Raw genomic sequence first — 288,358 nt, forward strand, 5'->3', positions numbered from 1 at the left:
GTAAGGAGGAAATTCTTTCCTGTTAGGGAGGTGAGGCACTGGAATGGGTTGCCCAGGGAGGTTGTGAGTGCTCCATCCCTGGCAGTGTTCAAGGCCAGGTTGGATGAAGCCTTGTGTGAGATGGTTTAGTTTGAGGTGTCCCTGCCCATGGCAGGGGGGTTGGAACTAGATGATCTTGAGGTCCTTTCCAACCCTAACTATTCTATGATTCTATGATAGCATAAACAATGAAGCACTTAATTATGAGGATGCCCACAATTCCTAATAAACTTAAGCCAAGGCAGAATAATTAAGACATTTTGGTAAATAAGAAATGTAGATGACGAGGCTTCCAAGACAGTCTATCAATATGCCCTTAATACAGTTGACAGTTCTGGTGTCCTGAAGGAAGACGTCTTCAGGGCAATATTTTATCACTTACTTTAATGTTGAGCATTAGGTTTTCCTTTCTTCCGCATATTCTCAGTGTTGGCAGGAGAAAGGAAAGCAAAGACTAACCCAGTTCTGAGCTATCTTCTAAGTCCCGTAACATCCTTTGCACCCCTTGACTAAAATGTCACTCTGACTCTTGTGTGAAGATTTTTTTTTTTTTCTGCTTGATTTGGAGTATTTTTTTATCTTGGAAGAGTTATACGATGGCTCCTGGCTAACAGCTTCTCTGAAAAGGAGATTACATTTGGACATGCAAAAAATCTCTCCAGTTTCATCTACTTGGCACTAATGAAAAAGTTGTTTGCAGCATCTTAGTTTAATGAGGTAATTAAACAGACATAACTAGTGCAGTGCAATTGTTCTTGCTTACTAGATAAATATGCATAGAAGGGTGTCTTGTTAGATAAGTGTTTTTTCTCATTTGTGCTGTGCATATATATGTATATATAATGGAATGTTGAAATGCATCAGCTGCAGTGTCTAAGCAAAATATCAGCGCATATCCTGTTTGCTGATGATGTATGTCCAAAAAACCCCAATAAGAAGATACATTATGTTTGGAGGAACAGGAACGAATTGACACTCTCACTTAGCAGATTGGGAGAACCTTACAATCACCAGTTAGGTCTTCAAAATTGTTGACTAATGAAAAATAAACCCATATGTTACTTTTAAGCAAAATTAAATAGTCCCCCCCAAAAAAGCATGAATTATTACTGATCATTTACAGACTAACATTTCTGAAGATGCTGGCCAGACCTATTAAATGTTTTAATTATCAAAATCTCCTGATTGAGCTTGATTTAATTTCATGATATATAGATAGCATTTTGATTTTAACAGTGCCTTTTGAGTACTAATGGCTGTATTTTACCATACTTCCCCATAAAAACTAGAATTTATTTTAGTTTGATGTATGCTAAGAATGGCTACTGAACTGAAAGAAACTCTAACCATAGTTAAAGCAATGATTTTGTGACAACTGAAAATTAGGGGGTTCCTTATTCATTTATTAAAAGAAACTCAGTTCTGCATAATAAATACATTTTGAAGGTAATGGTTTTTAAGACTTCTTTATAAGCCAATTTTATTATGTAATGAAATATAATTCAGTGAAAAAAGCAGAACCAATATTATTGAGTTATATGCTAAGTACAGTCTGATTCATGAAATTTACATAGCTGGGCTTCATAGGTTTTCAGCTGCAGTGAGAACCTGATTTGGCTAAAATGTTTTTGAATACAATACTGGATTTTGTTTCACTGAAATTTATAAAATATTATGCAGTTTTAACACAAGCATCAAGCAGTTAGTGAAATATTTAGATTATTGTTTTTTTCTTTTTTTTTTTTTTCCCAGCAAGATCCTTTTTCCTTAATCCTGTGAAAGAACTAATATTCCACTTATCAACGCATAAAATTCTGAAACAAACACCTGATTGAAAGATGGGAAAGCGGAGAGGCAAACAAAACTGGAGATTATGAGCATGCTACTTATGCAAAAGTCCCAATAGACACTATTGCAGTATTTTAAAAATGTATATATTAGCAACACATATGGGATATTGACCTTTTATTTATTAATTTTATTAACTATTATTATTTAAATATTTAATTTTTCTTTCACTTTATTTGACCAAAAATATTTTACTAGTTTGGGTGCCTAATTATTGATGCTTCAAGTAAGAAGGTAATTTTTTTAATGTCAGGAATTAAGAATCTATTTTACATAAATAATAGATAAACATGCTCATATTAGTTGCACAGTCCTTAGAGCTCCAGGGTGTGGTATAAAGCTTGTGGAGAAGCCTTATAGGTTCTGCCAAGCTTAGCAGTAATTCCTTCCTTTTCTTCTCTGAAGTTAAACTTTAAAAGTGGAAAAAAAAAACAAAACAAAAAAAAAAAAAAAAAACCCAACCAACAGTTCAAAATACAAGTGCTTACCACTCTTTTGCAGTCATTGATCATAAAATTGTGATACATGGAAGTAGGTCTAATAGGCAGGCAAAAGGAAGAATGACAACCTTTCCGTCTTTTTAGCACTTAATTTGATATTGATAAAAGTAGATAATCTAAAATTTAGACTTTCCTATCATATCTGCATCAGAATTAGGATAGCTCTGGGACCACTGTAAGACTTGCGACTTGCATCTTCATCCTGACCTTGAAAGGTACCCTAATGGGTGAAAGGCAGTAAGAGATGCCCCTAACTGCCAAGAGTGCTGCAGGTTTTAAAACAAAAACTCTGGATATTCTTCAGAATAGCTGTAACTTCAATTTAAGGCTCTTCTCCTCTGCTATCTTCTCTGCAATCTTTTTCTTCTGGTTTAATATGAATTTAGCATAGGTATCAATACTGAATTCTTTTAGAAATCTACTGATAACTTAGAGAGGAAAAAAGCATAAAGGCATTGCCTTACGTAACTGATAGCACAACTTTACCAGACATTTCCTGACTTTACTAAATTGATTGGTTTTGCTGTCTTTGGCAAAGAAATTAATAGAAAGTATCAGAACCCACACTAGAATCCAGATTTTCTGTATCAATTGTTCATACTTTTTACAAATCAAGGTATAGATTTTTAACACATTTGGAAGGCAAGATTAAACTCCAGCAGGAATAGTTACAAGTGGTATAATGCAAATTCTCTTCCTTTTTCTCTCCTCTATTGCTTGAAGGATTGTTACTGTTCTTTACATAAATGTGCTCTATATGAGCTAGGCACAAGCATCTCACAGCTGGGAGAGAACCTTGTAAATTTACTGAGGGACTGAGAAGAGTCAAGTACTACTGGCCCTAAGATTAAAGCAATTAAAACCTTCATATTGAAAACTCTGGATCCTGTTTTGAGCTTTTAATGTTCTGATACACTAATATTTCAGATCTTGTAATTTATCTGATCTATTAATTCCAACTGAACAGAACTGGTCTTCAAACAGTGCTTTCCAGAGGTAGCACAACTGCCAGGGTGAGAGGAGTTAGTCTTCCTGGAATCAGCGAAATTTAAAGCCAATGCTCACCTCTTTTTTACCAGTGATTAGGCTTCATGCAGAAAAAGCAGGATTATCAAGCTGACATGGCTATGGAGCAGAGATTATACCTCTTACAATTCAGTTTTTCAGCACTTTCTTAAATTTACCCACTATTGTAGGAGTAATGACCAGGTTTAAGAACTGTGAAGTTAGCAAGCCTATCTTTCTCAGGATCACTAAACTTCTAATGCACCCTATAGATTGGATTTAGAAGTACCTTTTCTCCCTTTGAAACTGTAGATTTTTGTCACTGTTTGACCATGGCAAGACTGCTGTGGAATCTCTTCTTTAAAAATTGCATTAAGCTACTAAAGAAACACTTATTAATCATATTAACTATAATTGTACATGAGGAATACAGAAAAAAAATATTTTCTTTAAGATAATTAAAGGTAGTCAACAAATTATTTCATCTAACTTATTTTGAACAATAATGCCTAAGTAACACAGGGTTATGGTTAAGCTTTTTATCAGCAAGTCATCAGTCTTATCATTAAACATACATCATTGTATTGCAAACGTCAGTCCCTCAAGCATTTCTTCAAATCAATATCTCTCACTCCCTGCTAGAGTGTCTGATAAGATACAGTCTGCGTATTCAGTATTGACTCCGATTCTATTAGAAGACAATAGTTCATGACATTGGAATACTTTAGGTATCTCTTGTATAATGAAAACTCTCAACGTGAATGAACAACAAGGTTATTGTGACAAGTCAAAGTATCATACAGAAAAAGCGTACACAATGTTTTGTGTAATTTCCTGTTACCATAATGAAATGAGATTTCTTCCTGAGTATATTTCATATATGTAAAGTATAAAAAAGGTTCTTTTCTCAAGATCTTGGCTGAAATTTTTAAAATACGTTTCACTAGAGGCTGTGTAGAGGAAATAAAGACACAACAGTGCTTCTTATTAAGCTTAGCAAAATACCACTTTGAGCAAGCCATTAAAAATAAACTAGATGTTTTGTTTTCTTTTTTAAGCTTTCTAATAACTATCTAATTACTTTCAGGAAAAGGTTTCCAGCATGAATTACATATTATACTGAGGAAATATTAAATATTCAATATTTCTTTGAAACATATCATAATACATAACTGATCTGCATGAATAAAACATTTTTCCTTTAAGCATAGTTTAGTACATAAATAAAAAGAGCCAACTGTTTAAAAACCTAGAGAGATTTAGCCTCATATATAGGTTTTTACTTCCATTTACAAGTTTTAATAGCTTTAAAAGTGAATGCACTGAAGTGAGAACATAGAGTTCAGTTTGGAATGAGAATTTCATTGAAAACGAGAAGTTCAAGATGAGAGAAATGTAGGTAATGTATACGACAAATACAGATGTGGGGTTTAGTCACATTTTTTGCTTACATTACTTCTCTTGGGCCTCCAGCAAAAGCCCCCTTTAAATCAGCATGTGTTACAGCTGCACAGGGCAGATGCAGGCAAGTGATTAAAGATCAAATCTCCAAACACATAGCCTCAGTGCTGGCTACTACAAGTAATCTCACAGAAGCAGCTTGGTGAGAATACACAGTAAAGCAGGTATTTATTATTTTCATTCCAATAGCACTGAGAGCCCCTAGCTAAGAAAAAGATGAGCAGGTACTGAGCAGAGAGATAATAAAGATCTTCAGGACACTGGCTATCACAGGAAAAACATGAAAACAGAAGACGCCTTCACTTCAGTATGGCATGAGCAATATTACTGGCCCTATTCCCCTATCCGAGTTTAATTTCCTATCCATCTTGGGGAACAGCTTGGAAGCATTATTAGATTTCCTTTGGTAAATAAATAGAGTCTTAGATCTGTGTTTTCTTGGGAATTGATCAGGATCAGGGCGAACAGCTCAAACAGGGAATGCTAGGAATTTTGAAGTTGATGTTAAGCTGAAAACTGTTTTGCACCCTTGCAAAACATTGGTCTGGTTATGGAGAGGTATCAAGATAAAAATGGAGGAATTTGGCTAGTACAAATCTTTGAAAGTCTCCTACCTGAATCATGCCTTGTTTCTGATTGTGAAGAATAGTACAAAAGGGACCAAGATATGGCTCCTGGGCTGCCACTATCAATTCTATGCCAATAGTATAGACATTCACTATCATTCTGACATCTCCTTCCTCCATTTTTAAAATCTAGCATTTTCCTGCAACTTCCTCCCACTATTAGTTTTTAAGCATTCAATGGCTGGCCCTTCCCAGATGCTCACCAATTTCCTTGCAATACTGGCAGCACAAGAATGGAAGGATAAGAAATGCTACCAAGTTTACAGATGGTGAGAGCAAACAAAATGCCTCCGGTCAGGAGAAGCATTTTATCTAGCTGTTCAGCTATAGGAACATATGATGTTTCCTTGAACTTATTTTATCAGTACAAACAGAAAAAAAGTGCAAAGGGAAAAGTCAAAAAGGGTCAAAACATGCACATAGTCAGCAGTTATTAGCAAAAAGTTAATAGTTGTAGATACGCTACATAGTACAGTCCAGGCACACTCAAAGACTGTGCCTCATGGGAACTACAACAAAAAGAAGTCAATTGACAGCACAGCAGCAGGACTGGTCCAAGAGTGTAAGAAGGTGTGCAGTGTCAAAGTATGCACTAAAAATCAAGTATAAGCAAGGCAGGGGAGTGTTTTCCTGTCAGCAGTGTATCTGTATTCTCTAGCCATGCTAGAAAGTGTACCTTTTCTAGGAGAAAAAAAAAATGAGCCACAGGTATGCATATGCTTATCATGCTGAGAACAAACAATGACTGCAGAAGTGGTGGGGAAAAAAACAACAGGAAACCTTCAAAAATATAACAATTTTTCTGAGCATAGTAAGAAACAGAAGACTGAGGTATGGTTATTAGAATGGTAGTAAATAGACAACTCTACTACCCCCCAAAAAAACCCAAATATATATATATCCTTTTTCACCTTTATATGTTTTTCAATCTCAAGGCTCTTACACAGACAATTATTTCTATTAGCTTTCTGTTCTTATGCAGATACTGAAGTTTGGTCATATTAGTTCCTTCCTTTTCTTCTTCTTATGCAGATAAAGTGAGTTATAGAACAGCATGGGATGTTTTGTGTATAATTTTGGCAACTCTCATTTGTTCTGCGTGTTCCCTGTTAGCCCCACTAAGTACTGATCCTTATAAGTCCTGTGAGATACCATGATGTGACTTTCTGTCACCCAGGTGGAAATTTTTACTGAATTTACTCAATGCTTTTCACAAGTCACACACAGACAAATCTCATGTTGGACCGGTATTTCTGCTGTTACTGACACATCCTCCTTCCTTCCTGTAGTTAAACATTCTGCAGAGATCCTACCTAAAACTGATTTTCCTCAAGGTTTACAGGTGATTAGCTTTGGATCTTGTGCTCCTGTGGTCTTCAGAGTGCATTGCATGTTGACAAGAATGGAAGTAAACTGCCTGTAAACTAAAAGCAAGCTTTACTGCCCTGAGACCCAATTAGGTATTAGCAAGTACAAAACAGATCTAGTCAATAGGACACAGAAAACGCCTGGTTTGCATCACTAGTTAATCAATATATCTGGCTTGACAACATTTACCGACAGGAAAAGCAACATAACAACATTTATGTGAGGTTAGTCAAGTACATTATCTTACCATTTACAGGTAAAGACTTCACCTCTCCCCTTTCCTCTAGCATTCAGAGCGTGAATAAGTTTTTAAAAGTAGAGAGAAAAATGCATGATAAGATTAATGGGCAATCACTGCAAATCATGTTCAAGAGAACAACAAATTTCCGAAGGACTACACAGTGTTCCTTTCTGAATAAATATCTCTGATCATTATTTGCTGTGGTAGAGCAGCTATAAAAAACATGATTAGGTCTGATGCTCTGTTGATGTATTGCAGGCTGAAGGAAAGTTAATGGTATAGTTAGCCTGAGCTTGGCTGCCTTTCTTTTCTCATTTTCTAAGCTGCAGCGTGGCATAGCCTTTAGCCAGTATAGCAACTCCCCACTGAGAATGCATTAAACTGAACAGATGAATGGCAGCGTTTTAAAGTAAATCTGATAACCTAGACATGCCTGTGGGTTTTAAAGAGTCCACATCAGAGAAAAAGAACTACTGGACACTTGAGAGCTGACATATTCTCCTAAAGAGAGAGGATACTAAAAATTCAATTGGGCCATAGAGAATATTCTAAAGAAAAAAAAGATCAAAAAGGGCAAATGCAGTTTTTAGATCATCAAGAGGGAAAAAAAAAAAAAAAAAAAAGAGAGATACAAAATCAAGCCACTCCAGAAATAACACTTTTCAAAGCTGAAAAGACTCTTGCAAACATTTGTATGGTGCTACTTAATACAGAAATCATTCATTGCAGTCTTTCCATAATTAATGACTTTTGCATAGATCTTAGAGATGTATAGGAAAATTAAGCTTCTGTCTTTTATGAGTAAAATTAATACATTGCAGATTTTCACTTAATTGAGGAAAATTAACTCAAATTTCATTGTTATATTGAAAGCACACACTTTTACCTCAGATTCAGAGTAAGAGGAAGGCTTTTTATGAATTTATTGCAATGTAGCAAATATAGTTACTGCTGTATCTTCATGTTACGATTTCTAAGCTAAAAAGCAGTGTTGTGCTCTAACCAGGCATTTTATCAAACATCCCTGTTCATTGGATTCAGTGTGTCTGACCATTCTTCTTTTATAAAATTAAATTAAACCCAATGTGTATTGAAAAATTTGTGGAATGCACAATTTGTTTTTCTAAGGTTAAACACACTGATGCCATTTAACTATTTCCACATTACAGACAAAAATATCAAGGCATTCAGAAAAATTATAACTTTGAATTTAAAGTTTGAGCCAGCTGCTACAAGCATGTGCACACACACATTTTTGTTGAAAGATATTCAACTGACATGAATGGTGGTGTTCTACATTTGATGCAGGGGCATGAGCATTAGGCTGGATAATCCAGTTGTAAAATTAGAATCTAACAAAGGGTTGCTGTAGTATAAAAGGTACTGGAATCAACATCTTCCTATTGAAAGATGCATTATCAAAGGTGACCAAGTCTGGTAGAAAAAAATGAAATACAAATTGAAGTGCTTTCTGTATCCATAGGAATACTATACCTCCATATGCCTCAGGTCAAAACCGCAGACTTCATGACTAAATCAACACAGAAGTACTAGCAGCTCCAAGTACTATAAGTTACAGATAGATTTGTATTCTTTTTTTCACATTTCTTACTTAACAGTTAATTTCCTTTGTGTTCAGAGGACAAAAAAGGCTGAGAATATGCTGTGCCAAGGATGCTAAGAAGGATGTGGACCTGTTGAAGTGAGTCCAAAGGAAGGCCACAGAGATGATCCCAGGGCTGGAGCACCCCTCCTATGAAGACAGGCTGAGAGAGCTGGGCTTGTTCAGCCTGGAGAAGAAAAGGCTCCAGGGAGACCTTATAACAGTCTCCCAGTACCTAAATGGGACTTAACAAGAAATCTGGAGAGGGACTTTTTCCAAGGGTATGTGGTGATAGGACAAGGGGGAGTGGTTTTAAACTAAAAGACAGTAAAATTAGATTAGAAATGAGGAAGACATTCCTCACTGTGAGGGTGGTGAGACACTGGAACAGGTTGCCCAGAGTTGTGGATGCCCTATCACTGGAAGTGTTTAAGGCCAGGCTAGATGAGGCTTTAAGCAATCTGGTCTAGTGGAAGGTGTCCTTGCCCGTGTCAGGGGTGTTGGAACTAAGGTCCCTTCCAGCCCAAACCATTCCGTGATTTTATGATGCTGCCTTCCAATTGCAGCCTTAAGAGGACTGATAACTTCCTGCGAGACATGGAGGAACCCTGAATAAAAGCCCATTAACACCACTTTAGAGAAGGACATCTCTTATGTAGGAGAAGTTTCTTGTACAGACACATGTTTCAGACTTCATACATACCCTTTTGTTTTCCATATTCTACAGCACAGATGGAGTGTCTGTCTCTAGGGCTAGTTATATAACTACACAAATACTAAGAGATTTTAAACATGACTGGTTCATAGTGTATGTACTTTCATAAATGTTAATATCACTATGAAATACTGATGGGAAAGAGATAAAAAATACAGAGAAGCTCCTTTCAAAAATATTAGGTTTTAGCAATTTTTTATTTTATCTCATCACTTAAAAAAAAAATAGAAATTAGCCAGTTGTTGATGTTAGAACACACCAGCATAGCAGACCAAGACAATGCAAGTCTCAAGAAATTGAATGGAATCTTTTCCTATTTACTTTGATTCTTGTCAATAATTTTCTTATCTGTTCCATAGTTATATATTCACAGACCTTTGTATCTATAAAGTTTGATGGCCATGATAAGTGTCGTGGTTTAAACCCACAAAAGCTCGTTCACTCCCTCCCCCACTTCTTGCCCTCCCCCTGCTCCTGGAGGGACAGAGAGGAGAATCAAAAAGAATGCAACTCCCACGGGTTGAGATAAGAACAGTTTAGTAACTAAGGTATAACACAAATCACTGCTGCTACCACCAATAATAATAATGATAAAGGAAATAATGAGAGGAAAGAATACAACACCTCAACACCAGCAGACCAATAACTCGCCCCCAGCCGAGCACCGACCGATACCTCGTCCAACCCTGCAGTCCCTTCCCTTCCAGGGTAACTCTGTTACATCCTGGGCATGACATGCTGTGGTATGGAATACCTCTTTGGCTACTTTGGGTCAGGTGTCCTCTCTCTGCTTCCTCCTGGCCTCCCCTCCTCCCTGGCAGAGCATGAGGCTCGCAAAGTCCTTGGCCACACCAAACATTTGAGCAGCAACTGAAAACATCAGCGTTACTAGCTCTCTTCCCAGGCCAAAAAATGAAAACATAGCACTGCACTAGCTACTAAGAAGGAGAAAAATGACTGCTACTGCTGAACCCAGGACAACAAGTCATATTCAGAAGCTGTACATTGAGATGATAAGGTGAAGAAGAGGATGTTTGATCCATAACTGGTTTCCGTAGCAGCAGCAGTCCAGACTTTGGGCTGGTACGGCAAAGAGAAAGCATGAAACTCTTCTCATCTTTTCTCAGTTTAAAAAAAATCGCTATTTAGAATTTTTGCAATGTAGGTGATCTCTCTCCTAAAACATCTATTTCAATGTTCTTAAATATATTCTAAGCAAGTACGAACAAAATTTTAGAAACCGATTTTTTAAGGAGCTGCATATTGACACCTTATCTTAACCAACCACCCTAGAAATATTTGAGAGCTCATATGCAGAGCTAAGCGATGACTCTTTTGCAAATACTGATGGTTCATCAGCTGGTTTAGATGCTTGTAAGAGTGATGTTAGTATGCAAGAAAGCTGGGCATTACCAACTTGAAACTGCTGAGATATCTTTGAAGCGTTATTACCTGGGTAGCACTCACAAGTACTGACAATAGTTCCCAAATACCCATGAATAAGTACTTTCAAGGACTTTTGCCTCTGTAGAGAAATACATCATTTTTATTGCTATTTTCAGAAAGCTATACCACGGTTCTTAAAATCATTATGAAATATGACATAAAAGTCTGGTAATGGAGGAATTCTTTTCAGTGAAATCTCAACTTTTTTGTTCTTATTTCCTGTCCCTCTTTTATTGAACTCTCTATTTACATTTGTTTTTCAATTTCATTAATGAAATAGTCTATTCAAAATGCTTGTAATAGATTTACTTGATTGGTGAATTTTTTGTCTTTAAGTCTTTGAGCTTTCCATTAAAACAAAAGGAAAATAAAGCCTTCCATGCTGTGATAACAGTACATTCTAGTCTGTCTGCTTATTGTACCAGAGTCTTAAAGGGATACACTGTTTCAGAAGATGGGAAAGAAGACACATGGCTCAAAGAAGTTTAATGGTTGTAGAATTAGAGTTTGGTTATTCAAGATATATAATCACTACGTGTTTATATACATTTCTTTTTAATACAAAAATTATACAGTCAATATCAAGGTACCTGCATACTGGATGCTTAATCATCTCTTTCACAAAACGAAAGGAAACAAAAATTCTTTGGGGTTAAAGAACACTATCTTTTGGAATAGAAGAAAAAAAAAGTCATTTGCAGCACAAGAAGTGTATTTCAACAGTTCTGGAAAACCGCTGTCTTATACCCTTGTCATGGTATATCATGCTACCCAACTGGTAACTAAGTACCACTCAGCTGCTTGTTCACTCCCTACTCCCCACAGTGGGATGGGGGAGGAGAATCAGAAAAACAAAAGTAAACCCCATGGGTTGAAATATAAGCAGTTTAATAACTGAAGCACTGATATTCTACTGCCACTGCTAATAGTAATAAAAAGGGAAATAACAAGGAGAAAGGTATAAAACAAAAAGGAATACAACCCAAACCACCAACAAACCCATGATGCATGACACAATTATTCAACATCTGCTGATTGATACCCAGCCTGACCTGAGCAGCAATCTGCCCTTTCAGATAACTCCCCCCAGTTTATATACCATGCATGACATGCTGTAGTATGGAATATACCACATACACAGTTCAATTTTTCAATCCTAAAATATAAGGAACTACTTTTGCCCTCTTTTTGGAGTCCTATGTTTGTCCAAGATATTAAGAATTTGTGCCATCATTCACTTAAGTTCTCAAAGAGAATTTTGCAATGCAATTCAACCATGGAAAAATGTAGTCATATTAAGGTGAACAACAGTTTCTATTGCAGCCAGAAGTTTCCCCAAGCAAATTTCCAGGGTAAATTTAAAGCAGGGTGCAAACCCTGCTTTAAGTATAACTGCAAAAACAAGAAGAAAGTGAAAATTCACTTGTGCAGTTATTTGCAGTGCAGTTTTTCTCGTAAGATAACATAAGTGGAGAGAAAAGAAGAAATTTGTCTTTGCATAGGAAATTTCTTAATTTATATAAAAAAGTCCCCTCATGATAAGTATCAGTTTTATCCGAATACATATATTCAAACTAGGATTTTATTTAACTGTGGAAAAAACTCCAAACTTAAAGTCATCTTCATGAGAGCTGTAAAACGTAACTTCTGAATGGAATTTAAACTTCAGGATTCATTTCAGATCTTCATGTTCACAAAGGGACTACACTAACCAGTCTTTTCTCATAGTACAATTCTTTGTATACTGGATACTAGAAAGCTTTGAAAATAAACACGCAAAAAATACCCCAAAACAAACCAAACAAACCGCAAACACCCCAAAAAACCCCCACCCCTCCCCCGAAAAACCCCAAATAAACAAACAAAAACACACACAAAAAAGGACCCCCCAAAAAAACACAAAAAAGTTTATTAATTTCATATTTTCCTAATGGAAATCATGAGGACACTGTGAAATCTTTTGTATTTGTGAGTAACACCTAAATGATCATGAAATTATCAGCTTGGTCTGCAAACATAATATATAGAAACTAAATGGCCCAAATTATACTTCTAACATATATGTACATTCAAAATGGCAAAAGCATTTTTAGTAATGGCACTGAATAGCAAAGGGAGACACTTCAGCTACTTACAGAATTAGAAAAAGGTAGTAATCATGGTTTTATTAGTTGAACAAGATTATAATAATTTTTATTTTCATGCAGATTAGTTCTACCAACAAGAATTAACCTTGCAATCTAATCAATCAAGTCACTACGTTCCCACATATCAAATATAATGTTTCCTGCTGACAAAAAGATTTAATCTACCTATTCACACTCTCCAAAAGTAAATATTCTTTCAGATGCATTAATATGTATTAATGTATCTGAAATACTATGTATTAACCTGCTCCTGCATGGCAATTTTGCCTTTGAAATCAAATCCTGTGAGAAATCCAAGCAAGAACAAACACTTGTGACTTGCAGCTATAAGCTTTCCCAGCTCCAAAACAGCTCAATAAAGCCTGTTCTTCACCTAAGCACTCATGCAATGTAATATTCCTCAAAATTGTTTTTTTCTACAAGCAGACAAACTCACTCATGCCATTAAAGCCTGTATTCTTCCCAGGTTTACTGGCGATATGCTCACCCAGATCCCAGACTAGGTCTGGATTTTACATCACCAGTTTTACATATATCCTAGGACATACATTTTACTGCAGGAACCGACTGCTTATGTACACTGCTGACTGTACTTAGTATGCTGCAGCTAGAGCAAATATGAAGCTGTCTTATCCCAATTGTTCAGATAAGTAGTTCTGTGTAACAACAGCTCCTGGAGCTATTACCTACAATATATGAGCTCATGTAACACATAAATTAAGAAGTCTCTTTCCTATATCCTTTAGCACAATCCTCCCACCTTTTAATGAAAAACTTAGGAAAAAAAAAGAAAGGCCATTATTTTGGAGACTGCATAAAGTAAAGTCATATGAAGACTTAAAGCAAAGAGTTTATCACTCATCCAAACTTCTTACTGAAATGTGGAGTTCCTGAATACAACAAAGGGGAGTTCTGCATTATGGATTGTTGAGGTCAAGGTGAATACAATTCCTATAGACATTTTCTTTTAGATGCATTCATAGGAACATTTAGTGCAAACCTTGGGCTATGTTTAAATAGAAAAGACATTTTAAGATCTTCAGCAGCTGTTATGGTTAGATAGTTTTTCTGATCTATTGCTGCATTTAAACCAGGATAGTTTATTACTCTCCATTTTTCACTGACAGCTGGCATACTGCAATATTTTTTCATCTTCCTTTTTATAAGCATCAGCTTAAATGTTGCAAGTGTTGAAGAGTTGAGATTTTTCAGATAATATCACTTCTTGAGACTGCACAATGTAGATACTAATAACAGCACAATGAAAGGGTACAATGCTGTGGTCTTCACTGTATAAGTGACAGAAGTTGTGGTGTTCTTGTCAAATTTTTTTACTTGGAAAGGTACAGAAGCTACAAGCTCTACACTTAGCTGTTCTACACGGAGGCAGAATCTGGTCTAGCAGAATATGACCCAAGATAATAATGTTCACTTTATTTTGAAAGGGCATAATGAATATGAAACCAAAAATGTCATTTATATTACATATTTAAGGTCCCTCAGCAACTTAGATCAACCAAAATTTAAACATATAAAAAGCTGTCACTTAAAAAATATGATGTATGCATATACCCCATGCAGTTTAGACATTTTCATATGATTCCTAACAGTTTTATTTTCAGGTCCTCTTCATTCCATAGCATAAATTCTCAAAGCATGTTAATTTTAATGTGTCTTTTTTCCAGTGGAAGTTATAGGGACCTTTTGATTTGTTGTGCCTTATAACTTTACTAAAACCACCCAAAAATTCACCTCATTTCAACCACAAGTGTGAGCTGCTGAATCCTGTCTTTCTGGATTTAGTTTTTAAATACAGATGAATCAATGAGGAAAGTACTTGTTAGAAGAAAGTGCTGTGTGAGAGCAGAGGCTGCTTGCAATCAATTAGATTGCAAGGTTCATCTAGTGCTATATCTGCGTTGCCATTACAAGAATACAATCACTTGACAGTGAAACAAGTGCACCCACATTTGCAACCGTGCATACACAGTAGAAATAGACTCGCATTGTAAAGTTAATCACAAACCCATACATTTTTTACTACAATTTTTGTGTTAGCTTGCAATAGCACTTTTAGTATGGTTTTATCTGAATAATTCGTTCCACCAATTCAACAATAGCTTCTTTTATTATTTTGTCTCCTTAAGAAGTTTTAATTAACAACACTGACCAACTATCTCAAATTCACTCAAAAAACCCACGACAGGGAAATTACATTTAAACATAAAAATCAAGACTCTGGGACCATTTCCTATTTTTTATATTTACACTAATCCTTCCATAAAGGAGAAAATTTGCTGGTAATTCTTGGAAATGGTTAATAGAATACATCATTTGTGATTGAGAAATATAGGAACTGTTGACCCTAAGACTATGGGAAACATTGTAATGGTGAATAGGGGGACAGCTAACTGAAAGGGGATTAGTTATATCTAAAAAAAATATTTTCTACGGTAGGTTTGTAAAATACAGGAAGTTTTCCTATATTAATTCCAGCTACAGATTACTAAAGCATTCATGGAACTAACAATAACTTCTTATCTCCAAGCATACGCACAATGTTTTTACTTTTGCCCAGAACAAGATTATGATTGTGGATCATCTTTTCTGGGAATCTTAAGTAAATCCTAGCCTGAAAGCTTTAGAACTGACAAGAAATTGTAACCTCAGGTACTTGAGAACAAAACAGTGCTTTCTGTACAGATGCTATGAAAAGAGGCCAAATTTTTTCCATTTGAATTTTGTGCTCCTTCATTACCTTTTAAATTGTCAATCTACAGTTATAAAAGTAATCAAAGAAAGAAATGGGGTTACTTGACTTTTCATGAGCAAAATAATGATTCAGCAATGATGAATGAAGTAAGTCACTCAAAGTCATCTCCATACAACTCGGGGGAGATAAACTGATTCTTTGAAGTTTTTTACAAGAAGTTGGAAGCTCTTTCAACAGCACAGAAAAATGTCAACAGGCAAGGCTTTTTTAAAATAAGGATGAAGTTAATACCACAAGTTAATGCATACACTGATGTCGACATAAAGCACAGACAAATTGGGCTGGCCCTATATACACACATGATGCTGGGGGCCTAGGAGTGACACTTCAGGCTAATTAGAGTCTGGTCCCATAGTCTGAATACCCCTTGGCAGCTGAATTGCATGAGGTGCATCTTTCTGTCCAGTTTAATCTGAAAGCTGTCCTGATCATGCACTTTGCGCATGCTACACCAGGCAAACCAAAGCACTTGCCAGATTTATAAGCTCACACAGGAGAACAGCATCTACAGGGTGTGCAGGGCAGATATACAGGCTTCAGATTTGAAGAGAAGGTTAAAGAAATTTAAATTGGAGGTAACAAAGATCTAAATGAGAGAAGATGGGGGAGAAGAAGAGGTAGATTAAAAAAAAAAAAAAAAAACAACCAAAAAACAAACCACCAAAAAAACCAAAACCAAAACCCAAACCAAACAGAAAAACAAAAACAAACAAAAAACCCACAAACAACCAACCAAACAAAAAACAAAACAAACAAACAAACAAAAAACACCACCACCAAGCAAGTAAAACAAACAGGAATGGAAAAGAATTCATACGTTTGGAACAAGGAAGAAAGGATTAAACCAGTTGCACTGATTCATGCAGCTTGTGTTCAGATCATTAGACAGCATTGACATGGTGACTGCTAATAAACGTAAAAGAATTTAAAGCATTAATCCACACCACAGCTGCAAACCTAACTAAATTGTATGCCTGTGTGAACAGGTGCAGCCATACAAAAGCATTTCTTCATTCTTCCTCTTTTAAGTTTGCTAACCAATATCAGTACTTCTACCCTGAAACAGAACTGAATGTTTCAATTCTTTCTAAAACCAAAGTAGTCTGCATTTTGTTGGATTACTGTGAGCAAACCACTGCAGAGAACACAGAGGATCTTAAAACGAAATGCTGAGTTTCTATCACAGAATCTCCAGTCATATCCAAGAGATGCCTATTACACTGCCCATAAGAAATTCTTTCAGTTCCTTTTGTTTTCAGTTGGGGAGCAGTTAGGAGATGTGGGTATTAGCTATTGCCTCTCAATTGCCTCAGCATTAGCAGGTCATTGAGTTGCCAAACAACAAAAATAAAAATAATAAAAAAAAAAATAAGCAGGCAGAAGAATTACTGGTTGGAGCCTAAAATAGAATGAAGATACAGACAGATCACTTGAGTTGCTCCTGTCTCTGAAGTTATCGCCACCATACCTGAACTGCTTGCTGAAAGACAGTCTAACAGAACCTTTCTTTTGGATTTAAGGATAACATAGAAAGGAAGATGATTACCTGAAGACACTGCTGCTGTGAAATCCAAAGTATTTTATCATGGATAATCTTTGGGATGTAGCACTGCCTGAGAAACCCAAAACTTCCAAGAAAACAGTGTCAAGAGTCTCTTGGAAGGGAAAAAATAAGATGGGCATCTTTGACAGACGTGTGAGACCCTGCTGTGGCTCGAATGATCAAACCTGGTCCCTGCAGCTGCTCAGAAATTCTCCAGTGGGTCCATAAACCAGTTTTGCTTTAAGAAAGTGCAGCCATTCAAAGAAGCACTTAATACTACTCAGCAAAGAAGCGAGTCAGAACGAATATACAAGCTGCTGCAAAGAAGTCATCTTCTTTAAAGTAAGGAGAGGATTGCTCTGCATCAGAGAGGTTGGAAACATCTGTCAAGCTCCTTCAACCTTCAGAAACCATCTGCTGCAATTAAGCAAGCCACGCAGTTAAAGCCTCTTTGGTATGGAGGACGACAGCTGAAGTACAAATATGGGGAGGCCTGGCAGATTGGCTATATCACACTACCACCAATCCACCAAGGCAAGCGCCATGTGCTTACCATGGTGGAAGCAACCACCGGATGGCTGGAAACATACGCTGTGCCCCACGCCACTGCCCAGAACACTATCCTGGCCTTGAGAAACAGATTTTGTGGCAACACGGCACCCCAGAGAGAACTGAGTCAGACAATGAGACTCATTTCTGGAATAACCTTATAGACACTTGGGCCAAAGAGCATGGCATTGAGTGGGTATATCACATCCCTTACCATGCACCAGCTTCTGGGAAAATCGGGCGGTACAACGGGCTGTTAAAAACCACACCGAGAGCAGTGGGTGGGGGAACTTTCAAGCATTGGGATACACACTTAACAAAGGCCACCTGGTTGGTCAACACCAGAGGATCGGCCAACAGGGCTGGCCCAGCCCAGTCAGAACTTTTACATATTGCAGAGGGGGACAAAGTTCCTGTGACGCACATAAAGAATTTGCTGGGGAAGAAGTCTGGGTTATTCCTGCTTCAGGTAAAGGCAAACCCACTTGTGGGATTGCTTTTGCTCAGGGACCCGGATATACTTGGTGGGTAATGTGGGAAGATAGGGAAGTCTGATGTATACCTCAAGGGGATTTGATTTTAGGGGAAAACAGCCGATGCACTCAATTGTATGCTGTTGCCTGCTATGTAGCAGTTTTGTAGCCCACCAACAATATGTCTTCAGGTCACCAGCGACTGGCCCTGACTTCCCTCTGACCATCATTCCAACAGAGAATGAATTTTGATGAAACCAGACAAGCTCAGCAGTGACTAGGTGAGTTCCATGGTGTCATCAGCACGCAACAATCCAACACTGCACACTGTCTCTCCTGCTCTGAAAGACTGTTACAAGAGATGGAGCCCAGCATCATGGACCGAATGAACTCAGCAGCTTTATGGGGATTGGTCCATGCACTAAAGAAAGATATCTCTCTCTTTGCATGTGTGTGGATGTATATATATATGAGACAAGAGTGACGGTATATTGAAAAATGTGGGATCTGAGCATAACGTGAATGGTATGGAATAAGGGGTGGATACTGTCTTGGGTTCAGCTGTAGCAGTCATTATTCTCCTTCTTAGTAACTGGTGCAGTGCTGTTTTTTTGACTCTCAGCCTGAGAACGACACTGATAACACCAATGTTTTTAGTTGTTGCTCAGTAATGTTTACACCGACCAAGAACTGTCTGAGTCTCATGCTCTGCCAGGGAGGAGTGGAAGGCAGGAGGAAGCGGAGACAGGACACCTGACCCAAACTAGCCAAAGGGGTATTCCATACCACAGCACATCATGCCCAGTATATAAACTGGGGGTAGTCACCCAGAGGGGCTAGATCGCTGCTCAGGTCAGCCTGGGTATCAGTCTGTGCGTAGTGAGCAGTTGTATTCTCTTCCCTGATTATTTCCTTTATCAATATTATTATTGGTGGCAGCAGTAGTGGTTTGTGTTATACCTTAGTTACTGGGCTGCTTTTAACTCAACCAGTGGGAGTTACATTATTTCGATTCTCCTCCCCATCCCTCTGGTAGCGGGGGGTGGAAAAGGCCAGAGCTGAGACTGAGCGGGCGGCTGCATGGTTCTGAGTTACCGGCTGGGTTTAAACCACAACAAATACAGTCTAAGAGAACCTTTCTTTTGGATTTAAGGATAACATAGAAAGGAAGATGATAACCTGAAGACACTGCTGCTGTGAAATCCAAAGTATTTTGACGAGCTACTCAGAAGACCTTATCTGTGTTCATATTTGTATGTAGCTATATGCCTGCGGATTCACTCTCTGAATCTTACCTGACAGGAGGATTGAGCAAAGAAGTGGCTGTTCTCTTCTCCCAAGTAACAAGTTATAGGGCAAGAGGTAACAGCCTCAGGGTGTACCAGGGAAGATTTAGACTGAATATTAGGAAACATTTCTTCACCGAGAGGGTGATAAGGCATCGGAACAGGCTGCCCAGGGCAGTGGTGGAATCACAATCACTGAAAGTGTCAAAAAACATGTAGAGAACACCCTTAGTGATATAGTTTAGTGGTGAACTTGGCAGTCCTGGGTTATGGTTGGACTTTATGGTTGTAAATGTCCTTCCCAACCTAGTTTATTCTATGATTCTGCATGCCTGAAGTGCTACCCTTATACAGATATATGCACCATATTTTGTAACTATTATCTGAAACGAGAGAGACATCACAGCTGGACTAATTAGGTTTCAAGAAGAATTTAATTATACTCTTGGGCTTAGCTTTGCCACAGTTTAAGCAAAATTGATACAGCAATAGGAAAACAAGAAAAAAAGAGGAAAAAAATAATTAAGGCAGCTTACTAATTATATACAATATATGAATGCACTTTTTACTATGGGCATTAAGTCCTTATGAGAATAATCCTACATTAGCAGATCCATGAGTAAAGTGTGATGGAATGATGCTGATATAAATCTAAAAGAGAAGATTAAAATCTGTTTATAAATAGCAATTAATTTTGCTTTGCAGACTGTTTAATCGTTATTCATCCAATAACTCACTGAGTTCAAATGAAGTTATAATAAAGAAAAAGTACAGGATTTCATCTAAATCCTTAAAAATACTGTTATTTTGTGGGAAGCTATTATTTATTTTTAAAGGAAAGCTTTGCATGCATCCTTCCAGTTTCTGAATTGCTCTTAATTGAGAGATTTCTGATTTAAAGCACAAGAGAGAAATTAGAGCAAGAAGATACAACTCAGAAGCACTGAACAGTACTGGCTAAACTCTAGCAGGATGAATACAAGGAGGACTGAATAAGCAAAATGCTTGCTTTCCTTAAGGGCAGGAGGGCTGCAGCTCTGAAACCAGACAGCTGCCTGGCAGTTTGTCCTCAGATAGTTGCAACCACCTCTATACAAGACAGAATATGCATTCAGTATTCAAACTCACTGTTTCCATCTTGCCATTTACATACTACTCAAAATATGTGTGCACACATATATACACACAATACAATTTAATATATCAATGTATTAGTATCAAGACGCCCTTAACATTTAGCCATGTCCTGGGTTCAGCAGTAGCAGTCATTTTTCTCCTTCTTAGTAGCTAGTGCAGTGCTATGTTTTCATTTTTTGGCCTGGGAAGAGAGCTGATAACGCTGACATTTTTAGTTGCTGCTCAAATGTTTGGTCTGGCCAAGGACTTTGCGAGCCTCATGCTCTGCCAGGGAGGAGGGGAGGCTGGGAGGAAGCAGAGACAGGACACCTGACCCAAACTAGCCAAAGAGGTATTCCATACCACAGCACGTCATGCCCAGGATGTAACGGGGAGTTATCCGGAAGGGCTGGGACTGCAGGGTTGGACGAGGTATCGGTCGGTGCTTGGCTGGGGGGAGGGGGGCGAGTTATCTGTTGGCTGGTGCTGAGGTGTTTTATTGTCTTCCCTTGTTATTTCCTTTATCATTACTATTATTGGTGGTAGCAGTAGTGATTTGTGTTATACCTTAGTTACTAAACTGTTCTTATCTCAACCTGTGGGAGCTGCATTCTTTTTGATTCTCCTCTCCATCCCTCCAGGAGCAGGGGGAGGGCAAGAAGGGGGGGGAGTGAGTGGACGAGGTTTGTGGTTGGGTTTAAACCACGACAAGACACTTTTCCAAAACAAAGTGTATAATCCAGTAAATATGATTTCACTGTTTTTAGTAAGAGGTTACAGGCTTTTAATTACTTTGATCTGGGCTGCCCTTAGCCTGAGGAGGGCTGAGCTAGGTTTATCAGGCATCTCCTGGCCAGGTGCTGAGCTCCAGCTCTGAGGGTGCTGCCAGGGGAGGGGTTGACAGACCCAGACAGTGCCTGGGGGACAAACAGACCCTGGGGATATTGAAGGATTGTAAGACAGCTTTCACTCCCTCTTGGGAGCAAGCAGAAGGCAGCAGGCAGGGATGAGAAGAAGCAATAAGTCTAGGGAGACTCAAAATTCAGGAGGAAGAAAGCATCAACATTATACTGTCACTCTGAGAACAAGCATCCTCTTTGTCTTCCTAGTGAAAACCTCAGAAGACAAAAGAGCTCATTTTAACTTCCCTGTCCCTGATTTTGCCCAGGGATGACTGTTAAAAGAGTGATAAGAACATCAGAATAAAGGGATAGGTACTTGGTATGTTTTTATTTATATGGTGATTTTAAATGTAGTTCAGGAGGCTTTTTTCATGCATGTTACTCAGTTTGGATTATTAAAGTTATAAAAACTCACTGGACTAACAATAAATGCTTCAATTCTACCCTTGCCAGTTCAGGGTAACTGGAATTCTAAAAAAAATAAAAATAGTAGTTTTATAAGTTTTTCTTTCTTACACAGTGCAAACTGCAACTGTGTTATCAGGTTTAATGATGACAAGGTGCTTACATGAAATGAGGCTTTATGAGCAGAGCTTCAGTGAAAGCTTTGAGGACTGCCTACAGGACTGGAACTACTGTAAGAATAGATGCTGTTTCTCTGTGTACAGGTTCTCTTTGGTCCATTAAAAGAGGTGTGAAAATTATAGCCAGGAAAAATTACAATCAAAGCAGCATTCCAGCTACAATTATGAACCTAGAGCTTTGATGCTAAAGAAACAAGGTTAGTATTACCACAAATCAAAGGTATGTCATTAGTTGCTGCTTTTTATGAGGTTGCTGAGGCAAATTTTACAATACAGTTTTAAACACCATTAACTTCTTGACCTTACCATTAATGTGTTGATACACAATTCAGATTGCATTAGTGAGTTGAGTAGCTCCTACTGTGGAAGTATATCTTCTCTCCCCCTTCCCCCAAGTCATTATAATGTGAACACACCAAGGCAAATAGAGTTCATGCAAAACTAAGTTTACCTCTGATTTATACCACATTTTTAATGTTTCCCTTATGCCATAAAAAAGCATTTGGTACAAATTGGTTCAGGCTAGTGTTTCCAAAACATAACAGTACATATAAAGAGGAGATAATGCAGCCATGGGGAATTTCCTTTCATTTATGAGTGTAAACTCTTAAGCAAACAGGTACTATATTCAAGTTCTTCAAAGGAAAGCATTTGGTAGCAGTGTGCACTTTGTTGCAATATTCTGGTAGAAGCACTAGTTTTACAACATAAGTGACCCGCCAAGAGCACTGCAAGGAAAAATAATTATGAGAAAGAATTATTACAATAATGATAGACATGCACCTGTTATTTTACATTGCCAGCCAACCACAGTTTCATTAAAACAAAACAAAAGTAGCACCAGTGAGAATGAGATGCAAACAAAGATGGTATGTTTATGGCTTGAGGCTTGGTGATCCATTTATAGGGTTACAGATTTTTAGTTTATCATGGATGGAATGAGTAATCTGGCTAATGCGTGGAGCACTTCATCACATCATTTACAACTGTTTACGTGCTTCGAATAACTATGAGTCAAACAAATGTTGTTTCTTAGTCATTCTGACCAAGTCTTATAGTTTAGATGATTTTTTTCCAGTATTTAGAAAATTTATTCTAGCTTCAATACAGGACCTTTCTGTTAAGAAACAACTAGCACACAGCTGGCAAATGAAAACCTCTTGCTTAGCTTGGCATATGATTTAGAGACGTTATAAAACCCCACCAATAATCAAAAGAGCATAAATATATAAACACAATTTGAAGTCTGTCCTTGTTACTTCAGTATGTAAATTGGGAAGTAAAATGTGTGTCGTGTTCATGCAAATTAGTTTAAGTTTTAGTCTATCAAGTATGTTTTGGCAAGGCAGAGGACATTAAAAAACTGTATTAAAGAGAATTGCATTTTGTAAGAATAAAAATGAACACATTTTTATTTGTCTTCACCTCACCAATATACTATTCTTCTCCTAAACCATTTCAGTGTATCATTAACCTTTACAATAATTTCTAAATTTGTTCTAGTATAAAAGAGTTTTGTAATTGAACCAGAAATATTTTAAATAATACTGTGGTAAAATTAACACAACCAGCACTGATGTAAATTGTAAGCAAGTCAAAGCAAACCCCAAGTAATATGATGGAATGCACTACAGAAGATGAGACTTCCAGCTACTTGGTAGCAGCAGTGGTGTACTCTGGTGGATTATGATCTTTCCTCTCCCATGTGACTACTCTTTCATTAGTAAAAATTTCCTGAATGAATAATTTCCTAGCTAAAAGGAAAGAGTTGTCATGTTTATCACCAGAGATCAAATGCAATCAGTGTTCAGATCCAAGTGTAGTAGATTACTTAACACTTTTAAAAAACTTCTTTCAGTGCACAGTAGCTAAAACTCAATTATATGATCCTTAATATGATGGAAACATCTAAAAATCATGATAGTATAATTTTAATGTTGTATAATGAGAAGAAAAAATTATGAAGACCGTTGTAGGATAGAACACTGTTCTCCATAATCCACTGTTAAATGTTCACAAGCATACCAGTTCTTCACAGACTACTCATAGGAAACTTGTGTTCAAGAAAAAGAGACAAACTGAGAAATGGTTAGATTAAAAGGTGCGACTTGCTTCCCACTGATGAAACAGTGTTATACCCTGTCCACTTAGCAACCTGAAATGGCTCATAAACACAAAATGACAACTGCACAGCCATGATCTCAGGATACCGATAAGATTTCATGCCTTCAGTTATAGTATCTACTACTTGATTTGCTAATCTGAAACTAACTACTTAAGCCTATAACCAAGCACTTGGCTTTTCTGAGCACACACAACCTGAGCCCAGGATTTTGCTTCTATTTTATCCACTCTTCACTGCCATCTGACATCCTACCATTGGAAAGTTTTCATGGCAGCCAGCATAAGGTACAATTGAGCCTTGCCATTATACTCAATGAGCTTTTTCTTTATAACTTTGATCCAGACTGCAGTGTCATTTGTCAGGAAACTAACCAAGAGATCAAAAACAGTTTTGGACATTTGGAATAGATTTTGTTCTTTAGCTGCCCTCCTCAAGTAAAAGGAGGAAACTTATCCCCTTTGAAACAGAAAGCAAAAACCAAGCAAAACCCCAAGCACACAGTTTTGTATATGTTTGTTATATGTGGTTATAAATTTTTTATTTAAAAACTAAACACCTGTATATTATAATTTTCTGAGTTTTGCAAAAAAAGTTTATCATTCAATCCTAAGGGTTGGAAGTGATAATATGCTTAGCAATCTTTACAAGTTCAATGATGACTAAGTGCAGAAGAAAAAAGGAAAAAAAGAATAAGAAAAGAGTAAAACATCTGAAATATCTGAAAACATCTCTGGAAAATATTGAGAGGAGGTGACTGTGCTGTGTTAAACTCCTCCTCCCCCTAAAAAGCAAAAAACCACTCCTCTCCTCCCCTTCTCCCAATACCCAAGCTCAATTAGTCAACATCTCCTTATGCCTGGAGACATATATTTGCTTAGAATAATGAGGTACCTACCAAATAAGTAATTCATTCTACAAAAGTTTTGATACCTGGATGCTTTTGCTGTCACGTTAATCTGCAGAATACTGTGCATATCATTGCACATATAAAAGAACAGACATGAGCTTCTTCCCCTCTCCCACAGGGCAGCAGAACTACAGACTTTTCTTTAAACCATACAAGAACAGCTAAAAAAAACCCCAAACCAACAGCCCAAAGTTTAATCTGAATAGTCGGCAAGGCAGAGAGGGACATTAAAAACTGGACTCCATGAGAATAGCACTCACATAAAGATGAGAATTCCATCCTCATCTGCATGCATTTTTAACTCCTAGACTCATGAGAGCAGCTTGTCTGTTCGCAGACCACCGTCAACATTATTACCCATATAAAGAGTTTTCTTATTGATCATCTTGGCAATTCACCTGTTGGGATGAATATACCAAATTAAAATATAACTAGTGATGAGCCTTATGCTACAGGAATTGAATTTATTCAAGAAATATATTGCCCTAAAGCAATATATGAAAATCCCATGGAATTAATCTGTGCACATTCTCCGGAAGCTACAAAGCCTACACCAGTATTCAAGGTTTAGACTAGAGAAGAAAATTAAACTGACAGCATTGCCTTCAGCATTTTCCCTTGTTTGAATACAAATGAGTACACTCCTAGAGTCTCATTATTCCCTTGGCAGGGCTTCCACTACCATTTACACATGAGTAATTTCTTTTTATGGAGCAAATATTGTTTTGTTCAAAACACCTTTATCATTACAGAATGTGATACAGTAGGAGCAAGCAGCAAGTGCTTCTCATCAGCATTGTCTTTATGAAATAACTGCGCATGAAAAACAGTTAGTTTGTGAACCTGAAAATGCTTGCTTTACAATATCTTGCAGTTGTTGCACCTTGTCCATAATGAACTTACATGCTCATGCAGTTGAGTATTGCATGCAGAGTCTGAAGGTTTAGGGTGAACTAAAATCTGTAACTGAGACAATTTTATCACTAATATCAGTTTACTATGAGTAATACAACACTCAAGGCTCTATAATGCTTCTCAGAGACAAAGTATTCTCTTTCATAAATCAGTACTTTTAGGGAGATTTGTAAACTATTCCCTAATTGCATACACACACTTTTGCAGACACACACATTTATACTTTGGCAGGACTTTTTGACAAGACAGATCTGAACATGAATGAAACCCTTCAACTGGAACTAAATCTGCCTTCAGCCTTATATACAGTGGTGTAATTCCCCCATGTAGGTAAAAGGAAAATAAATAAAAACAGTAGGAATGCCACAAAGTAACAGACACCAACATTGCACACACATCCCTGCATGCAACACTACATTCACTGTTTTCTGATGAAAAAGCCTATAAAAACCCTGTAGATGAATAGGATAGTAATAGCCCCACTGCAGACTGTCTTATAAGCACCCTTAGAAATACTTTATCTGCCAGAATAAAATAACAGAATAAATCTGATATTCCTCAGCTGGCCTATGGCATGCAAAAGCTCAATGATTCTTTTGTCTTGGCCTCATTGTGAGTTCAGGAGATGGGTCGGTGCTGTCTCACTTGCTGAGAGCAGAAGGCAACATTCTGAAGAAGTCCTCCTCTGCTGCATGGACTAGGAGCACAAGCTGCACCTGGCATTGCCAACAGGATTGCTGTAGGCTTTTTATCCCACCCTGCCCAGCATAAGTCTGGCTGTTGTTCAAATGCTGAACAAGAAACGCCAATTAGTTTATTCTTATATCAAAGTCCTTACATGCCAGCAAAACTTATTTCACACCCTGCTTTTACTTCTTCAATTAGCAACCAAGATGGAGTAATCAAAGATAGTAGGAAGCACAGAAACAGCAGAAGGGAGGAAAATATAAGGAAATAAATTGGCAGGCCTACATGCACAAAGGACCAATGAAACTCTTCTTCTCAGGGCGCGATTGCCCCAGAACTCTGATTTCCTATAAGGTAGCTATTTGCTGCTTAAGTTTACTTGGTTATCAAGAATTGTTAGTGGATAAAGGGTTTCAAACTTTTCTAGTTCTTGGCATGATGTATCAGCAGTCATACCCAGAGCTGCCATTATGCTTCCTACATTGAGCTATCCTTTCTCCACAAAGTAACAAAACTTCCATAGCGAGGTACTAATCATTGTAGAGTAACAATAGCACAAAGAAATCATCCCATCCAAAGCCTAGTAAGCCTAAGCAACGTTCTAGCAATATTCAGAATGCACAATCTGTGTCTCAGAGGAAAATAACTCGAGTGACTGTAATCCAGTCCAATACCTAAAGAAATCTGAGTCTGCAGATTAGGCGCCTAACATGATCCAAAGAAATTCAAAGAGTACCCAAGACCAATATGGATTATAAATTGTGACATTTATATACTCTTTAAGGAATGGTGCCTATGCGAAGAAAACTGGTAGTTTGGAGGGGAGAGAATAGGAAAACTTCGCCAGTCTATGTTAAGAGCATTTCCTAAAAACATATTTCTCATTATTTCTGTTTGTATTTCCCCCAGATGTACACTTCATTTAGGTCATGCAGTCAAAAGCTTGTCTTCTTCAACAGCCATTTCTGCACAGCTGCTGTATACAGCATTTCATACATACCAATGGATCTTTGCAAACAGCCTTTTGGGCAGTTCAAGTCCTCATTGAAATGACACAGGCCCTCCATGTCAGGAGTCGTACAGAAGTGAACACCTGGGTTGCGAATCTTGTAAGAGTTCAGATTTACTTAAACTGGAGTGGGGTAGGGGGAGCAGCAGATCACTAGGGTTGTTTCCATACAGCTACTCAAGTTCTGGATAATTAAAGTATCTCATTTCAAAAGTTCAATAATGTATTCTCGGTACCAACGTAATTTAACACACTATTTAATAATCAGAACCAATTGCAATGTAGAAAAATAAGATAGCTCATAGAAATTCCACCCCAAAATTAGTTTTGAATTGCTGTCACAGTGACTCCTCCTTTTCCAGTAAGGCTAAAGCTGGTGACACCCTATGCCTACATTGTTGAGAAAAATTAGTCTTCCCTCACCAATAGGTGTTTACACCTAGGATTTGAACATTTAGACAGATTATTTCAGCATGTGCTCAACTATCCAGTTTCAATTTAAGCAAACATGTTCATAAACTATTGATAAGCCTATAATAGATATATACTTGTATCAAACTTAGTTTTACTGACTACTATAAAAACCAGAACAAATTTCATACCTAGTTCAGCCTACATTAATTAAAACACACACACATATGTGTTTCCATAACTACTGTGCCAGACTGGAAATGAGTCACTTCATATGTTTAAGCTGAACTTTTATTTCTGGGTGGCCTGGTAATAGATTTTTAAATGTAGGATTTTAGGAAAATAAGTATGAGAATTCAGCCACAACAGTTATATTTACAGATGAAAATTTGTGTTCATTGTGTTAATTGCCCATTAACCAGAATTGAAGTGCTGTTCCCTATGTATTTGTCTGCCCTTTATCAGCTGTTATTTGACAAAAGCTGTAAGATTCCAAATCTATTCATTATCTCAGCTCTCTTGCAAACTAGTGAACTGATAGCTGATAAAGTAATATTAGGCTAGTCCTTAAAGAGCGTATAACAGTATTTGCATAGAAACATGGTTTTGAAGCCCAGACCAATTAGGGGAACCACAGCTTGGTGACTTCTGCAATTAGGTAGGATGCAAGATCTGCACGCAAGCTCAACCCCTCATCTCTGTATCACTAAAGACTTATCTGGGCAGTTCATACTACGGATTTTCACCTGAACTTCATGATGTTATCCAATTTTCCCCCAGACTTTTCTTTCTAGCTATGGTTTTCAAACACTTGCCAAACCACTGATTTCCAGAATTGGAAAGACTGACAGACTGCAGTCTGCATCTTGTAGCCTGCCGCTTTTCAGTGTTACCAAGTAAAAGAGAATACTCTTGATTCAATAGGTATATTTTCCTATTAGCTATGCACATTGACTTAAGAGTCACATGTAGTGCATACAGGAGACAAGATGATTGCTTTAATTAATCTTTTCTGTTAAATTGATGGCATGATGACAGCTAAAACAGAAACTGGAATATCCATAAAACATTCCCTAATGTGCCAATGAACAACAGCACACTGAAAAAAAAAAACCCAACACCAAAACAACCCATTATCTGACACATTAAGCTATTCCAAGACGATTTAATGAAGAAAAGGCCTAGATTCCATAGAATTTCCTTACTCTGAAGTAAGACCTTAAGGTAAATAATTTTAAAGGTCAACAAAAATAGCACATAATCAAAGCCAAAAAAAACCCCACATAAATCTAATTCCTCTTAGAAGAGTAGTAGGTGAGTGATACTAATTTTTCTTGATAGTCATGAAATATTCTTTTTTATTATTTTTGAAAGTTTCTGTTGATTATAGATATCTGTAAGGGACACCCTTTTATGTCAAAAACGTTTACTGTAAGTCACCTTTCTTTTTACACTTAGAAGTACAAGCTTACTTCGCAAAGACTAAAGTGCTTGAAACTATTTCAGCTATGTGATGGAATGAACAAGTGCTACATGTTACTTTAATTACCTAGAAACCACAATTCTGATCTGCAATATTATTATATGGTCAACTATATTAAGTTACCTAGGAATATCAACAAACACGCTGAGCTGTTTATTAGATTAGGTTTTAATTGTTTCCCTAACGAGCTAGCATGTAGGATGACATTTTTATTAGCTAATAAGATGGCCATTCATTACTTTCTGCAAGGAGTATGTTTTAACTGAATTGTTTTAACTAAATTGACCACATTTTGTCATTCTGATTGAGTAATCACTCTGATCTTAGTTTTAAATACTTACCAATGTGATTACCCATGGTGATATTTGGTAAACTTGTTGTTGTTAACTTCAACTAAGAAGGAATAAACTTGAGAAACAAATAAGATTAAAACTAGATAGGCAATATATCACTAAGATTTACTTCCAAATTTTAATATTATTATTATTATTAAAAGAAGCTTCAAGTTGGCAAGTGAACGAAACAATTAAACACTGAATTAAGCAGTTATTCCTTACTCCTTCTGTAGTTGTCTGTTCACAGAAAGGTGCACTTCCACAATAATGCCATATAATTAAAACCAAAACAAACTCATAAAGGATCAGCTACAAAGCACATTTTACTTCTGGAGTAAAAAAATCCAAACAAACAGCTGTAGAATAAGCCATGCATTTAGTCTTCCAGAAATTAAGTATTTTATATTATAGTAGAGTTAAAATAACAGAACGTTAAACACAACCCTGTGCTGAATTGGTATTCAATTCTTCAGTGCTTAAACACAGCCACAGAACACACACAATAATGTTTTTATAGTTCTGGAAATCACTGAGTGGAAATCAGAAGCAAAATAAATAACAGTGTTTCTTCTGTGATGTTTTTAGTATGACATTTAGAAATGCAATGAATTTATGCAAGATAAATCCAAATCAGGGATGCCATGTGAATGGTGCCAGGTCATTTTTTTGTTCAACTATGCTCCAGGAAGCCCTGTTTTCTTAATTCTGTCTTTGCTGACTAGTTATCACAACCAGATATTGTTAATATCCGATTAGCAATAACATTAACAGTAAAAATAATATATCACTTTTTAACAAGGAAAACATATTCTGATCATATAGAAACACTGATAACCTATGGCTGATATCACTAGTTTGCATCACAGAAATGCTGTTCCTGAGTACCAGCTTGCCAAATCAGACTTCCAATCTAGACCTTTCAGAAATACCTACGGCAGTATCCATATTGGGTTACTTGACAAAATTAGAGCAAGTTTGACATGACTGCTGAGGTAACACATTTAATTATGAAACTTAAAAAAAAAAAAAAAAAAAAAAATCAGGTCAGAATCTTTTTGTCTAGTTTACATCTGAATAAGAATATTGCATTTTATCATGCTGCCATCTGTGCCAGCATTTTTGTGTCCTTACCTGCTTCACCTGATAATTTTAGTGCAGTTAAACCTGTGGTCTTTTAGATACCTTTTCATCCCGTTTTCATCAGAAATGGCAGTGCTTCCGTGCCCCATGAGATTGGTATAAAGGACATACCTCAAAACCACAGTAGGTACCACCATAGTCAGGTTAGATAAGTGAATTCTGTAGAAACTATGGTCTCTCTATCTCAAATAAATGTAGCTTTTGTACTTTGAAGTCACATGATTTATGAAAATTTTAAAAGACACCCAGATAACCTTGAAGGCTGCTCACTTAATATTACTAAGTTGGAAGTAATTATGTTTAAACTGTGCAAACTGTGAAATCACTTCAAGATGCCTTAGAAATCTTATGTTCCATGATTAGGCAAATCATACTGCAAACATGTAAGACTCCAGACATGTATATTTAAAAAGCATAAATCGACAGAAGGTTCAAAGTCAGTTAGTTTCTTCTATTTTGAAAGGCGAGTGGGGAAGAAGGTGGAAAGGGGGACAAAACGAAAGTAGCCACAGACCTATTAAATGTCAGAAATACCAGACTGTAGAAGGTCTGTCCATGGAACCCTGCAGGCTCCTTTTAACTTTGAAGTGAGCTGATAGAGCTTATTTTGTTCATATGCAAGTGGCCAACAGGCAGATTCTAAAACTCTACTGAGTCACTGAAAGGAGGAAAAATGAACTCACAAGAAAGAGATTTGGCTAGGGACAGAGAAAGAGGCTACACAGACCTCTTTTATTAAAAATTATTATTGCAGTAGCACTTGAAGGCCAGATACCAGCATGAACTCCCTCGTGTCGTGTGCTATAAATAACAAAATTTCTGGGGGGAAACAAACAAACAAACAAACAAACAGAAAACAAAGCCCCAACAGCAAAACCTAACAGAAAAGACTCAAGAAAATACCTGTGCATTTCCTTTGGTTTGCAAAGTCTTAGGAAAAAAGAAAAAAAAAAAAAAAAAACCCAACAACAAAACAAAACCCAGAAAACAAAAAAAAAGGGGGGGGGGGTGCAAAAAAAGGAAGGCTGTGACTCAAGACCATTTTTAAGGATTCCTCTTACTACTCACAATGGTGTTCTGTAACAATTCTCTGAAAGAGCATTATTTTAATATTAATTAATAATAATAATTAATTTTAAAATGCATTATTTTTGCTTATTTGGTTCTCCTTTTTTCTTAAGACAGTAGCTGAAAAAGCTCAGACTAATTCAGATGGAGGATGCACAGATTCAATGCAGCTAAGTATTGGTCACTCTAGGCACACTGATGCCTAATTTCTCTATTATTTCACATGTTTTATCACTGGGATATTATTCTTTCAAAGACTGCTATCAATGAGCCTAGTACATACTTCAGAAGTAGTGAATAAAGGTCACCAAGAACTAATTCCATCGACACTGTAGCTATCAACACTGATGAAATTAGAAATGTTACAGCTGAAGTCTTGCCGCAGGCCTATTTAGGCAAACATGGGCTTGCACCTTAACATGAGCTCATGCATAGACTTCACCAGGCATTGTGCTGCTGACAGCTGCAGAAAACCTTTTGCTTATATATAATTTCTATAGTATAGAAACCCTCCATAAGTATACTATTTGGTTGTTGAAATAAAACTATTATTAAATGGAAAACACGGAACTATGATGAATCAGGAATTATACAGGTAGCAGAGCACTAACACTATAAAAGTCAGTAACTCACAGAAACAGCCAGAGACAAACACACAGAGAGCTGAACTAACCATCGAGTTCCCCTGCCCGTGTTAGTATTCTGTAGTGCTTCACCTTGTTAATGAGGAATCAGAGCATTTGCAAAGGAGCAGAGTGAAAAGGAGAACAATCAGGGCTTCCAGCTGAACTTGCACTTCACACTGAGTGAACATGCTCTGGACCAGAAAAAACACACAGTCAATTAGAGATAGCATGCTGACTGAGAAACAGCTGCTTCTTACTGCTTACCAACTCTCAGCACATTGTAGCACATACCAGAAGGCCAGATGCAGACACAAGTTTGGTATGTTTGCAGAAAGCCAGAATGAGCCCCAGATCAAAGGAAAAAAAACAAACCAAACCACCTCGTAACCACATACATGAACCTCAGCCACTTGCGAAGAAACAGATGTGGGGAGGGGTGAAGAAAGTCTTGCATCAGTAAAGGAATAGCATTTGTTGCGGTCAAGTGCAGCTATACCCTCAAAGAAAAGTGTGGGGTTTTTCTCCTAAGCATAAGCCCAAAAAGTTCAGATAATACTTCTTAGCTAGGTGCATCTCCTTTCTCTACTACTTTGTGACATCAAAAAACATCTTATATGAATGATACATCTTCGTTATATTAATCAGTGAAGAAATAGTTGACAGATACCAGCAAATCCAAGGTACTGGAATAACGCCTGGAGAAAAATAACCGTTTTGCTTTGAAATGCCTGAGAAAGAAGAAATTCCATGCAGTGAGAAATCCTAACATCATATAACTGATTAACATCATCATCCTCAGAAAGAGCTGCTGAAGAATCAGATGGAAACACATGGATATCAGTCCATAAGAGCAACAACCCTTTTGCACTCCTGATGAAAAGATACAGGACAGATCCTGTCTTTTCACTTACTGGCATCTCAACTGAGCATTTCTTAACAGATTAATTAGAGTCCTGCTGGGCATGGGAAAAGAGACACATCTGTGGGAGAGGAGAAATCAGAGTGTGAATTAAATATCTTGATGAGGGTAGGGCAAAGGACTTCAGAGAAAGTTAAATACCTTTTCCAAGAATGTCAATAACTGGAACAGTTGTAGTAAGTCCAGTGGAAGGTCATTAGAATGATAAGGGGGCTGGAGCACCTCCCATACAAAAACAGACTAAGAAAATTGGGTCTGTTCAGTCTAGAGAAGGCTGCATGGAGACCTCATAGCAGCCTTCCAAGATCTGAAGGGGGCCAGAGGGACTCTTCATCAGAGACTGTAGTGATAGGACAAGGGGTAATGGGTTTAAACTTAAAATGGGGAAGTTCAGGTTAGATATAAGGAAGAAGTTCTTTACTGTGATGGTGGTGAGGCACTGGAACAGGTTGCCCAAAGAAACTGTGAATGCTCCATCCCTGGAATTGTTCAAGGCCAGGCTGGATAGGGCTTCTTTCCAACCCAAACTATTCTATGACTCCAAGAAATATGGGTAGGGAGAAGGGAGAGGGTAAGGAGTAAAAAAAAAAAAAAATAAAAATAAAAAACACAGCACACTGCATGGCATGCCACAAAAAAACATCATTTTCTTCTATTTGAAGAATTATTCCAACCATCACAAGGTGACCTGAGTGGCCAATCTCCATCAGTACTCTCAGAACAAGAAAGCTATAGCATCACCATTCTGCTGAGTTACTAAAGCCACCCTTATTAAAAAAAAAAAAAAAAAAAAAAAAGTGATAAACAGGTTGAGAAAAAATAAAAGTGCCAGAGTCTGTGCATTAAAGCACATTTTAGTGAATGACACAGTGCTGCTGCTGGCAATGGGCATTCAGTCATTCACTGATCAATATCAAATAGCTGTTAGAGTCTTTCAATCAGACATTTAAAGAGCTTGAGAAAAAAAAAAAAAGTGTCAGCTTTTAGAGACAAATGATGTCGATATCACTATGGCAACCAAAGTCGCCTTTCATGCATGATGCTGAGTGAGGATCCTTACCAACTATCACATAAAGGCTATTGTCACTGTATTACATCACAGTTTTGATCTTTATTTGTCAAAGAATAGTCAGATGCACCCGAAGGGTGCACCTAAATAGTACAATAAGGCTTAGAATGACAACAGTGAGCAGTAGCTACTTACATCAGCACAGTGGCAACCATTTCTTAGTTGGAAGTGTTAATAAAAAGTCACTAATTCTACATTAAATAAGGGTGTCCACAATGCTATTAACTATATCAGCACCAATGCAGCATACCTGACAACAGCAAACCTTTAGGTACAAGGGGTGGGGTGTGGGGAAGTTGTTTCCAGGCTCACTCTTTACTGTGGCAGTATTTATCATGGGTCTTATGAAGACCATTTAAACTTTATGCAAGTTTTTCCAATAAAATTATGACAAGTACACTGTCTGCCACTGCACCCCCTTAAACAGGAAGGACAATTCCTCCTCTAAAACTACCTTTTTACCTGCAGTGTAATAAAATGGCATATAAACAAGGAACAGTAGCTGTGCAGGTCACAGAAGCTATAAGGACTACTTACTTAGAATCATAGAATCATACAATAGTTAGGGTTGGAAAGGACCTCAAGATCATCTAGTTCCAACCCCCCTGCCACAGGTAGGGACACCTCACACTAAACCATCTCACACAAGGCTTCATCCAACCTGGCCTTGAACACTGCCAGGAATGGAGCACTCACACCCCCCCTGGGCAACCCATTCCAGTGTCTCACCGCCCTAACAGGAAAGAATTTCCTCCTTATAGCCAATCTAAACTTCCCCTGTTTAAGTTTTAACCCATTACCCCTTGTCCTGTCACTACAGTCCCTGACGAAGAGTCCCTCCCCAGCATCCCTATAGGCCCCCTTCAGGTACTGGAAGGCTGCTATGAGGTCCCCACGCAGCCTTCTCTTCTCCAGGATGAACAGCCCCAAATTTCTCAGCCTGTCTTCATACAGGAAGTGCTCCAGTCCCCTGATCATCCTCGTGGCCCTCCTCTGGACTTGTTCCAGCAGTTCCATGTCCTTTTTATGTTGAGGACACCAGAACTGCACACAATACTCCAGGTGAGGTCTCACAAGAGCAGAGTAGAGGGGCAGGATCACCTCATTTGACCTGCTGGTCACGCTCCTTTTGATGCAGCCCAGGATACGGTTGGCTTTCTGGGCTGCGAGCGCACACTTCCAGCTCATGTTCATTTTCTCATCGACCAGCACCCCCAAGTCCTTCTCTGCAGGGCTGCTCTGAATCTCTTCTCTGCCCAATCTGTAGCTGTGCCTGGGATTGCACCGACCCAGGTGTAGGACCTTGTACTTGTCGTGGTTGAACTTCATAAGGTTGGCATCAGCCCACCTCACAAGCGTGTCAAGGTCCCTCTGGATGGCATCCCTTCCCTCCAGCATATCAACCGGACCACACAGCTTGGTGTCATTGGCAAACTTGCTGAGGGCGCACTCAATCCCACTGTCCATGTCAGCGATGAAGATGTTAAACAAGACCGGTCCCAACACCAATCCCTGAGGGACACCACTCGTTACTGTTTTCCAGCCGGACATCGAGCCATTGACCACAACTCTTTGTGTGCGGCCATCCAGCCAGTTCTTTATCCACTGAGTCGTCCATCCATCAAATTGATATCTCTCCAATTTAGAGATAAGGATGTCGTGTGGGACAGTGTCAAACGCTTTGCACAAGTCCAGGTAGATGACATCAACTGCTTTACCCTTGTCCATCAGTTCTGTAGTCCCATCATAGAAGGCCACCAAATTGGTCTTACAAAAGAGTGTTTGGCTGCTGACTTTCATCAGCCTGCAGTTTTAAGAAGCAGAAGTTATCATTACCTTAAGATAAATTACACTGGAAGTATAATTTAAGGGAGAGAAATATGTCCAACTGTGACAACATATTTCCTGATATATTGAAATAGCTAACTAAATTTATTGCCCAGTGTAAATTAAGCATGTCAGTCATACCACAGATAGACATGAAGATTTATTTATTTATTTATTTTGAGTTATCTGGGTGGACACACTTGGTGCATCTAAGTTACATATCTACTAAGACACTGGAAGCCATCTGTTTTGAAGTAGCTGCCTGCCTAGATGCCTCAAAAAGAGCTGAACAGCTGATTTTAAAGAAGATTTTTATATTTTTATTTTTTTTTGTCCAAGCTGTGACATTACTAAGATTACATAAACTGACAGTAGTTTTGAACCATAAAACTACATATTTAAATTTATCATATCACAACATGTTGGGTGAAATAAGCTGACACTTATAACTCCAACCTTGGAGAACTCAAATATGCTTAAGCATTCAGTTCTTCCAGAGGACATTTCCTCCACTCCCCCTGAACAGCAAAAGCAAATCCTCTTGGTTCCTTTGTTAAATTAAAAAAAAACAATAATAACACTAAAAAAAATTAAGAAACCCCACAAAACACACAACAAACAAAACAAAAAAAATATTTTTAAACCCAGGCTTCTCAGAGGCTAGCTTGTCATATGATGGTGTAATAATTAAAGGACACACTTCAAGTTCTTCCCCAGTTCTGGGTGACTTCGAAGCACAAAAAGCCCTTCAGGCAGGTTTTCCAGCAGTTATCTCACTTTCTCACCATACCAGTATCTCTCCTATCACACAAATGCTCCTTTTCCTCTCTACAGTGGATTAAAAACTTATCTCTGTTGAACAATGGTATAAGAGCACTTAAACAACTGAGTATCTCTTCCCACTCTCCACCCACAGGAATCATCTCTCACCCCCCAGGACAAAAACAGAAAAAAACATTTGTTGCTATGGATTTAAAGGGAACAGGTAGAGATTTAATTGATAATTTCCTAACCCAGAAAATGAGCATAAAGTTTGAGGTCTGAGGTAAACAGGAAAAAATAAAAGCAAGTGTATCACGTAGCTGACACTATGGACATTTTAGAGACAGAGAGAAAAGGCAGCTGAAGATCAGTATGCAGTGCCAGCAACTAGATGAAAAAGAGAATACTTTGCTTTACACTTCCATTGTTTCCAATGTTTCCAGTCAGCCTCTGAAATATGTCCTTGAGGTCCATATTTTCTTTAACATTTGTATAACATGAAAAAAAAATCAGTTTTTCACTATACTTACTTTCAAATGTAATCAATCAACCTGCTATTTTGAGATTTTAAAATGAAATTATGGATTTTGAGATATTTCTTAATAACACTTCTTTTTCTATATCTCATCTTGATAATGTTCAATAGCTGCATCTTCACTAGCTAAGAGGACCCTCATTTGTGAATGTCTTCACTCAGAGGAATAGAGTCTTACCTATTTTTAGGCTGCTTTTTTCCTTAGGTCTAACTACATAGTTCCTTTGTGGATCTTAGGAAAAATATTAGTTTATAAACTTAGAAATTACACAATATACCTTTAAAGACCAAAAAGAATATCCTTTCAGCTTCATGAAGGGACTGGTTTTTTTAAATAAAATACAGAGTTGCAAGAACTGAATGTTTTATTTTCCTCAGGCATTTTAATAAAAAAAGTTTCAAATCACATTTGGTCTAAGATAAACCAAAACTTTGCATACCATAGGCATTTTAGGACTAACATGAAAAAGAAGTCTGCTGCCATTTGCACTTTCCTATAAAGACATACAAAAGATCTATCTACCTTTTCTGTTTTCACATTAGGAAAAATAAATACAGTATCTTTTCCTAATTTAGATCCCATCACAAAGGGAATCCTAGTCTTTTCTGTGACAGCCAAGGTGCTTGGCATCTCACAGGATAAGATTCTTTACTTGTTTTTCCACTATTTACTTTATCATGATACTGCCTGTGGAAAAACAGTAGCCAGAAACTTAATTCCATCAAACTGGAAGTAAACACCTATTCTGAAACTCCCTTCACTACAACTTCTAAAGGACAAGTTCAGCATTAATCAGTGTACCTAGCAGTAAAGCAATAGATCTAATTCAAAACACTTTCACTCTAAAAGCAAAACCAGGATTAGCAAAGCAAAGCTAAAAATCTAGCTGCTTATACATAAAAGGATAACCTGAAAATCACTGAGATCTTAACATCCTTCATACCTGCATGCCCCTCATACTTTAGTCATTCTCCAGTTACACTGCAAACCAAAGATGAAAACAGTTAACAAGCACAAGCTTATCTGCCTCCTAAGGCAGAGTCTTATTAGCACACCGGGATGACTTAACCCCCAATTCCTCTGCACAGGGAGATACACTCAACTGCAGTCACATTCAGGGTAGGCTAACAAGTCAAACCGGCCAAAGCTGTCAGTGTGAATCAATTAACATCTGCCTCTAGATTTGCAGCACCTGCTAACAAGCTGGATTACTGAAGGAAGCCAGCTATGCTTTCCCAGGGAACTCAGAAGTGTCAGAATACATAAGAGTTTTAAAGCTAGTTTCAGCAGCAGGTGCAGGTCGGGAAGCGGTTTGCGAAGCCCCTTCCTGACAAGCATGTGAGAATGTACATTATTTTCTGTAATAAAATATTATGACAGAAGAAAAAGGAGCCAATTAATGTGCTTCTCTTTTCATCCAACAGCAGGATAACTGGCACTATTGCTCTCACCTATCTGTCTATAAGCTTTTGGATGTTCTGTGGAAGCTGAACTATCTTTTGATAGTTTTACAAAAACAGTCAGAGGCAGTGGACTTCCTCTATTTTTGTAAATGTATGCATGTTAGCACAGGTGCTAAAAATATGGGAGTTTCTGTTCAGCTATTAATCAGCCTACTAGTCAGTATCATAAAGCACTGTTTTGCCAGAATTGTTATCATTTGGAGCAGGATGAAATGGGCATGCATACAATGGAATAAGCATATCAGACATGAAGTAGATTATCATGAAGATCAAATGATCTACAAGCTGACCTTGTGCAAGTGGAGGACACAGTATTATTTCTTTCTAAGCTTGTTGCATCTCCTCTCTGACAAATACAGCCTGTATAATTCTACAGATATATATAAAATACTACCCTGTGTAATTTCCTTCCTCACTAATTCATTCTTAAAAATGTTTGTGGTTGTACACTCTTCCCTTCTTCAAAGTTTCCCCTTATTTTGAAGTTTCTTTTATTTTTCACCCTCTTTTATATCCAAGTTTCATGTGGCTGGTGCACCAATGTGAGACTACAGATCAGTCTAGAGTAGTTCTGTCAAGCTTTTCTTCTAGCTATCACTGAAGTCTGATCACCTGCTTCTCTTGGGAAGTGTTGTAGCTCCCCATACCCCAAAACTCAGACACACTGAAATCACATATGTTATATTAGTTGTAAACTCTGGGGCTTAACTCCAAGCAATACTTTTGCTAAGATCGTTACTGACACAGTGAAAGTGAAAATGGCTTAAAATTAATGGGTATATTATACAGGGTCAAATGTTCATGTTGAAATAAATCGGAAATGTAAAAGTTTTATATCAGATTTCCTGTGATGTTTCTTTGTCAATACCATAAGGAGTCACAAATCTTTCTGAACTGATGCCCTTGGACAAGTATATTCCCTCAGACAAAAAGTAAACATCCTCTTGGCATTTTTCTTTATATATATGTATTTGTGTATGTGTGAGCAATGTGAGAACTATGAGAACAAATTAATTTTATTTAAGAGATTCATTCCTAGTCTCATGCTCGAGGACTGCTGATTCTGAATTATACAGTCATGCCTACGATTTTCCTATCTCTAAACTATATCTCTTTAAAGGGGGTACATAGAGTTTAGAGGAAGAATAATGGCTTGAAGTCATTAAATCAGTCATGTAGTGTATTCCTGTAACATTAAATTTATGAATTTATTAGGAAGGAGAAAAATAATTAAAAAAAAAAAAAAGTTAGTCGTGCTTTTTTATCTATATATTGCTTTTAAAAAAGTCTATATGGGATATCACATCCTCAAAAGCAAGTCTTGCGGCAATGGCTGTAAGTTACACGGTTTTTCAGCTGTTTAAGGTGAAAATACCAGCTCTCACCTTTACTGAGTCTCCATATCAATAAGAAAGACTTGATGCAGTTTCTTCAGCTGTGGAAGGTATAATTTTGCTGCCATCTGTACAGATGACACATTGCCTCTTACCACAAATCATGGAGTGTCCTCCCAACTACACAGAAAATAAATGGGGTATTTGTGCTCGACATCGCAGTATAGGACCAGCTGCTGCTTAGAAACTGAACAGGAGAAAAAATGGAAGTCTTTTACCTCTGTCTGTGAGAGTGAAAAGAATACCCTGCCTCTACACACGTTTGATTTTCTCCTGTAGTTGTTTGTAGGGTTTGTTTGTCATCTTCTGGAGCCAGCAACCTACACTGCATGAAGGGATATGCCACAGTATGCATATTTACTCTGCCTTCTGAGGCACAGTTTTAAATTGTTTTGTTAATGGTTGTGGCTTTCTGTAATCCTAACAGAACTGAATGAGGTGAATACATAATATGATTGCAGTTCGTCTAACAAATCTAGGTGTTTCATTCAGAAGAAATGAAACGTTTTAATTATTCTGGGTGTCAAACCTATCAGCAATGAATTATTTATATAAGTCCCAAGCAAACTAAGGTACTTACACTGAAATTAACTTTAAAAAATCCATAATTAAATACATTGCTTAAAGAAGATAAGAAAACATGTGTTTTTAAAAATAGATTTCATAGAATCATAGAATGGTTGGAGTTGGAAGGGACCTTAAAGATCATCTGGTTCCAGCCCCCACTGCCACGGGCAGGGACACCTTCCACTAGACCGGGTTGCTCAAAGCCCCAGCCAGCCTGGCCTTAAACACTTCCAGGGACAGGGACAATCCACAGCTTCTCTGGACAACCTGTGCCAGAATGTCACCAACCCCATAGTGAAGAATTTCTTTCTAATGTCTAATCTGAATCTCCCCTCTTTTAGTTTAAAGCCATTCATACTTGTTCTGTCACTACATGTTCCTGTAAAATGTCCCTCTCCAGATTTCTTGTAGGCCCCTTTAAAGTATTGGAAGGTATAAGGTCTCCCTTGAGCCTTCTCTTCTCCAGCCTGAACAAGCCCAGCTCTCTCAGCCTGTCTTCATGGGAGAAGTGCTGCAGTCCCCAGAGCCCTAAACTTTCAGATTTGGCATTTAATCTCTGAATTCTTTCCAACAATTTATAAACATACAGTTGTTTCTCCATTCTTTGCCATTTTGATGTCTTAGTGACTCGTGAAATTCATAAGTTTTAATTTCATTTCTGAAGACGTTTTTGTTCAAGAGTTTTGTTTTTATGTCAAATGTTTGTCACATGCTCTTGGCTGTGCATTCCTTCCAGGCTTTCTCTCCCATGACTTAAAATGTGTTAATAAAAAAGGGACTTAGATAAATAATATTTGCCTTTATCTTACATTAACCTTCCAAGGAGTACCTTAGCACAAAAAAGGATCCTTGATCTCTCACCAGCCAGGTTTGGACATGTTAGAGCTACTGTCCTTCCTATTCAGCCTACATACCTATTTTCCTCCTCTGAAAACTAGGTTTTGGGAACAAGCATCAGAACTGAGCATTACCCAGGTTTTGTCCCTTATGAGAACTTGGAAGCATATCTTTGGATCCAAGCATTTGTCATAATTAACTGATCTGGTAGTATAAACTTGATTTTTATTACTCTTTAAAATTCATGCTTCAGTGCTGATCGCAAGTGCTAGCGATTGCAGTTTGGTGTATTGGTACGGGCCAAGTTCTACAACCACTATTGCACTTTACCTACACAACAGAAAGATTTTACTGCAGTGGAACAAACATCATCTCCTCCCTCCCTGTGCACCGGAAGGCTGTATTAGGGAAGTCTCCCTTTTTTTCAAAATCAGATGAGGTCAAGAGGGGAGAAAAAACAAGTATTAACAAGATCATTGCAGATTATTGTTTTTGTGCCATGTAGAAGCCATTTTTTTGTGTCTAGGTTTTGCTTGTTACTAGTGGGTTTTCTACCCTCCCTCCTTGTAGGCACTGCCTTCCCCTATATATAGCCCTTGATTGCTCCACTCTTTGGCTGCAAATGCTTGAAGTCTTTGATATCAAGCCAGCCAAGAAAACTAATGCCTAAGTGAATCAATCGCTCAGCTGCAAAATGAAAAGCATGCTAGATTAGAATGGAAAATAAGAGTAGAGGTGACTTTAGAACCATGATTTTTTTTTTTTTCCCTGCTTTTGTCAGTGGAAAAACTATAATTTCCCTTTATGTTCTCCAATGACAAAACAAGACTTATGGCCATTTTTTTTAAGTGTATTTATAGTTGTGCTCACAGAAGGTGCCACACTGACAGCTCGCTAGGCTCCACTATTCTATCAAAATACAATTAGAGCAGAAGCAATGGTGAGAGATCTTTTATTTTATTTTATTTTTTATTCTTTTTCTGTCTGCTTCCCCACTCTGCTCCAATACCTGTTCAGCACTGCCAATGGCCCATTGTTCCAGGCTAGATAGATACTGATTAGAGGAAAAAGGATTTTCAGGAAGAGACTATCATTGTAATCCTGCTGTCATTGCAAGGTTTCTCTGCATGCATGTTCATGTTTTATTACATAACCATATCATTAACAGAATAGAGGCAATAGTCCCTTATGGAAGAAAACTGCTAAATTTTCTAAGTGCAGGGAGAAAGAGTTAAGTTATGCAGCATTTACTGCTGTTAACACGCTAGCAATTTCTGTGTTCCGAATATTCTTAATAGCCAATATGTTAAACTATTAGTTCTTAAAAACAGGAATCTGAATGTACATACTGACTTCAAAAATATGTTGAAGCCTGTAGAGGTGCACATTTGGCCAGCATTCTTAAGATGAAACACAACTTCTTTCCCTCATTTTGCTATTCAGGGACTAAATTTTCTATAGCTGTTTAGGCACTTAGAAGAAACAAAACAAATGACTGTAAATTACCTGAACAGTTAGAATAAGTATGTGTCTTGAAATGTGTTTTCCATTATCTCTCATGTAGTTTTGTGATTGCACAACTCCGTAACATCTCTATTTTCATATTTGGCACTGTTGATATGAAAGTAAAAAAACAAAAAAAAAAAACAAAAAAAACAAACAAAAAAAAAAACAAACCCACATAAAAAAAATAAAAACCCCACATACAAAGAAATCCATTCCATAATTTTGAAGCTACAGGACCAAAAAAGTTTCTGCTGTTCCAACCATGGGAAATTCTAGTATTTTCCTTCAATTAAGCTAAATTTTAAAATGGTAAGACTAAACCAGACAGCCTGATTTGGTATTGCTATACCACTGGCAAAAATATAAAAACTTTTGAAAATATGTAACACTAAAATCAGAAGCATTTAGAGAAAAAAAAAAAAAAGAAGAAATCTCAGTTTTAGAGCATATTTGAATGGATTTCAAGATAAAATCCTACAAGTTTCATATGATGTACCTGCCTCTCAAAGTGGACAACAGGATGCTATTTGTGGTCCTTGACTTCAGCCATGTGAAACACATCGTAAGTGGCACAGTCTTCAGAAGAATGAATCCACATTGGGAATTTTATAAATAATGAATGCTGATATTGCTCATGAATTCCAATTTCTATGTGAGAAGACTGCAGGTGTGAAAAACATGAATATCCCACATTGTCAGTTAGACAGTGTCCTGCTCATCTAATTTTATCTAATCAGCCCCTTTACCTAGTTTTCTCCAAAAAACTGAACAACAAAACAAGATGATACAATTTATACAATATAGCAAATAAATTATTTGCAAGTTGATATTTAGAAGAATTAAAAAAATCAAATCTATAGAGACTATAATAACTAAGATAGCATTTTTTTTCAGTGCTGTATAAAAGTACACATTTAACAGTCTTGGGTAGTAGTCTGTGAATAACAGACTACACTCCAAAATCTGCATTCATAATCATGTAGAGACATGATTTCTGATACTCACAGGGTGAGTTGGAAAGGTCTGAGCATCTCTACCTCTGCAGAGCACACTGAAATACACAGATTCTTTTACCTTCTGCTCTTGTAAGAACAGAAGGGACAGTTAAGTTGTGCCCGAAGGAACCTGGATCAGGTTAAACATGTGGGTATAATAGCTGTTAAATGAAACTATTTCAAAGTTTTTGTGCAATATAATACGCTCAAAAACATTAATGAAATATTCTGTATCAGAAGTGGCATACTTAATGAAAGTACTGGAGTGGCTTAAAGTCACAGGTAATCAATGGAGAAAGACAGAGAGTAATTTTATAAAATTTTAATTACTGTAGATGAAGTGTAAGATATTTATGTACCTAGCTGACTTTTGATATTAATGATGATAGTTAACAAGAAAGATATCTCTGCAATATTTTCAAGGAATATGGAAAAGTGTTTTCCGTTACAACTGTTTCATCACTAAAGATGACTGCCATTTTACCTATAAGGAATAAAGTGTCAGGAATACATTAAGGTAATAGTGTAGCAGTTATTTGGACAGTAGTTACTATCAATATATTTGTTACTTGATTGAAATAAAGCTTAAAAAGCAAACAGAGCAGGGATAAATGTAGCAATATAAAGACCATATATGTATTGCTGAAGTTTCCATGTAGAAGGAACAACATCAATGAAACATGTTCTTCTGTTGAATACCAATTTTGGTCTTATATTGCTAAATGTTAACTGAGCAGAATTCAGTTCAGTGACAAATAATAAACGTGAAAAAGTCAGAACTGTTTCCCCTTTTGATGCTAGCATATGATCTGAACTTGAAGAGAACAAGGTCTAATTAACTACAAAGTGATAGTAAGATTTGTGGTAAGATTAGTGGCAGGGATCCCAATATATCAGAAATGCTTGGGTTGGCATATAAAGGTTGATACTGTTTACATGGTACTAGCCACTCAGCCATAGCTCCAGGGGATAGCACTATAGATGTAGGTTTGGCGGAAAGCTGTAGAAAGTCTTGGGGTCTGTCTGTCTTTTGATTGTCACCCAAAAGACCATGAAAAATCAAGAGAGTTAACATACATGCAGCTTCCCAGACCAGTTATTCTTAAAACTATAAGTTACAGCTGACTCCCAGTTACAGTATCCTGCTACTTTTATCCCACAAAGGATAAAAGGCTTATGGTGCATTAGAGACAGTGAAAGAATAACATGAAAAATTCTGTTTCTCTGGGTTTAGCAGAAAAATTCACCATTAGATGTAACATGCTGAAGCTTACAGAAGGAATAGTATGCTACCTACATTTTAGTGGTTTTGGACATTATAGTTAATCCTTTGGCCCAACTGCAATGTGTCATAAAAATATGGAGAATAAAGTCACCCAACCAAATGAACCTATTACTGTGCAATCATTTTTCCATACAATATCACCTGAAATTAAGTCTCACATGAAGCCATAAGGGCAAAGATAATGTTAGCAAAAAATGCTGTAAGAAGCATACAGTCTGACAACTATCAGGCCTTCACTGAAGCTACCTTTTCTGATTATGGATTCAGGTAGTGATACTATTGGCCAATTCATAAATAATTCCTCATTTTGGTAGGATTTATTCATTATCAATATAAAAAATAAGGACATCTTCCTTCTATAGCACCTCATAATACAAAAAGATTAAAAAAAATTTAGCCCATGTTTTGTGAGAGCTTATTAAAAATTCAGCAGGATTTATTCTTTTCTAAAAACCATAGCAAATATTAAGAGCATTTCAGTATCTGAAAAAAAAAAACCCCAAACCAACAACCCAAAAGCAAAATATTTCTGAAACAAAATAATTCATTAAATCCAGTCTGTGTAGCAATAACATTGTTAGGATCATTCAAAAAATGTCTTTTATTTGTCACTCAAGAAGGAAGGCGACTGCTGCAAACTGAGGGCCTGATTCACATCACGTAATTAATAACTGAGATTTTCAGCAATCAGTCTGTACTATACTGCCGCATGGTCAAAAGACCATTCAAACACTGCAGTTATCTAATCAATGACACTGTTGACGAATAATGCAGTCAAATTCTGACTCTTATTTAAGCTTTGCAAAAGATTTTATGTAATTAAACTGTCTGAATAATTAAAAATATTTCTCTGGCCTCTCATGATTACCTTTTATCCATCTTCATTATGTCTTCTAGCATGATACACCTGTGTTCAAACTTACAATTAAAAGCAAAATTAAAAGGATCTCGAATGCAGGGAAAGAAAAGGGATGTTAAAAAATAATGTGGAAAAATATGATGTGGTAGACCATGGTCAATAAAAATAAAGATAGTGCCAGTAACTATGTTGCTGTTTTATTTAAAAAGGGAACATAACTGATCTACAATCAAGTTGCTCAGCCATCCGTATGAAACTGAATTGGTGCTACATCAGTTCTCATTTCAAAGTCCTAATGCCACTGTCACTAGTACAACCAAGCTCCATATTTGCTTAAAATAAAATCTAGTAGAAGGAGGCCTAAAAGGCAATCAGCCATGAGTGGACAATAAGTTGTCCATAGTATGAGAGAATTTGAGAATTACTTCCATGAACAATTTTTTAGAATGGTTTAGCAATGACAAAATGTTAGTTTGTTAAGGCTTTTTATGTGCATGTACCTTCTGTTAGGAGGATATACTAATCTCTGGGATACTTCACTAGCAACTAATCAGATTTCATAGAATCATAGAATCATAGAATAGTTAGGGTTGGAAAGGACCTCAAGATCATCTAGTTCCAACCCCCCTGCCATAGGCAGGGACACCTCACACTAGACCATCTCACACAAGGCTTCATCCAACCTGGGCTTGAACACTGCCAGGGATTGAGCACTCACAACCCTCCTGGGCAACACATTCCAGTGTCTCACCACCCTAACAGGAAAGAATTTCCTCCTTATATCCAATCTAAACTTCCCTTGTTTAAATTTTAACCCGTTACCCCTTGTCCGGTCACTACAGTCCCTGACGAAGAGTCCCTCCCCAGCATCCCTATAGGCCCCCTTCAGGTACTGGAAGGCTGCTATGAGGTCCCCACGCAGCCTTCTCTTCTCCAGGATGAACAGCCCCAACTTCCTCAGCCTGGCTTCATACAGGAGGTGCTCCAGTCCCCTGATCATCCTCGTGGCCCTCCTCTGGATTTGTTCCAGCAGTTCCATGTCCTTTTTATGTTGAGGACACCAGAACTGCACACAATACTCCAGGTGAGGTCTCATAAGAGCAGAGGGGCAGGATCACCTCCTTCGACCTGCTGGTCACGCTCCTTTTGATGCAGCCCAGGATACGGTTGGCTTTCTGGGCTGCGAGCGCACACTGAAGCCGGCCCATGTTCATTTTCTCATCGACGAGCACCCCCAAGTCCTTCTCTGCAGGGCCGCTCTGAATCTCTTCTCTGCCCAATCTGTAGCAGTGCCTGGGATTGCTCCAACCCAGGTGTTGGACCTTGCACTTGTCATGGTTGAACTTCATAAGGTTGGCATCAGCCCACCTCACAAGCGTGTCAAGGTCCCTCTGGATGGCATCCCTTCCCTCCAGCATATCAACTGGAGAGTTTCGCAGAGTTTCAAAGATGAAAAAAAAAAAAACAGAAAGTAATATGAGGATCATCCTAGTCCAATCTTCTGTGTGACAGAAAAGGTAGAACTTCTCTGAAATTGTATATTCCAAATCACATTTCTTTGATATAAATTATATCCCTAAATGTAAAAAGAATATGCCTGGAGTCCACAGATGCTAGTGAAATAAGAGACATTCAAGAAGATGGTGCCAGAACAGCAAAAGTTTCCTTATTCTTTCCCATAGTGGAAGACAAAAGCATCATATTGTCATAATGTTTTAAAGACCAGTTTCTTTCTTAGCAAGTAAGATATCATCGTTATACAACTTTGGTAACTGAATTTTTATTTTGAGGTTGTTCAGGAATTTCTGTTGGTCACTGTAAAAAAGAGATCAGCTATCAAAAAAACGGAAGGGATTTTACTCCTAATTTTACTTACCTAATACCTCACTCGATGACTCCAAGAGAAAGACTTGAGTATCTCATGGCAGAATTACTGCAGTCTTTGACAAAAACATCATAGACGTTGCAGTCTTGAAAACTGATTGATTCTGCTAAGGGAATAGTTCTCTCTTTGTTCCATACTAACAAGTACTTAGTCTTGGGTTTGTTTTTTTTTCCACACTTATCTATTAATTTTCTATTGTTCGAACATTTACATATTACTGATAAACATTTTTGCTCCAACTTGTATATTTTAAATATAAAGATAATAGCCTTTTTTCTCTTTTCGAATCAAGAGCACCTGATGAGCCTGATTTGATTTGAATGGTTTTATCAGTTAGAGTAATCAGTACGAGTAGTCCCTTATCTAATACACCACATGTTATTTTTTATGTTGTGGAGTACAATTTCTCTGTTAGGACTGCAGGCTTGTGATGACAGTGCTTTTGTCAGTCAAATATGCTCAGTGATTCCTTTATGTTTTTGTCTACGCTAAAGGAAAGATTATGTTATTTCAAATTCCACAGAAAGATCTTATCTATGCGAAGACTTGGATCAGTCTAGAGGCAGCACTTTCAGAAATGCTTTGGCATTGGCAACTGATTTAACAAATAGGTTTTTTACTTTCTTTTGGGGCCTGCTGGAAACTTGGGCTAATTTTGTCAGAAAAGCAAGCTTGTTAGTAGTTCCTGACACCACATATACTAATTTTGATTTATTTATTCTTAAAAAATAGATTAATCAATCTATATAGTTATTAATGCATAGCAGCTATTCCTGAACAACAACTTTTGTTGATACCTGTTCTGAAATAAGTCCTATGCACAGATGTAATATAATCCACCTGTATTAAACCAAGCTGTAGGATGATGTTCACATTCTGACCAAAATAGTTCATTAAGAATCACTAATCTTGTCTTACCTACCGATAGAAAAGAATTACTTCAGATGATCGTAAATTCCCTAAGGAAACCTGGTAAAATAGATTAGGTAGAATTTTTTGGTTCACTGACTGGAAAAACACATGTATTTTAATGAGGTCACCCATATGAATACCCATGACAATAACTGAATTTATAGTTACAAATAATTTCACATTGTACTTTTCTATGACATACCTGTCAAAAAATTAATTCATAACAATTTTCATAAAAATGCATACAACACAAGTGTTGCTCACCATAAATGCAACACTTATAAGCAAATTTGTAAATTATTTTGTTAAATGCACAGGTAAGATTACAAATATATGCTCCAATTACCCTTAAGATAAGAAGCAACATAAACACTTAACATAAGAAACCTACAATTAAGGTTTTAAACTTAGCATCTTATTATATTTTTTTGTTACCCTGTAAATATATAATTATGGGGTTTACTATTCTGTTTAATAATGTGATGTATCATGTATTTACAGTTCATATATTCATGTGTATAAATATATTCATATATTTACACTTAAATCACTAGGGAATTGTGTGACTTCAAAGAGGCAACTTTTAAAAAGTAAACAAAAATTATGGTAGTCCAATTATCTATTGTGGACCATGTGGGAAATTTATGCTTAGAGATAGGCTAGCAAAGCTATTAAATCAAAAGAAAATTTTTGACACTCAAATAAAAGGTAATGATCAAAACTTCTTTCCTTTAGGCTAATATGAAGAAACACAAGAAGGACAAGGTGATGTTTTCTGTTATATATGGGTAAGAGCATAGAAAGTGTTCTTATTTAGACTGATATCTTGCAGCCATTGAGTACTATACAGTTTCTACGTTTTTTTTCTAAGAAGAATTGTCAACACTACACTTACAACCTCTAATATCTGCAGCACCTCTTTTATTTGGAAAAAAAAGTAATCAATTATTCACAACAGAAAGAAAATCACTAAATTATCCTCCTCGGTAAAAGATATCTTGCAGTCCTCAGTGGCAAAATGTCCTCTATTACTGATAATCCTTATAGTTTTTTAGCTTCTCTAAAGTAAAAAAAAAACAAACATACAGTGGAGCTGTTGAAAAATTAGTTATTATCACAGCAAAGTCCCTATGGTATAACAGCAACAAATTATTTTGCAAAAAGAATAAAGAACTAAAGTAAGAGATTTAGATTTTGATATTTGAAAATCAACACATAAATGACATAAATCTTTCCAAAACATGGAAAAGAGAGAAGGGGTTGTATATAAGACACATGATATATACACTTAAACCAACAGAAGCTACTAAACAGGGTTTTGTTTTTGCTTTTGAAGTTCTGCAGCTCCACAATAATAAAAGAAAAAAGGACATAAGCAATGCCCCAGGACAGACCAATTTCCCAATGTCATGCACATGCTCTCCCTGATGGTGGCAGAAGAAGTTAAATCTGGAGATTACAGGAGCCTCACCAATATGGTATTAGGATGTTTGCTAGTTTCCACATGTGTTAGTGTGAAGCTGCTGCTTATGAACATCTCTAAGCCCTTTCTGACCCTGCTGTTACAGCTCCCTCCACAGTATCCTGTATCAGCAAGTCCCAAGAATTTTCAACCTGCTGCGTAAGGTACTTACTTGTATGAAAGGCGACTGCTTTAATATAGGTGAAGTATCCATACAACACAGAAAGTGGTATTAGTAAAGCCATTTTCTTTAGAGACATTAGACAAACACAGCATTAAAAATGAAAAGATTTTAATGTTCCCTGGAGGTAAAAAAAATAAGATGGAAAATTTCCAAGAAATATCAAACACTTGTTTAAACATATGCCACTGGACTACAGCTCCTGCTTTTGTGGGACACATTTTTCTCAGAATTTGCTCCTTGCTGTCTGCAACAGGGAGACATCTAATAAGGATAAAGACTTAGCAAACACGAGCAAATCTAAGGTTAAGGACAGTCGAGGAAATGCCTGCGCTAATTCTCACCTTGGCTGGTACATCTCTCTAATTCTGAAAAGCCATACAGAAATATTACCTTGTGTCCTAGGGCAGAATAGCCACATTAGCATAGTAATATGCATGTACTAAATAATCTCACCTGTCAACAGGACTTATTTCAAGCACAGAACTACTGCACTTAACACAGTAATCCTGCTTTTTTGTTCCAGCTAGGTCTAGCCTGGCTGCTGCTGTTAGAACTCAGGCAACCACTTGCCAATTCACACACAGCCCTACTAATTTCAGAGGGGCCAAGATTTCACACCCCGCCTGAAAATGAAGCACAGATAATTGCACTGTTTACATTGCTACTCTGACTAGCAGCAAGTAAGTACATATAGAGGATTTTGTATGGAGAATCAAATACTGAAGTATTCATTACAAGAAATAATTATGCCAAGTAATCTGAGAGATAAAAATACTCATAACTGCTTACACGTATCAAGTGCTTACATAAAATAATCTGTTATTGATCTGATAGTATATAAATATGAATACTGATCTGAAATAATTTATTATAATATAGGATTTAAAAATTTCTTGACATGGAAATAACAACATTTATTTGTATTTCTTTATTCCAGCTTTTCATAGAGCTCTTTTATTCTGCCTCTCTTCCTGCCTTTTTTTCTCAGAAATTTGATAATTTTGCCTCTTTTTCCATTATTTTTTCTGTATTATCTTTTTTCTTTATTCCGTGGTGGGGCTGTGTTTTGGCTTGGTTTTTTGTTTGGTCTGGCTTTTTTTTCCAACATATCTTTTATCCAAGCCCATTTAATTTTCCTTTTCTTGCTCGCTACCATGCCCAGCCCACTCACTATCTAAAGACAACAGATAATGAAAAATCACAGAGGTTGTTTGGAAGTGTAAAGAAACAGCAGGGAACAGAGCATGTAGTGAACATGACAGAAAGAGAGACACCTTCTGGGGGCGCTCAGAGGGACTGTGACCCAGGCTTTATAAAAGAAAATTCTGCCTCCTTCCTTTTTCATGTGCTGTTCTGAAATCTGCTCTCATTTAAAGATCTGTCTCTCATTTAAATCAGAAATCCCCACATTTAGGGTAACAGTGTTGATCAAAATTCCGCTGAAGTTTTCAGTGAAAGTATCAAGTTTTGCTGAACTTTCTGCAATGAAAGCTGTTAGTTAAAAATTCCTCAGCAGCTTGACTGCAAACGTACAAGTTGTTACACTTCATGTTTGACGGAGAACGTAGCAAATTATTTAGGAGAAAGAACGGAGGACAAAAAGGTTAATGACAGAGTTGCTTTTGAAGATGAACTACAAATTAATGGATTCAGTTCAGATACTGTTGGTCACGATCCAATTATAATTCATTTATAAGACAGTTATCCCATCATCAGCTTTAAACATGAGAAGATCAGGAGATAGCTTCTTTAAATTAAAACTTGGGAGCATTGCATTAAGATTAAATTATTGTTTAAAAGGCATCATAAACTTAATAGAAGTATGACAGGAGACATCGTAATTTATGCAAACGCAGGCTACCACAAGCAAAGGCTATAGCATGCTTTCTAATGCTTTCATTTTTTATATTTTACATTAGTCAAAGAAGCCACTTTTACATCATGTTGGTCACGAAGCCTAATCACAGAGGGGAAGGACAGTTTATCAGCAGTAGATAAAAATAGAATCATAGAATCATAGAATAGTTAGGGTTGGAAAGGACCTCAAGATCATCTAGTTCCAACCCCCCTGCCATGGGCAAACAAACCCCAAATAGCAGCTTTGTGCTATACTTAGCACTCAGTTAACATGTTGAACACAGATATCCCTATCCAAACAACTAATTATAGTAGGTTTCCAGTCTATGTGTCTATTTTATTGTATTACAGAAAAACAGAGACAGATAAAAGCGGGGGGGGGGGGGGGGGGGGAGGATGGAGGAGGAGAGGGAGAAGAGAAGAGGGAATGATGTGTGAGACTGTGTGTGAAAGGCAAACATGAGTTTTCTGAAATCAGCTTACAGGTTCTGTAACATATTCATCTCTTTTTCTATTTGCCTTGATGATCGCAAGAAGTAAAATCATAGAATCATAGAATAGTTAGGGTTGGAAAGCACCTTAAGATCATCTAGTTCCAATCCCCCTGCCATGGGCAGGGACACCTCACACTAAACCATGCCACCAAAGGCTCTGTCCAACCTGGCCTTGAACACTGCCAGGGATGGAGCATTCCCAGCTTCCCTGGGCAACCGATTCCAGTGCCTCACCACCCTAACAGGAAAGAATTTCCTCCTTATATCCAATCTAAACTTCCCTTGTTTAAGTTTTAACCCATTACCCCTTGTCCTATCACTATAGTACCTAATGAATAGTCCATCCCCAGCATCCCTATAGGCCCCCTTCAGATACTGGAAGGCTGCTATGAGGTCTCCACACAGCCTTCTCTTCTCCAGGCTGAACAGCCCCAACTTTCTCAGCCTATCTTCATATGGGAGGTGCACCATCCCCCTGATCATCCTCGTGGCCCTCCTCTGGACTTGTTCCAGCAGTTCCATGTCCTTTTTATGTTGAGGACACCAGAACTGCACACAATACTCCAGGTGAGGTCTCACAAGAGCAGAGTAGAGGGGCAGGATCACCTCCTTCGACCTGCTGGTCACGCTCCTTTTGATGCAGCCCAGGATACGGTTGGCTTTCTAGGCTGCGAGCGCACACTGTGTCTCATGTTAAGTTTCTCATCAACCAACACCCCCAAGTCCTTCTCCACAGGGCTGTTCTGAATCTCTTCTCTGCTCAACCTGTAGCTGTAGCTGGGATTGCTCCAACCCAGGTAAAGGACCTTGCACTTGTCATGGTTAAACTTCATAAGGTTGGCATCAGCCCACCTCACAAGCGTGTTGAGGTCCCTCTGGATGGCATCCCTTCCCTCCAGCGTATCAACCAAACCACACAGCTTGGTGTCATCGGCAAACTTGCTGAGGGTGCACTCAATCCCACTGTCCATGTCACTGACAAAGATGTTGAACAAGACCAGTCCCAACATTGATCCCTGAGAGACACCACTCATTACTGGTCTCCAGCTGGACATTGAACCATTGACCACAATTCTTTGCCTGTGGCCATCCGGTACTTCTCATTCCCAATTACTCACTTCTGCTGGATGGTTTCTCAGGATGAGATACTCCCCAGTACTGCATGTCACGGCCTGCCCACACTCCGAGCAATATGTTTTTTTTGTGGCACAGTAGTCCTTGGGAAGACAGACGTGCTGTGTTGAACATGGTTCCTAATGAGAGGTTATTTCCACCACCAGTTCCTCCTCCACCTGGTGAGCGGAAACTATTTGCCGACAAGAGAAATACGTGCGAGGAGCGGGGCTTCTTGTCCTCAGCTGATGCTTTTGAGCTTCTACACAAATTCCAGCTGACCCCGTTGCACAGCTGACATGTTCACTGAGTAAGATATAAATTTGGCAGAAATACTGGTATTTCTTTGATTTTGTAATTAAAGTACATGTGTTAATGATTACACAGGAAATTCGGCTTTTTAAAAATTCTCCATACAAGGTTTTGCAAATGAAAGCATGATCTTTCACTTGGAGTCATGTAATTTGATTTACGGGTCTAATTGCAAGAACGTATCAGGTTTGTTGTCTCAGGGAACAGATGGGCAGAGGCAGGCAGGGCTGACAGTGTCCTCAGGGCCCTGACATAGGAGGCAAGAAGGTGCCAAAATGTGATTGGAGGTAGAAAGTGATAACCTGGTAAAAGCACCCACCAAGTCTTGTCCTATGCCTTTAGGCATAATTATAATAAGGCTTAAGTTAAGTCTGCTTAACCTGGCACTCAGCAGACACACATTTTTCCTGGTGGTGGCAGTCTTAGCTGTTTTTAGGCAGGATGTCACAGTTTCCTTGGAGAAGAAAAGTGTGTAAAAGGAGCAGCAGCATTTAGGGGAGTGTGTGCCAGCAGCTGCTGCGTGCAGTGGGGCAGGAGGCAAGGCAGCATTTCTGCAGCAAGAGACCAAGCAGCCTGTAAATGTCAACTAAGGCTGCAAATAATGATGTCACTGAAAGAATTATTTTGCCCAAGAAAAGGTTACAGGAATCTTTCATAATATGAACTGATAGGTAATTTGCTAATGATATCTTTCAAGTTTTACTTCATTCTTTCCCTGATGATGGTGTCAGTGACAGAACTGTAACTGCAGCACCATATTCTTGTTATTGGTTGCATAATTTCTTTTCTTAAATGCCAGTGAACTGAGCCACCCTGGTATGACAACAGGTTTACAGTGTGGGATCCATGTAAAATCAGCAGCAACAGAAAACATATTTGGATTGGTAAAAATCCTGAAAAACAAATGAATGACTTTTTTCTTTTTTTTTTTTTTTTAATGCAGTTTTGCTAAGCAATTTTCAACAACTCATGACTGAGATATTTCCTCAAAATATCAACATAGCTAATCTGCTACATGTCAGTCTTGAAACATGTGCATTACCTAATGTTTAAACACCATAAATTAAGATTCAATTCAGTTGATATAAAACTATCACTCTACCCCAAAAATGTAAGTAGTTATTTGTTTTTGGAGACTTAAACTTTCTTAATTATCTGGAATGATTTACACTGAATACTATAATCAACAGAATTGAATTAAGTAAGAAACTCATCTATTGACAGAGCTACAAAACCTGCCTGAAGCCTGTGATAAACATTTAGAGTCAAGCTCTGATTTGCCTCTTGGGGAAAACACACAAGCAATAAAACTAGATTCAAATGCAAGTTGTTATAACAACCTAATACTGTGGCCAAATTCTGTATGAGCTAAAAGAAATGCCTGAGTTTGGTGGCATACTTACAGTTACTGAAGTTGCAACAACTTATTCTGTCCTTGGTAACTAGAAACTTCAGTCAAAACATAAATTAATAAAACCAACATTGTTTAAATCTTCCTAGAACTTTAAACACATGTAAGTGTAGGCCATTTATAGCTTTCCAATCAGGTTGCTAAGCAGGAGACACACCAGTATACATCAGGACTGTATGCGAAAGAGTGATAAACTTGTGAGTAAAAGACCCCAGGAATTCTTCACATATGGCAATAATCTTCTTCAGCACAGAAAATATTGGCAATGCTCTACCTACTTAGGTGTAGTGTTAGTTGTGTCTCACTAGATTTTAAAGGGCCAAGGAAAACCAAAGGGATGCACCAATCATGTTTTTTTACTTTAGTGTAAGAAATGGGACTAACCACTGTAAGCAATTATATTAGTCATCTACAAACAAATTAGGAAACATTTTTCATATGCTGAAACATAGGTGTTTAAAAACATCTCAGACACTGTGGGGAATCTGCTTTGGCATTCATCCCACATCCTGTTTTATAAGGACTTATTTCTTTTTATAAGGAAATGCACCTTGTAAAACAAATCCAATATTGTACTTTTCTGCTTCTTACAGAAGCAGAAAGGCACACAAAGTACTTATATTTACATAACCAAATGCTGCCCTAGTTGTCATTTCCTGAGCTGCCCTAGTTGTCATTTCCTGACTGAATCAATCAAAACCAATAAACATTTATATGTCATTATTTCTTACCCAAGAGCAAATACCAGAATAACCCTATAGTTTAGAAATGCCAGATTTTCTGCGTGGACTATAAAGATATGAAAACAAATTTCTTGCAGATTTAAAGGCTAAATCCTATCCTAGGTAATGATACAAATTTTGCCCCAAGCAGCCAGCAAAGTTTTTTCTTTATTATTTTGAATCCTTCTATCATCTATCCAACAGTGCCCTTCACCAGGACTAAAATTTTACAGGAAAAACTGCAAGATGTTTACCCACACTTCATTCAGCAAACAGCTGAGCAAACAAATCCAAACACTCCAGCTCTCTTCCCCTTTTACCATCCACTTTCAGTAAACCAGGAACACTTGCCTAAACAGAGATCCCCTTCAAGGATGTTGTAGAGTGAAAGTATGCTTGCAACATGCTGAGAGACCTATCTGTGTCTGGTTGTTCTCACCAAGCTGTGGTTTGGAGTCACAACCCATAGCAGGAAAGCAGGTTTTCCCAGTGTGTGACCTCTGATGGGGAGGAAGCCACAAATGTGACATCCATGACATTCAGCATTTACACCCACTGCCAGCTCCTGCAAAGTGCCAGAGCCACCACACAGTGCTCCAGTGTCGTCAGATCCTAGACATCATGCTGTTTGAGGTACGTTACTGTCCTGGGTTCAGCTGTAACAGTTATTTTTCTCCTTCCTAGTAGCTGGTGCAGTGCTGTATTTCAGTTTTAGTCTGAGAACAATGCCGATAACACACTGATGTCTTAGTTGTTGCTCAGTAGTGCTTACTCCAATAAAGGACTTTTCAGTCTCTCATGCTTGGCCAGTAAGGATGGGCAGAAGAAGCCGGAAAGGAGCAGAGACAGGACAAATGACCCAAACTAGCCAAAGGGGTATTCCGTACCGCAGCACATTATGCCCAGCACATAAACTGAGGAGAGTCATCCAGAAGGCTCAGATTGCTGCTCAGGTCAGGCTGATATTGGTTGGTGGGTAGTGAGCAATTGTATTGTGCATCACTGGTGTTTATTGGATTGTGGGTTTTTTTTTCTTCTCTTTCATATTCTCTCCTCCTGTTATTTCCTTTATCATTATCACTGTTAGTAGTAGTAGTTTTTCCTTATACTTTAGTTATTGGACTGTTCTTATATCAACCTGTGGGATTTACATGCATCTGATTTGCCTCCCCAACCCCACCCGGGGCGGGGAGGGGGACAGGGGAGGGAAAGAGTGGAGTGAGCAAGTGGCTGTGTGGTTCTGAGTTACCATGACGGTTATCTGTAACCAGGTTGAGGGCCCTGTGGTGCAAGTCAAACAGGGATGAGATTTAGCACTGGGCATGTATCTTACAGCTAAGATGGTAATGAAATCACAGAAAACTTCAGCACTGAACAAAGATTTTTGGCATCAGACACAACTTCAGAATAGTAATAATAAGAAAATGGCTTTTTAGCATCTTAGCATGCTTTCAGACTTCAGTCTTTTAAAATGTATTTCATATTCCAAAGAATAATTGAGATACTAAACCAAGGAAGCAATAAAACATGCACATATCCAGATTATAAGTTTTCTTTTTTTTTTTTTTTTTTCAATGTAAATAGCAGATCAAATTTTTAGGATGAATGGTAACAAATCAATTTTCTGACAACAGCTCTCTAGTTCAAATTTTATTTTTTACATTTGCTGACACACTTAGTTCCCTCGCCACCACATCTTCACAGACCAAAATCATGGCAGGATAGCATGTCATGTAATGATTTTAATAACATTTATTCATGAGGTGGTTACTCCTCCCAGCTTCTGCCTCAGGGTCTGGAAGAACACCACGTAGTTCATTAGCAGACACACTGAGAAGTCAATGAGGCAGATACAGTGTGTAGATTAAAGAAAAACAACATTAACTCTTCTGAAACCTTTAAAAACCCATTTATAAGCTTATTTAATACAAAACTTCAATAAATAGTGCATATTGTTTCAAATTATATGTAAAACAAATTCTGTATCATATGAGGTCATTTTGGGACTGGGACATTGAGCAAAGAAGAAAAGCTAACAACAGCCAAAAACGAAGAAGGGAAAAAAATGAAAAAAATTAGGTGAACTTCCATAGCAGATTCTTAAACTGTTTCCTAAGATTCTTTGTAAATATTAATGTAAAAATGTAAAAATATATATTTATCCAAAGTAATCATATTTTGTAAGAAGTCATGTTAGATATTTTAAGCTATCTTTATATATTGACATATTAATGCATATATTTTCTTAAAAGGTAACATGGGTAGAAAAAGTTCAAGGAAAAGAAAAAAAAATATTTCTTGTATTCTCTACTTTAGCCATAGATAGATATGTATTTATCTGTAAAAAATTACCTTCTTTTCTCTAAGGAAGTTAAAATTACTCTTTATAAGCATAAACAGCCTTTCCCATACATACCTAAATGTGGCATGCATATACACACTTTATGCATATATTACCATAAATACTATTTTACTGATTAGTATATTTTCCAAACTACGGAACAAGGAAAAATCTCAAGAAAAGGACCAAAATTAGATGAACATTTGACTACATCTTCATGACAAAACTCTCAGAAGGTAAAGCTATGGCTCTATATTAGTATGTGTGATCTGGTCAGGGGATTTTTTTATTAGGAGATGTGCAAGGGAACCTATTACACATTTCCAAATATACTTTTCAGTTTTTATGTCTTGGGAAAATTGAACTTTCTGTCTATTCAGTTTTTGGGGAAGTAAATGGGAAACAAAACCAAACAAAACTCCACACTTTGCTGCCAGAATAGTTTGTTCATCTGGCATGAGACAAATAAATTGCCCAGGTTTTAAGTGATCATTAACTATGTTTTCTGTCTCACAAGGTTATGCATATCTTTGTGAAGCAAGTTAGATAACTGTTTATAGAGCTCTAATTTTTTCCAGCTTTGATCAAAAGAATTTTTCCCATGCGTGTTGTTTCCTTTTTCCTCGACTTGGATTAGGTTACACTTGTCAGAGCTGAAAACAAAAGATTCCTATGTTTCTGTGCATGAGAATAGCAAAGGTATCTGCTTCTGGTATTTCCTAATGAAAAAAAATCTGACCAGCCACCTCAGAGAATGGTCCATAGAATATTTTTTCTGAGCAGGCTAGATGATGAAGGAGCATTCAGATTCTCCTACCCTGAAGGCTGAAAAGTCTGTTTGTTAGGCAACGCTTGGATGTGGGAGAAACAAGCTGATGTCACCTGGTTGTTATCTAGTATTACAGCAACCTAATCTATCTGAATGAAGAGCATTTGATGGTGGAATGAAGAGCATTTGATGGTCGAATTTGAGATCCCCAGGACAGTGAGAAGAGCGTGTAGCAAGCTCACTGCCCTGGACTTCAAAAGAACAGACTTTGGCCTCTTCAAGAACCTGCTTAGTAAGGTTCCATGGGATATAGCCCTGGAGGGCAGGGGGGCCCAAGACTCTTGGTTGATATTCAAGGATCACCTGCTACAAGCTCAGGAGTGATGCATCCCAACTAGAAGGAAGTGCAGCAGGAGGGCCAGGAGACCTCCTTGGATGGAAAATGATCTGCTGAGGAAAATTCAAAGGAAAAAAGAGGCTTATAAAAAGTGGAAGCAAGAACAGGCAGCCTGGGAAGAGTACAGGGATGCTGTCCAGGAAGCTAGGGACCAGGTTAGGAAGGCTAAGGCCCAGTTAGAATTAAACTTGGCCAGGGATAAGGATAACAGGAAGGGATTGTACAGGTATGTAGCAGAAGGCTGAGGTTCTGAATGACTTCTTTGCCACAGTCTTCACTGGCAAAGGCTCTGACCTCACCACCCAAGTCTTGGAAGGCAGACGCAGGGACTGTGAGAATGAAGACCTTGGGCCCACTGGAGGAGAGGATCTGGTCTGAGACCATCTTAAGAACTTGAATGTACACAAGTTCATGGGACCTGATGAAATCCATCCGCAGGTCCTGAAGGAGCTGGCGAATGAAGTTGCTAAGCCACTGGCCATCATATTTGAAAAATCATGGCAGGCAGGTGAAGTTCCCGACGACTGGAAAAAGGGAAATATAACCCCCATTTTCAAGAAGGGGAAAATGGAAGACCCGGAGAATTACAGACCAGTCAGTCTCACCTCTGTGCCTGGTAAAATCTTGGAGCACATTCTCCTGGAAGGCATGCTAAGGCACATGAAAAACAACAAGGTGCTTGGTGACAGCCAGCATGGCTTCACTAAGGGGAAATCCTGCCTGACCTATCTGGTGGCCTTCTATGATGGGACTACAGAACTGATGGACAGTGGTAAAGCAGTTGATGTCATCTACCTGGACTTGTGCGAAGCGTTTGACGCTGTCCCACACAACATCCTTGTCTCTAAATTGGAGAGATATCAATTTGATGGATGGACGACTCAGTGGATAAAGAACTGGCTGGATGGCCGCACACAAGAGTTGTGGTCAATGGCTCAATGTCTGGCTGGAGACCAGTAATGAGTGGTGTCCCTCAGGGATCGGTGTTGGGTCCGGTCATGTTTAACATCTTCGTCACTGACATGGACAGTGAGATTGAGTGTGCCCTCAGCAAGTTTGCCGATGACACCAAGCTGTGTTGTTTGGTTGATACGCTGGAGGGAAGGAATGCCATCCAGAGGGTCCTTGACACGCTTGTGAGGTGGGCTGATGCCAACCTCATGAAGTTCAACCATGACAAGTGCAAGGTCCTACACCTGGGTTGGAGCAATCCCAGGCACAGCTACAGGTTGGGCAGAGAAGAGATTCAGAGCGGCCCTGTGGAGAAGGACTTGGGGGTGCTGGTTGATGAGAAAATGAACATGAGCTACAGTGTGTGCTCACAGCCCAGAAAGCCAACCGTATCCTGGGCTGCATCAAAAGCAGCATGACCAGCAGGTCAGAAGAGGTGATCCTGCCCCTCTACTCTGCTCTTGTGAGACCTCACCTGGAGTATTGTGTGCAGTTCTGGCGTCCTCAACATAAAAAGGACATGGAACTGCTGGAACAAGTCCAGAGGAGGGCCACGAGGATGATCAGGGGACTGGAGCACCTCCTGTTTGAAGATAGGCTGAGAAATTTGGGGCTGTTCATCCTGGAGAAGAGAAGGCTGTGTGGAGACCTCATAGCATCCTTACAGTACCTGAAGGGGGCCTATAGGGATGCTGGGGAGGGACTCTTCTTTAGGGACTGTAGTGACAGGACAAGGGGTAACGGGTTAAAACTTAAACAGGGGAAGTTTAGATTGGATATAAGGAGGAAATTCTTTCCTGTTAGGGTGGTGAGGCACTGGAATCGGTTGCCCAGGGGGGGTGTGAGTGCTCCATCCCTGGCAGTGTTCAAGGCCAGGTTGGATGAAGCCTTGTGTGGGATGGTTTAGTGTGAGGTGTCCCTGCCCATGGCAGGGGGGTTGGAACTAGATGATCTTGAGGTCCTTTCCAACCCTAACTATTCTATGATTCTATGATTGTGTTGCTCTATAAGCCATTTTGTGAACAAGGCTGGTGTCATATACAAAACAAGTATAATAATTGCTACCCTCACCCATATTAAAATTATTTTAGTCAAGACAACAAAATCTACAAAGAGATTAAACCAAGCAACCACAAAAGGGCTCTAACATTGGATGAAGCTGTAGTTTCAAAGCTTTAATGTGCCAGAAGCTGAATTAATCAAATCTACAAACAACATAAATGAAATCACCTAACATTTGGCAAATACAATTTAGGCCTTGAGTTGGCCTAGAAACAAAGTCAAAGTACAAACGCAGAGAACAAAGAGTGAAGCAAAGCCAGTGTGGCATTTGCCAAAGTATCACATTAACTCTTATGGCTAACATGCACCATTTCTGTGCTTTAGTGGAAACTAGCCGAAAACTGCAGCACAAAAGACTTCCAACAGCAGAAAAGAGTTCCAGACACTCCAGCCAATAAGCCAGCTTCACTGGGGGCCCAACTTAAATGCTTCTATGCATGTAGCATTGGGAACAAGCAGGAGGAGACAGTAACATGTGCATGCCTTAAGGCGAACGACCTTATTTGCATCAGAGACCTGATGGGACAGCTCCTGACTGGTGACTAGTGTCAGAATGGAATGATACAGGCTCTTCAGGTAAGACAGGCTGGGGAGAAGAGGAAGGGGTGTCATTCTTTATGTCAGTAACCAGCTGGCGTGCACAGAGGATGGTGAGACACTGGAACAGGTTGTCCAGGAAAGTTGTGGATGCCCTATCCCTGGAAGTGTTTAAGGCCAGGTTGGATGGGGCTTTGAGCAACCTGGTTTATAGTGGAGGGTATCCCTGCCTGTGGCAGGAGGTTTAGAACCAAATGATCTATAAAGTCCCTTCCAACCCAAACAAATATGATTCTACTTTGCCCTGCAATGTAGTAGTAGAGATGGGTAGACAAACACGTCAAAATATTTGCAAGAAACATTACTATGAACTATACATAATATAATACATATCCACTAAGGGAAAGGCTGCTAAACACCCCCCACCCCCCCCCCCCCCAATCTTACTGATGGTATTTCACAAATTTTCTTCAGGAAAAATATAGAATTAGAAATCAAGGAAATAACGCAATCTGAAGTAATAATTTTGAGAAATATTTTACATGTCCTAAACTCTTCCTGGTGGTATGAGCTAAGTGGAACATCTCAAATTGTAAAATAAAATTTATTTCTCTGATTATGACTACAATGCCAAATTTTCCTATAGGCTACTGGCAGATAAGGAAAAAAAGGGGGGGTGTGTGTGAAATGGGTAGGAGAAGCAGGCCTTTCTCTGAATATTTTCCAGTTAATACGATTTGTACTGAACAAATACAAATACAAGCCTCTTGTATTTCTTCATATAATGTCATACTCTAGAATGCACAAGTAAAAAGTGTTACTATCATGTGTTAGCCTAAGAAGGTTAGGTGCAATAATCTACAACATTAAGAGCTGCTCAACCACAGCAATACATAAATAAAAGTTGCCATTGTTTTCTTCTATCACATAGAATTCAACAAAAGCAATGAAGGGCCAAAGTAGCCAGGATCCATCTGAAACTTGATGGTTTTCATCCCAGTAAACTTCAGAACTAGTGTCAAGTGTTTTACTGCCTCCTATGCATCCGCTCATTCAGCTGGTATGTGGCATCCTACTCCCCCCCTTTTTTTTTTTAAATCTTTTTATATAAAATGCAAATTTTCAGGTCAGGAACCTGCAATATTTAAAACAACCTTAGGCTTCAAAAATGTACTGACTCTCAGCAAACTGTTCTTCATTTAGGTGCCCAAAGATATAAGCAGAGTAAGTTAATATGCCATCCATGATGAATTACTGAAAACATCAGCAAAGAGCAATTACTGTATGCCTGAACTTAATTTGGCTTCAAGTTAGAAACACAATACTTTATGTAAGCTACCTCAGGGAATATATGCCATCAAAGAACAATGAAAAAAGTTAAATATTCTGTGTGTAGAATTCACTGCTAGAACAGCTTCCCAAGAGAGCATAGGCAAGCTTTTAGGCATTTTCTGAACATTAAGAACTTGGCAGTATTTTCAAGTCCCACCATGAGAATGTTTATTTTACCCATCATTATCTTAATGCCATGTTTGATTGTAGTGCCCATCTCCACAGAATGGAGAAGTCTGTCTGCTTCCTTGGACTGAAATAACCATCGGTTTATTGTTGATTTTACGTATTGTATGGAAGAGATTTTTCTTCAGCTAAGCCACTAAAAATTTATTCAAAAGATTCATAACTGCAGCAAAATAAGTCAGCAAAGTATATGATAAAAATATGCAGTTTTCTTGAGTCGTGAAGGTGCTTGTTTTGGAAAATGTTTGGCTATGTTAGTACTAATGCACAAAATGAAAACATTTCTTCAGGTCAGTAGACTTTTCCTACCAAAGCTGCATTTTTAAAGCTGATGAGCATCTTTCACTTGTGTGATTTGGACAGATAATAGGAAAGAAGGTGGAAGGACTCTTCAAAGTTGATCTTGTCAGTCTGGGTAATCAAGTCTTTTTTAGATTATTCAGCTTTTTTCAGAAAAAAACCCAAAACAAAGCAAACAACCCCCCCCCCTCAGATTTATCTTAAAGTAACAGATATTTGGCCATAGGCTGTAATTCTTATGTAAGAGTCTGCAGTCGGTGCCTCCCAATGTATTGTAAACTGTACTTACAAATTAAAAGGAAATTAATCCTCTATTCTCTATCGCATTGCTACTTCCTTTTCTTCTTTCAAGCACATCGTTGAAAAAACACCCCACCTTTGTTTCCGTGAAAAAGTTAATCAATTCAGATCTTCCCTACACTAAAACTGAGATCAAACAAAATCTGGACAAAATGTTCAGTGTTGTGAGGGCTGGCGTTGTACTCTGATGTTGGCAAATTACAGTTGATACATCTGGTGCTCCACTGCAAATGTATGTTTGGTCATGGTCTGTGTGTTGGATAATTGCATTCTTTGTTGTACATAACGATGTTTTTTAATTGGGCTTGCTCTACATAACACTGATTTGATTAGGTAATTCCTAATCAGAGGTAGGTAATTCCTGCCTCTGTGAGTTAGTGTATTTCTATTTTCTGGTTGATACGGGAGCAAAACTTCACACAAAGAAGAAAATTTGCACAGGAAATTTGGGATAGCTTAAGCATCAATTCCACTTGCAATGGAAAGGTTGGTTGTTTGTCTGTTGCCTAAAAATATCCCATTCCAGTGGTGACCAGTCCAATCACTACTTCCAGTTCTTACTACAAGGAAGTGTCTGGGAGAAGTTCTATAAGAACTTCAGTAAAACAACCTCTTTGCTCTTCATCTGTAGGTTGTAGGGAAAACAGATATTCTAGATGCCTCTAGTAATACACAAGAGAGCAACTGATACTCAAACTCTCTCAAATTTCCTGTGCAAATTTCCTTCCTTGTATGAAGTTATGTAAATTTTTGTTGTTTGTTTTCCTCCCCACTCACCATCTCATTGAAGCTGGATAGAAACTGGACAAATTTAATTAGGCCAGTAGTATTGTTATAAGTTTTGTAAGCTAGAGTTATTTAGTAAAGCTTTCTACTGCATAGCTTAAAGTCTACCTCCCCCCAACATACACATGAAGTCAACTACAAAACTCCTGTACATTTGTCATACCATTAAGGAGCCATTCTGTACTAGTTGCTGGTCTCTTTCACTCTAATGCCATATTTCCAGTAGAATACAGTTCAGCTAAAGTACACTGAGATCTCTCTGCACTGAGATCTCACTCTGCAAATCCAAATAGTTTCCTCTTATTTTAAAAGTCTCATTCAGACAAACAAGCACCTTTCAGTTCTCAAAAGATATAATCTAAAGCTAGCATTTCCTCAGAAACGTCAATTAAGCAATGTGATAAGACTGTATTAACTCTGTGCATCAAAGTGAGAATGTATTGATCAAGCATCCATTGATTACAGCATTCAGGAGTTATTTGAGTTCCTTGGAAAAGAGGATATTCATGTAACAAATTATGGAGAAAAAAAAGAGTTCAAACCAATTAATAAAGGATGATTGAATAAAATATCTATAGCTATATATCTTCTGTCATTAGGCTTTCTAGATTAACACAATGCATCTTTCCTACAAAGTATTTATTAATCTCTTAAGTCTTTATTTTACAAAAAGCAGAGAAACATTTTTGCACTGCCTAGAAAGTGAAGAACAAATCTATTGTTCATAAAACCTGAAATGAATTATAAAGGCAAGAAAGAAACATTTTTCATTATACTGTAAAGGTATAATTTCAGAACAAATGCTTTGACCCTTTTAATGGCATTGGAGATAAGTACGGTTGCTATAGAACAGACCTTGGCAAACAAGATGAATATTTTACTTAGCACAATCCTGTTCCAGTAGACAAATGAATCAGGATGAAATTAAATAGATCTACTTGTCCGCTTAAAATGCATCACTAAAAATCTTCATGACTAAACATATTAGATAGGAAACATCTGAAATACTAAAATTTATACGTTTACATTAATTTATTGAAATAAGCAGAACATATACCATATACAAGTCTTGTTTCTGCCATTTATACTTGAAAGTTCACCATTTAAAGCTATGCATGTGGGAAATAACAGAAAGGTTAAAAGAACAGTCCTGGAAGGAAAGAAAAAATCAAACAAATCATTTAACAACAAATGTTATGCTGAAAGAAATTCTCAAGAAATAAAATGCCATGCCAGACAGTCCAATTGATATATTAAGTACCCAGGGCTTGTGTTAAGAGTCCAAATTCAATATTAAGTACCTCAGAAGGAAAAACTTACTTTCACCATGAAAATAAAATATAATTGATTTGGATATTGTGTGTGTTTTTAACTTTATAAACATGTTAATTTGCAAATGGAACTTGTTTTAACAAGGCTGAGTTCTCTATGATTAGGTTGTGCTGGTTAATTAGACTACACTGAACTGGGAAATCTACTTGTACATGAAATGTTCCCATAGATCTGATTATATACAGCAATTTTTAAGATCAGTGGCTGGTACATAGTGAGGTTGGCAGTTGGTGGAACTAAAATCTGCTAGAAGATCAAACAGAGATCTCTGAAGATACAGAGATATATTAGTAACAAAACATAGCAATCATTGGAAGACTCCACCATAAAGGTCATAAAGTGGAGTTTTAATTTCAAGAAATTCTTCTGGTATCTCTGCATCCGTCTAAGCATATAACGATGTACAGTGCTTTCATTATTTCCTGTTGATTTGCTTTCTAGGCCAGTTTCATGTACCACATACTATGGTGGCATGCTGCAGCCTCCCATTGGGAAGTAACTGATAGAAGACAGTATCTCCTCCTCTGAACCAGGCTGGGCACGTCAAGCGCATATTCAGAAAGAAGGCATTAATATTTAATTAATAACATAATTAATATAAAAAAGTTATTCTGAACAGGAATTTGGTAATTAAACTGAACAGACATATTGGTAAACAAAGCAAGCTCTATTATGTTTAAAAGAAAATAAGCCATTCTTAGAAAACATAAAGCCTAGGAAAGAAGTACCACTATAGGATATCAACTGACCTTTTCAGTACTTCTGCTGAAAGCTTGTGATGCTGCTGTCCAAAACTCAGACTCACTTAAAAGATTCAAACAAGACTAATGCCTCCAAGTTGTGACATTTTAAGCTACAGTGTAGGCAGGAGAGGGAACATGGTTCTTAATTTTATCATCTTATCATTGGAATGTTACCATTCTGTTCATGCCAGAGACCTGCATATGGCATGAATTCATCTTGATGAAATTAGTGAGGTAGATTTTTCTCTCTGATTTCTGGCAGGTAGAGCATTGGCAGAAACAGATGATGGGTTAGACATTACATAAAGATATACACTGCATTATATTAAAATCCGGGAAGGGCTCACCTGCTGATACTAAGCAGATATATAATACATGTTAGAAGTTATTCATATATAAACAAATAAAATTTACAGGATGGAAAAAAAAAGTAAAATATGAAATCAATTATCAGATACTCATTTTATGCTTCCTATAAACTTATGATACCTTCTACAGTGGCTTTTTGGCAGTGGAAATGCCAATAATGAAGCTTGGATTTTTCCCACTCATAAACCTTTCTCCCTTTATAATCCCAACTGAGTGGATATGAATAAATTACATAATATTGGCACAGACAGAGTAAAAGTTACATCTCTTCTTTCCCTCCCATGTTATGGATTTCCAGCCAGGGCGTGCAAGATGATCTATTATTTGCATGAAGGCAGAAAGAATTCAAATGCAGCAATTATTAGACAAGAATACTTGATAAATGGTAGCAATATGTTCAGTAAAATGTACCTCAGACTGAGTTATTTCTAGACAACCACCTCAAGAGTCTTGAAAATTTATTGCTATGAGAGTTTAAGAGACAACAGTGCCTTCATTTTAAGCAAAGAAGAATAAAGTGCCACAAATATTTTCTTAAATCCTCAACAGTAGATATTTCATCAAAGACATGACATAGGTACTCAGCTGAGTATCCCCATTCCCCTTGAAATCACTAACATCACCTGAAGATACAGCTCAGCATTTGCATTCATACCCTTGCAAATGTAATAGCTAAAAAACATGTACAGGCCTTGAAATACCATGTTAGCATTTAATTTAAAAAATAATATGAATGTTGCAGTACCTGTGACTGGCTTTCCTACAGTTCGTTAATCAAGCCAGATCTTAAAAGGCTGGGTAATTCTGCTGCCCTCAGAGCAGTATTGACAGTGAAAGAAAAACACCATAAATTAAAAAAAAAAAATAAAAAAATTAAGTCAGCCATTCAAACATCAGCCAGGGAAATCCAACTAATTAGTTTTCACTGATTTCCCAGTGGCACATCTGTGGCCTGTGTGGTGTATACACATACCTCCTGCTGTTTTGGGAAGCCCATCTTGGTTTCCACCTCAGCCAAAAGAGACTCCTACATTACCACTACTGAGGAAGACCATCTGCACTAGACAATTTGCTGTAAATTCTTCTCAACTCCTTGGGGATAATAATCAGAGAAGTTTCTCAATTCTCTAGAATTTTCCTTAATCTCACCAGCTGCAAAAAACTGCAACTGCTTAAAACTCCATTAACCTTGTTGGTGGTTACTTATGGATGCTAAGGAATTATTGTGTCATGAGTCCAAGTAAAAAGGCAAAGAACAGTGGAAGAGACAAAAATCACAAAGCAACAGGAGATATTAATAAAATCTTGCAAGATATTTTTCCGCCAGTGAAGACCATCCCTAACAAGAAGGAGCACAATTCTGGGAGATAAAGCCCATCGAAAATAAGTGAGACTAACATACTCCCTTTGGGTACCTACATCAGGAAGAAGAGAAGTTACGCCAGCTTTCAGAAGTCAGTGTCAGATAACACACCAGGAGAACTGAGCAAGCATTTTGATTTGTACAGCCAGTATAAGCCTTGACTATGGTCCCATTCAGTGTTTCTATTAGCCTTGGCATCGCTGCTGTTTTCCTTGTCCTTGGCACTAAAACTAGATATATTTATTCTGTTGTGTTACAAATAGTAAGTCTGATAGAAAATGAAGTTTGGATCATTCCAAATCCATTAGGAATTTCAGAAAAAAGGTCAACTACTTTAGTTGATAAAGAAAAGAAATGGGAAACTAATATAGAGGGAAAAGGCTACAATATGCATCTTGTATCAACCAGCTAAATATGATAACATATGGTCTTCCTTGGGTCCTTGCTTGAGGAAATCAGTCTACACTTTCCACTTCCCAACAAAGGCATGCACAAAGACACATGTTTATAAACACAAAAAAGGAAGGAATTGCTTAGTCCATCTACTGAAACAATTCCAATTTTTAATTGGTTTTATCCAAAACATTTTGACCAATTAAGCAGCCAAACAAGTGGAAAAATTAATAAAGCCCTAATTTTCACAGCACTTTCTAGGAGAGGGTGCAGAATATTTAACTTCTTTATTAAAAAGACCATCCATTACTCTCGTAGAATGCAGAATATTTTCCATCCTTTTTTTTTTTTTTTTTTTTTTTTTTTTTTTAAGTATGGTCTGTGGTATCATGGTGATGATTCTTGCTTCCATCCAAACAAGTAGCTGATTCTTTAACTTTCAGATTCAATTGGCACAGTGCCTCAATCCCTAGTCATGCAGATTTCTTTTTAGCCTCAAGTATGGGAAAGGAATGTGTCAAGCCACCTCTTCCAGAGGCAGAATTAATAAATCTATCAAGCCAGTGAGTGTTGTGCCATCTGCCCCTTATACAGGGACAGCATTCATCACAGCAGAGTTCCCAGCTGGGTTTATCTCCTATCTGTAACCAGATCCATGAAGCAACAGGGGCAAAACCCCCTGTTGATTAGGCTGTACCAATGGTACAAGTTTGATGTATTTTACTGGGGAAGGGTTCACGGATGTGAACTCCCCCAGCATTAGAGAAGAAAGTCTACACTTTCTGCTTGTCTCATTTGGGCAGTTTATATACATATACACACACATATGCACACATTACATATATATAGTTATGCTCCATTTTGAAGATACACGCAGGAGGAGGAAATGTTATTCAGCAACACAAATTGACCCTGGTGAAGCTTGGACAAACTTCAATTTCTTATAATAATTTTCACTATTATCATCCAGTTTCCAGAGAAGAACTCATGAGTAAATCCCTCAAAAAATGAAGATAAAATGAATATGAGTGACTTAATAAAATGTTTCATAACACTAGGATGTTGTATTTTTTTCTGGTCACACTAAGAAACAAGTCTATTTTTACTGTTTTGTCACTTCATCATCGTCCTAGTTCTTACCTCAAGGTAGTCACTCATATGATTTCTACCTCTCCTTCTACTCTTAAAAATCTGAGTTAAAGAAGCCTAATGAAAGACACTAAGTCCTGTAAAGCAAAGAAGAGATATATTCCCAACTGAAATATCACTAACTAAATCCATCTTCAGTTAGTGTTCTTTTACTCTATCGCTTGGTACTTTAAAAGCCACAGAATTAGAAATGAAAAAAAACGTGGTATAAGAAGATAATTAGCATGCAAAAGCAGGAATTTCATAAAGAATATTGTTGACAAAATCAAGGCAATTTAATGCTTCACTCTGACAAAGTTTGCTTTGAGAAATAAAAATACTTGATTTTAATTTTTTTTTTTTTATTTTAGATTACATCAAAATGATTTATAGAAGGGACTGCAAACAGCTAAATTCTTTTGGAAGGCTTCTATGGATCATATGGCTTGATAGCTTTTTTTGGTTTCATTTTTTCTGTTTAAACATCTGGCAATCTGATATGAACATCACAATACTTACATATTCCTACTCATCTCTGGTTTCTGGGCTATTCCTGTCCAAATGATCACACTTACTCTACTGTCTAGGGAAATATTTTAATATGAATATTTAGAGATTTCAGAGTAACATTTTTACATCTCAGATTTTCAAATGAGAGTTTTAAATTTTGCTGAGTTACAACATGAGAATTTCACAGGTACTATAAATCAAAATTTATTAGCTAAAAGTATGCATCAAGGCAGAAAAAATAGATTATTAACAGCACATTAATTCTGCCTGATGTTCAGTGACAAAGGTAAATAGGAGATACAGAGAAGTTCATTTCACTTTCTTCTTGACCACCGCTGATGATCATTGCAGTCTCTCATGTGCTATGGCAGCAATAACACCTAATATTTTTCTGCATATTCTTTTTTTATTGCCTATGCAGTTCTCATTCCTATGCAGTCTATAAAACTTCATATTCTTGCTCAGCTATTTGCATCAATATCATTTAACAGTAAATTTCAGTCTAATTATTCATTCCATTAAAAACCACTCCCTTTATTAATTTTAAACTGTGTGCCTGATAATTTTAACAAATGCCCTCATGCTCATTTTATGAGCCAGCCTGATTTGCATTCTCTACAACAATAATTTTAATTATTTTCCCTTTTTCCCTTGAGACAAAACAGAACAATGTGAGGTTCCTGATCTAGTCTTCTATTAGCTTAGGATAAGCAGATGCCAGACTTCATCTGCTACAACTGCAAGATTAAAGTCTTAGTGAATGACAGCGGTCATTTCTACAATGAAGGTTTTGTACCTTTAATTGCAAAGTCTCAGCACAATTAGCTGATGGAAGTAGGCTTCTACTTTAGAAACTTTTGCCTGTAGGTTTCAGATGATAAAGGTCACCAATATTTTGTTCACATTGCTATACATTATTAATTTTCACATGGTCTAGCCTGGCTGGAAAGGGGTTGTGGGAAGCCTGGCCCTGCCAGCTGGTCTTCTGTAAGTGGTATTTGTAACCTCACATACCCTAAGACACCAGCATTCAGACTCTCCCTCTGTCTTTATTTTGAGAGGGCTATTTTGGTATAAAGAAAAGTGAGATAACTTAAGATCCCTCTACCTTCTTTCATGCAATTTCAAGCTTGATTGCAGCAATACACAAGCCACAACTCTTTAGAGAATAAGACAAGTACATCTTGTACAATGCTAGGGCAGCAACCTGCTTCATAAAACCCTCTCAATCTCTCTTACTCCCTTCTCTTTTTTTTTTTTTTGTATACATTTATGTTTTGCTGTCTCTAAGCAGTGACAAGAGCTGACAATTGATCCAAGTAAGTTCAGATCAATTGGTTGCTTCAGGCCCCTAATTTAATGGCTAGATCAATTACACTTGTTAAGTAAATATTATTCTTCAGTATGATATAAAGAAGAAAGGCTCTTTAACAGTAGACAAGTAAGAAGAACCTTGAAATAGTTCACAAGGATGTTGGTACACCAATCCCAGAGAGCTTTCAAGCATAGATCAAATATAATAAAATACCTGCATGCTAACAGAAGAAGCATGAAGGACAAACAAGGAGAAACTGGAAGCTGTGACTAACACAGAAAAATTATATAGGAATGTACAACCTCAATAAATAATAAACATGGTGAGTTAAACCTCAGCAATAATAAGCAAGCTGAGGAAGAAATACAAATGTATACTTTTGCACAATCAAGAAAATTAAACTTGTGACATACGAAACATAGTAGAATTTCACAGGATTTGTAGGAATTCAGTCTAAAAAATACTTACATTTATTATGAGTGGATCTAGCTGTGATGGATCCCAGTGCTGCTGCTGAAAAGTAGCCTTTAAATTTCAGATGAATTTGTAAAGAAGTAAATTATAAGGGATGAAATTATACTAAATGAACAGAATAGATGTGCAAGCAAAGGTGATCAACAACCTGCAACAATCACAGTGGTTCAAAAAAGAGGAGGAAAAAATCTGCAGATGAAGTTACATATTGACTTAAAAATTCTGCTAGAATACTTTCTCTGTAAATACTACATAGGTGCAAATCATTGGCACAGCTTGCCTATGGAAAACTACCACACAACAGTTCTACTGAGTATTGTTTGTCACTTGTATTTACATACCACTATGTGAGAAGGAAGGGACTTCACAATAAAACCACATTAAAAAACATGGCAACCTCCCTCCCAACTAACTAGCAGTGTATGTAGCAGATAATAGTAGATATACTCATTGCTATAAAATATTTTTAAACCAGTTTCTCCTGATATTTCTTCAGTAAAACTAACAAAGATGAGTCAAAAAGTCAGTTTTCCAAAGACAGTAGTGAACAATGTAGGTAACACATACTTAAAAAAATACTGTCATATAATGATGAACCAATTTTATCAGAAAAAAGAAATCTTTTAATGAAAAATCATTATCATGAATTCAATTTTTTGACAAATCTGTGCCAAAATTTAGAATCAAATGCCTACAGAAGGAAAAAATAATACAAGAATTCTATTAACAAAAACAGTGAAACACTTAAAAGCATAACTTACATAACTTCAACTCTGTAACTACATGATTAGAAAGATTTTTTTCCAGTTGTAATATTTCCTGCTTCAATGTATTTAAAATATTTTAGCAGAATTTTATCAATTTTTTTCCTTCAATTTTTTCTAGCTGCCACGTACTGTAGTATGAACAAGTTTTGAAATGGTAGAAGACAAAAAATAAAAATAAAATAAAAAATTGAGAAAAAGAGAGGTCCCAACTTAAAATATTTAGCTTTTACTCAAATAACTGAAATTAAGAGAGAAGGATGAAAACTCAAAACTTGAAAATTAAAAAACATAACAAAATGAATGTCCATAAAAAAATAAAATATTTATAACTGTTTCTCATTAAGATACATATTTTCACAAGATCTCAATTTCATAAACTTTTCTAAAGGAAAAAATTTAAATTAGGTTAATTTTGAAATCAACCTATTCCTTACGCATCCTTCACAGGCTGAGAAACTCTACATCATGCTAATACTAGAACACAAGAACATTTTAAATATGTTATTGACCTACATCTTGCACTATATCTAGACTAGATCTAGGTAATAATCAGTCAACACAAATGATGAAGATTTATATATCTGTTACAAACCTAGAACCAATAATAATATATGTCCATATATTCCTTTTAGATGTGTCATGTACATTTGCTAACATGCAGACTCAAATTAAATATGTGGTCCAATGGGGAAAACAGAGTTTTGGGACAATGAATTATGAACTAACCAGGCAAATACAACTTATAGTGTCCTGCAAATAAATGTTTACATATCTAGGAAATAAAAAAATTAAAGGTTGCTTTAATTAAGAAAAAATATCCACGCACTGTCTTCTGGATAAGAATATAATACAGTAAACTTTCAGGGGAAATATTAAATCTGTCTGGATTGCCTGAAAGTCTTGAAAAGAAAACTGTCTATAAAAGTTAATGTACTCCACCAAAGGGAAAAGAAGGAACAGCCTCAAATGCAGGCTCAGTGTGTGATCTCTCCCTGCTGGGGAAGAAAGCAGTAATGAGTGACTGAGAGCAAATCACTGAGACTATAGACACTTTCCTAATTCAGCTACTGAAGTCATACACAAAACTAACCTGTCCTAGCTCACCAGAGATATCCTGCTGTGATATTCTTCCATGCTTCTAATGCCACAGTCCTTCCCTCACACCAACTGCAGAGCTCATATGGGAAGGGGTGCAGGCAGTTGAGTCACTTCACCTGTGCATTCCAACATGAAAATAATCTCACAAGAACAAGGCAAGTAATAACAGCAAGAACCTTTCTTAGATGTACTGCAGCCTTGGACTATGGGCGATCCAATCAAGCATGTCTTAGCCCTTTGCCAAAGACAGCACCTGTGACTCAAAATGGCTATGAAGTGGTAACTGCAGTTTATTGCATCCTTTTGCCTGATAAACTGACCTACTGTAATACTGTTTACACTCTGATATCATTAGGAAAATGGCACATCATCCAATCAGATCGGAATTCCAGTACATCCTCATAAGTGGCAGTAAGTTTTGTTCTGACTGAATAGGCTCACAAAAAAGTGAAAAATAGAACAAAACACACCATTAGGGACCCTTCAGGAAAACTGCTAGGCACAGACCTGTTGCGTTTAAATTATCATGTGAATTAATCCTAGCTAATTCACAACAATAAGAAAGAGCATTAAACAATTATTGAAGCAGTAGTGTAAGTAGTAGCAAGCTATTACTAAGATTACAAACCAAATGAGCAAGGGGATAACATCCACAGAAAAGACAGACAGTATAAGATAATAAAGAGCTTAATAGCACCTGCTTAATAGTGCCTTTCGACCCATCATGCCCAAGCAAATCCACTCACAATCTGGACCTGGTGGGGTGTGAGGCATGGGATGAAATAAAAATATGCTATGAAACCCCAAGTTTTTAATCCATTATTTTGACACATTACCTACACCTTTTTCACAAGTGTTTTTTGGAATGGAACAGAGCTCATTTTCTCAAGATTCTGCATGTGTAAACAGGTCTAAAATTGTAAGCATCATACTATGCTATTCAAAAAAAGGCTTTTGTGGATGACTGCAACAGTACAAAACTTTCTTTTATTTGGTTCATTAGGAAAACTAATCATGACAAGATTTTAAAATAAGAGAATGGAGATCTAAATCCAGACCGCGTTTTGAGTACTCTTTATCACATACCTTCAGTTTTCATGCAAACATCATTTGGATCTGGAAAATCTATCAATATTAGCCCAACTGGTAGTAGAACAGAGCAATGATTTAACAGGAAGCCAAGAAAAATTTGTGTTGATTAGAATTTGGGGGGAAAAATGCTACCCTCATAAAAACATTTTTCTTGGCCAAATTCTCTTGCAGAAAGTAGATTTTTTTTTTTTTTAAGTTAAGCAACATCATACTTCAGTTATCAAGAAAGAATGTATATTGCTTGTAAATAAACCTTCCTTATGCTTTTGAAAAATAACCTCTAACTCACCTTTCAGAGCTACATTCTGCTTTTAATGCACACAATTACATATCTTAGTTATTTGTGAAATGACACATTAAAACACAGATTCTGATTTCCATACTGAGACAAAATAATTTCCTACAGTTAAATGCTCTTCAAAAAAAAAAAAAAAAAGTTTTATAAAATCTTGTGGGGTTTTAAATATATTTAATGAACAATACTAGGAAAGAAAACCAAGAGTTGTAAATGTGATGGTAGAAGATACATCTGTTTGGAGAGTAGGTTGTGGTATTCAGTGTGCATGAGGTCTTGAAACAAGAAGATCCTTGAAACCAAGAGAAGGTGTGGAATTAGACCAAAAGAAAGGATACACTGAACTCAGTTATGAATGTGAAAGGAATTATGGAATCAGTTCCCCTAAAATATCCTGTAAACATTTTCAATAGTCTTCTCAATCACCTGTTTCTGCCCAAACATTGCAGGAAGATAGTAGACTATGGGAATTAATAGTTTGATAAAACAGAAGATTTTTCTGTTCATTGAAATAAAACTAAATGGACTTTAAATATATTACAATGCATACTTAGAGAAAGGATTGAATGTGGATATTTATTTCATGACACTTGTTTGCTTGTTTTCTTTTTTGCCAGTAGAATTACTGTTCCTTAAATGAAATCTGCTTTTTTTTCTTCCTTGAGAAACCTGCACTGGTTATATTAAAATTATTCTCTGCTATTGTTCCCTGGTGAACAAAAAGCAATACAAATACGCAAAGCTACCATACACAGCTTAGAGAACTGTAATGTTTAATGGTGGTTTTTTTTTTCATCTAAATAAACTTTATTATTACAGCAGTTACAATGGCATATACCATAAACCCACTGACTGATACCAAAACATGCCATGTAACCTCTGTTCCTGTCTAACCATGTATTACATGGTGAATTACAGATGCAGTAGTCCAGCTGGAGAATATAGTTGGAAGAGGGGGAGGCGGTTGTCAGCAGATTAAAGTTCAGCATTGACCAATATACCAAATAAACCAATATGTCACCAGAGGGAAATGTCATTTATGAGCGATTTGAGCTATGGCAGATCAAACAAAATGCAGTGTAATGCCTTGTATTCATGATTTCACAATAATGTTTTCTTGGTTAAAAGTTTAATTTAACCAGTTCTGAAAGAAGCTGTTATGAATCTCACAACGTAAGTACTAGATTCTTAAATTTTCTTTTCCAGTTTAAACAAAAGCAAACCTAGGAAGTGCAAGAAATTCAGATTTCAATTTAGTCTGAGTAAAACCTAACTTCTGTAGGTTAAAAAAAAAAAGGTATATCTTCATCCTTAGTTTTTAGTTGAAAGACATCTTAGGCTATTTCTCTAAGGACGTGTATTGCATGTCACAGATTTTATGTATATACATATAAATGCCTCTGTATTTAATTCCTTTTTAATTTCTGAAGTTACCAATAATCTACGTTATAGAGATTTGACAGAGAATAATATTCCTGCGAGTTTCATGGAAATAGGCTACTGAAGAAAGAAGACAAACCGTTCATTTCATGACTGAACAACAGACAGCACTATGAGATTGCTCCTTTTTTAGCACCACAGAACTTTCTGCGATACATTAATTTCTCAGCTGAGTAGAAGTTTACACAGAGCAGTCATAACATTTCCTTCCTACATAAATATTCAGGTGGCTTGGCATAATTCTCTCAAAAAAGGTACTTAAGCACAAGATACAGAACAAAATATTAAGAGGCAGTAATACACATACTACGAAGTTGTGTGATTTTAAGTAGTCTTTATCCATTAAAAATATATGCACCCAAACTTTTGTGCAATATAGGCAAAATCCATATTGGTCCTCTAAGTTCCTCCAGCACTTAACATCATCTCTACCTGCAAGTAATACTAAGTACAAAATACAGAACTATTTTGAAATAATAATTTCAAAACTTATTTTCAAAATAATTATGCATTTTAAAGTCATTATTTCAAAATGATTACATATTTTCAAAATAATTATGTATTTTGAAATAACGATTTCAAAATACATAATTATTTTTAAAAATTTTAAAAGTTGTAACCATGCCTACCTAATGATCTGTTCATGAACTTTATCATTGTCAATCACCTCTTCTTCCTGGCAAGCAGCTGTTTTCTCCATTCTACTTTATAAAATTCTTTCATCCCTCCTTCCGTCTCTGTTTCCCTTGGTTTCCGAGCACTTAGCACAACTATGCAACTAACATTCACACATAGTACAATTTTTCTAAATTAGACTGAAACTAAGTCAGAAGAAGACTCTGAGCAGTTACTTTCTTTTCAGCAGCCCAATTAATTTCACCCATGCTGGCAAAATATTCACCACTTTCACATTCACGCAGTTTGAAGCTCTAAAAGATATTTCGTAACTTAAAAAAAAAAAAAAAGATAAAAGTGCTGCTCAAAAGTCTTTAAACCAAGATTTCTTCAGAGCATTCATATCCACCTGCTGACAACACCTCTTTGTTTTGTGAAATCTCAGTGGGGATGCAGCTTCAGGCAATTACTTCTTGAAGTTAGTATTTGACTCTGCTTCTTCTATGACTGTTAACCTTCTGCCTAAGATGACTTCTAATGAGCTCCCAAAATCTAACAGCATAACCAAAGGAAGCTAAGGCTGTACAAAGGCAAAAGGACATTGCCACTTATGATATATTACAGGTAAGATGTTTCTGTGTGATGGGCCTTTTCTGACAGTTAATAAGCTGTTTAGTCAGGGACCACGTACCCTGCCTGCCCTCCTACCTAACAATAACTACACCTATATTCTCTATGCATCGCTTGTCAGAGTACATTTTCAAACATCAAATGACAGCTGAAGTTTAATAGTGAAATTTAATCTTACAGTACTTTACTCCAGAAAAAAATTTTATCGTTTTGCTTAAATGCTCCCCTAGAAAAGAAGTATTTTTTCATATTTCACCAAACCATGTAATCAGCTTTAGTATGTCGGTCAACATTGTCTCAAAGGTCACCAATCACAGGATTTTAATACAGTTATTTACAGCTTTTATTTCAATATAGCCAAACAAAATTTTTCAAGGCTTAATACTGATGTTATTATAATCACATGAAACAAACAGTGACCTGGTTATGTTCTTTTTTTGGCACCAGTGGACAGGACAACAATTCACTAACAGTTGTACAAGGTGCAAAAACCACACAGAAATAGCATTTCTGCTTGCTGTCAGGGAGCTTGACAAGCTGCCTTTTTTTTTTTTCTTTTTTTTTTTTTTTTCTGAGAAAATAGAAGTAGTTGAAGTTTTACAAGAAAATGAAACTCTAGCACATCCTTTTTCCTGGGGTCTCTGATGGGTCAGTAACAGCCTTAAGAGATACTGAAGTCATTTATTACATATTACCTTGTAATGAAACACATGTACAAAATAGGGCTGTAAAAATAGATATAAGTAAAGAGAAATTGTATGTAGCTGTAATCAATGTTAAACCCAAATGAAGTCAGATAACAACACAAAGTACACTGAAAATGCAAACATGAACTATTTATATAAATAATCCATATTGTATATAATATATATTATACATAATATAAATAATCTCAGAAATTTGTGATACCCACTTAAGAATCCCACTTAAACATACTTTCAAGTATATATAAATCTCCATTCGAATACAGTTTCCTAAATGGCTGAAGTTGTTTAGAAATATTGATGCTAGACCTGAGGTGGTGGTCAGTTTATGATTTTAATGACTGCCCGACCAGGGTGACATCACGTATTTGCAGTCAGTCAGTACTTCCTAATACAAAAGGATTTCTGTTCAATTTTTCTATGTATCTTTGCTGAATCACCACCATCTTATGTTTTTGCTAATTATCATGACTTCTATACTTGCTGCATGTATATGTATTTTTAACACTTCCTTTGTCAAAGGAACTTCTATTTGGACCATAAGTTTTGATCTTCTGCTCTATTTTTCAATATCTTTTCAGTTTGGCAAGACTTTGTGAAAAAAAAAAGAAGTTGGTCTTGTTGAATGTTCCATGGTAGAATAAAGCTATACAATATATTATTGATAACATTCATAAGCCTACTCATATAAGAAGAGAAAAAACCACAAACGTTGTGAGAGAAAAGAACCCTTGAAATCCTAAGATAAGAGTCCAAAAGGAAAGCAAATGAAAGTAAGGATCATAGAAATAAGTAGCCTGATGAGAAAGACGAACATATATAAATTATGGTAGTTTTGTGCTCACATACAATCCACTTGTTGAGACAGTGGTTGATTTCATTTTACATTCTACTGTTGGGTAAGACACTTGTATTCTCTATTGCTATATTTTTCACATTAGTTTTTTTCTCATTCTTTTCTGCAGGCATGTTGTTGTAGGTGTGTTTTATGTAGTTATTTTAAACTCCCTGTAAATATTCTAAAGTATTTATTTGCATTAATACATAACATATATGATGCAAATGAAACAACTAATAGATTTTGTACTTTTCAGATACACAATAGCCATGCATAATACCTAGGGTAATGAAAATTTTCAGAAAGGGGAACATTTCATATGAAAGAATAGCTTTGCTTAATGCAGAAAATTAGGAGAAATTAGGTTAGATGTATATAAAACAAACTCTGAAGTATACAGAAAAACTCATTAGTCATTTTTTCTCCTTAGATTTTGATCTTTATGTGCAAAGTTCTTGCAGTTTTGTACATACAAGAAGTCTTTAATTTTTGTTTTCAGATGCAATATTGAATAAGATATCCTGCTAAAATATGTCATTCAGTGAAAGAAAAATGTTAAATCTTGATTTTCCTTCCAAGAGAACTGTGAGAAGTTGACTGTAAACTCAGTGGTAACTCATCTGTACGTGGCTGTCAATTTATTTGCTGACAAGTGAAGGTAAGAAATTGTCAGTCTAACTCATCATATATTATTCATTGGTTTGCTTTTTTCTCTTTTCAAAAGACTTATTTGACTCATCAGAAAAATAAATATTTTTCCCAAAAATTATTCACACTAAGGTGGGGAAATAACTGCATTTTAAACACCTGGGTTTTGTGATAGATTGTATAAAATCCTTCCTTCGCCCCTCTTCCTCACAATGCCGCAAACCCAAACCAAAGTAAAAACCAGGCCCCCCAGCAAATAATTTTTTTTTAAAAAGCCCAGAAGATGACAAAAACGTGCTAAGTTTAAATGTCAAAGAATCTCAAAGATGTTAACCAGCAGAAGCAGGATGATTGCTTTTGAGAAGTGTTGAAGAAGCTCTTTGATTGTTTTTGCATCAAGCTTCTTTGGGCCTTACTTAAAAAAAAAACCACCAACAAACAAAAAAACAATAAACCCCCCCCCCAAAACCCAGCCTTTAAAATACCTGTTTGAGAGGAGTTTCTTTTCTTTCAGACAGCAACCATAAATTTAAGATTCTGGAAACATGTAGGCAGTACAGTGCTCCTAGATCCAATTCAACTCTGTGAGTGTCATGTAATACCGAACAGTATCAAATACTTTGATAAAGCAAAAGTCCCTTTGATAAGAAAAAATCCTGCTTCCTTTCCAACCCTAACTATTCTATGATTCTATGATTCTATGTTGTGTAGTAATGCCAACAGCCACAGAACAAAACCGGTAAAAAATGTGATCCAATAAATCTAAAGCTAGACCTGAAATATTTGTAATTTAAAGGATCAGCTATTTACGCAATAACATGTAAATAGGTTACAGGTGTTCATACTACTTTTACTACACAGGTAGTGAAGAAACAGGAATAGTTTTGAAAGTACACATGAAATGTTTCAATAAGACCCAGCATAAACATCCAGCTATAGATTCCTCTGTACTAGCCATAGAATCTGCTTCACTTTTGATATTCTGATGACATAAGAGGATTCTTTGCCATGGAGAGGTCAAGGATGTAATTTATCAAGCAGTATCTATCTGTGAGACACAGAATTGTAAAAGCCAGAGAAAACTGACTGTGCCTTTCAGATTATGACTGTTCTACAAAGTGTGGGAGGAGGTCCAGTTTACTTTTTCTTACAGGAGCTTGTAAGAGAAGACTTCTATGCTGCATCTAACATCCATTTTCCAAGATAGCTATAGCAGATATAGGCCTTAGAAGCCTGGACTGAAATCTCCTTTTTAATTCAAGACCACAGTCACTTGGATATTAGAGCTGTGTTTTGTCACACTATTATTTGTGACAAGAATAAGAATAAACTCCTGGTTTCTTTCTCCTCAAGTGCATTTCTTATGTAAAAAATAATAATAATCAGAACTCTACCTTTAGTTAGCTTTTCCAATAAACAACTGAAAATTATTTAAATAACTATAATCATTGTGATTATATGAATATGCATACTACAATAATCATAAAATAAATACAAGTGCAACCAAGTCTCCTAATAGATCCATTTGACCAGACAGTGGTGAGTATATTAGTTGTGTACCCATTTGCCTTTTAAGCCAAATATTAAGTGCCATATGATTGCCTGATTTTGTATTTCATCGTATTTCCCTCATGTATTTTGTCACCTTGTAAGGTGACAAAACAAACTTTGGTTTTATTGTAAGAATCTTGCTACTATTATACCTCCTTTCCTGTGTGTTTTACCGTCACTGTCATTACCATCTCAGTAAGCCTGGCACTGATTTTTCCTTTATTGCCTTAGTTTCCAACCACAAATCATTTGCTAACTTCTTTATGTGTTCAAACAATTGCTTGTCTACTCATCATTGTCTGCCACTTCCCAGTTTAAAATTTGTCTCATCTGACTCACCTGTTGTGTTTTGTTTTGTTTTTCATTTTCCTATAGTGAAATTTGAACCTTTTTAAGAAAAGTAGACTTTCCCATGATGCTCTGTTTTTCTTTCACAACAAGAAAGTCTGAGAAGCCTAATCATGGCAGTGTTACAAAACTGTTCAATTTATCTGCAAGAAGAATTATGTTGTTAAATACTGTCCTCAAATACTATGTCAATGATCAAACTGGTGTGGCTGTCAAACCTTATGCAACTCAACATCTCCAAGAATCAGTAATTGTTCTCGTCACTCTGCAGAACATGTGTGAAGAGTTGATTGAGCCATGAGAAGCAGCAAAACTGACAGCAGAAAGCACTTCTGACAATTTCTTTCCTAACAGTTACTTTGTAGCTTTAGCTTCTCAGGGAGCAGGGTTTTTTCAAAACACTTTTTCACGTGGTCCGACCTTGATACAGGTCTGGTTTTGCTGCTCACAGTACAAAACAATGCCTGGAGTACTTCCTGTAGAGATCCCCTCATCTTAAACTGAAACTTTGACACAACTTTAGAGTATCTAGGGGAGAGGATTTGTCTGCCATTGCTCTAAAGCTATTAAAATTCATTACCCCTCTCCATTAAATTAATGAACACTTCTTTCAAAGTTCCTCAGGAGACAGTGCTGCACAAGAAATAGTAATATGATGGTATTGCCTTGCTGTTTATCATTGTCTTTTTTAATTAATTTTTTTAACCCTTCTTGAGGGTGATGTCCTGACTGCTATGCTCAGTGACGAGGAGGAAATTGTGTTAGGTGAGAACCCCAGGAAGGGCTCATCATGTTCACTGAAAGAGACTATCAGGAGAAATCCAGCATCTATGCTGTAACAGAGCTGTAGCAAATACCTCCCCATTAAAGGAATACTCACACATTCCTACAATAGTAATATTTAAAAAATATTTGGAAAGGCACAATCTACGTGGCATTAGAAGTGCAAATATTTCAGTTGGTTCACAATTTTTTGCTTTTACGTGCATAATTTCTAATAATGATGAAATAAGGAGAATTTAAACTAATAATTGATTCACTAATATGAAGATTATTCAGAAGATAATACAGTCATTTTACTGGCAGCAGATCTGTGGCTGTATGGTTATTTATGAGTCACTGGCAAGAGCTGAAAACAAGCAGCTGTTTCAGTTTTTTTGTCTTGGGTACTAGTCAGTTTTATTGATGTGTCTGAACTTGATATAATGTCTCATAGAGACCACAGAAAATGAAGCTCTCTTAAATACAAAATTTATTACAAAAACAGAAAAAACCCAAACAAACCTGTTTACACAAGTATCAGCTGTGTATTAGAAAAGTCATTATTAATCATGGTTACGACTTCAAAAATATAAAAGAATACCTATAAATTTGTATTACCTCTGTGCTATTTCAGTAGTTTCTTTAATAATTAACCCGGAATAGCTTGTGATTGGACATCTGCTTGGGGCCTAGTCTTACTAATGCATGGAAACTGAAATTTGCTTTGTTCAAAAACCATTGATGTATTACTGTTTCATGTAATGGTTCTCTAATTGTGACACATTTTACAACCATGTTGGGAGGGGTTTTCTTTTTCACTAGTAGATGTCTGCAAAGATCTTAACACATTGAGACCACAGGTATTCTCGAGTATTGAACACTGCTTTCATGAATAATTTTCAAGGGTATCCACTGCTAATTGTGCATTTGACAGAGGCCTTTCTGGGGCTTTGAGCAAATCATGCATCTGAATTTCATTTTTCCATTCTGTGAAGTGTTGAGAACTTCATTTTAATTTATGAATTAAATCTACTAGAATGTTTTCTATGTGGAGAGAAGTTATATATATATATATAAAAAAAAAAAAAAACAAAAAACCATCATTCACTGTTTATCTTTTGTAGATGTAATATTATTTAGTTTCTTAAAATTTCAAACAATAAAATACTGGTTAAGTAAACATAAGGAATTAATTTTTCAAATATAGAAGCCTCAACTCATCAAGAAGCTGAATCACTCTCTTTCCCTAAAAGAAACAACGAAAGTTAAACTTACACTCCTCAGTTTCTCGTCATTCCTGAGAACAGGTATTTGGCAGAGTTTGGTCAAAGCACAGGGCCGAAAAAACCTCTGCCTATGCCAGAACAGGTGCAGATAATCTGATCCAACTCCTATTGCTTTCCTGTGCATCCTTCTATTCCTGCTAAAAAGGCTGCTGGATTTTCCCTTTAGTAGCTGCTCCCTGCCTGCAGCAAGGGTCTTTCCTCTCCACCCTCCACTTTCTGTCCTTGCTGTGTAAGAGCCAGGACCTAGTCTGTTCCACATCATCCTTCTCTTTCCCAGTACACAGAAATATGGATAAAATAGGATTAACAGGGAATATGTGAGTAGGGGACATAGGGAGGCTTATTTACTCCAGTATGAAGTAATAGGACTGAGCTACATCAGAAAAAGGGTGGTTGCTCATTTTCTGGGCCTCAAAAACAAGAGGCCAAGCTTCACTGCTACTTACTTTTTCAGGCAGAGTGCCATAAAGAATAATATTCCCACAGTCCCAATCACATATGCATCATTTCCCCAAACCTCAAGGACTTTCCTGTGACTCCTGGAAGCCAGAAGGTTGCTTCTCCCAACATCATGCAGAAAGGAGCTCTATTCCGCCTAGGAATAGAACTCCCAGGCTTGCATAGCATCTACCTTTAGGCCTTCACAGATTTAATTCTTCCACAATAAAGCTTGATTCAGAAAATAAAGGGATTGATGATTTTAGAAAAAAAATAATTTGGATCTGTACGTAATTTTGCTATTGCTTCTTGCAATAATATTTTCAAAAACAAAATTCCAAAATGTCAGAATGAAAAAGAAACCAGGACAGCTATTAATTGCTTTTAACTTTGCCATACGTAATTATTTTGTATGTTTGCAAAAGAGCTCTCGATAAGAAATTCTAAGCCAACATATGCTGATTACTATGATCTTTATCTCTCTAAAGGTGAAAAAAACCCCACCCCAAAAAAACCACACTTCTGGAACTCCCTGAAAAAAGAAGGCAACCAACATATACGTCTGCATTCCCCATCACCTACCCTTGATCTGATTACACCTTTGAAGATTATTCCTGTTCCTGAAAAAGATGTGCTCAAGTCCATGGGTAGAGTATTCACAATTCTATTGAAGCCATTAGGACTGCACCTATTGCCTTGAGCAAGGAGTTTAGCCCAATATAAGCACATAAATAGCTACTGTAAAGAATCCATCAAATTTTATACACATACATGTTTATAACTCATTGAAGCATTTTCTGTCCTTGAATTAAAGCAGCTAGCTTTCTTTGAAAGCAACAGCAATATAAATGATGTTATTGCTGATGTTACTAGAGATACTTAAGACTTTTTTTTTTAATCTTAGAATGGAGTATATTTATAAATGGGACTTTACTTTCTTTTTTAATAATAGTCATCTAAGACCATTCATCACCTAGGGTTTCGATACAAAGAACTGATGTAAGATGTAACAGGTATTTAAGTTCCGTTTTTCATCCTTGTCATTGTAGTTTCATATTTATCCTTATCTCTGATATTACTTGTATGTGCTTAGACAAGGGGTTTATGGTTTAATCTCAGAACAAAGGAATGAATCCCTTTCAGTTTTCTAACCTATTCTAGTGCTACAAAGCTGAACCATTTAATATTTTCTGTTAAATGAAAAGGTATTAAAAACATCTAGACTCAAAAGTCAAGTGTAAATAAGTTTATAAAGTCTGAACATATTCTGCTTTGCTGTAAATGCATTATTACAAATTGATTTTTACATTGTGTGAATTTAGTCCTCCATAACTGACACAAGTACATTTTAATTGGATAAATATATTTATAGAAACTTAAATACATATATACCTCAGCTTCAAAAAAAAAAAAAAAAAAAAAAAAGTAACTGCAAGGTGTAGAATTTTAGCTCTTATCAATAACCGAAATAATACTTTTATAAATGCACATAAAAGTAACATTGAATCTCTCACAGAGATAAAAAAAATATCCAAAAATACTGGAAAGATCACTGTTTCTCTGTTAAAGTGAAATTCATCCTCCATGTTAACACAATCTAGAGGCTCTTCAGAACACTCAGACTGCTAATTGTATTAAAGTACATGCAGTAAAAGATTATGGTATGCTATTTTGTTTTCATTGAAGGCTAAGGGGAGTTTAGATTAATCCTCAGACAGTTTCAGGTCCTTTGTTATGGTTTATTATCTTTTTACATAAATCTTAGTAATTTTGTTTCTAAGGTGAAGATAAAGCAATTTTATCTGTTTGAAATGGAACAAAGAAACAGATTCCTATATATATTTAAATTACAGTAGATGAGGCATTGCAGAATCTCAGCAAAAACCCAAGATGTTGGAGATCTTGGGTACAACTGAGCTGGAAATTGTGTTCATGCCTTCTAGTTTTTGGAAGATGAAGATGGACAAGAAAGACGGACACTTTCAAAACTGTGTCTGAGACAGTCACCTGGAAAGTAGAACACCTGTGTAAAAGCCCATTTTTCTTACTCTTTCAGCTCAGCACTTGAACCCTCACAAATGCTCAGACTATAGTTCAAGATGGGTCTTTTCCTGTCTCTTGCCTTGAAGTTACTTTTCTGTATTTACTGGCATCAAAGAGTTGCAATCCAGACTTCTGTTGCTCAGGAGAATCCCTGAAATACTGAGCTTAAGAACAAAGAAACTGTCTATCTAACTTGCTGAGCTGCTCAGACAGGAACAGATTTAAAAATGGTATAGAAAGGAAGGTGCCTATGATGTAGCCAAACAGGCACCTGAAGTAGAGCACTGTAATCAGTCTCCCACAATCTGTTGACCTCTGCAGGGCTGGTCTGTGTTCAAATGATTGTGTCCCGGGGCTCACACACTGTGCCAAAAACTATTGATAACAAAAAATAATTGATCACATGTTTCCTTCCGTATGACAAGAGAAAGCTCAAGGACCTTGTCTTAGTACTATCCTGATGTCCTCCAGCTGTGGTCTCAGGATGCCACCCCACTGTCTCTGGCATCATGCTGGTACCGCTGGACCCAGCTGGTACAGCAGCTTGTTGCCGTTAAAAAGGAGAGGTCTTGTGTTTTATATGATTTCCTTTGTGCTGACTCTAGCACTCAAATGGTCAGATGACAAACTCCTTTCCACTATTAAATTGCAAGAAAACTGAGATGGGAAGAAAAAAAAGTATTAATTGCCATGTTATCAAACTGAGTTAGAGAAACAAATAATCACCAAATCTGGAACATGGGAAGGAAGACATGACTGGAGAAAAAGAGAAAGAAAGTGAGCCTTTCCCTTTTTCCTCTGTATTAGGTTATTAGTTGGCTTTGAGTTGTCATTTGGTTTGGCCATAAAATGAAATATCACAGTTCACTGTTTCACTCTTCCTTTTTCTCTTTCCTTCTTTTCTTTTTCTTCCTTCATTGTTAGGCTGCCTTCCACAAAGGAAATTTAGAAGGACCTAAGCTTCCAATATTCCCTTATATTTTAGGCAAAGACTGATTCACCATAGATTCCTCTTGCAGAGGTTTTGCAAAACTGTTAAAGAACCTAAAGTTCCAGACAAAAGCTTCATCCTAATAAAGCAATATGCTGCTTGATATTTAAAGAAGTTTAAAATAAATTTATTACCAAATCTAGCATCATTAGTCAATGGTGTCCAAAATCAGAAGTCCTTAACACAAGCTAAACTGTCAGTTTATTTCAGAAGTCCTTAACACAAGCTAAACTGTCAGTTTATTTCACATAGTTTTATATCTAAACACAAAAGAAATTTCAAAATGCTATGGCTGGGGAAAAAAAAAAAAACAACCACAAAACATCAGAGACTGTAATTTTTATATTACCCATAAGTGCAATCAAACACCATCACTTAATATCTGAAGGAACAGATTACTAAAAGAATTTCATCCTCCATTCTTTAAAGAGGAGATTAAAAACTGTTTTTCTTTTTACTCATATCACTGTCATCACCCAGAGTGGAGGTAAATCAACCATAAATGAAACAATAAAAAATGTTGATAGGTAATACATAGTGAATTTCTGGTTAATTTCTTTTACTGCATTTTTTGAATTAATTTTATGGAAGAGGTAACTGATCTCAGAAACACTTATCCCATTTTATTTTGTTTTCTAATAATAAAAATTTTTCAAATTTTATTAAGATGGAGAAAAGTACATTATGTTATAAAGTTGTCTACCATGTCAGTTGGTACCATAGCTATTACCCAATGAATAGATATGAAGCAACTTAGACATTTCAAACTACTTTTCACAGAGAAAAGTGACCTCACAAGAAAGTGCCCTTACTGTATAGACCTGAAAAGACATAATCCTATATCTATCCAAATATATTATGCAAATTATTATTATACAAATTTATTTATGCAGCCTTGGACACAGCGATCATGAGATGGTTGCATTTGAGATCGTCAGGACAGTGAGAAGAGTGTGCAGCAAGCTCACTGCCCTGGACTTCAAGAGAGCAGACTCTGGCCTCTTCAAGAACCTGCTTAGTAAGGTTCCATGGGATATAGCCCTGGAGGACAGGGGGGCCCAAGACTCTTGGTTGATATTCAAGGATCACCTGCTGCAGAGCTCAGGAGTGCTGCATCCCAACTAGAAGGAAGTGCAGCAGGAGGGCCAGGAGACCTCCTTGGATGGAAAAGGAGCTGCTGAGGAAAATTCAAAGGAAAAAAGAGGCTTATAAAAAGTAGAAGCAAGGACAGGCAAAATCATGGAGCACATTCTCCTGGAAGGCATGCTAAGGCACATGAAAAACAACAAGATGTTCGGTGACAGCCAGTATGGCTTCACTAAGGGGAAATCCTGCCTGACCTATCTGGTGGCCTTCTATGATGGGGCTACAGAACTGTTGGACAGGGGTAGAGCGGTTGATGTCATCTACCTGGACTTGTGTAAAGCATTTGACACTGTCCCACATGACATCCTTGTCTCTAAATTGGAGAGACATCAATTTGATGGATGGACCACTCGGTGGATAAAGAACTGGCTGGATGGCCGCACACAAAGAGTTGTGGTCAATGGCTCAATGTCCAGCTGGAGACCAGTAATGAGTGGTGTCCCTCAGGGATCGGTGTTGGGACCAGTCTTGTTTAACATATTTGTCGCTGACATGGACAGTGGGCCTGAGTGTGCCCTCAGCAAGTTTGCTGACGACACCAAGCTGTGTGGTTTGGCTGATACACTGGAGGAAAGGAATGCCATCCAGAGGGACTTTGATATACTTGTGAGGTGGGCTGATACCAACCTTATGAAGTTCAACCATGACAAGTGCAAGGTCCTACACCTGGGTCGGTGCAATCCCAGGCACAGCTACAGACTGGGCAGAGAAGAGATTCAGAGCAGCCCTGCAGAGAAGGACTTGGGGGTGCTGGTCGATGAGAAAATGAACATGAGCCAGCTTCAGTGTGTGCTCGCAGCCCAGAAAGCCAACCGTATCCTGGGCTGCATCAAAAGGAGCGTGACCAGCAGGTCAAAGGAGGTGATCCTGCCCCTCTACTCTGCTCTCGTGAGACCTCACCTGGAGTATTGTGTGCAGTTCTGGTGTCCTCAACATAAAAAGGACGTGGAACTGTTGGAACAAGTCCAGAGAAGGACCACAAAGATGACTGGGGGACTGGAGCACCTCCCATATGAAGATAGGCTGAGAAAGTTGGGGCTGTTCAGCCTGGAGAGGAGAAGGCTGCGTGGGGACCTCACAGCAGTCTTCCAGTATCTGAAGGGGGCCTATAGGGATGCTGGGGAGGGACCCTTCATTAGGGACTGCAGTGACATGACAAGGGGTAATGGGTTAAAACTTAAACAGGGGAAATTTAGACTGGATGTAAGGAGGAAGTTCTTTCCTACTGGGTGGTGAGCCACTGGAATGGGTTGCCCAGGGAAAGTTGTGAATGCTCCATCCCTGGCGGTGTTCAAGGCCAGGTTGGACGAAGCCTTGGGTGAGATGGTTTAGTATGAGGTGTCCCTGCCCATGGCAGGGGGGTTGGAACTAGATGATCTTGAGGTCCTTTCCAACCCTAACTATTCTATGAATCTATGATTCTATGCACATTTATCAAGTATGCAAGTCAAAATGAAGGGCTTAGCAGATTAAAAATTACTGTATTTTCAGAAATACTCAACCTTTCCTTAATTAAAAACAAACAAGAAAAAAAAATGTCCCCCAAAACATCCACCTCAAACCTTAAAATTAATATGTTAAAATAAAAATTGCTTGTTCCAAAGACAACTGGGTATTTTGTACCCCTTCGAATATTAGCTGAAAAATCATCCTTACATTACATATATATTTTCAGGTACTGAGAAAGTATCTGTTTGACTCTCCTCTGCTACTGTCATTTGCGTTAAACATAGCAAGAAATATCATGAGATAATTAAGCTCCTGTCTAAGCAGTATAAGTATGTGTGTAATTAACATAGTTACCTTCTCTGAAGGTAAATTAAGGGTAGGAATCAGGAAAACACAACATGTAGCTAGATTGTGTAAATGGTCAATGAATACTTTCTCTTGGCTTTTAGACATCTAAGGCAACCTGGGAGCAGACAGTTTCCATCCCAGAAGAGAGTGTGTCTTTGTGTATGCACAAGCACATACATGACTGTGTTTGTGTGTCTCTGGAGAAAGTAAACTGAAAAGGTAAGACATGAGTCTCAAGAAGAATCACCCCAAAGATTTTCTTTTGGAGGGGGCTATGTGGTCAGTTACACAGGGATTGTCTTTCCCCCTTCTCTGATCACTAGTCTGGGAGAAATGTTTGGAAAAGCATATTGATCCTGAAAGCATTTGTACTGGCCTGCAAATAAAAGCACCTTACAAGCTTTTCCCACATGCATTTTAACAGCCAGTATCTCACAAACACTGGCATGAAAGCTTTTCATTTTGTTATTGAAAATTCCAAGATTACTTGTGGCATTAAAATGGGCTTTTCTAGCTCCAGCATTTCACAAGATAATGCATCTTCAGGCTATGCTGGTTTTCTAAGTCTCACTGGTTTCTGCTATTGGTTTTGAACCAGCTTATTCCCAAACCATGTCAGAAAAAGAAGAGAAATGGTAACAAAGCCAGACAGCAATCATCATACAATTATCTTAAGGCCTAATCTCTAGTCCTTCGACATAAAAAAATGAATGTTTAAAGCTAAGGATTTCATCCTCACAGTGTAGGAAAAAAAAAAACCCCACAAAAATCCCATTTCTTGTAGTTTGAAGGACATTAGATCAGAACAAGTAATAGCTTTGTGGTTTATCAGTACTTTTTGCCCTTGTAACAGAAGTAAATACAGCATGAACTGGTTTTTGAGCCCTGTATATTTTTCTGATTCCAGCAACAATGAAACAGTACAGAAATGGAAACACATTCTGTTGTAAATAATCTCTGGGCTTCTGTCTGAACCACTGTGCCTTCTGCAGGCTGGATGGCAGTGGCTAGGGCAGGCCTGCAGATCAGCGCATCTCAGTGAGCGTGCAGAGGAGCGTGCGCACAAGCAGCCCCCAGCACACCTCTCACAGGGGCAACTGGGGACATTGGGGGTCGAGTGGGCACATTAGCTTGCTTGCTAGCAAGCAATGAGCTCCCATCCCAGCTCAGTACAAAAGGATAATAAGGCAATCTATAAATTGTCATTTTTCATTGCTTTTGGTAGTATCTTCCAAAAACAATGTGACATTTCTTGTTTATCTGAATATTAGACATGTAAATGCAGCAGTATTGGATTCTTCTGGCAAGAGTGGATGTGCTACTTTACAAACATTAGCAGTACAACAAATGCCTCTAAATAAGGATGACAAATGGTATATAGACATGGAATTCTTAATCTATTTTCCCTCGCCATTACGGTAACAAGACTGGCCCAAGCAAGTTCAAACTTTTTGTCAAATTCACTGACTAATTTCATTGCAGGGTGAGGAGAACATTAAGGTAAAAGTTTCAAATCTTTCAAGTTGAAATATTCTACTTCAGATTTTACTGACATTTGAAATAAAAGAAATGATAATAGAAAAATAAAATGTCATAGAGGATGAAACATTTTCTTTGGCATGAAATATTTTTATGTAGGCTCTTAAATGATCATGTTGACAAGAAAAAGAAATCATTCAATATTAATACCAAGCTTCCCGCCCCCTTCCAAAATATGCTGTTGTTGCTTTAAAAAGAGAAGGAAGAGGGAAGACTGAGACCAGTGTAAGTCATTCACATAGCCCTCATCCTGGTGCTCTCCTCCCTCAGGGGGCCATGAGCTGTACAGTTTGAGATGTGTAAGCACTTCAGGTTTCCTGTCTGCTGCTCTTTCCCCAACACAACTGTGAAATGTAATGGCACTCAGGCACTTCCCATCAGGGCTTTTATACAAAGCTAAATTTCACCTGTAATGAATGCTTTCAGGTGAGAAAGGAAAAGGATATGCCTGGAAGAAACCAGCCCACATAGACAATCTCCCTAGGGTCCCTGAGGGAAGACAGGCACCTGGAGAGCGCTTCACCGTAGGAAAATGATTTTACACTCTCCCTAGAGGGTCCATCTCTTTTTGTAAACTATAAGAGAAAGCCAGGGAGGCTATTCTGCTTAGGTTTCAGGTACCATTTATAACTTCCCAAAGTTTTCATTTTTCTACCTGAAAGGCATATTTCTGTGTCATAAATGTGTAAATTATTATTATATTTGCCAGTTCAAGATTTTTTCTAAAAGAGCAAAATTCAAGAAATAAAAATTTTATTCGCTGTGGAGACTTAACACTAAGTAAACAGCAGAAGTGTCTTTTAACATGTAAGTTATATTCATGAGAAGAGATAGGCTGTGTATGTGAAACAACATCATAATTCTTTTCTTTACCTTCTAGCTTGAGTCCTGTCCCCCTTTTTATTGTCAGTCATGAGGCTGGTTCCTGCTGAAAGTGTGGCTATGTGTCGGTATAAAAGGAGTCCATTAGAGACCTTTGCTGACCTATAGTCTTTCATAACCTTGCGAGGAATGAAAAGAGGAACACTTAAATCTTGGGGCAGAGTTATAGTGCTGATGATCCAGGCACCCACTGAGTTGCATTAGTCACTGAAAGTCCAAATTCTCTTGTATTCCAGCTGTCCCACTGTACTTTGTTCAAACCGGGATGAAGGAGTGGCACTGGAGGATTAACTTCCAAGTTCCTGCTAGGCTGTCTGCACACTGCTCTGTCATAAGCGATCTTCATGTGGCAGAGACCCTTTGGAAGAAATTTCCTTCTTTATTGCATGGGAGACCTGGCAGCAGCACTTGCTGGTAGCTGCTGTCCTTTCAGGGCCAGGCAGATGGTATGTGCATCCCTTTAGCTTCACAAAGGGTATTGCCCTTGCAGAGATTTTAGGACTCTCAGTTTCCCAGGGCAGCAAAATCAGTAACAACAATGCACTTGAGAAAGGCACAAGCAGGACACTGCTCTGCACGCATTAGCTCAGAGAGCACTTGATTAATGTTAAAGAATCTTGAGTCTGTTCCAACTCCAGTTGGAACAATTGGGCAATTGCTTAATCCAAGGCTAAACTTAAGGACACCTGTACCTTCAACAATGATTATGGCTGATTTGTACCTGTCAATTAATGCACACACACACAAAAAAAAGGCATCTGCGTCTGCCTCTACATTATATGACTTGCAAGGGTCAGTTTCTTCTCAGTGGTTATTAGCAGCTAACTTGAAACAAAAAAGACAAATTTTGCCATGTAGTTTGCCTCTCAAACCTGTGTTTTCTTATTCTTTAATTACTAGCTCAGCAAAGCTTTTGTTATAGACAAGGCTATGCAAATTGCTCACATTTATTTTCTTGTCTGACCTACAGCTATGCTCTTGAAATGAATGTTTGTGTTGGATTCACTGCTGCAGCTCTCAGCACTTCTTACTGCTATCTCCTGGTGACAATGTGGCATTCAATCAGTTCCATGACCCTCTGACACTCTTTAACAACATGAGCGTCCCTTATGCCCTGCAGATGTCCCCTTGACTCCATTAATTCACTGGACCATTTCTATCTGCATCACAAGGCAACCTACAAAGATATTAAAACAAGTCCCACAATGGCCCCACATTTTTTCACAGTCCCAAACATTTTTATACTTCTGAAGCTTTCACGTAGTAAAGGATCATCACAAAGCCATGACCATGCTTGCATTTCTAAATTTGATAAGATCACGTATGTAGTGCTGTAGGCATTTAAACACAATCTTCCTAAATTTCTTTTGTAACACACATTAATAAACACCAAACTTCATGAAGGGCTCTATATAGCAAAGAATAAAAGAAATCTAAGATTTTTTTTTTCCTAAATTTTTTCAGTTATAGCCTTTCACAGTGACTAATCAATTACAGTCATGGGAAACAGGCTGCCACTGTTCTGGGAGAAAGATGGCAATAAAATCATATACTTTAATGAAAATATCTTCCTGGAATACATGAAACATTTATTATCCTTAATGACTGTGTTTAGGAAGATGTAAATAGAAAAATAAGGAAAATGTGATAACATATGCTGCTACAGATATCTCTATGACAAATCACCCAACAGTCTGAAGATTCAGAGATCAGAGCCTCAGCTGAGGAAAACAGTAATAACTAGAAGTAGATGAATATATTAATCTCATCAGGCAATGCTTCCTGCTAATTGCAGGTTTTCTTTATTAATATTATACTTCTGTATTTTTCTTCAGTAGTGTGCAGTAGACAGCATTTGAAAAAAAGATGACCAAAGATTGCCACATTTGTTGTTTTACATCATGTCTTAGGTAACGTTAGAGTAATTTTTCTCTCCTTCAATAGTTTTAATGAACTCTAAAATGTAAATCTCTGCATTTTACTATGAAACTAGTAAAGTAACAGTTCATAGAATATGAATATTATCTTCTTATAAAATGTCAGAAGAAATGAATAGTAACCTTCCTGGGTTTGTAATCTAATATTTTCTATTAAAATTAATTATAAAAGTATTAAATACCTTTTCTGATCTGAGTTTCGCTCAGTATAGTTACTGCTAGTTTGCTGCCTACAGTGCAGAAGTTTTTATTTGCACTGAAGACAAGCTGTCATGGCATCTTACTTCTGCATACTATTTAAAAATTGCTTACTATAAAGACAAAGATAAAATACGTCCTGCTGCTTTCCCCACTACCTACCAAAATATGCTTTTTGTATAGTGACAAGTGCTCTTGGGTGAAAATATCTTACATGAGTCCAAGGCTCATTTTTTTCACTCACTATTACTAGTAACTAGATTTTTTTTTGCAATTCTTGTTTAAAAAAAGTGCCTAAAATTAGGTAGACAGTCAATGAAATTGGCAATCATAAAACACAAAAGGTTCATCTTCCGCTTAATCTACTCCACCATCTGTGATCTGAACTCTTCCACCTGTGGTTGCTCTGTGTCGTGGTTTAAACTCAACCACAAACCTCGTTCGCTCACTTCCCCCGCTTCTTGCCCTCCCCCTGCTCCTGGAGGGATGGAGAGGAGAATCGAAAAGAATGCAACTCCCACGGGTTGAGATAAGAACAGTTTAGTAACTAAGGTATAACACAAATCACTGCTGCTACCACCAATGATAATAATGATAAAGGAAATAACAAGAGGAAAGAATACAACACCTCAACACCAGCCGACCAATAACTCACCCCACTCCCCCAAGCTGAGCACTGACCGATACCTCATCCAACCCTGCGGCCCACCCAGCCCTTCCGGGTAACTCTCCATTACATCCTGGGCATGATGTGCTGTGGTATGGAATACCTCTTTGGTCAGTTTGGGTCAGGTGTCCTGTCTCTGCTTCCTCCCGGCCTCCCCTCCTCCCTGGCAGAGCATGAGGCTCAGAAAGTCCTTGGCCAGACCAAACATTCGAGCAGCAACTGAAAACATCAGCGTTATCAGCACTGTTCCCAGGCCAAAAAATCAAAACACAGCCCTGCAGTAGCTACTAAGAAGGAGAAAAATAACTGCAACTGCTGAACCCAGGACACTCTGCATTTCACAAGGGCCAATGAAGACCATGGGTTTGCCTGTTTTACCTGTAACTGCAGGACACACACCTTTTCTATGTCCTCCAATAGAACTGATGGCTTCTTATTTGAAATCTACTATTGCTCTTTATCAAGCAGATTGGGACCCTTGCCCATGCAGCCCCCATGTAACAGTATCAAACAGATAAAAATAACACCTTTTGTAGTTCTAGTGGCAAAAGAATCTGTACATTCATGCTATAGATCCAGGATCAGACCCTGATGGTAAGTATTGGAAGAGTCTCTTTTAATTACAATTCTGTTTGTTTGGGGTTGTTGGGGTCTTTTTGTTGATTTGTTTACCTATTTTACTGAGCAAGCATAGTGTGAAAGTTTATTTTGAAAAGTGATACTATAGTTACAAAGCACTAAACCCCATCAGCTGTAGCAAAAACTGACTTCAGAAGCAGCTCTTCTGTGTTATGGTCATCCGTCACTCATCCTAATTCTTTTTTCACATTCTGGCAGGTGAAACCACTGAGTCCACAAAGACTGAGTACATTAATGCACAGAAGAGAGACAGCATTCAGGAATATGAACACTTCAGATGCTATTCTGGGCATGGAATAAGGAAGACCACACATTTTCTTGCAAAACTCATAGAAAAATTACACTACTGCACAGACCATGAGAAAATAAATTCTCCACTAAACTAATTGGAAAAAAAATAAAAGTGGAACTGCTGCTGTCAGAGTTTCTCAGGAAATGCATTCAAACATTACAAAAGTAGGGGAAAGTTTATTTATATTATTTAATTGAAAAGGCCGTGGCTTGTTTTTTGGTTTGTTGTGGGTTGGTTTTGGTTGGGTGATATTTTTTTTTTTTGGTAAAATATTAGCATACTTGAATCTGTTTATGATTTTAAAAAGCCTATTTTTAAAATTAATGAAAAATACCTTACAATTACTAATTTGCGTGTAAATTTAATTTATATGTAAACTGTGACCAGGGAATGCATGGAAAAGTGTTCAGCAAGCATATGTAAAGGATTAGAGGTAACTACTAAAAAAAAAAAGGGTTGCAATACACCCCTATAATACTACCAACAGGTAGGCTTTGCTTGTCAATGAGAGAGGGCAGATGCATGGAGGCAAGAGGAATGGAGCTCTTTCAGTGCACAGTGCTGTAAGAGTTTACTCAGGGAGTATTTTTGCCACCTGTGTTTTGCAAGTAGCTGTCCTGTGTTACAGTAAAGACCAGGGTGACAAAGATTCATGCTATGTGTTTTAACACCCAGGAATTACGTGCTTACATCTAAAATGGGGCCTTTGCTAGCAGGTGAAGGCTAGTAAACTAACTCCTCCATTTACATCCCTCTATCTGTTACTAGCCAAGATCCACCCTTCCTGGGAGCTCTGACAAATACTCACTCTCAGGACAAACTTACATGAACACACCACTGTTGAATTCAGAAATTTAGCTATTCTGCAGCAGTTGTACTATAGCCTTCCTTCTCTTCCTGTTGGACAATACCTGAAAGCTGGAGGCAGATGTGAAGGTTCATGTCTGCTCTCAAGTCTGCTGGCTCAATACAAGGAGTAGGAAATTCCCGAGTCTTATACAAGAGGTTAAAATGGCTCAGTACCTGATCCAGAAAGCATACACAATTATGAAGATGTGAAACATGCCTTTAAAGTAGGTCACTAAACATGATTTGCAGAAGCAAGTTAAACATGTTTTAGCCTGTGTTGGGAAAATAATTTAAAACAGCTTTCAAGTATGGTTCTTGCTCCCTTTACCAACAGACTGTGGCTGTTGTGGTTAGTATATTACACACACAGTGACTAGGAATTCTGAGCAGAGTCACCGCTCCATGTTTTTAAGGTTATGATCTATGAGCGTTTGGTAACTTTTTTTTTAAATCCTTCTCTAAGACTAACCCCTGGTTTTGAAGACAGAGTATTATATTATTATACTGTAGTATAGTATCTGCAAAAAGTAAAAATAATTACAGATAAACTGAAGATAATTGTATAGTTATAACTCATTAATAGTTTAAAGAAATACTAGATACCCATTTAATGGTAAGAAGGAAAAAAGTGATCTTTCTGTGTTCAGAAGGGTCTGATTGTTTTCTTGCTAGCAGCTTAGTTTAAGCAATTTCAGAATATTTCACATATACTCTATGAAAAACAAACAAGCAAACAGAAAAAAAACACACACAAAAAAACCCCCAACCAACCAACCAACCAAACAAAATAAATCCCAAACAATAACAACAACAAACCAATCAAAAAAACAAAACAACAACTAACCAAAACCCTACAGGTTCATATACCTGAAAAGTGAGGTGTAATCTTACGGGGAAAAATCCCCAAACAGATACTTCTGTATATTTCAAATTAGGGATCAAAAGAATGGAACAGAAGAAAAAGGACAAGTGAAGGGCTTTCTCGTAGTTCTAAAAAACACTGAAAAGAATTATCTGTATAGTGAAAGGCACTATAAGGTCCTGGCAAAAAATCACCTCAAAAGATAATTAAAATTCTCAAATGCCATAAAGAAACTGTTATTTAAAGTTTGACAGTGAATTTTCAGGCTGCTATCTAATATAGAATTCAAATAAATATAGTTTTCTTCAGTTTTTATTATTGGTGGTCAGAGACTTTTAATTGCAATGGAAAGAATTGACCTAAAATAATTTTTTTTCTCTCATTTTGATAAAAAAAGGAAAATACATTAGGGGATACCACTGAGAAAATTTAGGAGAGAAACGGCTATTCCCAAAATTGGAACACACACTGTTTTCTAATTGTATTTAGTGTTGTCTGCTGCAAGAGATCAGGTGTTAAAGTATGTTATCTATTGAAAAATGACCATTAATATGCATTTCCTTGTCAGCATATTTTATAGAACTGATTGTTTAATCTTTTTTATTGCTATGTTATTAACTAACATCAATCTTCACTTTTATTTCCCTTTTCTGAAGATATAGGACATGACACATTGAACTTGATAAAATGTAATGGTCACTGTTCTCACTGTGGAATTATTTGCAGAGTTAGATTCTTGATAGGGTCTTAGTACAAAGTGTATCACACATGCCATCTGCTATCATTTGCTGTTTGAAATAAAAACACTTTGACTACTTATGCTGTTTTTCCTCATTTTGGTCACAGTAGTCTTTACCTAGTCTAGTTACAGTATTCCAGTTAAAATGTGCAGCATACCATTTAGACGTTTCCCCAGAAAATTAGGTTAAGTGTCTATCATCTGTCACCACAGAATCGCCAGTCATAAAGGCTTGGTCACAACCTAGTCTGAAGAAGGTCAACAAACAATTCAAACACCAAAAGGATATTTGGACCTCTTCAGGGAAGTATGTTTTCCTGAGAACAAATAAAGGCAACTACCATTTAAAGAGGAATTTCATTTCTGTAATTAGGGTAAAGGCTCAGACAGTGCTATGATGTTAATTTGTCTTTTGGAAGTGCTGCGTGCAATACTGACAAGAGACAATTTCAGATAGTATTTTACTGCATTTCCAGCCTGAGAGAATGTACGCACTTGATGGCCGTGGTTCAGCTGTCATAGACCACACATCTGTGAGTTAACCAGCATGTAATGGGTAGTGGAGCCAAAGGGAGGATGAACAGTGAGTCTGGTGGGAAGCTGGAAGGGTAGCATTTGCTGACAATAAAGCAGAGACAGATACTCTTAAGACCTACTGGCTGAAAAATCATTCTGATGTTTGAGAGAAGATTTTTAGTGTGGTAGAAGGGAGAGGTTCTACCAGATGGAAGAGTTTGTTATCCACTTGGGAAAATATTCACTACAAATTATAATAACAGACATTGTAGATCACCAAAAGTAGCAAAGAGCTACACAAAAGAGTTGAAATTGCACTGTTACACAAAGGCAGATATGATTTATGAAAGCAGATGCCTACTGAATGGTCACTAATAATAAAGCACTTTTTCTTCTCTAACTTGTACTTCAGCTTGAGCAATACCTAACGTTGCTGCTGACTTCAGCTAAATCACTTGAAAAATGAAGAACAATTTATGCAATTTATGTTTTATTGACATAGACTGAATAATCAACAGACCTATATTGAGGAATTGTTTTCAACATTGCATTTATATATGCAAATATAATTAGACCAACTAAAACAAAGGCGAGCAAATAAAAACTTAATTCTGTGACTGGAATACCTAAATAGACAAACCTCAGTAAAATTACAGCCAGAGTTGGAAAAGGGGGCGATTGTTCCAAATCAAAGATGTATATATTATTGTGAATTTTATGTCTAAAGCCACAAACATAATAATTTTTTTCTCAAAATAAAATGAGATGCAATGAAAGTTACATTTATTATAATATCAGAATATTAAAAATCCAGGCCATTTTTTTTCTCCTAGATAGAAAAATAAGTTTTTCAGAAATGTGCTTTCTGTCTCTGAAATATAAGCTTGTGGAAACAAGGAAAGTACTGAACCAAACAAAAAAAAAAACAACCCAACAACAAAAAAAAAAGCACTGTCTGATCAATTATTATCTGCAGGTACAGAAGTAAGCAACATCTTATACTGTGTTTGAATGTTTATAAAACATTTCCTTAGGATTACATTTAATCTAAGCAAAAGGTAAACATTTAAGAAGCATTTGTAGGGTTTTTTTTATCTTTTTAAATCTGCTTTATACATTAATGGGTATATAACCATGCCATTTCCTAATGTACATAGTAGTTTTGGACACATTCATTTATTCAATATAGCTAAAGACATCTTCATATTAGTTTCAATTGCTGAATACAAATATTATAGCTAAATAACTGTGTTTCTCTAAACAGGGCTGTGAGATCTGTTCCTATATCTGGCATATTTCAGCTCTCATATGTCAACTCTGTAAATCTTAGAACAGTTTCCTTTTCCTTCTCTTTCCTCTACAAAGCAAGAATATAATTGCTATTTTTATTCCCCGCTCCATAATAGCTGTCATTGGGTAATGGAAGAATCAATCAAACATCTTTTCTTCATGTCCCTGCAGCAACAGAACTTTATTATTTTTACTTCACTGACACTGAGAAGCCTGAATCAATATTGACAAAACATCAAATCTTTTTGAAAAGTTTAGCTATGATATTTTTCAAAAATTAACTATTTCACATCTGTCATAAATGCAAAGGAGCAGGGTAGCACTCTTGCTTTCAGGTATACGAGTCATTCAGGTAATTCACATCCTGGAAAGGTATCTACAGTGACAACGAGGTAATAACATGATGCCAAGATTTCAGTGCATTGCACTCATTAATAATTGAGGTATTAAGTGTTCTCACAGTCTCTCTTCTCCTCTCCTTTTCTCCCCACTCCTCCTGTTGCGTAACTACTGTAGCAATGCACATACTTATACATACCATATCACGGGGACTGAAGGAAGGAAGGAATGATTGCTTACATTCATCAGTTCCAAGATGAAAGGGTTTTTGAATCTCTTTTTTTGAATCTTGTAAAATTCCTCTAGTAAACATCTACTGTAAAGCTGCTTTCAACAAAATATTTCACATTCTATAGGAAGAAGTGGCAGTGATGAAAACATCAACGCAAGTCTGCCAGCATTTCAGATATGAATAGCCTCTAAAAAGCGTGTTATGACTCTACAGTAGTCTTGCAAATTTGTTAAAGGTCATTATACAGGTCAGGAGCCCTTGTAACATCATCTCTTTGTAATAACAAGATGTCTACGCTAAACCTCTTCTGTGTGAGCTGCAGATGACCTTCCATACAACTCATCCTGCCTGTGTTGTGTTACCTAGTGCTCTTCATAAAGGGCAACCATACCTCTTAGAGAAGTAGTGGTAAGTCAGATTACTTTTTCTGGTGATTGACTTAGCCAATCTCTACCTGAAAAGTCCCACACAATCACTGCCTGTTTAACTAGATAAGGTCTAAAATAACCAGGCAAGCAAGTGCAGTCTCCCATGCCATGGGAGGAACACCCTGAGAGAACACACATACATGTGCACAAACATGTACATCCAAATATTTAACTAGCTATGCATTCAGCACACAATAAAAGGAGTACCTGTGTTTGGCATGTGGTAGATGCAGGTGCATACATTAACAAGTACGTATGACCACCAGGCCTAGTGGAAACATGAGCTCCTACTGTATAACAAAGCTCTAATCTGCTTTGCAGTAGCAGTGTGTACATTTGGTTGAATAACATATACATACTGTTACTGACGTTTCCCTCCCTCAATTTTAATTTTTTTCCCCTGAATGGAAGGAATAGCAGGAATTGGAGTATTGCATGACTCTTGGAATGATGGACCTTTTGTTAATACATCTATCTAGGACTGGTACAAAATATTACATGTCAAAATTCCCAGGCAGGTCTGGTTTGTACAAAGCAAGTGACTAAGCCAGAGGAGCATTACACAAAGACAGCAGAGGATTACACATTCAGCATGCTGGTAAACTGCAGTGCCGTAGCTCACACATGTGCATTTGCAAAGGTTACCCTATCTATTTTCAGTCAACATACAAAGATAGAATACTGCAGGTATTTTTTATATCACTGATTATCTGCACTGCTGTACATTTTTGTGCAAGTGTATAGCGCTTTTATATCTTTCTGTGTCCTTAAAGTTTTTCCATAGCCTCTTGAAGTTGATAACATCAGTCAGTAAAAACGTAGTCTTTTCCTAGATTAGGACTATCTAAGCAACAGACATCCTCCAAACTGAATGGCTTGTTATTCCAGATATGTGTAAATGTACATATTGTAAACTAACATTCAAGGGAAAACACTAATGTTTCCATGGAAAAAAATCCTCTCATTTTACCAGGCACAGTGTGCCTAGAGTTTCCTCTTTTACTTGCAATACAGACCAAAAAAGCTGGCCTTACATTACTGATGCCAACAAAGTTTCGTCTAGTTTCCAGTTCTCTAGAACAACTCCCAAGTGTTTTGAAGGGCTGCGTCTTGAACCTGTTACATCCTTGCACTTCTGGCAAACATATTCTGAGACTATCTTTTTCCAGTCTCAAAGGGGAAATATTGTAGTTTCTGTAAGGCCAGAATTCACTTATTAAAGTGAATAATACAAAGACAGCTTAGTAACCTGTGAATGTTTGCTGTTTTAGATGGCGTAGGCAGCATACGAATGTGCTTTTAACCATCTATTTAAAATTGCTTTCTCAGGCAATACTGACTGCTGTGTAGCGTACTTGTTCTTGGTTGAGGCAATTTTATCCATTGCTGGTCAATATTCTCTGGTGGTTATTATCAATTTTTATTGTATTAAGGTACTGACATAATTTCACTTGCTTAAAATGCAGCATAATACATTACTAGTTAGTAGTATCTACCTTCTCCTTTTCCCTTTTCCTCCATGTATGCCCAAACCCAATATGAAAATCACAAACTCATGCTGCCCCAACACCACCAATCTGAGAAATTATTTTAAATCTACAAAAAACATTTCTGTTCTTAGACATGTTGGTGTTTTAAAGTAAATATATAAAACTTTCCCTGTGAAAGTTCTAAAATAACATTAAAAAGTAACCAAAATGGTTGTAGTAATGCTTATTATACATATACAAATTATGAACAAGTACTAACATGTATGACTTCATTCAGAAGTAGAAAAAATTACCTTGAACTCTATAAACCACAACAAAATTTATGACGCTCCTTAACTGAAATATGATTACATTCTATAAAATTTATCAAGTAATATATTACAACCTCTAAGATCATCTGATATAGGTGCCTTGCAGAGAATATTTTTGTTTTTTCATAGAATCATTTGAGTTGGAAGAGACCTTAAAGATCATCCAGTTCTACACCCCTTACCACCCCGCCATGGGCAAGGACACCTTCCACTAGACGAGGTTGCTCAAGGCCATGTCCAGCCTTGAACCCTGCCTAGAAAAGTGCATCCGCAGCTTCTCTGGGCAACCTGTGCCAGCGCCTCACCACCCTCATAGTGAAAAATTTCTTCCTCGTGTTTGATCTAAATCTACCTGCTTCCAGTTTAAAGCCATTCCCCCTTGTCCTGTCACTACATGCCCTTGTAAAAAGCCCCCTCCAGCATGTTTGTAGGGCCCCTTTAGGCACTTGAAGGCTGCATTAAGGTCTCAGCCTGGAGAAGAGAAGGCTCCTTACCACTGAGATAATGAAGTTCATGCAGTTGTTTGTGCTGTCTACATGTATATAGTATGTATGTATGTATAGAGTAAGATAGTGAATGTTATTAGCTTATGTTTTTCTAAACATTGTTCGTTATATAACATAGATTAAGATATATGATTAAAACATATACTTTGACAAGACTGCTTGCCTGCTGCATATAGACCCTGATACGCTGAGATTCATATTCTAGAGCCACACATTTATTGTGTTTGATGAGGCCACAAGTTTTTCTATGGTAAAATCAACAAGTCACACATTACAGACATTCAAAACCAAAGGGTGATCTGGCTAAATCAGCAAAGTGGGACTCAGGAGAGCCAATACTGTCATAATGTTTAATAGATGACCTTGATGAAGTCAGTAGGTTTCTGCTCCAGTTTTCCAACTTCAGAACAAAAGAACAGAAATGAACAGTATTTCTTCCATCCTTGTCTGCATTCTGGGGTGGAAACTGTATTTAATTAATATTTGCAGAAGAACAAACTCAAGAAGATCATGTCCTTGGCTGTATCTCACCAATGTTACAAAAAATTAATTACAACTGAAGGAAGGATGTATAAAGCCACCCATTTTCTAAAGTATCAAGTTAAAGCTTCTGTTACAAACACTAGTTAAAAATATGCTACAATTTGCATTAATGCTTTTGCCTGAAAGGTTAGTTATTAGAAAGGAAACTGTTAAAAGGCATAGCAAACGACTGCAATTCAAAAGTAATTAACAATAATGGTGATGTAGATAAGACTCCCTATAATAAATACAACTATAATGTGAAAAAGAGCTTTGAAAGACAATAAAAGAAGATTAAACCAAACTGGGATACAAATAAAGAGCATGTAAAAAGAGATACCACAATTAACAGATTTTGATGCCATTCTGCTTGTGTGTGTGAAAACATAAATTGTTTCACAAATGGAGAAAGTAGCATGATTTAAGCACTTTTGAAGCAGCAAACTCGTTTAGCTATTTTATGAGGTAGAGACACTTACTGTAAATCATTTCTACGCTTGTAGGAGGGCAATATAAATTGCCTTGATAAGATATGACTGATTTAAAATACACTTCTTTAATAGCACTGGCTGAATATAAAGCACCTTATAACTGGATGTGATCTGAATTTCGAAACTGAGGGTTCATCACCATGTACAAGTGTTCGAAAACTTTATTGGTGAACTCAAGAGCAAGAAGGTGAAGCATACTTCTAGAATATTTACCTCTTTTGCATTACCGCAATCATTTGACAAAGCTGCAGAAGGTCATTTAAAATAAGTCTAAACGCATCAAAAATAATTCTTTAGTAGGGTGTTTGAATGTAGTATACCTCTTTATAGCATACGTATGTATTCAAAACAGAGGCGTGTAAGTTCTAAGAAGTTATAAATATACCCATCAGGAGAGTTTGTTCTGAACCCAAATATAAATGTACTGAGGAAATATAATAAACCACAGTTTGTATTTTTTATCACTGTGATGGCATCACCAAACACAGCATGGCAAGAAACCCTTAGGAGAGTGTTGTGTAAGCGTGTGAGCAATGTGACCACCAAAGGGGCAAAGAAAGATGAGTGTAGTGGTGCGTGTGAGGCATCCAGGTAACTGAAAGTTGTAAGATATTGAAGAAGGTAAGCATAGGTGACTGTAAATAGGGCATGCTGCCGAAAGCAAAGGATGACTAGAAACACAAAAGAGTAAAAGATAAGTAGTGCAGGGAGAAGATGACATCCCCTCTCTTGGTAATATAACACTGTCATAGTTTAAGGCCAGCGGGTAACTCAGAACCATGCAGCCACCTTCTCACCTCACCTCCTTTTTCTCCTTCCAATTCCTCCAGGAGCAGGGGAGAAAAAAGAGGTGAAGTGAGCAAGCGGCTGCGTGGTTCTGAGTTACCGCCTGCGCTTAAACCATGAGACCTCCCCAGATATATAAATATTTGATTGTTCTCATTTTGCAGAATGGAAGGCATTCAAAGAAAAAAAAAAATTCTTAAAGAGAAAATGTGTCTTAAGTTATAAAAAACACAGCCCAATTGTTAAGAACTCTTAGCAGATTTTCTCACCTTTTACCTGCCCATCCATAACTACCCTTTTAACAGAGGAATTGCTGTTTAGAATCAGGTAAGATTTTCAGGCCTGTTTCTGTTTCTGCAGGTTTTCCAGAAGACCAGAGTCTGACACACACAAAATCGTCAGCTATCTCTCCATCACAAGATTTGTACAGAATGAAAACATATTATGTGTGTCATATTTTCCTTCTGATCAAATATGATGTGACAATACAAAAACTTTCCATATTTGCTTGTCAGTTCTAGTTTGGAATATTGCTGGAAATGAGAAAATCTAACCTGAATGAAAATCAGGTAATAGCAAAGAAATATTCAAACAACCTGTTGAAAAAATTTAATTTGGTTTGGGTTTGAACTTCTGGAATGAGAAACAGACATTTTCTCATTCCAACAATTCACAACATTTATTCTGTTGCATGTGTAATAGGTGCTGAGCGTTGAGAAACAGTGTTGAAAGCTTTGTACGGTGTATAACATAAAACAGGTATATTCCGATCATAGGTATACATAGTGGTCTGCTATGTAGTTCTCCATCACATGTCTATAGCCTTGTTTTGTCATTTTCATCTATGCAGGTAAGCAGAGACCTGTACTGTGCTCAAAAATGTATTCCCTGGTGTGGAACAATGAGGTGTCACATCTGATGTGAGCACTGAGGTTAATTTGTTGGTGCAGTGTTGCCATAGCCTAAAAGTTGATGAATAGGCTAGGCTGAAATACAGTGCTTAACAATTTCTGAGGTTTCATATGGCATAGTACATAAATAGCAGTAAGAAGACTTCTGAAGAGGGTAGAATACTTCAAACCAGTGAGATTATTACTATATTGGGGGGGCGGGGGGAAGGTATAAATTCTATTTTGGTGTAAACTCATAGAGAAAAATGCTTGTAGCTGACACTCTTGTAAACTTATCAATGCATTCCAGATAGACAGTTTACGGAAAAATACGTGCTGTTGAAAACATGGGATGTTCCCCCCACCTAATAAATCAAAATCAGAGTATCTTCATTAGAAACAACTATAAACAATAATAATTGGAAAAAGATCAAAGGTGAGTACTTTGGTCAAAGACCAGCTATCAAAACCCAGACAAACACTTCTTATCTAGGGAGTTCTGAACCACTTTATTTTGTTTGTATTATACAACAGGCAGTGTCAGAGATTTAGGGCATTTTATTTACAGTAATAGAATTAGTATCAACTTTAAAAGGAGTATTTATCAGCTTTAGAAACATAACATTTGTATGTACAAAACATACAAAACCCCAAAGGTATTACATGCTTCATGTTCACAAATTCATTTCTCAATGTTGTTAATGAAAATCCCCACTGGGTTATCTGGTTTTGATCATTTTGCTCAATGCCCCATGAGAAAGCCTATTACATAAGGTTTTTACTCCCCTTCTTGAATCTACCTGCTTCTGTCATATTGACTTAGTTTGAATTGTGAAACTCCAATTGTATTTGATGTCCTATACAAAATAAATTGATTTACTCAACTGCACACTCTAAAAAAACCTCCTAGAAAACTCATCGAAAAGAGAGTCACCCATCCATTAAATCAAAATGAGAATGCATAAAAGGATATGGCTCTTTATAGAGGTCTACAGGTCATCTGATGTAGTTTGTATCTGATTTGTGCCATTTATTTTGACTGTTTATGACAAGATCACATTTTTCTTTCTGTTTCATTATATTGTATAGCACTGAGCACTTTACAAATAATAACAATAAAAAAACAACCCAGAAGGATTGTTTTAAAGTCTAAGTTTTGGAAGAAGCTAGGGAATGCTTCCATAAATATGAAGTGAATTCTTGGGTACTCATATTATTAGGCATTCTTTGAGACAGAAGATAAAGTAGAAAAATAATTTGAACAGGATTCTCATCATGACTTGCCTAAATTAATTTTTGTGATCTAGAAGACTCTTGCACTTCTGGATGTGTTAACAGGGAGTTGAGAACCCCTTTCAACTTGTTCAGATATGAGCATGAAATAATGAAAACATTGCTAAAGGTAATGCTAAGATGTTTGTGTATGTATATATACACACATCTGTACACCACAAAAAAGCTAGAACCTTTATACATACCCAAATCCTTGCAAAAACATGAGACTAGACCATGTGTTTGGAGTGCTTTATACAGTCATATAAGTGATCTCCCTGAAAATCCCCTGATACAGGACAGAACAATGTTTTTTTCTTTGTCTAAGTGCAAGAAGTATCAAATTTGGAGCAGTAGATGTTCTGCCAACAGAACATTTGGAGCAGTAGATGCTCTGTCAACTATTTAACAGGCAGGATACAAAACTCTGCTTCCTGTCTTTGCCTAATAGGACCAATTTGGATACACTATTCCATGCTCTATCCACAGGATTATTAAGGCAAAATCTGAATCCCAGCTTTGTTTCCCAAACAACTCCATGACAGAATACTCATGTTCTTCTGTAGCTATTTTCTGGTGTTATTATAACATACACAGTGTTACAAGGAGAAGAAAGCATAGCTTTATTTATTTGCGGAATGTGATACTCCATCAGTATAATACAAGTATTATCCTGATATACTTGTGAAAACAAGGCCTTGCTATATTGTAGTTCTAATTTACAGAAGATCATGCATATTATAAGAAATAACTTACTTTACTAGGTTAGTTTTATTTTGTTCCCTTTTGGTCTTTTTTCCCAAATTTGATGAAAAATATCAGCATCTCAAATACTTTTTCTTTTTGAGCTTTTATAAGTAAATTAGCTTTATAATGTAACAAATTTCATAAAGTTTTCCTTGAAAACTGATTTTCTGATGAGACCCAAAATTGTAAACTAAAAGATCCGCAATAGATTGCTTGACCTGAATATATACAGGCTAGGGTATGAGGTATCTGAAATCTAAAATTCTGTAAAATTGAAGTAGTGCAGCAGGGAGTATTTAGTTATAAAATTACCCTTTAAAAATCAAAGGGAGGATTAAACTAAATCAACAAACTGTCATCACTCAGTTCCTTTATGGAACTGGCAATTAAGTGAATCAGCGCAGCTGCATCTTCTTATGTGTAACCTGGGTTTAGTACAGAGACTGACATAAATTATTCTATTGTCTATTAGGTCTGTGAAAAAGCCTGTGGAGACCCCTCTTGAAAAAGAATTAAAAGATATGGTGAAAATAGATGAGTCCTTGCTTGCTGGTCTTGAAAACCTGAAGACGGAATTCAGAGACAGCCACAAAAATTTTTGTATCATAAGTATGCATTCACCAGCATATAATAAAAACTCTCAAAGATGAAATTTTTCCTATTTATTTGAATGCAGATAAGGTTATTTTATTTGCAAAGTCTATTTACTTTTTGTTACACTGGGTAAAGATTTTCAAGCTTACATATTTTCATAATATTTTTTCTACTTTAGGTCATATCATATTTTAGTTTGTCTTTTAAATTATGTTTTTGATCATGCAATGTGTACAGAGTGGAATTTAAATGAGTTCTCTTTATTTGAGCCTGTTCTAGTTCAATTACTATTTTTCAATGCCTGCCATCTAGTTTTGAATCTTGATTCATTCAATGAATGCTCAAAGAGTTTGTAAACAGAAACACTGTGACTGCTTTTTTTTTTTTTAGAATCTATAGTTAATGAATTTCTAGTAGAACTATCTAAGTCATTTTAGTATGTGATAAGAAGTAAACCTCTGCTACTTTAAAGCATCTCTGCCATATTAAAATGAAGCAAGCAAACGAGAAAACGTGCCTGCCTTTTTTCTAATGCCGTATTTTATAATGAAGTGCATGCTGGGGCACATCTGGGGAAGTGCCAGAGCACGAAGTTACTAGAACAATTTTCAAGTGGCACTTCTAATATATAACTAGGGAGAGAAGGCCATTGGGAATGAGGAAGAGCAGATCCTGGCTCATGAGATAAAAGGACAAAAGGGCAGAACCTGTAAGAGGAATAATGCCGAACTAAATAACAAGACAGCACATCACAAAGTTCTCGGATAAGAATCTTAAGCTTCAAGTCTTTGACTGAATTTAATTTCACTATTTGAAGACACTAAAAACAAGGTAAATATGGCACTCTAAAGAAATACCATACTGTTGAGACTTTTTAAAACCTGTCTTGATATAGAATTTGATGTTTTATGTAAGGTGCATTCTATTTTCAGTTTTCACATGAGAAAATACTGAAGGGCCTTTAAAATAAGTGGTAAGTAAACATCACACAACATCTGTCATCATTTCAGAAGAAAAGCATGAAAGACCAGGATAAGATGAAAAGTTATTTTATAATGTGGGATGTTTAATTTTGCTGAAATTTTTGGTTCTTTTTATGTTTTATGTACATCACAAAGGCAACATATGTGCTTCTATTGTGGGGTTTTTTGATTAAACGGATTTTAACTCATGAGAAAATTACTAAAAGCAGTCTATAAATAGAATCATAGAATCATAGAACAGTTAGGGTTGGAAAGGACCTCAAGATCATCTAGTTCTAACCTCCCTGCTACAGGCAGGGACACCTCACACTAAACCATCTCACCCAAGGCTTCATCCAACCTGGCCTTGAACACTGCCAGGGATGGAGCACTCACAACCCCCCTGGGCAACCGATTCCAGTGCCTCACCACCCTAACAGGAAAGAATTTCCTCCTTATAACCAATCTAAACTTCCCCTGTTTAAGTTTTAACCCGTTACCCCTTGTCCTGTCACTACAGTCCCTGACGAAGAGTCCCTCCCCAGCATCCCTATAGGCCCCCTTCAGATACTGGAAGGCTGCTATGAGGTCTCCACGCAGGCTTCCCTTCTCCGGGCTGAACAGCCCCGACTTCCTCAGCCTGTCTTCATACAGGAGGTGCTCCAGTCCCCTGATCATCCTCATGACCCTCCTCTGGACTTGTTCCAGCAGTTCCATGTTCTTTTTATGTTGAGGACACCAGAACTGCACACAATACTCCAGGTGAGGTCTCAAGAGAGCAGAGTGGAGGGGCAGGATCACCTCCTTCAACCTGCTGGTCACGCTCCTTTTGATGCAGCCCAGGATACGGTTGGCTTTCTGGGCTGCGAGCGCACACTGCCAGCTCATGTTCATTTTCTCATCGACCAGCACCCCCAAGTCCTTCTCTGCAGGGCTGCTCTGAATCTCCTTTGCCCAATCTGTAGCTGTGCCTGGGATTGCTCTGACGCCGGTGTAGGACCTTGCACTTGGCATGGTTGAACTTCATAAGGTTGGCATCAGCCCACTTCACAAGTATGTCAAGGTCCCTCTGGATGGCATGCCTTTCCTCCAGCATATCAACCAAACCACACAGCTTGGTGTCATCGGCAAACTTGCTGAGGGTGCACTCAATCCCACTGTCCATGTCAGCAATGAAGATGTTAAACAAGACCGGTCCCAACACCAATCCCTGAGGGACACCACTCGTTACCAGTCTCCAGCTGGACATTGAGCCATTGACCACAACTCTTGGTGTGCGGCCATCCAGCTAGTTCTTTATCCACCGAGTGGTCCATCCATCAAATTGATATCTCTCCAATTTAGAGAGAAGGATGTTGTGCAGGACGTGTCAAATGCTTTACACAAGTCCAGTTAGATGACATCAACTGCTTTGCCCTTGTCCATCAGTTCTGTAGCCCCATCATAGAAGGCCACCAAATTGGTCAGGCAGGATTTCCATTGGCTTTATGAAAACAATAGCAAAATAGCAGAAGTGTATCAAGAAATCAAATAAGGAAAACTTAAAATAATACTCCTGCTTTTTTTTTTTGCAAGTAAGTATAGCGTAGCATATTATAGCACAAGAAAGTATGGAAAGATTTTCATTCCCTTTCTAGCATCTCCTCCTATTAAAAAAAAAAAAAAAAAAAAAGAAAAACTGCTATTTGCCAGCTAAATAATTTCAATTTAGAAAAATGTATCTGTCAGTGTGACTTGCTCACAAATCTTCACTTTTTACAAGCACATATAGAATCTTAATTCACCCTTAAAAGCTTTTATCCATGAAACTTTTACTTGAAAGATTCCCTGAATATATACTAAGCCTTGCCAGCACAGAAACATTCACTTTTCTGCCTGATCCCTTCTGCCCAGCAACTTCTGTTTCCCTTAAGAGTGTGAAAAAGTTCAAACAGAAGCACAGAAGAGGGCTGCAGCCATTTTGGACACAGCAGGACATGTCAGCATAACTACAGCTGTGATTTCATCTTTGCTGACATCCTAACTACCTCATAAGTCAGATTTCCCCTATTTCTGTCAGATCTGGAGGGGTTCTCCTGCCAGTGATGTTGAAAGAAGAGGCAGATTTGGAGGCCAGGCTTACATTTTATGGTATGCACTGTTTGTAGCTTATATTCCTCCCACACAAATAGCAAATATCTCTTGATCTTCCTTTGCTTTCTCTACCACCTGTTACTAGTAGAAGACATGAATCCTAGTGGCTCTCAGGAATAGCAGGAAGGACAGACCTTGCAGTACAACTGCAATACCATCCCTTCCATCAATACATGCCAGACACAAATTCAAAATTTCTTGAACACTTTTTCAATGCAGTAGTGGTAATGCATGTATAAATGTACGTCTGCTTCTCACTTGGTTTTTCACTATATAAACTGAATTAACAGACTAGACTCTCTCTGCAACTGACCAGAAGAACAGATCTAGGAAACATAATCTTCAAGTTCTGGAATCTGGGCTGAGTTAATCTTTTAACGCAGGTCTTTAATGTAGACATATCTTATGACGCATATACACAAATTAATCCAACAAGGTCATGGGGAACATAGCACAGTGAGAAAAGGGAAAGTGTTTGACATGCTACAAGTGCAGATACAATTGCGGAAACTGCTGACATATTTGTAACCACCCATGCATAATTCTGTTTTTGTGGAAAACAAAACTTCTTTCTACATTGGAGTTTGTATCTCTATACTGATACATATTATTGCCAGGTAAATTAAAGGTTTTATTTTGCATCTCTTGATTTTTGTGGGAAAACAAATTAATTTTGGTAGGAAGCAGTAGAAGCTGATTTTTTTAAAAAAATCTGAGCTATCACCTTTAAAAAAAAAAAGATTCAATAGCTGGTGTCAGATTCAGTATTAGAAAAGTAATGCTGAAAGCTTTTAATTTAAAATGCAATTTCACTCCGAAAGCATACAGGTATATTTCAAAGAAAGCCCACTTTCACTATCAATGAGACAGACTATAAAATTCAGATTATGTATGGTATATGTTAATATACCACTATGTTACAGTTGAGGTATTAAGAACAGGAAAAGACTCCAGAAAAGGAAGATGAAAAAAGTATTTTTACATCATCATTAACGGCTAATGTAAGACCGTAATAAACAAGAGACATATTTTGTAAAGAAAAACAGGGAAAAATATATTCATTGAATATATTTGAATGTTCAAGATCAGGTAAGCATTATTATGATTATGTAATTTTTGTACTCAAGTTTATCATTCCTCTTCAGCCTTCATAATGAATATAAGCATTTGAGTAAAGTAATAGGAAATGGTGTCAAGGGTGAGCTCTAGGAGCTGAACTGAATTTGCAAAGCTAATAGCAGCTGAAATTATAAAAACTCTAATGGTTTCTTCCCTGCAGATCACCATATGCCTGATCTTGCCTACAGGTCAGAAGATGAGGGTAGTGAGAAACAAAGTCTTTTCTGACTTTACTCTGAAATGGATAAATGGGATAGTGGCCCTAGGAAGGTAGTTCTACCAAGCATTTAAATAAATTGCCACTGAAATGTTAATTCAGCCAGTTTCTATGTAACATCTATGTGCTGTCTTTCTGACGATCATCCTAGTTAATTTTCCTCTTAACTCAGACTCCTCAAGCATCCCTCAGTAGTATTTTTTTTTTTTTTGAGACCCACTTATTCTTTCTAGCCCATCTTAGTCAGGGCTGACTTCAGAAATGGATGCTCATTTTTCTCAGAAATTAGCAAGAGTCCCATAGGCAAGCATCATTCATCCATTTAATCAAAGGCCCATTTCACCCCTTTAACGCTCCCCTCAGGAAAGTCTTTACAATCAAAATGGGTCCGAAGTTCTTTGCAATCACCAGAGTGATCAAACAGAGTCTTCTTTATTAAAAAAAAAAAAAAAAAAGTATTAAAAGTCTATCAGTCAGCAAATGTGAGTGAGGTTTTTTGGTGTATGAAATGGTTTTGTCTGGAAAGGTAGCTTAATCTTCCAAAAAATTCTCAGCAGAAAACTACTCTAAAATATGTGAAAGAGTTCATTTCAAAGAGTTGGAATTAAATTAATATATAAAAAATAATTACTGACCTTCATCTAGAGAGCAGAAAACCCTATTTTGCAAGAATTTGCTTTAAAATGTAGCTCTAAAATTGAATAACATTGACACAGATTATATAGCTGAGTACTAAAACAAGTTAAATAAAGTCGTCTTTTTCCTGAGAGGCAGGTTTTGTATGCAGGTTTCCTCCTGTGATCTCTAAGCATTAGATTTTTGAAGAAAGCTCTTACTGTATTTTAATATATTGTTATTTTTAAGATGATCTTATGTTTCCAGTAGCTTGGAAAACCTCCCCCTGAGGTTCATATTACTGTGAACTATGTTTTTCTTCTGATTCTGGACTTTACAAAGGGAAGAGCATGACAAATTTTACCTTCTCATTTAACTTCCATTGCATTGCAATGTAAAAACATCCTGTTACTTTCTGTTAGCTTCTTATGCAAAATGAATTCAGAATAACCACTGGTTTACCAATGTTTTGTTTTATTTTATACAAATAATTATTGTTTGGGTTTTTTTTTTCTTTAAGAGCTAGGACATGATGCACAGCGTCACCTACAGACTTCCAAAACTCTTTTGCATGGTTGTCAGATTTTAAAAAATGTTCCTAGTCTAGGGCAAATGAGCATTGCATCATATTACGTTGTTTTCTATCTTCTGTGTTATTTTTTAGATTACCTCTCACTTTGGTACAAATAACAGGAAATGTGGAGCGAAAAATTAAAGTATCCTAATTTTTGTGTCCTTTGAAGTATGATGCATCATTAAGAAACTGAAAATGTATTAATTAGAAATGAAGACTACAACAGCAATTTCAGTATCACTGAGAAAAAGTTCAAACCACCAGCAGCTAACTGGAATGAATTTTAGACGTTGATTATTCTCCAGTGATTTTTAAAATACTTAGGTTAATTCCTATGCCCAAGGAAACTAAATATAACTAAATATAAATAAGTTGTTGCACTAAGATAAAATTGCAACTATTTTCAAACCAGCTGGAACAGCTTAGCTACATTTCTTGAGGCTGCTGTAGATTTTGTGCTGGAAACCTTGTATCTTGATAAATGGTTTGTTTATCTACTTGCATATTTAGCATCATACACAGTCATTTACCAAAACAGACTGAATCACCTTTTGCTAACTTGCTGTCATATATATGGGAAATCTAATGAGATTTGATTAAGAAAAAAAGAAACTTTTTTCATCTCAGTGGTTTTTGTTCTGACAGCTATAGAGCACGGAAGTACATGCACCTTTATGGTGGAACTAGATGCTAAGAGCAATCAGATGGCTAATGGTGACCAACTTTAGTTTCTTCCAAAGAAAAATCCACTCAGTGAAAACATTTCACAAAAACTTAAGATTTGTCAAGCTGTAATGAGCTCCCCAACATTTGAGGAATGTACCACATTGCATGAGATATTATTATAGTAGTTCCAGTGGGTGGTAATAGAGCTATTAGATTATAAAAACTACATCTTTCATTAGTCAGGTTTGAAAACACAAACCTTTACTACACCAGATGCCAAAATTTGTTAGGTAGGGTACCAAAGGTTACCTTAGTTTTCCTATTAATTCAGTTTCTGAAATAATAAAGTTCTTCTATTTGGCTCTTACTGCAAGCGTTTAAATACTGTCAAGGTCTGTTGTCATAGTATTCATGACTGGTTTATTACCTTTCTATAAATCAGACAAGAGAAAAACTGTGTGCAAACTGAATACCGCTTCCTCCCTCCCCTCACATAATAATCTTCTCCTCTCCAACCCCCCACCCCCCCAAGAGTGCATTCAGTATTTGAGAAACATAAATTAAAAAGTAAAGTTGGAAGAAAAACAATAAAAAAGATGAGTGGATAATGTGTGAAAGTTCTACAATTATATATAGACCATGAGTCCTTGGGACAGGAGACATTTTTTTCTCTGGATTTATATTACACCTACTAGAATAGTTCATGATTAGAACACTGAAACACTACTCTCATCAAAGAGTAAATCAGTAAATTCACGTCTTCAGGAAGAGCAACAAATAAGGATACACATTATAAAACACATAATATAACACAATAGCACAATATTACAGACATACACAGCATAAAGTAAGTTTTCAAAATTTTCACTTAGTAGAGAAAGGATTATTCAAACAAGACACATAGAAATAAGCAAGTATTTATTTTGTTTAGTCACAAAAATAAACCCCAAAAAATCCCCAAGTCATAACAGTTACTCAAACACCAACAGAAGTTCCAGTAGTAAATCTAACGTTTTCAAACCTAACCTGAGTTGTGGCAAAATATATTTTAACTATTTTTATATATGGTTTAGTGTGAGGTGTCCCTGTCCATGGCAGGGGGGTTGGAACTAGATGATCTTGAGGTCCTTTCCAACCCTAACTATTCTATGATTCTATGATTCTATGATAAATTATTTTGGGTTTAATAAAGAAAAGGCTGCTCTTTTCAATCCTATAAATGACTGTTTCATTTAGGTAAAAATGGTATTTTTTTCTAAACTAAAAGGATTTTTTAATTTTCATTTAAGAATTTCTTATATGTTTATTACCTCATGCATCTTTTATACTGATACTAACAATCCCTAAGTCTTCTCATATTTAGACTGAATTACACCATCCTCTGAAAACATTACTTTATGGCTATCCCAGTCAACTAAGACTGATAGTGGAGAGTTTTTTTTAGTTTAGTCTGGGGGGTGGGGAGGAGAGTGTGCTGGTGTTTTGTTTTATTTTAATTTGGTCATTGTTATTGTTTATTTGTTGAGGTTTTTGGTTGTTTTTGGTTTTACCTGTATGACAAAATTATCTGTCCCAGAAAGACTGCGACCTATCTGGCTAGAGCATGGAATAACTGATGTGTGTCTGCTAGAATGTCCTTATTTTTAGTAAGTATTAGTCTGTAATTCCTATTATTTATTGTTTCTACCAAGATGAAGAAATATGAATATGCTTTACAGCCCATTTTCCTCCAGGAAGACTTCTCATTTGCCCCAATAATTTTCAGTTTGAATTCTGTCATCTGATGGGTTTACATCTCATCCTATCTTGCATTATCTGAAAATAGAAATATTCAGATTGAAAATGGATACATTAAATTGTAATCATATCCAGGCTAGAATGCAGAATAAAATCACACAATAGTTCCTCCCATTTCATTGCAACCAAGCAAGACTAAACTATACTCCAAAATCACACTTCTAATCAGTAGAACAGTTGTTTACTAGTCCATACATAAACAAAAATCCCATTTGCTTCTTTTAATTTAATTTGAAATTGTTTTCTAAATTCAGTCCAAACTCATATATTGTTATACTTTTAAGAATGAATCCTTCATGAATAAATAAATATTTCAAAGACAGATAACTATGTTTAGAGTAGCAATTCAGCCTACTGAATGAAACATTAGTTGTCACTTATTCATCCATCATCAACATCGAAATTCAGTATTTCTTCCTTGCCTCCTTTGGTAATGTAGAAAATTATTTTTAATCATCTGGCTGCTTTAATATAAAATGCTTATCAAATCTGCCTTTTATAAACAAATATGCATCTCATTTATTTATATAACATAGCTATTAAAATACGAAAATTTACAGATTCCCTTGTGATCACAATAGAGACTAAAAGTATAACTTATGCTTTATGCTTATAGTTAATATTTTAAGTAGAAGCTTTTAATCACATAAAAATGGCCAAATTAGTCTTTCACCTTTTTCCAAATATGGTATTTCAAAATATTACTTCAGATTTGATAACCAATAAATATTTCATTATCTCAAATTAGATTTCAGTGAACCATGATTACTACACATTAGGAAATAAATCCAGAAATATTTGTCACAAGGAGAAACATTCTGTAACAAATAAATTAAAGCTGTTGTGTAAATAAGAATATGTAAATACTAATGATAAGGACTTTAGACTGTCTTTTGAGGTAAAGTGACTTTTCCATAATAGTCAGAAACACAGTAACAACTCAGATTACAGAGCAAGTGAAATTACAGAACTCTAGCTCTGGGTACAAAGGAAAACACCTAAAGAAGTTTTAGGGTGGAAATATATTAGTTTAGGTGTCAAAACTGTGAAAATCTCTTTCCTAATGACAGACAAAAGCTCATAATGAAATGAAATATAACTCCAGCAGGAGGAAACAACACATTTAATACTCGTGGAAGACGAAGTAATTTACAACATTTATTGTAGTGATAGAAATGCTAAAAATAATTGAAAACTTAATTTGAGCTAAGTCAGTTATTCACGTTTTCTGAGCTCCTAACTACAGAATATTTCTTGGAAAATATCTTGCTTAGGATTTCTTTTATTGCTGCTATTTAGACCACAAGTAGAGGCTTCCAAATGATTTATATGCTCTTAACAATTTGCTCTTCAGAGTTTGTTCTCTTAGGATAGCAATTTCAATCTCTGAACAAAATCATGCAAACCTGCTTCAATTTTAGTTCCAGAATAATGTATTATTTGAGACACTTTTTTAAAATAAAACCTAATGGCTATGATTACTCTTTCTCTTCAGTGACTGAGTACTTTTCCTAAGAAAACATTTTACAACAGTAAATAGACTTGAATCCCAACAAAAGTTTAAAATTCTCTACATGACCTAACAAAGATCGGTTGTAAAAATATGAGGTAGGCACTTCATTGGCTCTTATTTTGTATGACCTGTACAATTCACTCATAACTTAATTACATGAGAAGGCAGAGAGTTGTGGTCAATGGCGCAGAATCTAGCTGGAGGTCTGTGACTAGTGGAGTTCCTCAGGGGTCGGTGCTGGGACCGGTGCTGTTTAATATTTTCATCAATGACCTGGATGAGGGAACTGAGTGCACCCTCAGCAAGTTTGCTGATGACACAAAACTGGGAGGAGTGGCTGACACACCAGAGGACTGTGCTGCCATTCAGCGAGACCTGGACAGGCTGGAGAGTTGGGCGGGGAGAAACTTGATGAAATTTAACAAGGGCAAGTGTAGAGTCTTGCATCTGGGGAAGAACAACCCCATGTACCAGTACAGGTTGGGGGTTGACCTGCTGGAAAGTAGCGAAGGGGAAAGGGACCTGGGGGTCCTGGTGGATAGGAGGATGACCATGAGCCAGCAATGTGCTCTTGTGGCCAAGAAGGCAAATGGCATCTTAGGGTGCATTAGAAAGGGAGTGGTTAGTAGGTCAAGAGAGGTTCTCCTCCCCCTCTACTCAGCCTTGGTGAGGCCGCATCTGGAATACTGCGTCCAGTTCTGGGCCCCTCTGTTCAAGAAGGACAGGGAATTGCTTGAAGGAGTCCAGCGCAGAGCCACAAAGATGATTAAGGGAGTGGAACATCTCCCTTATGAGGAGAGGCTGAGGGAGCTGGGTCTCTTTAGCTTGGAGAAGAGGAGACTGAGGGGTGACCTCATCAATGTTAACAAATATGTGAAGGGTAGGTGTCAGGATGATGGAGCTAGGCTTTTTTCAGTGATATCCAGTGATAGGACAAGGGGCAATGGGTGTAAACTGGAGCATAGGAAGTTCCACGTTAACATCAGGAAGAACTTCTTTACTGTAAGAGTGACAGAGCACTGGAACAGGTTGCCCAGGGGGGTTGTGGAGTCTCCTACACTGGAGATATTCAAGGCCCACCTGGACAAGTTCCTGTGTGATGTACTGTAGGTTACCCTGCTCTTGCAGGGGGGTTGGACTAGATGATCTTTTTAGGTCCCTTCCAACCCTTGGGATTCTGTGATTCTGTGATTCTGTGATTAAAATATGTTGTTAAAATGTAATCTATCTCAGTGCCATCGCACTATTTTGATGCATTTCATCTTCCTCAGTTTCCACAATTTTGACTGCAGGAGGCTCTAATGTATTCCGTCAGAGCCTTTTGATTAGATCTTGGGTTTTAGGCAATAGTTGTAGTATCTGTGCCTGAGCGTTCAACACAAGAAGCAGATTCCAAACCCCTCTTCCATTTCATTCTTTTTGTATTATTTCTTCCCAGAGCAATGAAAGATTTGTACAATAGATTTCACACTGTTGTAGCATGATGCAAATGCTCCGATCCAGTTCTACTCTATTCCTGCTTATCTTCTACCATCAGAGCCTCAAACTGCATTGCCAAAACTTGATGGGAGGCATGCAGGGGATCCCTGTAAATTGTAAAGCTTTGATAGACTTTGGTAAGAGCTCTGATTATTCAGAGCAAGCTGTGGGGGAAGGCTGTAGGTGCAGGAACTAAACTTGGCTGTACATAAAATCAATACATTGCTCTTGCAGAAGACAGTGCAGAAAATAAATGTGTTTTTAAATACTGCTGTGAAATCAAATATCTGCATTGTGCACTAGAAATGCATTTTTCTTCAGCTTTTTTTTTTCTTCATTTGTTAGTACTTCTGTCTGATTGCAATAGTAGGTCTAGTTTTGGGAAAAGAAAATATCCTTGGAACTATGCACCTGATGAACCTTTTTTATAACTTTTTGCTTGCATCCCCAGGGCTTTCTGGTCTTCCTTTATTCTGCTCAGGTTCTGGTTGTGGTGTCACATATTCACACATGAAATTTCTAGTAGCAATGGATAGTAGTCTGTGCTCTTGACAAGTCGTAGCACTCTCTCAGCAATACCTCAGACCTTAGCTCCTGGAAGGCAGCATACCTCTCATGACTCCCTACCAGGCTGGCAGATGGGAGCCACCGTAGCAAGAGAGCCACCCACTAGAACACTGGTCATTTCTTTTTACAATATCCACTGTGTGCTGCTAGTACGTTTTCTCCTTAGAGATCCTGTCCATGGATGCCTACAGATGTTAAAGCTTCATATCTGGTTTTGGTTGTAATACTGGAGAGTGGGGACTGAAATGAAGTCCTGCTTTTGTGGGTCACCAGGGTCCATGATGCGCCATTCTTGCTATTGTCCTCTACAGGAACAGTGTTCTGAAACCACTTACCTATCTCCGTCTCAGGCTTTCTAACACTCTACAGCCATTTAACTGTTTCCTACAATTCAGCCACCTGATGCAACAGGTCATCAACCTGTGCACATCTTTTGCAGGTACTTATCTTTTCTCCAAGAGAAGGGTCTGGGTACTTGTTGCAACCTACCACCTGCATGGAAGTCTCCTTCCTAACCCATTCCATCTGGGTGGAAGCATTAGATGTCTCAGGGGCTTTCTCTATAGAAACAATGTTTTTATATCTGAGGAGAGTGCCCACCATCCTGGCAGAGAATTCAAGCCCTTCCCTGACCTGTGGGCCTACAGGGAGGGTGCAAAGCCCTTCTCATGTGCTGCAAAAACTGCAGTGTCCTCTCTGTGTGTCCTCTTGATCCCTGTTTGCAGCAGTCCATCCTTGAGGTCTCCTCCAACCTGGTATTCTATGACTCTATGATTATTTGTATACTGTTTAATTGCTTTGGCCCTTTCTAGAGAGTAGAGTGGTAGAACAATCATTTCGTACACTAACTGAACTGCAATTTACTTTGAACCATCTCTTGTATGTTCTGTATATTCTTTTAATATTAACGTAACCCTCTCACTGCTAAATAAGTTTGCAAAACCAAAATAATAATTTAGAATGTTCTTAATTTACTTATACTTTCTAACATGAACAATAGCTTCTGGTGGAAAACAGTACCAATTGGTAGAAAAACACAATTTGTTTCGCTAAAGGAACTGAGAGTAATTTGTGTGTATGTGCTTTGGCAAATATCATGAAGAAGCATAATTACATTTGGTCTTGAATACTTTCATAATGGTAATACAAATCCTGTCAGATTAACTAAATCCTAAATCTGATGACTCCCTAAAGTGAAGATTAAAAATGTCATATTCTTAATGTATTATGAAGCATTGTGCAGATTTGCATTGCTACTGGGCTTTGAAATAACCTGAGAAAAATTAAGCTGATAATTGGCTCATCACTCTTATCAGCGTAAGATTATAAATCACAAAAAGCTTTGTCAAATTCTTAAACACACTTATTGCACATATTTATTTAAAATAACTTCCCTCAATTCCTAACATATGCAGCCACAGTACTGAAGCTTTGCAGTTTAACACTAGCTGAATAATACTACTCTGACCTTCTAATATCTCTTATCTGCAGATAAGAGATATTCCCCTCAGCATAAGATATAAGATAAGAGATATTCCCCTCAGCAAGTTTGCCGATGACACCAAGCTTTGTGGTTTGGTTGATACACTGGAGGGAAGGAATGCCATCCAGAGGGACCTCAACACGCTTGTGAGGTGGGCTGATGCCAACCTCATGAAGTTCAACCAAGCCAAGTACAAGGTCCTACACCTGGGTCGGAGCAATCCCAGGCACAGCTACAGATTGGGCAAAGAAGAGATTCAGAGCGGCCCTGCAGAGAAGGACTTGGGGGCGTTGGTTGATGAGAAAATGAACATGAGCTGGCTTCAGTGTGCGCTTGCAGCCCAGAAAGCCAACTGTATCCTAGGCTGCATCAAGAGGAACATTACCAGCAGGTCTAAGGAGGTGATCCTGCCTCTCCACTCTGCTCTCGTGAGACCTCACCTGGAGTATTGTGTGCAGTTCTGGTGTCCTCAACATAAAAAGAACATAGAACTGTTGGAACAAGCGCAGAGGATGGCCACGAGGATGATCAGGGGACTGGAGCACCTCCCATATGAAGAGAGGCTGAGAAAGTTGGGGCTGTTCATCCTGAAGAAGAGAAGGCTGTGAGGCAACCTCATAGCAGCCTTCTAGTATCTGAAGGAGGCCTCCCTATAAGGATGCTGGGGAGGGACTCTTCATTAGGGACTGTAGTGGTAGGAAAAGGGGCAATGGGTTTAAACTTCAACAGGGGAAGTTTAGATATAAGGAAGAAGTTCTTTACTGTAAGGGTGGTGAGGCACTGGAATGGGTTGCCCAAGGAAGCTGTGAATGTTCCATCCCCGGCAGTGATCAAGGCCAGGTTGGACAGAGCCTCGGGTGACATGGTTTAGTGTGAGATGTCCCTGCCCATGGCAGGGGGCTTGGAAGTAGATGATCTTAAGGTCCTTTCAAACGCTCATTATTCTACGATTCTATATCCACAACATATTTTTTTAAATCATGGATAAACGAACTAATTTTACAAGTCAAGATACCAATAGAGAATAATTCTTTGTAAAATATTTGGTCATAAATTTTATGTTAATAATTGGCATACTTAGCTCCAAGGCACTACAGAGTAAAGGATCTGTACAGTATTTAAATAATCTCTGTGGAAAGCACCTATATGAATATCAGATGAAAAAAATACTGTAATAATGTTCAGCATTAAGAGAATTAAGTCATAGTTCCAAGAAAGAAAATGGAACTAGAAATGGTGCCAAGAGTAAATTAAGAGCTTTGACGACCAAGTGTTTGGTAAATTTATCTAATTTGGAAAAAAAATCCTAGGTTTGATTCAGATATTTCAGTTACCTCTACCGTATTAGATGACTTTTATGTTCCAAATCACTCTGAAAAATCTGCAAGTGTTTTTCGTAACAGTTATGTTGGTCAGATAACGGACAGATTGAGAACTGACAATTGGTGCTGTTTAATATTTTCATCAATGACCTGGATGAGGGAACTGAGTGCACCCTCAGCAAGTTTGCTGATGACACAAAACTGGGAGGAGTGGCTGACACACCAGAGGACTGTGCTGCCATTCAGCGAGACCTGGACAGGCTGGAGAGTTGGGCGGGGAGAAACTTGATGAAATTTAACAAGGGCAAGTGTAGAGTCTTGCATCTGGGGAAGAACAACCCCATGTACCAGTACAGGTTGGGGGTTGACCTGCTGGAAAGTAGTGTGTGATGTACTGTAGGTTACCCTGCTCTTGCAGGGGGGTTGGACTAGATGATCTTTTTAGGTCCCTTCCAACCCTTGGGATTCTGTGATTCTGTGATTCTGTATTTTCTGCTAGTTGTATGTCTGACTTACAAAGCAGCTACTTTTTATTAAATTATTTATTAATTCTGCAAGTCTTTTCATTCGTACCAAACTAATGACTGAATAATTCAAATAATGATGAATGATCCACATGAGTATGTGCCTATTTAAATATGACTTGACTTTCAAGACTCCGATTTAGACCACAGTGTTACAAAAACCATTTTTCTCACAGGGATCTGGTATCCCCTTCCTCAGGATGAGGGCTGGTGCAATATTTTAAAGTAAATCACATGACTAGCATTGAGCTGATTGATTTTGTATTCAATGGCAATACTATGCCTGAATGACGCCTTCTCACATCATTGATCTGACTTCAGTCAAACTTTCAACACTATTAATTTCTCACTTTTTTTAAGCAATATTTAAAAACTAATTTCATAGCCAGAAAGAGGTGAGACAGCATCATGACTGGAGTGAATTTAAAGTCACAGGTGAATTTGAATAGTCAAAATTGCCTGTTTCAGATTTTGAAGAACAATATATATTTCCTTGAGACTGTCCAAATAGAAAATTATTTTTTTAATTATTGTAAAGCTCCTTTGTGTGTGTGAATACACACAAATTTTTATAAACAGATGCAAAATGATGCATAAGGTGTGAAAGATATGTTTATCCTTATACATATGTCTCAAAATACCAATGAAGTAAAGCAATTGCATCTAAAACTTGTTTGTGGTTGCTTCAGAGCACACAATAACATTTTGCTGGACTATATTATTCCTATGCCTGCTTCTGGCTGTGTAGTCTGTAAGACTAAATGCAGTAAACTTAGGGAAAAAAAAAAAAAAAAGGCTTTTACTTGATATGCTTTTTATTCCTTCCTGCTCCTTTATGGCCTTTATAAGTTCCTGTGCCTAAAAATGGATCTTCTGCAAGTTACACTCTCAGTATCTAAGTCACAAGGCATAACCCAGAAAGACGTAGATTTGGTTCCTGAAAATGAAGGACAGAAAGAAAGACACTAACTTAGATGGAATGACAGGCACAGATCCGGCAGAGGATAACTACCTGAAAGCTGATTTATGAACCAGCCCTAATCAGAGCATGGCTTAAATAGATTCTTTAAGTATATGCTTTGAAACCATTGCCATCAGGGTCATTCGGCTTTGAAAAGAAACTTGATATTTTCGTGCAATTGGAGGTCAAGAAAGGAGGTGGTAAAAACAGACTTAATGTTAGCAGCAAATGAAAATTTAGCAAAATGGAATCAATTAGTAGCACAAGAACAGAAACAAAATAAATTTAGAAAAAGCAAATTCAAAATAACTTTCAAAAGTTTGGATTTGTGTGGTGGTAGAATTGTATTTGAAATTCATTTCTAGAAGATTACTGGAAGTTACTCAGAAGTCTGGTAACATGCATATGTCCAGTGCTGTGTCAGAAATGCTACCTGTGATAATTACAGTAGTTTCCTAAATGACCAATTTTTATGGCTGTTTTTGTTTGCTTTTTCTTGATTGATTGTAGGTGTGATGGGTGCAGAAGTTAGTCCACACAACTCAGATCTGGGATATGCTCATTCTATTCTGTCTTCAGTATTACAAAAACTATAATGTTTCTTTCAGAGTTTCCAATACTGAATTTATAGGTATATGAAATTGCACTGCAGAACAATGTCTTTTAGCCCCACATTCTACTTTTTTTTTTTAATCTATGAAATAAAAAGGTTATTTTTTTTTCAGACAAAAAAAATGGCACAACTGAGAAAATCCACCATCTTATGCTCATTCTGGAAATGCAGTTTTTAAATTGAACCCAAATGGGCTAGTGTTATAGTCTCACAAACTCTATTATCAGCATCATCACCATCAATCATTTCTATTCTTAGAATTTGAGTTTTGTTATTTAGTTTTAATGCATTTATCATTTCCAAATGAAAGATACAATAATCATTATTAGAAACAAGTAAAAACACAGTAGCATTCATTATGAGAAACAATTAATTTTTCAAGCTTTTCAATTAAGTTTTCAAGTTTCATGTTTCAGCTGAAACATTCCCCACAAAATATTCTGGTTTGCTCCAGTTTACCAGTGGGCTTTTTTCTCTAAATGAGACAATTTTTTGTTTTGTTTTTTTTTGTAAATGAGACCAATATTTGCCTCCCACAACAGAGGACAGAAATCCACATCATTGATATCAACAGAATCATCTCTTTCATAAGTGAGTTCCACTTCCCCACAGGAAATGGGATCTGCCTCATTCCTCTCTTTAGTGTAATACAGGAGGAATTGGAGTGTTAAACAAGTTGTTTTATACTGCAGTTGTAAAAAAGCAAGAGATGTTTTCACAAAATGTCATCCTTTGCAGAGGAGAGTCAATTATGGTAGATTTGCTTTCACTGGCATGAGGCCCTTTGAGAAATTGCTCCTCTGCTCAGGAGGTTCAAAGTCCAATAAGTAAGTTTAAACTACATGTAGTAAGAGCTGAAGCATTGGCTTTTACACGAGAATGAGCTAGAACAGACAGTGGGAAGCAATAGCTGACAATAATACATCTTATATTGTTGTCTTATTTTATGAAGAAATCAGTTATATTCAACATGGTGACAACTTTTCAGACTACAAATGATGTTTAAAATCATTTGTGTAGTGTAACTTTGCCCTGGCACAGAAAGCTTAGTCCATGAAAGAGCAATTAATTATGATGCAAACCCAGATACAATTAGTTAGAGGACTTTCAGATGATTCCATCTAGGCTTTATCTAGACCAGTACCAAACCAGATATTTTTACAGAGACAGATAATGAATTTCCTATTTTGTGAACTATGTATTTGTAATGTAGCTGCCAATTATATTTTAATACAATGAATATTTACATGGGTCATGCTGCGCTGTATTAATGTAAAAAATCCCAATCCCCCACCCCCAAATCCTCACTTGAAGGACTTTGACTAAAGTGAGGCTGAACAAAATCAATCTTTTACTTAATGGAACACAGTACACTAATGATCATTCTAATCAACACCAGAAAGGCCATTTCTTTTACAGAAAGGAGAAAGGTTCATTATATTAGAGAGCAGAAAAATATTTTGTACTAATTAATGGTATTTCTATGTGCTTCCATATAGGGTGATCATCTTGTTAGACTAAATTAAAAAAAAAAATAAAAATTGATTACATCCTGGGTATATAAAGGTGATCCAGTAACTGCAGAATTTCTGTGTTCTGCAGATTTACAAGTCCAAAACAATTAACATATACATGTTTACATGTTTACATGCAGAACAGAGATTAAATATATCTTAAAAGAAGCTGTTGTGAATAATTCTTTATACAGAATGAGAGAAGAATGTTTCCTGTACAGCTAAAATATGAAAACAGCACAATAGTAGAACAGACAACAGAGGAGAGAGATTTTAACAGCAGATGAGAAGTTGCTAGAGAAGGGAGTCTTTGCAGGTGAAATGTTAAAGGATGTAAGCTTTGCAGAAAGAACTGGTGCATATCTTGCAAAGACAAAGTATTCCATGTTTCCAGAAATGTTAACACAGGGGCTAAGAAAGGCAAATTGGAAGTTAGCATGAGGTATAAACAAGTCAATTGTTAAAGCAGTAAGCGAAGAAGACTGTGTGGATGTAAGCTGGTCTGGCATCATGGGCAACATGGGTATAGGCAAAATGGTGACTGCAAAAGCAATACACACCTGGTAATATATTGTGAGAGAATAATAGTAAATGACATAAAGAGATCCTCGCTTACCTAGCGCACAAAAAGGAAAGAGAGTAGAGGATATGAAGCAGGTAAATAATGAAGGCACTAAGTGTCCAAAATGAGTATGGGTCTGAATGAGAAGGAAGCATGAGGAGAGCTAATGCCAGCAGCACAGTGTTGACAGGGAAATTAACTGCAAAATGTACCTTAAATTAAATGAGTCAGCAAGGTAAATAGCAACTTCAGCATTGGCTCAGATAGTGAGAGAATGAGCCAAAGGGATGTACAAAGCAGAGAACTGCCTGCTGAGTAGGAACAAAAACTGTGGGTTAGATACCACTGGGCTGTCGATACTGGTTGTACAATGCCAAAAAAAAAAAAAAAGGGTTGGTGGGGTTTTTTGTTTTGTTTGTGGGTTTGTTTAGGAGTATTTTAGTGGAAAAAATACGTTTAAAAAAAATAAAATTCAAACTTTCTTGAAAATGTCCTAGTTTAGCTGGAAAAGGTTTTCAAACCTAGAACAGCTTTATCGATAGAGGAGGGAGTTTCAGAGCAGCCAGTAACCTTGCAGTGAGGACAGTGAGAAAACATTAGGATCTGGGCCTGTCTATACCTGTGGAGCCCAAAGCACCAGTCTATTCTGCTGATCTGAAAAGGCAGACAAAGGTGGAGAAAAGAAGCAAGTTTCTTCCTGAATAGAACTTCTACCTTCACTTCTTTCACCCTGTGATTAGTAGGAGCCAACAGTGAGGAATTTAGCTAAGCTTCATTGTTAAAAATGAGTAAAGACTGAGAAAATACTATTGGGTAATAGCCATGTTGTAGTAGAATCGCACATCACCTATGAGATTCTAGTTTTCTTCTCCTAACTACATACACACATAAAGAAATGAGTTTGACTGCAAAAAATATTTGCACAATTTGAATATTCAGTCTGACACTAAGATTTAAATAACCACAAGGCAACAGTAGTTTTTATCAAGCTACCAAGTGCATTTTGGATAATTAAGGAGAAAAGTATGTTATCTAGGCTGTAGCCATGAATAAGCTCATATATCCCACTGAGACCTTCAAATCAAAACCCTATCCTCTTTCTAAAAGACACCTCACTATTTATTCACAAGACATAGGCCACAATAAAATAATTAATGAATTATATTGTCTATGGAATACTGATGATCAGACTAGATCACTCTGGCTTTTCTCACTTTGATGGAATACTGTCTTGTTTTGTGTTGAGTTGCAAGAGAGTTTAAATCCATGAATAAGTAAAAAAAGACCATAACATTTTTTCCCATTAAATATTGAAACCATTTTTAGTTGAGAATGAACTACAGTATAGTACATTTCTCAGTGTTTATTTGAACACTGAAGGGCTAAGCAATAAATATCTACCATTTATTTTTTTTTTGCATTACATTCTCTAATCATTGGCTTTATTCAGCACAGAAAACTTAGTACATAACGACGGTGAAATTTTAATCCAAAATGTCCTCTGCATATAACAGGCAAGATTTAACAGGAAAGGCATTACAGCTGCATATGCTACAATTGGATAAATAGAATTACATGAAAACAGTGAGCTTGATTCTATTTATACAGAGTATGTCAGAAGTAATGCTATTTATTCAACAGAACTGGTTATGGTAGAACAGATGTGTAAATAGAAATTAACTTGTTTGAAGTTTAAAATGTGTTTTGTCACTTGTTAGCCAGTAAGTAGACAACAATAATAAAAATACTTCAACATTGTTCATTTAAAGTCAGAATTATGCTGTGATTTTTACACCACTTTGGTAATTCACAGCTGGCATAACCTATGTTGGTTTACACTGCTGAAAGAGCTTAAAAAAGACAGAATACATCAATGATATTAAAAAAAGGCCAGTTATGCACTTGTTTGATCTCTAGTGACAATAGGTACATGTAAGCACAAAAGGAGAATAAACTATTTTTTCTGACATACAATGACACTGTTATTGTCTTTGTGTTTTCTCAGACACAGATATGCCTAAATTGCTAAAAAGGCAAGTTAGGCAAGTATTGCATCAGATCACAAGGAAATCAAACTTTATAAACATTTTGTGTTTTTGAAAGAACATCATTAATCAATATTCTGAGATAGAATAAAACATCAATTTGATGGACGGACCTTCAGTGGATAAAGAACTGGCAGGATGGCTGTATCCACTGTATGGGATCAGTGTTGGGACCGATCTTGTTCAACATCTTGTCGGCGACATAGACAGTGGGATTGACTGCACCCTCAGCAAGTTCGGTGATGACACCAAGCTGTGTGGTCCTGTTGATACACTGGAGGGAAGGAATGCCATCCAGAGGGACCTCGACACGTGTGTAAGGTGGGCCAATGCCAGCCTTATGAAGTTCAACCAAGCCAAGTGCAGGGTCCTACACCTGAGCTGGTGTAATCCCAGGCACAGCTACAGGTTGGGCAAAGAAGGACATGGAGATGTTGGTTGATGAGAAAATGAACATGAGCCGGCAGTGTGCGCTCGCAGCCCAGAAAGCCAACCATATCCTGGGCTGCATCAAAAGGAGAGAGATCAGCAGATCGAAAGAGGTGATCCTGCCCCTCTATTCTGCTCTCGTGAGACCTCACCTGGAGTATTGTGTGCAGTTCTGGTGTCCTCAACATAAAAGGGACATGGAACTGTTGGAACAAGTGCAGAGGAGGGCCACGAGGCTTGAGCACCTCCCATATGAAGATAGGCTGAGAAAGTTGGGGCTGTTCATCCTGGAGAAGACAAGGCTGTTTGGAGACCTCATAGCAGCATTCCAGTATCTGAAGGGGGTCTACAGGGATGCTGGGGAGGGACTCTTCATTAGGGACTGTAGTGGTAGGACAAGGGGTAACGGGTTAAAACTTAAACAGGGGAAGTTTATGTTAAATATAAGGAGGAAATTCTTTACTGTGAAGGTGATGACACACTGGAACAGGTTGCACAGGGAAGTTGTGAATGCTCCATCCCTGGCGGTGTTCAAGGCCAGGTTGGACAGAGTCTTGGGTGACATGGTTCAGTGTGAGGTGTTCCTGATGATGGCAGGGGGGGTGGAACTAGATGATCTTAAGGTCCTTTCAAACCCTCACCATTCTATGATTCTAAGGTTCTATGATTCTAGGGAGGTTCTAAGTGTGTCTGACTGCATATAGGAGTATATGTGCAGCAAAACTTATTCTGCATACATACTTACGCAACCAAATACATGTTATGTTATGCATATGTTATATGCAATCAAAGTTGTGTTGTATGTTATTATGCATGTTTTCATTAGCCTGATAAAGTGCTCCAATTTGGCAAAAGTTGAGTCATAATTTGGCATAATTTAAGACAACTCTTCATTATCTGAGGTTGAATGTTTTATGATTTAAAACTCGACAACTACTACTTTCCTAACCAGCATAACAAAACCCCTCTGCTATAATCAGAGTGCTTTCCTCACAGTATCTGAGGTGATAGCCCACACTTCATTGGAATAATTATGCTGCACAATTATTTGAGAATACATTCTCAAACTGCCACATCAAATACTACAATACAAATCAGTGTTATAGCTCGGTTAATTTCATAGTGAATTGCTATATCCCAATTAGTCTCCTACTCCCTGTGCAAGAATTAAATCTCCCTCCACACTACTGATTGCAGATGGAAAGAAGAGGGTTTTTTTCATTTTCCCTAATTCTCTTTCTTCCTCCCAGACCCTCACACCCCTCACTGCACATTATCACCTTGACCCACATGGACCATCCCAGTCACTGGAACTTTGTTGTGCTACTGGAGTGAAGAGGGCAGTAAACAAACCTGAAAGACCAATTCATGCCTATCTTGCCTCTAGTAATTTCTGCTGAAATGAAAAATATGACTAAATAAAAACAAGCTGTGCTGCAGTATAAGGACAAAACAACCTTTTGGGTGCCCTGTATGTACAGCTTCTGATGATGTCTCTACAAAGTCATGGCTGCAAAAGTGAGAATATTTTCATCTCATGCAGCATAAAACATACATATTTTTATTAAAAAAGCACAATTTTAATTTGTAACCTAAACTATTTTACAAACTCTTTGGGTAAAAATAACAAAAACTTACTGTAGTTTCTGTTGCCAAAATCTTTTAAAAAAATCACAGATTACACAGTATATCATCTGGCTCATTTGGTTATTCCCAGTCACACTTCTTAGTATTAGCCTGAAGCATTAACTTAAATGTCTTATTTTTTTGAAAGTGTTATTCTGCAATCTCTTAGTAAAAGACATCAGGGAAAATCGGTGCTAAGTACAGGTGTATGTTCACTGTTAACACGGAAGGGAACAAATTCTTGCGATTTTGCTTGTCCGATACCTCAGTCCATCCATCATACCAATATAATTTTGGTCCATCTAACACCAAAATGTTGAAGAAAACACACAGAAGCTGCAGGAAATGTCAATCTAAGCTGCTTGACCTGCATCCCAAGCTTACATCTTAAAAATTCCCATTTTTTATCAGCTTGTATGTGCAATTGGCACTTTTAAAATGTTTTATTATTCTCACTCCCTCTTTGCTCTCCAAAGCCATCTCAGTTATGCCATGGTTGCAGGCTATTCAAGTATATCCCACAGCATATCAATACACTCAAGTTTCATACAATTCTTCAGTGTGCAGTTTGAAACTGAATCTGCTTGGTTACCTATGGTAAAATTCATTTAATCTGTCTTTGAATTGCACCCACCATGTAAGTATTTATCTCTAAGCTGGTCACTTCATTCTGTGGTGGGAAGAAATCAACATTTTAAAGGCATGAGCCTTAAGAACTTTTTTGAGAGGAAATCTTGACTATTATGGTATGCTCCAAACATGCATAATTTCCTCCAAATAAAATAAAGGATATCCCAACTACCAGTGCAAATGCAAAGGTACTCTATAGATGAGCACAGTGATCAGGTGAATTGCACTCTCAGTGTCTGTATCGCTTGCTGAAAATCAATTGATTTCAGGAGGTTTTAAGTATTAAGGTCTGATATACCACTATGTTAATTTTTAAAAGTGCGTTAAATTCACTGCCATCCAGTAAAAATGAAATAGTGTATGTAGTTGGTTTCGTAATATATACAGGTATTACTTCAGAGATAATATTAATATTATAGCTATTTAAGGTAAGATAGAAAAGACAAGTGGAAAAGAATTACTATGACTTGAGACTCACTGCCATACCAGTGTAAAACTGTCTTGGAGGGTACATATTCTGATTCATTATCCTTTTAGTATTCCCCAGAGAACACATTTGCAGTATTTCCTTCGAGAGAAAAGTCCAGCTGAGAAAACGAGAAGCAACACTGATGGACAGATAGGTACTTATAGGCAAGAGGGTAAAAACTACTCACGTATGGACAAAACTTCTTAGATTAGGAGTTAAGGCACTAATTTCACAAAAAAGTTATTAGGAGTTAGTCAAGATTTAAGGTAGAAGCAGAGTCAAACCAGAATAAACTACTGAATTTTCTGAAGTCAACAAAACAGGAAGTGATTGAAACCAGGGTAAGTATGACAAACTGAGGTGAAAGGAGATTTCTTTATATATGAGCTTGAAAGCAACATGGTTATGTTGACATCCAGGTCTGTCATCCACACCTTTTGGTTTCCGTTAACACAATATGAATAGGAGATGTTTTCCCAGAGAAACACGTTTGAAGGGAAAGCTTTATGAGATCACTCATAACAGGGTTTGAGGCACTCTTTATAGTGACATCTTCGCAGACTGTCATTCATAACTGCTTCTGAAATAGAAAACTGCTGCCACTGGGAGGCTTTTCATACTGTTTGTGTTAATCAATATCTCCTTTATGATGAAGCAACAACACAACTGAGGTATGAGACTTGTGTTCGTGTACTCCTTTCTCTTTTAATTCCCATTATGTGGGCTTTCTCCTGCCTTAGCCAATGCAACTTCTGGTAGCAGTCAGAAATTTTTAAGAGCTTTTGTCAGCCAGAAATATTTATGGACAGCAGAATAATAATTAGATTTAATTTTTAATTTCTTTTTAGATATGTAAATAGACATTTATTATCAGAAGGTCATAGTATCAGAGAATGATTGAGGTTGGAAGTGAGCTCTGGAGGTCACGTGTTTTATCCCCTCTGCTCAAGCAGGGCCACCATAAACCAGTGGGCTAAGACCACGTCCAGACAGCTTTTCAATATCTACAAGGAGTGAGACTGCACAAACTCTCTGGGCAACCTATGCCAGTATTCAGTCACCTGCATGTCTGACGTGCTGTTTAGCCCATACTGGACTATATATAGTGCTATTGAAAAATTAAGAACAGCAAAAAGTCCTTCGGAAAATTGTTTGACCTTTGGTTCTAGGTAGTGTTTTGATTCTACTCCATTTAGCAAAATAATAAAAGCCTCTATTCGCCTCTACTAGATTTAGTTAAGATACGAGTCTATATTTCAAAACGATTTCCAGCTGTTTAGAGAATTCCATTTTACTGACTTAGACTAGAAGGTAACTTCCAAATCTTCTTTGCGCAGTACTTGTTCATGTGAACACAGGAATAGTTTATTATAAGGAAATGATTCCACACAATATGTAAGGTGAACATGCCATGTATCAGAGCTCAATTTTCAGTAAGTTTTTTTCTTAAACATAGCATCATAGAACGGTTTGGTGGGAAGGTACCTTAAAGATCATATAGTTCCAAATCCCCTGCCATGGGCAGGGACACCTTCGACTAAACCAGGTTGCTCAAAGTCCCATCCAGCCTGGCCTTGAACACTGCCAGGGATGGAGCATCCACACCTTCTCTGGCCAGCATGTTACAGTGTCTCATAACCCTCACACTAAAGAACTTCTTTCTGGTATCTAATCTAAATCTACCCTTTTTCAGATTGAAACTATTGCTTCTTGTCCTATTCCTACCTGCCTTTGCAAAAAGTCCCTCTCCAGCTTTCTTGTAGGCTCCCTTTTATAGGTATAGCTCTTTAGGCTATAAGGTCTCCACAGAGCCTTCTCTTTTCCAGGCGGAACATCCTTAATTCTCTCAGCCTGTTTTCATAGCGGTGCTAAAGCCCTCTGATCATCTTCATGGCCTTCCTCAGGACTTGCTCTTATAGTCCATTTGCTTCTTATGTTGGGGACTTCAGAGACCCCTAACCATAGTCCTTACAGACTGCAAATTGTCCCTAGGGTGTTATTCTTCTTAGGACCCTCCAAAATAACAGTGTTGCCCACTAACTTTTCCAATCATTTATAGCTTTAATTGGTGAAAAAATTAGGCAGTCATCTTCAGAGTTTTAGATGGTGTCTACCGGATAAGGAAACACACAGAAAACAACCAGGACCATGATACCAGTAAGTTTTTGCAGTAAGTAAAGTACATAACACACCCAAATGAAAACCAAAAAGGGTATGCAGGATGGCTGGATATGACTGACAGCTGCATGAAACAAAAAGAATTAAGCTGCAAAAATGAAGAAGAGAAGAACCATGTTTGATAAGGCTGTAAGGTTTGATAAATCTGTAAAGTTGTGTAGGTCTATAATACATGCCGCTCTAGAGAGAAATATAAAACAACTTAATATGTCAAAACAGCTGTGCCATACACATAACTGAATGTGGGGTCCCAGGAGCAGTAACGCTAGGTCATTCCGTGCAGACAAATTAGCAATACAGGGAAGAATACAGGGATGTTGTTCAGGAAGCTAGGGACCAGGTTAGGAAAGCTAAGGCCCAGTTAGAATTAAACTTGGCTAGGGATGTGAAAGATAACAGGAAAGGATTCTACAGATACATTGCAAATAAAAGACAGACTAGGGACAACGTGGGCCCTCTCTGGAAGCTATCGGGTAAACTGGCTACACAGGATTTGGAGAAGGCTGAGGTTCTGAATGACTTCTTTGCCACAGTCTTCACTGGAAAATGCTCTAACCGCACCACCCAAGTCTTGGAAGGCAGATGCAGGGACTGTGAGAATGAAGACCTTGGGCCTGCTGTAGGAGAGAATCTGGTTCGAGATCATCTTAAAAACCTGAACGCGTACAAGTACGTGGGACCTGATTGAATCCATCCACGGATCCTGAAGGAGCTGGCGAATGAAGTTGCTAAGCCACTGGCCATCATGTTTGAAAAATCATGGCAGTCAGGTGAAGTTCCCGAGGACTGGACAAAGGGAAATATAACCCCCATTTTCAAGAAGGGGAAAATGGAAGACCTAGGGAATTACAGACCAGTCAGTCTCACCTCTGTGCCTGGCAAAATCTTGGAGCACATTTTCCTGGAAGGCATGCTAAGGCACATGAAAAACAACAAGGTGCTTGGTGACAGCCAGCATGGCTTCACTAAGGGGAAATCCTGCCTGACCAATCTGGTGGCCTTCTATGATGGGGCTACAGAACTGATGGACAAGGGTAAAGCAGTTGATGTCATTTACCTGAATTTGTGCAAAGCGTTTGACACTGTCCCACACAACATCCTTCTCTCTAAATTGGAGAGATATCAATTTGACGGATGGACCACTCGGTGGATAAAGAACTGGCTGGATGGCCGCACACAAAGAGTTGTGGTCAATGGCTCAATGTCCAGCTGGACACCAGTAACTAGTGGCGTCCCTCAGGGATCGGTGTTGGGACCGGTCTTGTTTAACATCTTCATCGCTGACATGGACAGTGCAATTGAGCGTGCCCTCAGCAAGTTTGCCGATGACACCAAGCTGTGTGGTCCGGTTGATACGCTGGGGGGAAGGGATGCCATCCAGAGGGACCTTGACACGCTTGTGAGGTGGGCTGATGCCAACCTAATGAAGTTCAACCATGCCAAGTGCAAGATCCTACACTTGAGTCAGAGCAATCCCAGGCACAGATACAGGTTGGGCAGAGAAGAGATTCAGAGCGGCCCTGCAGAGAAGGACCTGGCAGTGTTGGTTGATGAGAAAATGAGCATGAGCCGGCTTCAGTGTGAGCTCGCAGCCCAGAAAGCCAACATCCTGGGCTGCATCAAAAGAAGAGAGACCAGCAGATCGAAAGAGGTGATCCTGCCTCTCTGCTCTCGTGAGACCTCACCTGGAGTATTGTGTGCAGTTCTGGTGTCCTCAACATAAAAGGGACATGGAACTGCTGGAACAAGTCCAGAGGAGGGCCACGAGGATGATCAGGGGACTGAAGCACTTCCTGTTTGAAGAGAGGATGAGGAAGTTGGGTCTGTTCAGCCTGGAGAAGAGAAGGCTGCGTGGAGACATCATAGCAGCCTTCCAGTACCTGAAGGGGGGCTATAGGGATGCTGGGGATGGACTATTCGTTAGAGACTGTAGTGACAGGACAAGGGGTAACGGGATCAGCCTTAAACAGGGGAAGTTTAGATTGGATATAAGGAGGAAATTCTTTACTGGAATGGGTTGCCCAAGGAAGTTGTGAATGCTGCTTCCCTGGCGGTGTTCAAGGCCAGGCTGGACAGAACCTCGGGTGACATTGTTTAGTGTGAGGTGTCCCTGCCCATGGCAGGGGGGTTGGAACTAAATGATCTTAAGGTGCTTTCCAACACTAACTATTCTATGATTCTATGATACATGAGCTCAGGAGTTTCTTGAGTTGCTGGGGTATCCTCAATGCCTGTATAGTTACTTTCTTTCCAAACTGACAGCTAATCTGTTCAGATTCAGCTCAAGTTATCACTGAAGAGCCCTGTATCTTTTTCCAAAGAATTTTTATCTAGTTACATACCACAGAAAAGAGATTGCTGAATAAGCCTGTGGTTTCAAAAGTCACATTAGAGGAGTAAGGGCTGTGCAAAGATGAGCAGGTGGAAAGAGAACTACATTGTAATTTTGTATGTAACAAATTATCATCTTATGTTTCTTGGTCTTGGAATGCAATTTAGTAGCCTTTGATGTATTGGACAGGTTTGTCTTCTAACCCTTCATGCAACTTTGCTTATAAGTATTTATAATTTTTTCACAGGTTGCAAGCAAGAAAAATGGTGTGAGAGGATATGTTGTTTACTTTATCAGAGATATGTTTTAGAATTTGGTAATTATGAACCATGAATCACAACTAAATGCATTTATTTCTAATCACAAGATATTTTAAAGTCTTCTGCAATGAGAAAAATTTCCCTTCAAAACAAGAAAGTGGCAAAATCTGCAAAATTTGTAAGAATATTTTATCCACAAAGTGAAAACCTGCAGGAACACTATTAGCATCTTAGTACGACACATATTATACTAATATGTGCATCATTCAGGAAGCCTAAATAAAGGAAAAAATTACTTTCCACAGATTTGACAAGCCTAAGTATACACGGAGTATCTAACTGATTTAAAGATGGGAGGTTATATTTATTAAGTTTGGGGTTTTTCACTCTAATAATCAAGATCATCCTTAATGAGGGTTATTGGATGAAAAATTAATTTTTACATATTTTGTGTTATACATTTAGAGCCACTAACATTCGGAAGCTGCACTAAATGTATTACATTAAGTAAACAGGTTAGTCCTAGAGCAAATCCTTCAGTTAATATAAAGAAAAAACATTTTTAAAATGTCAAAATGTAGCGAAATATGCTTGAAACAGGAGTCTTTTAATACAGTTTAGCTCTTGGTTTTCAACATTTTTTCTAAAAATAAAAGTTTTTTTCCAACATCACTTAGCCAAAAGAAACTATATGGTTTTGTCTATTTTAATGAAGGAAATTCAACTAGATTTTTATTTAAGAGCTATATAGGTTACTGAACTGCATGCACATCATCAGACATTTTAGATAGGATTTAATTTTCTATCAATCCCAAGCATGCATAGACATGATCATCTGCAGATTTAGCACTAATGCGTGGTGCCAGGGCTTGGTCATAAAAATGTGACCCCAACCCTCTGCAATTCCCAGAGATACAAGATTTAAGCAGACAAAAGTAGAAAGAAATTTACTGTTGAAATTAGTAATGGTTCCTAGGTAAGAAAATTTTGACAGCTATCAGCATAAAATGGTTCAAACAAGCTAACTGTGCAGACAAAAGACACAGACTAAAGTCTGAAAAATCAAACTTACACTGAGATAACAAGAAGTGAAAAGAAACAATCACTGATGTATTCCTGTCTTCCAGAAACACTACCCACCAATACAAAGAATGCTGTCTCTTATAGAAACCTAAGACAAGGCCACAAAATGAACACTGGAGAGAGGATTAATACAGAATCCCTCTTACGCCCAATAAGCCCATTCAGTTTCAAACAGCAAATTCCTAAGCACACCCTTCATAAATATAAGCAGATGTCTTAATACATGTTACTAGAATCTCACTGCAGAGGTTATGCTAATACACAAAGGCAAGGACTGGATCATCAGGGGGGTTCTTATCCTGCAGCTGGCACACTAGACCAATGTTATGCCTTAAAGAGTTTAAAGCACAGAATAAAAAACTTGCTAAGCAGCAAGAGAAGTACACAGGTAGTCACGAGGGAAAAAGAATTACTGTGATCATGTTATTCACAGTCCCAATTCTCTTTAGCTCAGTTTTAAGCCCCATATGTAATTGGTATCCTTAAGGAACATCTGTTCTTTCCCTCTTCCACAGCACTGATTAAATACAGGTTGAAATCAATGCACAGTAAATAACATTCCTAATCGGAAGGTATTATCCAACAGGTAAATGTCATCATACCATCATCAGGCTTTGTTCAAAGACTACGTCCCTGTTTGAGATCCATGTAGTGATAATGCAGAGTTAATCTTGTGTATATTATTAGTTTTACTCCTCAAAATATTTTGTGATGGTCTCTTTAGTTGCAGTTTTTTCCTGCTTTGCATCAGCACCAACAATGACAGTATTGTTACTGCTTTAATGATTAGGAACAAAGCTTTGGGGTTTTGGGGTATTGGGTATTTTTTCCTCCCCGAAGTTCTATATTTAGGAGGACAGTGGATAAAACTTACGAAACAAACAAACAAACAAAAAGCCAAAACCAAAACCAGACACAAAAAAACTCCACCCCCAAGACAAACAATAGGCAAGATAAAAACCAAGCTTTTTGATAAAGCTGTGTATTTCTGATTAAGACTGCAAGAGAGATACCAAAAAGGCTCTCTCTTATCAGTTATACGACTTCCTATTTTCTTTATCAGACACTATAAATGGCACACTAGACACTTCCTGCAGTGGATTAAGTTGCCAAACATAAATCAAAGCTGTAATCATATCCAGGATCTCAAGGGGCTGAGGCATACTTGTATTTATAAGTTTCCTGTAAAGTACTACTGAAATATTAAGTTTCTTTATCTTCAGCTTATTGGCTCTTGCTTCACTAAAAATGATGCATTAAAGTTGATTGAATGTCCCAATAACTGAGGCTATCTCAGGCATATACAAAGCCAGCTGATGTCAGCAAGATAAGTTCTGATGAGATGTAAGGAAGAAAAATGTCACCATGTGAATGTTACAAACCAGGAACAGGTTTCCCCAGTGAAGCTGTGGAATCTCCATCCTTGGAGACACACATCACCTGACTGGACACAACCATGAGGAGCCTAATGTCAAAGCTGACCTTGCTTTGAGAAGGTAGTTGTACTAGGCAACCTCCCAAGAATCCTTCAAACCCAAATGTTTCTGTGATTCTAAAACGTTTCCCCCACATCCATATTAGCCTTGTCACCTCCCTGTGCACAAAATTTCACAGTTTTGCAAAGAAAATTATATGGTTCAAAAGACCAGATCTGTGGACAGGACCACATGGCAGGGGTGCTTGGTTCCATCTACTTGGATTCCACCCTCCCTCTTTATCCTCCTCCTCCCTCTTTGCTCAGACCCTGTACAGATTAATCAAACCAAATCAGAAAGTCATCACAGCTCCTGTAAACTCGCTCTAGATGTCCTCTCTCATTGTATTGTCTGCATCCAGGTTTCTCACTTGTGCTGCAAAGCATAAATGAGCAGAACAAAACTTTTATTAAATTTTTGTTTAATGTAAATACTTCGAAAATTTAGTCTTCCAAATAATTTATGTATGATTTCTTTAAGCTAGTTTTTAAATTTAGTTTTTATATGGTAATTAAAACAAATAAGCAATTTCTATTAAAATCTTCAGCATGCATTTTACTAGCAGCCTGTAAGTACCATCACTTGGAATTTTTACATCCCTACCAACAATCTTTTAACTAGGAAATTTTGCATCACTACAGAAAACAACACCCAAGCTATAGAATAATTTACTGAATTATAAGCAAATGTTACTCTCTTCCATAATAAACTGATTTTAAGAAAATGCAAAACCATTTCCTAAGGTAATGTTTTGTGCATCATTTAGGCAAGTGATTATCTAATATCATATAGCTTTCATGAACTTGTAAATCAGTCTGAAATTACGATATATAATTATGAAAACTTTATATGCAAATAAATTTATTGTGCTCACTTTTTTATCCTTTCTCTGCACAACACAAGCTGCCATTTTTGACATAGCCAGGAAATAACATTAGCTTGGGGGGTTCATATTTAAATATGCTCTTCACATCTACTGAGGGAAAAATTCTCAGATTTCAAACATTTTTGATGAAATACTACATAAGTGAAGCACTCATTCCCTGACGGATTATGCCACTATTTGTTTCCATTTAATTAAATTGATTAAATTAATGTAAATGGTGGTCTAACCTTAAAAGGAAAATATATTTAATGTATGAAAAATGTTGTCATTCATTCTATTATATTGCATGTACATCATGTCTTAACTATAAGATTCTAGCTTTTCTGAAAAGTTGCATGTTATACAAGATCTAAGGTAAACTTGACCATTTGAAAAAAATAACTATGTTTTAATGTATTCCCTTAAAATACCAGAGTCTTATGCTACTACCCTCTGGTTACACCTACAGACAACAGAAATAGTGGACATGTAAAAATGTCCTTCAAGAATGCTACAATTCTGTACAGTTGCTGTGTATGTGTTTAGTCAAGGGGAAGTATATTATATCCCCTCAAGAGCTATAACGTAAACAAACTTGGTAGAATATATCTAGGTCACATATTAGGATAAAAGAAAAATATTGGAGGATAACTAGTCAAAATCCTATAGTCTGTGTATTCTTTACTCTGATCTAGAAAAGCTTGGTTTGCCTGTGGGTATCCAGACTGAGCCTTCCTGCAGACACGCAGCTGTGCAGGTCTCTGGCTGCAGCGAATGCCTGAGCCTGGCACTTGTATTGGAGGGAGCCAGTGACACTGCTTGTGTTCGCTGTGAGCAAATAAATGACCTGCTCAGGCAGGTGGCTGAACTGAGGGAGGATGTTGAAAGGTTGAGAGCCATTAGAGAGTGTGAAAGTGAAATAGATTGGTGGAACCACACCCTAAGGCGAGGGCAGAGGGAAGTGGTTCAACAAGCTATGGATCCCCTTCCCTCCTACCATCAGACAGAAGGAGAGAGCTTAATGGACAAGGATGGATGGAGGGAGGTTCCTCCTCGGAGAGGTAAGCGAAAACCCTCACAATCCCTTCCTCCCTCCCAATTGCCCTTGAATAACAGGTACGAGGTCTTGGAAATTCAGGGCCAGGTGAATGGAGATGGTGAGGCAAATCTATCTAGTGAGTCACCCAGGGCTTGTCACTCACCCCCATGCCTCAGAACTTCCCCAACCAAGAAGAAAAGAAGAGTAACTGTGGTGGGTGACTCCCTTCTGAGGGGAACAGAAGGGCCCATTTGTCGACCAGATCCACCCCACAGGGAGGTCTGCTGCCTGCCTGGGGCTCGGATTAGAGATGTTAAAAAGAAACTCTCTGAACTGGTGCAGCCGTCTGACTACTATCCGCTGCTGGTTTTTCAGGTTGGCAGTGACGAAATTATTACGAGGAACGTAAGGGCAATGAAGAGAGACTTCAGGGCCCTGGGACGGCTGGTTAAAGGGTCTGGAGCGCAAGTGGTGTTTGCCTCCATACCTGTTGCAAGCGAGGGTGAAGGGATATATAAGAAGACTCTGCAGGTTAATGTATGGCTACGTGACTGGTGCCAAAGGCAGGGGTTTGGGTTTTTCAGTCACGGGCTGCTGTATGGGACACCTGGTTTGCTGGTGACAGGCGGGATACACCAGTCCCAGAGAAGAAAAAGGGTTTTGGGGCAGGAGTTAGCAGGGCTTATTGACAGGGCTTTAAACTAGTTATGAAGGGGGGAGGGGATTTAACTGGGCCTGTTGGGGACAAGCCCAAGAGGAACATGCTAGGGATTGAAGGATGGCGGGCTAAGGAGGACTATCAATCTCTTGTTTCACTTGTGGGAAAGGATAGCTTTTTAGACCCTGTCCCGCAGGGGAAAAAGGGTACTAGGAATGGCTCCCTGAAATGCCTGTACGCCAATGCACTCAGCATGGGGAATAAACAGGAGGAGTTAGAAGTCTGTGTGCGGGCTAAAGGTTATGATCTAGTGGCAATTACAGAGACATGGTGGGACAGTTCACATGACTGGAATGTGGTCATGGATGGCTATGTCCTTTTTAGGAAAGATAGGTCAGCGAAGCGAGGTGGTAGAGTTGCTCTTTACGTGAGAGAGCAACTAGAATGTATTGAGTTCTGTCCGGGGTCGGATGAGGAGCAAGTGGAATGCCTGTGGGTACGAATCAAGGGGCAGACTGGCACAGGTGATGCAGTTGTGGGGGTCTATTACAGACCTCCTGATCAGGACGAAGGAGTTGATGAGGCTTTCTACAGGCAACTGGAATTAGCCTCGCGACTACATGCCCTAGTCGTCGTGGGGGACTTTAACTACCCCGATATTTGCTGGAAGACTCACACAGCCAGTCATTCACAGTCTAGGAGGTTCCTCGAGTGCATTGATGATAATTTCTTAATGCAAATGGTGGACGTACCAACTAGGAGAGCAGCGCTGCTAGATTTAGTACTCGCCAACAAGGACGGTTTGGTCGAAGTGGTGACGGTCAGTGGCAGCCTTGGCTGCAGTGACCATGAGATGGTGGAGTTTAGGATCCTGTGTGGGAGGAATAGAATACCTAGCAAAGCCACAGTTCTGGATTTCCGAAGGGCCAACTTTGGCCTCTTCAGTCAACTGCTAAGGGAAGTCTCATGGGAAAGGGTACTAGGCGGTAAAGGGGCTCAAGATAGTTGGTTAGCATTCAAGGACCGCTTCTTCCAAGCTCAGGATCGGAGCGTCCCAATGAGTAGGAAGTCAAGTAAGGGATCTAGGAGACCGGCATGGTTAAACAAGGAGTTGCTGGTCAAACTCAAGTGGAAAAGGAGAATCTATGGATTATGTAAGGAGGGGCTGGCCGCTTGGGAGGAATATAGGACAGTTGTTAGAGGATGTAGGGAGGCAATTAGGACAGCTAAGGCCTCCTTGGAACTCAATCTTGCTAGTCGGGTTAAAGACAATAGAAAGGGCTTCTTCAAATACATAGCAAATAAAACTAACACAAGAGGCAATATAGGCCCACTGCTGAACGAAGTGGGTACCCTGGAGACAGAGGATATAAAGAAGGCAGAGGTGCTGAATGCCTTCTTTGCCTCTGTCTTTACTCCTGCAGCCTCTCCCCGAGGGCCCCGGATTTCTATAGCCCCAGAAGGAGTCAGGACAAAGGAGGAGTTTGCTTTGGTAGATGAGGATTGTGTTAGGGATCAGCTATGCAAACTGGACATCTGTAAATCGATGGGTCCGGATGGAATGCACCCACGGGTGCTGAGGGAGCTGGCGGAGGTCATTGCTAGGCCACTTTCCATCATCTTTGGTAAGTCGTGGGAAACGGGCGAGGTGCCTGAGGATTGGCGGATGGCAAAGGTCACACCAGTCTATAAGAAGGGCAAGAAGGAGGACCCGGGTAATTATAGACCGGTCAGCCTTACCTCCATCCCTGGAAAGATGATGGAACAACTTATTCTTGACTCCATCACTAGGCATATCAAGGATGAGGGGGTCATTAAGAACAGCCAACATGGTTTTATGAGGGGGAAGTCATGTATGACCAACCTTATAGCCTTCTATGAGGAAGTGACTAGGTGGAGGGATGATGGTAGAGCGGTAGATGTAGTTTTTCTTGATTTCAGTAAGGCATTTGATACTGTCTCCCACAGCATCCTCATAGATAAGCTAAAGAAGTGTGGGCTTGACGATCAAGTAGTGAGGTGGATCGAGAACTGAAAGGAAGAAGGCAGAGAGTTGTGGTCAATGGCGCAGAATCTAGCTGGAGGTCTGTGACTAGTGGAGTTCCTCAGGGGTCGGTGCTGGGACCGGTGCTGTTTAATATTTTCATCAATGACCTGGATGAGGGAACTGAGTGCACCCTCAGCAAGTTTGCTGATGACACAAAACTGGGAGGAGTGGCTGACACACCAGAGGACTGTGCTGCCATTCAGCGAGACCTGGACAGGCTGGAGAGTTGGGCGGGGAGAAACTTGATGAAATTTAACAAGGGCAAGTGTAGAGTCTTGCATCTGGGGAAGAACAACCCCATGTACCAGTACAGGTTGGGGGGTGACCTGCTGGAAAGTAGCGAAGGGGAAAGGGACCTGGGGGTCCTGGTGGATAGGAGGATGACCATGAGCCAGCAATGTGCTCTTGTGGCCAAGAAGGCAAATGGCATCTTAGGGTGCATTAGAAAGGGTGTGGTTAGTAGGTCAAGAGAGGTTCTCCTCCCCCTCTACTCAGCCTTGGTGAGGCCGCATCTGGAATATTGCGTCCAGTTCTGGGCCCCTCTGTTCAAGAAGGACAGGGAATTGCTTGAAGGAGTCCAGCGCAGAGCCACAAAGATGATTAAGGGAGTGGAACATCTCCCTTATGAGGAGAGGCTGAGGGAGCTGGGTCTCTTTAGCTTGGAGAAGAGGAGACTGAGGGGTGACCTCATCAATGTTTACAAATATGTAAAGGGTAGGTGTCAGGATGATGGAGCTAGGCTTTTTTCAGTGATATCCAGTGATAGGACAAAGGGTAATGGGTGTAAACTGGAGCATAGGAAGTTCCACGTTAACATCAGGAAGAACTTCTTTACTGTAAGAGTGACAGAGCACTGGAACAGGTTGCCCAGGGGGGTTGTGGAGTCTCCTACACTGGAGATATTCAAGGCCCGCCTGGACAAGTTCCTGTGTGATGTACTGTAGGTTACCCTGCTCTTGCAGGGGGGTTGGACTAGATGATCTTTTAGGTCCCTTCCAACCCTTGGGATTCTGTGATTCTGTGATTCTGTGATTTCATGCAAGAATCACTTTGAAACAGCTACAAGACCAGGACCTTTTTGTCAGATAGCAACGTCCTGGATAGGTTTAAATTTTAAATTTTATAACTTTACATGCATTCTTGTTGCTGTTCTACTACAGCATTCTCCTATTAACAGCAGAATCAGCAAAACTGCAGTAGGTGGTTTTGGTATTTCCTTCAATTTTTTTTTTTTAAAGCAGAAGTGTGTGGCACATGGATTTTAGTTTTCAAGACACACCATCTTTCATTCCAGAGTGCTATACTTAGCAATCAGGAAGTTGAAAAGATTCCTTTTCTAAAATTTTTATTCCCTCCTTTTTCTGCCTCACGGAAAATGCTCCTTAAGTTTTGGTTTTTTTTCTTGTCTAGGAGGATTGTAAGGAAAAAAAGACATATGCAAGAAATTTTGAAAAATTATTAAAAGATTTCTGTGCTCTCTCAGTCTGTGTGTAGCATTGTGAGTTCCTTCAGCATCCTGTTGAAACAGCCACTGTAAAGGTAGTTACCAGACTTCATGGTGAGGAAGAATATAATCTTAATTCTTCAGCTCCAGGCTTCAGACATACATGTAAAAAAAAAAAAAAAAAAAAAAGTGACGTTTTATTAGTTTGCCTTTGCAACATCAGCAATTAACCTTGAATAATAATAAAAAGCATGTTTTGTGTTCAAAACTAATGTGTACATTTGTAAAGCAAAAAAAAAAAAAGAAGAGTTATCTTTAAAGTTTTCTTTAAAAAATATTTAAAATAAGCTGTTAATGTTAGAACATATTTTAAAGAGAATCTCAAAACCAGTATAGACATTTTATCTTGAAAAATAAATCTTGGTTGATAAAGCACTCTTCATGCATAATTTCAAGCAATACATTAGAAAAATATTGATTTATAATATTATTAAATTGGTGGTAAATCAAATAATATAACTGCTTGTTCAAAATCAATTTTTATAGATTTCCTTAGGCTGGTATTTTGTTGGTTTTTTTCCCATCCTAACATTTTATGGCAAAATAAAATGCTGTATTTAGCACTGGTGTGGCCTCACCTTGAGTATTGTGTGCAGTTCTGGGCCCCCCAGTTTTAGAATGATGTTGAGGTACTTGAATGGTTCCATAGGAAAGCAACAAAGCTGGTGAAAGAGATGGAAGGCATGTCCTATGAGAGGCAGCTAAGGACTCTGGGTTTGTCTAGTTTGGAGAGAAAGAGGCTGAAGGGTGACCTCATTGCTTTCTACAGCTTCCTGAGGAGGGGAAGTGGAAAGGGAGGTGCTGATCTCTTCTGGGTATCCAGTGACAGGATATGTGGGAAAGGTTCAAGGCTGCACCAGGGGAGTTTCAGATTAGACATTAGGAAACATCTCTTTATCAAGAAGGTGTTCAAAACTGGAACAGGCTTCCTAGTACAGCTGTTGATGCCCCATTACTGTCAGTGTTTAAGAAGCATTTGAAGAATGCCCTTAAGAATATGTTTACACCTTTGGTCATCCCAGAACTGGTCAGGCAGCTGGACTAGGTTACTCTTGTAGGTCCCTTCCAATTGAAAATATTTTATTCTATTCTAAATATTGAATTCTACTTTCAGACATCAACAGTGAACTTTCCACTGATTTCATCAGGAGTATGGTCAAAGTATAACGAATTTATTTCACAAAACATATAGAAAGGTTGAAGAAAGTGATTAAAAGCAAACTCGCCACATGAAACAAACTTTTATGTAGTTGAACATGTGACTTAAAACTTAATGAAAAAAAAGTGACACAAAGAAATCTATGAAAATTTAGACACAAAAGATAAGGCATTAAACAGTGGAATGATCAGTAACTAGAGCCAGGAGTCTGATTCCATGACACTTCTTTTCCTGAATACACAAATTTTAGGGCAGGGGCAAAGAAAATCTGCTCCAATTACTGAATTATGACATATGCAAGAACAAAAGAATCATAGAATAGTTAGGGTTGGAAAAGACCTTAGATCATCTAGTTCCAAAATCCCTGCCATGGGCAGGGACATCACACACTAAACTATGTTACCCAAGACTCCATCCAGCCTGGCCTTGAATACTGTGAGGGATGGAAAAATATTATGAAAGAAAAGGAAAAGAGGTGTATTTCACCTGTGTTACAGAAGATACAACCTTCAGCAGCCCCATATATATTAAGCTATTTCTGTTGAGCTGAAATGAACTTTGGCTGCCATGCTTTCTTGCTCCTCCTAAAAGACAAACAATTCCCTTTATTTTAATGTAACTCTGGGAATAATGCTGATTTGTAAGATAACCAATTTTGAACTATTTAAAAGGAAATGAAAAAAGACCACGAAAAAATAGTTATTGAACAGTAAAGATAAAACAGACACAGAGCTGCAATTTAACCATTTTTTCCCAGATTAATGCATAGCCAATCAAGTGATGAGCTTGTTTGGTCACATATTTCAAGATGGAACATCTAGATATCTGGAGTCCAGCAGTTATTTGACTGTATTTTTTAATTGCAACATGTATTTTTAACCCAAATTAACAATTTCAAGCTTGTATGAAACAGGTCCAGAGATGTAGATTTGTTATATCAACTGTTCATTCTACATTTACATCTAGAAGAATAAACCTTGCTGAACTAGAGATACATGAGGTATATTTTCTCCACCCAGTGATTTCTCTAGGACCCCCAGTATTCAATAAACAGAGCTGAAGAAATGTCAATGTTTTATTTCTCATTTGTCCCTCTTTAGAACATGTTCTTTTTTTTTCTCCATTAAATTACTCACAATAACATGAATTAAATGATCTAAGAGGTATGATCTACATGATGTAACAGCACATGGTTGAAGGATCTCCAAGCCTAAAAATCTCCAGGTCTACACTTCAGTAGTATTTTTCAAATGATTCATTTGACTTGGAACATTCAAGGCTGAGGGAGCTGAACCTCTTCAGCCTTGAGAGAAGCAAGCTCAGGAAGACCTTATCACTGCCTACAGCTGCCTGACCACAGAATACAGAGAGGATGGATCCGTATCGTTTTCAGAGCTGCACAGTAATAAGATGAGAGGTAACAAACACAAGCTGGAGTATGGGAAATTATTATTAGATACAAGGAATAAACATTTTATATCATGAGAAAAAAACATTAATAAAGAAGTGTTTCCTGCAAGAAAATATGAGGGTGAGGTGGGGGGTGGGGCGGGTACGGGAGAGGGGGAAGGACGAAGGGGAATAGCAGGGAGTGGTCAAAACAAATAATGTCTCTAAGTAGAAAAATTTTACATACTTTACATTTTTCATAGCAACAACATAATCTTTTTTTTTTTTTTTTAAATCTACTACTGTGGATAAGAGTGACAGGCTGAGTTCAAATTCCCTTAACATGCCTTTTGCACTCCTGGCAACTGGTACACATTACAATATTAGATAAAAATCCAGAAATGTAGCAGGCATGTACCCGCATAATAACTTTCACCAGGCAGACTGAGATAGGAGATAGCTGGTAATAAAACCTATTGGAATAGCAGATGCAGAGGTTTGGACTGATAAGACCACAGTCAGTAATGTGGTGTAAGATGGAGGAAAAGAGGACTGGAAGCCAAAGGCAGGCAGCTGCTGAGAATAGAGGGAAGAGATTTATTGGTCAGAGATCCTGAAAGGTTACCCTGCTCAGGACACGATCAGAGTAAACATTATCTCAGCCTCCCTGGAATACCAATAAACTACCCAAGGAGTGCAAATAACTTTACTAGAATATTACTATTTTCTCCAGTGGATGATCACTGAATAGAGCACATTTTCTGAATTAAAAAGTTAGTCCTCTATCCATTTTCCTTCTCCTCCTCCTGTGAGACTGTTAATTACTTAAACTCATACATGTGTTGGATTTATTTTGATTTCAACTTTTTAGTCTCAAAGATGCCCAAGGCTATACTGGAGTCAATTTTATGAAACTTCAGTGATAATTGGAAGGAAAGGTTTCCTCAGTAAACTATTACTATTCTCCTTACCATAACAGAAAGACAGGAAAAAAAAAAAAAAAAAAAAATTATAGAAGCTAAAAGAATATATGAAAGAATTGAAAGGTGCTCAAGAATTTACAAATATAAGCTGCCTTTTCAACAAGGATAACAACAAATATGCATTTATCAAGACATTTAGCTTTATATGCAATGATAGCACAGGCTAACATGCACACACAAGGATGTTCAGGTTTAATAATTTAATAGGAGAATACTGTGTACTGAGAAAGGGAAAAATTGAGAGTAAAATATAGTAATTGGGCAGAATACATGGAATTTATAGGAAGTTGCAGAATAGGCATTTCCAGCACTGTAGTAGTGCTTCATAGAGCAGCCAGAGGGTCTCTTGAGAAAAGTGCCTTGTAGATGCTTCTTTTTCTTAGAAAGCTTCAAACTTGAGCAAAGAGAAAACTTAATCATTTATATGTTTATAGTTGTCTGCATGTTTATTGCCTAATTCATATCCATGAAATTTCTGAATGAACACCAGTCATCCTTATTTTAAAATCATAATTACAGTAATTAAAATCTCAAAGAAGATTTTCACTTTGCTCTTACAGGATGAAAGCTTAATACGACTTTAATCCCTCCGAAAAAATAATCTATAAACCTCTAAGCTCACCTTACAATTTTTTAAGAGCATGACTTTGCTAATTTATTCAATAAATTAGTAATCTATGCAAGTAATGTAGACAGAGACATAAAAGGCAGATCAATTGTCTGTGAGAGCTGTGAAAGAGACCACTAAAGTGCAAAGTTACAGAAAAATCCTTGATTGCCAGTATATGTCATTTTGTATTGTGTTGCTGGTGGCTCACTATGTCTGGACTACATTTTAAACAGAACTATCTGTCTCTCATCAAATGCCAGAAGTTTCGTAAAATGTGTTCTTCCATTTATGATATTTTAAAACTACAAATGAAGACATGTTTTGTTGTTTCACTCATCATCAGTTCTGACTTTGTACGCTTATGGATAGGCACAGAAAAGCTATATAAAATTACTACCCTGCAGACACAAGAGACAGAGAAAATATGTATAACTTATAAAATACTAAGGAAAAAATTCAAAGCATGTGATAGTCTCATGATATGGTAATGAAACCATAGACACCTAAAGCTTTGAAACTTAAACTGGATTAAGCCAGGAAAACAGGCCCAGCTTTGCTCTACAAATAACAGAATAAAGACATATGAAAGGCAAATCTCTTTTGAAGTTCAAGCTCAGACCCTGCAGTTACATAGGAAAGGATTGTAGCTTGCATTATTGATTCATTTTCCATTAGAAAAGTTTTAAAATATCTAGAAGAATATTCGTAGTTCTTTCCTCTCTCTACAATAAATTTCAACTCTCTCAGACAAGAACAGACATGCTGGCTCTTATACGTTTTAAGTTTGTGCCAAAAGTGCCAGTGGAATCAGTTTCTTACATTAGAGATAAAATATGTTCTCTGAAGAGCTAAGCCTGTCAAAATAGATGGAAAAAGAATCTTTGCTGTGTGTTTAAATAATAGATGCAGCATACATAACTGATACTCAAGAGCAGCCCTAATAATTCTTCAATTTAAATTAAGTTTTCTAGTGGCAGACCAGCTGCTGAAAAGTAATATTTCTTAGATTGGACAGAGGAAGAGCATTAAGATCTATAAATTTTAGAGTTCTTATTGATATGACAAGAAGTTTTTTGTGCTGAATAATAAGCAAGAGCTGATGAGAAAAAGGTCAATGAACATACTGAACTGCAGTTGCCACGGGAACCAGCAGTCTTTTACCTATGATTAGATGAGATAAATCAGGTGCACGTTTGTATGTGTATGCTTGTGGCAGGAAGGTTATTTAGCTTGGAGAAATAAATTCATGAGAAACAGACAAGAAAATATATTATTTCATATTCTATTTACAGAAATGCTGTTATTCAGAATGGTCCACCCTTAAAACTACTGTTGCAGTAAAGTAATTTTGGCTTTGGAATATCAACAGCTGTTTTCCTCAAAGGTCAGATGACTCAGCAGAGAAAAATTCTTAGCAAGTAAAGTAACTTTAAAAAATGCACTGGCTTCTTTTAAATACTGAATCTATGATTGCTGGCTGAGAATTACTTATACACACCTGGCCTCAAAGGCCTTCAGGTCCTTAGCTACTGTGTGTCAGCAAAGACACTTTTTATCTGTCCTAGATCTTGGAATACTTATTTATTGGCAATGTAAGTTCACAGTAAAAAGAAACATGCTTTTATCAGCGTACTCCTTTGGGCACACATTCTCAAAAGCTCTATACAAGCTCCAGTAACTCATTGCCTGATTAGTTTTTCTGATAAAGCAAGGGATATTTAGACCAACATAATAAACATCAGCACAAAACATTAATCCTATGACAAATATTTATTTAAAATAATCATTTCACAGTAGCAGCTACCAACATGCATTTCATACTGAAATGGAGAGAAAGTAGAGATGCTTTTTATTTCTTCAGTTCTGTGGCCCTGAATGCCTACATTCTGCCAGAGGAAATTTCTACCAAATAGCCAATACTGTGACCATGGTAGCCTGCGAAGAGACACCTTCTATAGACTTTGACAGAGTAATGCAAAATCTAAATTTGAAAATACTTCTTCAGTTCTGTTCCTCAACAGAATCAGAAACTGGAAGTGACAACTTTTTCCTCAAAAAGTTCTAGGTTTGCATTTAGCATTGGACACTGCAACTTGTTTGCATATGTGCTCACTGTTGCTTAACTTTCACTTCTGCAATAATTAAAGAACTGCCCAATTAGTAAGCATATCATAGTAAATAATTCTGCTATTGCTAATAATGCTCTTCAGTGGTGAATTTCCCAGTCCACAGAACCCTGCTAGTTTGGACCCCAGCCTACTGGAAATGTTAAAAATTCTGCTGATGGCCCACAAGGCAGTTGATAGTGCTATGGACTCTACTGGACACTAATACTGAAGTTGTAGAGCACATTAAAAGAATATTATCATATATTCCCCAAAACACCCATATTATTGATTGACGATCTTACTCTGCTGTTTCACTTTAGCATGTTGATAAATCTGTTAGTAGTTATAGGAAATCTCAGAATCTTGAAATAGTTTTTAGCGCATGGCTGATTCTATAAGAGTCAGAATGGGAGTATTTCTTTCTTGGATTATTTGTTATAGATCACCAATTTTATAAATTAAAAAAAAAAAAAGTTATACTAAATGAGAGAAAAAGGTACTTTCAAAGAAGTGGCACCTGCTAGGAGAGAACTTCTTTATTTCTTTTCATCCAATATAGTTTATTCAAAATCAAAATTGCTGTGCCTTTGTATGCATTAAAACCAATCAATAAATCCTCCTACTTATATAGGTACACCAGTGGCAGATGATTTGATATTAAGTCAATTTTATCATCCCGTTTTTGTTTTTTATCTTTCTATTTCAAGGATCATTTCATTACTTGTAACATCACTGTAATGGCCATATTTGCAGGTGACAAAGAATTTCCATTACAGTTGTACTCTATGATATAATTTTCTATTCCTCAACTTTTGGCACTGGAATACTGCAGTTATTCACTTAAATCTATCATGAAATGGACTTTTATAATAATGAGATAAGAATTTGAAATGAAAAGCGAGGCACAAAGACCTATAGAGCAGTTACAAGACTAAATGTTGCTTTCAGTATACTATTATATCTATATATAAGAAGTAAAATGGAGTTGTGAGGAAGGCAGCATGTGAGGAAACAGAAAATCTGAACAGTATTAAACCCCCAAATTATCAAAAAATTCAGTTTCTCTGCCACTGAAACTCTTCCCCTTCTACCTAGGTAATGTTCCTTCATGAGAGCACACAGGGTGACTCCAGCTATGGACTATCAGAACAATGTTTTTATTTTTGGTGCTTGTTCACTTCCTAGATTTCCTCTAGTGTGACAGAGTTTACTGTGAAAAGTGTTAAGTATTGCCTCACCAATTTGAGAAACACCACAATGATATCAGTCTATCTATGTAAAGCCTCAAATAATTTCTTTGAGGTCTGAGAGATGGACCAATTTTCATTCTGCACACCTAGTAAGCCTGGATACACCTATTTTTCTACTAGATCATGGCTATTCTGAGAAAAAATTAATTTTTTGTTCAAGTAGAATGAAAGCCAATGCACTGAGGGAACATGTATAAAAATCTTATCTGATGTGTTAACAGTTAGATCTTCATTAAATAAATTCACTTAGTAATTACATGCCATTTTTAGTCTGCATTTTACCAATATAGCAATATTTTCATCAGTTACAAGAAACAGGAGAATAGAATTTGGTTCAGATTTAAATGGGAAAATTGAGTGAGCAAATTATCAATTTAAAAAAAAGAACACTTGATATCAAGAAATCTTGTTTAATTTATTTCAAGGGTTACTGCATGTATTTTCGTTTAATAGAAAAAAATACTTCTTCAGATTGTATCAATCTGAAAAATCAAGTTTGCTTTACATCTTTCCCGTATTCTTCAGTGAATTAGATGTCAGTTGGCTTTCTGAGTGCTGCATATTAAAGTTAACAATTATTAAAAATAGTTCATATTCAGCAAAATAATTATACAAAAATGGATTCATTTTATTCAGTACCTGTGGACATTGCAAATACTGACAGAGACATGACAGAGTGGATAAAACCATACAACAGTGCATACTACTATAGTATGGGATGCTTAGGAATCCTAACTCCTTTCAGATGATATTTGCTTATCTCTGCAACATGAGTGGGACAACTGTCAGTCTTTGAAAGAACAACACAGGGAGACCTTTGCCTCCAGGTAGCTAATACAAGTCCACCTTAAGCTTAGGCAGTTTTCCAGAACTAAGATATAAATCTTAGTTTCTTGTACAAGGCAAAAGATGTCAGACTAGAACTCAATAAACTGGGGTCCTCAACCAAGCAAGAAGGTTAATTATTATAAGAACTGTGACATTACTAATCTCAGTAACCATTCAAGATTATTCAGGCTTGCATGAAAGAGACTGTCTAGCCTTCAACAACAGAATGATATCCACCAATTTTATCTTTAAAAGCTCAGCTGTTCTTAGAGACACCATACATTTCTGACAAAAAAAAAATAATATTGAACTAATGTAAAGATAAAAGGAAAAAAAAATCATGCTTGTTTCAGAGATCACGAAGATCAAAGAGAAAACCAGGTGGCCAAGAACTATGTCTATTTCTGTTCCACCCCTCTTCAGAAATTGCTACTTTGTTACTCTCTGGCTATCCAAACTCTCTTCAGCGAAATTATGAGCAAGTAGACTGTGTAAAATTACATTCTTTCAAAATACCTCAAAAAGTCTTCACAGATTGTGTAATACAGCTCCTTAATAGAGTTTTTAAATAGCTTCTTCAACTGCAAGTGGAGACAAAATCCCTGTAACATATTAGAGATGATGTGAAGTCATGGTGAGTGGCAACATGAATATACACACAGCACTTGAAAGCCTGCTTTCGGGAAGGAAATGAAAAAACTACAGAGATTTTTCTTGTGGTGGCATATGAAGTAAATAAAGGAAATCAGTAAATGCAAATATTTGCATTGTTGTCCTCTACTCGATGTCCTTGTAACAGATCAGTGTTGTTTACATATGGACCTGTAAGGCTTATTTACTGGCAATAAATGGCACTAAGAAATTGTTTTACATCACACGGTTTGGGAAAACCAGACTTATTCTACAATGAACATCTTAGGAATCACTCAATAACATGGCATTCCTGTAAGATTAGTTAATTTGGCTGAATATAAAAACAAGCCCATATGATACTCTGAATTACCAATCTTGAAACTCTTTAACTTAAATAGCCTGTTTCTCCATCTCCAAAGTTGACTAGAATTCTAACATCAATTGAAAACTCATCTACCTTATGTGTACCAGTACAGATCTGTTTGTTCCTTTTATTATGATTTTTTTCTATAGTTACACTAATATATTTACGTTCTAAATGGTCTGACAATGGTAATATGCTACAGCAGCATATTAGAATTGTTAGCATACACACTAAAGTAGAAATACCATACTACAGCCTAATAAAGCAAAAGAAATTTATCAATATGTAAAGACAACAGCCAAATAACGCTTTGACTGATCTCTTAATACACTTAATAAAAGCTAAAAGGTCCATTTTTAGAACCCTAAATGTTCATAGCTTAATCTTCCTCAACAATTAAGGTAAGAGATAGAAGACATAAGGTTCTCCAGGAAGAAGTTCCTTTAATGTACATCAGGTGTAGGAATTGGTAGAAGAAAGGCTTCTACTGAGTATCATTATTTTAATTAAAAAAAAAAAAATCTTAGTCACTCATTTGACTTTTGCACTAGAGGACGAAATACCAAGGTAAGCAAAGCACCTGTGTGTAATAGGAAACGATTTTTAGGTGCCTATTGTAAAAGATTTATAAAATTTTATACCACAAATGGATTTTTTAAATAGAATTTTATGCTATATTCTAGTCCTCCAATTTGCTAACACTACAGAAAGTGCTTTTCACCCTTTATTTCCTTAATTGTTGAGCCTATAAACTACTTGAAGTAGAATATTTAAACTTTAGAAATCAAAACTATACTCATAAAAAGTGAGTTTTCATAGAAGAAAAATAAAACTATTAAAATATAAATAGTTCTTTCCTCTTCTACATGTTTAAACACAACATGATTCAGGTGGCTACTACTACCTACACATATTTCACTAATAATTACTATAAGTTTTAATGACAATCTTGCCTTGCAGTGTACCTTTTTCTTTTAGCCAACAACATCCTGAAGTTTAGAGGAATTAAATGATTCTGTGTCACATTTTTTTTGTTTCCTTATCACTTGTACATTTCCTCTTTTCTTTCCTCCTTCCTACACAAGGCAGGAATTCTGAAGTCTAAAATGAAGTTTGACCTTTCAAAAATTTTTGTTTGAAAGTCAGCTTTTGAATTCTTTAGATCTTTTTAATGAATCCTCAAGCAAGGCCCCATTTAAGAAAATGTTAACTTTATTTTAAACATTTTTTTAAACCTATTATAGAGAATTTTACATTTCTTAAATTATTTTTATTTAATTATTTTTTTTATTTACCAAATCAAAACAATAGACTTCATTTTCACTTTCAAAATTGCAGGAGTGCTAATTATTTGGTTCTACTGCATTTTACCTCTATTATCCATTAATATGTTATCTTTTAAATCCTCCATCTCTACTGGTTCTGATGTGATCTATATGATGGTTCTAAGACACAGCTGGGGGTATAAACAACAAATATGTTTTTAATACCTCAAATGGCATTCAAGTGACTTCAGATTCAATCCACACTTACATGTGTGAAACTCATTACACTCACTCTGAACAAGTACGTATAATAGTAGATTGGATAGAATTCAAAATAGAAATATATCAAAAGAAAAAATATGCGAGAAATCAAAAATGATCAAATGAAAATGCTAATTATTTTTGTCTCATATGAACTCAATTTTTATTTTGTCCTTTTCTTAGCTTCCATATGATGCAGAATAGTAATGCAGCTTCTCAGACATAAGAACTAGCCTGAATATATTCTAGCAATATCTTCAATTTGCCAAAGAGAACTTTGTAAAGGTGATCTAAATAAAACTATTCATTACTTGCTCAAAACAATGTTTCTAGTAATGTGAAAATCAAAATAGTAGTCAAAGGCGTGACTTCAGTTTTGCAGGTATCTGAAGGTAGATGCTGTCTAATGAGTTTGTTACGTCAATGACAGCATACCTTCAGCTCCGTGGAAATCAGCTAAGCCACCTGAATATTCACTTTTGAGTGCCGCAGAATGGAATAAATGCATCTGGTGAGTGCCAAACCCAGCTACTCTTACTTCGACATCTACGTACTCTAAACAGTCATCTTGGTTAATTTTTCTGGTTTCAACATTCAAATTTTAGATTCAGCTTTTTAATCCTTGGACATGTTTTGAACTTTCAGATCTTCCAAGATAATAAACTGAGCGATAACAGTGTATTACCTTAAAAAAACCACAGTAGGAACTCTATACATTTGTTCTCTTCTTACACCTCCTTTAGAAACTGAAACATGAATATTATATACCATATACCATATATCTGAAACCTATCATATCTCATATACCATATATCTGAAACCTATCATATCTCATATACCAATATATCGTAAGTATCATTTTCACTAAATTAGTTTGGAGTAGTAAGTGCTCCTGATTGGATTCCCCGTTTTCCTCAGAGATCCATAGGTGGCACTGTAAAAGGTCTAAAGAGGAAAGGGTGAAGACAGGCCCTAACCTCCCACCTTCAATAACATTATTTCCCTAGGGAAAAACTAATCACTGTAGAATGAAGAGTTATCTGTTCAGCTGCTACCATCTGTTTCTTCTTCCCTCTAACATCTAAGCCATTATGCAGAAAATATTTGCCAGTTTTCTTTTTTCTTTGAATTTTTTACTGTGGCTTCCACACTTAGTAGTAGGAGAAGCTTGGTATAATGTCTGAAGATGGACAGAAAAGGGATAATTCTGCTTTGTAGAGGACTGTGGTATTTTTAAAATTGTTTTGGTTTTGTGGAGGGCTTTTTTTATAAATTATGAAGGATTACACAGATGGCATTTTAGTGACTTCAGGTGCAAGTAATATTGGCATATGAAAAACATTTCATTTTCTCTGAACATATGTGTATAATTGTCAATCTGATGAAATTCAAAAGGGAAAATTTTAGTAAAAAAATATAAAGGCAGAAGAAAGAAATCAGATAAAATAAAAATACTAATTGTTTACTGGAGTTACTCTTTCAGTTCAAAAACTGAAAAGCAAAACCAAGCCAATCCATTGCAGGTTTTAGGAAATCTACCACTCCCTTGGCTCTTCCTTCCTGTAGAAGGATTTGGAGGTGGGGAAGAGGTGGATCATATATATATATGTATACATATAGGTAGGCTAGTCCTGACAGCCTTTATCAAACCTTCACAAGCAGATTTCAGATTTATGAAGTTATGCTAGTTCAGGCAATAAACGAACTGATATTTTATTTCAGCCTACTTATAGGAAGCTGTATAGAAAATTTACACTTGTGAGCGCATGAACATTCAGGATACATAAAAATGAGTAACTATGTTTTTTTGTGTTTTAGAATCACAGAACCATAAGAATATTTAGAATTGGAAAGGACCTTAAGATCAACTAGTTCCAAACCTCACACAAGACTATGCTGCCCAAGGCTCTGTCCAGCCTGGACTTGAACACTGCCAGGGATGGAGCATTTACCACTTTGTTGGACAACCTCTTCCAGTGCCACACCACCCTCACAGTAAAGAACTTCTTCCTTAAATTGAGAATAAAAGCCAAGCTGGACAAACATATTGTTTACATCACCACTCAGCTTGACAGGGCAGATGGAAAATTGTATTAAAAATAGAAAGCACTGGAAAACAGTTCTTGCTGGGTGAATTTCAAATACAGAGGCAAATTAGAGGTGTATACAAGCAGCATAGCACACACTGGGGCACTGGCTAACAAATAAACAGCTTGAACAGGCAACCTTCAAACAAGTGGAAGTAATAAAAAGGAATAACAGTCTGCAAAGCTTGATTTCTTGCTGAGTAAATCTTCAAGATACATTAATAAAGATGGAGTTTACGTGAATCCTCTCTTAAATACCTTTTTTTTTTTTCTAAGTGAAAAAATTTAGAAAGGGAGAGGATAAATATTAAAGAGTTGGAATACAAGTTACCCATGGTAACTCTTGTTATTCATGGTATTTTTGTTCCACTCATATGCTTGGTGAACTGATCCTTCTTTTGGTCAATTAGTGAGGCATCCTAGAGGTCTCTATAAAGAAGAACCGACCTTGGGCACTGAGTATTTTGCTCTGCAACAGAAGAGATCCTCTGCAGTCTAGACCTTTATCAGGAAATTCACTTTGAAATGTGAATTGAAATAATCAAAGCATAGAGATGACAAACACGTGGCTCAGTTTAGCCTGAAAGCAAGCTGTGAAGGGAAACACTTCACAGGCAGAGAGCAGGTATTTTTCAAATAACACCCACTCTACACCTAAACTCACCACATGCCACAAATTACTTCCCAACATCCTTTACATAGTTTCAACTGACCTTAAAATTCACAACAAAAGCCATATTTCTAGAATTTCCAAGGAAGGTGAAGTTCATCCTAATGCCCTAGATTTATGAAATACCAGGAAATGTCACTATCTAATTACAAAGTACCTCTCACTTTGGCTATAAACCCAAGTGACAATCTGTCAAAAGAGAGAGAGAGTATAGAGAATGGAAACTTGTTATGATTTATAGACATTACATATGGAGAGACATACGGAGGTAATACACTCATGCACACACCCTTAACAACCGTCTCTTACATCCTTTGTAGTTGCTCACTTTCCAGGTTTTGACTTCATGTAACCACTCCCAATTCTAAAATTACATTGAAAGAGAGCTATCAAGCTACCTGAAAGTTTTTTTGCTCACATTTAGGGTGTAGTTCACTGGATATTAAATAAGACTGGGAAAGGTAACCTAAGGAAGATAATACTGAATATCTTGAAATAGCAGTTAACTTATAGGAGTAAAAGCCTGCCTGTAGATAAACAAAGCCCTGAGATCCTTCCAGCAGTGGCTGTGTATTACAGCAGGTGGTATGAAGTCTGAAAAAGAAGGAAATGTCAGTTATTTTGTATCACCAGTAATCTTTTGCGTGTTTACACGAAACACATAACAATACAAAATTTCTTTATTTGCTTGACTTAAAAATACCCTTTTGCCTCAGGCAGCTCCACCTTACTTCCTGTCAGGCAATTGCTTAAGAAGGCCATCACCAGTAACATGTCAAAGACACGAGCTCCCACCCATGTGCTCAGATATGAAGATACAAGTAAAAAATTTGAAAGTAGCAACAGTTCCTGATTACTAAAAGTACTAAACAACAGTATTCAGAAAATTAAACATAATTAAGTAAATAGCATACTGACTACAAAATGCCTTATGTCTTTTTGTGACCTTCCCTAAGACAAGCTACACAACAAGTTCTTTCCACCTTGTTACCTACCTTTGCTCTGTTGTCTTTTCAGACAGAAGTGAACATTCAAACATTATAACCAAAGCAGACAGGTATATCATTACTGACACATCAGCTCACTATGTGAATAGAAACATTTTTCTGGGTAATTTTGATAATAATAATTATTAAAATCAGTCCAGAAATAAAGTGAATTTTCCAAATTAAGCAGGTACACAGGCTACAACAATGCTGATACTTCAAAACCTTAGGTGTGGACTACATTTCTTTTGAACAAATAGGGTAAAAATAATTCTCTTAAAAGTTGTCCATATATGTGAGCAGACTCTCATAAAAGCAGTATTCAACATAAATAGATCTAAAATTGATAGTCAATAAAATTTAAAAAGTTAAGAGGGCACGTTAGAAGTTCAAAATACATAATGAATAAAAGGATTACAGACACATTCAGGATAATAACAGAAATAACACCCATAACATTGGGTTATTATTCTTCTGGACAGAAAACATTTGGAAATATCCTGGATTCTGAAAATTAATTTTTTTTTTATTGTGAGCCTGTTGTTTCATGACCATGGTTTATGAGAATGCAGCACCTTCACTAAACCATTTCACTCTTGGAATATAAGCACACTTATAAAGCAAATTCCCTATTTCTAGTAATATATCATTAAGAAAGAAGAAATCTTTTTAACCAGTAGCAAGAAAGGAAAGTGATTCCTTCATTGAAATGCTATTAGAAAACATGGAGGGAATTTAAGTATATCATGTACTAGTGGAATTTAAGATTTTATTCTGTCTCTTAATTCTTAAATTATGTTTACATTCATAGTTTTACGCTTGCTGTGTAGATAATAATGCCATGCTAATTAATTTTGAAGACAACACCATATTATACCTTTGTGTCCTGAAAAAGAGTAGCCAGTGCTTAAGAGAGTTTAAAGAATAATAGACGGTTCACTGTGCTTGAACCAGTTATTAATGTTTCTCTGTTTCTTACAATAACTAATTTTACATTTTATAAGCTCTCTATATAGTGTGAAGTTCGCATGAAATGTGTGGAGGACAGGTGGCATTCCAGGATTTAAAGAGCACGGGGATGAGGAAGATAATAGTCTTTGGAGGTCTGCCAGAGCAGACAGCTCTTCCCAAGAAAGCTTTCATAGAGACAAAAACCAAACCCTAAAATTTCCGCTAAATGAACAGCTAAGATTGAAAGAGGTTGTGTGTAATTGACAGAGAAAGCAAAGGATGCTTTCACTACAAGGAGTTTTGCATTTCACAAAAGAAGTCCAAAAATCATCAAATAAAGAATGAAGACCGCCACCAACTTGTGCGCAGATGTTTTCCATGCTCAATCCACAGACTACCTGAGCTTTACAAAATCTGCCAAAACAAAAAAGTATATATTTAAATAACTGTGTGATATTTGAAAAATAGCTTGGCTTGGTTTATTGGTTTGTTTGAAAATGAAAGGTGAAACTTTTTTTTTTTTTGCATTTTAAACATGGTTTTGCTCTGTATTCCTTAAGTAGCTAAAAACACATTCGCTGGAGAAAAAACGTGAATATGAAAAAAATTTGCATTTCAAACGCATAATAATTTTCACAGTAAATTGCATGTATTTTATATGGGGTACATAATCTTTTGTCCTGTTTGTTAAAAAAAAAAAAATTCTCAATAAATCCCTATGAGAATATTAAGACTAACCAGAAGTAATAGTGTAGAAGCACTGGTAAACGCAGTGCAAGAAAAAATATCAGATAATCATGGCAAAGAATTAATCATCAAGTCCATGCAGATGACCAAAGTATAGCAAAGATATAACAGAGCATTACATTAAAATTTATAAATGTATGTTACCTCTGCCCCCACCCTGTCTTCCTCTAGTCAGTAAAAAAATTACTGAAGTGTCTTTGTAAGAGATTTTGCGTAGTTTTGAGGTATTTGAAATGTCTCATAGAAGATTTTGCTTTATCTGGTGCAGAGGACAAACTGCCAGGAAGATGAGAGGTAGGTGACAATTGAAACAGCTTCATCTATGAGTAAAGAGCTCTGGAAGTGATGGCTTAGGGTTGCAGAAAGATGGTGATGACAGCCAGAGGTACACAGGAAAACTGCTGGACTTGCAACTACAGAAGGAAAATAATATTGCCAACTTTTGATGCCAGCTTAATCCTTTATCAGCAAAGCATTGCTCAAAATAGCCGGAAAAGATGGGAGAGATGCGGGTTCAGAGGCCATGTTTATTGCTCTCAACTAAAATCACTAAATAAACACTATAAAACAGGCTTCAGCTTGCCACCTATGGTTTAAATAACTTTTCCTCATAAGAATCCTCCACTAAACTTCTGGTTAAGAACTTCAACAGCTTTCTCCTGTTCTTTCATCCATCCTTTCACAGTGACCATATCATACCTCTGATGTCCAGGGTCTTCAATAGTTTCTGCCATCTTCCTAGGTTCAGTTGAAGATTCTCATTTTACAGTCCAAATACCTCTTTTTATTGTGGACTACTGAAAAACTTCAGCTCTTCTGTAGTTGCAATGCAAAGATATACTGAGTAAGTAACCCAAGACATACTTTATTTCAGACTGACGGAATATTGGTAATTTTTAGTAAGACATCCATGGGTAAAAATAAACTTTCCTCTTTGATCTCAAGGTATGGACATTTTGACCAGTGAAGAATCCACAAAAGTGCATAAGCACTTTCTCTCTCACATTTTTGAAAGAGGCAATTTTTGAAGACAACAAAAACTTAAGCTTACTGCATATCTTTGTGTTTAAAGTAAAACCTGTATTTTTGAGTCAAAAAGAGCAAAAAGAGAACAGAAATCAAATTAGACCCTCTTAAGAATACTATACTTAGAAAACAGAGCATAATCTTTTTCCTTTTTCACTACAACACAAAGCACATGAAATGTAACAAAATATGATATTTGTATATACCGATGGCAGAAAATGTACTGAAAACTAAGTAAAAGTGTATACTAAAGGTTAATTCTAATTATGAAATGATTCATGAATCTGGGTTTAACAGTCTGGATAAGCAACAGAGTAGAAAATAAAAGTTAGAACATTTTCTGAAATAAGGACCTCTAAGTGACATTTTCAGTGTGTGTGACATTTCAGTTTACACCATTGGAAACATCCTCTCTGGCAAATGTTTCTTTTCTCCAGAATTAAAACTTCACCTTCTGCTGCTATTTTTTTTCCCCTCCCCTTTCTCTGCACTGTAAAAGACGGGATGAAAAGAAAAGGATGTAATTTAGATTTAGTGATCTTTTAAAAGACGACATTGAACACCCTAGAAGCAGCAGAAAGAATGGAGGAAACAGATTCAGGGGAGAGGGGTGAATGTGGGAGAAGCTGAATACAGTGACAAAGATGGAATCATGACATGAGTCTAACAACAAAATAACGTATACAAAAGAGAAGAAGCTGGGAACGAGAAGGAAGCCATAATTGAAATGAAGATTACCAAGGTGGGCAGAAGGCAAAATCTCTGAATAAGAAGAAAGGAGCTGTTTTATTTAAACAGCAGAACAGCAGACATGAAGCAGAAACAACTGTGTAGGCTCAAAACTGTCCACAAAGGGAAGAGATAGTGAATGGGGCTGAGAGATTGAGGAGTTAAAAAAAAAATAAAAATGGACAGGATTGCAGTTTTGCAAAGCCAGAATACTGTGGGGGAAAAAAAAAAAAAAGGCAAGTGAAAAATGGACATGACAGAAACTACAGGCATTCATTTTTATGCCCAAACCTTACTGAACTGAATGTATGCTATTACAAATAGAACTGACTAGCATTATCTCAGACGTCACTGGTGCTAATAAAGTGTGAAAGGTTTGCCATCTTCCAGATACAGACAGAAGCACTTGCTGCCTGCAAGTAGGCATGCAGCCTACCTGCAGCCTTTTCAGAGCTGCAACGTGGCTGAGAAGAAGGGGCTTTGGTGTGGAATTTATGGTTTATTTGTATTTGACATGTCTTTTCAAGAAAATAATAGCCTGCTACATAGGCCCCATCTAAGCAGTTTATTTCTAATAAATAAATAAATAAATAAAAATTTACTTTATTGACCACACTATCCCAGCCACTTTAGAAATGATGCAGGAATGTAAAGCCACAAACCTGCATTAAGCAGTCAGGTTTACAACTACTCTAGCAGACTGCTAGTTCAGATCAGATGATGTTTAACAGGAATTTTCTTCTTTTGTAGGTGTTTTTCTACCCTGACAACTTTAAAGGTGAGTGTCAGACAAAACATTAATCATCTCTGTATGAAATTCAAAGTCTGAAACATCATGTTTTTTTACCCAAAATTACTCACTTCACTCTAAGGCTGACCTTGTGAGATGAACAGTGTCATGAAGAAAACAGGGTTCACATCATCTTGTGGTGAAGTAATGTGCAGGTGAGTGAGACATTAACCAGGTCTGCTCAGATCTGATTTAGTAGAGGATGCTGTTCTACACTGAGAAAACAAACCAAGCACTGATAATTGTTCTGAGGAGAGTTTACACAAAAGCTCTGGCCTTCATCTGCCATTAGGTATACACAGGAAAGAAAGAAAGAAGCACAGCTTAACTGCTACAAATTTTCTCATCCTTGTGACACTTCTAGGGATTAAAGGGGGCTCAAGAAATAACAGTACCCCAGTTAGTAACTGCTAAGTAGCTTTAGATAAGGAGCAAGTCAAAGAGATTGGCCCAGGGTTATGTGACCTTAGTGGTATTCACCATCTAAGTCAGAAAACAATAGCTAAGATGACAGAACTATGAGGGAAACATCCATGCCTCAGTGCCTGATGTGGTACCTGATGTGGCTCAGGTCGTAGGAGGGATGTCAATGTGCAGGGAGCTGGGCCACCAGCCAGGGCCTGACACACCAAGGGGTAACAGTGAATGCCCCCTTTCTTTGGGTCCACAGAATAAGTCACAGCCAGACTGCAAAGGACCACACTAGTGTGAATGTACACTCAATACAGGACATTCAAGCATGCTGCAAAATAGAAATCATTGCCTACCTGGTGTACCCAACCCCCTATATAACTACATGAAAAACATTATGTCTTTTGAGTGGTATGGCTCTTTTGCTTGTATACAGCTCATCTTAGGTCCCCCATGTCATATTCATATTTGAAAAAATTACCAAAGAACAGATGATAAATGACAGAGAACCCCTGATGCCTTGCGTTATTATGACAATTTTAAAATTCTATAAAATGCAGCAGATTGCTGCGGTTTATATATATACTTGTAATAAAAACACATTTTATCACAGCAGTGTGCACACGCCTTTTCCATCACATTACGGAATATGTTATTTGCTGCACCAAAATTAGTTATTTGATACTAAGCTCAAATAATTTGATCTCAAACTTATTTGGTACCAACAACTCCTATTTACGTAAGTGCCCAGAAGTAAACAAGCTCCAAAACCAATTTTTGAATAATTTTTGAAACAAAGTGTGGGGAATAGAAAAAAATAAAATAACCCCCCAAAAACATGTTATAAAGGGCAAGCTTGATCTGAAAGGTAATTATTCACCAAAGTCTTTTAGAGTGAGATAAATTTCTTCTACAATAAGCTTCATGCAGCAGTGGGCAAAGAGAAGAAGGAGTTATTTATTATTATTTTTTAATACCTCAAACGTGAAATCTTAGTTCAAAAAAATTTAAGATGATTCTTCTTTCCATTGACTGCTATAAAAAAAAAAAAAAACCAAACAAAAACAAACCCACAAAAAACAACCAAACAAAAAATCTCCTTGAAAAAGATGTCAAAGCATTAATGATAATCCAATATTTTAATCTTTCAGGAAGATGTAGTGTGACCACAACTAGCAAATGTGTCTCAGAGGTGGTTCTCTGTAGCTTCAAATCAAGAAAGAGTGAACAAATACTTTGCTAATAATATCCCCTGAATACATTTACTGCAGCATCCCAGTGTTCTGCTCTGCATCACCACAACCATCTGGTAATAAAAAAGTTGACCAGGTGTTACAGGAAATAGCTGGCATGCAATTACCTTGAATAATACAATCTTAAACAAGACAAATAACCAGAAGAAAATTACAAAATTGAGAAGAAAACACCACAGAGATTTAAGACAGCATGAACTTTTTTCTAGAAAGACTTGAGGAATTAAGGAGCAAACAAAACAAAATCTTGCACAAGAGAGATTTTGCTGTATTATAAGGAATAGACAGACATTGGAATTAAACAGAAAAGAAGCAAAAACTAGTAATATCTGATTTATCAAAACTTTAACTGCTTGAACTGTGGCAATAGCCTCCTACGTATGTCCCAGGCTACAACAAACAGTACTTCTGAAAGATAACCCACTATGTAAATTTAGAAACACAGCTGTGTAAATGTTTTTCTTAAGACTCTCAAACCATATTAAGATTGAACTGTGTTTAAAAATAAATGTCACCTCTCTCCAGTTTGGGTCTTCATTAATTCCAAATGAAAAAATACATTTGCAATGTTTCAAGAACACGAAGTTTCTCTTCATGTGGAAAAATAAATAATGCAAATAAAAATAAAAAAGTCACTACCACCAGAATAATCATTCCATATGAAAAGAGACAGTACAGGCAGTAGAATATGAGCAACATAATCTGCCCAAACATGCATAGTAATTATAGACAGGTCAAAATCATTTTCAGTACACCTAGACCTTGCAATGATTCAGCCAAGAGTTATGCTAGAAGTCAGCATAATTTCCACACTCAGTGAACAGTGCATTGCCTAATAATCTAATAATTACAAAACCAGCCGTGCCCACCTGTTTATTCAACTTCACTAAATAAAGGGAATGGTAAAAGTCTATATGTATCTTGCAGCTGCAGTATTTATCTTATTACAGAAAGCTTACTTAAATTCTAAATTTTCATATGGGCTATTGCAATAGTTTTTCGAGTACTTCAGTGATACACTTTTTGCTGAAGAACTCGAAATGTATAATACTATTTATAGTCCTGTTCATCATGTGTCAGTATATTGAAAAGTGCATCAAAGGTCATTCTTGAGACCTTCATTTTAATCCGCAATTGATGAAAACAAAGCCCATGTATTAGTACGCAGCCCTTCATAAATGGAATTACTGTAGTACTTGAGAACACAAACAAAGGAGTCTAATGATACCAGACCAGCATTTGACTCAAAGTAGGCAAGGATCTCAGGATTTGACTCAAGGTAGGAAAGGATCTCAGGATATTTTACAGCAATCTGTGGTGAATGATTTACATACATTGTTCTTTCAAAAATTACAAGAAAAAATAAGAAGTGGGCAGCTAAAAGTCTACACATACAAATAAAAGAGAGACTCATGCAATTTTTAACATAACCTAGTCAGTTTAGTGTGAAAAGATACAAGTTTAGTTATCATTGCAAAGAAAGCCCACTGTTAAGAATCATAGACTGGTGTGTGTTGGAAGGCACCTTAAAGACCACCTAGTTCAACCCCTCTGCACCCAACCTGGCCATGAACAGGACTGGGACATCCACAGCTCCTCTGGTATAAGGAAGAATTCCTTATACCTAAATCTACACTTTTTCAGTTTAAAACCATAACCTCTTGTCCTATCACTACATGCCCTTAAGTACCCTTCATAGCAACCATCTTGTCACTGATCACTTGGACATCCAGCCATTAACTGCAACTTTTTTAGTACAGAGTTGTCTATCCATGAAATCCGTGACTCAGTAATTGAGAGAAAGGATGTCACGTAGGACAGTGTTAAATGCCTTGCACAAGTCCAGGTAGATGGTGTCAGTCACTCTTTCCCTACCCACCAATGCTGTAACCCCATCATAGAAGACCACCAAGTTTGTCAGACATAATTTGCCCTTGGTGAAGCCATGTTGGCTGCTACCAATCATTTCCTTATTTTCCATCTTAGCATTATTTCCAGGCAGATCCGCTCCACAATCTTGCCAGGCACCAAGGTGAGACTGACTGATCTGTAATAACCTGGGTCTTCCTTTTCTCCTTTTTAAAAGAGGGAGTTATACTTCCCCTTTTCCAGCCAGTGGGAACTTCACTGTATTGCCACAGCTTCCCAGATATGATGGAGAGTGGCTTGGCAACTTCCTCTGTCAGGTCCCTTGAGACCTGTAGATGGATCTCATCAGGTCCCACAGACCTGTGCACCTTCAGGTTCTTTACATGGTCTCAAAGCTGATCTTCCCTTACCATGTGTAGTTCTCCATTCTCCCAGTCCCTGCCCTTGCCTTCAGTGACTTCAGCTGTGTGGCTGGAACACTTGCCAGTTAAGACCAAGGGCAAAAAGGCTTTGAGTATTTAATCCTTTTCCATAGCCCAGGTAACCAGGTCTCCTGTTTGCTTCTGGAGAGGACCCACATTTTTCCCTTGACTTTCTTTTACCCACAGTGTACCTGTAGAAGCTTCTTTCATTGCCCTTAACATCCCTGGCAAAGTTGAATTCTGTCAGGGCTTTAGCTTTCCTAACCTGATGCCTGGCTGCTAAGACAATTTCTCTATTCCTTCCAGGCTACCTGACCTTACTTCCACCCTTTGCAGGCTTCATTTTTGTGTCTAAATTTGTCCAGGAACTCCTTGTTTATCCACACAGGCCTTCTGTCACTTTTGCCTGACTTTCTTTTTGTTGGGATGCATTGTTCCAGAGCTTGGAGGAGGTGATCCTTGAATATTACCCAGGTTTCTTGGTCCCCTCTTCCCTCTAGGGCTTTATCCCATAGTACTGCACCAAGCAGATCCCTCAAGAGGCCCTCCTGAAATAGTGTAGTGAGCATGCTGTGCATCCTCCTTGCCACCCCAAGAAACTTGAACTCCACCATTTCATGGTCACTGCAGCCAAAGCTGACCTTGAGCTTCACATTCCCCACCAGCCCCTCAACCGCTATTGGTGAGAACAAGGTCCAGCATAGCCCCTCTCCTCATCGGTTCCTCTATCAATTGGAGAAGGAAGTGATCAGCATATTCCAGTAACCTCCTGGATTGCTTATGCCCTGCTGTGTTGCCAATTGTCCTGGGAACAGCAGTAGCAGTCGTTTTTCCCCCTTCTTAGTAGCTGGTGCAGCACTGTGTTTTTGACTTTTGGCCTGGGAACAGCGCTGATAACACTGATGTTTTTAGTTACTGCTCAAATGTTTTAGCCTGACCAAGGACTTTCTGAGTCCCATGCTCTGCTTTGGAGGAGGGGAAGGTGCAAAGAAGCAGAGAGAGGACACCTGACCCAAACTAGCCAAAGAGATATTCCCGGAAGGGCTAGTTCACTGCTTGGTCGGGCTGGGTATTGACAGGTGGCACTGTATTCTCTTCCCTTGCTATTTTCCTTATCATTGTTATTATTGGTGGTAGCAGTAGTGATGTGTGTTATACCTTAGTTACTGGACTGTTCTTATCTCAACCCCTGGGAGTTACATTCTTTCGATTCTCCTCCCTGTCCCTCCAGGAGCTGGGGGCGGGTGGAGGTGGGGGGCGGGGAGGGGGGATGGGGGGTGCAGGAAGAGGGGGAGTGAGCGAGCAGGCTGCATAGGTTACTGACTGCACTTAAACCATGACACCACTCCAACAGATATTGGTTGAAGTCCTCGATGAGTACTAGGGCTTGTGAATGTGACCTCTCTTCATTAGCTTGTCAAGCCTTTGACTGAAGATACTATTCTGCTTCTCTGACAGAGGCACGCCATAAGCTCCAAGTACAGCAGGGCTCCATTAGGCCCAATGCTTCTAAAACGTAGTAACCCCGGGGGGGGAAAAAAATACAAAAAAACCCAGAAGTTTTTATATCACTACAATTTAAAGTGTTTTTACTACTAGACAATCCTTAAACTTACAAAAATTATGTGGTTTCAGGAAACAAGAGTATGACAGAAGTTAAGGTGATATATATTAATAATTTATTAGATTAGGATTTGATCAGAAGAATAAAAACACTAACAGAATATAGCAATACTCTGTAACGTCATAATAAATTAATTCAATAAAAAAATAAAACTAAAACATAGAGATTTCACAATCACTTTCCAAATATACACTGTGTTTCCTATACAAAACACAACAGCTTCAATCCGTTGGACACAGAGATCTACATGGCTCTACCATGCTTCAAATACTTAGCTGGCATCAGCCATTTACAGATGTTGTGGTTTAACCCCAGACAGCAACTAAGTACCACACAGCCACTTGCCCACTCTCGGTGGGATGGGGAGGAGACCCAGGAAAAAAAAAGATGTTCAACCCCACAGGGTGAGATAAAAACAGTTTAATAGTTAAAGTAAAATGCAACGATAACAACACTAATAATGATAATAACTACTGGAATAGAGAGAAAATACCGCCACTCAAAATAAATTAAAAAAAAAAAAAAAAAGGAAAAAAAAAACAAAGCGCAAACCACAGCCCACACACACTTCCCAAAAGAGGAAAAAAAAAACACCCCAAACTAAAACCCCCCAACAAAATAACCCACAACTAACAAACAAAACAAAACCAAAAAACCAAGTGATGCACAACACAATTGTGCATCACCCACTGGCTGATGCCTGTCCCATCCCTGAGCAGCCATCGGTCCCTCCCAGCCAACTCCCCCCAGTTGAAAACTGAGTATGGCATTCTGTGGTGTGGAATTTTGTTTTGGCTAGTTTGGGTGAGGTGTCCTGTCTTTGCTCCCTCTGGGCTTTGTGTGCCCCTCCTCATTGGCAGAGCACAAGAGAAGGAAAAGTCCTTGATTAGGGTAAGCATTACTTAGCAACAACTAAAACATCAATGTATTACCAGCATTGCTCTCAGACTAAAGTCAAAACACAGCACTGCACCAGCATCTAGGAAGAAAATCAATTCTACCCCATCTAAAACCAGAACAACAGATTATCTGGGACTATAGTACAAAATAAAAAAGAGGGCATGAAGAAGGTGAGTTGCCAGAAGCTGGTAAATGGGGAGCTGGTAAACACGAGATCAGAAAAGATGTGCAGAGATGCTCAGCCAAAGGAAGAAGCAATTAGAAGGAAAATGTCTTCTGTCTGTAGTCTGAGGGTAGCGGCAGAAATAGTGGTTTTTGTTTTGAAGTTACCTTTTTCTAAATTATTGATATTCTTTTTTACAATGCTTCTGCACTGAGAGGGATAAAATTGCATGTTCTGGCAAAGCTGGGAAAGACTTTTGCAGCAGTTTACTGCCAGGGGTGGAAAACCTGCTTATTATTATTCTCAACTTTTGTAGTAGTAAGGACATGTGTGCCTGTAGTACAGTGTAAGATTTATTTCAAGATAAAAAAAAACTAATCAAGAGATAATACATGCTCATAATGTTATTTATCAGGAGGTGACAGCTATCCGAAAGGATCTTCATCAAAGCTTTCAGCCAAATTCAGACACATACAGATTAAGTGACAAAAAAAAAAAAAAAAAAACCCACAACAAAGTAATATGAAGGTGGGAAGTTTATTAGTTTTATCTAATTCCTCTCCTGGAAAAGCTTATCTGAACGGCACAGTATAGAAACTTATAGTGATGAAAAAATTAATTTAAATTGTTGACTGACAGTGACCTCAACATTTTAAGTTAGTTCAAGAACCCCAAATATTACTGAATGACTGTTTGCTAAAATAGTTTTGTACTTTCCATTCACATTTTGTATTAGCATTATATACAAACGGTGATATGAAATTATAATTAAAACTCCTGTGGATAAAGGAAGCCACAAAAGCAATGCATAATCTTCATCTGCTTTCAGAGGTAAACCATTATAAAAGATTTATCCCTGGATAAACAAAATACTTCAGCTTCCAGCACTACTAAAACCAGAACATATGGGTTCATCATTAATTAATGAAGTAGAGCTTACCATCTTCAGCAAGTCATATATGCACAAAAAATAATGCTGTTTATCCTGAAATTCTAATTACTTTAGAACCATAATTCAATTAGTGTTATTAGCTCTTCAGCACTATGCTTGACATTAAGACAAGCTTTTAAAGCCGTAATAAATTTGAGTTAATAATTTGGTGCAATTGCTGCTAACATAGTTATTCTCTGGTTTTGACCCTTGGGTTATTGTGCTTTAAAATGGCATTTTCATAAAGTTAAAAAGCAAAAAAAGAGCCATTATGTGCTCTTTATTCAACTGTATGTACCCATTAGATCCTACCAAATGCAAAATGCAACCACATCAAATACATATTTTATAAATTCACATTACAATAGTACATATTCCCATGCTGTAAATCCTCTGTTACATCAAAACTAGATTTTAACTTTTAACATGTCTTTTTTATTATCCATTGATGTTTCAATTATTTTTATTACAGTTACATAGATATAATTTAAATTAATTTCAGGCAATATAAGCACAGGTTTTAGGACTGAAAGATCAACTTTGCCAAGCACCTGATAAGAACTTGGGGATAATGAATCTTCCAGAAGTGAAAGGTAAGATTTAAAAAATTAGAAAGATTCTCCAATAAGTATTCTCAATCAAGAATTTTAAGGGCTCAGTAAGTAGCTGAAAATAACAGCAATATTAGTTCAGTCCAGGAAACATCCCATCCCACCACATTTGACCTTCCATGATTCTGTACATCTTCGCTAAATACGGAACTAATGTGGCATCAGTCATTTCTATGACACCCAACACAAAAACATTCAATGCTCTTGGAACTGAACCCCCCCAAAAAAAGGATTGAAGGCAAGAGCCAGAAGACTATTTGAGCATGTCAAAACTTGTCTTCTAAATGTCCTGGTCTTTAAGTGAAAACTCTTGCTATTAACTTTTGGCACAACATACAGATGAAATCTGGTCCTATATTTGAAGGAATTTTCTTCTTCTGAAATACCAGAAAAGCAAAAAAACCTTATGAAAAACTGCTCATTTAAGTAAGTGCAAACACCTCTGCACAGTACAAGCTATTAACTAAGAAGAAAACCTGCTGATTACAAAATTCTGATTCTAATAAACAAACACCACCAATGAAAATAAAGCTAGAATCCTAGCACTCCATGACCTCTTTATAAAGTAAGAAAAACAAAACAGGGCTTTGTTCACTTTTACAAGTTCTAGGCCAACTCTGAACTAGCTGGAGATTTTGCTTACATATTTACTAAATTTATGAAGAGGCTTCAGTATTTGTCTGATCAATGCAACCTAATTTTTACAGCTTTCAAAAAGGGAAAAGGAAGAACAAAATGTATTACCTAACTGATTTTACAATATCTGAGGCATTTTTTCTTAGCCTCCAAAATTATTTTATAAGAGATGATTTACACATTGATAATCAATATGCATTTCTTTATTTATCCTACAATTTATTCTAAGTAAGAAAATCTATAGGTGCTGTTACTGAATTACAACTTAAAGTTTATCCAGTTTCAGGCCCCAGGAACCAGCTGAGGATGAGAGTAAAAAAGCAGCTTATGTACTGTCTTGGTGGCATGCAGTAACTAGTAACTAATTCCTTTGCACGGACATTAAAAAAAAAAAAAAAAAAAATCAAACCCAAACTGCCCTTCTTTTAATCTTCTACCAGCTTCATCATACAGCCTTTCTTCACAAATCCACTGTGGCAGACTACTTTTGTTTACCACACTGTCACCAAGCACTTTCCTGGTAAGAGGCATCTTGTGTCCTATTTCTCAGACATTCGTTAATTCCCTTCTCTGATTACACTGAGACATATAGAAGTTTGTGCTGACTGGATGCCGGTTAACTCAGTACACAGAGTTGGAACTGTGTGTTCATGCAGTGCATTATACCCCACAGCTGCTGCAATCAGCATATAACACAATCCAGTCTGGTTTACTGCAGTTAGGTTTTATTTCATTACGAAATAATGGATGTAAATTCTCAAAAACTAATTTAGCAGCAGAGTTAAACTGTGGCTTCAAATACTAAAACTGCAGCTCCATAACATTATAAACAATAACACTGAAACTGCAAATCCATAATATCATGATGAATAACACTGAAAATACATGTATTTAAGTCAAGTTACTGGTTGTCTCTACTGTTTTAAGAAAGCTCCCGGTGTAAAGCCTTGCTTTTCTTCCATTAGTGTAAGAACTTACAACATATTACTTTCTATGTTACTGCATATGTTTTCTTTATTACTTTCCTATATATGCATGAAAAGCCTGATTCAAACCTGTAATTTCTTCTTCTATATTGAAATCCTGATGATTCTTATACGGCTTTCTAAAAGTGAGCTTCATAACTTGAAAAGTACCAGTGGTCCTAACCTGGGGTTATAAATCTGCTGCAGAAAGCAGAGAAATTATACCTGGAGTCATATTTTCAATATCCACTTTCTAAATTACTGCTAATAATAATTAATCTATTTAGAAGCAGAAATACTTTCCCCTGTTCTGTAGCAGTATCGAAGTAAAACGGTATTATTGTTTTCCTGTAATTTTTCAAAACTACACTTAAAAATTAAGAAAGTTATCAGATATAAATTATGAGAAAGTAAACCATTTACTATGATTGTTTAAACTATGAAAACACAAATATTTCAGGTACTGCAGGCACTATTACTTTGTATCTTTGCATTAACTTCAGTACCAATCCTAATCACAGATTTCCAGTGTACTTTTCACTTTCAACAGCATGAAGTATTTTTTAACAGTTAAAAAGCACCCACAGCCAGCTTCTCATACAAATACTGCAGATAACATATGAGAAAACTTACTTTTAATAGACAAAATTATTTCACTGCTGTTATTTTCTAGGTCTAAAAATAGCAATGATCGGTACCAAACATTCTTGGCTCTGGCATACAGGCTTCAGTTTTCACAGAAATGAGTTGACAACACTGAATCTATTTAAATACATTCTGATCAATCTGAAATACATTGAAACTTATTAGTTATCTTGACTTCTGCACCACACACAGAGGAAGGGGGAAAAAAAAATGGTACTTTCAGTACAACAATTCTGTTGGCCCAAAGCATGTACCTGAAGCTTCACTGATTGATCATTAATACTGTCACATCCAACACCTACCCAGAACTTTTTAATTTAAAGAAGAATGCTGTAACACAGATAGTTCCCACCAGTTGCAAGCTCTTTGCTTGGTAAGAGTTCTTCTTATCATTACTATTTGATTTCTATATCCTATGCAGTAGGTGTCATCATAATTTTTAACACCTAATTAAGCAGTGTTTAATCAGGTGGTATTAGTCATAGTGGTTCCTGCTAAAAATAAAAAGGGAGTGAGAGATTTATGATAATAGTATTCCAATTAAGCTTCAGCTACTGCTATTCACTATCACTCACTAGACTAAGTCAGCAGATAACCCTGGGAGCCATCCCAATAAAACAGCTAGTCTAATTAGAGTGGAATATGGTATATATTGTATTATATGATATGGAAGATTAAATATAGGCTTTCTGCGTACTAGCTTTTCTGATGAACAGTGATTTACTGAGGTCATGGTAGGACCAGTTACTCTTTGTATCTATCTCATTGTAACGAGAAGCAAGCAGTACAGATGTTTTCTACCATGTGGTTTCTGACTTTTTCCCTAATAAAATAGTCATAACCTGATGATATACCAAGGAGCTCTTAAAAGTTCCATTACTACTACTAGCAGAAGCACAGTTGTTCTTAGGGATCATTGTGCTTCTTGTTTATAAGATCAAAAATACAATCTTAGGAAGAAATGGGGGTGTACCAAAAGACTCTATGATAACCACAAATTTAAAAAAAACCACATTATATTATATTTGAAATTATTGCTTCTCAAAGTCAGTGGTTTCCAGTGGAAGAAAATACATTTTCAATTGAAAGATTCCCTAAATGGAAAAAAAAAAAAAACACCAAAAAAAAAAACAAACCCACTTAATTTTCCAGAATAAATTGTTTACATGAAAATAAATGTATTAAAACTAAGTAAAGATGTGATAAATTAGAAGATTGTTGTTGTTTATCCTTAGTAATGCCTTAAGGGAAAATACCTTAGGAAAAGTGACACAAACCTTTAGATTATGACAGTAAATTCTAGGTCTCTCTTCACATTTTATTCCTTAAAGAAGAGAAACTAAATCCTGATAGGAAACAGTTCACTCACAGAGCTTCTTCCACAGATTACAACAGGAACATAAGATACTTGATCCAGAACTGGCATAGAATGCTCTGGAAAAATTCTACATTAATACTTTTTTTCACATGACTTGACATTCTTCTAAAAATAATCTTTTATATCCAATTTCAGTAAAAAGGTTTCACTTTTGAAAAGTACTGTTTTGATAGAAAAACACATGCATACTAGCACTAAACCTTCGTTTTCTTACATAAGATTAAGTGTAGATATATTAAATGCTTGCTGAAGTCGAGGTTTAAATATTGTCACATTCTGAATTGAAGATCAATCCAAAGTTAATATACAAACATTGAGTATGAGTGCAAACTACAAAAAAAGTATTTTTAACATAATATAGAAGTTTATTAGATTTTAAAGCATCCATTTTTCATAAAGTGAAAATAAAATGCTGAGGTAAGTTATCATAGAAAACCAGAACTGTTTCATTTTTTCTGTCTTGCTTTCATCTAAAGTAAACAATCTTTTAGGATGGCTAAATCACAACTAATGATATATGCGCAGCATGAAACAGTCCTAATAATTTACCGTAAATGCTGTACTGTATTTCAAGGAAAAGATGTACAGTATGTAAAAGAAAATCACATAGGTATTTTAACAGCTGAAGTCCATAAACCAAACAGTGAAGAATGGCTGGAACATGCTGTTTCAGAGTAGGTCTAAGCGATTTCTCATTGATTTCTGTAGCGATATATATCCAGGATTAATCTCTCCAAGCTTTGAAAGAATGAGGTATATCACTACGAATACACTTGGTTATTTGACCTTAACTATGCTTTGGAATACGTATTTTTATGTATTTAGTTCTAAAACACTATATTGAAAACACCACCTAGAATACAGTTCCAGATATTAATTGATAGATCTTCTTAAGGTATGTTGAAATTAATATGCTACCTAGGAAAAAAGGGTGACATTTCCAAAAAACCTGTAAAATATTAATTTATAATGAAAGAGGGAGTAAAAAAAGAATATGCATTCTTGAGTCTGAGCCACAATCATTCATCATCAAATCAGTCAAGAACTTCACTGTGTTCATATGAGGATAATCTTTACAGTACAACTACCAGATTTAAAACAGGATACATCTAGTCAGCCGTGATAACACTGGTTCCTAAACCTAGATATTAAATAAAATATTGTATGTATTTAGAATTCAGCCATTATCATCTGACAGGATTTAGGACAATGCTAGGATTTAGGACAAATGCCTCTGAGTAACAAAGTAAGTTTGCAGTTTATTTAGTATGAATAAGCATGGAAAAAAGGATGTTTACCATAACAAAGACAGCTGATCTTTCTTATTAAAAGTGAAAATATTTCATTTTTATGCAGAACAAGCAGAAATCTGCCTCAGGAAGTTTTGTCTTTTACAACAGTTACTCTTCAGAGAACTCCATTTCTGCTGGTGCTAGCATTATGGATCAGCCAGAACCTGCAGCTTCAGAAAGATTAATAGTTTCAAAGAAAGATTATTTTTTCTAATACATTGTTTAACTTTCCCCCCAAAATTCTAATACATTTCCTAACTACTTTATTATCTTAAAGAAAGGCAATTGCAGCTTGAATTATTAAATAAACACTGAATTCTCACAAAACCTCTAATGGAATTTCATTTATATCTAATTAATAATAGCAATATATTAGCTAGTCTTGCTTGGCCTAACAAGAATTTGGCTCTGTAAGACTGAAGCAAGTATTGGTAAGCTTACATATATAATCTCAGTGGAAAAACAATAGTAAATAAAGGTTAAAATGTTTTTAAATTGAGGCTGATTCATGCCACAGACTGTAAATTCAAAGTAATTTTTAGAAATGGAGCCTATAGTCTAATTATGAAACACCTTAATTCTCCAAATGCAATAGCTGAGCCCTTGAGTAGCTCAGCATCAGAAGACAAGAGCAGTAATGAGTAATACTGATTAGCTAAATCGTCTGACAAAATATCAGTTTAGAATAAAATTGCCTTCCATTTCTGGAAAATATGCAAAGATAACACTTAAGTAAAGGCTTTAGGAAAAAAGAAAAAAATAAAAGAGAGAAACATTGACAAAACATGAGGAACTATTGCAGTTGGCTGATGGTGTTACTCACTTTTGCTCTATTATTTATAATGTAAACAAATATTAAGAAGTTTAAGCTCAGAACGAGAAGGAATTGTTATTTTCAAGAGTCTTATACAATGTCCTTGTCTCTTTCTCCTTCAATATATTAACAATTTTTAGCAGTCTAAAATTAAAATATATACATACACCAAAAGGCCTGACACTATGGTAATATGCCAGTAGAACTGGCATATTATGTTATTTAGAGATAAATTTGCAGCAAACTTAAAAATAAGTTGTATTTACCATCTTTATGCATTAGAAGTAGCTCTAATTCAAGCTCCAGCTTCTTATTTAGTCCACCACCAAAGTCGCTAAATTCAACTTTGAATTTAGGCCACCTAAAATTATAGCACTCATTGGCAAATTTCAGAATTTTATACATAGAAATGTGCTGATGTTAATATTTGCCTTTCACATACTGACTTTAAGACTTAAACTGTAACTCTAAAGCTAGGGGTTTTAACATTACACCAGCTACTTACAAAACTAATGACATGAATGATTATTCAGCACTATCTACAATTCTGCAGGTCTACTAACAAAACTCTTTAGAACTTTAGAAAAAAGAAAAGTTAAATCTTGTTAATTCCAAAATTAACTCCCAGGTCTTACAATTATCCTCAAAATATTAAAAACAGAACATGCTTTAAAGGAGTTAAAGTTTCATGAAAGACTCATTATACTTTGTCGATTTGATAACACGGTACTTGAAATTGTAGAAGTGCCATTAAAGTGTGGAAAAACATCTCTGTAGTGGCCACTATATCAAAAGTGAAAAATGCTGTCAAGCGCAGTCTGGATGAGCAGACTGCCTGGTTAAGGAATATGACTTCTCACAATAGCTGATGCAAGGGGTTTCCGCTTGACCAAGATGCTTGCAAGTTTTCTGAAATAGCAAAAGGCTGAGTGAATTTACCTAGCTGAAAATAGGGCAGGAACATATAATACTGGTTTCCATTCACTGACTTCAATTTTGTTTTCCTTTCAGGTCTTAAGAAAATCAAAGCTGACAATCTCAATTACATATATTCAAGAGTCTGAAGAAAACAAAATGAAAATGCGTAGCCAAGGAAATAGTGTTTAGATTCAGATGTGAACTGAATTTATGGTATGTTTCAGATTCAGAATAGGACCACACATTCCTGTGCAGGTACCAAGTTCTGGAGTATTATTTCAGGAGAAAGCATCAGTATTTCTGACAGCAACAATTCCACTATTTTCTGAATAGCTGCTCCCATGTATTTGTTGGGGGATAAAAGAATGCATCAAAAAACCTCAAACCTCAAAGAATTAAACTGCTCTAAGTCAAATTTTCTCAGATTGAGCTATCTGAAGAATTTACACTTCACTAGGGAAGAACAGTCACCTTGTATTAAGTAGGCATTTCAAATTAGTGTTTGCAAGAACAGAAAATAAGCCAAGCATCTAGGTTTATGGATGGGAGGAAAAAAAAACAAACCAAACCAAAACAAAAAAAACATCAGGAACAGTAGAACTTTCTAACTACATTTATTACCACTAAAATAATAAGCATTTTTCCTATTTCAATACCTGATAAACTTTCAAGCTACAAATGATCTATGCAGAACGGAATCTTTAACCTAGTTGTTATACAAAGCAGTTTAACAGCCAAATATATATGTAGAGCTGCGAATTTTCTGATTCTAATACAATTGCTGCTTTTAGACATGGAAAGAATAAAGTAAAATTATTGTAGCTGAACTCCGTGGGTTTTACCAGTGTTTATAAATCAAAATCTTTTATTCTGAGAGATGAGAAAAATCCATACTCTAAATAAAACTTTCTACTGTTTTTTTGAAACTCTCCATCTTATTAGAACTAAGCTCTTTATTCATAGGTGTAAATTTATTTTGGAAATTAAGAATTTAGGGTAATACACAATTTTTTTAACAGCAGTTCAGCATTGACCTTTTTATTGGTATCTGTGGTCTGGAGTTCAATACAGTATACCCATGAACAAGGGGTTTTTTTGGGGTTCGGGTTTTTCGTCCAGTTTTGGCTGTTTCTGTGTTTTGGTTGCTTTGCTGGTTTGGGGGTTTGTTCTTTTTACACATAGAAATAATTTGCTTTTAGCTAGTGGCTCAGTAATACGGTTTGTGGTAATCAGAAATAATTTTGCACTTTTTGCAAGAACATTAAAAATAAAATCAGAGGCTGTATCTGCTTCAATACTGATCTTTAAATATGGAAATATATCTGCCTCCTTTAAAATTGTAGATTCAAGCTGTAAATGTATATTAAAAACACTATCAGCAAGTAAAAATGCCAAGCGATTTGAATACCAAGACAGCTGATTTGATATTAAGATGCCTCTTTTGAAAAGGTTTATCCTGCTTCAGTACCATGCTACACATAGTTTAACGCAGAAAATTAAAGTTGCCATGAGAAGTTTGTTATCCACATCTGATGAGAGTTTGTGAGAGCTCTCCTCATTTTTTGGTTTTGCCATCTGAACCAGATATGCACTCTTGCCTGTGGGAAGACCTCAGCTAGAAGCAGCCATAGCCACTGTCCAGGAGCTCATGGAATTCATTTGTTGGCACACAAGGCACAGAAATACTTTTTTCAGTGAGAAAGACTGGATCTGCTTGTGACATCTGGATAAAGGGAAGTAGTCTTAATTAATTCTGGCCTTTCACTTCATACTAAAACCAACAAATATTAAGACATAAACAAGTGTAACTACTAAAGTAGCCACTAAGGTACCAGCAATATTAAAAGGACACGCTGATCATGTAGCATTTCTAAAGGACTGTAAGCATGCGCTTGTACTTGACAAGTCCAATTGCACATCTGCAGTTGTGTAATTTTCAATTTTCCTAATAATCATGTTCAAACCCTATAATCCATTGTTACACAACCAAACTAAAATAAAACTTCTAATGTTTTTTAAAAAGTTTGATTCAATTGTCTTACTACATTGCCGAGGTATTGTAAATAAAATATAGCGATTATTGTAAAAGCATAGTCAAAAATAGCTTCTCCCCATCTTATTTCAAGGAAGAACAAGTTGCTATCCACACACTCAGAGACAGTAATAATATATTTTAAACATTTGAATTAGGATGCAATTAGTATTTCATCAAAACATTACCTAGTAACTTTTGAATGGCTGAACTGCCTTTTGAGTTAATTTTTTTTTCTTCCGTAATGTGAACACAGCAAAGAAAACAGCAAGGTCCTTGTATGTTAAGATAATTGGAGAATACCGTAAAATTAGACACAGATTTTCTGCAGAATCACACAACTGAGTTTAATAAAATTTATACTCCATATCAAATTATTATTTCTTTTTCTTGTAAGTCATTACTGCAGTTTTTACTTGAATTTTTTACGTATATTTTGGTATTAAAGAAACTTGACCTGAACTTTCTTTGAGACCAACTATGAAATTCATTCACTAGCAGCTAAATGAATTTCATAAGATCTTTTGCTTCTTTACCAGAAAATAAAGTTACATTAAAAATTAATGTTCTGTCACATTCTTATCTCAGTGACTGTAGTGTGTCTAATATACATAGAAAGCTTTTGGGGAACTGCGTATTATAGAGTCCTAGGTTACAAAAAGGAAAATGATCCTGCCAAGTGCACACTACTTCATTGCATCAGTATGACAGGCTGTACTTGAGACACATCTATAACCATGGCAGGTTCCTCACAACTGCCTGAATCGACCCTGTGGTCATTAGAAACATGATTCTTTAATTTTGATTTTTTTTTAATTACAGTATTACATATCTTCACATATCAAAGTAATCAGACAACTCAGTCATGAGATCTCTGCTCCCAGAGAGATGTCAATCCATGATGGTCAAACATCCTTAAGCACATACTGAGGTAAATGGCCAGATGACCAGCTGCTACTCAGATTTCCGAGGCTGACATTGCCCACTCGTTCAGTAACTAGCGATTACTTAGTCCTGAAGTACCCCCTACACACACCCTGACTTTTCTCTTGATCAAAGAAACCATGCTGAATATGGATTAACATCATGAGAACAGTAAGTTACCCATAATAAATCTGTAAGATCATCAAGAACATACAGCAATATTTTTTACATTACAACTGGTTCAACTTGTTGCAGAGTTCAAAAAAGCACTAAGGAAAACAGAAAGAGGGTGATCATCCTATCATACATGATATTAAAGGAACTTGGCATGTTTCAGCTAATAAAGCAAATGTTGAAGATATGTGATTGCATTCTCTAAATATAAAACAAACCCACAAAGACACAGGTGAAAATAAACAGGTAAAATTAAAGGACTGCTAGTACAAGAGCAAATGAAAGTAAGATATTAGGATGAAAATGTCCACTGTGTAAACAAGATTGAAACTCAGATTCATCAAGGCATATTTTAACATTAATCATTGATTACATGACATAGCTGTTCTAACAGCAAAGAGTTTAAACTGATTAATCAGTCCTTCCAAACCTATGTGTTTTATGAAGCAAGGAAAAGCAAAATAATGGCAATGAAAATTAGAAAATCAAGTATTACAGAAAGCATTAGCGCCTGGAACAAAACTTTAACTAATGTAGTATCTTATTGGGAATTAAAGACAGAAATCCACTTAGATTTTTTTTATGGAAACTCAGCAACCTAAACACTCTCCCTCTCGGCATGCTAACTGTCTAAATCTCATCTAAAAACTTATTTATTTCCCCTTTGACTTTAAAGAGGCCACCGGTATGAAACTGCAATTTACATGTTAATAGGGGTCTGCTTCAAGCAATGTATGACCTAGAACGAGTCATAAATACAGCAAGTTAATGACCATATTTCAAAATATTCCAACAAACATTTAATGAAAAAAGATATTACTGACTTCTGAAGTGAAAAAAAGGTGCCCCACCGGTGGAACCACAATAAAATAAATAAAAAAAAAATACAGTGTTCTTACATGCTCTTTGTTTTGAGCGAGGCAAAACCAGAGGGGGAACAGGAGGAAAGAAACATTTGTGAAAGAAAACAGCAACTGAATATCAGCATGTGTAAACAATTTATCAGAGAAAATGCTAATCTGAATTTTCCACTTACTGCGTGTTTAGGTAATACAATTTTAATACATATGGAACCCTTTCAAATGACTAGAATAAAGTCATTCACATGAGATTTTTTTTTTGTTGTTTTTATATTTTTGAGGCTGATGATCCAGCTCTGATTATATGCCCATCTCGGAAGAGCTGAGTGACCAAACTGACTGTTACAGCTAAACAGGTGCATGACTAGAGTTTTTAAAGTTTTCTGAAAAACCTGTCTCTTCTTCTTCGCATGTTATTGTTACATTAAAACAAAAACACTGGTTGCTCCATCAAACTGAAAATTGTTGACACGTCAAAATTCAGCCTGTATCAATCTAGCTGCTGCCCATATGTAAGTATTTAAATGCCTATTTCACTTAAGCTAGCTAGAGGTAGAGAAACTGGTGGTGAAAAGTGTGCAACAGCAATCTTACAGGAAGTGATTTGACAAGAAATCCCATCAGAGAAACCTCAATTCCATGGTTATTTTCTCTCAGATGCAGGACAGTGAGATCAGGAAACAAACAGCCATGGCCCACAGAGTCTGGGAAACTGGGCAGTGTGCCAACTGCCGACACACCCTCAATTTTAGATGGCCTACTGGTGTAGGTATCAAGGTGTTGCAGTGGCTTCTGTTAGGAAAGAGAATCAGAAACCAACTCTTACAGACCTAACACAACCCCCCAGCCCCACCTACACCACATGTGGGGGATGTGGGTGGCTAGAAGAGAGAAGGTTGAGGAGCTGGTGTTAAACAAGTGGAGGTGACCCTGGGAAAGATGCAGGAGGAAGAAGCTGTTGTTTTGATTTTTCTTTATTTCCCGCTATCCAAGCCTATTTTTAATTAAATTATTTCTCCCTTTCCTAGTGATGGTAATTGCTAAGTGATCTCTCTGCCTTTATCTCAGCCCACAAGCTCTTCAATCTTATTTTCACCCCGTGTTGGAGGTGTGAGAACAGCTGGGCAGGCATCGGGCAGCCAGCCAACAACCCAGTACAATGACTAACTGACTTAAACAAGCAGCATACATCATCATGAGCTTGCTCAACTGAGGATCTGTGCTAGATTTGTGGTTCTTTTTACCAATCACCTCTATTTTTCATGTAAGACTTTCTATAGCTCAGGACAAGAATGCAAGACAATTGCATATCATCTCTTAAATGCTGGTCCAATGAAAAGGAAAGCAGGAATAAAATTTTGTTCACTATACAAAGCTGGCATAATCTCAATTGACAAAGTTGTGTAACAATGGTTTATTCAGCTTTTATACACATGGGAACTAATGGAAGCTAGTTTTAAACACCTTTATTTCCTTATTTCTTAATACCATGTCATAAAGTTTCTTGGAAGATTTCAAACACGCGGCAAGTATCATGCAAACACAGATAAGACAGGAGTGGTAGATATCACACTTGCATCCAAGAGGCTAAAAGTGTCAGGAGAGGACAGTAATGAGAGCTGATTTTTTTTCAGAGTTCTCTTAGCTTGTGGCAGGTTTACCTTTGGCTGCCCACCCACCTGCTCACTCACTCTCTTCCCCCTCCCCAGCAGGACTGGGGAGAAAGTAACACAAACCACTCATGGGTGGAGATAAGGCCAGTTTAAACAAAGAAAAGCAAAGGCTGCCTGCAAAAGCAGTAGAAAACAAAAAAGCCATTCTCCACCTCTCATCAGTAGGTGCTGCCCAGCCACTGCTTGGAAAGTAGGACTTCAGTACATGTAGTGATTGCTTCAGAAGACAAATGCCTTCATAAAGAACACCTCTCCCTTCTCTTAGCTGTTATTTTAGATAATGCCATATTGTACAGAATATCCTAATGGCTTATCCCTTTGGTCAGCTGGGGTCAGTTGTCCTGCCTGGGTCCCCTCCCAGCCTGTTGCCCTTGCCCACCTACAACTTACTGGCCTCTGCAGGAGGAAGAAAGCAGGTGAGCGGGTGAAGGCAGCCTTGATGTGTGAGCATTGCTCAGCAGTAGCTAAGCACTGGTGTGCTACCTACCATCGCTACGGCTATGAATACAAAGCCCAGCACCGAGGGCTGCAGTGGGGAAAGTTAACTCCATCCCAGCCACATGCAGCACATAGCTATATTTGAAAAACAGCTGGAGAGTTAGATCACTTCCAAATCTCGAAATGCACAAAAATGAAGCCACCATGCAGTAAAGTAAATCTGTATGTACTCATATTTGTATAAACTTTTAACTGCTAAAAGCCACGAAATTTCTTCCACCAAATGAAGTTTCCCTTTACTTTACACTCAGTGTGGTTATATTAAAACTAGAAGACAAATTCTCCACCAGAGAAAACTTCAAAATCTTCCTTCAGTATACCTAGGATCAAGAGCCAATTATGTTAATAAAAGCACAAACACCGACAAATCAGATAGAAAGATCAGCATTAATAAAACCTAACACTGAAAAAAAAAAAAAAAAGGATCTACAAAGATATAGAATGTGAAAACTTTGGATGCCATTTCATTAAATCGGATAGACCTCTCTTGAGAGAAGAGGATTTTTGCAGAAGAGTTGCATGGAAATGTGTTCCTAATTATTACAGCTTTAATACTCATCCTCATGCTTTTTAACCTCAATGTATTCATGGGTTACATTATATCCTTTACAATCAGACACAAATGGGAACACTGATTTACTGGCGTGAAATGAAATTAATTGTCTTTAGGAATACCAGTCCTCTCAACTTATATTGTCTATGACAGGGAAAGTGGAATTAAAATTGAACATGTCAAAGAACTGATGAGTAATAAATATAAGGGAAGGTCAATATCCAGATAAACAATATCTAGAAATGTTTATCACTATATATTGTTCTAAAATACTTGAAGTCCTGCATTTCCAAGAAGATTACTTGTAAGTTTCCATGGTTTCCTTTTACAAATCAAGTGCACATCTCTGGTGTTTTGATATACACACTGCAAATCTGAAATACATTATCTCATAGAAAGAGAGCTGATGCATTCATTTTCCTTTAGAGAAATATTTGAGATATTAAAATTACTCATATCTAAGTTCAATTTAACTGTTTGTTAGGATTAATTACTTAGACAAAAATAACATTCAGAAATTCATCCTCACCACTACTACTTCTGAACATGGCAATTTACTTGACTTTCTAACAAATTTATGTCTGAACTGAGTGCGAATACCTCTCTCCCTCTCGCACACACACATCCCCCTCACACACCCTGAACCCCCCATAACTTTATTTGTATAACTAGCAATACCAGACTTCACCAAGTCAGGGTCTTTTTTTTTTTGCCTTTTCCTTTCCTATAGCTCTAAAATAAGAGGCCTATTCTAGGTGTCTGAACCTCTGCCTTTCATCACAGGTTTTATAACTTTCCATTTACTGGAAAAAATAATCTTTTAAAATTTTACATTAATATAGATACAGAATAATTTGAGTATTGAAACCCATGAAAAACTCCTTGATTGGTAAAAATCACATCTCAGCAATGACATCATAGGGCAACTTTCACATTACTATGTAAGTAGTATTTAACCATTTTGATTTATAGCGACAAAGGAACCAGTCCCGAATCACAAACAGTATCAGCAGTTATGAAAAATTAACAATAAGACCAGAGAAAGATCTTTTAAGCAGTTATTTTTTTGGTTTAGATTATGTAGGTTAACGAACTTCAGTGCCCCCTTCATAGTTAGTTTTGGTGCTCTAGTTTCATTTTCTGTATGGGTGGGTTTGGTTTTTTGGGGGGGGTTGTATTTTGTCTTTCCAAAGACTAGAAAAAGTGTATAAGACCTATCACTGACTTAAGTGAAAGCAGTTGTACCATTATGGATAGTCACGATTTCAAGCATGAAAGTCCAGCGGTATGAGTACACAACATCTGAATACATGACTGTGTTATAACAAAGTAACTTCTCTTTCCTTCTGCAAATTTCCTGATGATTTGGCAAAGTAGTCCAAACCTGTATCTTTAATACCAGAAAGCAATTTCTTTTTCTCCCCCCTACTTATTGTACTCCAGTTCTCACTGTGGTGCAGTTTGAGATAAAGGGGCTGCAAAGCATTTGTTCCATAAGATCAGAGAAGAACTGGATTGAACTAAAATGGCCAGTATGCATTGGGTTCTACCTACCTCTCACTCTGCAAAGTCATTTTTAGCACAGAATTAGTACTGCTGATAAAAGGAAGCATTATACTCAAAAGTCAATGTAGGAGATAATGCTAGTGAAAAGCTTGCCCTTATGAAAGATTTTGTTTACCCTGAGACTCTTACACCATTTGCCATTAGCTGATAGTTGCATTGTTAACAAAATACAGGATTTTGAAATCAGTATCTGCATTGTTTTCATCATTATGGAGAAGACAATGAAAGTGAATTACAGTGTTATGGCTCACTACACATTAATACTATAAAAATGAGAATATTTTAGAGCATTTCTATGACACTTTGCCACTGGTATGAGTGTATTTGTCGACTTCTGCAAGCTAAGCAGTAATTAAAAAAAAAAAAAAAAAATAACAGGAGGCTTCCGGGAGCCTTGGATTACCTTACAGACATTAAAACTTTCAGATAAAGCACCAGGAAGTTTGATATTTAATGATGCATTTTCTAACATTAACACTTGATATATGCCACCTATTTTAAATTGCCAATAAAAAAAATTGTAATACTGAGATCTATTATTACAGATATACATTAATCATTGACATGTCAAACTATATACAAAAAAGCCTTATTTAGATATTAATTAAAAATGTTGGGTTTTTTTTTTAATTAACTGACTTCAGAAGTGTGTCAAGTCATACCCTTTTTTCATACATATCAAATAAAGAAACAGTACATATGCAAAAATAATCTACAGAATAATGCTAATGTAAAATTAAGTGTTGCAGACTATTTTTACCTAGATATTAACATCAATTTACTCCTGTAATTGTGCCAGTTACCCTTGTTTTAAAGGCTGACATCTAGACTTAATGCATGGACACAATTTTACTTTTTTTCCCCAATAAAAGCACAGATACTTAAATATTTCTTACAGCTGTAAACTGACCATTATAATATTAATACCGTAAATGGAAAATTAGTTTTCTGCCTTAGTCTGCATAGTACAGTCTAACCTGACTATACCACTAGTCGAATGCTGCTTTTCATCTTTAAAACATGTCATCTCTGCTCAGACAAAGGAGCAAAAGGGTTTTCATTCACATTAGAACAGCTTCTTTTCTCCAGGGGAAAAACAAACAAGCAAACAGACAAACCAAACCAACAAACAAAACCAAAAGCAATCAAACAAACAAACAAACAAAAAAAAACACGAAAAGCAGAAAACAAAAGCAAACAAAACAAAAAACAAAACAACAAACCCCACCAAGCAGAGCTGATAGGTATGAGAGTAGAATACTTCAGTTGGAAGTGAGCTACAATGATTATCTACCTCAACTGCCCCAGCAAAAGTTCAAACACCTTCTTAAGGTCATTGTCCCAATGCCTCCTAAACACCAATAGGTAGGGTGCATCGACCACCTCTTTAGGAAACCTGTTGTGGTGTTTTACCACCCTCGGGGCAAAGAAACGTCTCCTAATGTCCAGTCCAAACCTCCCCTAGCAGATCTGAACAGTTGTTCGCAGCTCTGTTTTATCATTGTCCCTATAGCTTTCACATTTCAATGTAGCTTTTGTCCAGAAAAGGTATTTTTATACAGTATCTTTGATTGTTTCAACGATAGCAGTTATGCAGGCCAAGACCAAACACCAAACAAAAAGGAAATGGGAAGGAAGGCTCCAGGTACTATCTGGTAACAGAAGGCCAATAAATCATGTATCTATAAAACAGAAACACATACCGAATAATGGATTTCAAGGTCTGAACAATCTTGAAAGTAAGTCAATGCATGTTGGGTTATTGAGAGAGGAAAACTAACCAAGAAAACCAAAAAACAAAACCCCACCACAAACAAAACCCCGCTTACAAACCTCTTGTAGTCATCTGCAAGGTTACAGACCCCTAGTAGTCTTACACTTCAAGAAAGCTTTCACAAGAAACAAAGCAATCATAGGATGAGAAAGAGATTGCGATATAAATACCTCACACAGGAGAAGCCCCACAGGCCCTCCCGAGGTTGGAAAATGAAACACGGTTAATTTCATTGCAGATTTCCCTAAAACTGTGGCAGCAGTGTTGGGAAAACCTGGCTCTGATAACAGAGTAGCTCTTTAGATAGAGTTTAAAAGTTTATTCGAATAAAGGCAAATCCCTACCAGACACACTTGGCTCACGGTTCTCAGCAGGTTGTATATTTGGTTGTATATTTTTGGCAAGGACACAATCTTATTTTGGTACAAAAGAGGAACAAAAGTTTTGTCAGGCTCTTTTTCTTATAAAAGGCACGAAATAAAAAGAGAAAGGAAAAAAAGAAGGAAAGCAAACAGAAATAGGATCACCACCCACCCCATAGATCGAGCGCCAGTGACGTCTTCTCGATGAGAGAATGGAAGACCTTTCTGTTGTAGCCCTTGTGTCCCTCGTAGTCAGTGACCCCGCACAGGTCCAGGGTGGAAGAACGAACCACGCAGCTGCGGGATGGTGCCTTTTTATAGGGTCGGACTCTCCTGGAACTCTCCTACAAGTCAGACTCACCCGCAGGGATCCGGGGAGCCGCAGACCCAGCTCACGTTGTGCCCTGACAGGCGCCGCAGAGTCTGTGCCGCTGTCTCCGGGCAGTTTGTTGCCCGGGCAGTTGATCTTCACAGCCTCAGGGCAGACAACACAGGGATGCATCCCCCACCTTGGTGTAGCAGGATCCCTGCGCTGCCCCCGGCCCTCTGAGCTGTCAGGTCCTTTGTCCTTTGAGTTGAGACACACACAAGAAGGGTCTCTGGACCATCTCAGTATGGTATACATGAGATCTAAAAGAGTCAGGAGCACAGAGGTGTCCTGGTTATCTTACATCTTCCAACAGAAGCACTATGGCCTAGTAGTGAAAAGATGAAAGAAGAAGATCAAAGCTGGAAACAGATAAGACAGCTTTTCATATAAAAAGAGGCAGGTAAATCCCTACTGAGGGTAGTGACAGCTCACACAGATTTGATGGAAGACTGGAGAAGCATTCAGTGGTAGGTCATTGGGAGTTTAAGCAGGAAAACCACATCAGGTTCAGGAAACCTCCAAAGCTGAAAGCAGTTGGAGGCAAGAGAACTTGCAGGGGCAGACATCATTTAAAATTATCACTCAATCTATTTTCTCTTTTCTCTATGTACGCTGCTGCAGGAGGCAGGTTGCAGTGTTACATGGGCCCTTGGTTTGAGTCAGTACTGTTGTTCCCAAGAGCTATCGGGGAGGAGATGCATCTCTTTAAGCAATTTACTGGGGTATGGATGGCCCCCTGACACTTTTTGTTGCAGATTTTTACCATGAGGTTATATCATTTAAACAGAATTTTATTACAGTAATTAAGTTACATGAGCTAGAAAAAAGAGGGCGAGAGGGGGGAAGGCACTCTTGCACTCTCAACCTCAGTCTCTCAGAAGCACTGTGATTCTTTAACAAGGTCACCACTACAGTACTTTACTGTATTTCACTACTTGAAATACAGTACTGCTATTGCCTTATGTTACCAACCATTTTTGTGCATGGACACCTCAGGGAGCAATTATACAAAAATAAATAAAGATATATATAGAACAAAATCCCGGTGCAGCTTTTCTTTGTGATACGGCATTCCCAGATTTTCAGCATGGGCCAGACATACTTTGTGAGTTTTTAGTGTTATAGGAAAACAAGGAAGCGTATTAAATAATGTATTTTATACAGACTCCTGAGTCTTCTGTCTGCTAGAAGGCAGGGAAAAGCCAAATAAAGAAAAGAAAGAAAATCCTACAGTTCTTCGTCCTCACCTTTATACATTTGCTATACAAGCTCTTGCTTCCCCTTACAACTATTTTCTCTTCTGCCATATGTCAGCCCAATTATTACAAAAAAACTTATTTCTTCCTAAACACTTCACTTGATACAACTTAGTCCACTAATTAGAACAGCTTTGAAAGGGGAAAACTTGGACTGAATGATTAGCATATTTTACAACAATTCCCTATACATTTTCAGTTTACTTTAGATTTTTTCTTTGAGTACTTTAACTGAAAAAATTGATTTTCCAGACATATCCTGACTAGATTTCACACATACATATAGAATACATATATGTCATTCCTAAATAGAAACAGAACATGATGAAATAGTTCTTTGGGAATTAAAATGAATAGTTATTTTTCCTAACTTTCTTGGTTATCTTGTTAGTGATATGAAGACAAAATTACCCCAAACTAGACACGATCATTAATAGGCTATTTGAGATAGGCTTTCTTAAAACAGTCAGACCTCATTAGTCAACAGCTCTTTAAGACAGCAAGGCAGATTTTTTCAAGACATTCTCTATGAGCTTCTCATGCCTTTATTATTGATGTAGACAAAGACAAACATAAGCTCTGTGTGAGGCAACAAGCTAGGAACACTAAGAGACACATATTGAAAGACTGAATTACAATACCCTTTTTACTAGCTTACATTTTCAAAATGTAAAGGATGTAAGGATTATATCTTATAGTTAGGGATGAAATATTCAGAAGTTCAGTCAGCACTTCTTAAGCTATATATTACCAACTCCACCATCAAGCACAATAAGATGCTTCCTAGTCATATGCAACAGCAAATTTTTATAAGAAAAGACACAAACACTTATCTCTCCTTGGGGATTGCAAGCATATTGCACAGATTTGGAAAAAAGAAAAAAGGGGGTAGTGATCAGTTCATCACACATTGTCTCTGCTGTTCCTCCCTCTTGAGAGGACTCCTCACACTTTTCCCCTTCTCCAGTGTGGGGCCCCTCCTACAGGAGACAGTCCTCCATGAACTTCTCCAGTGTGAATCCTTCCCATGCACTACAGCTCTTCATGAACTGTAGGTCTAACTGTAGGTCCCCTTCACAGGGTGCAGTCTTTCAGGAACATACTGCTCCAGCGTGGGTCTCTCCCCATGGGGTCACAGGTCCTGCCAGAAGCCAGCTCCAGGATGGGCTTCCCAGGAGGTCACAGACTCTTTCAGGCATCCCTCTGCTCCAGTGTGGGGTCCTCCATGGGTGGCAGGTGGATATCAGCTCCACCATGGACCTCCATGGGCTGCAGGGGCACAGCCTGGCTCACCATGGTCTGCCATGGGCTGCAGGGGAATCTCTGCTCTGGAGCCTGGAGCACCTTCTGCCCTCCTCCTGCACTGACTTTGATGTCTGCAGGGTTGTTCCTTTCACATATTCTCTCTCCTCTTGCTGTCTACAAGTCCACCTGCCCAACAGTTTTTCCCCCTTGTTAAATCTGTTATCCCAGAGATGCTACTACCAAGGGTTCAGCCTTGGCTAGTGGTGGGTCCTTCTTGGAGCCAGCTGACATTGGCTCTATTGGACACAGAGGAAGCTTCTAGTGCCTTCTCACTGAAGCCGCCTCTGTAGTCTCTCCACTACCAAAACTTTGCTATGCAAACCAAATACACAGAGGCTGAATTTCAGATGCATATTTAAAATTGAAATAAGCAATGTGTTACTGAACAGTTTTACTGAACACATTTTGAAGAATCCAATTTACATCAGCCTTACTGGAACTGAGAAAATGGGCATTTTCATAGAAACACTAAAGGAATAAAACAACCATATTCAAGACCCTCTAGAAGAGAATGTATAGCAAAGATGTGTCTGCTATGAATCATGATAGACACAAAGCATTGATCCATTTTGTTGCCACTTTTCTACAGGTTTCTAAACTGCAGAAGCAATGTCTGCTACTTTTGTATGTTAAAATTACTGTGTCTGATAAGAGATTAAAAAGGGGATTAAAGACAGAACACTGCATAGATTTCTCTATCCATCTTTCATAGAAAAGTGTATCATAGGAAACATCCATAACTGAAGTGGCAAGGTCAGTACATTCTCAAAGTGTAAATGAAAGAAAGTGCTATTGGCTGCTATTTCAGTTTGGGTATTTTAGATCAGTTGAACACCCAAACTGCCTTTTCACTATTTTCTCTTATCTTTCCATTTTTACTGCCACTATTACAGCAGCTCCCCTTAGCACCACTCTAGTTTATAGTACAGAGTACAGAGAGTAACACTATTATACACCACTCTTCCTAGCACTTTAAAACTGGCCCAATAATATATTTCTTTCATGTGAAGTGTGTCATATAAAGCTTTTTTCTAGTAAATTAAAAAAAAAAAAAAAAAGTAGCTTGAAAAAGAAGCCTACCTTCAGCTTTGGAACAAATTTGACTATACATTGATCCTCTAAAGACAAATAGTTATGTTGAATTATATCAAGAAAACAAAATATTATTAAGGTATTTTAACAAAATAAAAAAATCCCCTCTTAATAGAAACAAATAGAAACAAACCCCCCAGACATTAAAAGTTACATAATGCATTGCAACAACTTTCAGTTTAGCTGTTATATCAATATTTTATTGTCAATAAGTCAAAACTAGGGTGACAGAAGTATTTTCCTTTCTTATTTTTTCCAAAGAAAAATTGTAAAAATTGCCTAGTTTCTTAACTCTTGTTATTTCTTTCTACAGTTTGAGAGCTGTATATCCTCTTAGCTATGTGAAAGAAAGATTGCTGGTAAAAGGATTTCTGGACCATTTCTGAATTGATGGGAAAAGTATTTACCACTACTTATTCCAGTGTTTCTCTGTGCTTTGTTTTTCATCTTATTCTGAGTTTGAAGCAACTTAGGATATTATTTTTATATTCTTGCTACGTAATTTGTAGTCAGGCAGCAGTTCGTGATGGGTCCTGGGAAAATTGCTGCAATATGAAGTCACCTTCTGTGGTAAATGATGTTAGTGTTTGGCTTGGATTACATCTGTAACTGTTCTTAGTCAAGAAAAACAACTGATCTTGATTGTATAGAAATACACACTCAGAAAGAAGTTTAAAACTTTTGTGCATGTTGGGACAAGTCATTGACTGAATACACAGCTGTCCCACGGCAATAACTGGTGACGTAAATCAATACCATGTCAAATAGCTTAGCTTTTGTCCTATTAATGTATTTAAACTGCATGATGTAGAATTTGGTTACCAACAAAGGCCAGTACATTTCCCCTTACAGATGCATCAGGAATCTCTGTGATACACAACCTCTCACTAAGTCTTATGTTTCTTATGGTACTTATGTTCTTATGGTATGTTCTTATGTTCTTATGCTGCTTCTGTGTACAATGATGGTATAACATCAGTTTCCAATGGATAATTTACCATCAAAAAAAGAAACAGGCAAGTACTCAGAACAGACAGTACCTCTGTGTTTACTGCTTCTAATAAACTTGACAATATGTCTTGCACAGCAAGCTGCTTCTTATTTTTTTATTTTTTCAAACTGTAGCCATTACCTGTTTGGATTTGAGTATTGAAGCACCTGTATTGTTAATAATTTTTATGTGACTATTATGTGAACAGAGTCCCATGATAAGAACTTGGCTGAGTGACTAAACACGGGGATCAAAACAAAATGATCATTGGAAGGTAAGTGTTTAATAGCTGCACATGTAAGTCTTCTAGGTCTTATTTTGTCTTCATTGAATTACACTATGCAAAAAGAGATGCAGCATGACAATAACATTTTCAGGTACATTGGTTTCAAGGGACAAAAATATATAGTAAGCTACTGAGAAATATGACAGAAAACAAGAAATGTGTAGTTTACAAACCGGAATATAATATTATGTTACATTTTCAAATAAGTAGGGAGAGAAACTAAGAATTGTTGGTGCACAAACAATTAAATCAACAGCCTATTAAATATATATATATTTAAAGCATTTTAAAAGGTGCTATCACTGGAGTTCTGTTGCATGAAGAAGAGAGGTGAAAACCAGCTCTATAAAGTTAAGCCATGTCACAAGTCTTTGGGAAATGGATGCACTAGCAAATGACTAGTGACCACATCTATATTTAGTTCAGAAGATTTAATTATCTAATACTTATAGAGACATACAAAAGAGAGAACTGTACAAATGTTTATTTAAGAGGTTGGAGTGGCTGACTTATGAAGAAAGATCAAGCAAGAGAACTAAGCACATGTACCTAGTTAAATGATGTCCAAGGAAACATCAGCAAGATGCCTAAGATGAAAATACTGAGAAGGAAGTTACACAGAAGCATACAACAATTGTAAGGAACAATAGACAAAAAGAAAAACAAACTCAAAATCTTTAAGAGGAAAATTCAACAAGTATCACAGTTGCCCAACAGTAACAGTTTTTCTCAGTGAACTCACAGAAAAGCAATTCTGTTTCTAGTAGACAAAAAAAAGTGATAGTATATGGCAGAGAAAAATCTGGCACTAAAAAAACCCAGCCTTGCTTCACTAGGGTAATTTCTCATTTTTAGCATCGATATAGAAGTAATTCTATGCATAATTCTGTTGCACTCAAAACATCCTTTTCACAAGCAGGAAAAATACAGGTGCTTTAATTAAATGAGTCCCGTGTGTGGAGATTTAGCAAACAGATCCAAATAGTTTCACCTTTTGCTATACTTTTGCCTTTCCCTCACTTGTGGTTAAGTTCTCAACGGCAAAATACTGTAGAATTTCACCTCTGAGATCTTTAATTGCTATATTGGATTTTCGTTTACCGTCCCCTGAAGCATTATATGTTACAGCAGCTAGAAATCAAATGCTTTCGTGCAGTAGTGCCATTGAAATCTTTCAGGTGTTTTTTTTTTTTTTGTAGGCTTTGCTCAACTTCTGAAGATAAATGAATTTGCCAGTAGGGCAGGGCCAGGAGGGAATTTTCCTTCCATTGAGGATGGATGCAATTGTTCTTTTGTTCTGATTCTTTGTTTTGGTTCTTTGTCTTATTTGGACCCCGTTCTGTAAAGTGTACATTTCCTAGCTAACAGAGAGGAATTTAAGTATCTTTTTGGATTCTAGCAAAGAATGTCTCTTCCTTGATTCTTCCTCCTCTCAGCTAGTGGCACACTGAAGTTGTGTTGTTTTGTTGTGGTTTTTTTTTAAATCTTCAACCGTAAATCTAAAGTTTGAAGCTTGTTCTTCTATACTGAGTGGTTTTCTGTAGTGCACAGAGGACAGCACAGGGGACTCTTCTGAGCTCATACTTCAACTTCCAACAGGTCTTCTGGGAAGAGAAGAGAACCAAAGCTGTGATTCTCTCCTCTCTTCTATGCCAGTCTCCTTAAAATAGAGCCAATGAACCACACCAGCAGTGTAGACTGGCTCTATTCACCAAAGTTTCCTAAGCAGATTGTTCTGGATTTCTGTTTATTCTGATGGCTCATTTCTTCCAGAAGAATGAAATGCCTGGGAAGTGAAAAGTTCTGTACACAAGGGAACTAACAAAAGACAAAAGCAGCCCATCTAGTTATTTGGTAGAATGCAGAAATTAATCACGTCAAAACAGGGTCTCATGTTAAGGAATAGTCTAAACAAAAGAGTTGTAATGTAATGTGTATACCATCCCCATGTTCACAGCAGCAAACTGTCTATATATTACATATGTGTCTTCACCTATGCTATACCATTCATTTCTCAGCAGTAGACTTAATCTAACAAAAATGTAAAAGGCTATGAATTGTAAAACAATACTGACATACCAGTATTAATGTTACAAAGTTTGATAATGCAAACCCTTCTGCTTTACAAAGGCTTTATAAAGGCTTTTTAAGAAGATTCTAGTTCTGTTCCATCTTGCATTTCTGAGTCACAGTCACTGGTTATCAAAGATGGTTAACTAAGAATACTGGGGGTTAGATGTTACTTTCCATGTCTGCTAAACTCTATTTGGCAGAAGATACTTTCTTAACAAATAACGAGCTGCTTAACAGCTCTCCAGGCATCTTTCAAATCAGTCACGAAAGACAAAGAAAATATAATTTTTCTTTTAATAGAGTCATGTTTTATCTGAAAGTTAATGGGGCTCTTGGAATTACTATGGATAGATGTAGAAATCTCAGTTACATAGAGCCTGATGAAGTTGACTGACTAACCCACTGAAGTTGATGGACACTTTCCACCAGTTTGAATTTGTTTAAAATGCCCATTAAATTAATATTTACAGGTCACCAAGGGAATGAAAAGCACTCTCAGTTTCTCAAAGAACAGCTTGGAACTTGAAAGATTGTTTTATCTTTTCTCTATACTTTAGTTTGTTTTGCCTGTTATTCTACCTGCATGTGACTACATCTTTCAATAATATGCAGCCTTCAGTAGGGGAAAGCAACCGACTGCTAAGGATGCTGCAAAGCTGCTCAGATATATTCCTAAACTGAAATGTTTGGGTCTTATTCATATTAATGGAAATGGAAATAACCTGAAAAAGTAGGTGCTTACTAAAGCAGCACAAGCTCTTAAAAAGCTACTTGCATAAAAACTGACAAAAGATACAAAAGACAAAGCATTAAGACCACTGTAATAAGAGTATAGGACCAAGGATCAGAGCAAGGAGTACTGGTTTTTGATGTTTGATTTTTCCTCCAGGAGTTATTAGATTTAATCCTGATTAATTTACATCACTGACTAACACATTTTTAATGCTGGAAATATGTAAATTTTAGCATTTAAACTACATGTGGGAGATCGCCAAGTACAATGTTGGAATCTGCTACATTAGTCATAAACATGACATCTTTAATGGAGGAAGGGAGGTCTTACATCCCAGATGGGTTGAAGAATATGGTATCTGGTCAATTAGTTTTATTATTAATATATCTGTAATAGGCTAGAATCAAGACAAAAGCAACAAACTTTTTTAGGGTCAGCGAAACTGCTAGTGCTCATTTGTGAATAGTTTAGTTTTAACACTTCATGAATGTAATACTGGAGAGACAATTTCCCCCCTTCACATTTGATTTATTTTTTCATGTATCACAGCTCCTTCCTCCACTCGTACTTTATGTTACATTTTTCATGTAATTATAGGAAAATACCTTGACGTATCATTCTTTGTCATATCTCACGGAGCTGTGCACATAAACAAACCTCTGCAACTTAGTGGTGAACAAAAATGAAAATAACAGAGTAAGTCATGTAACTAAGGTCTTTGCTCATATACTGAAATGAAATGAATTTGAGTTATATGTAATTCTTGATCATATGTCATTGGTTTATTTGGCTGCAGATCTCCTTTGTGCATTGCAGTTCTTCATAAATAACACTTTGTCCATTTATATATTTACTCTTTGACAAGAGTTTTTTGTATTTGAATATTCTCATGAACATATACTTTCTCCTCCTCCACACATCTGTTATGGAAAGAAACAGCAAAACCTTAGCTTTTTAGTTATTTTGCAAATATAAAAACAAGTCTGAAGCATCAGTTAAAATATAACTAAGACATTATGGAATACTATCAGTGACACGTTCAATGACACTTAGTCTACTAGAGCCTCCATTTCAGCAAAATACTTGGGATCAGTGTTAGTGTATTTTGGGAACTGGGATTTGTGGAAGGATACACCTTGTGTACAAAGGTGGGAAAGGCTGAGGTACAAGCTTGGGAAATTAAGTCGTGCATGAGAGGAAGGAGGCTCATCTCTTTCCAGCCATGCAGGTGCAAGTATTTGGAAACAAGGGTTGTCTTGGAGCAAAGCACTGCTGCTGCATTACCTGTGGGCTCACCCAAGTCAGTGCTAGTGCCCAGGTGAATGCAGCAGCTCTTGCCTGTAGCTGAAATGGGTACTGGATATTGAAGGAGAGGTCTTATGGGTGTACAAGAAGGAGCAAGAATGTGCTTTGTTCCATTTTCAGCTCTGCTGCACACAAAGCCAATGTACTGAAACTCCATTGTGTATAGATTGCCATTTTAGAAGTGCACTTTAGCCTATATCACATTATTTCTTTCTTCTAGCAAAACATTTGTGTAACTGACCCTTATTGCACTCAGCTTAAATAGAGCAAAATGTCATTTATCAGTAACATTATTTTATCTTAGATTTTGCTTCTGATTTGATGTGTAGTAACGAACTCAAACCAGTCAATAGAAATTTGTGTTCCAGTGAACAGCTCAATCAAAATATTTGAAGAAAACTTTCACTATCCTGTTGGCTTTTGATATCCTCTTCTATAGATCTTTATCCATCCTTCTTCCTACATTTATATCTCACCTGGCAATACACTAACTTAGGTAAGTACTTTTGCTCTGATTTTAATTCCATCATTATGGCCCTTTCTTTAACTTTAGCCCTTTCATATCTGAAAGAAAGATGACCCTAACTATTCTATGATTCTGTGACACATCAGTAGTATATGTAAATATATTAATGATATTTTTACTCTGTAGAGATATGAAAAGAGATTTTTAACACTGCTTTTATTGTTCGCAGTGATGGAGACTCTCCTGTTGAGACACAAGGTTCAGAGTAGATCCAGTTGCTGTCTAAACTCCTGATGGAGCTTAGATGTGTCTAAGTCAAATATTACTCTCACACTTGGTCAACAGTTTATGACTAAAGGATTTCATGTGTAAACAATGAGGAACAGCAAGATATCAACAAAAGGTGATGTTAATTTGGTGTTTTAAAGTACTAATTTACCACAGATAGATTTTTGCATGGTTTTTGACATAGCAACAGCCTGCAGATTACAGGTGGGTCACAAGTTTATTCTCAGTTTAAAGTTGAGCTCAGCATTTACAAAGTGAGTTAATAGGATTTACTGTGGTCACAACAATGACTTAATTACAGATCCAAGATAAAACATTAATACTATCCTTGCTATAGAGTATCTAAATCAATTTACACATACACACATACACAGACACAAAAACATATATATACATGTATATGCATAAAGGTATACCTGTTAAAAACTCCCCTTGAGTTCACTGAAATACTCATTTCAAATATCTCAGAATTTCTCAGTGGGAGAGGGTTGAGCCTACAGAAATGGGGAGTATTTGACCCAGGCGTTGGTCCTTCAAACTTTGTAAACTTGAGAGTTCACAAACTTCTAGGAGATGTCCCACTCAGAGGCAGATGCTGGTTGCAGCCCATTGCATTCCATGAGAGCTCAAAGGACCTCACTCAGGACTGTTGGTTATAGGGGCACAATATGATTTGCTCTAGACATCAGTAAATTTCCATCCTGGCTACAATCTTTGTTGATAATTACTGGAATTCTTAAAATTACAGTAACAGTGGTACCATTCCACTCAGGCTATGACCAAGGTGAAGGATATTCCAAGGCTATCAGAGGATAACTTGTTATTCCCAATTTTATCTCTGGCCCTGGCCAGGCAACAGGAATTCCTGGTATGGTCAGTGCCACTCCCTCCTTAGCTGTGCAAGAGTTCCTGGTATTGTCAAGGGATGCTTCATTGCCCAACTCATTGCACAAAGTCCAAGGCCTAACAGGAATTCCTGAGATCATGGAATGGCCCAGAGGAGAAGAGTGGACGGTAATGACCCATCTCAACACATGTCCACTGTATAGACACAGTAATCTTGTTGTCCAAGTCAATGAAAAAGATCCCCAACACAGTACAGTTTTATTACAGTTTTGTTTCTTGCACTAATTTTTAATTTTTGAGCCTACCTTAAAAAATGCATATCCCCTTCCTAAAAACATACCTTCATATTCCTTTTTTTCATTTGTGTGTACTTTTCTGAGTTTATTAATTTTCACAGATCATCTTGCTCTGCTGACCAAAGAGCACAGTTTTCAGCAAGTTAGATTAGTGAGTTATTATGGTGGTTTTATTTATTGTCTTTTATTATTGTTTTCTGGCAAGCAGTGTGTCAGGTCATGAAAAAATAATGAGACTTTTTCGTTTGTACAACACCCTGCCAAGAACTCTGTAGGCATTATCAAGATAAATGGAAGTATAACTTGAGATGAAAAGAAGCAACACAAAAACTAATTAATTTTCAAAATAGTTAAAGAATTAAAATACTTGAAAAAACAGAAATAATTAAGACAGTTGTTTTAATTGCTAGAAAAAATTAATAAGAACCTGGCAATTTGGTCTAGCACTGTCATAAAATTACCTATTAAAACTGCATATTTAAGTGTAAAATAAAAATTTTTTTTTGTTCATGTCTGTTTGTTAAACCAACAGTTCTGTCCAAATCAATTTCAGGTTGTGTTTCTAAATATATCATTTACACTTGTAGGTGACGATAGTTTCTCTTTTAGTGTATTTATTTTTCAGGAAAAGATTCCTCTATAATTCCCATTTGCTCTCCTATTTTTCCTCTCTGCTACAACCTCAATTCACAGGAGAATTTTTACAGTTCCCCTGAATCATAACTCTCAAAAACAGATGGGAAGGGACAAATCACTGAATAATGAAAGTAGACTTATTTAGACTTATTACTTTGTACTATCTATGACCGTAGTCTTTTAAAATGAAGAATTCCCTCAATGTCTTATTCTGAAAAAGAAATTCAGTATAAAAGGTCAGCCTGAACTGATTGTATGATCAAGTCCTGGAAGATGTGGGCTAAGAAAAATATCTAGCTGATTTCCATCTTCAGTAACTTTAGTCTTAAAAAGAAAACATAAAAAATATTTATTGTTACGCTCTTAAGCTTTCAGAAATACCCTCTTTCAGTCACCAAAGCTTCCATACAAATGAAAAAAAACCCCAGCCGATAAATTAGAATATTAACTATAGATTGTCATGAAATACGAAAACAGGTGATTTTCTGACCTGCTGTTAAAACAATGTAACAAAAAGTGAGTTAAAGAAATGATGCCACCATTTCTGTTATATGGCTCTGGTTATGCTACTCTAGTGAAATTCAAGCTGTAATAAATCACGGCATGTCACAATGACAGTTTCAAATGAACATGCTTATTGGAAGAGACAAGTACATCACTAAGAGTGTTATTTACTTCAGGTGCTGACATACAGTACCAGCTGTTGGATTTAAACATTGACTCAGCTGTTGCAGCTGAAAAACATGGACATTTTTCAAATCATACACCAAAATGAGCAAAACATGGGCATCATAACATATACAGTAATACAGATATTTTTCCAACAGCAGGGAAACCATGAAGTTTGAAAGAAAATAAAAAATCCTCATCACTAAAAAGCCAGGGGAAAAAATCCACTCTAATAAAAAGTCTCCACAAACAACAACAAGAAGCCAACACATTTAGATTAAGTGTTTATATTGTGATTATAGTTTTTAAGGAAGTTTAAAGAATTTTTTTCCTTGAAAAACATCCACGAACTTTAGAGTGACCTTTGTTGAATTTTGTAGCTTTCTTCAAGTGGCTGTGGTTTAAACCCATCCAGTAACTCAGTACCACACAGCCGCTTGCCCACTTCCCTGATTCCCTCTCCGAGACTGCAGATTTTGAAAAGAACAGTTTCATAGAATCATAGAATCATAGAATCATAGAATCATAGAATAGTTAGGGTTGGAAAGGACCTCAAGATCACCTAGTTCCAACCCCCCTTCCATGGGCAGGGACACCTCACACTAAACCATCCCACACAAGGCCTCATCCAACCTGGCCTTGAACACCGCCAGGGATGGAGCACTCACAACCTCCCTGGGCAACCCATTCCAGTGCCTCACCACCCTAACAGGAAAGAATTTCCTCCTTATATCCATTTTAAACTTCCCCTGTTTAAGTTTTAACCCGTTACCCCTTGTCCTGTCACTACAGTCCCTGACGAAGAGTCCCTCCCCAGCATCCCTATAGGCCCCCTTCAGGTACTGGAAGGCTGCTATGAGGTCCCCACGCAGCCTTCTCTTCTCCAGGCTGAACAGCCCCAACTTCCTCAGCCTGGCTTCATACGGGAGGTGCTCCAGTCCCCTGATCATCCTCGTGGCCCTCCTCTGGACTTGTTCCAACAGTTCCATGTCCTTTTTATGTTGAGGACACCAGAACTGCACACAATACTCCAGGTGAGGTCTCACAAGAGCAGAGTAGAGGGGCAGGATCACCCCCTTCGACTTGCTGGTCACGCTCCATCTGATGCAGCCCAGGATACGGTTGGCTTTCTGGGCTGCAAGAGCACACTGCAGGCTCATGTTCGTTTTCTCATCGACCAGCACCCCCAAGTCCTTCTCCACAGGGCCGCTCTGAATCTCTTCTTTGCCCAGTCTGTAGCTGTGCCTGGGATTGCTCCGACCCAGGTGTAGCACCTTGCACTTGTCATGGTTGAACTTCATAAGGCTGGCATCAGCCCACCTCACAAGCGTGTCAAGGTCCCTCTGGATGGCATCCCTTCCCTCCAGAGTATCAGTCGGACCACACAGCTTGGTGTCATCGGCAAGCATGCTGAGGGCACACTCAATCCCACTGTCCATGTCAGCAATGAAGATGTTAAACAAGACCGATCCCAACACCGATCCCTGAGGGGCACCACTTGTTACTAGTCTCCAGCCGGACATTGAGCCATTGACCACAACTCTTTGTGTGCGGCCGTCCAGCCAGTTCTTTATCCACTGAGTGGTCCATCCATCAAATTGATATCTCTCCAATTTAGAGAGAAGGATGTCGTGTGGGACAGTGTCAAATGCTTTGCACAAGTCCAGGTAGATGACATCAACTGCTTTACCCTTATCCATCAATTCTGTAGCCCCATCATAGAAGGCCACCAAATTGGTCAGGCAGGATTTCCCCTTAGTGAAGCCGTGCTGGCTGCCACCAAGCACCTTGTTGTTTTTCATGTGCCTTAGTATGCCTTCCAGGAGAATGTGCTCCAAGATTTTACCAGGCACAGAGGTGAGGCTGAATGGTCTGTAATTCCCTGGGTCTTCCATTTTCCCCTTCTTGAAAATGGGGGTTATATTTCCCTTTGTCCAGTCCTCAGGAACTTCACCTAACTGCCATGATTTTTCAAACATGATGGCCAGTGGGTTAGCAACTTCATTCGCCAGCTCCTTCAGGACCCGCGGATGGATTCCATCAGGTCCCAAGGACTTGTGCGCGTTCAGATTTTTAAGATGGTCTCGAACCAAATCCTCTCTCACAGTGGGCCCAAGGTCTTCATTCTCACAGTCCCTGCGTCTACCTTCTAAGAACTGGGTGGTGCAGTCAGAGCCTTTGCCAGTGAAGACTGAGGTGAAGAAGTCATTCAGAAACTCAGCCTTCTCCAAATCCTGTGTAGCCAGTTCTCCCGAGAGCTTCTTCAGGGGGCCTATGTTGTCCCTAGTCTGTTTTTTGTTTGCTACGTACCTGTAGAATCCCTTCCTGTTATCCTTAACATCCCTGGCTAGGTTTAATTCTAACTGGGCCTTAGCCTTCCTAACCTGGTCCCTAGCTTTCCGGACAACATCCCTGTTCTCTACCCAGGCCGCCTGTCCTTGCTTCCATTTTTTATAAGCCTCTTTTTTCCTTTGAATTTTCCTCAGCAGCTTCTTATCCATCCAAGGAGGTCTCCTGGCCCTTCTGCCACACTTCCTTCTAGTTGGGATGCAGCACTCCTGAGCTTGTAGCAGGTGATCCTTGAATATCAACCAAGAGTCTTGGGCGCCCCTGCCTTCCAGGGCTATATCCCATGGAACCTTACTAAGCAGGCTCCTGAAGAGGCCAAAGTCTGCTCTACTGAAGTCCAGGGCAGTGAGCTTGCTACATGCTCTTCTCACTGTCCTGGGGAGAAATAAAGTAAAATATTGATAATAGAGATAATACCAACAATAACAATAGTGATAAAAATAGCAGCAAGCATCAACAACAAAAAAAAAAAGAGAGAAAGAAAAATTCAGAAGACAACAGTGATGCACAATACAGTTGCTCATCACCTGCTGATCAATAACCTTCCTGACCCAAGCAGTGTTCCATCCCTTCCGGGTGACTCCCCCTCACTTTATACACTGGGCATGATGTACTGTGGTATGGAATACCCCTTTGGCTAGTTTGGGTCAGGCTTCCTGTCTCTGCTTCCTCCTGGCTTCTTGTGCCCCTCCTCACTGGCAGAACATGAGAGACTGCAAAGTCCTTGATTAGGGTAAGCATTACTTAGCAACAACTAAAACATCAGTGTGTTATCACAGACTTCAGTTAACTCAGTATCGAGCAATAAAAATTCTTGAAACACACTGGTTACAGTTTATCTTCCAAATTATCTTCCACATTTAAAATCTCATCTGGTGTTTTATGGTACTCAAGATCAAATGTATGATATAGTTAACTAATAAGTTCCTTGGTTTCTGAAATAAAACAGGCAAAAATGTTTTTATGGAAGCAGTTGTACAACTATATGTTTTATTATTCTAGAGCAAAGGAAAGATCAGGGCAGCAGCGTAAGGCTAATTTTCCTGAAATCAGACCGCAATTTGAAGGGGGTGGGTGAGCAATCTGTAAGTATGTTTTATACATCTGAATCTATATTTTATGTCTATTAAGTTGTTCTACAGGAGAATTGGTAGACCCTGAAAGTAATGTCATTAAAACAATAGCAGACTACTGTAATTAAAGGAAATATAGTTAATTTAATAAACAACCAATATAAACAGAAACACATCCATGTATTAGATTAGGCATAACAGACTAAATTCAATACCTTGTTTTTGAGTTTTTCATTATAAAATGGAAGGAAAGGAAGGAAGGGAGGAGGGAGGGAGGAAGGGAGGAGGGAGGGAGGGAGGGAGAGAGAGAGGCAAGGAGGGTGAGAGGGAGGGAGGGAGGAAGGAAGGAAGGAAGGAAGGAGGAAGGAAGGAAGGAAGGGAGGGAGGGAGGGAGGGAGGAAGGAAGGAAGGAAGGAAGGGAGGGAGGGAGGGAGGGAGGGAGGAAGGAAGGAAGGGAGGGAGGGAGGGAGGAAGGGAGGAAGGGAGGAATGAAGGGAGGAAGGGAGGAAAGAAGGAAGGAAGGAAGGAAGGGAGGGAGGAAGGGAGGAAGGAGGGAAGGAAGGGAGGAAGGAAGGCAGGAAGGAAGGAAGGAAGGAAGGAAGGAAGGAAGGAAGGAAGGAAGGAAGGGTAGCTTTGACCAGATACTTCAGACACTGAGTTTTAACACAATAGCAAGTATGTCAGGGAGAATTTGAAAAAAGCAGGATGAAGAATATTTATATACATTAATTGAATGTAAGTCATAATAGCCCCATAAATTATCTTTAATTAAAAAAAAACAAACAACAAAACACACACACAGCCAGAAAAAAACAAAAACAAAAAACAAACAAAAAACTAAACAAAAAAAAAAACATACAAAAACCTAACCAAAGAGATTTATAAAGCATTAGTGGTTTTCTTCAAAAGAGCATAGAAGACAGGTGATTTGAAAAAGGTGAAGAATGTGAAATTCTGTATCAACTATTAAGAAGTGAGAGGTGACAAAGTGGGATGGAATGTAAAAGAATTACAGATCATGGCGCCTACCTTGAGAAACTAGGAGAGAAAGAATTATTGATGCATTTGTATTGTGAGTGAATAAAATGAAAAAGACAGCGTGGTTTTGTCAAAGTTCAGGTAGCTCTGAAAGAGTCTTATTTACTCCAAGATGGAAGCTGTGCCAGGTTACACCAAAATATGGAAGTGAGTTTAATAAGGTTTGTCTTACTGCTCTATGAGATATTCTCAAAAGCAAACTAAAGAACCACAGTCTAGATCTAGCAAGTGAATAGTTACTGCTTTATAAACTACACTCCAAGTAGTTATTAGTGTTTCTTTCACAGTGAGAGGGTATTTCATCAATATAGCAGCTACAGTAAAAGCAGAACATGGTAATATGATGTAAAATGTAATGTCTTTGGGAAAAAGCTGATGGTGGAATAGCAAAAAAAGCTCCATGGGAAAAAGCAAGTTAATGGTTAAAGGGAAATGGTTACAGGGAAATAGTTACAGGAAAATGGTTAAATGGAAACTCATATAGAAAGACAGACTTAAAGAAGAAATTACCGTAGATATACAGATAATGCATACTCTACACAGGTAATAGAAGAGGTCATAGGCACAAACATTGTGCTTTGAACTTGACTAAATACATCGGTTCTGTGTTTTATCCAATAAATTTGAAGACTGTGGCTTTCGTATTTTTACTCTCTGTATATATAAATGCTTAAATTTGGGAAGGGAACACTACTACAAGCTTCATATGTAGCCCGTTAACAGTGCCGGTGCTAATATTACATATTTTGCTCTTCTCTGCAATCAATTTCTTACATCTCTTTCAGTTTCACCTGGATGCAGACTGCTGAAAAGTAAAGTGATATAAAGTGTTTCCCAGCAACTACTGCATCACTCCCATTGACCTTCAAATTACATTTAACATTTGTCTTGGACAAAACTGTAAGTCTGCTCAGTGTTGTGGACAGGAAGATTCATCCGGTACTGTTAACCTGATCAGTAGAGAAATAAAAAGTCAACTGAGCTTACATTTTTACAACCCCAGGAGGAAGCTGAAAAACACATTAGTTGCTTCAACAGAATGATAGCAGACAGAGAATCTTTATCCAAGGTTATAAAAGATAGCAGCTTAGTAAGCCCTGTACATCATATACAGTAATAAGTTACACTGTGTTAGTTTAAGGACAATCTCACTTTTGTTTTCTTTTACTTCAAGTGTTCCTTTGCTTTTTCGCGCAGAAAGAAAACAAACAAATGAGGCTGCAGGGGTCAAAAGCATACCTTTAAGATGGCATGAAGATGGTTTTCTTTGAGATCCTTCTCTCTGTCCTTTAGCTTGGTGGCATGGTAAGCATTTGGGGAGAAGTAAAAGAGATTTTCCTGTAGATATTTATCTGTGAAACCTTCACCTCATTGATCAGGAATGCTTTTAAGGAGGACTTTTGAGTTTGTTTAGAACAATTTGCTAGCCTTTAAGTGTTATTTAACCACAAGTAAACTGGCTGTAGAAAACCTGACTAGTAAAGATTACAGGAATCTGAATATGCCCTTAGATTTGAACACTTCACTAAAAGTATTCCATTAAAGCTAGAATTACAACTTTTGGAGCTGCTTTAGAGTTTTATTGACTTCATTAGCTAAGGAACATGATCAAGCATTGCAATAAGTTGTTTCTGCTCATTGAACTGGTAAAAGATTCTGGATAGTATTGTGCACCAGCTAACATTTTCTGGAAAAGAAAATGATCCGTAGCTGCCAACACAGAATACTTTTTTCCCTCTTTTCCATGTGTGCCTAACTGGATAACTAAGTTGAAATCTGTAAAGCTTTTGGCTCTTGGCCTCATGCCGAACATTGCACAGCACAGCTAGCAGTGAAATTTGAATTCACTTAGGAGTGCTTTTTGTTCCAGCCTAAATGACTAGCTCCATTTTCCTTTTTGAATATAGTTTTGGTACTCCTGGGAAGAAAACCTCCCTTCCTATAGTCTTTTCCACACGTATGTAGATGAGCCAAGCCAGAGTTTTTCAGATTGCTCAGAACAAATCTGAATATTGTGCATGTTCTGCCCCTTTTGGCTGAGCAACAAGACATTGTAATTCAGTAAAGAATTCAGTAAAGCAAATTTTCTCATCACAAAGCAGTTATTTCAGAAACTCTGCAAAAGTATCCCCTCAGTGATTTTTTTGTTATCAGTTGCCCAACAAATGACTTTTCAACAGACTTCAGTTAACTGCTCTTTTAATATTAGTTTTAACTACTTAAAAATAAGCTTTGGACCAGTACAGCCACTTCTTTATGAGTTCATCATCAAATCAGACACCTGAATATAAATTTATCATACAATCCTAGATATTTGTGATCTTTATGGTATGTTTAAATGTCACAAAAACATACACTTAAAATCTGATCACCAAAATTGTTTTTTAAAAAGCGCAAGTAAGAGTTGCTTGGTCACCAGTGCTTACAACTTTGGTGACTTACGAAGTCCTAAATATGCTCCTGACAACGTAATTTCAGTTTGGTTTAAACAATCATATTAGTACCATATTTTCACATCTAATTTTGTTGCTGGAGATTAATTCCTGATATGGCTTTTCAAATTTTGTTTAAATATTTGAATGTACCATTATGATTTTTTTTTTTTTTTTGAAACTGATATATTTAAAAAGCCAGTTTAATATTACATACCTGCATTTGTCACACTGTGCATTTCCAACACTTTACATTTTGGTGCATTTCCCACACTGATACAAGTATGGAAATACCTACATGGTTTCATTCGTAATAAAGCTGTTATGATGACTTCTTTGTAATGAGTTTTTCTCCAACATTTTTTCTTTTCTTGTTCTTTTTCCCCTGTACCAATCCCCTGCAGGGTATTTTCTGAGGAGATTTCTAGTAACAGCATACCCAAAAGGTCTGTGTTTATTTTTTTCCCTTTTTCTTTCCTTGTATTCCACATTGCACCTCCCTAAGACTATTATAAATAGACTATTGTGAGGAATATTCTATCAGATACAGGTTTTGTCAGGGTTCATTTACACAGCAGAGGTAATTCATCAGAGGCAATCTATGCTTCAGAAAAATATACATTTGTATTCAAATTCTGGGTTTACTACATGTTAGATGATATCTCAGTGTTTAAAATTCACAGAATTATTATATCTGATCTCTCCCTATCCCCCCAGAAATAAATGGACTCTTCGAACAAAAATAAAAAAATTAACTACTCTAAGAGATAGAAATTGCTTTCAGCTTGCTTGAATATGGAAAAAAAATGATCACCATCTATATCTGATCATAAATAATGAAGCAATAACTTATATAGTTAGAATTTAATACAACTTTCCTTCAAGTAACTGGAGGTAAGAAACTGTAGATTTTTACCATTACCACAGTTCACTTTCATAGATGACTACCATTTTAAAAATCCAGCTTTTAAAACCCAATGAGAAGTTATGAACAATCTGCCAATCTATCAGGAATGATAATATAGCTGCTGTTACACCGGTTCAGCTGTTATGTAGAATTCATTAAAATGCTGTTATGGCTATTTAAAGTGAAACGATGTAGTGAGCTCATAGTACATATGCAGTTATGGTAGCTCTGCCATCAGGAAATAATTTAAGGCTGGTGCAATTTGATTGTTTTACATTATATTCCCATATTCTTATATTACCACTACTACAAAAAATAATTTGGCTGTCCTTTCCTTCATATCTAATGGAAGTATTGCTTTCAAATTATTTCTAGTACTAAGACATGATATTTCATCAAACCAGTAAGATGTGTATCTTGATGCTTTTTATCTATGTCATAAATTATTTTAATTGGTAGAAGTCATGGTCAAACCTGTGTGGTGCAGTTGACATGTTGGAGGGAAGGGATGTCACCCAGCGGGACTTTGACATGCTTAAGAGATGGGCCAGTGCAAACCTCATGAAGTTCAACAAGACCAAGTACAAGGTTTGGCACATTGGTCAGGGCAATCCCAAGTGCAAATACAGGCTGGGCAGAGACTGGACTGAAGCAGCCCTGAGGAGAAGGACTTGGGGTGTTGGTTGATGGAAAGCTCAATATGAGCTGGCAGTGTGCACTTGACGCCCAGAAAGCCAACCATATCCTGGACTTCAAAAGAAGTGTGACCAGCAGGTTGAAGGAAGTGATTGACCCCCTCTTCTCTGCTCTGGAGACCCCGCTTGGAGTATTGCATTCAGCTCTGGGATTCACAACACAAGATGGATGTGGACCTGTTTGAGTGAGTCCAGAGGAGGGCTACAAAAATGAACCAAGGGATGTATCACCTCTCCCATGAAAACAGTCTGAGAGACTTGGGTTTGTTCAGCCTGGAGGAGGATCCAGGAAGACATTAGAGTAGCCTTCCAGTACTAAAGGGGAGCCACAGAAAGCTGGACAGTGACTTTATACAAGGGCGTGTAGAGATAGGACAAGGGGGAGTATCTTTAAACTTACAGTGGGTAGATTTTGGTTAGATATTTAGATTAGATATTAGATTTTTACCGAAAGGTGGTGAGATGCTGGCACAGGTTGCCCAGAGAAGTTGTGGTTGCCCCATCCCTGTCAGTGTTCAAGGCCAGGTTGGACAGAGCCTTGGGCTGCATTGTCTAGGGTGAGGCATTCCTGCCCATAACAGGAGGGTTAGAACTAGATGATGTTTAGGGTCTCTTCCAACCCAAACCATTCTATGATTCTATCAAATAAAGTAGGTTCACTTCTAAGTCATATAATATTAAATTGACTGGTCTAAATAGACATTATTCTCTCTCAAAGAAAAAAAAAGGGGTTTAACATAGTGCATTAAGAATTGCATTACATTGTTAAGACATTGAGACAGACATTTCATCTTACTTCTGCGCAGTACCATCATTTCCCATTATATTTAGATTAAAGCAAAATTGGTGATTCTGGCTTCTCCCTGCGCGTAACTGCAAGTTCCTGCTCTCCCTCTGTGGCAACTGTGGTATTTGTAAGGAATTTTTTTGCTGTTGTTCTTGGAATTCCTTTGCTTTCGTTGTTGTTTTTTTTTTTTTTTTTTTTTTTTTCCCCAGGTAGATTAGAAATTCATCCAGCTAAAAAAAAATCTAACTTCCCATGTGGCACCACAAAAACTAGTGCTACACAAAGAAGAAAAGTAGAGTAGTAGAAATATAGGCACAATGTATGGGGGACTGAAATATTCTCCTTGGTGACACATCATTTTTAGGCTGCTTAAAGAGGTTGTGAAATCACAGTCTCCCAATAATGCTACAATTACACAACCACTTTAATTCTGCATACATTTTTCAACAATAGCAATAACATAATTTATTCAATTTTCTGTCAAAAACCTTGTGATAAACCTCAAGGTTTTACATAATGTTGCTCTATTGCTCCTCATCTGCTTTTCATACACAGCAGGTATTTAACAAAAGCAGTTTTCAGATCCTGTCAGTCCACTGCTGTGAAATCCAAAAGGTTTCCGTAAGTGGGGCCTCGTAATTTCAGAGTCTGTTAGCTTCTTTTCAGTAAAGGCATGAAAACCAGGAACGGGAATGTATTTTGCTTTTTAAATATTTATATGAAGATGGCAACAGTTAACAGATGTAAAATATTCACTGCAGTGAACAATTACCTTGAATAAAAACCAGGTTGTCATTATGTCCAAATCAGTGCCATTTCTGGTTTTCAGCAAGCAAAGAATATAAGGCTGGAAGCATAAGTAAGAGAAAGAGTTAACTTTCTTTGGGACTTGCCTCCCCTCAATTTCTGTCAGCCAACACCCATAGTTATTTGCAGAAGAAGGAAAATAGCTAAGGTATAAATAGGCTCAGAGGTAAATAAGGCATTGGCAGGAACAAGAGCAACTGTCCAATGCCATTCAGAAATGTGTATTCATGCTGAATGAATTATGTTTTTATTGTTTATGAAAAGATTGTGGAGACATTGTCTTCACTGTAAGAAAGTAAAACGAACAAACAAACAAAAGGCCCAATTTTGTCTACATCATGTTATCTGCAGAGTGAGACTGCTATTGTTTACTCATTTCTGCAAAGGCACACACGAAATTAAATCAAGTCATATAGAGGGAATATTTTAAAGAAGATAAAAGAAACATAGATTCAAATTGAGGTTTGGATTTTTTTTTTAGACAATACATGAAAAATACCTTAGAAATATAATAATATCATATAAATGAATTAAACCTCACTTCTCTCATAAATATTTTAAACACATAATGACACAACACATGATTTCCAGAAGGAGGTACACAAAATGTCTCTAAATAAGAATAATTTGTACTTGAACATTTTATTCTTTTGAAAATCCTTTCAATTTTCTATGTTCTTTTCATAAAGCACTCCTTTAAGCATCCCACTGTTGCTATCTTTCCAGTGCTCATGTGTCTGGAACTATTTAATATTCCATTTGTGCTTACTCTAAAGCCAGGAAGAAACAGACTATTAGTTTTTTTCTGCATGACAAGACCTGCACATATCAGAATTGTTCTGGAGGTTTATAAGCTATACCACACTGCAAAGAGGTCCAATTTGTGCTCTGCTATCTTCCTTCATCTAATTTAACAGTATTGTTTTTGGTAGCTTGCATCTTTCCACATTAAAATGTTCTATCCCTATTCCCAGACTGTCTTTCTGCAATTTTTTTTGCACTTTTTATATCTCCTATTTTGCATACAGTCTATCATGTTTAGAATTGTTTGAAAGCATTAATAACATCAACATTACTTTTTTTGCCAGATTACAGAAAGAAAAAAAAAACAAACAAGAAAAGGCCAATTCTGCAATATTCCTGGGTTCTTTCCTGCATCTCCATATGATGTAATTTACTGCTATCTTTTTTTGGCAAATCATCACTTCACCCTCAGAGCAGGCAAGGATTTGTATACATCTGATCCCTTCTGTGGTGCCTCCCATCTCTTGTAACCCTATTTGCCATGAATATTCTGTTTCTGTAGTACATGCTTTCTGCATAAAAGGCTCCTGAATCAGTAGGAATCTCCACACATAATTCTGAAAAAGATTGTTGGCTGTTACCCTTCAATAGGCTAGTTTATTGCCTAACTACATCAAGAACTTCCCATATTTGTTTGCTAGAAGCACATTTCTTATTTACATTCACCAAAGGCTGTATATGCTATCTCAGCTCACGAAAGAAAGTAACATTCTGCCCAAAAGGAAGTGAAGTATGTCTTGGAAGAGAGAGGAAGGTATAGCATAAACAAGCAGATAGGTCTCAGGGGCATCTGGGAAATACTGACTTTAAGAAGTGGTATTGCAGTTGGAGTCAGTGGACAAAGGTATACATGCTGAGCTGCGACTGCTAACATCCAGCAGTTGAGCAGTGAATGGCAACATACCAAGCAAAAGTCGGAAGACCAACAGAACTGTTTTATGGCTGTTGATTCAAACCGGCCGTCAACAGCCACTCTTGATCAGTTGCTGAGGTGAGTAGCTTGAGAGAGGACGCCTGCAACACCGGAGCGGAGAGGGGAGAGATCAGAGTCCAGGAGCCTCACCTCAGAGCGACAAGAGCCACTGAGGAGGGAGCCTCAAGTCCTCAACAGGACTTGCCCAGGACTCGGAAGCTCAGCTCCCGCGAGGGGCTGACTCACAGGGGGCGGAGCCAGGAGGAGTGGCACCAGCTGGGAGTGGCTAAAAAAACCTTCCCAGGGAGCGCGGCGAACAGGGCCGGCAAACAGAGAGCGTCGAGGCAGAGGGTCGAGGCAGTTTGCGCGGCAGTTCGCGCGGGCAGGCGAGCGGGCAGGGGAGCGGGCAGGGAAGCGGGCAGGGAAGCGGGCAGGGAAGCGTTCCATCCGCCTCATCGAGAGGACACGCCTGGAGTACAGGAGGGGGAAGGAGTGCTGAGAGACGTAGACGGATTGATTGACCAGATAGATCATGGTTACAACACGATCGAAAGCTGTAGTGAGTACTAATGTGGGTATCCAGACTGAGCCTTCCTGCAGACATGCAGCTGTGCAGGTCTCTGGCTGCAGCGAATGCCTGAGCCTGGCACTTGTATTGGAGGGAGCCAGTGACACTGCTTGTGTTCGCTGTGAGCAAATAAATGACCTGCTCAGGCAGGTGGCTGAACTGAGGGAGGATGTTGAAAGGTTGAGAGTCATTAGAGAGTGTGAAAGTGAAATAGATTGGTGGAACCACATCCTAAGGCAAGGGCAGAGGGAAGTGGTTCAACAAGCTATGGATCCCCTTCCCTCCTACCATCAGACAGAAGGAGAGAGCTTAATGGACAAGGATGGATGGAGGGAGGTTCCTCCTCGGAGAGGTAAGCGAAAACCCTCACAATCCCTTCCTCCCTCCCAATTGCCCTTGAATAACAGGTATGAGGTCTTGGAAATTCAGGGCCAGGTGAATGGAGATGGAGAGGCAAATCTATCTAGTGAGTCACCCAGGGCTTGTCACTCACCCCCATGCCTCAGAACTTCCCCAACCAAGAAGAAAAGAAGAGTAATTGTGGTGGGTGACTCCCTTCTGAGGGGAACAGAAGGGCCCATTTGTCGACCGGATCCACCCCACAGGGAGGTCTGCTGCCTGCCTGGGGCTCGGATTAGAGATGTTAAAAAGAAGCTCTCTGAACTGGTGCAGCCGTCTGACTACTACCCACTGCTGGTTTTTCAGGTTGGCAGTGACGAAATTATTACGAGGAACGTAAGGGCACTGAAGAGAGACTTCAGGGCCCTGGGACGGCTGGTTAAAGGGTCTGGAGCGCAAGTGGTGTTTGCCTCCATACCTGTTGCAAGCGAGGGTGAAGGGATATATAAGAAGACTCTGCAGGTTAATGTATGGCTACGTGACTGGTGCCAAAGGCAGGGGTTTGGGTTTTTCAGTCACGGGCTGCTGTATGGGACACCTGGTTTGCTGGTGACAGGTGGGATACACCAGTCCCAGAGAAGAAAAAGGGTTTTGGGGCAGGAGTTAGCAGGGCTTATTGACAGGGCTTTAAACTAGTTATGAAGGGGGGAGGGGATTTAACTGGGCCTGTTGGGGACAAGCCCAAGAGGAACATGCTAGGGATTGAAGGATGGTGGGCTAAAGAGGACTATCAATCTCTTGTTTCACTTGTGGGAAAGGATAGCTTTTTAGACCCTGTCCCGCAGGGGAAAAAGGGTACTAGGACTGGCTCCCTGAAATGCTTGTACACCAATGCACACAGCTTGGGGAATAAACAGGAGGAGTTAGAAGTCTCTGTGCAGGCTAAAGGTTATGATCTAGTGGCAATTACAGAGACATGGTGGGACAGTTCACATGACTGGAATGTGGTCATGGATGGCTATGTCCTTTTTAGGAAAGATAGGTCAGCGAAGCGAGGTGGTGGAGTTGCTCATTACGTGAGAGAGCAACTAGAATGTATTGAGTTCTGTCCGGGGTCGGATGAGGAGCAAGTGGAATGTCTGTGGGTACGAATCAAGGGGCAGACTGGCACGGGTGATGCAGTTGTGGGGGTCTATTACAGACCTCCTGATCAGGACGAAGGAGTTGATGAGACTTTCTACAGGCAACTGGAAGTAGCCTCGCGACTACATGCTTTAGTCGTCGTGGGGGATTTTAACTACCCCGATATTTGCTGGAAGACTCACACAGCCAGTCATTCACAGTCTAGGAGGTTCCTCGAGTGCATTGATGATAATTTCTTAATGCAAATGGTGGACGTACCAACTAGGAGAGCAGCGCTGCTAGATTTAGTACTCGCCAACAAGGACGGTTTGGTCGACGTGGTGATGGTCAATGGCAGCCTTGGCTGCAGTGACCATGAGATGGTGGAGTTTAGGATCCTGTGTGGGAGGAATAGAATACCTAGCAAAGCCACAGTTCTGGATTTCCGAAGGGCCAACTTTGGCCTCTTCAATCAACTGCTAAGGGAAGTCTCATGGGAAAGTGTACTAGGCGGTAAAGGGGCTCAAGATAGTTGGTTAGCATTCAAGGACCACTTCTTCCAAGCTCAGGATCGGAGCGTCCCAATGAGTAGGAAATCAAGTAAGGGATCTAGGAGACTGGCATGGTTAAACAAGGAGCTGCTGGGCAAACTCAAGTGGAAAAGGAGAATCTATGGATTATGTAAGGAGGGGCTGGCCGCTTGGGAGGAATATAGGACAGTTGTTAGAGGATGTAGGGAGGCAATTAGGACAGCTAAGGCCTCCTTGGAACTCAATCTTGCTAGTCGGGTTAAAGACAATAGAAAGGGCTTCTTCAAATACATAGCAAATAAAACTAACACAAGAGGCAATATAGGCCCACTGCTGAACGAAGTGGGTGCCCTGGAGACAGAGGATATAAAGAAGGCAGAGGTGCTGAATGCCTTCTTTGCCTCTGTCTTTACTCCTGCAGACTCTCCCCGAGGGCCCCGGATTTCTATAGCCCCAGAAGGAGTCAGGACAAAGGAGTTTGCTTTGGTAGATGAGGATTGGGTTAGGGATCAGCTATGCAAACTGGACATCTGTAAATCGATGGGTCCGGATGGAATGCACCCACGGGTGCTGAGGGAGCTGGCAGAGGTCATTGCTAGGCCACTCTCCATCATCTTTGGTAAGTCGTGGGAAACGGGCGAGGTGCCTGAGGATTGGCGGATGGCAAAGGTCACACCAGTCTATAAGAAGGGCAAGAAGGAGGACCCGGGTAATTATAGACCGGTCAGCCTTACCTCCATCCCTGGAAAGATGATGGAACAACTTATTCTTGACTCCATCACTAGGCATATCAAGGATGAGGGGGTCATTAAGAACAGCCAACATGGTTTTATGAGGGGGAAGTCATGTATGACCAACCTTATAGCCTTCTATGAGGAAGTGACTAGGTGGAGGGATGATGGTAGAGCGGTAGATGTAGTTTTTCTTGATTTCAGTAAGGCATTTGATACTGTCTCCCACAGCATCCTCATAGATAAGCTAAGGAAGTGTGGGCTTGACGATCAAGTAGTGAGGTGGATCGAGAACTGGTTGAAAGGAAGAAGGCAGAGAGTTGTGGTCAATGGCGCAGAATCTAGCTGGAGGTCTGTGACTAGTGGAGTCCCTCAGGGGTCGGTGCTGGGACCGGCGCTGTTTAATATTTTCATCAATGACCTGGATGAGGGAACTGAGTGCACCCTCAGCAAGTTTGCTGATGACACAAAACTGGGAGGAGTGGCTGACACACCAGAGGACTGTGCTGCCATTCAGCGAGACCTGGACAGGCTGGAGAGTTGGGTGGGGAGAAACTTGATGAAATTTAACAAGGGCAAGTGTAGAGTCTTGCATCTGGGGAAGAACAACCCCATGTACCAGTACAGGTTGGGGGTTGACCTGCTGGAAAGTAGTGAAGGGGAAAGGGACCTGGGGGTCCTGGTGGATAGGAGGATGACCATGAGCCAGCAATGTGCTCTTGCGGCCAAGAAGGCAAATGGCATCTTAGGGTGCATTAGAAAGGGTGTGGTTAGTAGGTCAAGAGAGGTTCTCCTCCCCCTCTACTCAGCCTTGGTGAGGCCGCATCTGGAATATTGCGTCCAGTTCTGGGCCCCTCTGTTCAAGAAGGACAGGGAATTGCTTGAAGGAGTCCAGCGCAGAGCCACAAAGATGATTAAGGGAGTGGAACATCTCCCTTATGAGGAGAGGCTGAGGGAGCTGGGTCTCTTTAGCTTGGAGAAGAGGAGACTGAGGGGTGACCTCATCAATGTTTACAAATATGTAAAGGGTGGGTGTCAGGATGATGGAGCTAGGCTTTTTTCAGTGATATCCAGTGATAGGACAAGGGGCAATGGGTGTAAACTGGAGCATAGGAAGTTCCACGTTAACATCAGGAAGAACTTCTTTACTGTAAGAGTGACAGAGCACTGGAACAGGTTGCCCAGGGGGGTTGTGGAGCCTCCTACACTGGAGATATTCAAGGCCCGCCTGGACAAGTTCCTGTGTGATGTACTGTAGGTTACCCTGCTCTTGCAGGGGGGTTGGACTAGATGATCTTTTGAGGTCCCTTCCAACCCTTGGGATTCTGTGATGGCAGTGCTCAGTCAGATTAAGCCATTCAAGAGACACCTTCTAGCTCACACTTTACAAAGTACTGACGAATATGTCCCAGTGTTAATTGCTGTGTTACAGCCTAATAAAGCCAGATACATTGCCTCTTTCATTTCTTTCTGCTCTTCTCAGTCCAGCTAGAAGATACTAAACTGCATTATCCAGAAAAATGAAAGGTGTCTTAATATATTTGACCTTCCACTGAATGTTTTACCAATCATAATGTCTAAGTGATTACAGGGAACTACTTTTTGTGGGTTGGAAGTTCAATAGTGACATGTGTTTTCTGCATCATTCTGTTTATAGTGCCTGATTTCTGTAATTGTCTTGTCTAAAGAGGAGTAGCTGCCCTAAGTCTAACCTAAATAACCTTATCTACTAGATATTTTCTTAAAGATGACACCATACTTAAAATCTAAAGGAACTGTTACCAACTGTTACCAACACTGGACTTGTGAGACAAACACCTAATTTTAGAGTGAAAATTAATGTAGCAAACACTCTGACTTTCAATAATGAGTCTATTTGCTTGGAAGTTCATGTTCATAGGTTTAAAAAAGAAAATCAAAAGGTTAATTTCTTTAGCTATTTCAGCAGAAATGACAAATCATCTTGGATATATGTTATTCGGCGTAATCTGCATTTAAACAAAGAAAAAAGAAATTGCATCACTGAAACTGAATACATTAGCTATTTGGTGGCTGTTTCATAACTCCAGTGGAGTTATTAAAATGGCATAAAAAATATCTAATATTAAGCTTTAAGCACTGATGCTTCCTTCCTAATCCAATAAAGTAATGAAATTTAATGGGTTCTGGCTTTCTGATATGAGAAAAATACTGCTTGCCTGGGTTGGGCCCAGGTTGTTACTCTTCCTTGCAGTAATTTCTTGCTGAATAACATGAGCGGAGGGAAAATAGAGGTGCAGCAATTCATTCACACAGAACAGGATGCTAGAGAGGCGTGAATGTACATGGTTGATTTTATATACCTATATTTAATATCTTAGGTCACTGGGTTATGCCTTCTCATACAGCAGCTCAGGTGAACACATGATGATAAGGCAGGTTTTGTTGCCCAAAATAGACTTTTTTTGGTATGGTTAACATAATCTTAGTTCACTCTAACAGCAGTACTTCTATGACACTAAATCAGTAGGATTTTGCCCATCAATCACTTCTGGTCATAGATAGGACCAAACAGAAAACATTGACAAGGTCTAATTTTTAAAAATGAAAATAATTTAAAAATATCAAGTCAAATTAGCAATTGCTATACTGGGAAATTTTACAGACGTTAAAAAGAAAGTATTTTAAAGGTTCATTGGTACAAATGGCATCAATACAGACTTCTTGCAGCATGGTAAGCAGTTGTTCTCTTTTAAAAGCAGAAGAGTTCTTGTTGAGCTGGTTGAGCTGTATTAAACATGAAAAGAACAAACTAAAGGAGATGGAGTAGTATAATGGCATGAATACTGAAGACAAATTAACTGGTTGAATAAGCCCAAGAGGCAATGAAATGGGCCTGGTCTATAATAAATGTGAGTCTCATTATTAGAATATGAAACAGGACTCTTCAGAAATCACAATCAGGAACAGTAACAATAAGCATCTGCCCAAATTGTGGCAACATCAAGGAAGAGAGATGTAAATGTATGTCAACAGCTACAGGAATCAGATAAAGAAACAGGTAAACAGCTTTGACATAACTGTAAAGATTTTCTTCAATGACAGAATCTCTAAAGGATGTTTTTGACTCAAAAAAACATGGGGTTATAATGCAGGCATCTGCATCCCTATTGCACTTTGAGCACAGTTGTGTCAGTCTTCATGTACAGACAGGCAAGATGAAATAGGAAAGGCAAAATAATTACAAAAACATATCCTAGAGGTATGGCTATTTCTTAAATTCCCTAATCCATGCATCTGAAAGATATTTATTTCAGTGGCAGGCAGTAGTCTAAGACGAAGCCATCATAGTAATGCACTTTGACTCTTGAAAGACAGAATAATTTTGAGCCAAATGAAGAGCAGTCCAGCAATTTCAGTACTTAAAAGGGGCTTATAAGAAAGATGGGGACAGACTTTTAGCAGGGTGTGTTTTGATAAGACAAGAGGTTGTGGTTTTAAACTAAAAGGGGAGATTCAGGGTGGATATAAGGAAGAAATTTTTTACTATGAGGGTGGTGAAACAGTGGAACAAATTGCCCAGAGAGGTGGTAGATGCCCCATTCCTGGAAGCGTTCAAGGCTAGGCTGGATGGGACTCTGAGCAACCTGGCCTAGTGGAAGGTGTTCCTGCCTATTGCAGAGCTGTTGGACTTGATGACATGTAAAGGTTCTTTTGTACACAAATTATTCTATAATTCTTTCAGGTATCAAAAGGACTTTAGGCCACTGTTGTAAATAAAAATGTATACCCAAGCAATATCCACACATAAGATTTATAAACACTTTGATTATTTTCTGCTCTTCCTAGTTTCTTTCTATTAATCTGTTTTTTGGTTTTGTTTTGTTTTGTTTTGTTTCCCTATGCAAAGTATGTCTTTGTCTCCTCCCACACTGCTTTCTGTACTTCCCTGCTTCAGAAAACGTTTTTACTCCTTTTAGGAATTAGAAGATTCTCCAGTGTTCTCAGCATAGTGTTGCTGGGGCTTAAACTAATGAAAACATTGATGTCAAGAAGAAGAAGGCTGGTGTCACCAAATGCAATAAATGTAAGATTGCCACTCAGAATGGGGCAGTCAAAGACATGAATGTACACCAGAAAGAACCTTTCTTGGCATGAAATTTGAAACCAACAGGGTTGGGTCTGTGGCTAGGCAGCGGCAGGCCTTAATATGTACTGAGGACATACTGTAGAGAGTAAGTACCTGGCAGGGTTGGAGGTGTTCCAAGTCTGCATTAATCTCTGATTCTTTGCCTCTCTAGGCTAGCTTTTGACCTCATGATACAGTCAGACTACCTCCCCCAATTAAACACTTTCCTCAATTATCTGGATCTAAACCTTAGATTTCCACATCATAACTATTGCAGATGAGTATCAAACTCACCAGCATCAATTAGTATTGTCTTATCCAAGAGTTTATAAAGAAAGAAGACAAAAATCATCTACTACCATGAACTGTTTCAATTGATAAAGAAATACATGAGGATCTACCAGCTCTGATGTCCTTTCTGATGCAAATAAACAAATAAAAGGAACAAATATGATGTGATGCTTCTTTATTGAATTTGTTAAAACAAGTATACACACACACATCCCTTTAAATGTTTTTTTCCCCCAGTTTTCTAAATATAATTCTTCAAAGACAAACACAAGTTGTTGAAAACTAACTTTAAGCATCTTGGGCAAATGTTCAATAGCATTTCCATATGGCAAGCTCTAGATTATGTATAGACAGTATTAATATTCCCCAATTATCACAATTTAGACTTTGCTACTGTAATTTTATTTCAATATAGTGTTCTCTATAAATATGTATCCCCCCTACTCTTTTTAATCCTCTCATTTTTCTTAGTCAATTAAAGAATATAAGATAATGCGTGAAGTGTGGTATAAAACCACTTCAGGGAAAAATAGAAAAAAAGAAAGAGCTATATTCTGAGCACTTTTTATGCAAATGCAATAATATTGGAGACTTATTCAATGATGTGACTTTAAAAGTCTCTGTGAAATTATCCTAGCTGAGGCCAACCAGATTTAAACCAACTGAGAACTGAACTCTGCATATGTTAATTTATTTCTGAATAAATTAACCTGGTTTAAACAATAGTATCAAAATTCAAGCTACAAAACTAATGACAATAAATCTGAGATTCTTATATTAAGGGGATCAAACCCAGAGAAAAATGTCCTACTTAATTTAATCTAGTTTATTGTTTTAGTGTAACAGGAGCTCCACATCTTAAACATATTTAGTAAAGATTATGAGAAAAGGAGATTTAAAACATTAATAGGATTGAAACAGATGGAAAAATCTCCTATTTGTTCTCATGAGCTGATGCGGGGTAGGGAATACGTACTGCCAAGAAATATATTTTTAACTCTATTTCTAACCTTCCAGAGCTCAAAGTTTAAAACTATGCAGATTGATAAACATACAGCCAGGTTTCTTTGCTCAGTGGCTCATCTCAGAATACCATAGAAAAGATTGCAACATTTGAAGAAGTAAGCACAGTCCTTCTTGCTTCTCTCCAATCTAGTTTTTTTTTGCCAGCATGTGGGAAATTGAGACCATTTCAGATGTTTTTCACAATGATTTTTCTAAAGCAAAAATGATAAAACCTTTTATTAGCAAGCCCACCTAGAAAATTACATGGAAGCTACCACCACAGCCCTGATTTTGTGGGCTTTCATAGAGTGCAAGGGAATAATGAAGGTAAGACTCTGCAACAGTGAAGGAGTCCATAGCTTCTCATTTTATAAGGAGAGTGCAAAGGTGAGAGCACAGGCACAGGTTCTGCTTCGCTACCTGAGCCCAGAGACATAAGATATACTCCAGACTAAACTTCCTTTTCTGCTGCTTCCATCCATGTACTCCTGTTCAATTCACCACTACAGACCTCCTCTTGAAAAACAGCATCAATAGCATATTTGTTTCCTGTTTGGAGATGCACATACATCTCCTCTCTTTCTCACGAGACCTGCCTATACATTTTTTTTCTTTTTTTTCTTGTCTGTTTTTTCAGTTCTGTTGGATCACACAATGAGGTTGGAATGAACCTCAGGAGATCTTGTCTCCAATATCCTATCTAAAGCAGGGTCATCAATAAGGTCATATGAACGTATGCAGGGCTTTATCCAGTCAGGTGTAAAAAACATACAAGTGTGGATATTGCGTGTCTGTAAGCTTTTCCTTGTAACCACTCTCTGTTGTTTCCATTTCTGTCCATTGTCTCTCACTCTCCCTGGAGCCCTGAGGCTGGCCCTATCCTCTCAGTGACCCATTCTGTTGGTACAGACAGGCAGGCCCCCTACAAAGCTATCTGTTCTTCACACTGAACAAGCCTCAGGTGCCTCATCTTCAATCACCTGTGGACCCTAACCTCACTCCAGTTGATCAATATCTTTCTTGTATTGGGGTAACTGAGCTGTTCACATTATTGAGATGTGATCTAATGATCATCAACAGCAATGGATAAAACTTTTCTTCAATCTATTGACTATACTCTTGTTGTTATAGCCTGGGATGCAGCTGTTTGTCTCTGCCACCAGAGCAGGCTGCTGGCTCACTTAGCTCCCTGTTAGGCCAAGATCCTAGCCCTATTGACAGAGATGGTCCCCAGTCTGCCTTGTCAGAGGCACTTCCTACCTGTAGATAACAATGTAGAGACTATTTGCCATTCCTCACAAATAAGGCAATTTGGACTCAGCTGAACCTGACCTGCAATCTGGGTGCAACTTACATATATTTAATTTGGAGTAGTAGGGTGCCTTTAGAAAAAGTTTCTTGACCTTCAGTACCTACTGAACTTTGGCTTATATTGCAGACCAGCCTCATAGTGTGCCAACATGATTCTCTTTGGATAAAAAATAGTGAATAAGTGAACTTCAGGAGCTTGCTATGTGCAGTCTAGCTGCTTATAGATATACATGTCACAGAATTTGCCTGAAGTCAAAATTCCAGAACTCAACACCAGCTTTTCTGCTTGAAAAAGCTGCTCCTAGAGAGGTCAAGTACTAGCTAATATATCCACACCGTTTCCTTCAAAGATTGGTATTTACCATTACAAATGCAAAAGAATTTAAAAACCAAGGGTTTTCAAGAGACTGGGGTCTTTTTAGAACATGAAAATTCTTTGGTATCACAGTGTGAGGAATTCATAGTCTGATGAATATGACCTTTTATTTCTGCAGTCAAAAAATGTAATTGAGAAATAGCTACTTCTCTACATATTTCCCCTTCTGTAGCCAGAAACAATCAAATATAGTAAAGCAGAATTATTGCTCTATTGGTGCAAATCCTAGAAAAATATAGTTATCTGAAATACAAAACTGTTAACACATGTTGAAAGGCATAATGCAAAACAAAATGTAAAGTCCAGAGATGTTTTACAGCTACTGTTTTAAGCCCCTCCGTTCTTCCCCAAAACCATCACAACTCAAGCAGATGCAGAATTGAGCTGTTAGGATTTTTTTCCTACCGCTATCCCTCTGCTCTGGGGGAAGAAAAATGCTTTTCTTAAGTCAGCTGTAGAACTTCAGAGAACAGTAAATTATTTTAATTATGCTAGTGTTTAGAAAAAGACACAAATCTCACATAACTCTGTCTTGGTTTATTTCTACATAAACCAGAACTTATAAGGGAAGACTGAAGGAATTACATTTATTTAGCTTAAAGAGGTGACACTTACAGAGGAACACTATAACTGCATAAATAGTTAAATGGCAAAAAGAGAGAGAAAGGAAGAGGTAGTCACACTGAACACTAGTCCTAAAACAAGGAGTAATGGGCTGAGTTAGAAGGATAAATTTACCTTGGTTATTAAAAGAACTTCCTGATAAAAAGCACAATTGGAATATTGAAAGGCTTCTCTTGTGAAATAATTATTGCAGTATCTTTGGAGGTAAGATTAAAAAGCCATCTGCAAAATATTGTTAGTTTACAGAGACTGAACTGAATGACCAGTAAACTTTCCAATCTAATTCTGGTGGTTAACCTTGACTGGATGTTAAGTGCCCACCAAAGCACTCTGTTACTCCCCCTCCTCAACAGGACAGGAGGAGAAAATATGACAAAAAGCTCGTGAGTAAAGGTAAGGACTCAGAGCCGACTCATGAATTAACACTTACAAACTCACCAATCAACACTAAAACAAGACTCAATTTGGGGAAATGAATTTAACTTACTGCCAATTCATAACAGAGTAGGATGATGAGAAATAAGAACAAATTTAAAAACACCTCCCCCACACCCCTCCCTTCTTCCTAGGCTCAGTTTGCTCCTGATTCTTCTATCTCCTCCCATGAGCGGTACAGGGGACAGGGAATGGAGGTTCTGGTCAGTCCCACCCACGGGAAACAGATCTCATGACCCTCTTCAATGTGGGCTCTTCCCACAGGGTGCAGTTCTTACAAACTGCATGGGCTCTTTCCAGAGGTTACAGTCCTTCGAGAACAGACTGCCCCAGTGTGGGTCTCTCATGGGGTCACAGATTCTGACAGAAAACCTGATTCCGTGTGGGCTCCTCTCCATGGGATGTAGATCCTGCCAGGTGTCTGCTGTTACATAGCCTCTCCACGGGCTACAGGGGAACATGGTGTCCTCCACGGGCTACAGGGGGACAGCCATGGTCTTTTCCAGGGGCTGCAGTGGGTAATCTGCTCCAGCGCCTGAAGCACTTGCTCCCTCCCCTTCTTCACCAGCATTTGTGTCTGCAGGATTGCTTCTCTCACATCTTTCATTCCCCTCTTTTGGCTGTTTTTGCACAATGTTTTTTCCCCTTCTTAAAATATCACACAAAATGCAATAAGCCCTCTGACAGTTAATTTAATTTGTAATCTGCTCCAGGTATTATTAAAACTGTATTGATTGACTTCAATAGCAAATCTTTAATCCACCATATTCTACCTTCTGGTTTTGAGAACTTTTTATTCTCCTATGCTTCATTTCCACATACCTGTTTCATTGTAATGTTAGCTGTTCTCTCTGCCTTATCCTCGGAACAAAGGATGCATCCAGAAGTGTTCTTCAATTTACTCAACAGAAGCATGATAAGTGCAAGCAATATTTCTCCTGAAATACTCTTTCACTGTGTTAACCAAAGCTCCAGCTTATACAATTCAGTAACATCATCAATTTTCCACCATCAAAGACTGCCAGAACCACCACTAGGTAATTAATTATGTAAGACTTACTAATACTTCACATATTTTTTGTTAGATTTATACTGCCATTTCGTATTTTGGTGTGAGGATAAGAAAATTCATGGCATATGTCAGTTCCCTACTATTTGTTCTGCTTTACATAACCTTCTTAAGAGCACTAATACAGTCCAAAAATACTCCCATGCTGTGCAAATAAAAATATTGAGTCACTCAAACTGAAAGTTCAGATTTTTAAACTGATTGGGAAGTCATTATAGGGCTGGAGAAAGCAAAGCGTATGCCGGTGCTTTGCTGGCACAAGACAAGGAGAATGAAGCCTCACAGAGGGTGGCTGGGGAGCTTCAGGCCCAAATTGCTGTAGGCAAAGAGGGTTCATATTGTGTGAGCAGCCGCAGACAAAGGTGTAAGGAGCAGTAGGGGCTGCTTATGGAGGTGGTGGCTGAAAACACCAGGCTGGAGGAAGAAAATTCTTGCCTCTGTGGGCAAATGTGCTGGGCAGCAAAGGTACAAGCTGAAGATGCTGACCTGAAAGACCAACTAAGGCAAGTGGCAGAGAAGCAAAATTCTGCCACTCAAGCAAACTGAAAACCATGAGAGAAATGGCATAAAGAAGGCAACAGCTGGAGAATGAAGGTGAGGAGACGAAGTCAGCGCTGCAAAGGAAACAAAAAGAAGACAAAGATGTTTCAGATGATGACCTGGAAAATGAAAAGTGGAATGATGCTACTCATTATGTTTCCTATCTGTCACCTGTTTTGGAGGAAGGTGATCCGGATGTGCGAGGCAAAGACTAAAAGACATAGAAACAATGGATTGTAATTAACATAGCTTATAGGCCACTCTAGAGTATCTGCAGAAGTGGATTCATACTTAAAAGGGGTTTGGGTTAGACTTCTAGATTTTTTAGAAAGAGGGGAGCCACTGGTGAGCAACAGTAGCCTCCAACAGGCTCACAAATGGACTGTGGGGTCTGCTTACATTCTGCACGTCGTGTGAGAGTGTGTCATAGATTAAAAACCTAGCAATAGAAACTGCAACATCCCTGCTGTACATACCTTGCTTAATTAGCTTCTAAATGTTATGTGTCTGAGTAGTGTAGTTCTGTTCTTGAGACTCTCTGAATTACCCTGTGACAGCTTTAAACTCCAGGTATGGTAGCATTTTTCCAGTACTTTACTTCTATTGATATTTTGACAACCCTGTTTCTAAAAATGACTAGTATTTCATTTAATCCTCTGCAGTCTAGAGTAATCTTAGTGGCATATTGTAGTATCCCACTATGATGCAATTTACAGGTTTTCTCAGAAGCTGTGTATTTGCTTACACCCTCCATATTCTCTGTATACATTTTCTGTGGTGCTGCTTTACACTTCGACTGATTTAACTTGCACTTTCTGCTATTTTAATAGTCAGTTTTGGCACAAAACACTTTAATTCTTTCATTGTATTTACTCATCTTCTGATTTTTTCCTAGTTGCTCATTGGTTTCAATCCCTTTGAGTTTCACCTTCACTGTTTAATTCCTGAAGTACATGGGGCCAAGGAAGAGGTTTTTTTATTTTTTTTTTTTGGCTTTTTTTAAAAAAAGATATATCCATGCTATTTTATAGAAGTTGAAGATTAGTTGAGAACTAATCTCAAATTTGAAAAGGAAAGAGGTTTGCATATATGGAGACAAATAAACAGCTCTATAGCATGCTGCTTTCTGGTGTGTACTCTTGTCACAGACATTACAGTTCAACACCATTGACCATTTTCTACTAGAACTTTGTTAAACCCCCAAAAATTTACATCAGTGCATAGAGTTTGACATTAGACCCATACTAAAACTTCGATAAAAATGAAACTTTATATTATACACTTATGTCTCATATAGCTGACAGACGTTATTAGAAGTGGAAATTCACTTTTTAATGATATCTAAAACTAAGGTTGATTTCACATTTAGTTTGTGAATAAACTTTGAATTGATACATGGATCTCCTCAGTTGTTTGTGTGTGGACCTCTAAGTATCATTCCTCATTGTCTGCTTGAGCTGAAGCCCATATGGATACCTTTAATGTATTAGCTTGACCCTTAATCATATAATTTCCCAAGCATTTTCGCATAATGGTCCCATCTGGGTTTCTAAATTGGGTGATTGGTGTTTTGCCATGTTACCAACCATCTGATAAGTAACTGACCAATTTACAGTTGAACTTGTAATAGTGCAGCCTTTCAAACTGAGGACACAAATTTATTCATTATTACTTTTTTGACTAACGTCAATGGTGCTTTGCTTTTGAAATATGAGACAGATTAAGACATGAAACTGTGATTTGTACAATCTGTTTATTCCCATTTCTTCCTTCAGTTCTTCTGGTTTTGTAGATAATACACTATTTTCTGGATGTTCAATGATTCACTTTTTTCTGTCACTGAGAAGTCACAAGCTCAAAGTATTTGAGTAAGTGCTATTTGTACACAATACTTAAAAAGTCATAGATCTATGTATTTCAGGTTGTGACAGGACCCCAAGTTGAATCTGACTGCCAAATGTAGATCAGTCAACACTTTTTCCTTAAAGACCATGCCATAAAACATTTTGAATCTTGAAACCTATCTTTATCTGAGCAGAAACTAAATGGATAGACTTATTCAAAAAAATAATTAAAATTAATAAAAAAGAGTATAAACAAATCTTCGCTACACAGTTGTCCCAGTTTCAGCTGCGATGGAGTTAATTTTCTTCCTAGTAGTTAGTACAGTGCTGTGTTTTGGATTTAGGATGGGAATAATGTTGATAACACACCAATGTTTCAGTTGTTGCTGAGCAGTGCTTACACTAAGTCAAGGATCTTTCAGCTTCTCATACAAGTGAGGAGGCTGTGGGTGTGCAAGGATCTGGGAGGGGACACAGCCAGGACAGCTGACCCCAACTGACCAAAAGGGTATCCCATACCTATTTTCCCTTCCTTTTCTGTCCTATTAAACTGCCTTTGTCTCAACCAAGGAGTTTTACCCTTTTTTTCATTTCTCTCTCCCCAGTGGCAGGAGTGGGGAGAGAGTAAGAAAAAAACTTTGTGTTGTTTTTGCTGCCTGCTGGATTAAACTACCCACCATTGTTAGCTTTCCCCCAGCCTTCCACTGTTAACAACGCAATGATTTTCTGGGTTGAAGTAGCATTCAAACATGGTGAACACGTTTCTCTTTTTCTGTCTAAAGCCTAGTTGTGTCTGCTCTCTGCTACCACATCCATTCTCAGGACAGTGTTCTGTCCCTTCTCTTTGTGTACAGAGACTATAGTTTGGCACTTTTTTTCCTAATAACTCATATTTTTCCCCACATTTCATTATACCTGCTACCTGCTGGAGTTTTTTCCTGTTATTTTTATGTAACATCATGGGCTTTTTTTTTTTTTTATTAAGATCGATGTTTAACAATACAACCAATTTTACTATGGAAAAAATAGATAAGTTTCCAATAACCAGCTCCATGACCAGGAAAAAAAAAAAAAAAAAAAGAAATCCCATGATTTGGAATCATTCCGGATTTATTATAAGTATAAACTATGTAAGGAGAATTCTGCTTTCTGTATTAAGAAATGGTATTTGAATTCCACCATTACAGCTCTAATTTCTAATTTTATTAGTAAATTTTATTTGATCAAAAATTTTTAATTTTTTTAATTTTTATTTCTTTTTTTTTTTTTTTTAGTTTTATTCTACACCTCTTTGGCTTTTGCAACCACAATGTGCAGAGAAAGACTCAAGAGCTGTGTCGCTTAAGCAGACGGCAAGGTTCCTGCTCCACCAAAGTGGGGGGATGCGGCCCTGTGTTGCCTGCCGAGGCCGTGAAAATCAACTGCCCAGCAACAAAGTGACCAGAGACAGCGACACAGACACGTCGGCTCCTTCTCCTTCCAGGGCACAACACGAATAGCTCTGTGGCTCACCAGCCCGGTACTAGTGAGTCTGACCTGTGGGAGGGTTCCGGGAGAGCCGGAGCCTATAAAGGAACCGTCCTGCAGCCGCATGGGTCGTTCCTCCACTCTGGACCTGGGCGGGGTTTCTGACCACGAGGGCTACGGTCGGGAGGTCTTCCACTCACTGATGGAGAAGACGTCGCTGGATCTATGGGGTGGGTGGTGATGCTATTTCTCTAGTGTTTGTTTGTTTTCCTTCTTTTCTTGTTTTCTCTTTCTACTTCGTGCCTTTTATAAGAACCTGCTAAGACTTTTGTTCTCCTGACACAGTTTTAGAGCAGTTTACAATAAAGTTAATTGTTGCTTGGTGTTCCAGCTTCTGGAGGGCTTCTGTGTTTCTCTTGTGAACCAGGCGAGTGGCAAAAGATCCGCTCCTCCCGGAAGCGCCTGGTGGGACAGGACCAGGACAGCCTGATGTTTAGGGAAAACCCAGTCATGTATCACACTGTCCTGTTTAACATTTTAATGGATTGTGTAACGGTGTGTCTTAAAGGATAAAGTTAAGGCTGTTTAGTGGTTGAATAACTTCATTGTAAAGTCTTTTTTTCTTGGGACCTTAATACAAGTAACTTTCAGAATTTTATTCTGATGCTTTTTTGGTTGCTTAAGTGCAGCAATTTATTTTGCTCCATGCTTTGCTTTGAAGATATTTCTATTTTAAGAATGTTCATGAAAGTAATGCATGTGGTTCTACCATCTATTTTAACTGGGCAGTAGTTTGGTTGTAGTGTATGTATTTGTGCATTCTCCACCTTTCTTTCAAGTCAAGGCCCCAGAACACCGGGCAGTATGCATCTCTCACTTACTAAGACACTGCATTTTCTGAACTGTAATTGGTAGTGTCACATAAACAATAGATTTAGCTTAGTATGCTTTCCATCTAGTTATATGATGTGGACCTTTCATACTGACTACTCATGACATACCATGAAACTCTCAAATTACAGTGCTACAACTGATGTCATAGTTTATTAACTGGCTTATTATCTTGTTTAACACAATTAAGGAAGGAAACAAATAGAACTGTTGGATCTTTTAACACTTTGAAATCTTGTGCTTAAATGCTTCTACTGCACAAGGTGGCTGTGTCACAGTTCTGAGCAGATCCCATTCAATGCCAATATTATAAGTCTCATAACTGTTGTGGGTAACTGTACCAGGGCTCTGAGCACATCCCACCTCCTGGAGGTTTGGCTGCCTGGGATAAGGCCAACTTGGAGATAGCACAGCTGGTGACCTTGAAAGAAAGAGCTGGAAAAAGACTGGGCAAAGAAGCCCATCCTTCCTCTGGTCCTGTTATGCTGATGCTCTTGTCCTTAGTCCATATCACTACCCTTTCCTTTGCAGAGAAGCCTGCTTTTGCTGCTCCCTGGCAAACTGTGGGGCTTAACTACACAGCAGTAGCATGTTAGAAGCAAATGCTACCTTGGACAGGAAACAGCAAACCAAGAAGGTGGCTGTTGTTTCAGTGTGTTAGGAAAAGGGACCGAAGTCTGTGAAACTTAAGGGAAGAGTATCTCAGCATCTTCTACCATGCAGCTGTGGCCCAAGCTGGTCTGATGGATTTTTGTGTGGTGCAGCTGTGGATTACACAATGTAAAACTTCATGATTTAGATGCAGCTGGTGTGTGGAAAATAAATCTTTGAATAAAAGTCATGATTTGCCACTGGAACTTGGTCACATGGTGTCATCTTCCAATGTGCTGTCAAATTCAGTGTGGAATAAGTACATTGGCACAGATGTTAGCTCCTTAAGTGTTCTGCACAGGATGAATGTTAGCAAATGTTAGTACAGGACGAACTGCAGAGGCACATTTGTTTGTTTTAAACTGTCAATGGCCTTTATTCTGGCCATCTTATTGCTACTTCGCTAAATCTATGGCTACACTTCTGTCTTCTCTTGACAGATGTTGTTGCTGCCTTACGTCTTAGATACAAAAACACAGGACAGAACCCTTAGCATTTTCCTGTGCGGACTTTGGCCTGTGTGAAATGTAATAGATCTTGCTATTATTTGTAAAAATCCTCTGTTTTCATAGATATATCATTAATATTTACTTGTGATTGTCTTCTTAGTATGCTAAAAAAGGCATTTAAAGGAGCACCAGAAAATATTCTGTGACTAGAACAAAAACTCTTAATAAAATTACTGGATTAGAAGCCATTGTTCTAAAAACAGTATTGCCCTTAATAATTCCCCATATACTTAAAATAAAAAATATGGCATAGAGCTAAGAGGTTGGTGAAGGATAAAATTATTCCTGAAAATTCAGAGTACTTTATGAACCCTTCCCTGGAATGTACTGAAAGCTTAAGAAGATATATCGTTTATTGGAAGTTCAGGATTACTAAGTCTTCAAGATAGGTGAATAATTACAGAAAATTTATAACAGACAACATATTGCTGTGGAGGCATTGGCATTACTTTTCTGCTAAAATTAACAACTCGCGCACGGTAATGTCGATTGCTCTGTTAGTAAGACATCCGTTTCAAAATACAAACGTGGTTTTAGCCATTCAATCATTTTTACGGGTGAGCTTTAACGCCTGGTGCTGTAAAACCACGTGGTGGCACTGTTGATTTAATTTGGATTCTGACAGCGTTGTCGTGTCAGAGCTCTGTATTAAAGTTGCTGCATTCCTGTTATCTTGGTGTGTGAATCTGCCGGCTACCATTTATTTGGGGATAATGAGGGGATCTGAGTGCAGAGGCAGATGTTGACAGTTACATCGGAAACAGGCTCAGAGACAAAGAAACTCACGATAAAATAAATGTAGTCCAGACCAATTTAGCAGTCCAGGATACAGCCTTCTATTAAGCGTATAAAGTATGGTTTTGTCACTGATGATTTTCACTATTTCTCTTTTCCCTTAGAACTCATTCTTATAGCAAGTAATATTGCATCTCTCTTCAAAACACATTAATTTTGAATGGAGATCAGCAAAGTAATGCTCTTGACAGAGATGGATGTTCAGCATCTAGCATGACAAGAATGTAATGTAGCTCAGTGGAAGAAATACTTTTGGTACTCTTCATTGAGGGTGGCTGAAATATTTTTCCTATTACTACTTCACCATTTAAATGACTACTTAGATTTGCTATGTGCCTGGTTTATGTTTAAAACTAGCTATTTTTGAGAGACTACAGAGAAACCTGAAACATCCACAAGACATTCACAACTTGCTGAATAATGACTGAATCTTTTGAGCCTCTGAGATAGCATGTGCTTTAGGAGAGATGAGTGAGTAATAGCAATGCAGCCATCTGGCTGATGGTGGAAGCTTCAAGAGTCTCTATGGGTTTGCACAACTTGTGTCTATTCTTCATAGTAATAAAAGGTAATACCAGAATCAGTTTGCATAGTCTGTCTCTTTTCAGTGTATTAGTTTGATGTTTTGTGAGATAGAACATGGGAGAATTCTCATAAAACAGTCAAAGGAGGCAAAGCTAGAAATTGATGTGTAAACACTGCATGGTGTGAAATTACCAATGGACTGCTGTGCCTGCAGCGGGAAATCTTTGTCTTGGATTAGTAAAAAGTAAAATCCTTATGTCCGTTTGTCTTCTGCCTCTGTATAAGACATTTGGTATATTGCTGCGGACAGATTTTTCTTTTTTTCTTAGTTTTAAAATCATGGTAATGTATTTTAAGGCAATTCTATTAAACTAATAATATGTATATGAATTTAAATTGCTATATTACTGTTTTTTGTATTTATATTTACACACATGAGACTTTAGATTTTACATAAAATTGCAAATTCAAAGCATTAACTATGCTTATGTTAGAGAGATCTGACAGTATGGTTAATAATAGATGAAGTTACAACTTGATATGGTATGTAAGTTTATATCAGATACTGTGCACATGAAACCCCACAATAACTGACCCTTTAAATTTTATATTCGTTGTTAGTAGCAGAATTAAACTCTTGTAAGAGCCAAAATGCAGGTCTCTCACATGGGTATTTAACGAGTAGGCTACCTATCTGTGTACCCACTTGTGGTGCATTTCAGACATCAGACAAAAATACAATTTCCTGACTTATCTTGGCCCCTCCCTTTCTTTACCTTTAGTTTCTCTGCTAAAAGAATTGTAGAGTGGTTTGGGTTGGAAGGGATATTTAAAGATCCCAACTACCCTGCTGTAGGTTTTTCCAGCACATCAAAACAAAAGGATTTTGATGTGACCATTGTTATCCAGTCTTATTCAGAGTGGCGTTATCTTCTGCTGTGTAAGGCTGATTCCCTAAGGTATTCCTGAGCAAAAGAAGAAAAGGAAGTGAAAACCTACTTTAAACATTGATGAGGCAGTTGTGAATTTCTGTTTACATGTATAATTCCTGTTTCCAAATATATACTACTCCTTCTTTATATAAACCAAGAAAACCAAGACTTTGTCAAGCTCAGAGAGCTTTATTATTTTGTTTGTGGTTTCATTAAGACTTGCAAAGTGAATTTAAAAACTACAAATTGATTTCTCATTTAATTAGATGTATAATTAAAGAGCAGTATTATTACTTTGCTTTGTTCATTTTGGATTGTCTTGCCATGGTTCCATGAAAACACAACCCTTAAAGGAGCAAGAATGACTTGCAGTTAACACCATATAACATCTGCAAAACAGTATAGCAAATGGTGGTAAAAGAGAGGCTGCGGAAGTGATCAGATGTTCTGTGGTTTGTATTTTTAGATAAACTACACACTAAAGTGAGAGAGTGGTCTTTTTAAATGACCAGGATAAAACCTAGTGCCCATGTGTCTATGATCATTGCTGCGAGGTAAAAAATGGACAGACTAAATGAAGTTTTGAAAGCAGCAATAGGAGGCTGGAGAGGCATGGTTTATGGAGAAAAATAAGTAAATAAAAACATATAATGTGACTCTAACTTGGAATGAAGTGGCAAGAAAGAGACAAATTATGTCATCTAGCCATTTAGCTGAGAACTTAATGGCGAATTTCAGTGAGTATCTGAAAACTAAGAACATTTGGAAATGATAAAAGTGTTTTAAAATAAAATCTCTCATGACAGGTCACATTCCTTTAAATTATGATCATAACTCCTGTCATCCTGACTGATGTATCAGTATTGCAGGAAATATGGTGCTTGATAACCACCACACAGTTTGGGGAAGAGCAAAGAAGGTTTTTCTTCACTTTCTGTTCATAGCTTAGCATCTGTCAGGAAAGAAATTGATGACAGAAGTTGAGCTGTTTCAGCCCACTATCAAAAGATCCCCCAATGTTTCTGCCTCTGTCAAGCTTTACAGATACTTCCCTTTCCTTGCAAATGTCTTCCTCGAATATCTTCCTCCTGGGAATGTCTCTTTATGTGTTGTCACTCCCATAGTTCTTCCCCTTACCCAGATATTCATGGTCCTTCTCTTAGCTAGTGGCTGCAGCCATTTACGAGATCTATGTTTGGTTCAGAGAAGTCATATGCTCTACGCAGTTGGATGGATAGTTTCTGTTGCCTACTCTCTGTAACGGACAGTGTGTACTTGTGTTAAAACACTTACAATCACAACATATAGATGAATAGATTAAGTAAGTTTCATCCTGGCCATGCCGTTTTCACCAAGTTTAATATTTCTTATTTAGCCTATCTTCTCAGAAGCTTTCCTGTATTTTTCCTATTTGATTTCTTCTTCTTTCAAACAAAATACATTTTCTTGTCTCAATAGGCATGCACCCAACAATATACAGCAAAAATACCTATAACAGCACCAGTTTCTTTCTGTAATTTAACTGCATTTTGGTAACTTTTCATTGTTATTTTTAGGATTTTGTATTTTTGTTGCCTATGATTAACAACAATTTAACTGTTTTGTTAGATTTTATATAATAGCTTAAGGGTTTTACAAACATTTATTTTCAAGACTTTTTGCATGTTTTTTCCTTATAGTATGCTACTTTGGTTTAAGTGTGTCTCAACTTTACTGTTCTATCTTTCGTTTACATTCTCAGTCCACAATGGGAGTCTTTTAGTTAGCTTCAATCTGATTTAGGTTGAATAGTAATAGTAAGGATATTAAAGGTAAGATAACAGGATATTTTTTCTGACTTTATTTTTTCCCGTTTTCATATGTCTGCAAGCTAATCTCTGTGCTGTTGTTCTGTATGTCAGGGTATGTGACCAATGCTTCTGAATCCTTGTACTAGATAATGTCCTCAGTATTCCTAAGGGGCAAAGAAGATTTTAAATCATAATTTATTTTTGTTTCTTGTTGTTAAGAACTACAATTACTAATAAAACAACTTTAATGTCAGTCTTACAAGAATAATCAGATTATTTCCATTCCCTTTACAAATATCGTGCACAACACACATTTGTAATTTTAATGAAGTCCAGGCAAAGCATGTTTCTTGTTATAAAACACGACTTCAGGACAATGCAGCAGTAAATTTAAAAGATCTAGGATGAGGAAAACCTGGAACCTGACAAATTTGGGATTATTATGTTATATAAATAATCCAAAATTTAAAATAGGATTTTTCAAAACTGTTTGGAATCATATCTTTCTTCAGCGATTAAGACTACAAAATCAGTTTTACAGTAAATAAATTCTAAATGACAGCTTTGAGAGCTAATATAACCAGCTTATTTTCTGTTAGTTTTTTACAGACTATAGACATACATTATTTCTGCAAAAAACAGCAACACATTTTACGTTGTTAGAGATTAACTTTGAAGAGACTCTGTATACCCTTGGCTCCCACAAAGCTGGAAGTTATAGAAAGTATGTGACATCAGTTAAATCTATGTCCTCAAAACATAAGCTACATACTGATGCTTGCACTTCTAAATAGCATTTCATATAAAAAAATGGGTCATAGTAGATATGATTAAGGTCAGCAGACTTAGGCCTATTCCAACTGTATAGTTTTCCATGTAGTGCAGTAAAAGTATGCAAAAATAGGTATGAACAAAACTGACAGGGTGATGATACTAAAATATAGCCTTGATGAAATGAGTTATATTTGAATGTGTGGCAGTTTCTGTAAAATACTCTGATATGTCAAATCAATAAAAAAGTTGCATAGGAAGGACATTAGCAACCAGAAACTGTAAATATTTTTACTACTGAAGACATGAAGCTTTACATAAACCTAGGGGAAGGTGCTGGAAGCTTCTCTCAGAAATCTGCAGCTCATTCCAGCAGTTTAATCTCTCCTGGACTTTGCTTATTTGATGAAGACAAGATATATTATGGATGCAGTCAATATTCATGAGATTATGTGAGTTTATTCCTACTCCAATAGTGAAGATACCCTTATTCTCTTATATACTGTGAGAATTTCTGCAGCTAAGCTGTAGTCTGTATTGATCATATATATATATGCGTATACATATATATACATACCTACTGGTTTTCATTTTTCTTTTAGTTATGAAACAATATTGTAAGTATTTATGATGAAAATATCATGGAAGGATAGAATAGATGTAGAAAACAGTGACAATTTTTTCTGGCTAAATAATCCTATGAGTGATTGTCATCCATTCAACAGAGATTTACAGTACGTTTTTCTCTGTCTGCTCATTAGCTAAGTAAGCTAGTACTAGTAAGTGAGTATTGGACTCACTTCTATTGCTGTGTTTTCCACTGTAAATATGTTAGAACACACAGTTCTTTATCCTCTTTTTCTGTTTTATCATATATCATTTGCTGATAGCTATTTATATAATCTAATCTGTAATTAATGTAATCTAATTTTCCATTTTTGTACATGCATACAAGAAAAATGAAACGCTTTTGTTTGTATTCTAATATCAGTGGATTTGCTGTCAGTTTTTAGTACATTGTTTAAGTTCCTCATCAAAGCTGAAGCTCTTGAATTTTCAGTATAACTGAAGTTTTTATTTATTTTCACCTTGGCCTCTTTTCTGTCTTTTAGCTTCTTTTTAAATTTCAAATGGAAGTCTCCCTTCTGTCTTACAAGTCTGAGTTTCTAAATTGCTCTGTTGGTGTATCATAAAAAACTTCCACAATACCGAAGATCTTGTTCAAAGATCCAGGGACATTAGTGGAATCTTGAAGATGTCATGCAATGAACTTGGTTATGCAGAAGTGGCTATGCATCGACAAGGGCAAATGAACAGATTGTCAAGGTTGGTGTTAGCACTTACTCTTTTGCGGTAGTCTATCAGTAGTTCTAGACCACTTATCAGTACAGTACTTTCTCTGAATCTGTTTTCCTAAAACTTTAATTTCAGTGTATTTCTCAAGATCACTTTTAATGGCAGAGTTTTTATTTTATATCTAAAATAGCTAAGCTGGCTGATCTCCTAGGAAACTTTATTTTTTTTCATTTTTTTCCCCAATACATAGGCAAACTTTTCTGGTTTAAATGGAAGAACAATAGATTCAGGAGCTGAAATCACTTTTCAGTACCTTTTGTGAAACAACAAGAAAATAAGCAACAATAACCACAATCTTTATTTTGTAAAGGTTCCTAGGTGCTTATCTATTCAGTTTTCCATTCTAAAGAACCACAAAAAGCATCTCGTATCTGATCATTTTAGTAGCTATGCAAAAACTTAAATAAACTTGTCAAAATGAAAGATTCACTTGCTCAGAAGTTATAGTTTATGGGTAAGAATAAAAGCCTGAGTATGTCCTTGTAAGAAACTTTCACATGTCATTTATTTTAAGGTGGGTTTTTTTTTTTTTTTGCTAGTCAGAAAATATCAGTCTCCAAGTACAGTTACTATTATGAAAGCTACAAAGAAAGATCTTCCTGCAATAGAATAGGTGTGGAACAATAGCAAAAAATTTATACCTTGAGCCTGGACAGGGGATCTTTTCATTTCTTTATACAGACATTATTTTTCTTTGTATTGTTGTACTCTCACTTTTCTGTTTTGAACTTCACTGTTTTGAAGGAATTCACTGATCTGCTGGGAAAGGCTTGTTGTACAGTCACATACCCACCAAGACTACTTTCTCTCCTTCAGTTAAAAGAAGCCTTCATTTTTTTTTTTTTTATTCTCTCTCTTAAATCTCTTCTATAAATTCTTAAAATGATTAATCTTGTAATCCCCTCTTTTTGAGAACTTTACAGTGATGATCCTTCTGCATATTGAATTATGAGAAATATCTAATTTCTAGCATCAACAATCTCTAGTTCTTTTTCAGAGAGTCTAATTCTGATTAATACAGTATCTCTATACAAAAATCTAACCAAGACCCAAGTGGTTATATACTCATAGCCAGCAAATTATTTTAATTATATAGTAGATGAGATTTAACTCATTAACCCATTTGTTCTTAATTTTCAGAAAGCAGAGAGATAACTGTTGCTGCAATACTGTTATTGTTTATGCAACTGTGTCCTGGTTTGAGCAGCAGCAGTCAGTTTTCTCCTTCTTAGGAGCTAGTAAAGTGCTGTGTTTTGATCTTTTGGCCTTGGAACAGTGCTGATAACGCCGATGTTTTCAGTTGCTGCTCGAATGTTTGGTCTGGCCAAGGATTTTCTGAGCCTCATGCTCTGCCAGGGAGGAGGGGAGGCTGGGAGGAAGCAGAGACAGGACACCTGACCCAAACTAGCCAAAGAGGTATTCCATACCATAGCACGTCATGCCCAGGATGTAACTTGGAGTTACCCCGGAAGGGCGAGAGGGAGACAGGGTTGGATGAGGTATCGGTCGGTGCTCGGCTGGGGGGAGTGGGGCGAGTTATTGGTCGGCTGGTGTTGAGGTGTTGTATTCTTTCCTCTTGTTATTTCCTTTATCATTATTATTATTGGTGGTAGCAGCAGTGATTTGTGTTATACCTTAGTTACTAAACTGTTCTTATCTCAACCCGTGGGAGTTGCATTCTTTTCGATTCTCCTCTCCGTCCCTCCAGGAGCAGGGGGAGGGCAAGAAGGGGGGAGTGAGTGAACGAGGTTTGTGGTTGGGTTTAAACCACAACAAACTGTTAGGTGCTCAGTAAGTCCATACAGACCTGAAAATCTTCTGGTAATTTTGTCTTTTTGCCTAAAATCTTCTAATCAAAGGTTATATGTCTTAACAGATCTCATAACAATTACATCTTCAGGACCTCTGGTGTTTCATACTGCAAATTAAGGTTCTAGGCAAATTTATGTTACTCACCCTGTTTAACTTCTGATTAATAAACTCCAAACTTCAGAAAAGGCCAGTTTTCCAGCTGGTATTATCAGTGACATTAATAAGTCATAAGTGTTCCTGGGTACTTCCATTTTGGACTGTCCACGTATCAAATGAGCAATGTACAGTAGGTAGAACGTGCTCTTCATCTTAAATTATAAAAGGCACTAGAAACTAAAAAGCTCTTCATTGCTGCTTACTCTGGAAAGTTAAGAGAATTTTAGTTTTCCATGTCAGTCATTCTGTGTACAGAATATTACAGTCCCACATTAGAGTAATTTTAGTGCTCATAGAGGTAAGAAATACTTCTGACAATTGCTAGATCTAATTAAGCCGTAAGATGAATTTTCTGCGGAATTTAGCTAACAATTTCTATGGATAAGCATTTATGAATATATAAATTGGGACTTATTCCATGTGTTTTGAATTGGATTACATTTCTATTAAGTCTTCTATATTAAAATATTTTATACCAAAATGTTTGAAAAATATGAGGCTCTCAGGGAAAAGGAATATAAATCTCAGACACTTACGTGGAAGCAAACTTTCTAGTAAAAGGTTTTAGACGGGTAAAAAAAATCAATACTTACAGTGAAAGAGAGCACCACAATTTACTATGGGTTCCATCCATCATGTCACTCTTGTAGACACAATTTCTTAAACAACTATACAGCTTATTCTTTGCATATCAGAGCTTTACAGAAGCATAAAAGTATCATCTTCACCGTGCTCATAAAAGTAGTTGCATTGACTGCATAAAAAATATCCACATAAGTAAAGCAGGCGTGAAGGATCTCCCCTGTAGTTGAGAACTTCGGTGGTGGACAGGTGAGATCATCAGGAAAAAAGAACTTGTAAAGAGAATTTGGCTTTTAAAAGCGATTGATTCAGTGTATATGTGTAGATACACATTCATAAACAAAATGCAACAAAGATCTACTAGTTTCAGTTTATATAATTTCAAAATAGATCACAAAATAGGAGAAGATGACAGAGCTGTATTGCCAGGATAACAATTCTGTTTGCTTTTGTTGCAGTGAAGTTCAAGAGGAATTGAAATAAAATCCCTCTAGCCTGAGCATAGATTTAGTCTTTTCTTGTGACCCACCCTGAGCATATTTTTATCCATTTATTGTGACTAGATATTCATCTATGTAATGACTGATATTGTAAGATTGATAAGATATTGCAGTTCACTTTCACTTAAATTATCAGGCTAAATTTAGTAATGATTGCACAAGTGTAATTAAAGGAAATTAGGTTAGGTCTGATATTACTAAAAGGCCCTGATTGGTTTGATGTAATTTTGCATTGTATTAAGAGAAAACATGCATGAAAAATTAAGACTTTCAAAACTTAAAAGTGCTTTAAAACCAATCCAGTGTCAAGACAGTTACAATCTTTTGAGGAACCTATGGAATTCACAGAAGAGCATGGCATCAGTAGAAAATCAACCCATAACATAAAAGTTGATTTCAATTTCCATTTTATGGTCTCATGGGTTAAAACACTATGTAATATAAAAATTATTTGGATTTATTGCCGACTTCAGAAAGCCATATGCTACATGTGTCTCATTATGAACTACTTCTTTTAAGGCCTCATAAGCCAAAACATGCTGGTTCTTTAGAGTGTTCTCACTGAAGTTAAATCAAGTCATATGTTGAATCTATACAAATATCTACACACCACATGTCCAAGAATATACAAATAATTGGTTAAGGATAGTAAAATTAAGAAATTAAGTGGTAAGGAAGAAAATAATTGAGGGCTCCAAGTGTACTCATAAGCCTTAATGACCCTAATCAGCCTCAGCTGGGACCTCCACAATCATTCATGGACAAGGAGGGCTATTTAGGCCCAGTTCAGGGGTTTCTGGTTCTTATCTGAAACAATTTTTATTTTTTTATTTTTTTTTCTGAAGCTAACCCTCTTACTTTGACAGGCTCTGTTGCTTTTGTTGCATGCCTTTGGCATCGGATTTCATAGCCTTAATGGACAGGAAAAGAGGACTTTTATGAAAATCACAATGGTGTACATCTTACAGCCTTTCTGAATGCTGTAAAAAGTTCTGAGAATTAGGGGTTTCTGACAAAGTCCATCAAGATGTTTTCATGACAAAGTGATCAAATGATTTGGAAGCCTTTCCTGTTCTGGCAGAGGTTATTCTATTGATATTCTATATCTATGAATTTATCATTTAATTATCAGAGCCATCATTATTGTTCACACAGTTGTTTGAAATCTTTTTCTTTAAATCATGATTCTGTAAAAAAACAGGTTCTTGACTGTACATTCTCTGAACTACTGAACATGTCTGTTCTGTAGTTAAGAAGTTACCTAATGAAAATCTGAAGTGGTCCTGCCACAATTCCCACTATGCCTCTTAAAATAGAGTCAATTCCAAGCCAAGTCTTTAATGAGCAACAGTGTTTTCCATCTCTTAGTTTATCCAACCTCAGTAGCTGTTCTCTGCAGCCTACAGTCAGCTGGAAAAATAAATACTATTAGCAGGTTTATGTAAGTAATACTTCTTCTTTGAACTAGTCATTACAAATATTCTCTCTCCTTTTAGAGGAGGTCGGGTGGGTAGCTGGAAACAAAATAAAATTGCCTACACATTTAGGAAGCTGGAACAAACAATAAAACACATGTAAGTGTGAACTGAGTTCTGTCTTTCCTATGATTCACTTTCCCCCCCTTGATTAAACTGTAATTCATTATTATCAAGACAGTAACATTATTTGTAAACAATTTCAAGGAAATATTTAAACAAGTCAAACAAAATCAAACCCTTTCTAGCAGAAATGTTTCTGTTCTCTTTTTAATTCAGCAGATTTTTTTAAAGAAACGTATTTATCTCCTTTGTGCATAGCTTGAATATAAACATGCTCTTCAAAGCTAGATATTTAGTCAACATTTGAGACTAAGCAAGAGCATATTATACACTTAATTGTGCTTTAATGTTACTGAGAAACCTCAGAAATTTAGCTTGCAAGGCTAATTGCTCTCTCCTATCTTTCTCTAACGATAGTATAAGCAGACTTATACAGAAAATTGTTGGAAATTTTGTTAAAAAGACTGATTTCTGCTGGAAAAACGAACAACCTCAGCAAAGTTGGACTTGGGATAATTTATGAACAGGCTTTATTTTACTGTATTTCAATAGAGACAATTAGAGCTATACAGCAGTAGTTCAAATAATGGTTTTGATTTATACTAGGGTTTGTGCCAAATTCTCTTATCATAGACCAACTGGCAGAGGGAGTTTACATGGTCAGTAAGCTTGTGCTTCTTATCATGCCAGATACCAGCTGTGGCTGCTGAAAAAGAAGTGGCAGTAGTTGTGACATACCATAGGAGAGAAAAATATTTCTCGCAGGCAGATTTGACTAGCAGATATTATCCGTACTTTATAGTTATTAAGAAGCTCTTCAAAAAACATCTGCCCTCCTCCAAGGCTGCATATATTCTGATGTGGGAGCTAGTGCTGGGATCAGAGAAAGAGACTCTCACGGAAGAGCTGTTATGTAGATAAGCAGGCAGCACTCTCACATCATTATGGTTGGGCTCTGAGTAAAACCTGCCGAAGTACTGCAGGAACTTCTGAACAGTGTTTTGCTATGGTAGAGTAAGGAAAATATACCTAACAGTGTTTTATAAAAGCGTCAGGATCAAACTAATGATATTTACTTGCTCATTCTTTGAATGAGTTTATTATTAATGATAATGGTGCATCATTTAAAATTCTATTCTGGTTTAGGAAACAATCTAAATAACTTTTTAGGTGTATTTTTTCTATTTGCTGTATCAAAAAAAAAGCTAATAGAATAATAAATATTTCCCATACTCTTGCTTTAGACTTACCATTATCTGATGCTTAACCTGTAGTGCAGATGTGCAGCTGAAATTTAAAGTCCTATCTTGTTGAGATAGACTCAGTAATATTTTCAAATATTTTGAAATGCATTTGACTCATGTATTTCCTGAGGATTCTAATCTTTGAATACCCAAAACGAGACTTCTTTCACCGACACGCCCCCGCCTCACCCCCCTCCCACCCCCACCCCCCTTCTATTTTAAAGTTCCTACTAGTCTTTTGCTACCAGAGATCACAACTAATCTGATTCAGAGTTGAAGTTATCAAATGTGTCAATACAGTATCCACGACAAAACATATGAAATTAAGCAGACAGCTGAACAACGTTTTAAAAAGTTTGTTAAGGTTTATACAGCTGCACTAGTGGTCTTTTTTTCATTCAGAGAAAAAAAAAAAAATGTTTTCTCCTACACATCCTACTGAGACTTCCTTACGTGTTGAATTTGGAAAAAAGATAAACAAGAAGCAGAATTATGTCTAGGAAAAAAAAGGCCCAAACAAATAAGTCCCTTAAAACAAAGACAATGCAATGCCTAGTTGACATACTATGTTCTCTTCTGGGGAAAAAAGAAATGACCGTAGGTAGAAGTGTTTCTTGGGGTGTGTGTGTGTGTGTGTGTGTGTGAAGAAAACAGTGTCGTAAAGAACACACTGAAAATTTGGAGCTGATACAGAACACAAATTCAATTTAAAAATTCCATTAAACGTGCAGCAGAAAATTATGAAACACTTTAATATAAACCCAGTGTCTTCCAAAAATCTAATAATCTTATGGCTGATTTATTTTTAAAATTGTAGGCTGCATGTTCTTTCTTTAAAGAAAAAGTATTTAGTGCAACTCCATTTTAATGACCTATGGATGGGTTTACTCTCTGAATCCAGCAAAGACTCAATATCTTGAAAAACAAATTTCACATGTTTAATAATTTTTAAAAGCCCAAAAAGCAAACTTTTAGTTATTTAAAATAATTGTTACTCTCTGATTCACCTTGATTAATAAGGAAAACAGGTTCAAATGTGTGTATTTCATTAAACCCAAACTTTTTTTCAACTCACTTTATTCATTTTTGTGAAATGCAGTTTTTCTTTGGCTTGGTAAGGAAGAAACTGAAAATATATTTGTACATCTCTATTTTTTGAAATGGATTCTCTGTGCTACTTGAAGTGGCTTAGAGGAATATATAAAATGAGAATGGAAACCCCACAGTGCAAATAGAACTTCCTTTTCGAATATGTGCTTTCAAAGTCTTCATGCCAAATGCATCCCTGGTGTAAATCAATTTCAGTAGCATTACATCAGGGAAGAATTCAGATTTTCCTCTCTATGCCAGTGACCCACTGGTAATATCAATCTATCTACTATGCTACTTCCAATTTTGTTTCACTTGCATTTACAGAATTAGTTACAATTTATGGAAGAAAGTAGTAAGACAGCTTCCCCCCCACCCCAATACCTTCAGGAGTGAATGTAGTGTGAGTGAATTGCCCTTTTATTTATTATTTTTCTCAAGATAGATGGGGCAGGTATAAAGGAAATAATGAAGCAACTGCCAAATTGCAAGGGTCATTGTTGTGTAGAAAGCTATAAATTAGCTGGTTCTTATGGGAAATTACCTTCTACCTTTAAGGTGTTGCCATTTATAAATTCTTCTCAAACTTCTGGGAAATAGCAGTTTGAAAGTTTATAAAAGAAAATACTGAAATTCCATTTTATTCACAGGTATTTTCAGAAAAAGTATCCGGAAGAGCTTGTAATATAATAATAAAACATTCACTGGAAGCTGCATAACCTTAAAATTCTTTTTGCATTTAGAAAAAATGGCTGAAATATACAGATTAAAATCCATTATTTATAAACAGGCTAAATCTATAACCAGTGGAGATCAGTTTGTTACCTGAAGTGTGTAAATCTGCCAAATCATAATATGCTCTGAAAATCCTTTATTAGTCTTTTTAAACACGTAACTACAAAGATCTTTTTATATAGGTAGAATAGAGGACCATGAAAATTTCTCAATTATCTTTCTGTTACATAATTCTTCAGGATTTTACAATGATGTTGTTATGCATACATCTACAAGGAAAACTGTAGCTCTGCTCTTTCATTATATGACAGATTGCTAAGAATGAGCTCCTAGAAAGCCATAAAATATGTAACAGTAGTGTACTGGTATCTTTTGGTAACTGAACCGAGAAACATCACACCATTTTTAGAGCTGAAAGACTATTTTCAGCTTGTCTCATTTGATGTGACAAAAGGAGTTTCTTAAATATGAAAGCTTGAAACAGCATCCTCAAAAGGCTCTTTACTTTTGTTACTATTCATAAGGAGATCTTCAGCTGATGGACAGCTAATTAAAAAATCTGTTCAATAAATAATTTTAACATGCACAATTTTAAGTATTTCCTCTTTTTTTTTTTTTTTTTCCCTAAATAGACACTTGACAAAACATGATTACAATAGAAAAACATAAAAATGTAAACAGGAAGAAAATGCACATTATGTATTTCAATAGTCAAGAGGAGTTGAGTTTATTTTCCCTATCACTTATTATCAAAGTCAATCAAGTCAGAGAATATACTTCATATATTCTGTGAACATCATTTGTTCTGCTGGGAGACAGTTTGCTAATGTCTGTCCCATTGCTAGTTTTAAAGGTTTTACCAGAGCTTTCTTCCTTGATAATTGGAAGTTTCTTTTTATTTTCAAATGAATTCAAGACAATTTATAGCCATTCTTTTTTGCCCATGAGTTTAATAAGTTTATTGTTCCCTAGTGTCGATCTCCTCCTCACATCCAAAACTGTATTTGCAATCCTTCACTGGCACTATATAGCTGCATACAAGAAGGCCAATTCCTCTACTGTCTGTCTAGATAACCCTTTGCTTCTTGTTATGAGATTTTTGCAGTTAGCTGCAAAACTTTATTTCTGGGCAATTCATCCTGAATGTGGGTGGTCAGAAATACATATATTCTAGGATTTTATAGAGGTCTTGTTTAACTATGAACATCGCTCACTGTCTTAGGAATGTCTTACTAGATAGAAAAATGCCAGTTCTGCACTTACAAGTAGCTCATGATTGTACCATACTGACAATGCAATGTCAAACTGTGTTCAGTACACAAGCCTTGCTCCTCTTGCAGTAATTTCTGTTAGGAAGGTTTTTAGCATGAATTCAGAAACTCTATTAAACTTTATAATATCATACTTTGTAGTACTAAATTTAATAAAATCTATTTTATTCCCATTCTTGAAGTCTTCAGGTTCTTCTAGAAAGACATTCTAATCCCCTTTTGTGTTGATGCTCCCAACTTTGAGCCTTCATCAGATTTCATGAACAAGTTGCTTCTTTTTCCTTTGTCGATAAAAATCAGTGTTCTCTAATCCTGATTTTCAGTTAACTGGTTTATCAAACATAAATCTATGTTTCTATTGCATTTTATCCCATTTTCTGTTTAATAGACATTTATGAAATACTCGTTTAGAAGATTATCTAAAGCCATAGGGGCTATCATGGCATTTCAGGTTAGGCTGCAATAGATGGTATCTTATCTGTAGTCACCAGTAACCCTAAATGGATATTCCTTTGATTGCTGTGCTGTCACTTTAATAATTCTGAAAGAAAGTAGCTGTAAAAATAGTTTGTAATCATGGCAAATACAATATTCATTAAACAGAATAAGTTGGATAGAAATATCTTCCATCAGATCAAGAAAGAAAGGGGATCCATATATTGACTGTCATTAGATGTTCATACTTCTGCAACAAGCAGGGTCCCTGTAATTGCATCCTGAGGGATTAGACAATGAAGAACATGCTGTTAAATGGTCTGATTTTAATCAAATACATGGAACATATATCATGCATTATTATTAAAGTAACTATCTTGTGGATTAATATAGATATATACATGCTCATATACCTTTTCAAGTGGACTAAATACAGCTTTTGCAATTCTCTGATTAATGACAGTTTCTCTTGTCACCTCCATTCTCATATGTTCTGTTCAAAATGCCAGATAAAAGACTTAATATGTTGTCATACTGTGCATCACACAACTTTAAAATAAAGGCAAAGGATGCCAGTATTATGTGAAATGACATCTATTCTCAATAATTTACTGAGATTTTTCTCTGTGACATAGCAATAATTATAATAAAATTGGAAAACATGGTCTTCGAGTCAAGAGATTATTTCCCACTTGCAATAGGGAGAAAATAAACAAGCAATTAGGTTCAGTAAGCTCTGAGCACCCAGATGCAAGGGTTGAAGTAAGCCAGATGGATTTAAAGAGATTTCTTCCTTCATTGTGCTGGCACACTCTGAATGTCACAAAATAAATTCAGTTTACATTTTACAGGTCTGTGTATGTATGAAGGTAGCCACTCAGACATCCTACCTCTTTCTTTTTTTGGCACATAATCACTGTAAATCTTGGACAGTCGTGTTTAATAGAGACAAATTATTAATTGGGTAATTCATCAGAAGCTGGTTATCTGTTGTCACTCACCAGTGTCAGGTGTTTCTTATATTCAGCAAGCCATCTCTAGAGAAAATATGGGAAAAGACGGAAGGTGGTAAATTATTAACGATCTTTTCTCTGATTTGAAATAGCTTCTTTTCTGTCTTTCTTAACATCTCAGTAAGTCAATCAAATCTGTGAACTGAGCTTCTGTTGAAATGAATTAGAATTCCAAGGAGAATCTTCCTTAATCTTAAAACGGGCTTGACAAGTTAAAATTTTATTTCACACTAGTCTGTTTTTTTCTGAATTTATATGCATACATTTCTATATCAAACTTGTTTCTGGTGTGCAGTATTCACAGAGCTAAATTCTTTATAACCTACTAGCTGATATGTAGCTGGAGGGGTTAGACTTTTCATGGTTGCTACTAGATTATGTCATTGAATATACCAGCCTGAGACACACTTAATGGTAGCAGATACATTTTGTATGGTTTTATCTATTCTCAAATTAGATCCATTACTAATACTACAGAACTTGAAAGATTACTCAAAATTTATACCAGTGAAGGCCAGTAATCCTTACATTTTTTTCAAATATATCTTAAATGAAAAAAAAGCATGAGGGAAAACTTACTGAAAATGAAAACGTTAACTATAGGTAAACCTTTAATTATTTTCTAACTATACCACTTTTTGTGCTGTGGTAGGAGTTTTGAAAATATGGAACATCATATTTTATTCACTGTAAAAATGGCATTAACTGCCAAATAATATTTGCCAAAACTTAAGATATTGAGCAGCTGCAGTGATTAAGGTTTTTTACAATATTTGGAAATACCTCACTGTCTCTGTTTGGGTAAGAATCTACAAGCAAATCAACTGCCTGTTCCTTAAGGAAACTCTCTTGATTACACCTTAAAAAATTTACATATCTTGAATCTCCAAAATGCATTTCTAATATATAACATGAAAGTTGTATGCTTATGGTTAGTCTACAGTGGGATAAACACATAAATGTATTGGCTTTCCCAAATCATAGGTGTGGTTATGTGGATATAACTGTACAAGTTTACAATAACAGAAACAAAGCTTGCTAAAGACACAAGATTAGACAACAAGTTAAAAAGGGCCAGAACTCCCAAGCAAAACGAAGTCACATAGCAAAACAATTTGTAAAGGTAAAAGAAAGGGGGGGGGGGGGGGGGGGGCTTGGTATAAGAAAAGCTAGTGCCTGAAAAATATAAAGTACTTTTTAGCTTAACCTAGGTTGTAGAAAGAGAACAATGGTTATGTTGTAAGTCTGTGGAATTTAGTGGCCCCACTAAACATGAGTTAATTGTTTCACATCTTCTAAAGTATCTTTAGCTTTAAAGAACAATGTTTGTGTTGTAAGTCTGTGGTGCCATAACAGGATATAGTGACCCCACTAAACATGAATGACTTATTTCACACCATCCTTCCACTTATCAGTTAGCGTAGAGACAGAGCCTCCCCAACATCTGCTAGCTTGGGATATTCCTTGTCTGCCCGTCCTGCAATAAATTTTGCAGGAAGGTCACACTGTTTTAAATCTTTGCCAGTTATCAGAGTAATTACAGATATGGCTGGTTTCAGTTAGTTGTGTGATTACTGGGGCGTCCAACTGTCCCAAAAGTGAAAATTACACTGTGAGGAAGACTGCTTACTTCATCTTGAAGACCCCTACTCACAAGAGGAAGACTGCTTACTTCATCCTCAAGACCCCTGCCACAATCACTGAAGAGCAGTGCGCAGATGCCAAGAGGAGGATACTTATGATTATAAGTTACTGGAGCTAGTTTATTATTCGTCACCTATACGTGGGAATTATGAATATGTATGTGACTAATACAATAGTGAAAGTATATAAACCTGTAACAGAGATTAATCACTCACGCCTCTGGCTACAGTCATGTGCCCAGCGCTGTTGCTTTTGCTTTGTTGACTTTGTCCCTCAATAAAACCTTGTTATCTTATTTAGAGGAGTGAATTTGTATTTCTCATACAGGTAGTCTTGAAAATCTTTCTCCATCTTCTCAAGAAGCCCCTAGTACAGAAAGTAGGAGTACAGAAAGTAGGAGGTGCCAAACATTCCCTCTTTATTTTCCCTCGGGAATTTGAAAGTGTACTGCCTGGATTTAGAGTGTTCCCAGAGTTATAATACAACCCTAACTGTCTGTTCTAATATTACCAGGAAACTTAGGATATTTTCAAACTTTTTTTTTTTTGAGAAGTCAGTTTTAAAATGACCGCAAATGCACCTGATCTCATAGGCATGCATACCACATACATAGCATGTTCTTATAGTTTGATAGAAAATGAATGATAGCAGAAGCAATTTTTATTTTTTTTTTCTGCTTTATTGGGTTTTAGTGTATTCTTGATTCAGCTTCTATTCCATTTCTTCAAGGATAGTAGTCTCATGATGCAGAATCTTTTTTCAAATATCTAAATGTTCAGTGTGTTTAGAAATTGCTTCTTATCACAACAAAGAGGACTGAAAGATGCATAGTCAGTTAAGAGGCTCTTGACTTAAAAAACCACCAAACCTAGAGATTTTTCATAGCCCGTGATAAGAGATTTGGATCTTGTTTAGAGTTGTAGTTTCACCAAATCCATTTTAATGCTAGAGCACACTGCACTTGCAATGAAAGGAAACTACAAATATAATACTAGTATAAACTGTTCTGTAGGGACATTTTGATAAGAAGTTATTGTTTACACTGAGTCTGTTCTTTTGTTCAGCAAGGCAAAACTGCCAAATAAAATCCACTTAATGTGCTGCTCTCAGATGTTAAAAATAACATTGTTTAATAAGGAGTGATTAATCCTTAAACTATTCATATTGCTTCCGTATTCACTCAGAATACATACTTGATTGTAAAAGTAGAACATATTCCGTTCAGTACTGCCCTGTTTAGTTGTGGGTATTTTTTAAGAAAGAGGGTTTGATTGGCACTGTTTGTTCTGGTTCTGTAAACAAAACACAGAGAAATAGATATTGTTAAGTGTCATTATGACAATCAAACTTTTCCACTGAAGAAAGTAGTTTTGAGTTGCATCACTTTGTCAGTAAATCTAGTGATTTCTGAAGCTGTTTTGGGATCGGTGACTAACAGGGCAGAAAATGAAAATGCAAAGCAGGAACAATATGAACTTCATGAGTTACTTATCTTTGGGAGAGATACACAGCACATCAGTGATGCCAAAGAAGCTCAGCAGCTGTGCATGCGGTAGGGTTAAGTTCTGGGATTTTCTCAGTAAGAAAAGAATATAATCACGGAAGTACAATCAGCAATCAAAATGCTGGGAGGTATTTGGCATATTTAGGTAGGCACAAATGTCAGTTAACAAGTAGTTTTTCCTTTTTGTTTCCTAGTAACTAAATATGTGTCTGAGTTGTACAATACTTACCTGCTTCCTTATATTGCACTTCTGCCTTCTGCTGCATGTGAGACCTTACTGAACATACAAAACTTTTGTTTATAGAAATTTTCAATACAATTTTAACTACAAAAGATGTTTTACGTTAAGAAAAGCAGACAACGTCAAACAATAAATAGCTCAGGGTAAAGAGGATATTTAGAGTGCAGTTACATCTGCAATAGTACTGTGATTCGTATGAAGAATGAGCTTTTGAACTGAATGTCCCTATCACCCATTAACTGCACTTTGGCTGACACAGCTTAATGTCAAACAGGTGTAAACTGAAATGTGCACTATAAAAGTGCACCTGATGTCCTCCTGGACATTCAGATTACAGGCCAAGAAGACAGTCCAAATTCTGCCAAGACTTGTAACATGTATGTTGTGAGTTCATCAGATTCAATTGATGCTTCTACAGATTCAGTCCTATTACACTGCATTGCCTAGTATTGATAATGCAGGGCATTATTTATTAATATTGACACAGCCCTTTAAAACCATATGAAAGATAATGGGGTTGCAGAATATAACAAAAAAGCATACTTAGATCATAACTTAAAAAAAGTGTGAGAAGAGAAAAGGTAATTCTTTCAGACATAAAAGTGACCAAACTTTCTCTGATCATCTAGGGGACAAGAAGATGAGTAAAAGATGCTTTGGATTTTTCAGGAACAAATTACATCAAATCAACCTAATTTCCTTCTATGACTGTGAACACATATGTGAATAGGAAAGAACACTAGAGCTTTAAGATTTTTGTCTCATGACAAGCTCTAATAAGGAGGATGTAAAGCGCAACATTGAACTATTATTAGATGGCTTCATAACTGCTTAGAAAGCCAACTCCATAATTAATGTTATCTATGTATCTTTTGTTACCTTAAGTAAAGTGGGAAACTCAATAGTGGACAGACAGACCGCATATAGAAGAGGCAACAAATATTGACTAGTCATTTGAAACTGGTTCAAGCTAATGTTCTGAAACTGGTAATCTAACAATTGGAAATGTATTCTGCATCCTGGTTAATGAATCTGAATAGCAGTCAAATTCCACTCCGATTTCTTGAAATATGCTACACCTCCTAAGGAAAAGGTTATACCAACTTGTTTAGGTTAGATCAACATTATATTTATTGTTTTGGATTGACAGGTAGTTGATTTGGAACATGTTTTCCTTCTACTTACCCTGCAAATTCAACCTTAAAATCTGAAAATCAAACCAAGATTTTCCTTGAAGAAATCACTGCCAAGATTAATAAGATTCAGCCAGACAACTTCTGGCCTCTTTTATACCCACATGATAAGATTGCCTTCAGATTGTCTACTCTGACTTGTATGATCCTGTTGCTTTGGTCAGATTTCATAGGTTCACCAAATTAAAAATTTGTGAACAAACCTCTTGAGACGGCACAGGATGCAATACAATCTAGAGCCAACTTTGTTCGGTCAGTAAAACGGGGAGCTAGCATAGTGAGTATATTTAAAAGACAGTGAAAGTGGAGTAAGTGTTTGATTTTCACTTATTCACGGCTCAGAATGTATTGTCTCCCTAGGACCCTGTCAGAAAATTGTTCAAGCCCTGCTCTTTCAGAATCAAGAGCTGTCTTTCTCACTGGAATAGATACTCCACTCAGCTTTTGCATATTGTATTTTTATAATCTGTGATCTTTCTTTTAACTAGGTGAATCTGAATGCCTGAATAAAGCTGCCAGGCCACAAATAATAACATGAGTCTTATCAAAAGATGCTGTAATCAGACCAGATTGTTTTCACTGTTTTGAGTACCTTCTTGAAGACTGAAGTACAGCCATGTGCATTTAGAATAATGCTTCAATATAATGTTAGGTTTCCAAGGTTATAGAAAACATAAGAATACATTAAGTCCAAATAATGAATATTTTTGTCATATTGAATCAGTACATTAAGATAATTTTCAATGTAAAAATGCTATTACAGATTTGCGTGTAGACATTGTATGTGAACTGAATTTGGGAATAAGTAAATAGTTCAAGCATACTTTAAGAATCATTGTAATGTGCAAAATGAACTATCTACCAATGACTTCAGCATTCAGGATTGGTCTTCATAGTACATTATAGCCTAAATTCACATGTCAAATATATATATTTTATTATTATTCATGGGTTGTATTTCCTTCCTCAATACAAAATTTTCAGTGGTATTTACAAAAACCCCTTTGAAATGCCAAAATAGTGGCATATTGTTTAGAGAATGGTGCCCTGGCTGTTTCTTAGCTGTGATAGGAGATTTTCACAACAGTGGCTAAGCATTTTTCTATTGTTCTCTTTTACTAAAGTTGAAGTGTTACTAAGAAAGTAAAGTAGTCTTCACCAGATTACAGACTGCAAAGATGTCCTGCAAAACAGAAATTTAAGAGACTGCTTAATGTTTTTTCAGACATCAGCTATTTATGAAAATGTGGCATTTTCTTAACAGAATTCTAATAAAATCAATAAAAAAATCAAGTTCTGATGCTCAGGTTGTAATGGGATTTGTATTTAGATAGTAGATAATGAAATTTTACAAACTGATTCAATATTTTTTTTCTTTAATTCCAAGTTATATTTGAATAAGAATGTATTATGTTAATGAAAAGTGAATACTTATTTTTACAGTCAAGCATGACTAGGGTTTATAAGACTATTTTATATTTTATCAGTGGCTATTTATTTAAAAATTTACTACCACCTTTTGTTCTTTCTTTCTTTTAAAAAATTCAATGTTACCTGATTTAATTAAAAAGCTTCTACCCCTTTCCCTGCCTTCTTTTGCTTTTGAGTCACTGCATGTGAGAGTTTGCAGGTGAGGACAAAATGGAGCAGAGACCCATCCAATGACCCAGAAATAACTCAAATCTTCCCCTAGCTGTGATGCTGGGGGACAAATAATGTTCAAAGAAGGGCTGTGGAACTGCGTATTGGAGGTACTGGCCATTTTTGGCCTGACTGCTGGGTCTAAGGAAGGTCAGGGAGATTTGCCTAAATGTGAGCAGCACTGGCTTCCCTTCAGCCTTGAACCAAGTTCTGAGGGGCTGCTGGATAACATAGGCAAAACAGAAGCCTTTAGGTTAAATATCTTTGATCTAGTATTACTTTGCTAGTAATTCTGAAACTTCAAAATTCATATACTGAGCACAGGAAAGTGTGGGACATTAATAGAATTACTAAAAACATGTCTGGCCTCAAAATCTTTCAGGATATGCCATTCAGGTTATCTGGTAGGAAAACAAAACAAAAGCACCTGCCATCTCCCCACGCCCCCCCCCCCCCCCCCCCCCCCCCCAAGCACCCCAAAAACTGAAAAGGCAAAAAAAACCCCAACAAAATTCCGAGCAGAATCAGACTTGTTGATCACAGGCAATAAGCAGTGGTTCATCTTACTGCATGCTACTCTAGGAAGTTATCTCATGGGGTTTTTCATGGGTTTTTTTTGTTTGTTTGTTTTGTTTTATTTTGTTTTTTCCCCTTTTTTGTTTATATATATTGCCTTTTTTTCTAATGTCTGAACATTTGGTTGAGTAATGCGCTTGTCTCATTTCTCATCATAGAAATTGCTCCTGCTTTCCCTTCTGAGCAATTTGCAGCAACTAGTTCCTCTGTAGACTTACAGATAAAAGCCTCAAAAGTAATAATTGCCAAAAGAAAAAGTCTGTGTTTGCTTCTCTACTCTTTTAGTAAGTGGTGTATGAGGGAAAAAACATGGGTCTGGAATAGAGTTTCTTGATACCAAATGATCCAGAATTTGACTCTTCCCCTTCCTATAGATATTTTAGACTAGGCGGCATCAAGTAAATATTCTAGAAAGGTAATAACAATATATAAAAAATACTGGGTTTAGCTAAACAATCCCTTACAACTTAGTGATTTGTTTAACAGTAAATGATTCATAGTATACAGACAATATTATTTCTCTGGAACCATGATGCTTTACAAAATCCATCTTACTGGATTTCTGGTCTTTGTACAAAAGATAACATTTATTTGTACATACCTAAAAAGTTATTTGGTTTTGGAATGAGGTACAAGCAAATGAGAAACAAAGGATCATCCATTGTGAAAATGGCGATTCACACCTGCAGTTATTCTGCAAGACAATAGTCAATTTTCATCTATAACATTGTTATCAAAGTGTTTAAGAAATGAGAATTGAATATGCTTAACTGTGAAAATTGTGGTAATTAGATGTAACATCCCTTTTTAAAATTTGTATAGGATGCTTTATGAAGCATATGAATAAACATGCGTTAATTGGCATCTGGATGTCCAAGGCATAGCCCAAAACTGAAATCCCAACACCCATGTTGTGATCAAAGTGGACAGCAATTCAGTCAGATAAGGAAGAGATATACCTTCCTCATTTTACCTTAGAATAAATAGATTGTGTGCTTCATTTCACTTATATCTTCTGTCATTTTGTTCATTATCAACATTATAAATACTTTTATCTGTCTGCATATATCTTTGGTCCAGCTTAAGTGTGATTCTAAGGTGCCTGCATAATAACAAAGAATTCCTTACTGTAGTACACAGTAGGATTTACAAGTTACATTAACAAATACCCAAGTTTCATAGCATACTTCTTATACAGCCAAAGGCTAAGAGTGGGTATCTATTTCAGATGGCTGAGACAGAGGGAAATACTGCACTGCAGAGGTCAAAAGAAACAAAGCTACAGATCATAAACAAAGTTGCTGACTGAGTGTTGGACGTGTCTTTCCTTGAAGGGTAGTATGCAGAATATCTCAGCATCTTTTCTGGACCCTGATTCCAAAGCATGTAGATTTGGAGAGTTATGCTAGATATCTCTAGAGAAGAAAAGATGCATTTCCTGGATTTATAACATATTTGCTTAATTGAGCTGTTTTGGATGGGCCCAAAGTATTTGGACATTCATGGCAAATTCTGCTTTCAGCAATAAAAATGAAATATATTTTTAAATTGTTAATAATTTTAACTTTTTGTTTAAAAATAAAATTAGGTGAAAAATAAACAAACTCTATGTGTTTCATATTAAACATTCATCTCTGCTTTCAGTTATTTGTTTCTATTAATTGCCAACAATTTCAAGTTCAAGCAGGGAGTCAAGCATTCAAATAGAATATTTTTTCATCCTCAAGCAAAGCGAGTAAATAGTGACAATCACCATAGTATCCTTACTTCATAATACTCAAATACAAAGGGCTAAAGATTTCTACAGCCTGAAGACAGAGGTTGCCCCTAAGGCTGTAGCAAAGTGTTTAAACAGGGTGCAGGAAACTAATTTTTGCATAAGAATATCTGGTGAAATTTGAGACCTGTATACACATAAGTACACAATTGTGACTCTCAGTCCCTTGAAGCAACTCAAGATACCGTCTGTCAGCTTTTGAATCACAATTTCAAGATGAGCTGTCCTTGGATAAGCTATTTATATTCTCCTGATGTTCACACAAATTGGGCTGAGGACTGATCCCTTGCTATAAAAAAACCTTGATACTTCAGGATAGCAAGATACAATCATTGCCACTTCACTGTTAAAGTCCTAACTTCCATGACAAACAATAAACTGCACAGCTGGTGATAGCAGCAGTACAACACATCTTCAGCTTCCTTTTTGTCCATTTTGTTAATTTTCAAGGGAACAAAACTCATATTCAAGTTTGTACAAAAGCAGTTTTGTACCATTCAGAATTTACATTTTTTGTTCTTTAGTTTTAATTGTGATTAAAAGTTTCCTGTGCCCTTTATGTTGTCTCTTCATTTCATAGATATTTTCTTATATCAGCACTCTTATGCAGATGAAATGTGCTGGAAGTTAATACTTAAAAATACTCTCACAACTCTGTAAGGTAGAAACACAGTGGCAGATAGGCCTTTTTTTAAAAACAAAACACTGTGCTTTTTTTTCTTATGCTTGCATGTATCTGTAAAACGTAGTTTGGAACAACTGTAGCTTGTAGCCACTACTTAATAATATTATTCAAAAGCATAAACTAAAACTTTGTTCATTCAGTGTACTTTTACATATTCTGAGTATGGCCTTTATTTCTTTACTCTTTTTTTTCTTAATTGGATTTTGCTACTCACACGTATTAATTTTGCTTAATACCATATCCTACAAGTACTATCGGTAATGGAATTATTTCAGAATAGAACACAATTTCCTGGTTTAAGATATAAATTGAATTAAAAATCTCCAGTCACCTTAAGTTTTCTAAGTTTTTGAGCAACCTGTGGTGCATGAGGTATAATCACAGCTATAATGTATTGATACGTATGTTGTGATATAGTTGTATATCTTCCCCTACGCTGGTCTGAAAGAAACTATAGAAGTATTGAATATATTATATGAAAAAAGTTGCAGGAGAAATACATTCGTGTACTTGACTGCAAAGAACTGTTTTTCTGTATTTACTTGAGACAGGTTATTTTCTCTTAGATTACGATGCCTCTGACACAAGCATGGAAAAAGATTGGATGAGTGAGACAACTTATTTTGATGATGTACTTTTCTTTTTAGAACAGAATCATATTTGTGTGGAGGATTTTGTCTAATAGATGTTTTCATTAGGTGATAAGAATCTTTATTTATTGTGAACTATTACTTAATTATTGCTTCTTTCCTTCTCTGATTTTTTTTTTTTTTTTTACTTCCAAATCTTGATACTTGTATATGAAATAATTAAAACATCTCAAGGTGTTTTGGGCTATGATGCAACAATGGAGCCTTTTATGTACCAAATTAACAAAACTGCGCTGTTTTATAGAGAATTATATGCTGTATCACATAGCAAGTAATTGTTAGACCATTTCTTTAATTATGAAAAAGAGAGATGTATTTTATGGATGGTTTATGGTACTATTTTCTTTAAAACAGGCACTGAATTAATGAAAAAAAAATATTTTTAATTGATGGGCAGACCGCTTAATAAAGCCATTCTGAGTTTTCCTTTTCGTTAACAGAAAGATAAGAAAACCTTAAATAAGAGTATTTATTTGTGAATGAGATAGCATTTGTTGTTAATTTCCTGTAACTTAGGAAAACATGCAGCTTTGTGAAACCTTCAGTATTGTTCTGGGTTTGGGTGGGATGGAATTATTTTCTTCGTAGTAGCAGCTACAACCGTAATAGCTGTTATGTGGCTATGTTTTGGATTTGTCCTGAAAACAAGTGTTGATAAAACAAGGATGTTTTAGTTATTGCTGAACAGTGCTTACACAGAGCCAAGGCCATTTCTGCCCCTTACTCCACCCCACTAGTAAGTAGCCTAGGGGTGCACAAGGAATTGGGAGGGGACACAGGTGGGACAGCTGACCCCAACTGACCAAAGGGATATTGCAGACCATATGGTGTCATGCTCAGCAATAAAAGCTGGGGGAATGAGGAAGTGGGGTTGACTACAGTTAGTATGCTGCTTATTACCAGTGTCTATATCTTTTTTATCTTCCTTCTGTTGGGTGAAATTAAAAAACAAACAACAGGCAGTTAAAGTTGTTTTCAGCTTTCAACAATATGCATCTATATGGTTTAGGAGGTGACGTTCCTACTGCCTGCAGAGAAGGTTTTTACTGCAACTACATGATTTTAGGAAAAAAAAAAAACCCAAACAAAACCACCACCAACAAAACAACCAAAACCATACAGCTCTAATACCAGAGTGAAGAATATCCACTCCTTCACTTTACACTGCTAATGAGGCCACTACATTCCTGAACACAATTTATTTGTTTTTTCAGTACAGATATTTAAAGAACTTTTCCACTTCAAGCTCAGTTTTCCATAAAATACATGTGTTCAAATTTTCTGGCTGACTTTGTTTAATGGCATGTGTCACGTTGTGTTGTGTCAGTCAAGGAAGGTGACTGAAGCAAAGCAATGTGACTCATTAGCTACTAGAGATTTCAGTAGCGAACTTCATACCCCAAATCTCACTCGCTCCTTAAAAGTAATTGCTTTTTATTCTTGGAAATAATGTTTTCCAACCTGTTTTTATAAAGGCAGTTTGTTTTCGAATGGTCTTGGCTCAGAATATGGATGGATCTGACTTGTTTTTGTTCTGAAATGCTCAGCACGTCTCTAATTGCACAAAACCAAATATTTAAATGTTTGACTCTGCAACTTCACTTTATTTTGGCATAAAATACAGTAGACGCTTTAGTAGCTTGTAATGGTGGAAAAGAAATTTAAAGTGAATGTTTCAGTGTTAATAAGGAAGAACAGCTCATCTCATACTGTGACTGCAAAAGTATATTTTAACTAGAAGCATTATCAGAAGAAACAGAAGAGAAAGCAGCAGAAAGAATGAGCATCAACCATGGCATCTAATTTACTTAGCACTGAACTGGGGAATAAATTCCTAAGGAACAAAATGCTTTAAAATTATTAATTGTTCAGAAAGATGGCAGCATTATTAGAACCTTAGCATGCTTTAATATAGTGTACAAAATAAAGTAGTTTGGCTTTTTGATTAATACTCTAATCTTAGGAATCAGGAAATATCAATTCATCAGATTTCATCTTTTATTACAGCTGCATTCATGTTTTTTTTCCTAGTGCAGCTGAGCTAGTGGGAGAGATTGCTCTCAGCTACTCTTCAGTACCTTCTGGCTGAAAGTCACCTTCGACCCTCTCAGCCTTCAGGTGTAGACATTCCTATTTCACATATTTTAAACCTATCCAATTGGACTTTTATTGGGAGCATGTTCTAATTTGACTCTTCGATGTATTTTTTTCTCATTTTTCCTAGCGTGTCTCCTAAGCATGTAATAGTGCCTCCTCTAATTCCTTGCATTTGGCCAAAGGTGTGGCTGGTATCTCATCTGTATGTGCTGACTTGATCCTGCAGATATGCTGCCCTGCTATCGCTCTCAGTCTAATCACTTATACCAGTTATCCTTTCTAGAGTTCCTTTGTGCAGAGAAGTTTTAAATACACCTGTAGAGTGAGATGGCTTTAGAATGGATGTAATGCAGTTAGACACAATGCAGGTTCATTTTTGAAGTTCTCTTGATGCATATTGGTAAAGATGGGTAAAGTCCCTTCTCTTTCTTTCAGCCTGCCAGGATGATGATAGAGTTGACAGGTGAACAAACTTTTTGAGGCCAGACCCATAGTTACTCTATATAGACCTAATTGACCTGAAACAGGAGATAATAGCAAGGACTGTCTTATATATAAATGCCCCATCCCTGGAACTGTTCAAGGCTAGGTTGGACAGGTCTTTGAGCAACCTGGTCTAGTGGAAGGTGTCCCTGCCCATGGCAGGGAGTTCGGACTAAATGATCTTTCAGGTCCTTTCCAACCTAAACCATTCTATGATTCTGGATTCATATGTATGTCTTGACAGCTGAGAAGGTATCAGATTCTGGTGTGGTAAGGTTAACTGAAAGTGAGCTTTTATTCATCTCAACTATGTTTGTCTGAGGTATCCTATTTCCTTGCTTCAGTTTGTCAGTTTAAGGTGCAAGCTGTTCATGGGAGAATTTAGTCTATTCTATTGTAGCTGTGAAGCACCCAGTAGGACCTTGCTATTGTTTTGACATCTGCATTTCTGTGAGAGATATATATAATAAATTCACAGCAAATGAACACAAAATGAACAACCCCCTGCTATGCGATATCTTACCACTTCAAATTAAATTACTTGGGTTATAACACAGCAGTTATATCCCACCTTTCCTGTCTGAAGCTTGATGCCTTTTTATTTGTTCCGACAGGCTTAAACCTTGTTATTCGAATCGTACCATTATATAATTTATGTAATATTTTTTCTGCTCCAAATAAAGTAGATTCAACAAGAGCACTTGCAATAGTTGTTACTCTTGAATAATCTATTATTGTAACTGGAAGCTGTACAGATGTACATAACTCTGCTATTTTTCATTGAAATTGGTATTTTTTTAAAAAGAGGACTAAATTAACTAGCTCCTTAAGTAGACACTGAAGACAAGGTCTAAAGAATTTTGCTTATTTTTTAAGTTTCAAAATGAGGACCAGAATTATTTTTATTGCAGGACATTTTTTCTTTAACAGTGAAAAGAACACAGCTTGAGAGAGCAGAAAGAAAGTAGGAACAGCCAAGTATATTGTAAAATACTGGGTTTTGAGGGAAAACAACTTAGAAGATTAGAAGGACTAATGTTCAACTGACAAAATGTTCAAGGCAAAAGAAATAACAATTTTTATTTTCTTGCATAACATGTTTATTACATGCCTTTCTCAAGCATCTAAATATTATTTCACAAAACTAAATAAATTTAAAGGTTCTTCTGCTTTGTGCTGAATGAAATTTAATGTGAAGTCAACTGGACACGTACGTAGTATGCTTCTTTCAGCACTTGTTTTAGCTCTTCCAACTTATTTAAAATAAAAAAAAAAGTTCTCTTTTTTTTCTTTTTGTTTTTTTTCCTCTGAAGCTTTATTTTTATACTCATTCGTGGCTGCTTGGCAACCAAGAGAATGTCACAGTGTAACAGATTGCCTAAGTGATACCACTGCATAGTTGTACCTTAGGAAAATTTCTTTGCTATAATTGGTTTAAATTAAAGGAAGCTATGGACTCAATTTGTCAAGGCATTGAAGTCACTTTAGTCTTCTGAGCAGCCTTGGTGACCTCAGCTGACAGGTTATCCCACTGCCATCTTTTCCCCCAGAGGAATGTTTTTCTGTGTAAAGAGCTTTAAGTTATAATGGCAGGTAGCACTTGAGATTTTCTTAGATGTGTATCTGGAATCTTATGTACTGATTCTTCCCTCCCAATGAAAACAGGCAAGTCTATTTTACAAATACGGAATTTTAATCTTCCATCTTCATATGTAGATTGAAGAAAGACTTATGTGAAAAAGAAATCTGGCAAAGCTGAGCTGAAGGATAAAATTTTAGTACTGTTGGGAAAACCTTATGCTCTTTATGTAGAGCTTTGTAAATTCATCGCTGCTTCAAGAACCTTAGCTTTTTCAGCCATGCATTTTTTCTTTCATCAGGGATTGAACATGGTTTGGGCTGTGTTCTATTTTACAATCTTATGTTATTGAGTTGTTCTCTAAAGTACATCCACCCAAAGAAGTAAAAAAAAGAAGTCTTAACTCACTCACTTAAGCAAGTATTCACTGTGCTGTCAAAGTAAGGATATCGACTAAATAGCCATATAAATGCTGAAACAGCAATTTTCTGCAGAGTGATTACTACATGAAAGATGTCAAATATCCAGAAGTGTATGCTTTCTATGATACTTAATTGTAACTATTTGTATCCTATATAATTATTTTAAAGAACAAAATGGAGAATCTTGTATACTGCCACAAAATTCAGAAACTGTTCAAGACTTTAAAGCGTGTTCTGCTGCACAAAATTAATGATAAAAAGAGTAGATTTAGGGTAAATATTGATTTTCCATTTACTATCTTGACGTCAGTTTTGCATGCTTAAGGTGACCCCTAATCCTAAACTAGGTTTGTGATGTTTCATGTTAGCCAGCTAGGAATTTCTCTGTGGAAGGGGTACTTTCAGCTATAGCTGCCATCCTGGTTTTAAGTTTGTGAAATACAACACTTTGTACCTCTAAATAGTTCCACAGAATTGGTACAGTCCCTGTCTCTCCACATGCACCAGCACAGGATGCATGCGTGCCATAGTTTATTATGGCTTAATGAGTCAAAAACTGTTTCCCAGGGCTTTCACAGCTATCTCAACCACTTTAGCATTCATGCTATAAATTTCCATAGATGTTTGAGTGGAATTTTGCATTGCATGAATGGACAGCAATTTCTAAAGCGTTTCTTCATCCCAAATCTTCCAGGCTCAGAAATACTGGCATGTGTGTCCGTGTGCCCAAGAAACCAAGTGCAGAAAGATAACGTCAAATGAATCATGCTGTATCTGAGGTATAATTCTGAGATGGGTGTTGAGGTTGGTGAAGCACTGTGCCAGCTACTAATAAGAAAATAAAGTCTATCCCAATCAAAACCAGGATAATGGGTCAAAATGCAATGCAGGATTTGTATTCAAATTGATATCTGATGTCATAAAGAGACCAAGCATTTCAAAGTTACTTACACCTGAAAGGTGTAAGAGTGGCTAACTCAGAAGCTAGCCACTAAGAAATCTATGAGCATGGATATACAGGAGACATATCACAGATGCCAGCACCTTTATTGCCTGGACATAGGTGTTTCTAGAAATGAGACCGGCTGAAAGTCCCATTGCTCCTCCTTGATGCACATTGCAAAGTGAGACATGTGATGAGCTACAGAAGGTATCAGTGTAAAAACATCCCAGGAAAAAAAACAGTTTCAGTGTAGCTGATAAAGACATATTAATATCTTCAGATCCCACATTCACAAATCCCATCCCAGTTCCTCAAGACACAGTTTAAAAAAAGCATTCTCTTCCATCTCCCTAAGTACTTCTTAGCCAAAGAGGATGATTGCAGGAGCAGGCCACTACCATACCATTATTGATCTAATTAAGAAGAAAAGTAAGCAGCAACTTCATTTGTTATTGAAGAATATTGGACAGACAAAACCTGCTTACTTCTGTAATAGGAATGAAATTCCTCTAAGCCTTAATTTGCTCAAGATGTCTTAAAAAAAAAAAAAAAAAAAAAGGAAAGACACAGAACAGTACATAGGATGGATCACTTTGCTAGGCTGAAAAGTGATTTGTCATTACCAGTGACAGGAAGACACAAGGACATAAATAAGCAACCAGGAAAACAAGACCTCCCGAAGTTAGCAATGTCAGTGGCAGAAATGCCTGTACACTTACAAGCTTCAGTGTCAGTAGTGCTTATAAAATTCTAGAGATCTGTCCCTTGCTGTATTTCTCTGTTGAGCTAAATCATTCTGGATTTAAGACCTCAGGTAGCCTGCCCAAAACTTCCTCATAAGTGCTATGTAGCTATGTGGAGAGTAGGTTCTAAGAAATTTTTTCCAATCATTAGACATACCTTTTTCTGATTCTCTCAAGGCAGGAGGAAGGGCTGCCTCTGGCACAGGTTACACAGTCTTAATTTCGATCCAGATGTATTCAAGGATCCAAGTACTCAAGGTTTTAGACTGAAAAATAACATGTTGTTTTACCTGTCTATTAACCACTTAAAACTGAAATGCGTCTAAACTGAGTTTAAATAATTCAAAAGCCATTTATACACAATCCTTGTAATGTCCAGCTTTATGAATACAATAGTCTCTGCAGTGACAAATAAAAACCTTGCCCTGGGGAATCAGAAGATATTTTCCAAAACCACCTAATGTATGAGGGAAGCATAAAGTTTTTAGGCCTCGATATGCTATGCAATGCCCAAGGTAAAAAAAAACCTTTCAGCTGCTCCTTGCACAGAATAGGATTACAGACAGGTAGTGAGCAAGCACAGGTACTACAGTGGTGTCAGTTGTTTAGTGGATTACACTGAGCAGGATTGTAAGACACAGAATAAAAAAAAATTCCTCTTGACAAGTTTCCTCACTTCTTTTCATTTGGACAATGTTGCTCTAATGAAGCACAGTAAACAGTTCTGAGGGTCTATGATTCTAGTTTGTCATTCTGTTAGTGTGTAGGTTGTAGGTTACAGAAATCTGAGTCTGATATGTTCTTGATGATAATGACAATTGAAATAGATAATAACAGACAAATAGAGAGTCCTTTTTATGAGAATCACTTCTCATAAAAGCAGAGATTTTAATCACATGCTAATTCATTAGTGACTTTATAGATTGAGTCATAGTGGCATCTATAGCTCTTAAATCTTTATACATCTAAACACCCTTCTTTTTTGTTATAGGCAATATGCAATACATTTAGGCAGAAGATGTTTGTTAATAGTATATTTAACACAAAAGTTAATGAGATTTGAATTATGAGATGCTTTTGCCTCAGTGTCGTACATACCTTATGTGCACAAGGGGTAATCACTTCTTAAATGATCCTCTTTAAATAGACAAATTCATCTTTACATTATTTAAAACCAAAGAAAAAACAATAAAATAAAAATTACTAGTTAGAAAGGTAACCTGACGAAAGCAAGTCTTCCAGAATCTTACATATTTATGGAAGAAGTATGCCTATAGACATGACTTTTGAGTTCTATTTAATATCTTTATCAGTGATCTGCACAAGGAGATCAAGTGCACCCTCAGTAAGTTTGCAAGCAGGACTAGGGAAGCGATCGTCCCCCTGTAGTCAGCACTAGTGAGGCCACAGTGAATCCTGTGTTCAGTTTTGGTCCCCTCACTAAAAGAAAGACACTGAGGTGCTGGAGCATGTCCTAAGAAGGGAAAGGAAGCTAGTGAAGGCTCTAGAGCACAAGTCTTATGAGGAGAAACTGAGGGAACTGAGGTTGTTTAGTGACATTGTTTAAGCCCAGCCGATAACTCAGCACCTCACAGCTTTTCACCACGCAGCTTTTCACTCATTCCTCCTCTCCCTGCCTCTTCCAGGCTGGATGGGGAAGAGAATCAAAAGAATCTAAATCCCATGGGTCAAGATAAGAAGAGTCCGATAATTAGAGTATGATATAAAACTACTATTACTACTACTGCTACTACTACTACTAATAATGATAAAAGAAATAACAAAATAAAACTAAAAGGGGAAAGGAAAAAAACCCACAATAAATACAAGAGATGCACAATACAATTGTTCACCACCCACCGACCGATACCCAGCCCGACCCTACTAGCAATTTGCCCTTCTGGGTGACTCTTCTCAGTTAATACACGGGGCATGACGTGCTGTGGTATGGGATACACCTTTGGCTAGTTTGGGTCAGGTGTCTTGTCTCTGCTTCCTCCCAGCATCCTGTGTCCCTCCTCACTGGCAGAGCATGAGAGACTAAAAAGTCCTTGATCAGGGTAAGCGTTAGTTAGCAACAACTTAACGGTTGATTGTTACCAGCATTGTTGTCAGACTACAGCCAAAACACAGCACTGGACCAGCTACAGGGAAGAAGAAAAAAAATAACTGTTAAAGCTGAAACCAGGACATTTAGCCTGGAGAAAAGGCGCCTCAGGAGGGACCTTATTACTGCCTACAGTTCTCTGACAGAAGATTGTAGTGAGGTAGATGTTGATCTCTTCTCCCAAGTAAGAAGTGATAGGACAAAAGGAAATGGCCTCAAGCTGTGCCAGGGGAGGTTTAGATTGGAGAGTAGGAAATATTTCTTTATCAAAAGGGTAATCAAGCATTGGACTAGGCTGCCAGGGAAGTTATCATTCTTGAAGGTATTTATAAGACCTGTAAAGGAGGCATGGTTTAGTGGTGGCTTAGTTAATGCTAGATTAACGGTTGGACTGGATCTTAAAGTCTTTCCGAGCCTAAATGATTCTATGACTCTATGACTTTTAAGCCCTCTAAGTTCTTATAGAACATTTCTAATCATCAGAGCAGGGTGTAATTAGGGTGTAACAGTTCAGAAAAAAAGGCAGAGAAAAGGAAAGCACTTTATGAGAAGGTCAAAGATAAAATGTGAACTGTCCTGAAAATGTGTAACAGGACTGCAACAGGCCAGAAGATTTGACATAAGGGTGTCTGCACAGTTTCTTTACTAAGCACCCAAACATCAGAATTACTTTCAATATTTAACATAGATTTCCTTTAAACTAAGATAAATTTGAAACACAGAACAGTCTTGACTGCTTGGTGAAACTTCAGATAACACTTAACTTAAAAGTTAAAAATAAAAGGAGTACTAAACAAATATTTTTCTTTTTTAATTAATCCAGGAGCTTGCCTTAGGATATTGGATTAGAACGAATTCAGTTTACCAATAAGATACATTGTGGTGATTTATTATGATAATTATGATACCATTCTTATAAAGAAATGAGAAGTTGCTGTTAACACTTGAATTATGCTTCTGGAGTCTTCCTTTAAAGACAGTATCTGGACTCCATTAGCATTAGAGTCTCTTGTCTTATAAATCTTGAATCAGTCCTGGGAGCTCAGTTAAAGTACAGGATCTTGTTGAATTCTATTTCCATAAAAATCAAGAAATTCACTGTATGGTAGAAAACTTGCAGATGCTCCTCTTCCAACTTGTTGTTGGTTGTGAAATTCCCTTTCAGAAGTGTCAGTGCATTTAGGGACCTTACTAAAAGAAAATTAAGAATACATTTTAATTGATTGCAACAAATGAGGGTTGTTCCCTCTTGTGTTTTTTTAATGTCTGCTTATTCAAAGCAGGTTTCTATCAATATGCATGCCTACACACAGGTGTACATGGTAAGTAACATATGGTAAAATTTGAAGTTTGCAGGGGCATAGCTTCAAATTCAGTGTTACAACTGCATTTCACTCGCACCATAGTAACTGCATGTAAACACTGATTTTTGTCTGTTTGAATGAGAAAAAACTTGCCCCAAATGCCTGTTAACTGATCAAAAAAAGAATGTTAAGCTTGAGAGCCACAAGTAATATATACAACCTTTGATTAACTTTTTGGAAAACCTTGTGTGTTTATCCAAGTACAAACTGAAATGTAAGATGGTCAAAAACCAATTCCTAATGTTTTCCCAGCTCTTTCTACTCCCCTTAATTTTCTTTTTCTCGTTCTAATTTATGTCTATAATCTAAAGTTCAGCTTTCAGCCAGTGGCTTTTAAGTTTGCAACCAATTCTGAGTTCTAGAAATTCTTTTTGTACAACATCTGGACTTCCTGTGCATGAGTGTTAACAAGAGTCAGCATTGAGGTTTTCCTCCTTACTTTTTCTTTAAATACTGCTTCCCATATTCTTAAAGGAATGTAAGAGGAAAGAAGCTCTAGGACCAGACTGTAGAGTTATTGTTGCTTTTCATGCTTTTGTATGTCTTTTTTCCACATTAAACCTGGTTGGGCATCAGTGTTATGCTTCAGTTGTTAGCTTTGAAATTACATCTGTGTGACAGAACTACATCTATTTTTACAATTCATTCATGTGTTAACAAGGTTGTAGAGAAAAATGTGATTATAATGATTGTTCATATTCATGAAAAATGATGACGAGATTTCCTAAGGCTTTTGACAAGGCTGATTTCTTTTAAAATGGGTTTCGTTATGGACATCATTTTAATATATCTTTACTCACAGTCTCTCAGCAGTGCTTATTAGCCTAGACACAGTGCTGCACCAGTATGGTTATCTCAATCAGGCCTTCATCCATCCTACATCATATACAGACAGAATTCACCTATATTTGAGGCTGCATTACTAGTTTTTAAATGCCTTGGAGTGGAATTCTGAACTCAATGAGATGAGTGTTCTCAGGGAAAATTAAGGATCTCAGGATAAGAACAGAAGAAGTCTGCACAGTGACATGGAAAATCATGGAGGCATGACAGAATCTAAAATATGTATGCCTAACTATCTCTGGACAGTTGAAAGATTTGCCACTTCTTTATCATCATTGTTATTTTTTGGTACCTTAATCATGCAAAGTCAGAGTGGTTTACGGGAGTGATTTTAAGCAAAAAGAGGAAAAAAAAAAAAAAGGCTTCTAATTTTTCTTTAACTTGGGAAGGTGACTACTTTTTTGTAGAGTTTCTGAATGATACTGTAGGTAGATATTCTACAAGCTTGGAGAATTATTGTCTAATCAAGAATTACATTTTCCTTCTCTCTAAGGGGATAAGTGAAAAAAATCTCCAACAGTAACAAATTTCTTCATCATAACTTTAAAAAGTTTTTCAGATGTTAAAGAAAAACAAAGTGTATATTACTTTATTTTTAATTTTGATTCTTCTTTACATATGGAGAAAACACGTGGTACAAAACATTAAGTCCTGCTAAGGCATCTTACAGTTTAATTGCGAGACTCTTTTGCAAAGAGTACAACTTCAGCAGTGATGCAGTGACGTTTCAGTAGTACACTTAATATCTCTCCTCTGCGTTCACTTAATCAGGATGCCCTCTTCAATCTCTGCCTCCCCTATGGCTTCACTTAGAAACTGAAACCAGCCATTGGAATGAAACTTTTAAATGTGTTTTTAAAGCTGTTTTCCTTTGGAACCGTCTAAGTTGATACTTAGGTGTCAGAGATGTTTAGCCCTTGCACTTTTAATAATGGGATTTTAGCTGAGGAGGTCAGGTAGGGCACGGCACACCACACCATTCAATTGCATTCAGCCATGAGCTATTGCATCAACAGCCTTACTGTTAACTGGATGGAATAGGCCAGTCTGCTAAGCAAGAGGGAAGTCAGTGTACTGGCAATGTTAAGACATTCGGTAAAATACATACTAAAACAAAACAAACTTGCTGTTAACAGTGCAGATAGATTTGGGTTAAGATAAAACAGAAAAGCACCAAAAAGATTTTAAGGAAGTGCTGAAAGAGACACTGAAGTATTTGTTACAACTACACAGACAAATACAATTATACAGTTCCTAGAGTGTATCATAGATCAATAAGATTAAAAAAAAGATAAGATTTTTATAAAGCAAAGTATGTATTTTACTATTTTTAAACAATTTACAATATATATAGAATACTTGCTATGAGTGTACTGTATATGCTGAATATAATAACAGATAAGTTTCAAAATATGACTTAAGTACAGATTAATTGGTTAATGGCATTTTTTCAAGTGGGATCCCCTATTTGTAATACAGTTAGTTTAAAGGTGTGAGGTGTGAGAAGCAGATTAGAAGAAAACGGAAGTACTTTCTTACTTTTAAAGAGGTAAGACCATCACTTTCATATTGAGGAATAAATTTTAAGATAAAGCATTAGATTAACAATATTGATTATTGTGTTTCATTATGCAAAATAAGCTGCTTCTTTGGGGACAGCTACAGACTGGGCAAAGAAGAGATTCAGAGCGGCCCTGCAGAGAAGGACTTGGGGGTGCTGGTCGATGAGAAAATGAACATGAGCCGGCTTCAGTGTGCGCTCGCAGCCCAGAAAGCCAACCGTATCCTGGGCTGCATCAAAAGGAGCGAGACCAGCAGGTCGAAGGAGGTGATCCTGCCCCTCTACTCTGCTCTTGTGAGACCTCACCTGGAGTATTGTGTGCAGTTCTGGTGTCCTCAACATAAAAAGGACACGGAACTGCTGGAACAAGTGCATAGGAGGGCCACGAGGATGATCAGGGGACTGGAGCACCTCCCGTATGAAGACAGGCTGAGGAAGTTGGGGCTTTTCAGCCTGGAGAAGAGAAGGCTGCGTGGAGACCTAATAGCAGCCTTCCAGTACCTGAAGGGGGCCTATAGGGATGCTGGGGAGGGACTCTTCGTCAGGGACTGTAGTGAGAGGACAAGGGGTAATGGGTTAAAACTTAAACAGGGGAAGTTTAGATTGGATATAAGGAGGAAATGCTTTCCTGTTAGGGTTGTGAGACACTGGAATCGGTTGCCCAGGGAGGTTGTGAGTGCTCCATCACTGGTGGTGTTCAAGGCCAGGTTGGATGAAGCCTTGTGTTGGATGGTTTAGTGAGAGGTGTCCCTGTCCATGGCAGGGGGGTTAGAACTAGATGATCTTGAGGTCCTTTCCAACCCTAACTATTCTATGATTCTATGGTATAGTCAAATATTCAATTTCTTAAGAACTTTTAGGGAAAAAAAAAAGTCTGTACATAAAGGATTGAGAGAAATTGTATTACATATTTGGCTGTTAACTTCACAACAGATACTAAGTTTCTCTCCCATCCAGTATACAGTATCAAAACAGTCGCATTGAATGGGCTCTCTATAGGTTTATTTACAAGTATGTTAGCTACAGAGTAGGAAGTGAAATGAACTATGTGGCTATGGTATGCATTTGTTTCATTTTTTTTAAACAGTGATTAAAAACCCCTGGAATATTCAGACAACGAAATGATGTAAGATTTAAGAAACTCTTCAGCTAGGAAGACTTCAAGGCTTGAGTTGTTTTAGCTCCTGCAAAATGAAACAATGCTTGATCATGGTCTAAAACTGCCTGCAGCAGTAGAAAAATACCTGACACTACAGAGCCCTTTAATGTTTCAGACAGAAGCATAAAAAAAATGCTGGAAGCAAAAGCCTTTGAAAGTCCAGACTGTTAAAGTTATTATAACATTAACTATTAAGACTGTTTATTAAGGGCTGTGCCATTTACTTTAGAGATTTCTTGGCTAGAGGCAAGAACACCCCTAACTCTCGCACGCCCACATAATGCACTCTCATACTAGCCCATGCATTTAGGCAGGAAGAATCCTATCCTTTCCAGACATCCTGAAAATATCTTTCAGTGGAGGAAGCGTGTGCCACAATCCCACATACATAAGTAGTAGACACAACTAACAGAAAAGTGTCTCTGTCACAAACTTCCTTTATATATTCATCTCTCAGTGTGTAGATGAGTCTTGATGGTAGCAGACTTGGTCTCCTTTTGTATGCCTTAGATGTCTGGCTTGTAATTAAGGGAAATGCATCCTTTAGGGGGATGTGAGGGTAACGACTTCTGTACTGTGGTTCCATTCTTGGTGTCCTCAGTTTGCAGTCATTTTTCTCTCCCATACCTACTTCCCTTCCCTGAGTAATTCAGGAATTGCAGTGATTTATTTACTTACCCGGGAAACATTTTCAATATTCTTCCCCTGTATTACTGACTTCTTTTACTTCTTTGGAACTGCTACTTCTCTGGCATATAACATCTCCTCTTTTACTTTGATTAAACACTTCACAAAATATTTATCTGCTGGGGAAAAAATGTTCTCCTTGCTTTCTCTGGAAGCAATTGAATCGTTCCTTTGACATCACTGAGAGGACTGGCTTATTATTTCTGTGTTCTGCTTCTCTTAGCTGTAAAACAAGACCAGCTAATTATTGTAGATTGGATTGAGATAAAAATAAAATTTGCTAATAATTGGTTTTGTTACTGCTTAAAGGTAAGTAAAGAACCATTTTTAACTATCTTTGGTCGAAGTCAGTGGATTTCATACCAGACATTGATTTTTTTTATTTTTTATTTTTTTGCAATATATTTCATTAGGAGAACAATAGGTTCACCTAAAGAAAAGAAAGAAAATGACGTAGACTTACAATTTAATACAGCTGCAACAGAAAGACAAGAACATGAGAAATATATCCTTATGACACAGAAGTTATTTTCAGAATAATTGTTCATTGCCTACATAACTTAAAGAAATACAGTATAAATCCAACAATCACTGAGCAGTTAGGCAATTATAACATTCGCTTCAATGATTAGTGTGTTTAAGAATATAAAATGATAGCCTTTCAAAGCTCTTGAAAGATCTTGGTGAGATAGGAAGTACAAATGGCCTGGTAATAAAAATAAATTTAATGTTTTAAACTAAACTAAACCAAACCAAAACACTTAATTGTAAAAGATCTAATAAACTTGAAAATAACAGTCAATATGCCTTGATATAAAAATACGTTATGTCCTGACAACCTCAATTAGATATTTAAGAGAAACAATGTCTAGTTAGGAATTCTGAGAACATAACAACTGTTCAAAAAGAGATCAAATAGTAAAATTTCAACAAAACTGACTTTTAATTTTTTATGAGAATGTAGCTTTCTAATTGGACTTGAAAAGATTTAGATAGAGTGGGCCACAGTAAGCCTACACAGTTGAAGATTTCAGCAGTAATCCCTGACTGCTGGGAATCAGATCTCAGGTGTATTTGGAACATCTCTTTTGAGCCATCAATTTTTGATCAGACTGGTTTGGTTGGTTGGTTGGTTTTTGTTTGTTTGGTTGGTTGGTTTTGTCATGTTTTGCTTCGCTTTCTTTCTTTCCTTTTCTCCTTCTCTTTTTCTTTCTCTCTCTCTTTTTGTTTTCAAAAGATAATATCTTTTACTATTACCTTCTTCATTCTGGTGTGCCTAAGCTGACAAAACTATAGCCTATGATTATTTTTAATTGAGTTCTTACATCCATTCCTGAGGTTCTGTTAAACATCTATTTAATGAGGTACAGAGAAGTATTGGGAAAAAACAATCTAAAGAAAAAAAGTTGGTAACAAAATCTCATTAGCCACATGGTGTATCAAGGGAGAATAATTAAGCATAGAGATCAATGCACAAATTAAGTACTGTAACAGATCGATGAATATTGAGGAACTGCATGGTTGTTACAGTTTTGTATAGGGAGACCTTTCATAAATTTATCTCAAAAGCTGAAGAATCATCATGAATGGTCTTTGATGGGGCAAAGAAGAAAGTGGGAGAGGTGAGAGAGAAAATTGATTTTGTCTTGATTACTTAGTACGTTTTTGTGAGCAAAATTGTGTCCCTGAATGTGCTTTTTCAGTAAAACCTGTTTCAATGAATGTGGCACTTTGATCTAAAGACTTAAAAGCTCTTTTCCTTCCGTATGTTCAGCTTATTATTTTCACTGTCATAATTCAATTATTCAGTAAACAGAGCATGTAAGTGGACAAAGGTCTACCTCACTCATTTTGTCATTGTCATTGTCATCATACATCACTATGCAAAACAACAGCCTGTTTCAGGTTATGACGATAATGATGATAAAAGTGTAGCTTCTTCAACCAAGTGTAACACAAATAATGTTTAAGAAACCAATTTGGGTGTAACAAAGATTAATCCCACCAGTTCTGACAAGCAACAACTGCTTGCACTCAGACTTAGCCTTGCTGTGATTTTTGCTTGTCCGTGAGCTTTGCTGGCAAAAAAGGCTATACCAGTGCCTTTCTTAACACACTTCCTCTTAGTGTTTAACGGAAATGACATGAATCCCTTCAAGATACATATTTATTTGAACTGAAAAAATTGTGTGATTCCAAATTAGCCATTTGTGGTGGCAGAATTGAATGTGATCATTATTTCTCATAAAGAGACAGTGTCATTTCCTGTTTACTTTTAGTGTCTGTTATTCAGGATTACAATGGGAATTTTCTGATGTTTCTTAGAAAACGTACAATAACTGGTGTGAGCAAAATCCATGCAATTACATCTATAATATTGTTGAACAATATGTTCAAAGATGACAAGGTAGAAGTTATTGGGACTGGTCTTCCATTTAAAAGCAGTACATATGGAACAAATTCTGATATCAATGTCCTGTTTTCAGGGCATAATAATTTTTTTATCACCAATTTATTTCTCAGGATAGTGTAAGTAGTAGGCAGTAAATGGAATAGGCAGTAAAAATAACAGAAAGAGTTTGGTTTGTTTAATGTTAGACATTACGTTTGAGCTACTTACCCTAGCCACAAAGAGCAGTTAAGGGAGCAAATTGCCACTTGTAGTGAACAATACATCTGACACTTTAGGGAATACATTAGGGTATTATCTAATATTAGGAACTTACGAAAATTTTTATATCTTTCCATTGACTATGCTTTATTTTATAAATCTGTCTTATTCCCCATTTCTGTCTCCAGTCTGGGCCAAGATAATTTACTCTCAGGTTTATTTCTGTAGGCAGTCAAATAATTCCTTTAGGAAGAGAGCTGGACATTTATTTGTCTGGCTTCAGACAGACACTATGGATGTATATCAAGCATAGATGTCTCTATCCAACATAATTCTTCAACACTCTCAAGGGAGGTCCACTGGTTCTCAAATGCCCACAGCTTCATACAGCCTCATGGTATGAGTTCATAAACTTATTTTTGGTGGGCTGTGAAATTTCCTCATGTTTTTGGCTCATTCAACTGAAAACAACATTCTAAATAGTGTTTGTGTCTCATGCTTACAAGGATACCTCTTGGATGCAGCAAATGACTGTTAAGCTATAAAGCGGTGGCTGCTGAGAAGGCTAGTCTGCTCCTCAGGATAATTTTGCACGAATTACCTCAGTGTCCAGTGTTCTGTCCCAGGTGTAATTCATGAAAAAAGTATAGATGAACTGTATGGTGCCTTGCTCAGCTGAAAATACCTACTATCTAGACCGTTACATTCATCAAGATGAATCCCAGACTGTGTTTCTGAATTGTACATAAATTATTTTACAACTATTGTACTACTTAGTTGTGTTCCATTACCATCTTGGATGTAGCATGTAACAAAAATTGAGTTGTTGTGCATAAATGACAATCTTTTTCCAGTAGTACCTTTCGGGACTATTTCTGAAGATTGTACTTTCCTCACAGGTGTCTTCAGACAACTTAATTTTTATTTCCCTTTTAAATAAAGGAGGCTTTATAATTAGTGATTTTAGCATGAAAATACTTGAAACCTATGTCTGCTTGACGCGTTTTCTTTTTGGCTGCTGATACTGGCTGCTAGATCAGATTATGATTATGTGAAAATTATGGGTTTTAACAGTGTAGTACATCTCAGTTGTTTCCACAGTATCCAAAACCTTCTAACAACATTCTTCTACTATTGTTCAGTACTTTCAAATGTTACCTTCATTATGGATTGAATTTTAAAAAAGGAAAAGAGAATAAAAATTACAACAAAAGTATATAAACTCAAGCTGTATCTCTGTCTTGAACGCTGAATGTAGATTTGGTTCTTCCATCTCATAATGCTAAGCTTGGAAATCCCTCATGAGAGTGACAAGGATGATCAGAATTTGGAAAGGTTTCAGTAGGAGACATGATGAAATAGGCTACTAAACTAAGCTTGGAAAATAAATAACCGAATTAAGATTAGCTAGAGATCTCAAAAATGATAACTGGCAAACAGAAAGGAAACAAGGATCAATTAATCAAATTCTCTTCTAGCAGAAGATTGATCTACTGATTGGAAAATGCAAAGCCCTCAAACAAACAACTAAAAAATCCCCTACCAAAGCCAGTAGTTTTTCTTGTATAATTTACTAGATGTGGAGTTCCCTAAGATGTTGTGAACATTAAATTTTACTTGGATTTGGAAGGAGACAAGTTGATGCAGAAAATCCACTGAGGCTCATTATAAAAATGCCATTTTTGACTCAGAAAACCTCAAGCTGTTCAATGTTGAGAGAACACTCTGTGTGATTATTACCATATGGTTTCTGTGTTCCTGTACTCTTCCATAGGCATCCTCTGGTACTCACTGTTGGAAACAGTATACTGAGCAAAATTCACTTCCTTCCCCCCTCTTCTTAAATCAGAGATTGATATTACTCCAGAGCTTGTATGACACATTTTTCAGCCTTAATTCAATCAGTCCCATAGTTTTTGCTTCCTTCCTCTTGTTTAAAAGTATACAGTTTCTATGGTTTGCATTTACATGGTTTGCAGTGCTCTTCAATATCGCTACACTCTTACTATTCCTTGGGTTGAAATGTATTGAAACAGGTTTGATGAGGAACTTCAGAATTAATTATTGTCAAAGTAAGGATTAAGCTCTTGTCTATTTCTTGGTAATGCAAAATGATCTGTGGTTTATCTTTTTCTTAGGGTAACTTTAGTTGCTTTTACAGAAATTTTAATGACTCTGTTCTCCCATGTCAGATAAGTTTCCGGCTTACTTAATCTCACAAGTAAGCACTACTCAAAATTAGTTTGAAATACGAAGACTGATACAGGTCTCTTCTGATGTGCATACTGGAGCACAGCCTTTATACATAGTGGCTGAAGCACTTACCGATCGCATGCTTATGCATGTGCGACAGTCCACTATCAATTGATTAATTATACTAATATTAATCAAGAAGGATGTGGCAACACTGAATTTCTACTTATCTGAGGAAGAGAGATTATGTCATAGGTATAATAAAAACCATACATTTTAGAACAAGAGGAATAAAATAATTTAATGTTATGATATTCTACATTTTCTTTTGCTAAGTCTATTCAAAATCTCATTGCTTAAGCACCATTACAAGAACAATTAAGCATCTGTGAATGTTATACATTAGAGTTCAGTTTAATTTTTTCATACATATATTATTACACACATATTGCATGCTCATGTCTTTTATTCTTTCCCCATTAATATTTTTCTTCTCTTTTTTGCTAATTCTTCATACTCTGTAGGTCAGTTTAGCTTTCATTACATTTGTGTTGAGAAGAAATGCATTGCTCTTTTGTAGGAACTATTATTCCTATTATGTGAAACTAATAATAATGTTGTATTTCTCTCCTGTTACATGATCACCTGAGAACTCCTTGATACAACATACCTGTATATAGTAACCAAATTACACATCAGAAAATAGCAATAAAAAAGTCATTCAAGCAAATGTGCACACATACAGACAACTGTAGGAAACTAAATCTAAACAAAAGTAGATTAGTCTCATAAAGATTTCCTTTGCCAAAGGCACAGAAGCATAGTATCACATAAAAATGGTGCTTCTTACTAAGAGCAGCATTTCAAGTTTCTTTAGACATTGTAGGTGGTGAAAAAAATTAACTGAGAACAAGTCAGGAGTGTGTGATATTTTTGTCAAAAAAGCAAGCAAAATAAATCAATATTCTTTACTCCTACTAGGTCTGCATGTTCGTTCTTCTTTAAATTAGAAATAAAATTTTCTCTAATGAGATTAAAATACAAGTACTGAAGTTCCTGTTCACAGAATTGATTGAATAAACTGAGTTGCTGAAAGTGGTCTACTTTGCTGCAGCTTCCAAAGCTTTTTGTATTTCAAGATTTAATGAAGAACAATCCTTCTGAGGTTTAAAAGGAGTTGGTCAGATACAGTAGTTTTCTCTTGTAATTTGCAAATACTGTAGCCCTGTTTGAAATCTCTTCATGTTATAAATTTCTGAGTTCCCTCATTTGCCTCTTGGCTTTACAATATCGAAGTTTTAGGATGTTGTAAGGTTCACACTAAACTTGATGTGAGACTGGTTTTGTCTCATGAACATTTGCATCTACATCCTCAGATAGATTATGTACACTACTACATTATAAATAACTTTAAATTTAAACATATCTTCATTTTAGCTGTTTCCTGTCCTAGATCAACCTTTAGGTGCTTATAAAACCACTAAAAGAACTGAAGCTTCATCTCTCTGAACGTTTAACAGAATTCCTTATATAGCTGACTTTGTTCAGTGATTTTCTTTGGTTTGTTTTTTGTTGTTTTTTTCTTTTTTTATCTATGGTGATTTATCTGAGTAATATAATGCACTGCTATCCTTTAGTAAAAGGATTATCTATCTTGTTTTCCTCATATTTTTTCATTACTTCCCCCCCCCCCCCTTTTTTTCTTGTTATCTGGTATACTTAAGAAACCTGGAAGGAATGAGGTAAAGATGGAATATGCTTGGGTTTTAACATACCTCTTAAACAAGCATTAATATTGTGTGTATTCTGGAATATAGCTTCTTAATATCAAAAGAATCCTTGCATAAGGCTTGTTTCCAGCAATAGTTTGAAACCAACCTCTAAGAAGTATTTCGTACTGAAAAGTAATAGCAGACATCTTAGTTCAAAATTAGGTTGTAACTAGCTTTTTTTCCCAATCAGAATTTGTTGAGCTTCTGTTTTCTAAATTTGAGCTGAACACCTCCATCACATGGCCATCTTATCATCTCTTCCCGCTTTGTATCTGGCTGGCTGAGCAACCTCTTCATTGAAAAGGGATCCAGGAAGTAATTTTCACTAACAATACTTTCCGAAATGTGTAGAGTAAGATGGAAAATTAAATTAGTAGCTTTAGGTATTAGCCGCAAGAGTGTTAAAATAACAGCCCAATTGTGGAAAAGACTAAGTAGTTCGCTTTCCCCTTTTTCACATTTATAACTACAGGCTACAATTCCTTTGCAAGTGCTTTATCATAGTGAGAGTTATTAAAAAGATGCAATTCTAGTACCTCCTAAACTTGTATTCACCTCACTGATAATGAATGAAAGTATCAGACCAGTACATAAAGCACTGACAACTACAAGAGCACCAGAAAATTTAAAATTTAAGTTACTAAAAAAAAATTTACCTCTGAATGAAGCGTCTGTCAATGAGGCAATCTTTCCCTGTAACTGTCAGATCTGTAAATGTCATAATGTAAATGTTGTATCATTTCACAATAAAAAAGTACCTTGAAGAACTTGCCTGCTAGATGACCTCACATAACAAAACCTCCTGCTTTACTGTTTTTTTTATCCAGTTCAAGAAGTTGTGAGAAATTAGTCATATCTAGTCTAACATAACTGCAGTGAAAAAAGCTTTTGTCTTCTGAAAGCTCTTCCTCTGTGAGAAGCCTTAAATTCAGGTATTATGATGCCATTTTGTTAGATACAATCTTGCTATTTTATCCTCAGGCATTGAAATCACAGTATGTTTTTTTTTTTCCACAGAGCATATTGGTAGGGTTTGCTGATTTAGGTAGTTGTCATATTTCATGATATAATATATCTAATGCCTTTATTTTAAACCACTGAGTGATGTCATTGTGTTTGTATGTCCTTCAGTTCACTTAGTTTTCTCTTGAAACAAAACTAAAAACCTCAGACAGAATTACTTTGTTCAGCAATCTACGTTTTGCAGTGAAGTTGGAGCCATAAAGTCACTATAAAGTGACACAGTAAAAGTTCATGATCAGCTGCATACAGCATTAGTTTACTTTTAACCACTTCTGATAAAAACAGACGATAAGCAGCTGGGATCATACTTTCATATATTCTTGCCTTATGTTAAGACCTATTCCATGTCAACAGTGTTCAAAATATCTTTTCACTTAAGTATTCAGGCTGCCTCAGGATTTTGTTTTGTCTTACATGTTTTCTTTCCAGGCTTAAACTTATGCTAGTAATATATCTGTAAGTTTCATTAACCTCTACTTGTCCACATCTTCCTTTTATAACATACTCCCTTTTATAACATACTCCCTTTTACAGGCCACAAGTCCTCATCCCTAAATCAATCCCCCCTAATTATGTCTTTACATACAGAAGGTTTTACATACACCTCATTTTATACAGTATATATTGTATATTTTATGATGCAATATCAATCATCTTTTTGTGTGGTAAGTTTGGAACAGAAGATAGAAACAAACACATCCATTTCTCCTTAAATTTCTAATTTATTTAGATCAGTTATAAAATAAAAAATGTACTTTACATATTGTCAAGTCTGCAATAATCAAAAGGGATGAGTAGAAAAGGAAAAATTAGTGTTCTTTCTTGACCACAGAGGTGCTACTGGTTTTGATTAGTAACAGAATTGATCAGGAATTATATCCATAGCTGAGATACATATTGTCATGTACATAGGAGATAGGGGGAGGCAGGTGAGTATAACACCAGTGATAATGCTTTAATATTAGAATATTTGAATGTAATGTCAGAAAAAATTATTTAGGCCATGAATAAATTCTTGGTACCCTTTGTGTGTTCATATTTACCCTTAACAAGGTTTTGATTATCACAAGTTAGCTATACAAATCTTAGGTGACAGTTACAGCCTAACATTCAACTTCTCTGTGTGACTCCAGAAAGCAGTGTAAGCTTCAAAGTTCAACCTCTGGCAACAATATTGTTAGGCACTTACAATGCTGTGAATCAGAAGGGACTAGCAAAATGTGAAAAGGGAGGCAGTAAAGAAAATTAGTTTTGCTGCCTTCGTGTATTTCTAGTAATCTTGTGGTCATATTTTGAAGCAGCAGCAAAAAAAAAAAAAAACAAAACCACAAATAAAACCAAAAGCCAAACAAAAACCAAAACCCCCACAACCCTAATGTGTTTTTGTTGTTTTGTTTTGTTTTATCATCTTCCCTTAAAAAGCATATATATGATTGTTAGTACCTTTAAATTAATTTCCTTCCCCCTGTATATTTTGCCACCTTCAGTCAGACCTGAGCAGTTGTCCAAGGTACGGAAATCCCATGCCTCAGCCTGTATTCACACCTGTATTTCGTTTGGACATGATCTTTGCATTGTCCAATAGCATGGCATTTTCCCAGCATGACTGTATTTTTTGATTCTCCCTTCACAAGGCTGAAGAATTTATTTATTCGTTTTTAGATTTCTGTATTTCCTACATAATTTGCCTAAAGTACTGGTTCATTTTTGAATATGTGAAATAAGCAGGTTAAAAAGCTCTCATTACCTCAGAGGTCAAATTCTGCCCAACAGAATAAAATCCAACAAAATAAAAATAATTTCATGCTACTTTAATATGGAGTCATATGTGTGATAAACATAGAATCATAGAATCATAGAATGGTTTGGGTTGGAAGGGACCTTAAAGATCATCTAGTTTCAACCACCCTGCTATAGGCAGGGACACCTTCTACTAGACATGGTTTCTCAAGGCCCCATCTTATCTGGCCTTTAACACTTCCAGTAATAATAGAGGAGTCTGTAGCTTTGCATATTTCTATTTAAATAATATTCTTTTAAAATAAGCTTAATTTTATAAAAGTAAGTTTAATCAGAAAAATAAACAAAAAATCCCTAAACAAAGATTCCCCTGTTTGGTTGTTACACACCGTTGGAGTGCTAAAGTTTCATCTGTTATGTACCCTACCATTTCAATAATATTATGCATCTGGTTTATGTATTAAATAGTGTACCAATACATATCCGTTACTGACCTGTTACATACAGCTTTGAGTGAGACACTAGAAACTAAGAATAAATGGTTTAAGGGACAACCAAGCAAAAGCCCAAAATGCCCCACCCCCACAAACTCCCACAGAATCATAAGTCACACTGATATAACTGTTCTGTAATTTTCGGATAAAAGGTGTGTGGATTTTTTTGGGTTGGGTGGGTTTTTGTTGGTTTGATGGTTTTGTTTTTCTTAATACAGTTCATACCTCTTGTATTCAAAATATGGAGACATTCTCTGTAGGTGTCCTGGGTTCAGCAGTAGCAGTCATTTTTTTCCTTCTTAGTAGCTGGTGCAGTGCTGTGTTTTTTGACTTTCAGCCTGGGAACAGTGTTGATAACACCAATGTTTTTAGTTGTTGCTACATAATGTTTACTCTTACCAAGGGCTTTTTGAGTCTCATGCTCTGCCAGGGAGGAGGGGAAGCCAGGAGGAAACAGAGACAGGACACCTGACCCAAACTAAGCAAAAAGGTATTCCATACCACAACACGTCATGCCCAGTTTGTAGAAGGTTGAAGAAAAATGAGTGCCAGTCGCAACCATAGCAGTGCACTGTCAGCAATGTTGCACCAACTAAGACTCCCTGATTCCCACCCATAGGCTGATCCATAGACTGGAGAGCCAAGGAGTGATCAGTAGGACACGCTCACCCTTTAATAGCCCCATATGTGGTGTAGAGCAGGGTCAGGCTCAGTACTTGGACGGAAGACCGCCTGTGAATCCCAGGTGATGTAGGCAGTGAGCGAGCGGCTGCATGGTTCTGACTTACTGGCTGGGCTTAAACCATGACAGTTCTTTCCCAGTATATAAACCGGGTGCAGTTACCTGGAAGGTCTAGATCACTGCTCAGGTCAGGCTGGGTATCAGTCGGTGGGTGGTGAGCAGTTGTATTCTCTTCCCTTGTTACTTCCCTTATTAGTGTTGGTGGTAGCAGCGGTGGTTTTGTGGTGTTCTTATCTCAACCCGTGGGAGTTACATTCATTCAATTCTCCTCCTCATCCCTCCGGGAGCAGTGGGAAGAAGGGGCCAGAAAGGGAGTTAACGAGCTGCATGGTTTTGAGTTACCGGCTGGGCTTAAACTACGACAATAAGTTATTCTTAAAACAATAGTACTAGAATTTATAGCATAGGTTCTGCACAGTTTATTTGATCTTAATGCTAGAAAATAAATACATGTGTAGATGAGGTTTTCAGATGCTGAAGCATAGCTCATTCTGACAGCAGCACAGCACAGTTCATTTCTAAGTTAATGAACATACATACAGTCATAGAAAAAGCATTGGAGCTTCAAAATTCCACCTGCCTGAAAGCAAATGTTATTTTGTTTTCAACAGAATTCATTGTCTCCATCAGGAACTTTTAACATTTCATTATAACATGTAGTAAAATCAGTGGTGTATTTATGTATTCATGTGTATATATTAGTCACTGGTCTCAAACCTGGCCTTGAAGAAAAAGCTGGAAAGCACACCATAAAGCTCTCAGAGTGTCTGCTTGAGGAGTTGAAGCCAGAAGTATGAGGAGTATGTCAGAATTTTTTTCTGAAGAACGGGTTGAACAAGAATTGCTTTTTCACAAACTACTTTTTCTGTCAGAAAACAGATAACAAAATTTCTCAGTCAGTGTAAGCCCAGTGATTGCATATAGACTGTAATGAGAGTCTCCTTTTATAAACCTTCATTAAACAATTTACATACCTATGGATAACTACCAGATATCTACTGGTAGATACTTAATTTGGACAGCTGTTCTGACTCATAATTGTTTTAGCTGGTGTTTTAATTAATTCTTTTTTATGACCTCATAATATTGATCTGCAAATGCATTGAGCACAGAATTTGTGTCCTGTGCACTTCGATTTCACTTTGAATGACCAGGGAGCACTGGAGTACCCATATGTATGCTGCACTTGGTCACGATGGCCAGTTGTCTAGAAAAAAATGTAATTAATTCAGTAGAGTAAAAGAAAGTAAATACAAATTCTCACAAGTTCAAAAAGAGAAGAGCATACCAGCATCCGTGTTTCAGTGCATTGAGTACAGAGGATTTAAGAAATGCCAGTGGAGGGAAGGAAAGACAAAGTACACACACAGTACACAAGGAGAAACAATTACCAACTGCTGCTTTAGGAATGCAGGACCCAGGATCCTGAGGGGGCTCCTCACTGATAATGGCAGGATAGGCTCTGGCAATCAGGGCCTGTCCACCATTCCATCCAGAAGTGGACAGCCAGGAGGCACTGGGGCAGCCCTAGTCTGAGGTATTGGGCACATCCTTGGGGATAGGCTAGGCCGGGACATGGGGCACTGGAAACTGACCTGACTGCAGCACTACTGGAGCAGAGGTTAACGGCCCGAGAAGTCTGAGGGCTGGAAACAAGGTCCTCAGCCTTGGACAAGTGGGGAAAGTCCCAGGGGGATGGGCACGTGCAGTCAGGGCTAATGGTATCCTCAAAGCCCTGACAATTAGCCTGCAAAAACAGATGCATTTATT

The sequence above is a fragment of the Lathamus discolor genome, chromosome 4, assembly GCF_037157495.1.
Source record: "Lathamus discolor isolate bLatDis1 chromosome 4, bLatDis1.hap1, whole genome shotgun sequence".
Classification (NCBI taxonomy): Eukaryota; Metazoa; Chordata; class Aves; order Psittaciformes; family Psittacidae; genus Lathamus; species Lathamus discolor.